General features: G+C 38.3%; 2 protein-coding genes across 13 annotated transcripts in view; both read right to left on the bottom strand.

The window, feature by feature from the left end:
* Positions 1 to 102,903, bottom strand: part of TPD52L1 (TPD52 like 1) — a 111,082-nt gene extending 8,179 nt beyond the window's left edge. For 4 of the 11 annotated variants that reach the window (XM_045057988.1, XM_023254314.2, XM_023254318.2 and 1 more), the window contains exons 1-6: positions 92,431 to 92,652; positions 28,536 to 28,651; positions 16,736 to 16,884; positions 5,755 to 5,856; positions 2,045 to 2,059; positions 141 to 179 (exon numbers count right to left, since the gene is read on the bottom strand). In XM_045057988.1, coding sequence (XP_044913923.1) covers positions 141 to 179; positions 2,045 to 2,059; positions 5,755 to 5,856; positions 16,736 to 16,884; positions 28,536 to 28,651; positions 92,431 to 92,449 — 440 coding nt within the window. In that variant the 5' untranslated portion in view covers positions 92,450 to 92,652. Of the gene's footprint in view, positions 1 to 140; positions 180 to 2,044; positions 2,060 to 2,235; positions 2,359 to 5,754; positions 5,857 to 16,735; positions 16,885 to 28,535; positions 28,652 to 91,632; positions 92,084 to 92,430; positions 92,653 to 102,857 lie in introns of those variants that run through there. The other 7 variants (XM_045057990.1, XM_023254315.2, XM_023254319.2 and 4 more) reach the window with 5 other exon arrangements.
* A 27,723-nt stretch (positions 102,904 to 130,626) lies between these two features.
* On the bottom strand, positions 130,627 to 255,277 carry RNF217 (ring finger protein 217). Of its 2 annotated transcripts, XM_019831614.3 has the most exons (6): positions 254,270 to 255,277; positions 174,117 to 174,350; positions 160,407 to 160,571; positions 138,274 to 138,475; positions 133,328 to 133,399; positions 130,627 to 131,478 (listed from the first exon to the last, which is right to left on the bottom strand). In XM_019831614.3, exons 1-6 carry the CDS (start codon positions 255,137 to 255,139, stop codon positions 131,405 to 131,407), a joined length of 1,617 nt encoding a protein of 538 aa, XP_019687173.3. In that variant the 5' UTR covers positions 255,140 to 255,277; the 3' UTR covers positions 130,627 to 131,404. The 2 variants fall into 2 exon arrangements, with proteins under 2 accessions (XP_019687173.3, XP_044913918.1); XM_045057983.1 differs by lacking the exon at positions 174,117 to 174,350.
* Between the last annotated feature and the right edge of the window lie 33,081 nt (positions 255,278 to 288,358).

The raw sequence follows: 288,358 nt of genomic DNA, 5'->3' as shown, positions 1-288,358 counted from the left end.
CATCAGAAAAGAGAATACAGGAGGTCATGGGATTTCCTTTCATATTGAGAGGGGGGAAAAACTCCACAAAGTAAATATCAATAAAGTCACACTTCATACATTTTGCATTGATATTATATAAAGTAATTGACACACATTACCTCATAGCAGGCATACTTATGGAATGGCGAATGGAGTAGCTTCAGGGCAAAAGCAGATTAAAAGAAAAAAAAAGAGAGAAAAGATAGCACAACATAAGTACACGAGAAACTCCCTCTTCACAGTTCTTAAAACAGCAATTTCAACTGTCTGAAGTATTCCTTGCCCACCCCACCAAGATGACATTTGTTTTCGTTGGGTAGGAAGGACCACGGTCAGCTTTCAAGGGCATAAAGAAGAGTACACTGTTCAAGTTGCATGTTATTTTACTTCCTGTGGGTTCTCTGTGGGCTGGGAACTTTGAGGATGAGGAGAATGTCTGGTTTCCTCAGGTGCGCCCAGGAGCCCGTGGACACCCTCTCTAGGTCCAGCTCCCTCTCCCCTCCCTTCTGTTCAGGAAGAGAGGAAGGGCTGTACTGAGGAAGTAGAGCCCAGCAGGTAAAAGCTAATCGTTCCATTGTAGAGAAACTCTCTAGAGGAATACATGTAGTTAACATAAGACATTCAAGGAAACACATGGCAGGCGAACACCATCAGCACAGTTCAACATGGGAGCAAGGACTTCAGTATCCATTCCAGGACATCTGGTACAAATACCAATATTTCTGAGAATTCTAAGGGTTTCGGCCTTCTCTATTAATCCTATGGTAGCTGAGTCATCTTTTCTCTGATCGCCTGTAATTCCTTTGTTAGTTCCACTCAGAAATCAGGCTGGGCAGAGAGAGGGAGCACTACAGGGTCACACTACCTGGGATGGCGCTCCCCCTTCACACTTTCCAACACTATCCCTGCTTCTCTCCTCCCAAGAAGATAAGAGTAAGCCATCAAACTCCTCACCCTTCCCCAACAATATCCACTGAAGTCATTAGTATGGGCAGCACTTTACTCGAACTCAGAAAGAAAAGGACAAAGAAATTCAGGGGTACTTATGATCTTACTTACACGCTCCACTTAGAAACCATAGGCAAAACATTTCCTCAGAAGTGATGTTTAAAAAAGAATTACTAAAAGAAATTCATCAGTGTTATTAATCTAATTCACCTCTTTAAATACAGGCAGTTTACTTAGGAAAAAAAATCCCCCCCTCAAAAGTATATCCTACCTCAAAAGTGTGTAATAAGATTTCACCTAACAGAAGGCTTAACTGGACAACTGCACATTTCCTATCATAAGTGGTCTTCTGGTAACCTTTCCCCTCTTCAGAAGGAACAGAAAGTTGAAGGTAAACCATCCACATAAGAAACAGTTATAAGAATTTCAGAAAAACAACAATCTAGAGAAAATAATTTTGTTTCTCAATTTTACTTTTTAAAGTCTCATAAAACCACACAACTCTTGGTGACTGGGTGGCTCAGTGGGTTAGTTGTCTGACTCTTGATCTCTCAACTCAGGTCATAATCTCATGGTTCGTGAGATTGAGCCCTGAGTTGGGCTCCTTGCTGACAGCATGGAGGCTGTTTGGGATTCTCTCTTCCTCTCTCTCTGACCCTCCCCTGCTCTCACTCTATTTCCCTCTAAATAAATAAATAAACATTTAAAACACACACACACACACACACACACACACACACACCTCAATTTGTGCTTTTTTTTTTTTTTTTTAATTCTTTCAATTTTAAGGACCCCTGCCAACGCAGGAACGATTGGGAATGTAGGAAGGGATTCCTAAGAGATTGCTCAGCAAGCGAAACTGGTGTAAATGACTCAGAAATGATACAAATATGTGCTTAAATAAATTCAAACCCATCAGATGCCCTGTACTCTGTAATTTCTTGGTCATGAACACTCTCAGGAAAAGAGATCTAGTGTTTTGGCTGAAGCACACCCACGGTGTGAGGGAAGCAGTGGGCTCTGGGAAAGAAGGGAACAGCCAAGGAGCTGGCAGGGACCCAGAGGCGGCGCTTACCCGATGGAGTGAGACCTGCAGCCCAGGCAGCACAGGAGAGAGCAGGAGCAGAGTTAGCATATCAGGATGCAAAGACAGGACCACAGTGCCCTTTGTCCCCTCTCTCAGCCCCAAAGCAAAGACTATGCGACTCCATATATTACTCTTTTGGAGTATACTTTTTAATGTGTCTTCACAATTACTTTACCAACCTGTTATAAGTTGTGCTTCTGTTGTTCTCACAGCTATCTATAGAGATGGTTGGACTCTATTAAGGTATATACCTCCTCCAGAGATTTCACCTCCACTAGTTCACACACCATTTGAATAAACAACTGTGAAGTTCCAAGAAGATGCCAGTGTTACTATCAAAATGATTCCAAGAGCTTGCATTTCTTCAGAGTACTTTCATAAATGTGTCCTCATTTTCACTTTGCAGAAAGCATTTTAGTTAGGTAGCCATCTATTAACAATGTTATTTTACAGGTGGAGAAGGGGGGGCAGTTCCATTGATGGGGCTATGGGGACTTCAGGCAATGTCAATCACGATAAAAGGAGAATCTTAGCTTGAAAAATATGACTTGTTTTTAGAAAACATATCAATTTAAGGGGAGCTTAGGTTGGTTAAGGTCCAACTCTTGATTCTGGCTCAGGTCATGATCTCACGCTTCCTCAGATGGAGCCCCACATTGGATGCTGTGCTTTTAGCACTTGAGATTCTCTCCCCCACCATCCCCTCCCCTGCCACCTCTACCCCACTCACACTCTCTCTCTCTCCCTCTCAAAATAAATAAATAAACTAAAAAAAAAATTGAGAGGTACTCTTTTTCTTTCCAGGATCTGAATATTGCTGGCAATCTTTTTGAACAAGTTCAGAAGCTTTTTCCCAGAACACACAAGAAAATTTTACGGTGTAACTAACAAGAATATAGGATAATATGATATTTAAAAATTTTTTTTAATGTTTTATTTATTTCTGAGAGAGAGAGTGAGTGTGAGTGGGGAAGGAGCAGAGAGAGGGAGACACAGAATCCAAAGCAGGCTCCAGGCTCTGAGCTGTCATTACAGAGCCCAACAGGGGGCTTGAACTCCCAAACCTTGAGATCATGACCTGAGCCAAAGTCAGACACTTAACTGACTGAGCCACCCAGGAGCCCCAGAAAATACGATGTTTTAAATTAAAAAGGTATTCAAAGTAAAATGTGATAAATTTTTAAAATTTATCTACTATTATTTTATAAATTAGCAAATTAATTTAAACGAAAAATAAAATCTTATTAATTTCTCATTTAAGAATCTTTATTACACTAAATTTAAGTACTTTTCAAATATGACTTTCACATATATTATTTGTTCTAGCATAATTTAAGACTAAAAATTTTTCATAAAACTTGTTGATTTCACAGGGACTTATCTGCAATTATATTTAATGTTAGAGTTATAGTTTGGGAAAAATATAGGTCCTAAGTTTGCAAAGTCTACAACATATTACAGGACCACATTTGAGTCTCCACTAACATAGGCTACATTAACTAACATTTTTAGCCACAGTTTAGAATGAAAGTGTTGTATCCTCTATGTAGAGAAACAATTAATGAAAAGTTTGGGAACTTCTGGGAAATAGACTATCCATTACCCTAAAACAAATCTACACTGAAACAGAAGAAAAACAAGTTAACACAACCTTGATGTCATACCCAATTAGCGTATGAACATGAATAGGTTAACATATTACGTATGTGAAACAGTCTTCATTCTTTTCTACTTAGGAAAACTACCAAAATACAGTGCACTCCTGTTAATGTACATTTCCTAACTGCCATCTTGTGGGGGTCACTTGTAACTGAGACAGTCACTTAGTAAGGATAAAAACTAGCAGGGGTGGCTCAGTCGGTTAAGCATCCGACTCTTGATTTCGGTTCAGGTCATGGGTTCAAGCCCTGCATCAGGCTCTGCTCTAGCAGCATGGAGCTTGCTTGGGATTTTCTCTCTCTCCTTCTCTCTGCCCCTCCTCCACTCACCCTGGCTGTCTCTCTCAAAGTAAATAAATAAACTAAAACAAAAAACAAACAAAAAACCCCCTAACATTTATTGAGTGCTTAATACATGGCAGACTCTCTTCTACAACTTTTATAATGACCTGATGATATTGTCACTCTTACCCCCTTTCATAGCAGAACACCTGGGTACAGGTGAGCTAAGTGAATGTGGCTTCCTCATAACCTGACCACCTAAAGTTGAACCATTTAAGAGCTTGTTATAAATGCAGATCCCTAAAGTCCACCCAAGACCAACTGAGGCATAATCTCCAAGAGGCGGAATATGGAAATATGCACTTTAAACAGGCATCAGAGGTGTTCATAAAGTCCTCTCAAGTTGGAGAAAATAACACTCCAGCGGTCCTAGTGTTCCAGTGAAAGTTTTCAACTAAGTATGTGGAGAACAAATTTTATAAAAGTGGCACAATGTATTTTCCTGGCTATAACAGGTAATAGGGTATTTTCTGTTTAGAAAAATTATTTAATTAGTTTAGATAAATGTTTTAATGCCATTAACAAGACAACAAATTTTATTTGTAATAATGGGGTTAATTAATAATCCAGAAGGTTTATCCATTCATCACATGCAGCCTCTGAAAAATTTCAGTTGCTTTTCATTACTGCATTATTAATAAATATGAATATAAAACAATGTACTCAGATTCATGCTATGTACTTAACTCTAGCCTCATGAATGCCAACTTGTTAAGATAGCACATGAATACTTGGCACAATCCAGTAAAGTTTATTTCTGAACAAAATAAACACAAAGATATAAATATTCGTCTGCAAGTAGCAAAGTTGCAGAGTAATAAAGAAAGTAATAGTTTAAAGAATCCAGTGAAATAATATGCATAGTTTTTTTTAAAGAAATTTAAAATGTATACTTCAAAAGTTTTTTAAAAATGAATTTGATTTCTAAGGAGAAAAATAAAATTGATTTATAAAGAAAAATTTCTTAAGCATATTGCCAAATTCAAAATAAACTGATAGGTATTTAAACAAGCAAAAAAAAAATGAAAGTAACAACACTGTATGAGATAACTTACGAAAACATAAAAAATTAGAATGGTCAATACTACATTGTTTTTCTGGTGCCTATAGTGAGGACATTTATTTCTTAGTTCAAAATCTTGATGTTCACCCTAACTTTATATGATAATGACATACTGAGAATAACCAAATTATGCAAGGACTATCTACCATGGTACCTTTTGGGAAAAACAGAATAAATATGTAATATTTAGCATAGAAAAAATATACTAGATGAATGAATGTATACAAAAATGAAACCTAGAATAGTTTATCAAAGCATACTCCATTGAATACATATTTAACTTACTGTTTAAATTTTAATGAATAAAATTCTGTGTGTGCTGCATTCTTCTGAAATCCTCCCTAATTACTAATTATTACTAATTACTAATCATTAAAGGAACCCTGTATCTTCCATTTTTACTAGGTCATGTCCTAATGGAGAGGGCATCTTTGGGACCAGGCTCACTAACCCGACTTTGGGGCAGAAGACTTTCCATTAAAAATTTTATCTTAGTCACTATCACTATCAGCCACATAAAAATTTTAATCCAGTTAAAAAAGAATGAATTAGGAAGACCGGCCAATGAGAAAGTTTCCCTTCCCTCAGAAGGCCAAAGGCTTTAGCGTCATTCCCAAGGTTCTTTCCCATGGTACCTCATGTCTCCAAACTTCTTGCTGATGGCCGTCCCAACATTGCTGAAAGCCGCAGTTGCCTTCTGCCCTGCGTGACTCAGGGTTTCATGTGTTTTCTTGTAGCTAGAAGTAAAACAGAACAATAGAAATACAGTTTATATGTCATGATCACCTACAGAACAGTCACCACCCTTCTGCTTCCTTACTTTGAAATTTTCCTTTTCTAGGGGCACCTGAGTGGCTCAGTTAGTTAGGCATTTGACTCTTGGTCTTGGCTCAGATCATGATTTCAGGGTTTGTGAGTTAGAGCCCCGCATCAGGCTTTGCACTGACAGCTCCGAGCCTGCCTGGGATTCTCTCCCCCAGCACTCCCACCCCCCTGCCATTTGCATGTGCTCTCACTCTCTCTCTCAAAATAAATAAATAAACATTAAAAAAAAGAAGAAGAAATTTTCCTTTTCTAAACAGATTTAGGAAGATGATCCACAGCAGTTACTGATTCTATTCATTGTTTGGGGATGATGGGTTGGCTGCTACTTATCAATGGAAAAGTCAGACCATTAAATCTGAATTCAGGAAAAATATTCATATTCAAGTACAGATCTGAATGTGCAGATCAGATGTGTGATCACAAGCAGTAGACGTGCTCCGAGAGTACAGAGTTATTCTTAAAGAAGTGTGTGTTTTAACTCTGCAAAAAGAGACCCTTGCAAGTAAACAGCCACCAAAAATAACACAGAAATTAGAAAATGTATATTTCAACGTGAAGACTTAGCTTTTATTGTTCAAGTGGGTAAAATTAATCAGAAAAGGGCAAAATACAACTAGTATTTAGCTTATTTTTCTAATACTCATAGCTGGGAATAAGGAGGACACATGATCTTAGGATACTGTAGTGACTTTTTCTAAACAGTTTTAGAAATATAATACTGCAATTATCTGTTCATAATAAGCCTATGTTCCCACTTGACTGATAAGCCTATGTTCCCACTTGACTGATACCTCGAGGACTCAGAGTCAAAATCAAAGTCCATGCAACAGGCTCACGATGATTGCACCCAAGCTGGTCCTCTTTCTATCTGCTCATTCTGCTCCATCACTGACTTCCTCGCCAGTCCTTGAACTTACCAGGCCAAATCTTGCCTTAAAACCTCTGCTCTAGCCACTCTGCCATGTGATCCCATCAAATTTTCCAAGAAAAAGGATTTTGTTGTATTGTACATGCCCCACTTTGAAGAATTAAAAGGACCAAAACCTGCATCTTTAGGAAGACTGTGAGTCTGTAAGGCCTGAAAGGTGACACAAGAGAAAAGTGAAGAAATACCCTGCACGACCTGTGACCTTTGCATGAGGCTGGGACTGGGTATTAGTTAGAGAATTCCTTCTTGCATTGCTTCTGCATTTCCACAGGAGTTTCTTGCAGTTAGAGCAAATATTTAATTTTCTTGTAAACTGTTCCATGAAGTTTAACTTGATATATTTGAGAATGCTTTGAATTTAGAGATGAGGTGACTTTTGAACACTTGTGTATCATATTCTGAATTTGAGGGCTTATTTTAAACATAAAAGACCTAGTCAGAGAGAAGTGCATATAGTAAGCAGTAAGTGCTAGCTACTTTATGCTTTAAACACTTCTGTAGCAAAATATATGGTGGGTATATACAGGAATCTGAGTACTTCAGTGAAATACAAGTGGCATTTAAGTCTTCATCATGAAAAAATGCAACTCTATACCTATGTGCAATTTCAGTTTAAATTCAAACATATGGAGAGCTCAAAGGAGTGTTGAAGAGAGATTTTTAAGACTGTTAACTCTTTATTCCTGAGAATTATATAATGTTAAATCTGAAAGGCATTGGAGCCCAATTTCTTCAGACTACAGATGATGGGATCAGGGCCTAGAACAACTGCGTGACTTTTTAAAGACAGAGATAAGGCTAGGACCAGGGCGCCTTCCTTCCTTCAGAATGTCTTCTTGCTTTGGAGACGTCACACATTCGAAGGTGAGTTATATCAGCTCCAGTATTTGTGGAGACAAATGGTAATGCATTTCAAAAATTCTAAGATGTGCCTCTTTTCCCACATTTTTATACCTCTCCTCCCCAGACTAACTACCACATTTCTTGAAAACAATTACTAGCCATCCCACATACATTACATAGAGACCAATAATTGAGGGAAAGAGATGTAGAGGGGGTGGGCAATGTCAGGGGGTTCTATGTGAAGAAGTGGTTTCCCAGAACAAAGGAACCAGGGACCCCATGAGAAATAGGCCATTGGGCTCAGAGCACTTAAAAGCTCTAAGAAGTACCACTCACAGTGTAAGAGAAAGGTCCCTCCGGAACTTCGCACTGCACAGATCCTGTAACCTTACACTGCATCCTGATTGGGCTCCATCTTAAGATTGAATGAAGTAACATACATCCCTATCTAGATGCGAGGCACCCACGTCTTGAAAAAAGACCCTCCTGTCAGGCCACTAAAAACTCCCAAGGATGTCGTTATACTTACAATTTACTCCCTTTATTGTGGCATGGAATTTGGCACACAGTTTGCACTACTAATACTTAAAACTGATTTTCAACCCTATCACATAAAATTACATTCACTAATATGCAAATAATGAAAAACAACTTAAACACCAACCTTATAATTGACTTGACAACCTTGTAATTTAAATGGAAATGGGTATTTAGCATTTTAGATTATGTCTCTTATTTTAAGCTAAACAGAAGTTACACATTGCTGAGTTATATAACTGATGAAATAGGAGACTAATATATTTTCCTTAAATAAAAGTCAAAATGGGGCGCCTGAGTAGTTCAGTTGGTTATGTGTCCTCTTCTTGATTTCGGCTCAGGTCATGATCTCACGGTTTGTGGGATAGACCCCGTATTGGGCTGATAATGTGGAACCTGCTTGGGATTCTCGCTCTCCCTCTCTCTCTCTGCCCCTCCCCCACATTCTCGTGTGTGTGTGTGTGTGTGTGTGTGTGTGTGTGTGTGTGTGTGTATGTGTGCTCTCTCTCTCTCAAAAATAAATAAATAAACTTTAAAAAAAAAGTCAAAATATTAAGGTACCCTCAGCTTGTTGTCAATGATGTGCCAGGAGGCAGAAAAATTGGGAATACATGCTCCAAGAAGTCTGTGTTATGTGCCCTTCCTCTGTGTTCCTATGACCCCTTCGCACAGCTCTTTCCGAACGTTTTTTCTACCATGTTGCAATTATGGTTTTGAAATCTGTCTCTGTGACCTGCCTGAACTTCCTGAGGGCAGGGACCACATCTTGTCCATCACTGCTGTGTCCCCAGTGCCTGAATACACTAGAGCAAGAACCACACGGGGCCAACGGAAGGAAATAGAGTCCAGGCTGATTCCCAGACTTCAGCTACAGATGCAGAGTCAGTACTTCCCACTGTGAAGCTCTTGACTCTGGGGGAGGGCACTTGGAAGCCTTAAGATGCGGGAAGGGAAATGTGTCCTCCTGTGCTCTAAAGCCATTCTGACAAACATCAGCCTTATAGGAACCTGCAGTTCCCAACAAGGCTGGAATCTGGTCCAGTGCTGAACCTTTCTTTGACAAAAGTGTAGATAGCACAGAGCAGCTCACACTTTAACTCACCGAAGACTTCTTACTGGGAGATTTTTTATTTAGTGTACAAGTAAAATTTCTATTTCTCAGTGAAAGTCAACAGGAACACAGGCTTTACTTTGCAGAGACTGGCTGGGATGGGTAGGTTTTTTTTGTTTTCAGCTTTACTAAGGTATAACTGACAAATAAAATTGTAAGATATTTAACGCGTACACCGTGATGATTTGATATACATACACATTGTGAAAGAATTCCTCCCACTTAGTTAATTAACACATCCATCACCTCACATGTTTATATATATATTTTGGTGAGAATATTGAAGTCCTACTCTCTTTGCAAATTTCAGTCGTACCATACAGTTATCAAGTAGAGTCACTCTTTTATACATCAGATCCTCAGAATTTTAGTCATCTTATAACTGGAAGTCTGTGTTCTTTTACCAAACGTTCTCTATTTTCCCCACACCATTGTGCCTAGCCACCACCCTTCCACTCTCTGCTTCCAAAAATTTGACTTAAAAAAAAAAGATTTTTAGATTCCATGTACAACTGATACCATGCAGTATCTGTCCTTCTCTGTCTGACTTATTTCACTTAGCATAATGCCCTCAAGGTTTGTCTGTAGTGTCTCAAGGCAGGATTTCCTTCCTGGTCATGGCTGAATGATATTCCTTTGTATATGTATATATGCCACATTTTCTTTAAGGAATGGATAGCAGTTAATGCCAGGACAGGTTAACTGTTTGGCTGGTGCACTGACCAGGAGGTTATCAGTAGTGAGGAGTAAGGTTCTCTGCAAGCCAGCCAAAAGGGATTCTGCTGACTTTTCACACAGTTCATCTTGTCATGTCTTACTGATTTGAAAGTAGTGTTAATCAAAAGAAGAAAGCAGGTGTTCTACAATGTTTTGATTTAAAGTATTTTTTTACACACAAATAGAAGTAAATTTTAAAAATTCAACAGTCTTTTGGGGTGCCTCGGTGGCTCAGTCGGTTAAGCATCCGACTTTGGCTCAGGTCATGATCTCGCAGTTCATGAGTTCGAGCCCCTCTTTGGGCTCTGTGCTGACAGCTCAGGGCTTGGAGCCAGCTTCAGATTCTGTGTCTCCCTCTTTCTCTGCCCCTCCCGTGCTTCTGCTCTCTCTTTCTCTTTCTCTCTCTCTCAAAAATAAACATTAATTTTTTTTTAATTCAACAGTCTTTTTACAAGAAGATATTTTATAGCACAGGTATACTTTCTGTTATGGGATTTTAAAAAGATTATTATTTTAACAGTGGCCCATGCACGTCTCCCCAAAGACACCAAAGTTTTGAGGCTTATTTTCTTTGGAAGGTTCCCTAAACACTACCAAAATATAGTTATCACTTAAACCTGAAAGAGTCTACTTCCTGCCTTCTGTGATAAGATAAAAGCCGAAAGGTAAGCAGAATAAACAGCTGTCTAAGACATTGACTATGTGTATCTTTTGAAATGAGGTCTTTAATCTTCTCTGGCACTTCCAAACTCCACGGTGCTACAACAGCTTCTCATAAAAAAGAGGGAATGATCATTATTGACTATAATGGTTTGGAAGTCTTAGAAGCACAAAAATCAAAGAGCAAGTAAATCACATGCTCAATTCAAGTTTTCTTAATGCTGAATTTTACTCCTCTTTATGTAGAATGGAGTTATTAATTGTTCCAAAAGGATTTCCTTCCCCAAACCTTCTCCTCTTGGCAGCCCCACCATTTGGTCTGTGGTACAACTCAGAAGGGTTTATTAGTGGGGAAATGTCAGGGGTTAGCAAAGGCTGAACACTCACTGAAATGAAGCTTATCAGCTTGAATAGCCCACAAGAACGTCACATGTCTGAATCCCTACTCCTTCTACCTAAGAAGAGATTCAATTTTTCCTCTGGTCGCCTCCCTACCTCTAACACTCCAAAACCACCCACCTCCCCCATCCGTGCCTCTTTAAAGTCTAAAGACAACACAAAAAAGCAGCAGAGAACAAACAACAACAAAAACCCCAGCGGCAGCAACAACAACAACAAAAGGAGGTGGCGGGAATTTTTGGTGTATGTTCTTAGATTCCAAATCAAAGCCATACAAACTATGACAAAAACAACAGCAACAATAAACCCCAGTTTACAGATGATCTTTTTACTTGCTGCTGCATGGTTATCTTTCTATAAAGGAGATCATTTCAGTCTGCTATATAATTATTTCTATCATTCAGTCCTATTCCTCTTTGAATCCTACCACAGGCTAAAATATGCCAAGATCCTTCATTAACATATCATAGATCTTCTTTCCAGTATAAATCAAACTAAATAGGTCATGATTGCTTAATCAGTATGCAAAGTATTGCCTCTGGGAATCACCTTCAATCCTCTGACAGCTAAAATTCTCTTTAGTGCTTTGAAATTTAATTTTACTCAACCTCACCTTACCCCAGCTTCTCATTCTCTCACATCAAAATTTTCATCCTATGAGGTGTAGATCTTGTCCCAGAATGGGTAACATGGCACTAACAGCAGGGATTTAATTAATTCAAGGGGAAAATAGATTGTTACCAAGCCCTGCCCCCCATTCCCCCACCCCCCACCATGTGATTAAGACTTTTCCCCCTCTATCAGCAGCCAAGAAAAGAGGGCAGGAGAAAGGTGCTTTCCTGGAATCGTGTTACTGATATACTCATGCCTTCCACTTAAGGATTGATTCTTCTGTACAAAGTAAGGTTCATACCATGAACCATGATCATCCAGATTTATTAAATAATCTCTGAATAACTGTCATCTAGTCCTGCAGCTTTCAATGACATCAACATGCAGATGACTCTGCATGTCCATTTCCATCCTTGACTCTTCCTCTGAGTTGCCTTCTAGATGTATGCACTTGTTTGTCTATTGGGTATTTCAGTCAGCACACATCAAAACAAAATTCTTGGGTCTCCCTCCTCCCCCAGACTTGTTTTCTAGAACAGCAAATAGGCCTATAAAGCATCAGAAACTGTCCTGCCTGTTAACAAATATTAACTCCTTGAATTCTTAGTACCTATGAGATAGGTACTAATATGATCTCATTTCATGGATGCAGGGGACCTAGACTGCAATGCAAGCAATTGGAGTCCATAGTCCACGGGCTTGGCCACAATGCTACATGCCCATTGCTGCAAACAGTCCCCATGCTCAACCAGCTGCCCGTGTCAAAGACCTGACAGTCATATTTGATCCCTTTACCTCCTGCATGTCTCAGCCCCAAACCACTGAGAAGTCCCATTGGCCTGGCCTCCAATTCTGTCTCCTTTCTGCTCCTCACTAGCTTCACTGACCTGGATTACTACAACAGTCTCTGAAATGATTTTCCAGTCTCCACAATCTGTATAACACAAAGTTACCAGAGTGATTTTTTTTTTAAAGGTGAATTCGAACAGATCACTTGCTGCTTCAAATCCTCCAGTGGCATCCAAAACCTTGCAATAAGATCCCCCCCTTCTCCACATGGGCTGCGAGGCCCCCGAGACTCCCACCTCAGCCCCTCTCACTACCACACTTTCTTTGGGCTCCTGACATGTACAAAACCGCTTCTTGCCCCAAGGTCTTTGCAGCAAATTTTGTCTCAACCCCAAAGCTCTCCCCTACATCATCACAAGACTAGATCCTTCTAGTCATTCAGGTATTAGCTCAGAGTAACCTCCCAGGACAGGACATCCCTGACCGGGACTCAATCACAGTGCCTCTGCCCTCTCCTCTGGCCCATCACCCTGTGCTGTTTTCATCATAGTACTTCCTGACAGCATCTCCTGTGTTTGCTTGTTGCTGGTTTCATGCTCTTTTCCATTTCAACACTCTAAGAAGGTTGGAACTTTGTCCATCTTGTTGAATCCTACGTCCCGAGAGCTTAGATTAGCTCCTGGGTAATAATGACTAATAGCAGGCACACGTTAAGACATGTTGGGTAAATGAACTGTCACAACCCCTTTAATGGCTTTCTAGTGGCAGTGGAATAAGAATAGCTCTATTAACAGACACCACAAGGCCCTGTGCCCCCCTCTGCCACTTCTCCCTGCTGTGTCAACAACACTAATTAACCAGACTGCTTTCCCAGGGGAGAGGGAGCCTTCTCTCCTTCTGGCCATCACCAGGCTGTGCCTCCCCCAGGAGCTCTTCCTGCCTCTCCCGGCCTGATTAATTTCCCACTCATCCTTCAGAGCTCTGCTGAAGCATCCACCTCTTGCCTTGAAAAACCTTCCTGAGTCCCCAGGCAAGGCTCAAACTCCTGCTCCATACATCCCCCTAACACTCTTTTCCTTCATGTCGCTTCTCATAACTTACTGTTTAACTGGTTATCTGGAATCACTTGTAAAGTAAACAAACACAAAAACCAAACTGTGTTTCCCTGATAGTCTTTCAACTCCAGAATCCTTGGGAATAAATCTATTCATGCAACAAAAAGCTCGATACTAAGTGTACCGCCTGACTATAAAACTAATTTGTTTTTCAAACGTGAGAAAATTAGAGACTATATATTCTCCAATGTGGGAAAGGGCTACCCACCCTCCTTGAACTTGCTCACTCTAATTCCATGCCTCAGGACTATTTATTCCCACCCTGCCCCCATCAGAACTAGGGCAGACTTGATGTACCCTCTGGCCAGATATCCACGGCTCCATTCCTCCCTTCGGCAACAGAATGGCCAGAGTTGTCCCATCCCCCGTGAGGTTAGCCCACCCTACAGCATAGTTAGGGAGGCCAAGCAGAAAGATCTTACCTGGGTCTTAAACCCCAGAGGGAAGTTCAGATCAGTGTGACAAGAGGGCCCACAATCAGGAAAATGGAGATTGTTCAGGCTCACTCTGTCAGGGCCATTAACTGGTATAGTGCTACTGAGGGGCAAAGATGGAAGTCAAAACTACTGACAGAGAAGCTCATTTAATTTAGTGCCTAAAATCCATCTATCCTTTACAAGAGACTGTTCATATAGTGTTGCAATATATATTTTAAATTGATAAGCACCAATATGTGGTCTCTTATCTTCTTCCATAATTGTCACCATCAGGTTGGGGAAGGTTAATTTGCCTCTGGAGATAACCTGATGGGCTCCCTGGCTCTATCCTGCCCTACTCTGGGCTGTGCCCTGACGCTGTCTGGATGAGCCCTTGGGGTGCACTAGCATAGGAGTAGATCCTACGCTGTGATAGGGGAAAAAAATTTGCCTTTACATGGAAACTAGGGGAAGCAGAGTGGAGACTCATCAAGTTCCTTTTAGATGGAACTCTTTATACAAAGGCACTTGCACTAAGGTCTTAGGTCTTAGTTTTCAGTAACCAGCAGACAAAGCTGCCCCCAGCAAAACTGAAGTATCTGTTGTCCATCACTGGTACCTTTTCCTACTGTAGGGCCTATCTCTGTCCAGGAGAAAAGTATCTGCAAAGAAAAAAAAATTGATTCCCACTAAAATACTAGGAATGTAATATCTTTACCATGCAATGGATAATGCTATGGAAGAAAATGCATTACATGCAGGCACCAATTTGGGGCTAACATTAGGGATAGGGATAAGAACTGTCTCCACCAGCGTCTACCCCCAACTCACAAAAAGGAGAAAAATTACATCATGAGGTGGGCACTTACTTCCCTTTGATTCAAGAACACCTGGCAAACAAAATATTTTAAATCATTAGAAAAGCACCCAGTAGTTGGATATTTCATGTAATTTTAAAAGTAATCCAATAAAAAGCATGGCTGTAGAATGCCTAAATTATTCTGTATCTTGCCTAATATCAGACAAAAAGATAATGGGAAAGCCAAAAACATTTCTGGTGGTCTAGCAGCAGGAGAAACCCACTTCTCCTGTGTGTCTCCTTTGCTCTCAATGACCACCACACTCACAACACATCTGACACCAGATGCATGGTTTTTCCCTCCCCAAGCAATTCTGTGACAAGAGCTGGGTGTCCTAAAGTTAAGACACTACCTACCCGAAGATGGTGTCAGATCCCATAGGTTAAGGGCTCAGTGTCACAACACTGCCTTCTCACTCCCCCATCAGATGCCAATCTAAGTCCATGATATCACCTGTGTGCTTGTGACTGATGGGCTATAAATTGGAGGTTCCCATGACCTCAAGTTTAATTAATTTGCTAGAGTGGTTTACAGAATTCAGGAAAATGGTTTACCTACTAGATTATTGGTTTATTATAGAAGGATATGGGGGAGGCCGGGGTGGCTCAGTCAGTTAAGCGTCTCTTTGATTTCAGCTCAGGTCATGATCTCACAGTGAGATCGGGCCCTGAGTTGGACCTGCTTGGGATTCTCTCTCTCCCTCTCTCTGCCCCTCCCCCACTCGTGCTCGCTCTCTCTCTCAAAATAAATAAATAAACTTAAAAAAATAAGAGGATATGATAAAGGATATACACAGGGCGAGGTACATGGGGAGGGATGTGTGGCTTCCATGCTCTCTCCTGGTGCACCTCTCCCAGCACCTCCATGTGTTCACCAACCCAGAAGCTCTCTGGATGCTATGTTTTGGGGATTTTTATGGAGGCGCCATCATACAATCATTAACTCCATTTCCACCCCCTTCTCCCCTCTCTGGAGGATAGTGGATAGCGGATAGCACTGCAAGTCCAAACCTCTAATCATGGCTTGATCTTTGTAGTGACCAGCTCCCTATCCCAGAGCCACCAGGGGTCATCTCATTAGAACAAAGGATACTGCTACCACCATGGAAATTCCAAAGGATTTGGGGACCCTGTGTCAGGAACCAGGGACAGAGAGCAATATGTATATATATATGCACGTGTATATATATATATATATATATATATATATATATATATGTATATATATATACATGCATAAAATATATATATATATATACATATATATGCATATTTATATACATGCATATATATTTTTTTTCTATTATTCTACATGGCCTTAGCCCTCTAAATTTTCCCTAGAGTTAGTAGAGATGAAAAGCACATCCCTAAAATATGAAAAGTACAAGCTTTTCTCTTTAAATTAATGGGCAACAAGTCTGTACTAAAACTGCCAACCATTTGTCACAGAATGCCAAGTATTCTGGGGAAAAGTCACCTGTCCACTTAGAATTTTTGGAGAAAACATAAAGAAAAAAATGCATTTAACAAATGCTTAAAATATATAAAATAAAGAGAAAAATACAAACCCAAAGAAGTCATCTGAGTAAAAATGGAGTTAGGTGAACAGTTTAATTTCATGAAGCTAACTATAGAGTCTGCATCATGCAACATATTTAATGATTATTCATATCTATTTTACTTCTAGAGAAAATATTTTTCCTAGTCATAAGTACCAAATCAGCTGCATAGGAAAAAAAAAACAACAGAAGAGATAAGAGACAGTAAGCTAAGTGATTTCTTAAAAATTCTGTTGATACACTTACGCAGTAGAGGTCTGCACGTCATGCCAGCTTTTGCTGAAGTTCTGTTTTAATTCATTCATCAGGTTCATGCCCAGCTTTTGTTTTATTTCAACCAGATGCCTTTCTTTTGCTGATAAAACTTGCCGTAATGTTGTAATTTCGTCTTCTAGCTATACATAACAGGGGAAATGGTATGGAAAGACATGAGACCAGCTGAAACATATACATGCAAAAGCTCTTGATGCTCCAGATCAACCCTCTGCACCCTCTTGTTACCAGGCCCATGTTGTCTGGACCAAACACATCTCATAGAGATGACAGTTAGATATCTTAAAATAGAAATAGATCTTTTTCGTTTTAATGATTATAAAAGTTGTAAAAAAGTCATTTGTACGGCAAAATATAAACAAGAAAATAAAAATTACCTGTCATCCACTAAGAAATAGCTGACACTCAGTAGATTGGCTTCTCGTCTTCCAAATGTTTTTTTTAATATTGTACATAGATATAATTTTTGAACAAAAAACTGGCTTTGTACTGTATGCCTTTTTCTTATAAGCAACTTCTTTTCAACTGTCACTAGTCAGTATTATGTTTATTTTTTGCCAACTACACATAGCTGCATTGGTGCAGGCACAGATTGGACAGGCATTGTGGTCTGGCCAAACTAGTGCCTCAGAAAGGGAGGAACGAGGGAGGACAGGATGTAGGTAAGAGAGTGATTTGTCTTTTATTTTTTTCAGATAATCTCAGCCCTTTATTTATTTTTTATTTTTATTTAAATTCTAGTTAGTTAACATACAGTGCAGTACTGGCTTCAGGAGTAGAATTCAGTGATTCATCACTTATATACAACACCCAGTGCTCATAACAAGTGCCCTCTTTAATACCCATCACCCATCTAGCCCATCCCCCACCAACATCCCTCCATCAACTGTCAGTTTGTTCTCTATCATTACGAGTCTTTTATGGTTTGTTTCCCTCTTTCTTTTTTCCCCCTTCCCATATGTTCATTTGTTTTGTTAAATTTCACATGAGTGAAATCATATGGTATTTGTCTTTCTCCGACTGACTTATTTCGCTCAGTATAATACATTCTAGTTCTGCTCATGTTGTTGCAAATGGTAAGATTTCATTCTTTTTGATTGCCAAGTAATATTCCATTTTATTACACACACACACACACACACACATATGTATATATCACATCTTCTTTATCCATTCATCAATCTATGGACATTTGGGCTCTTTCCATACTTTGGCTATTGTTGATAGTGCTGCTATAAACATCGGGGTACATGTACCCCTTTGAATCTGTATTTTTGTATCGTTTGGGTAAACACCTAGCAGTGCAATTGTTGGATTGTAAGGTAGTTCTATTTTTAACTTTTTGAGGAAACTCCATACTGTTTTCCAGAGTGGCTGCATTCCCACCAGCAGTGCAAAAGGGTTCCCCTTTAACCACATCCGCACCAATACCTGTTGTTTCTTATGTTGTTAATTTTAGCCATTCTGACAGGTGTGAGGTGGTGTCTCATCATGGTTTTGATTTGTATTTCCCTGATGATGAGTGATGTTGAGCATCTTTTCATGTGTCTCTTAGCCATCTAGATGTCTTCTTTGGAAAAGTGTGTATTCATGTCTTCTGCCCATTTCTTAACTGGATTATTTGTTTTTTGGGTGCTGAGTTTGATAAGTTCTTTAGAGATTTTGGTTACTAACCCTTTATCAGATATGTCATGTGCAAAATGTCCTCCCATTCTGTAGGCTGCCTTTTAGCTTTGTTGATTGTTTCCTACATTGTGCAGAAGGTTTTATCTTGATGAAGTCCCAATAGTTCATTTTTGCTTTTGTTTCCCTTGCCTCCAGCGACATGTCTAGTAAGAAGTTGCTGCGGTTGAGGTCAAAGAGGTTGCTGCCTGCATTCTCCTTTAGGATTTTGATGGTTTCCTGTCTTTCATCTATTTTGAATTTATTTTTGTGTATGGTGTAAGAAAGTGATCCAGTTTCATTCTTCTGAATGTCGGTGTCCAATTTTCCCAGCACCATTTGTTGAGGAGACAGTTTTCTTCCATTGGATATTCTTTCCTGTTTTGTCGAAGATTTGTTGACCATATAATTGTGGGTCCATTTGTGGGTTTTCTATTCCGTTCCATCAATCTACGTGTCCTTTTTTTTGTGCTGTCTTGATAACTACAGCTTTGTAATACAGCTTAAAGTCTGGAATCGTGATGCCTCCGGCTTTGCTTTTGTTTTTCAGCACTGCTTTGGCTATTTTGGGTCTTTGGTGGTTCCATACATATTTTAGAACTGTTTGCTCTAGCTTTGTGAAAAATGTTGGTGGTATTTTGTTAGAGATTGCATTAAATGTATAGATTGCTTTGGGTAGTATAGACATTTTAACAATGTTTGTGTTGCTTTTCCTTTTTCACAATCTAGTGACATATAATTGACGTATAATAAACCACCCGTCTGTAAGTTTCGACATGTGTGTTACTCTTGTGAACATATCCATCACCACCAAAAGTTTTCTAGGTCCTCTTTGTAATTTCTCCCTCCCCCTTTTTCCTGTTCCTCCAGGAAGCCACCAGTCTTCCTTTTACTCCACAGTATATACTCATTTTGGCTTTGTTCACTCACTCAATCTATTACTTGAGATTTTTGAGATTTATCCATGTTGCTGCCTTATCAATGGTTCTCTTTTTATTGAAGAGTAGTATTCAATTGTATGGATATACCACAGTTTGTTACTTATTCACCTGGTGAAGGACATTTGGGTTTGGCCAATGCAAATAAAGCTGCTATGAACATTCACGTACAAGGTTATGTATGGACACATTCCCTCTTTCCCCTGTGTTAGCAGAAGAGCAAATCTGTTCAGCATCATAAAATTGCTCTTGTATACTATGTAAAACATATGGAGATCCTTCAAAAAATTAAAAATAGGACTACCATATGATCCAGCAATTTTACATCTGGGTATTCATCCAAAGAAAATGAAAACATTAACTTAAAAAGATACATACTCATTGCAGCATTATTTACAATAGCCAAGATATGGAAACAGGCTAAGTGTCCACTGATAGATGAGTGGATAAAGAAAATGTTATTGTCACACACAAACACACACACACACACACACACACACACACACACACATACACACACACAAGAATATTATTCAGCTATAAAAAGGAAAGAAAGGGATCCCGGTGTGCAGTCGGTTAAGCATCCTACTCTCGATTTTGGCTCCGGTTCTGATCTCATGGTATGGAGTTTGAGTCTGCTCTGTCAGCACAAAGCCTATTTGGGATTTTCTCTCTCCCTCTCTCTTTGCCCTGACTCTGCACATGCTCTGCTCTCTCAAAATAAACAAATAAACTTAAAAAAAAAAAAAAAGGAAATGTTGCCATTTGTGTCACGGATGGACCTTGAGGGCATTATGCTAAGTGAAATGTATCAGACAGAAAAAGATAAATACCATATGATCTCATTTATATGAGGAATCTAAAAAAATAAACAAAAACAAGCTCATTGATACAGAGAAGAGACTGGTAGTTGCCAGAGGTGAAGGGGGTGGGGGGTGAAATGGGTGAAGAAGGACAAAAGGTACAAACTTACAGTTATAAAATGTGTAAGTCACATACAAAAAACTGCTCCTGCAAATGTAATTTCTAACAGAGCAGTTCTTTAAAATGTCCAGATTTTATTTAAAAAAAAATTTTTTTTTAATGTTTATTTATTTTTGAGACAGAGACAGAGCATGAATGGGGGAGGGTCAGAGAGAGGGAGACACAGAATCTGAAACAGGCTCCAGGCTCTGAGCTGTCAGCACAGAGCCCGACGCGGGGCTCAAACTCATGGACTGCAAGATCATGACCTGAGCTGAAGTCGGCCGCTTAACCGACTGAGCCACCCAGGCGCCCCTGAAATGCCCAGATTTTAGACAGTGTTGCTATAACCTGTGAAAATCAACTTGAAACCCCATATAGTCTTTGATTCCAATTGTCGTATTTTATTCCAGTGTCATATTTGATAATGTATTGCCTTGGTAATATTGCTTCAATTTACATCATTGTTTTCTGAAAAGTATAAATAATTGTGACTTTCTTTGTGAAACCAGAAGAGAACTATTAGTACTTCCTTAGTGTCCCACATGTACATAGGTCCTAAAAAGCCTGACATTTTTACTAGATTTCTTATTTTGAAAAAATGTGGCAGCTGTGCCCCATTTACATTCAAAGTCTAGTTCCGCTTCTGACCACAAACCACATCACTGACACGATCAGTCATCTTGCAAATGTGTTCCTTGGGTTACCAAAGACATAGCTGCTAGAAAAGAATCTCAAAAAAGAAAAGTAGTTTCGCAAATATTAGTCTTTTTTCTAGTGCAAAGGAAGACTTTACCCCAATAGTGGACAGACTGGAATAGCGTTGTGACGCTTCTTAGACACTAGTAATCGCTTAAGCAAAATAGGCAAAATTCTAAGAAGCATCTTTTTTTTTTTTATTTAAAAAAAAAATTTTTTTTTTCAACGTTTATTTATTTTTGGGACAGAGAGAGACAGAGCATGAACGGGGGAGGGGCAGAGAGAGAGGGAGACACAGAATCAGAAACAGGCTCCAGGCTCTGAGCCATCAGCCCAGAGCCTGACGCGGGGCTCGAACTCACGGACCACGAGATCGTGACCTGGCTGAAGTCGGACGCTTAACCGACTGCGCCACCCAGGCACCCCTGAAGCATCTTAAATACAATAGTAGAAAAGAACAATCTCTTGGGGTTTTTAATATTAGCAAATGCCCTAGTAACCCAGTACTATTCGTTTTTTATGTTTACGGAACAGTTTTCTAATGCTCATGGAAATCTTCCTAAAATGAATTACACATTCTGTAAACATGTTATAATCAGTAGCACCCTGTCTTTTCTTGATGAGCAGGTCTTCAGTATGCAGATCTAATACTCATTACGGCAAAAGAAATCTATTCAGGGACCAGAAAGGGGGGTCATGTTTTTAGTCTTACCATTAAATGAGAACATATGGTTATTTTAAAATTAAACCCTCTATTCTTTTGCTATCATGTCATATTTTACTTTGTCATTTTTGTCAGTGTATCCTCCTGCATTTAATCTGTGGCCTAATATTTCCCAAGGCTGTATCTCTAGCTCCCTTTCCATAGAAAATGCCTGGGTTTCATGTCAGTCTTTTATTCTGTTAAAAGACCTGCTTTCTTTTGCATAAATAATGTTTTGAATGACTGAAATTATTGGGAGTCTTGTGCTTTTTTTGATGCACTGGGTATTACCATAGTTTCCTATGTGATAAAAATAATGGGACAATTTTTAACTGGCAGAATAAAATGACAGATGTAGAGAAACCTCCTATCTATGGGACCCTAGAAATTTATTCAAAATTGGGGGCGGGGGGCAGTAGGAGACTCATTAGTTATTTGGGAGAGGGAAGTAAGGGATTCATAGTTTTCTAATGAAATCCTTGATCCCAAAAAAGGGATAGGGAGAAATACGGAAGTGACCAATTTACCAAGCACCAACCTAAAGAAAGAACAATGAAGTCCCATGCCTAATATTTTAAACATGGAAGTACACATTAAAAGGCATTTGTAAGATAGAGACTCCTAATGATGGAGACACGGACTTGGTTACTCAGGTCTACTCTCAGGTTCTTTAATTAAATTCTCATAATTTCAATAAAATGCTAAGATTCACACTGCTTGGAACTTTCAGTATATTTATCAGTGATTAAATGTATGCCAAAAACTCTATAAGCAAATCCAGAAATTGAAAAAATACATAATCTTAAATTGTATTAGCTTGCAAGAATGAAAAATGAGAACCACATCTCTTTCCACAGAGCAGAGTTCTGCCCCACGACAAAGCCTTTAATCACAAATATTTTAAATGATGCTCAGGGTGAGATTCTACCCTTCCTTCCTTGGTCTAGTTACACCAATGTTTCTCAATTTCAGTTTACATTAAAGTCACTCATAGGGAATATTTAAAATGCAGATTCTAGATGTATGCCCCTTTTAATGTCCTAAGACCCTGATATCTTCAATTTGGTAGGGCCAGGCTACACCCACATGCATTATTTAATAAGCACTCCCAGATACTCTGATGAGGTAGTATGGAAACCCTATAGGTACCTCTGTAAGTCCTGTCAAATTCCTTTTGGAATGAGGTGGAGTGCAGGTAAATCATTAATTACAGTACTTATTAATTTTAAATTAATCATTTTTATTAGAAACTAATAGTCTGGTTCATTGGTTTCTTCACTTCCTAGAAGATCTCCTTGTAGGACAAATATTTATGCTTAGATATTTAAACTTGATTCTTTAAGAATTAACAGGCACACAACAAGTGTTGGTGAGGATGTAGCAAAATTGGAACCCTGTACATTGCTGGTGGGGATGTAAAATGGCTCAGCCACTGTGGAAAACAGTCTGGTAGTATCTTAAAAAGTTAAACATAATCTAAACAAATACATGTATACACCTGTTCATAATAGCACCATTCACAATAGCCAGATATGAAAACAGCCGAGATACCCATCAAAGGATGAATAGATAAATTGCAGTATACACAAAAAATGGAATATTATTCTGCCATGAAAAGGAATGAAGTATTGACACATGCTACAACATGGGTGGAACCTCAGAAACATTAGGCTAAGTGAAAGAAGCCAGACCCAAAGTAGGTATGTGAAATATACAGAATAGTAAATCCACAGATATAGAATGCAGATGGGGAAACGGGAAACAACTGCTTAATGAGCATGGGGTTTCTTTTTTGCAGTGTTAAAAATGTCCTGGAACTAGATAGAGGTGGTAGTTACACAACATCATAAGTATACTAAATGCATTGAACTGTTCACTTTAAAACAGTTAATTTTATATTAAAATAGTGAATTTTATACCTCGATAAAATTTGCAAAAAAATACAAATTAATCTGAATTAGCTAATGAATTACTTCAATATGAAATTTATGTTAGAAGACTGAAAATTTACCTTCCTATTTTATTTGCTAGATTACATAAAATATCTAACTTACATCGAGACAAAGAAATATTTTCATAAACTATTGAATCATCAGTATGATGTTTAGGAATAACAGTTTCTGATCTCTTGCATATACTGTTTGAAGGCCAGCCTCCTCTCCTCTCTTGGCCAGTCCTGCCTTTGGCTAACGGTCTTAAAGAATTAAGATTAAAATCCAGATACTACTTGAGAGAGTGCAAAGGTTATTTTTATATGTCAACTTGACTGGCCATGGGGTGCCCAGACATTTGGTCAAACATTATGCTGAGTGTGCCCGTGAGGGTGTTGCTGCATAAGATTAACTACTGAACTGGTAGACTGAGTAGAGGAGACTGCCTTCTCAGAGTGGGTGGGCCTCATCAAATCAGTGGAAGGCCTAAATAAAACAAAAAGCCTGACCCTCCCTCAGTTAACAGGGATTCTCTTTGCCTGACTGCATTTGAGTTGGGACATTTTTTTTTTCTTCCTTCAGATTTAAACTGGTATATTGGCTTATCAGCTCTTGTTAGGCCTCAAGCCTTGAGACTGAACTACACCATCTGCTCCCCTAGGTCTCTAGCTTGTTGACGGTAGATCCTGTGACTTGTCAGATTCCATAATCACATCAGCCAATTCCTTGTAACAAATCTCTTTCCATATACATATATACATCCTATTGGCTCAGTTTCTCTGGAGGACTCTGACTAATACAGAAAGGTATTACAATAAGACATTACTGATGATGAACACTTTAGTTGTTCACTACTCGGTCCAGAAAGAAAGAACGAAGGTCTTGAAGGAAGGAACCAAGAGAAAAAGGCCAAGAGCCTAACGCACTTCTTTCTAAGTCTATAAGCCAGATGGCGTGAGGGTGCCATGTGTTCTTCTTGAGGAACCACACACCAAAGGAAGGGAGAAGAGCCCAAAGCGATGAAGGGAGCCCGAATAGGCTTTGCCTTGAAAATAGGCTTTGCCTACTTGATAATGTTGCGTGGTGTTTTTCCTACTCTTATTACTGCCTATTTTTCTTGAGTCTTTTTATCAGGAGGACACTGGCAGTACTTGCTGGCTATATAGTCATAAATTTACACTATTAATGCCAACACTCCATCCCTTTCAAAAGCCAAATCACACTGTGGAATACGAAGCCTAACACGCAGCTTGGTGATAGGAAGGCAGAGCAGGATGGAAGCGGCACAGAAATACTGAGCATGTTTATTCGAAAAGGGAGAGGAAGGTAAAAAACCCCACAGAATAGATATGTAAAGACCTCAGAAAAGATGCCAGGAGCAGCTTATGAGAATGAATAGCTGAAACAAAATAGTATTTCTTTATATGTTGATTAGGTTTGTATAAAAGCATATTCAACTTCTGGTATTTAAAAATGTAAATATTGGGGTGCCGGGGAGGCTCAGTTGGTTAAGTGTCCGACTTCTGCTCAGGTCATGGTCTCAACGGTTTGTGAGTTCAAGCCCTAAGTCACGCGCGCTGCTTTCAACGCAGAACCCACTTGGGATCCTCTGTCCCCCTCTCTCTCTGCCCACCCCCGACTCTTGCAGGCTCTATCTATCTTGCTCTCAAAAATAAACAAACAAAAAGTGTAAATATTTTGGGGTGCCTGGCTGGCTTAGTCAGTAGAGCATGCAATCTTGATCTTGGGGTCATGGGTTCAAGCCCCATGTCTGGTGTAGAGGTTACTAAAAAAATAATAATAAACTTTAAAAGATGCAAGTATTCTTTAACCTACAAAATAATTCAAGTTAATTACAAATCTTAATTGCATGTCTTCTATACACAGACCACTGCACAAGATCAGAGGCGATACTGGCCTCACAACGAAGAAACTTTTAAAAACACACATATGTACTGCATGATGACAATAATAAACTAAAGACTAAATTGTGTTAACAACAGATTCCTCTTTCAAAATGAAGACTCCATCTAAGATGTAGCCTTTTGGAAAATATTGGCTTATTTTATGTCTCCCGACATAAGGACGGATCTTCCTGTTGTCTACACTTGGTAAGCACACAACCATATGCTGGCTGTGTGGATGAGTGGAGTTATGAGTTTGCCCAAAGTATAAAGGCATCCTCATAGGAATATAAACAACCAAACAGCCTAGATAAAGCAGTGGGGAAGGATCCAGCGCAGTCACAAGACAGTGAGAGAATCTGAGGACACTAGGGACAGGAGCACATCGAAGAGGAGACTGAATCCCTGGCACCCCCAAGACCCCTCTTAAGCAACGGAGTCAGAGATAAGAAGTCCGTTTACACAAAGCTTTTGCTTTGGGTCTTGGCCACAAATGACTGCCTTACTCAAAGGCAATCTAACAGGCTGGCCTGCGAGATGTTCTGTTAACCAAGTAGAGAACAGATCCAGTAGGATCTTCCCTCACACAGAAAGGGATTGCTTTCAACCAGGGGCCCAGGAAGAACATCTGTGGAGAGCTGAGGCCGGGAAGCTGGGCTGTCTGAAAGAGGTCCCAGGTCTTCGGAGGGCCAGTTGTGGGACAGCCGAGATTGTTCTTTGCGTGTTCTTGTTGTAATTAACCCCTAGCCTCTGAGCTAATCTGAATGTGATCTGAAAGAACCTGGTCTGGGGTGGGTGTGTGAGTGTGCATGCACATGTGCGTGAGCAAGAGTGTGCACACGCACATACACACCAGATTGCATTTGTGGAAGGGCAGGGAAAGAAGACTTAAGAAAAGGATGAGCATTAAGCAGAGGTGGTCTGAGGTGGAGGCAGAAGAAATGGAGATGTGGAAAGAAAAATAGCAAAGACACATTTCCTTTGCTTGTCACTGGGCCTGGGGCATACGGCTGTGCCCACCTGCCTCTGGAAGTCACTATGCCTCTTTGGCAATATGAAGTTCTTCATTTCTGAGGAATCCAGAAATAAGAAGCAGGAAGCATTCTAAAGGATGAAAACATGGATCCTGGTAACTTGAACACAGTAACAAGGAGTCTGGTGTTATTACCAGAAGTCAGGCTCAAAGAGTCTTAGGAACGAGATGTGCTGCAAGTTTATTAATGTGGCCAAATAAGACAGGAATTTCTGAAAACACTGTTGGCTTTTTTCATTACGGGGGCATCCACTTAGAACAAAGGCTTGCTTTTTCTTGATTATAAAAATAATGCATGCTCACTGTTGAACATTTAGAAAATAAAGAATGCACACAAAAATACACTGACATATGTGATGTGTATGTATAACCCAATAGTCCCAGAACTTTTATAAAAGTTGGTCTGCTACAGTGGTTTTGTCTAAACTTAAATATGGACTATAACAGGAATTATTTTAGTTTAGAATCGGTTATCTTACACCAGTTTGCAAAATACAACTTTTGGACACCACAATCGACATGAGACAACAGGTCATGAACCAGAATTCCAGGCTTTAAGAAAACATGGCGCTAGTCCATTTTCCGTGACAGCTGACTTCGGTCTGTGCATGCTGGCATGTGTGGCCAATCTGAAGTCAACTGTGTTGTTCTGGATCAGTGGCCACAGACAGACCTAGCTAAAGAAACAGGCTGTTTGATTTGAGGCACTGTGCTTACGGAAATAATTTCTGCTGTACCAAGAACAAGCTGCTCTTTCATGTTATAATGAAGTCATTGTCAAGTGTGTTTTGGGAAAACACCTAAAAAGTCTTTAATATTATTATAACCTGTCATAAACAGACACCACCAGAACATTAGAGCGTAGAGTCTAGAGCAGACCCAGCTGGGTGAGGGTAAGGTGGAGTTCAAAGCTGTGTCCTCAGCCTGCATAGAGCCCACAGTCCTGCTTCCAGCTAGGCTAGGAGCTTTCTCCCCTATGATGCAGGGACACAAAATGGGGAGGAATATGGGCTTCTTCCCTCTTGCCCTATTGTTTATTCTACCTGAGAAGCTCCCTTTCTCCAGGGCTTTCCTCCTCCAGTGTAAATGCTCCTTAGCAAAGCATTGAAGGGTTAGTGGGTGCTGCAAACAAATGGCTTGAACAAAACTTGTATCCCCAATGAGCCAGGCACTCTCCCCACCTCTACGTCCAGAGGCCCACAGCAACTATGCAGGAGCTAAGGAAACCTGAATTCATCATAGTTTTCCTTTCTGCCCCCAGAGCTTTATTCTTCTGCAAAAGAGTACACAACAAATTCAGTCGCTTCTATGACTGGCTTTTGCATTACAAAAATAAGTCACTTCAAAGTATCTGTTGAGCTAAGCTGCTGACCTAAAGCAAGAACTGCTCTTAAAAAGGAGCTTGCACCTGTACCCATCAGTAAGTGATTATTGTTCCCATAATATTGTGAACTTTAAAAGAATAAGAGGTGCATATTTACAACTATTCATCACTGTTGCTTAATCATTCCTTTTTCTACTATAACCAAAGTGTAATGGACAACTGGTATTACAAAAACACCTTAGAAAAAAGTAATCACCTTGTACTATATCATTTATTAAATGTTATTAAATGAGGGGCGCCTGGGTGGCTCAGTCGGTTGAGTGCCCAACTCTTGACTTTGGCTCAGGTCATGATCTCGCAGTTTGTGAGATTGAGCCCCAGGTTGGGCTCCGCGCGGAGAGCGTGGAGCCTGCTTGGGATTCTCTCTCTTCTCTTTCTCTCTCTGCCCTTCTCTCTCTCTCTCTCTCTCTCTCTCTCTCAAAATAAATAAGCTTAATTTTTTAAAAATCTTATTAAATGAAAGACAACATAATTATAATATGGGACGTATACAAAACTAACAATAAATAGCTCCTAAGATACTGAGATAGAACAACAATAAGATTACTGAACATACCTGAACTAATTCTGCCTTTAACTCTTCTTTTTCCTCCTCAGACAGCATGCTAGAGAAGTCCGCACTGGCTACTGCGTCTTCATCTCGCCCTTGCAATGGTTCCGTCTCCAACAACCCTTTAGGCAAGATTGATAAAAACAGAATGCAATTAAAATATAAATTTAGCCAACTTCTGTTTTCAGTCTGGAGAACTAGATGCCCTGACTGACCCTCCTGCTGAAAAACAACTAAATATTCCAAGAAAAAAAATCTTTATAAATGTGTGATGAACTTCCAAGAAAGTAAAGAATAATATGAAGCCAAAGAACTAAGGGAAAGTGGGAAGCCAGAGGTGTAAACAAAAGAAGTTTTCATTAGTTCCACATTTGCCACCCAGATGAATTCCAGCTTTGGCTTTCACTCTCCCCTAGGGTGCAGGGGGCAGAGGACAAAGCCTAGGGCCACCCAGGGAGAGGGGTTTAAGGTGAGACTTGTCCATAAATCCGCATCCCCTTAGAGCTGCACCCTGAGAGTAAGGTGAACTGGAAATAAATATCATTGCTCCCCACAGGGATCTGGAAAGGCAAGTAGCCTGCCTTGACACTCAGCATTAAATGGATGGCAAAAATGCCTCCCTGACATCCATAACCCCGAGTGGGACTGTGTGTGAGCTGGGTGCTTGAATGCACACTATGTGGGTGGTCCAAATGAAGTTCGAATAGAGAGTATTGTTAACTTTTTCCCACTTTGGATGTGGAAATATGTGGATACAAAACCAGGAGCAGCAGCAGCTGGGAGGAAACATCACAGACAAACTGATTCTGGCAGAGGGAAAAAAGGAAGTGTCTGGGTTCTTGATGACATGATTGTGCCACAGAATGACCCCCAGGACAGCACAACTTCTAACTTGTTAGGTGAGAAAAATGCCTTATCGTCAAAAAATAAAATAAAATAAAAGAAAGAAAGAAAGAAAGAAAGAAAGAAAGAAAGAAAGAAAGAAAGACAGACATTCCCGAGTTGAGGCCCTTGGCATCTGGATAACTTAAACGCGTATGTTCTCTGGAGGACCCAGGAAATAGGCCCTCACGGATACGGAAGTTTCATTAGGACATTTATACATCTGTGGGGAAAGGAAGGCCTTTTAGTAAACTGTCCTGAAGCAGATAGTTATCCATGTAGAAGAAATAAAATTGGATACCTTTACATCATTCACAGAGATCAAATTATAAACAGTTTAGAAGACAATAGGATTTATGAACCTCTGGGTAGGAGGGACTTCTTAAGACACAAAAAAGGGCAAATAATGAATAAAAGGATGAATAAAATCACAAATGTCTCTTCATCGAGCACACTATATGGAAAATTAAAAGGCAAGCCACTAGTTGGAAGATCTCTCCTGCATGTTTAACTAGTAAAAGATGCATTTCCAGAATAAGCAGAATTCCCTCAAACCAGTTTCAAAAATGTAAATAACCCAATACAAACAGGGCCAAACATCCAAAAGAGATTTGCTATGGGGAGAAATCACAAATGGTTAACAAACTCAAGAAAATATGCTCAACCTCACTGATGTTCAGGGAAATACGAATGAAATCACTGCACACCCACTGGTTTAGTAAAAGTTCAAAGTCTGACATTATCGAGTGGTGACGACTATGTGAAGGATGGAAACTCGCACACATTGCTGGCAAGAATATAAAGAGAGATAAAAGACTTGAAAAATAATTTAACATGATCTGGTAAGTTCACATACCCTACCATCCATCAGTTCTACACCTGTGTATGTATATACCTGAGACACTCATATAGGAGCACCAGAGGTCATTACTAAGAACTTTAATGGTAGCAAGAACTGTGAGTCACGCAAAAGTCCACAAACAGGAGAAGGCGCAAGGATATCCTGGTGCATTTACACCAGCACGAATGACAACAGTAAAATGACGGAGCTACAGCTACACACTACATGGATGAAACTCAGAAACAAGATACTGAGAGAAAAACACAAATTGGAAAAGAATAATAAAGTATACTCCCATCCATATGAAGGCCAAAAACATGCACACCTAAATAAAATGTTCTTTAGAAAAGAAAAGCAAGACTATGATAAAAATAATTCAGGAAAAGGGTTTTCTCTGAGAGAGGGTACGTGTAAATGGAAACAGGGAACTTATATGGGGTCTGTATAGGGTTAATGGTAATGCTCCATTTCTGGGACACTGAGTTTCTGTGTACGAAGATTTTCTACACTTTAAATTTATTTTGTAAACATACTTTTGTATATAATTACCTGATAAAACGATTAAAAATAAATTTGATCTCGGGGCACCTGAGTGGCTCAGTCAGTTGAGCCTCTGACTTCAGCTCAGGTCACGATCTCACGGTTCGTGGGTTCGAGCCCCGCATCGGGCTCTGTGCAGACAGCTGAGAGCCTTGAGCCTCTTAGGATTCTGTGTCTCCCTCTCTCTCTCTGCCCCTCTCCCACTAATGTTCTGTCTGTTTCTCTCTCTAAAATAAAAACTCAAAAAAAAATTTGATCTCAAGTCAAAAAAGAAAGATTAATTATCCTACAATATTAGAACAATCGTTAGACAGTAAAAATATGAAACGATCTGCAAAGTTCTCAAGCTGACCCTACTCTTGAGTCTCCTGTACCCACATCCTTTGGTCTGAATCAACAGGGTACCATCAGCACCTTGTGTCACTGCTGATACACCGACGCACATCAGTGAAGGTGGCATACTGCTGATCCAAGTTCATCAGATTCTTGTGCCATCTACCTACTCTAGAGGCCAGGCTCAATGTTAAATCATTTTCTTTCTCATTAGTAATATGTGTTCATTGTAGAAGATAGAAAAATAAAATTATCCATTACTAATTAAAATTACTGTTAATCACGTTACCTAGAAATAAATATCATTTTGGTCCATCCTTACTAGGTATTTCTTCTATGCATATGTCTACATTTTCTTGTATATATTTATATGCATTTACTGTTGTGAACTTGATTTATTCGATAGGAAATCATGAATATCCTGTCTGTCTAAAGACACACAGCCCCACACTTATATATTTTTGACGGTTATCCAGTACTTTGTCTCATGTATGATTGATAACTCATCCTGTCTACTGGGAAGCTACAGTGAACATCTTCCTAGTCAATCATTGGGCAAAATCTTGATGATTTACTGTACATTGGATTACAGAGTCAAAGGACAGGAACATTTTTTTTAAGTTTATTAATTCATTTTGAAAGAGACAAAGATAAGTGCAAGTGGGGGAGGGGGGAGAGAGAAGGAGAGAGAGAGAGAGAGAGAGAGAGAGAGAGAGAGAGAGAGCAGGAGAGGGGTAGAAAGAGAGTGGGAAAGAGAAAACCCCAAGTAGGCCTCACGCTGCCAGCATAGGACCCCACGTAGGTTTCAAACTCATGAAACTGCAAGATGATGATGACCTGAGCAGAACCAAGGGTTGGATGCTTAACCGACCAAGCCACCCAAGCAAAGAGCATGACGGTTTTGAAAACCACTGCCTAATTATCTCTCAGAAAGACTGTGTCAGTTTTATGCAAACATCAGCAACCTATGAGAATATCTGTAGATTCTTAGTACAGCAATCTTAAGTAGGTCATTGAAAGAGGGGGGAAATGGTCACTTCTGCTAGTAAATATTTTTTAGATATTTATTTATTTTTGAGAGAGAGAGAGAGAGAGAGAGAGAGTTGGGGAGGGGCAGAGAGACATAGGGACAGAGGATCTGAAGCAGGCTCTGTGCTGACAGCAGGGAGCTGGATGTGGGGCTTGAACTCATCAACAGTGAGATCACTACCTGAGCCGAAATCCAACCTACTGTGCCACCAGGTGCCTCCCTCCCCACTAGTAAATATTTATGTTTATGATGTGGCCGATGTATTTTCAGTCAATGTTGTAGAACTGCCTTTATCAAGAACTAGCAGCAATTCCAAGCACAGAGTTAAGAGATGGGCCCAGAAGGTAAGCAGCCCCCTGCCCTGGGGGTTAGGGTTAAAGAAGAGCCCTTGTAGGAACCTCTAAGACACTCTTGTCTCCCTAACTCAGCTGGGTCCAGGAACTAAACAGCTACTGTTTAAACTTAGCTGTACACAAATTCTCAATCTACCCCTCTCTTGACAGTGTGAGAGGACACATGTCAGGTTACACACAGTACTGCCAGGTACTTAGACTTTTCAAGACATCAAACATCTTTAGTATCTTCTTACAGTCTAGAAAGAAATCACAATTCAAAATCCATTTTAATTGACAATATGTGAACTGGGAAACTTCCAGTGGATTTAGGGAAAGAGGGAATTTAGTTTCCAGGGGGTAGCTTCTTCTTTTCAGGGGAAAATAACATAGACCTTATGCAGTGAGATTCTGTGCGCCAGCCTTCAGCTCTGATCTGTCACATGTGCCAGTCCATGGTAACATCACGGATCCTTCAAAGTCTCACTCCCAGAACGAAGCCATTCAAGACAACTCACAACCACGTTCCTTGTTGGTTCGGGTCTAATTAGGCCAGTTACCTTCTTCACTCTTGTTTGACATTAAATGCCAAGTCCCCATCTTCTTTTCCTACTTCTGCTCCTATTTCCCTGCTGCGTCCTCTTCCAATGGGTGTTCTTGAGTCACACAGCTCAGCGCAGGGAGCCATGCAAACCCAAACAAAAGAAGCACAGGGCCGGCTATTTCCAGTAGAATATGCTCAACTCACCGGGTTAGGAAGGCAGTAATCAAATTATGAGGTCAGAGGATAATTCCAGAATCTAGGAGTAGATGAAAGAGGAGGTGAATAAAGAAGTGATTCACCAGTGGAAGTGAGTCAGAATGGGGAGGAAAAATAAAAGCAAATGATAAGAGACACCAAGTGACAGATGAGAATGTGACAGGGCAGCATGAGTATAAAATGACCTAGTTACTATGGAAGCAGGTTTTAGAGGAGATTAAAAGCATAGTTTTAATAAAAGCAGTTATCAGTGGACAAAATCACTCAAGAAACATAATTTTTAGCAGACACCAGTACGTTATGAATATAGACAACTTCATGAATTTGGTTCTCTTTCCAAATGTGCAAACTATGCCCCCCTTGGCTGGCATAGGCCCCTTTTGCCAGGGAGTCAGGAGATCTGGAATTCTACCATCTGTGGGTTTGCCACTAACTACAGAGTACACTTGACCTCAGTGTTCTCATCTGTAAAACTGATAACCTTATGGGATCATTGTTAAGAGTAAATTATGTTAAATAAGAGAAGACATGTGAAAATGTCATAGAAGTTTTTAATTTCCATATGAACCACAGCTGCATATTGGTGAAATTGGGGGTGATAGTTTAAAAAAATATTAATGTGCTATATTCTCTTTTGCTTCCCCAAGAATATAGTATTTTCCTAGCTGGTCTAAGGCTTCCACCTGTCTGAAGTGGGGCAGAGGAGCAAAAGAAACATGGGGAAAAGATTCACATTTAAATTCTTGGCATCTGAAATTGGGTTTTCCAGAGAGACAAAAGCTTGGCCAAATGGGTGATTTCCTAAGGAGAGGATGTTCTTCATATTTTTATTTCCCTCTTCATATATCATCAGAAGCCAAGCCCAGGACACCCAGGCAAGGGAGTTCCCTTAGGTACAGAGTGCATTAGAATTTACCAAGGGCATACATGTCTCCTGTTCATTTCTTGGAGACGGTGGGAAAAAGAAAGGAAGAAGAAAGTGAAATGTGTATGTTCAATCTTTCTCTTTGGGCTTTGGCCCAGAATGATGGAGATTCTGTTTGCACCTCCAGATCCCCTTGTTCCTCCTCTCCACTCTGTTCTGTGCCCTGGAAGACTGACCTAAGGAATACACCAATGCGATTCCCTAACCCTTCCACGTTGGCCAGTGGGGAGCCCCAGCGGGACACTGCAGAGCAGAAGACAGGGGTAGGGACTGCCTCCCTCCCTGCCAGGCTGCACTGTGCAGCCTCAGCTTTTTCACTATCAGAGACTATGATTTCTGATAGGGAGTCCTCTTCTACAGTTCAGCGCCTGTCAAGTTCCTAGAATCAGATGCTCTCCTCCAGCCTACAGATTGTATGGACTTTCCACTGCTGTTGTTCTGAGGTGCTTCAACACCCCCCCCCCTTGGTTCCCCTATTCTTTGAATAGTCCCTTCACTCAAATCCCTTGAACGAGGCACCCCTTTCGAGCATGCCATCCATCTGCTTCTTTCGTGGTTCCTGACTGGTACAGGAAGCCTGCCCCAACCTCCTTTATCGGCTCTAAAAAATATATTTTTCTGGTTATCCCACACCAACCTGGAGCACAGCCACATCCTTGTAAACAGACCTTAATCTGCTTGAAGGTCAGGCACCAGCCCTTGGGGTTTAGTTCCTCAAATCACCTTATGCAGTCAGTTAACTATGCATGGGGGCCAGAACCCCCCAGAGTACTTAGGGAGAAACTTGTCACCTTGATAAGGGGTTGGTGCCCCTGCAGCTGGGGCTGGGGTTACTGGCTCTGGAGAGAGGTCTGGATAGAGGAGGAGGAGAAAACCTGCCACCAATGAGAACCAAAGTGAGGCTGAATCAGCTTGGAAAGGCTACTGGGCTAAAACCCAACTGAGGAAAACAAGCTCATGGGTAATATCTGCGGAAAATGTCAGCACAAGAGGACGTCACAGTCCCAGTGGAAGGGCCAGCAGAGAATACAAAACAATGCATGGATCCATCCTGTTTCCACATACCAGATACCTCCTTGAGTCAAGAAAAAAGAAAAGGGGGGATTAAAAAAAAGAGAAATCTGAGCTAGAGGGGAATTTAACTGAAGAACTGAACATTATTTAAAGGGGTTTTAAGAATTATTCCATTGGAATAGACTAAACCTATTTTTCTTCTCTACTATCCAGTGCCCAAGGACTCCTAGCCAGATTGGGTAGATGTGGGTAAATAAATACATAAATAAATAAATAAACAAACAAGTAAATAAATAAGCCAGCATACATATGTACAACACAGAGTGTGAATACACTTTGTGATCCTGCTACAGGAGTATTTTGCACAAAAGATGGCATTTTACTTTCATTTATATGCAATACAATATACAGACACTTTAATAAGGGTAACAAATATCCACAGGTCTGACTATAATGCAGGAATTGCGTGTCTCCATTGGCCAGGTCCATCTTTGGGAAGCAGGTAGGTCTTAAGGTACTTGTCAAATGCTACCATATGCCTGCTTTCTTTATACCTACAACTGGCCATGATGACTCAGTAAGTCCTACACGTAGGGTTGAATGACATCACATGCCCAACCAGATCCAATGGAGTGGTGACTGTGGGCTGGTCCCAGCCTTGCTGATGGGGATCCTCATTTATGAAACCTGAGTTCAGGGTCTGAATCAGTTGCAAGTTGCTGGTTTCTAAGTTAGGCTAGTCTGCTCCAGGGCCTATGCCCTTCCCTGTCCTACAACCATATTAAGAAAAGTAAACAAATGATGACAAGTATAAATCAAGAAATGAGCTTTGGATTAAAATGCCTCCTGCAACCTTGACATGAAATCACCCACTGGCATCAACATACTTTTAATGCATCCTGTTGAGCACTCCAGTGCATCAGGTCATGGCTTCATGCACATGATTACAACAGCACAGACAGCTAGGAGTTAAAATGACTATCAACCATGATTTCAGATCAGTGACCATATCCTGCACTGTTGGCAAATATATACAAGTTACAGAATTTCTTTTAAATAGTAAAATAATCTTGCATGTTATTTGTGTGTGCACCTGTATTAAGGAATTAACAAATAAATATGGCTATGTAACCAAGCAAAGGAAGAAAAGTGCATATTTTCAAAAAGAACATAAAATTATTCCAGGACTTAATAAAAAGAAAGAATGCAATAAAATAAATAAAAATCCACACTGGTCTAAATAATACATTTAAGCCTGTAATGTCTATTACTTACTTATACTTTCATCATGATGTTTGGTAAAAATCACTTTAGGCATTCTTTTAACATAAAAATTTAAAATATCTCCATTTATTCTCTCTGGTAAAAACTACTGAGTTAATCTCACTGTTGGATTTATGGCTACCTTTAAGTGCACAAAAACTAATACATGTTAATTCAAGGAAGGTAGAAATTAAAGACATAATAAAACAAGTTTATTCATTAGAATCCTTTCTGCACATTTACTAAACTGAACACAAAAACCTAAGTATTATATCCACCACCATCATGGAACTGCTTTTCATTTATTTACCAGCAACCTGTATGTAGCCTATTATTGAATCACATTTTTTCCCTGTTGTCCTGGAGTTTGGGCAGTGGCCTCACATGCTAAGAAGAAAAATGGGAACTTTACACCCCCACATCCTAAAACCAAGGCTTGACCCTAGTGCCTGACATGCCAATAGATTTTAAAACTGGTTCTGCTGGGGTGGGATCACCTCCCTCTAGCCTTTGAGTGAGGGTGAAGTGAGCAGGGAGGGGCTGGCTTATAAGAAATTTGCATATACAGACAAGCAATGATTAAAGACAAATAATGCTCTCTTCTCCAGAGATCACCACCATAAAACCTTCATGCACATCTTTCTAGATCACTTCTTATATTGCAATACACACTCCCCTCCCCACCCCATTTCTTAACATCCCTGAAATTGGGATGCTTCTGACAATCAATGGTGTCTTACAATTAATTAGTGGTCTTTTTTTTTTTTTTAGTAGTATGTAAAACAATAGGTGTCTTAAAACTTTTAACATCTTATGGAAAAATATGATACAAAGGTATATACATATAAAATTGAATATATCTTATATATGTGTATATTTAGATATATCTATGTATTTAAAAATGAGATCACACCATTTTGCAACTTGATTTTTTTTTTCAGACAACTTTCTCTTCTCATCTTTTTTTCATCTCATCTGAAAGCAGACCTTATCAAAGGTCCCCAACTGATCCCATAATGCATCTAGAGCTGGTATGCCCAAACCTATATGCAATCCACAGCTACAAACTTACCTGGTTTTTATGCTCCTTAAGCCTCTTTTTCTCTAGCTGACTAATTCATGGCTTATGGAAGAGACTAGGCTTCGTCTTGGCAAATTCATCCCAGTATTCTGATTAATGATTCATCAGGTATATTATATTGGGAAGAATCCTCTTCTGGGGACAAACCAATCTTAGGAAAAATTCCAGCTCCACCCCCTTTCAACTCTGGACTGTGAGTGATAGTTTGAAACGTGGTCTTTTCATCTGTAAAATGGGGATAATAATGTCTGCCCACAAAAGTAGGTTGTCAGGAGTTAGAGTTTTGCAAAAATAACTAGCACAGTGTCTGGTAAATAATAATCAGTCAGCACACGTTAGCACCCAGTTGGGTCATACTTGAGTGAAATTCTTCCTTGATCAGAGTTAGTTATAAAATTCAAGAGCTATGAGAGAAAGAATATATGTTATTACTCTGTCCTCAACATGTTAAAAAAATTTCACTCCAGAGACAAGCCCCTCACATATATACCTTAAGTAACACCACCAGTACATGGTAGTACGCGATCACACACAAAGCCAATGCCCTAGGGAAACCTAAATCTTCACGCCATGCTCTGCTCATCCTTCTGCCCACTTCCTAGAAGGAGCCTATGTTCATGTGGCGTTACCCTTTCTGGCCATTGCTTAATGGACTAGGATGACCATCTGCCTCAGAAGTAGCCTCTGGATTCCTCTCTCTCGAGACTTTAAACTAAGAGACAAAGGATGGATTGGTAGAATCAGATTAAATCAGGTACCGGCAGAATTAGTAGAGAGTAGGCCTAAATCTTCCTCAGCGCTGCCTTTGGTCACATGTTTATTCATTCATCATTCATTCAACAAATACTGAACACCTACCGAGTGCTGTGCAGCTCTTTGCTTTCATGGAACGTAGAAACCTGCCTGTCCTGAGGTAACTCCTCTGACTCTGAATTCCATGAGATTTCTCTTTATCCTTAAAATAAACCTTGTTTTTCATTTGAGCTAGCCCAAATGTCTCTTTCTCTTTTTCATGCACAGAAACTCTGAGTTAAACAGAGACAATAATACTATCAAATTCAGGGAAAAGAGAGATCATTATGCACTCTCTACCAAATTTTAACTCCATGACTTCAATGATTTGCCGCGACATCAAAATCAATTAATTAAAAGTCTGATAAATCATTTTTGCCCCAAACTTTCTCTAAACCTAAAGTCATTCACTTTGTCATTTGTACTGTCTTTAAGATGTTCTCTGATATAAATGGTTTGGGAGGCTAACCTCTGCTAATCCACAGCCCAGCCCCCATCACTCTCAGAGGGCAAGGAGGAGACAGCAGTCTCCAGCCACACCAGGCCAGCAGCATTGTCTCAAGTAGTAGGATTCCCTGAGACAGGTGCAACTGTAACTGGCAACTGTTGGGCTAGGGTCTCTATCTGGATTCTGAAGGCAGATCTGGCCCTTCAAGTTTGGCTTTTCCACAGTTTATCTGGAAACATCCTTGTGCACGCATAGAGAAAAGCACAGGGATCCAGGCTAAACCAGAAGAGCCAGAGATATTTCTGGGACTGGACTGAATGTGTCTGGAGGGACCAACCAGTAATTTCCTGGAGGTGAGGGTAAAAGACTGGATTCCTAGAGTTCCTGAGTCATCCACCCCCCAACTGTGGGTTTGTCTTTAGGAGTGTGTTCTCTTTACCTGCCCTGAGAAATGACAGACGAGTGTTCTCTACTCCAGTGTTTGGGGCTGAACTCACCAAGCCTGCCTCTTCACAACTAGGGCCTCCTGACAGCATTGGCCAAGTCAGAACCACAGTTCCTTTGCATTATGTGGCCACGAGGGGTGTTGGAGTTACCAGAGGAAAAGCCTAAAGCCAAGTATCTAAAATATGTTAGGTTGTTTTCCAAGATGCCTGTCACAGGTAAAGTCCAGTCCCAAAGTTCAAGGCTGTGTTTGGGATAAGCTGTGTCAGAGACGAGGCACATGGTAGAGAGGAGATTCTGAGAGCCTAAAGGAAGTACTCAGGAGTTTCCTACTGGCTTTAAGCTACGGCCAAGGGCCTGCCCACTCCTTCCTGCCCTCTGGACATAAAGGCTCTCTGCACTGCATAGTGCCATCTTTGGTCAGTCTAAAGGGCCTGGAACGAGAGGCTGGAGTGGACTCTGAAGACCATGAGAGCTCTGGGCCCAAGCTTTCCCTCAGCAATGCTGTCAGCACTGGCCTCTTCTTCACACTGCACTGTATCGGTGTCTATGTTTTCCCCCTTGTGTTGCGTCTATCGCACGACATGCCTTACCTCCTGTACCAGAATGTAAACCAGTGAATGTCAGAAAGCCAGCTTCGTTCACCTTGGCAGTCCTGCACTCCTAGCATGATGGTGTGAGGGTGGACCACAGCTAAAACCAAAATGTGCTAGCTGTGCCTAGAGCCACTGATGAGAAAATGTCTCTCAAGAGTGACTTAGGATCAATCACCTGAATGCCACAGTCACATGTGCAAAAGTGACTACAGAAGCTCAAAGGACTGCAAGGGTGACACTCTCCCCTCTGCTGATTCCTCTTGGGAACTTCCCAAGAACTCCCGTTCTTCTTAACGGGGCAGTTTCTTCCATCTTCTCCTTCAGATTCTCTGAGAGACAGCAGTTTCTCTCCTCTTCCCCAGGCCCCAACCCTTTTCCTCCCACAGATAACCATCTTAGATGAACCAGTTACCTCTCCTTATCACAGCTCAATCCTAATCAAATATCTACAGAATTGCTATCAAGCTGCTCTCGTTGTGATACCTCCTGGCCTTGAGAAGTTAGTGAAGAACACCAGACTCTCCAGTGCAAGCAGGCAGAAGAATAACCTTCTGTTCTCAAACATTTTGGGATCCCTCTCTCAAAATCTCATCAAAATATATCCCGAGACCAGACAAAGGATGTGCCCTGACACTGAAACTATCAAAAAGTGCTGCTTTCACTGTGAGAACTTTCTCTCAGTAGCTCAATTACTCTATTAAGGGAAGAAGTAGAATAAATGTTTTCTTTTCAACCACATGGTGTGTCCCAGGTGTGTTACATATAGTATCTTGTCTCCAGAAACACACTCGCAAAATAAAAGGTCTCAGATTTTATCCAAATCATAATCTAACAAGTTAGCCTGCTAGTTTTCTAGATGCTGGCAGAGGACCCAAGATTCCCGATCAGAAGTGCACAGCACAGCGAACAGCATGAACATCATGTTCAGATTTGTGCCACTTATACCCAAGTCCCACGGGGGCGGGGGGGGGGTGACATGGAAGGGTCTGGATGGAAAATGCTCACACTGTGGGACTGCATCACAGTTACAGAACCTTGGGCTCAGGGAATCCAAATCATTCATAATAGGCAGTTAGCAAACCTGCCAAACCTTTGCCGTGGAGGGAGACATTAACTTTATTCTACTGGACAGTATGCAAACCTGACTTCTGCTCTAGAGAGAGATGCTATCTCTATCTTCCAAGCCTGTTCACCATAAATATCCTTGAAAAGATTGTCCAGGAAAAAGGCCATCAGCATCTTTGCTTGCAAGATCTACAGAGAAGCATCTTTCACAGGTGGTATTTCATCATTTTTCAAAGTAAGAAATGATGGTTTGGAACGTTAAATAACTTACCCAGTCTCACATGGTTGATGAGTTAGGGGCTAAAGACTTGAATGCAAATCTATCAGGTTACAGAGTTCATGCTTTTTCAACTCGACCACAATGCCTCATGCACAAGTCAGACAGGAACTAAAATGTCTCTCTATCCCATCCCAGAAAATCCTCCATAAAACCTCTGTTCAGCAAGACTGAGGTTTACTGAAGGCCAAGGTCTGTAGCTTTAAAATATGTGGCTTCCCCCCTATTGAGCATTGGGAAGAGTGTAAGGTGGGTTTTCATCTCCTAAACCCTCTCACACAGGAGTTACTCAACTAGTGTTTGTTGAATCAATCCCCTGGGCTAGAAAAGTCAAACCATCAAGTCCTCTTGATGTCCTTGCCATACCTTTTCATTATCTGTCATATTTGTCTATCCTTTTTTAACTTGCATTGCTATGACAGTGATTCAGGTTTTATCACTCTATGCTCAGACTACTGCAATCTGAGCTAAATTTTATCACCTTGCTTCACTCTTTAAACACAACCCAATCTACACAACACTCAAATTAATATTTTGAACACAGTACTTTCAACTTGTCAAAACTCAATTCAAAAAATATTCAATGGATGGAATTGCTTCCAACCTAAATTTGAAAATTCTTATGCTAGCATCCAAAACCACCCACGGCTGGCTGCAAGTGATGATTCCAACTAGCCTGGCTAAGATTTTCCCACTAAGGCCATGAAGCCAGCCAGGTTGTCATATGCAGTGTCCCTCAGTTATGCTCTACTCAGTCCTATTCCTATATCCCTTCACCCTCAAAAGCCTCTCGCCCCTTCCTCCTCAGTTTCCCCTAAGAATCCTACTACGTTGCCAACAACACTAGAACAAATAGCATGTTGTGTGCCTGAAATTGATCTAAAATGTTGAGTTTTTTGCCTTCTATATATATATCATTATATACACTACTATATATAAATTACTACTAAATCTTTTATAGAGATAAGCTACATTACAACTTGCATTATAAGTAGCATTAAAACACATAATACTATATATTACCATAATTATAGTTAAACAATTTTGTGAAGAAAATCCTTCAGACACTGTCCTGTAAACGTTCATTGTCCTTCTTAAAATATGAAGAACATATGAGTCACCACTATTAATAGCATTGTTTTCTAAAGCTTTAGTTTCATTTAATAATGCAGCTAAAAAAAGAAGTTGTATCTGTAATGCTCAGCCTGAAAGTGTACTAATATAAAGAAAAACTTTATGCATTTTACTAAGTATTTTATCTGAAGATGCTTCTGCGGTTGTAGTAGCTTAAATTCTTATACTTCATCTTTCCACTTATTTTTTAATATGCTATTTAGTTAATAATCCACATAGTTAGATACTAATTAAAATTTACTCTCATCACTAAAGAAAAATTTGTGACTGACCAAAACCTAACTTTGGCTAAAGATGGAAGCAACATGCCATTACAGATAGAGATCAACAAATACATGGCAACATTTCCTTTCGTTTTTAATTCATCCATATGTACAAGGTGAATATCTTCTGACAGTAAGAGGAAATACACTATTGATATAAAATTTTCAGGTTTATTGTGTATTGATGAGGTCACCAAAATTCAACAGAATACTAAAGATGGCAGAAAGTATAAGTATTGCATGGCCCTGAAGGGCAGACTATCTTTAAGAAACTCAAAGCACTTAGGGATGCACATAAATCTAAATTATTGGCTAAGGTCTGACAAGGACGCCTACTTATCTCAGAGAGTCTGAATTGGCCGCATTTACCCAAGACTTTCCAGGTCTCATGCCCAACCCATGCCTTTCAGGTGCTCCCGAAGGCATTGAGAACTACATTAATTTGGGGCAATGGATACAATCTGCTTGTCCTGTGGCTATGGTGGCACTGTCCAGGGCCCTGGTAGTGGCTTGCTTCATGGCATCATTTTACTGGGCTAACTACAGAAAATGTCATTGCATTAAGCTACAGAGCTTCAATTACTGTGTAAGATCAGCTAGCCATTCATTTGGGAGATGTCATATTCTAAGCTGTCATCTGTGGTTTGTTGGGCCCAGAAATTTTATTTTGCCAGTTCACACTGTGGTGATCAGCCTCTTGGATGAGCTTCTACTAACAAATCTCCTAGGAGATTGATTGGCTCAACTAGACCAAACATTTTATGGCACATTTGGTGCTCTTTACTTCCTCAGAACAAAATCTACTTGAGAAACCAAATGAATAGCAGATTACTTGGTAAGCACTGGGAAGAATAAAGAGAGATGACTTCAAGATATTGCAGTATTTGTGATATATTTTAGTTGCATGATTCATGGTCTTTCTCTTCCTCTAGATCATGAGGTACCTTATGCACTGTTAATACTAGATGCTCAACAAATATTTGTGGAATAATTTAACTAGCTATCATGACCTTACATGTGTACTATTCTAGTGCCTACAAATTACATCTGATACTCAGCCAAGTGAGTATCTCTCTTTTTGTAATGTTGAAGATAAAATGACCAAGACTTACAACCAATGCAGTGGCCATTGACAGAGTAGCAAATAACATGTGACAGAGAAGTGACATCAGCACACATCCACTGTACTGGTACTATCGTTCCATTTTGTTACTGCATCTAGTCCCTTCAAGGACTACATTAAGCCAAAGCCTGGCCTTCATTTTATCAATGTTCTGCCTGAGTTTACACCTTTATGTTCCCAAATGAAACAAACCCTAAGGCCTTGGAAATCTGCTTCCAAGTCTACTTCTTTGTAAAAGCAAAGTTGAGTGAAAAAGATAAAGATGAATTAGAATCTTCAATACATGATGGGTGATGCCAGAATGTAGCTTGCATTTGGTAATAGACACTTACAGCAGAATCTTATGCAACATCCTGACAAGTTGAAAACTGGTATATACCTGGGACTATTTGCGGTAGAAAGGTGTCTCCTCATGTCACCAGGACATTGTTGTGTTATACTTTCCGATCATCACATTCACTTATGTTGTTTAGAATGTATCAGTAAAAGAAAACTTTAGTTAACTGAGACTACTGTAGAAAAAAATTTTAAAATTGTTTTATAAATAGGTCAAGAAGGCAAGTATACAAGACATCAGGTTTTCTGAAATAAAAGCCAGAAATAAAGAAGCATAAATTCCTTACAGATGTGTCCCTCCAGGGGCTGCTTCTGAACTTCACTCCAAGTGGAGCCAACATGAAGCACAATCAAAGAGGAAGCCACTCAGACCTGAGCTTTTATTCCTCACATGAGGTCACATGGCCTTATCCCAACCAATGGCTTCTCCTGGCTATGAGCATTTTGGTGACCACACTCCACAAACTATGGAGAAAAACACTAAGCCAATTTTCAATTAAAAGATGTAAAATATTCATCATGAATCTCAGCTTCTCCAGCCACCTGCATTTCAAGTATAAGATTAAGGCATTTGAGACAGTCTTCCAATTTCAAACCTTTATTTGCTACTCTTGAAAGGCAGTTTGACACACGCAAAATAGATGCACACTGGATACATCTGGAACTCAGACCAAAACAACCCAAAAATAAAGTCACAGCAGCCACATATTTGTGAATAAAAAAAAGGAAACAAATAGTCATGAAAAAACAAAACACAGCTAATGTTTCTGATGGATAGACTCTAGGAACTTCCTTCTTTGAATACACTCCTACATTGCATGAGGAAAAATAAAACTACTGCAGGAATGTGTACAGACAAACCAAAAATTGGTCGACCATCTTAACCTTTAAATTACCCTTTTCTCTGTATCCCCACCTCGTTTTACCCCCTGCAACCTCATTTACACATATTCAATTTACCCCTCAGGGAACCTGGAAAAGAAAAGCCATGCTGGACAGAAGATAAACCTACACATTTAACAGGTAGCCTTAGATTTTTGCCTTGAGCAAGGGAGACAATCTCATTGATATTACAAGAAAATGCCAGGGTAATAAATTATTCTGAATTCAAACTCATTAACAAAAAGTAACACTCATGTTAAAAAAAAAGTAGGAAGAAATCTCTTCTCCTTTTCTCCCTCCTCCTGCCTCTGTGTTCTTAACACCATCAGAAATAGACTCCGTTACGTGGTGAGTTGTCCTGAGATACTTAAGATACAGTCAGAGCTCTGGGACCACTTTCTCATCCCTTCCAACTCCTGAAGGAGTGAGACAGACAGACATAAGCTGTACATACGGTCTGCTTTGCTGAGTAGATTAGTCCCATCTTCAGTCATTCCTTGAATGCCTGTTGGTCTTTGAAAAGTACTGGGTCATCTTTTAGGATGAGTTCAGGAAAAATAATAAAACCATTACTTTGCAATGGAAGACATACACTATGAACACGAAGCAGACAAAATATAACTTTTCTCCCCAAGGCATATTTAAAGAAAGGAGAAGATAGTAAGAAAGTCTTCCTCAGACAGGCCTTGGCTTTTTAAAATTCTCTAGTCCCTGTACAACATCAAGGTCATGGTGAGGGTTAAGAGAATGAGGACAGACTGTAGCCTGGACCCCTGCCTGTTGGTACCTCAGCTATTCTCGGAGGCCTGGTCATTTATTTTTTATTCTTATCTATTTTTAATTTATTATTTTTTAATTGAAGTACAGTTGACATACAATGTTATATTGGTTTCTGGTGTACAACCTAGTGATTTAACAATTGCATACAGTAAATTATGCTCACTACTCTAAATGAAGTTACATCTGTCGCCAAACAACATTGTTACAGTATTGACTATGTTCCCCATGCTGTACTTTTCATTCCCATGATTTATTTACTTTGTAACTGTAAGTCTGTACCTCTTAATCTCTTAATCTGTACCTCTTAATCGCCTTCACCAATTTCACCTATCCCCCTCCTCTCTGGCAACCACCAGTTTGTTCTCTGTATTTATGATTCTGTTTATTCATTTGTTTTGTTTTTAGATTCCATGTAAATGAAATCATACAGTATTTGTCTTTCTTTGTCTGACTTATTTCACTGAGCATAATACTCTCTTCCTGTTCTCACAAATGGCAAAATCTCATTATTTTTCATGACCAAGTAGTATTCCTCTGGGTGTGTGTGTGTGTGTGTGTGTGTGTGTGTGTGTGTATATGTGTGTGTGTGTTCAAACCTACATACACACATATACCATATCTTCTTTACCTATTCATCTATCAGTAGACACTTGGGATGTTCCTGTTTCTTGGTTATTGTAAACAATATTGCAATAAATATGGGTGTGTACATATCTTTTCAAATTAGTGTTTTCATTTCCTTTGGCTTAATACCCAGTAGCGGAATTATTAGATCATATGGTATTTCTATTTTTAATTGTTTGAGGAAACTCCATACTGTTTTCCACAGTGGCAGTACCAATTTCATTTCCACCAACAGGGCACAAGGGCTTGCTTTTCTCCACATTCTTGCCGATACTTGTTATCTGTTTTTTTGATATTAGCTATTCAGACAGGTGTAAGGTGATATCTCACTATGGTTTTGATTTGCATTTCCCTGATGATTTAATGATGTGCATGTTTTCATGTGTCTGTTTGCCATCTATATGTCTTTGGAAAAATATCTATTCAGGTCCCGTGATCATTTTCTAATCAGATTTTTGGAGAGTTCTTTTTGTCATTGAGTTGTGTGAGTTCTTCATATATTTTGAATATTAACCTCTTACCAGATATAGTATTTGCAAATATCTTCTTCCATTCAGTAGGTTGCCTTTTTCTTTTGTTGATGGTTTCCTTCGCTGTGCAAAAGTTTTTGATTTTGGTGTAATCCAAGTACTTTATTTTTGCTTTTGTTTCCTTTGCCTGAGGTGACATATCTAGAAAAAGTTTGCTAAGAGATTATTGCCTATGTTTTCTTTAGGGAGATTTATGGTTTCAGGTCTCACATTTAGGTCTTTAACCATTTTGGGCTTATTTTCTGTGTATTGTATATGGTAAGAAAGTGGTCTAATTTCATTCTTTTGCATGGAGCTGTCCAGCTTTCCTGGTATTTATTGAAGAGACTGTTGTTTCCTACTGTACATTCTTTAAAAAAAAATGTTTATTTATTTTTGAGAGAGAGAGTGTATAATCAACCAGAGGAGGAGCAGAGAGAGAGAGAGACAGAGGATCTGAAGCAGGCTCTACACTGACAGCAGAGAGCTGGATAAGGGACTCGAACTTGGGAACCGCGAGATCATGACCTGCCTGAGCCAAAGTTGGACACCCAACTGACTGGGCCACCCATGTGCCCCCCACTGTACATTCTTTTCACAAGCCTGGTCATTTAAAAAGCACTAGTCAGAGGTATGGGTAGTCTCCTCTTTACTTTAAGCAGTCAGTTCAGTACCATCCACATTTCTCCAGTTTCACTTCTCAAATGTTTAACATTTCAAGTAGCTGTGACTGACAATGCCCACAAGGAAATATCTTTTCTCTTGAAATCTAGGTAGAAAAATAAATGCTAAAGTAGACAGAAGTATGTGTTTCTGAATCATGAAATGTTCGGCAAAAATAAAATATGCAAGAATTAGGAAAAATGTAAGGCAAATAAAATACGAAAAGACAACCTATTAGTAACAAGGAGAATAAGGAAAATGCAAATTAAAATCTTAGATATACCATTTTTCACCTAAGAGACTGGCAAAAATGCAGAAGTAGCCGAACAGCCTGTGTTGGCAAGGTTGTGAAAAAATAGGTCCTCGAAAACATCGTTGAATTCTGGAATGTGCAGTGGGTTGGGAGGGCCTCTGACCCTACCATCCCACTCTTGAGAACTCATCTACAGGGACAAAAAAGCACACCTAATTAGATTGTTTTTTTTTTTAATGTTTATTCATTTTTGAGAGCACACAAGTGGGGGAGAGGCAGAGAGAGAGAGAGGGAGACACAGAATCCAAAACAGGCTCTGGGCTGTCAGCACAGAGCCTGATGCGGGGCTCGAACTCACAGACCCGTGAGATCATGACCCGAGCCGATACCAAGAGTCAGACACTTAACTGACTGAGCCACCCAGGCGCCCCTAGATTGGTTTTAAAACTTACTGCAGCTTTGTTGGTAGCGGTAGAAAACTACAAAAAATGCAGGGGCCCATGAGAAGGGGAACAACTGAAACAGGTACAGGAGACCCAAACTGCATACAATTTTTCAGTCCTTAAAAATAATGAACCGGATGACATGCATTGACCAGGAGAAATGGTTCACCGTATATTGTTAAATGTGTGAAGCAAGTTGCTGAGTCACTTTTGTTTACACATCCTACACTTAGGGAGAGCAAGAAAAACTACTGGGAAAGGCTGTCTCAAGCATGCAGTCTTTGGACCCCCATTTGGCCACATAAGAATGGGCCTTGAGCTTGGGACACTTCCCTAATAAAAGACAAGGAGCCCACGTAGCCTGTGCAGGGCTTATCACCTTGTGGGCAATTATCTTTCTCTATCTGAAACTCCCTGAGTGCATGTCAATGGTCCTCAGGCGCACCCTAGCTTTCAGTATAGACTCCACAGAGAGGTTGGAGTTTTTCACTTTATTGTTGGTAGTGGTAGAAACAAACCAGAGGGTTGCCCAGAAGCCAAACACCCTGAGTCAGCTGCAGTGGGCAGTGCCGCGGGCTACTAGCCCTGAGGGAGCAATGCATGTATTGAAACAGATCCTACTCTGTCTCTTCTCTATATAAGTAAAGTGTTGTTCTACTCAGTGCTTGACTGTGTTGTTTTCCTTGCAACTTCCCCTGATACTAGTATACAGTATTTTGCTCCCTTGGGATTAATAACCAGTACATAGTGCTGTGCTCAACATACCCATGAATGTGCACATGTTGTATGAGCACTGAGAAAGGTGAGAAAAGATATATACTGAATTGTTAATGCTGCAAAAAAGTGATATTGGATAGAGAAAAGGAAATTAAATATGTTTTATATACCCCAAGAGTGCTTAATTGGTTACAATTGCGTGTGCAATGGACCAAATGTTTGTGTATCCTCAAAATTCATGTGTTGAAATCAAAACGCCAATGTAATGGTATCTGGAGGTGGGGCCTTTGGGGGTGATTAAGTCGTGAGGGTGGAGCCCTCATGAATGAGATTAATGCTCTTATACAAGAAAACCCACAGAGCTCCCTAGCCCCTTCTGCCAGGTAGGGACACAGACAAAAGGCCATCTGCGAACAAGAACTGTGTTCCCACCAGACACAGAATCTGCCAGTGCCTTGATCTTGGACTTCCCAGCCTCCAGAACTGTGAGAAATAAATTTCTATTGTTTAAGCCACTCAGCCTATGGTATTTTTGTTATAGCAGCCTGAAAGAACTAAGATAGCATGTAACGGTTAAAATTTTTCAAAATCTCTATTTTAAATTAAATTTTAAATATAGATAAAAATGTAAAGGATTACAAACTTAAGGACAGCCATAATACACTGTCTATCATAGTCAATTATGGTAAGGAAGACAGTACTTAAATCCTGTTTATTTTAAAAATATCCAGAACATGAGACTATAGATTCAAGAGTCCCATGGTCACAAATACTGTCTCACAATTGTTCTAGTGAGAGAATCTTTCCTAACATCTAACTCAAATTACTCTCACTACTATCAAAGGAAATGCCTCTGTTTGATTCAGGTCAACAGCATTTAATTATTACTATCTTTTTTTCCAGCTTAATTAGTAAACAAATGCACTATGTCACTAATATCATATTATTATGCTTTAATGATATTAACTGGGAAAGTTAGCAAACTACATTGAAGACAAATATTGAAGACAATTACAAAAAAGGTATTTCCCAAAAGGGAGGATTATGTATATACTTTCTAAGCCCATACGAGTGAACATTATGCATCATAAAAAATCATTTTCCAGCAAAACAGTTAATGAAAACATTAACAGCTCAAAATATCATGTTAATTTAAAAATATACAAATATGTAATTTTAAATTTTGTATTAAATATTATATAAAATGCAAATTTTTCTTTTTTAAAAAAGTGTTTATTCATTTATTTTGAGAGAGAGAGAGAGAGAGAGAGAGAGAGAAAGAGAGAACACAAGGGAGGAGGGATAGAGAAAGGAAGAGAGAGAATCCCAAGCAGGCTCTATGCTGTCAGCGCAGAGCCCAAAGCAGGGCTTGAACTCATGAACCATGAGATAGGACCTGAGCTGAAAACAAGAATCGAAAGCTTAACTGACTGAGCCACCCAGGCGCCCATAACATGCATATTTTTCTTTGCATAGAGAAAGACTACAAGGAGAAAATCCACAAAAATCTTTAAAATGAACATAACTGGCAGATTAATTTATAGGTGATTTTTTTTTCATTAACTTCTAACTGCTGTCTTGTATTCTTCAAATTTTCTAAAGGAAACATATGCTAAGAAAAAATAATGTAGATCCTTCAAGATTGGGTTCCTTGGGGCCCCTATATCACACCTATACCACTGAAACATGAGCTAATCTATAACATCCATAAAGCCTTGGAGGGATTTTCACTTGGTACAGGCCCTCTCAGCAGGGCCTCCATATCAGGTACAGCCCCTCTGCACAGGACCCTTCAGCCTTTTTCCATCAAGCAGCCTCCTCATCAGCCACACCAGTTCACCATTCTCAAAGCACTGGGAGCTTTCTGCTACCATTCCTCTCCTCATGCTACTGTTTGGCAATTCATGGCTTTTCCTAGTATCTTCATGTATCCTACGTGGCTTCATCCTCCAAGCCCAGATCAAATAGTTCCTACATTGTGAAGCTCTTCTCTCAATTAACTGATTCCTCATGTGTCTTACCTATTCTCGCTGGTTCTGGCACATACCAAACGGAGTTCAGTGCTGATTAGTCCTCACCTATGAACTAACTTTTCAAGAGTAGAGACACTATCTTAATTGTGTTGGAATCTCCAGCACTTAACACAGTTGTGACATATAATAGGTTCTCAAACCTCTCTGATGAAGAAGGGCATATACAGTTGAATAAAAATGAAGTACAATTCCATGCCCTGTGAATCATGGAGAATTATTGGACCCCCCCAGCCAAATACAGAAAACAAACAAACAACAACAACAACGATAGCAACAACAACAACAAAACCAAGAAGGATTGTTGGATCAGTGAGTTCTTTCTGAGCAAGAGTATCACAGTTTTGGAAGAGAAACTGTCTTATAGATGGCAACTAAAAATTGAAATCAAAGGCCGTTAAAAAAAATCCATACTCAGAAAAGATAGATTTATATATAAACAAGAGTGGAAAGAATAGAGAAGTCTTTTTAACAGTGTTACCACCAAAGGACAACATGTATACAATATATGTATAAACCATCCATTAATTCATTTCATTTCAAACAGTTTTGGCCTGAATGGAAGACAAATGCACACTCTTCTAAATCACGAATGAGGATTTTGTTTCAGATACAGAGTGGGTGAAGGAACGTGAACAAATACATCTTAACATATGCAAACCAAGCAGAGCAGACCCAGGCAGAGTGGGTCCAGATTTTAGAAAGTGGCTCAGGGGACAGTGTGTTTGGGGACGAGCTGGGCAGGGACACATAGTCCTAAAGTTTCCTGCTCTCCATGTCTCTCAGACAGTGGTCACATCCCCACTGCAATCAGAATTCACCTGAAACTTGACTGTCCTACCCTCACAGACATACAGCCTTTGTTCACTCTGGAGATAAAAGGATTACTGAGGAACATTTAAAAATGAGGTCATGTTGAATTACTCATGTCATGTCGAGAAACTGTATATACCTTTCGTCCCTATTTTCTGAAAGTATTTCTGATATTTTGAATGCGAATGTTTTCAAAGAAAATATGCATTTAAACCTGTGGCAAGTATAATTTTGTACACATGCAATCCATTTTCAACGCATTTTTAACAGATGACTAAATCTAGGACTATTTTGTAAAAAACAAAAGCTCAAACTCTCTTAAGAATTTATTAATGGAATTTATGGCATACTAAACATAGAAGCAGGAAGGACCCCGAGTCCCCTTTTAAAATCCATCCCAGTTGGCAAGCAAAACTAAAAAACCAAAGTCTGAAAAGAAAAAGGGTTTTACTATTAATCAGTGGCTTTGAAATGTATGTTCCCCTAGAAAGGTGTGACCTCAGAAGGGTACACAGACTAGCAGCTGTTACACATGGCAATGACTGTCGGCTCTCCTGTGTCCCTGGCAGCCCAACCAGGCAGCTAGGTGGCAATCCCCCCACCAAGCAGGCTTCACTTAACAACAGAACAACATAAAAACACAATGAAAGTCGAGCTTTAAGATTGCCCTATGACTCCAAAGCATTTTTATGCATTGTCATTTTATGCATGTTGGTGAACATTTTCACCAACATCCAGTTTCCAATATTTTGTGACATAAATGCTCAATTCCAACACATTTTACTTACATATTTAAGGCAATATACACTTAATATCTTTTCTCCGTAAAGTTGAAATAAGTCTCTAAAACATAGAACTTAACACTTGACTTTTGGTCCTAGGTGTCATGCAGACATCAGTAATTATTTAGTAAATCATGCAAGTCTAGCAAAACATTTTGTAGGTTGTATTATTGGTAAAAATTAAAATCAACAAAATCCACCCTTATATCTTTCAATCCATACTTCAATCAACCAGTTGCTTATTGATATAGAATTGCTTAAATTGCTTTAAATAAGAAAAACACAAAAAACAAACAAACAAAAACCTTACTTTCTGCTTAGAATTAAGGAACAGTCTCCCTTCATCAGAAACAGATTTAGTTTCACAGCAGTGTCTAGATTCTACAGGCTCTTTGTGTCTAGATGCCAGAAGAGGTCAGTAATGTTAGTAGGTCAACATATTCTTTTTCCTAAGGATAAAGCCAACCTCGTCCCTTTTTCTTAAGACTTGCAGCTAGATGGGTTCTCAACCCTGACACTACTTGACATTTTGGGCCAGAGGATTGTTTGTTGTGGGAGACTGTCCTGTGCATTGTCCGATGTTTAGTAGTAGATACGACCTCTTCCAGCGACATACCAGTAAGGATCCTTCCCCCCAAGGTGTGATCATCAAAACTGTCTCCAGACATTGCCCAATGTCCCCTGCAGGGCAAAGCCGCATCCAGTTGAGAACCACCGAGGAAGATCTGCTTGAGCACAGAGACAACCTCTGCAATTACAGCTGCTGGGAGGGAGCTGGAGTTTGTGGTCATAATGTGTGAGGCACTAGGCCAGGGGTTTGATGTATGCTGATGCATATGGTTAGGCATCACTGTTCCTAATTTACAGGTAAGAAAATTGATGTTCACGGAAAGTTGTGAGCTGAGTTCCCCTGCTTTTTCCATATTCGGGCAACCTATCATCTTAGTGTGTCCCTGGACTTCCCAAGTTTGGAAGCTGGTCATATGTTTGTAAACAGATTTCCCTTCTCCCATGCATCGAGCATGTGGGCGCAGGGAGAGAACTGGGGCAGCCACTGCAAGTGAGTAGAGATGGATAATCATCAAGGAGGGGAACTGTGCAATGTTCCCATCACTAGCTGAAACATCACTTACCAACCCACCACCAGGTTTCAAATGCTCTACCACATGCTTGTGAAGACAGTAGACACAGAAGCCTCAAACTGCCTTAAATGATTAAAAGCACTGAAAGAGCCTCCTAGAGGCTGAAAGCCCTTCCCCTGCTGTAATCAGGATCCATTGGCAACTAACTGCAGATCTTCGGCCCCTGAAGGCAGACAGACCTTGGGCTCCTTGCTTCAGGAAGCAAGGCAGAAGCAAGACCACACTCAGAGCAGGCAGAGAGCCAGCGCCTGGGCTTGAAGCCCTGGGTATAATCCTAGTTCCTGGTAGGGCTTTGACAGTGTTGACCTTCCCAGATCCTCACCCTTAGTTCTTGAACTGGAGCCATGAGCGCACTCGGAGGTCCCTGGGCTAACTGGTCCCTTGGCTCACCGCACAGTGACCTAGAGCAGCACAGGCACTTGCCAGGCTCAGCAGTGTGGGCACCAGCAGTCAGCCTGTTAACCATAACCTGCTGTGACGTTCCTTATCTTTCCCTTTTATTTCCTTTTTTCTGGAGACACTAACAACTGTACTGTTTCAAGCAATGGACACCCAAATGTGTTTTTTAGACTCTTTGGTAATTGGATGGCACAACTCTTGCCCATAAAGTTTAGAGGCTTCACTCCCCTTTGGATTCTTCCACTTCACCAATCATACCCACTTTCACTTACCTAGTCCCTGCCACGCATCAGAACCCTTAGCACTAAAATGAAAGGAAAAGCAACGTGGCAAGTGGTTATAATTTTCTGGGGTACAGCTCAGTTTGAAGTAATCACTGAAAGGCACTCTTGCTTCTGAAGTATGGTCTAACGTTAACAAAATATTAAATCACCTGTTATTTTAGAAATAGCAAGTGTGCATTCCTGATGAGAACTTTATATGATTTTCTACTTTGAGTAGAAAATAGACTTTGTTTAAAAAAATCCTTCCCACTGTTCTGCCTCTTAGAGCTTTGAGCCTTACACTTACACTCAAAAAACCCTTTACTTTTAGGTCAGGCAGGGAGAGAGGGAGTGAGTGTCTCCCAATTTGGGGGACAAACATTTTTCTAAAACTCTCCCTGGTAGAAAAAGAACTCAAAAGAGACAGGAAAATGAGATGCAGAAAAATAAGAAAAGGTCCATTTCTTGTATTTCTGAACTTGTGAACTTGATTAATACTGTTCTACACTGAAATGGACAGTGGCAAATATATGAGCTGTTTATAACTATGTAATTAGAGATTATAAAGACAACAGACCTACCAAGACGGAAACGTCAAATGATTCAAGGGTTTGGAAGTCCAAAGTGACAACACATAAAAACATATTTTAGTCTGGAAAAGGGACACTTCTAGAGGTTGTTCAACATCAGGAGGCATGTTGAAAAGAAAAGAGAAACAGCTTTTTTCTCAGCAAACAATAAGAAAAAGGAGTTAAAATGTCAGCAAGCAGGACTGTGAATTTGTTTTAGGAAATTATCTTAAAGTTACAAATCAAATGTATTATCTGTTCATGGTCTGGAAAACGCTGGGAAAATCTTTTCGGGAGATCCCCGGTGGGAGAGTCACCATATGACTACTCTGATTAAAAGTGCAGGACTGACCAGATCTCTCTGAGAAATAGTTTTAAGGCTGTTGTTTTTATTTTCCTGCCTTGATACTAAGAGGGAGGAATTCCAATGCTGGAATTTGCCACCAACTTGAGGCTGTGGCTCCGAGTTCGAGTTTTCCTCATGCTCACCTCCATGTCTCATGTGTAAAATCAGAGGGACGGCAGATCCTAAAATCTGTTTACATACTCTGGTGATGAGGGAGGTGGAGAGTCTAAGAATAAAATCTGTTATCAAAAACACAAATATGAGGAAAAACAGAAAAACTCTATTTTCAGGGAAATCAGTGGTACGGTTTTAACGGACCCTGAAAAACACCTAAGTACGTATTATAGGTAAAGTAAGCATTATTTCAAGTTATTCAATGTACTTCATATAAGCTAACAGAAAAATAACCATTTAACATGTAGTATACTTCTTTAAAATAATCTGGCAACTGTTGGTCTAGGCAATGAGACCAAAGCCCAGGTGATAATTATTCACATTTCCTTTATTTGTAGGGCAACATACCCAAACTTGCTTCAACACTGAAACTATAATTAAGCTCTTACATTACTGAAACCATAATTAAAACTTCGGAACTGCCCCCAGATGTTTCTGTGGCTAATGTAAGTTCATGTTTGATCTACTAATTATCTCTCCGTGACAGTCACAAGGATTAAGGATAGGAGATGAGGATTTAAAACAAAATGCAGAAAGTCTTAAAAACAACCACAGCTTTGGAAGCTATGGAGAGCTTATCTTTCCCTGTTTTCCTGGGCCTTTGATGATTCATACATTTAGAGCCACATTTAAGGGCGTCATTCCAGGCCAAATGAGTTAGAATCTTTGAGGTCAACTGTGTTGTTGCACATCTGTGTGTTTTGTTTTGTTTTGTTTTGTTTTGTTTTGTCTTTAAGTCCCACAGGTGACACTGATGGGCAGCCAATGTTGAAAACCACTCATTTTAAATAATATATGACCTGAATGGCACCACTGTGAGTCTGGCACCATTGTAAGTCCTGGAAACCAATGATTCTCAGAGTGGACACATCCTCCACTCTCATGAAGTTTAAGAGACACATGATGGCAGATAAGCAACCTCCCTGGTTATGGTAGTGCCTAGGGTACAACGGGGGTGTGGTGATAGAAACAAGGTTTCTGTCTCAACACATGGCCAGCGATGGTTTGAGAAGTGAGGGAGAGCCTCTCTAAGATGGGTCAGTTGTGCTGGCTCCAAGAAAGAGCTGCCATGTAAAACTCCAAAAAAACAAAGAAGTTTTCTGAGAGAGGGAGTGGCCAGTTCAAAAGCTCTAAGGTTAAAACATGCTTGTTGCACCAAAGGATAAAAAAAATGCAGGTGATGGGGCGCCTGGGTGGCGCAGTCGGTTAAGCGTCCGACTTCAGCCAGGTCACGATCTCGCGGTCTGTGAGTTCGAGCCCCGCGTCGGGCTCTGGGCTGATGGCTCAGAGCCTGGAGCCTGTTTCCGATTCTGTGTCTCCCTCTCTCTCTGCCCCTCCCCCGTTCATGCTCTATCTCTCTCTGTCCCAAAAATAAATAAACGTTGAAAAAAAAATTTTTTTAAAATTCAGGTGTTGATCAGAAGAAATTCAAAGCGACAATGCTGATTAATCTAGGATTATCAGGGAATATCACCATAAGTGCCTTTTCAACAGATCCAAAGTTTACTTAATGTTAAACTATTTAAAAATGACTCATTTAATACAAAATCTTTCTCTCACTGAAGGATGAGGCAAAAAAATGTGTGACGTGCTTCTTACCCTCAAAGAACAGAGTAGATCTTCAATGTACCCAGCTAACTATAAATCAAGAAAGAGCGTATTAAACACTTTAGCCAAGGTCTAAACAATGTACCGTTGGCACAAATAAGAAGTGTTTAATTCCGATAGCCAACCCTGAAGGTCTTCACAGAGATAATGTTATTTGAATTGAGTTTCACACAACAAAAGGATTTGACAAGTAGAGATGAGAAGGGAGAGCCTGTAGAAGAACATGGGCAGAACCAAAAAGGCTCAGGTATGGTAAAAGAATGAAGACTTGCTTGACCAGCTGGGGCGAAGGCTCTAGGTGAGGTGGTAGGAGATGCACCAAAAAGGATGTTTGGTCCAGATAAAAGAGAACCTTGACGTCTGTGTAAAGTTGAGTGAAAGCAATGGAGAAGCAATGAAGGTTTCTGAGCAGGGGAATGACAGGATAAGAGGCGTGCTTATGGAAAAAAAAAAACACTACTTTCCTGGTGCAGTGATTTACTTACAGATGATGTCAGAGACTGAGTTATAAGGCTTTGAACCCTTAAACAAATAAAAAGCCCCAAAATACCAAGAACGTAAAGTTAGTATTTCTTCCAAATCTCTCCCTGCTATTAACTGTCATTTCTAACTGATGGTAAACTAGAAATTGCCAAGGTAAATGAAATAGTCACACTTAATATTAATCCCATAATTGAGTAAATAACCTTGAACTCCAAAAGTGGTTCCAGTCGGCTCCTAGGGACTGAAAAGCATGAAGTCTCGTGTTAGCTTTTGTCCCACGGAATTCTGTCTGTCTGAATCATCATGATCTAAGAAATCTGATCTACTAATTGAATTGTCAGTGTTATCCTCAAGAAACAAAAGCCCTTTGGGTCGTGCACTCCTTGAAGGCTGGGGCATGGCTTTCATCCCCCTGTAAGGCTCTAGGGAGAGTTGCTGCATAATGAATGTAAAATCGCTTTGCACCCTTACTCACATTGATGCTGGAGCTAGGAGAGGAGGAAATACATATCTAGAGTCTAATACAAATATATTTTTAATACATATTTTCTCACATATGTATTTTTTCATATATGTGTTTTGTATATGTATGTTTCCATATATGCGCATTTTAATTATGTTTATTTTTTTATTATTAAATGTTTAAATTATGTTTAAATTAAATAAATGTTTAAATTAAATATTTTTATTATTAAATGTTTATTTATTTTTGAGAGAAGGACAGCATGTGTAAGGGGGGGAGGGGCAGAGAGAGAGGGGACAGAGGGTCTGAAGCGGGCTTTGCACTGAAAGCACAGAGCCCAATGGAGGGCTCAAACTCATGAACCCAAGATCATGACCTGAACCGAAGTCAGACACTAAACCGACTGAGCCACCCAGGCATCCCTCATATATACACATTTTATATACATGTTTCATATTTTTCATAAACATACGCCTTTCACATCCATGGGAGCTGTCTTCCATCCTTCTACATCACTTCGGAGCCACACGTGCCACCTGAAGTTATGGCATCACAAAGAGAACGACTCACACAGGAAGTCACAGAAAAATGGTCTGGAGATTTGTCAGCCAGCTTCCAGCCACTGGTTCTCAGCTACTTTTTCCCTCAGCCCACTGGTTCTCAGCTACTTTGCCATCACAGTACTCCTGAAGGCTATGGCACCCCTCAGTAACAGTGACTCAGTGTGGCAGTGACCTTCAGTGGTGAGAAGAGACACTCCCCAGCACCCTGCCTGCCCAGGAAAGCCTATCAGAATAAGGAAAAGGAGGGGAGGAGGAAGGAGGAAAATGGGGATGGAAAAGGGGAATATAAACATAAGCAACTAGAGAAAACTCCTGAAGTCCTTCTCCCATACACCACTGGGGATAGGCCTTTGCCCCAATCCCCACCCAGGATAATTTAAGGATACAGCCTCTGGAGTATGAGGAGCCTGAGTCTAGTCCTAGCAACACAATTATTAGCTGAACAAGCCTGGCTACCTCATTTAGCTGCCCTAAGCTTCACTTTCCTCATCTGTAAAATACAGAAAATAATAGAAACTATTGCAAAGAATTGGCTGGAGGATTAAATGAGATTAAAGTATGTAAACTGTTGGGTACAATGTCTAACACCTAAGGACAATGAACAGATGTTAGCAATGATTATTGTAAACAACCAGCCAGGCAGAGCTGAACTGCACAGTCAGTGCCCATGTAATTAAATGTTTGCCATGGACAACGTGGATACTAGTTAAAATCTTTCAAGAAGTGACAGACCCAGCTCTCACTGGAGTGGCCACACATGGGCCTAGCTGTATCAGTAAGCATGTATGTGTGTGTCGAGTGCAGACCATGAGGGAGGCATGTCCCATGGGGCTCAATGCAGATTAGGCCATGGCAAAGTGCTTGGTTGGTGTTCGGAACCACAACCAATAGTCTCTTTTCTCTCTGGGTTCTTATGAAAGCTCAGAAAAGTGGACTCAGTCTTAGCTGACAAGTTAACAAAGGAGGTTAAAATTAATACTTCTTTCCTTAGAAATGAAGATGGGCAGGGGCGCATGGGTGGCTCAAGAGGTTAAGCATCTGACTTCGGCTCAGGTCATGATCTCGCAGACCATGGGTTCTGCGTCGGGCTCTGTGCTGACAGCTGGGAGCCTGGAGCCTGCTTCGGTTTCTGTGTCTCCCTCTCTCTCTGCCTCTCCCCCACTCATGCTCTGTCTTTCTCTCTCAAAAATAATAAGTAAACATTTAAAAAAAATTTTTACAAATAAAAGAAATGAAGATGGGCAGCAGGGAGACCCACAGTAAGGCGATGCTGCACAAACACCAACCCTTTCTTCTTCCCCGTGAATGCTAGTGGCAAGTCTCCTACTGGCCAGCAGGGTTTTTTTTCCATTTCCAGGACAAAGTCCAAATGAGCCACATCACATTTGCATGCCGATTTCTCCTCCCCTTAGTAGATAATATTTCTTGTTAACAGCCGGTATGTCTTGGGATCCTGCTGAGGTACTGCCAGATAAGGGAAAGTAGGATTTTCTTTTTTTTTTTTTCCAAATTATTATTGCTATGGATGAACCCAAAAGAACTTCATGCTGCTAGGATTGGCTGGGTTCTGAAACCCTTGGCATTAAGGGCAGATGTCAACATAACTATGTCACATGCCTGGAGCTTAATGTCTGGTGTCCTCAGGGCTAGCCAAGTTCATCAGGAAAACAAAAATTTCCACTTGGAGTCAAAGCCATCCTTACCTCCCCCCTCCACACATATACACACTATTTTCCTACAACAATGAAGGATAGTTCTCTCTTCCAACAGCATGCTACAAAAGTCATTGGAAAAGCTTGTGCCTACATAGTAGCTATGTCAGTACTTCATTCATAATTTGGTTTAAATCTTTTATGATTCTACTTCAACTCTGCCTTTGAGTTGCCAGTTTCATGTGTTATACTATGTGAATGTTGGTTCTTTTTTTCTTTGAACTTACCTTGTTAAAAAAAAAATAGTAATAGTTCAGCAGGACAAGCCTTGTTGGTGTCTAATGAACCAAAGGAGGGAGAAAAATCAGGTGGCTAATATTTCAAGACGACAAAGGACTGAGATGTCCCACAGTTGGGACTTTCTCTTTCCTCAGATGACAGGGAGAGAAACATGCTCAGAGCACGTCTGGTCTCATAGAATATCTGCACACTGTTTCTCTATTTTGGTAAACAACATGTGAAAATAGCTAGCCACATGGAACACACTGCTGTCATGGACATCTACGAACCTTCACCAGTGAAACTTGATAGTAGGTAGGATCCTTCACACTGTTTTGGTTCACCGAATTTGGAATACATCATTATCTCCTCACCATTTTTAATTAAAGAAGAATTAAAGCCATATTTTGATGGAACCTGGAAACATGCATTTGTTTTCTCTCTTCTTCATTTAGAAAAGAAGTATTAGAAAAGCTGCCTCCTGTGCCCTTGGAAACACATAAGCAAGTGGACAATGGCTGAGATGCAAGTGTCAAAGGACAATTTGTTCTTCTGCAAAATCATCCACTAGGAATGTTAGTGGAGAAATGGAGAAAATATAATTTGGAGAAAATAACCAAACACACACACACACACACACACACGCACACAAACACACGTCAAGGACAAAACAAAATGTCAAGCTCAATGAGGAATATTCAATTTTCGAGAAAATGTTAATTACAATTTGGAAGACAACTGAATTTAAAATCATATCAAGATTCCATATAACATCATATAACATAATACAATTCCCTGTAATCAATAAGTAGAATGGAGACAGCAATAATGGATGGTTCCATATGATTCCCTTGGTACAGCAAAAGAGAATATATTGAGTACCTCATAAAAATCCTAAAGCGTGCTGATGTAATGTTGATGGCTCTTGGTCTCACTGATTTCCTGTCATTAATCTGGTTGTCACAGTGACCCCCACATGCCACCTACTTCCGTGCTGTTGTTTGAGTGAATGGCCTAGGACTTATTCTGAAGATGAAGCAGTAAAAGTCTGCTTCACTTGGAACCGCTCTGAGGTTTGGTGACTTGTTTTCTGACAGCCTTACAAACCAAGAAAGGCATATTAATTCTTGCCAATTACAAAATCACAGCTGGTAGAAATAGTTGAAATTATGACCACCATAGTTCACAGAAACGATTTCCAGTCTGGCACTTTTCAGTTACTTTGACGTTATCTTCAGCTATAGAGAGAAGTGACATGTGTCTTAGGAGCAGAAAGCTCTATCTTCCATTCTGTCCTAATCCCCGATATTTCAATGTTGGTAGAGAGTTCTAGCAAGGGAAGGAAAATGGAAGGGAGATTTTCTATATCTCAGCAAATTCTTTTTGTTATGTATTTTGTCAATCGTAAATTATTGTTGCCATTTGCTTTACATTCTTCTTTCTGTGATGCTAAAATAGCTTAAGAACAAAACTGGCTCAATTCATTTGAAATGCTCATGTAGTAAGGAAATAAAATCAAGTTCCTGTAATATCAGATTTGGAACGACTTCAGAGTAAGAAGGAAATAACAGTGACATTGGTGAACGGAGTCTTATGGAAAAGTACCAAGAAGAGGAAAGTTCCCAATCCTCATCTCTGCTCATTCCCCATGTGATGAACATCTTTTGACAACACCCACAAAATCAAAGGCATCAATGGTAATCACTAGGGGAAAAAAATAAGTTAGACTGAAAAATAAAGTTAAAGACAGGATATAACGGCCTTTCTTTTCTTTCTTTCTTTCTTTCTTTCTTTCTTTCTTTCTTTCTTTCTTTCTTTTTCTTTTTTTAATTTAAATTCAAGTTAGTTAATATACAGTGTAGTCTTGGCTTCAGGAATCCAGTGATTCATCTCTTACATATGACACCCAGTGCTCATCCTGAAGAGTCACCTCCTTAATGCCCATCACTCATTTAACCCATCCCCCCACCCACTTTCCCTCCACCAACCCTCAGTTTGTTCTCTGTATTTAAGAGTCTCTTATGGTTTGCCTCCCTCTCTGTTTTTATCTTATTTTTCCTTCCTTTCCCTATGTTCACTGCTTTTTTTCTCAAATTCCACATGAGTAAAATTATATGATATCTGTCTTTCTCTGACTGACTTACTTTGCTTAGCATACCCTCTAGTTCCATCCACATTGTTGCAACCAAAACCAGACAAAGACTGCACTAAAAAGGAGAATTATAGGCCAATATCCCTGATGAACCTGGACACAAAAATTCTCAACACGATACTAGCAAATCGAATCCAACAGTACATTAAAAGAATTATCCACATGACCCAGTGGGATTTATTCCTGGGCTGCAGGGTTGGTTCAATATTCACAAATCAATCAGCATTATTAGCCATATTAATAAAAGAAAAGATAAGAATCATATGATCCTTTCAATAGATGCAGAAAAAGCATTTGACAAAATATAGCATCCTTTCTTGATAAAAACCCTCAATAAAGTAGGGACAGAAGGAATATATCTTACCATCATAAAAGCCATATATGAAAGACCCACAGCTAATATTATCCTCAATGGGGAAAAACTGAGAGCTTTCCCCCTAAGATCAGGAATGCGACACGATATCCACTCTCACTACTGTTGTTCATCTTGGTATTGGAAGTCCTAGCCCCAGCAATCAGACAACAATAAGAAATGAAAGGCATCCAAATCAGCAAAGAAGTCAAACTTGCACTCTTCATGGATAACAGCCTTTCTTTCTTAATGAACATCTAATAACGCTTTTTATATACACCTTAAATTAGGTAAATTGTAAAGGATGCCAGAGACAGAGTCCATTTTCTGCCTTCTTTTTGAAATTCTTTGTTATCAAACCCAAATAGATATAACACACAACATTTTCCTTTGCAGTCACAGTAGGAGTCAGGTTTTACTTTAATACTTTCACTTTAAAATGCTTGCATATAAGCCACCTCTGTGTTCATGATCACATAAATCCTGTGTCTGGAACGGAGAGCAGATCTCTGATCTCTACTGTCCTAAGAAGAATTAATTTAGCAGTTTGCCTGACGAGGGTAATTACTTTAAAGAATATAATGAATTGTTGGTTTTGTTTGGTATGGAAATACTTCTTTTTCTAGCTTAAGAATATAATTTTAAATTCTAAGTGGGAAAGATAGTCCAAGAATGCTTACAGCAGAGGTGAAATCAACTGAGATGACTTCTATTTATAATAAGATGACCAGCCTTCTCATGACAGTCCCAACTGTTGGGAGAAAATCAGTTACCTAAGGCATCTGTCACAGTAATAAAAAAGTATGTGTCTGCATTTGAAGCTAATTCTCTGAACATGTCACAGTGTTCTACCTAAGACTTAAAACTACCTTATGGAATCTATCAGAGTGTCTTCTACATAAGTTGGCCTTATTGGCATATACAAAATGAAGCAAAACTTGCCTAGGCATGGATTGGACTTCACTGAGTAACTGCCTTACCAGCCCAGTGAAAATCTTCTGACCCTGGAATGCAATGCATGCAGTTTTGGTAGGAATCCCTTGATTAAGTTTTTTTTTTTTAAGCTGTAGGTCCCTACCCCATTTAGTGGGTCACTAACTCAACTTAATGGGCTGTGGCCAGCATTTTTTAAAAGAAACAAAATAGACTAAAACAGAGTGGAAATTATTAGGAATGCATATAAAAAGGGCAAGTAATACTTCATGAAATTTTGTTTCAGTTATAGTCATTATTTTATACACACACACACACACACACATATGCACACACACACCCCAACATAACTGAACACAATATAAAGTGTATTTGTTACTCTGTATCAAGGTTTGAAAAGTTTGAAAAACACTTCTAAGGGTATTTAATTCTATTGTTAAATATAATAGCCATATTTTCACACGCCAGCAATATAATTCCCTCTTTCCATCAAGGTTAAGGGTGAGAATAAACAGGATGAATGAGGCCACTTATAGCTGTACTCAGAACACAGCTGTGAAAGGAAAAATCAGCACTTACCACATGGAGAAGACAGATCCACTGAAGGATAAAAATGGGCCTTTCCATTTAGATAACAAATTGATGATATGAATATGTTGACAGAGAGAGGCACTATAAAGTTTCCACTGGAGTCACTGGTTTGGTCAGCTGTAGTAACTTGTTTCAGAACCTAACCAGCTGTGAAGGCTTAGGCAGAAGGCACAATATGGTTGGATAATTAGGAGACACCTTATTCAATAGGTGATGCCATGAATCCTGGCCACTTTTACCAAAAGAAATTTCCCAAACAAGATATCTATTAATTATTCTTAAATGTGAAATGCTCCTTTTAATCTTCCCACCAACCCCCAGCCAAAACCCTCTGTTTCTCAACACCATAAAAAATCTTGGTATATGAGCTGGTATAAAAATAAAAGTGCACCTGGGGTGCCTGGGTGGCTCAGTCAGTAGAGCCTCGGACTCTTCATTTCGGCTCAGGTCATGATCCCAGGATTGTGGGATCGAGCCCCTGACCCCAACATCTGGCTTCACGAGGAGCATGGAGCCTTAAGATTCTCTCTCTTTCTCCCTCTGCCCCTCTCCTCCACTTGCAAGCTTTCTCTCTTAAAAAAAATTTAAAAATAAATAAAAGTTCACATAAAAGTTTCTGGATTTAAAATAATACAAGACTCTGTTATGCTTTGGCATTGTGTTATGTAGGTGCGTACATGAGCATATATATAATTATACATACACATGAACTTTTTGGCCAATGTTTGACAAAAATGGCATCGTATTTATATACTCCTCTGCATTTTGATATTCTTAATTAGCAATTCATAATGAATATATGTGCCAAATGGTAGAGTTATAATTCATTCTTTTAAGTGACGGCTGAATATTTTATAAGCAAATACTGTGTGTATTCAAACACTGCCCATTTAAGGGATACTTATTTATTTCACTTTTTTACTGGATGGGGAGGTGTCTACGATCATCAGTGCTGCAATGAATAATTCCAAAAATTCCAAGAGAAGAATTTAAATTTTAGTAGCTGTTGCCTGATTGCTTTCTAAAAAGTCTGGAACATTTCACATTTCCACTAGCAACACATGAAAGTATTCATTTTTGCTATCCTTCTCAGCAATTCCAGTTACTGTACTTCTAACTTTTTGCCTGTCAAAAAGTACGTAACACGGTATCCTACTGTTACTTACGTCTGCATTTCCCTAGCATAATTAATTTCAGCACCTTGTTACATGCTGTTGGCCAACTGGATTTGCTTTTCCATAAGTTGCCCACCCAAATTACATTTTATCCTGTTTTTCTTCTTTAAAAAATGCTATTTATTTATTTATTTATTTATTTATTTATTTACTTACTTACTTATTTATTTAGAGACAGCACAAGCAGGAGAGGGGCAGAGAGAGAGGGAGACAGAATCCCAAGCAGGTTCCACATGGTCAGTGGGGATGCAGGGCTTGATATCACCCATCATGAGATCATGACCTGAACCAAATCAAGAGTCAGTTGCTTAACTGAGCCATCCTGCACCCCTATCTTTTTCTTCTATTGGCATATCAAGTTATTAGATTTTTAAATATTTTATTGATATTAATCCATTAACTGCTATATGTGATGAAATTCTTCCCCCACTTGATGTTTGCCTATTGAATTTGATATCTTTTCCTATGCAAATATTTTTAAATTTTATATGGGATAAAATGTCTGTTATTTTTCTTTTTGACCTTTTTTGTTTTCTCTCTTGGTTGAAATAGTCTCGCCAGTTATTACATTGTGCACAGTCATCTCATCTCATTTTTCTTTTAATATTTGCATTATATTATTTTTATAGTAAAAATTCTCATCTAGGGGCACCTGGGTGGCTCAGTCAGCTAAGTGTCTGACTTTGGCTCAGGTCATGATCTTATGGTTTGTGAGTTGGAGCCCCGTGTCAGGCTCTGTGCTGACAGCTTAGAGCCTGGAGCCAGCTTAGTATTTTGTGTCTCCTTCTTTCTCTGCCCCTCCCCTACTTGTGCCCTGTTTCTCTCTCTCTCTCTCTCTCTCTCTCTCTCTCTCTCTCTCAAAAATAAATATTAAAAAAATTCTCATCTACAAAAAATTAATTTTCTAAAGCACACAATAAGCATGAAGCTTTATTTTGTTTTGAAATAGTCAATTACTAGTACTTGTTGTTAAATAAAGCATATTTCTCACTGAAACTGCATATATTAAATTCCAGAATATTGTAAGATCCATTCTGGACTCCCTTTTGTGATACTACTCTATGGTGTCAATACATGCTGCTTTGGGCCGCCTGGGTGGCTCAGTCAGTTAACCATCTGACACTTGATTTTGGCTCAGGTCATGATCCCATAGTCATGGGACTGAGCTCTGCATCAGGCTCAGCACTGAGCTTGGAGCCTGCCTAAGATTCTCTCTCTCTCCCTTTGCCCCTCTCCCGTACTCGCATGTTCTTTCTCACTAAAAAAATTTTTTAAAAATTAAAAAATATCATGCTGCTTTGATGAGAGTGAGTTCATGGTATATATTAATTGTCTATAAGGCAACTCCCTCCTTCACCCAATTGTCTTTATCACAATGCCTTGTCTAATCTCACATTTATTCTTTATAGGCACTATAAGAGCATTTTATCTAATTCCAAAATATCTTTGTTGGGACTTTTAATGGATTTACATTAAATACAACTATTAATTTATCTATTGAAAGCTTTAAATTCTCCTTGGATTGGTTATGGTAATTTACATATTGCTATACTTCCTCTGGTTCAGGTAACAGCAAACTATGGCTCACAGGCCATTTCTGGCCCACTCTTTTTTTTTTTTTAATAAAGTTTTATTGGTTTACAGCCATACCCACTTGTTTTTATGATGTCTATGGCTCCTTTTCTGCTACAATGATGAGAGTAGTTGTGACAGAAACCCAAAATATTTGCTATATGTCCCTTTATAGAAAAAGTCTGCACATCCTGCTCTGGGCTTAAAATTTAGTTTCCAAAAATTTTTACACGGCATTCTCCCAACTCCTAAAATATCTTCAATATTTTAATTATGTTTCGTTTTTCATTTCTAACTTTGCTCTCCTTTTTCTGCAAACAGGTTCTCAAAAGGTTTTATCTTTCCAAAAATTAACTTTGGGATTTATTTAACCTTTCTACTATCTTTGGTGTTGCCTTTTCAATTTCATTAATTTCTGCTTCCATCTTTTAAAATTCTCTCTTTTCATGTATTTTTTCTAGCTTCTTAACTACTTTTTTAAATGTGTTTTTTTTTTTTTTTTTGAGAGAGAGAGAGAGAGAAACCACATACAAGCATGAGCAGGGGAGGGGCAGAGAAAGGGAGAGGGAGAGGCAGAGAGAGAGAATCCCAACCAGGCTCTACTCTGTCAATGCAGAGCCCAATTTGGGGCTTGATCTCAGGAACCTGAGGTCATGACCTGAGCAGAAATCAAGTGTCAGATGCTCAACCGACTGAGCCACCCAGGCACCCCTCTAGCTTTTTAACTATTAACTTTCATTATTTGTAGTTACTCTTTGTCTCATAGATTTTAGTTACTCTGTGTCTCAGATTTGGAGTGTTCTCCTTTTTACTATTTCTAGATCAGAATTTTATTTTGATTTTACCTTTGGCCCAAGTGTGTTTCTTAATTTCCAAGTTGTTAAAAATTGGCATTATGTTTCAATATTTATTTTGACTTTTATTTCTAATTTCTAATTTCAATAATTAAAAAATGTGGTCTGTTAAAGCTCTTAATTTTTTAAGCTATTCGTTGAGCCAAGTACTTTCCTAATTTTTTCTAAGTGTTTCATGGCACCGAGGGAGTTAGGGAAAGAACATACAGTCCTAGAATATATCCTGTTAAGTCACTTTAATTGCATTGCTCAAGGCCTTTCTGTCTTTGCCTATTATCTACTATCTACTCATTAAAATGCACCACTATAAAAGTGAAGTATTAAACTGTTCTCTCTGCAGTTGTGATAGTTTTGATTATGTATTTCTAGGTGCTCTGCTATTTGGGCATGATTTATGACTTTATAAATTGTGCCTGTTTTTTACTGTTTTGTGCTTTCTTTCCAATATAATTAACTGTTCCTCATGCTTTTATTTGTTTTTTTGCCTTGTGTATTTTGCCTCATGTATTTGTCCTTTTTTTCCCCCTCAACTCTTAAAAGTTATTGCTTAAGTATGTTTCTCATGGTAACTCTCATCCTCTCATCCGTGCTTTTATTGTTACCCCAGCAGTCCCTCTCTTTACATAGAGTATTTAGACCTTTTACATTTTAATGTAACAATGGTGTGCCTGGGTTTTTTTTTTCTTATTTTATATTTACAATTTAGTTTATTTTTCCATTTATTTATTTTTTTACTTTTTTGTTATTTTGCTGGCTTGGTAGAGTTTCCATTCATTCCTTTTTTCTCTTGTTAATTTAAAAGTTCTGCTACACTTTTTAGTTCTGTAAGTTGTTGCCTTCTCTTCACAGATACCTGTATTAAAATCATCTGAAAACAAAATGCCTAATACTAGTAATCAGATAAAATCTAATGTTTGCTATCTTACACAAACAAAATGCCAATGATTTCTCCCTTCCAAACATACTATTCCTATATTGTTTCCCCTTTGCTCCTGCAAGACGACAGCTTTGACTCCCTCTGTGCATGGCTATGCCTGCCTCCACTGCAATGTCCCGAATGCTGATGATCTCAGAGCCAGAGGGTCACATGTATCTTTGGTTTGGTCAGTCAGGAAATTTCCCAGGAGACTTGTGAGAACAGCAAGGTAGAGGCCACTCTTCAGCCACTCCTGCTGTTCCTGAAGGCAAACAAAGACTTGGAGGCATTTATTGGCTTTCTGTGGCTGAGGTCCCAGGGTTCCCCACTAACTTCAAGGTGTGACTCATTCATTTTACTGGTACAGACAGGGACAGGTGTAGTATAGTTCTGGAGCCAATGGCAGGAGCAGTAGCTTGGCGACAAGGTACGTCCTGATGTCTGTGGTTTCTTGATCCCAACTGCTTCTTAATAGGAGCTGTGGCAGCAACATCACTGGACCCCAGTTCTGGGAAGTAGCTTTGAGAGTTGTTCCTGAAAGCTCAGTCTAGAGTTTATTACTTCAGCCACAGGATGATTCTGTGGTCATTTAACATGGCTCTGTAGCAAATTCCTTCCTGTTGAAAATAAATGAGTATGTTCTATCCTCTGCATTTGGACATCGAATGATAAACTTCCCGGATCTTTCTCCCTATAGAACTTCTAAATTTTGCTGAGATGATAATAATTTAGTACTTTCGGTTTTATACGAAGTTTCCCTTTTCTCTTCTATATCAATAATCTTTAGTTAGCTCTTATATTAAACATTCCCAATCACTATCATCATTTGTTTACATTGAACCCACATTTGAGTGTCAACCACGTTGTCAGGGAATGTGAGCTTTGCAGAAAAGAAGACTACTAAAACTTAATCCCTGTCTTGCTGTTCTATAGTCACAGATTTTATAAATATTTTCCAATTTTATTCATAAAATTCAGTGATGCTTTCTTCACTGTATTTATTAAAGATATTTCCCTAAAGGTCTTCCAGTGGAGACATACAGAGAAATATCAACAGCAAGATGTGCTTCTCCATTCAAGGCCCTTCACTAGACACCCTTCACCTCTGCTTCTTTCACATATTTATATCCCATCATTTCTAACTACAAAAACCTGGTGCTAAGCTCACCCCTCCAAGAGGTTCTCCTGCACAGTTCTGACCCAGGCTGGCCATCCTGAACATTCTGGATGCTCCAGTGTTCTACATTTGCCTTTAATGCTGCTTCCTAAATATTCTTTTCACTCCTGTTTTTTATTCCTATTTTCTTTCCATTCCTATTCATTGTATAAGGGTTAGTTCTACTGGAAATTCCTCAAAAAATGGGAATTTGCCTCTTTGGCTGTCCTCATAGTTTTTAACACAACGATTGGCATGAAGCATTCAAAAACAACATCCCTTGTATGCTTAATCCCCACAATATATATGTGTGTGTATTCATATGTGCCATATAAACACATGTGCATATACAGTGATTTCTGAGTCCTTGATGCGCAAGTTACTTAAACTCTCTGGGGCCCCCATTTCTTCATCTGTGAAGTAGAGACACTGTTAGCAACTGCACAGCTTTGCTATGGAGAAGATTCAACGGGATCCTATATGACAGTGCTTACTTAGCCACTGTCCAGGGTCCCGAGGTGAGGAAACTGTAGGGATGATGATATCTGACAACCAACCCAGTGCTCCTAACATCCTCAGTCCCTCAGCTGTTTTCAGCCAAATTAATTTAATGTCTTTTCAATGTACTTCAAAAGCAAAGGCTACTTTAAGAAGCCATACCAACACCTGAATGTCATCACACATCCAGATGGCAGGTTCCCTCCCTTTCTACCTTCAACCAACTCTCCAAAACCACCCCCTCAACAATCCTCTCCCGACTAGTACAGAGGCAGCCACTTCTTTCCACCTCACTCTCTAAAAATGCAACTCCTACAACACTTTGCTCACGACTTCAGCTCACGACTTCCAAAAAAGGCAGACTGATACATGGTCAAAAGTGACACAGCACTGTGCACTTGGTCAGGGCTTACATAGATTCCCCCATGCCTGTATTTGCTTTTGATGTTTGCACATCTGCCTTAGAGAAGGCACAGTTACTGTTTAAATTGGTTTGCCCGATGCCCTGCCAAGTAACACACATTTGCAAATACTGGCTAAGTAAAGGTCCCTGGCAGTGACTCAGCATCTATGCCTACCTGCCTTCCTAGGGATGCTGGTCATTATGCTTAACTGGTTTCTAGAATATATGGCTACAGAGGTGCAGAATGGTACCTCCTTAAAGCCAATAGTGTCGTAGAGGCAGCCTTGTCCATCAGAACTGCCCCAAATGGGTGATGTAGACAATAGTCGCCAGGAGAAGGGCAGTCCAAAGTCAACTCTCTAAATAAAGCCCAACTACCCCAGAATCGTTTTAAAGTCCCAGACTTCTTCAATCCTGGAATCAGTAGACTATCCAATACTGACTCAACCAGTTCTCCTGGAAAATACTGCACTTTGACAACTTAGGAGAAGAAAGAATCTGTGGAAAGACCTAAGTCTCACATCATGCCAAGGTAAATTGATAAGGCCTGGATGGATGCTGATAGTTATCTGCGTGGACACATTTTAGCATCAGTTCTAGTTCTCCGTTGTATCCCCAGAATCTATACGTTGTGTGGCACACAGAAGATGTTCACCAAATGTTTATCAGTAAATAAATATTCTCATAAAATAACATAGGTCTGTCCTCAGTGCTAGTATAAAATACCCAAATTCTATAGCCTATAGTCTAATATTTAAATCCCATGATGCTGATTAAGTCTTGGTTTGCTTTCCTCTCCCTCTTTTTCTCTAGAAATTAGACAGCATGTGCATAATAAGATAGAATGCCTCGTTGGCCTCGACATAATCACTGAACTCCCCAACTGCCTTAGTTCTTTGTTGTATCCTGACTGAAATGTTTCTTGAGTCTCTTAGACAGGTGTGTTATGTAGTTCTCTTGATTATTCCTAAGTCTTCCAGAAGAGGTACTTGTATTCTGATCTCTTAGTCTTCTTGAATTTTGATCTTGGCCTAATTATGTCTGCTAATCATTTAGGTCAAATATTATCAGGTTTGTCAATTAATTACTATGGGGTATAAATTAAAAATTATATCATATTCATTACTTGGTTCACTGCCATCAGATTCCTCACCTTTCCATATCTTTTATTTTTAATTATTATTATTTTTTTAAGTAATCTCAACATCCAGCTTGTATTTACAACCCCGAGATCAAGAGCCTCATGTTCCACATACTGAGCCAGCCAGGGCCCCCTCACCTTTTTAGATCTTAAAGAGAAAAATTAACTGTAGACTTGAACCCAACTTCTAAGATTATTCCAAACCATCATTTCCCCCTTTTATGGTTCTGGCTTTGTAATTTGCACAAGAGCAACATTAGCCTCCTTCACACCACCAGAAAGTACTGTGAAACTCACCAGTAAATGTACTGAAAAGCATTCAGCTAATATAAAGGGCTATGCTAACAGCAAGTCATTTGGCTGTGATTCTGAGAGCCCCCAGAGCAGGAAGGTGGTAGGATTCTGTTTCTTTATTAAAAAAAAAAATCTCTGAGTAAGGAAATACGAAACATTCTTGATACGTGACTACATCATTATGAGGACCAGAAAACAGTATGTTATGTAGATGTTAAACAGTCTTACTGTGTGTTTTCAACTGTAAGTGGAATTATCTAGAATGTGGGTAATGAACACTCTCCTTTCTGTTCTCTGATCAAGAAACAACTGAATGGTTATAACCATATATACGTTGTTTATTTACTGAAAAGTTATGTTCCACATTTAATTTGCAAATTCTAATGCGTCAATAATTTTAGGACCTTCAAAGTTAAAGTAAAATTTTGCTCAATTAAAAAAAGTTCTAAACCATGCTTGGCACTAACTGTATCTAATTAACCATAGCAGGTGGTAGGTAAATCTGGAAAAAGACTCCCTTTCAAATAAATATGTCCTTGAAAATGGAATAGTTCAAGCCTGCCTTCCTTTTCCTTCCTTCCCTCCCTTCCTCCTTCCTTCCCTAAGAGAGTCAAATTGGCTTACAACATCATATATGATGAATAATTACATAAAAATAAAGTAGGAGTTGTACAGAGGAAGTTGAGCCATTTGATGACTCACAAAGACTCAGTGTAAGTGACCCACATGATGGAGCATAAACTGAGGAGAGTCATAGCCAGAGCTATGGCTTCAAGGTGAGGAAAAAGGTAGTTGTCAGGATGATATCAGAGTTCTGTCCAGTGGTGGACTCAAAGTGAGTAGAACATGGCTTTCCTTACTGAAATGGCTTTCAAATATCCTCCCTTAAGCACCCAGAAGACACTGCTCCCCAGAGCAACACAGCCCTTTTAAAACCATTCCCAAATTTTTCTCAGAATGCTTAAATAACAGTGTTGTGTATGAGAGCAGAAAAGACTCACTTCAAATAAGAGCTGCCTTCTCAGCATTTCTGTCCATAAAAATATCACTGGTATTCAGAGCGGGTAAATTGGAAGAATAGAAAAAAAAGAAGTTAGTGCCACAGAGTGAAAAGAAAGGAATGACAGATCATTCTGCTAACTTGAAGCTATCTTGTGAAAAAGCACTTGTGCCTTAAATACATACCAGTGACATTATCAGCACTATAAAAACAAAACAGTAGTAAATTCCCACTATTGTAAATAATGAAATAGAAAAAGAAATACGAAGGGAAATACATAAGAATAGAAACAGAAAGGGAAAAAGGACGATATGCTTGTAAAATGCTTTAAATGATTTTTCAAATAAGTATTCAACTACTACTCCGAAGGAAAACTTGCATTCGTATAGTGTTAGTTGACCAAGCGCTTGGAGGCCCGCGGGGGTGACTGTAATTTCTGTTCACACTGAAGGAGTCCAGTCTCTGAGCAGGAGACCAAGCGGCAGAGGGGGAAACCCTGTGTCTCTGGCTGTGCTGCACCGCCTTAGATAATACGTGGTGAGCTTCTGCTTGGGTGGCTCTACAGCAGGCGATGATAACGACAAACAAAAGAGAGCTGGCACACAGTGTTCTTCCGCTGGAATTGCACTGTCTCCTGGGGAGCTCAAATCGATCCGGAAGGTGACTGTGGAAGTTGTGTCCAAACTGTGGGACAAAACCATGAGGGATGCCTGGAATTCCGTCAGACATGTCTCTTAAGATGGAGTGGTCTGAAGAATATGAAGGAATTGGGGGTAACATCAAAGGTCTCTACAGGTAGGTGGAAAGTAACCTTTCTGTTTTTGTGAGAGCCAAAGAAATACAAAATCCAATCAAGTAATGGGGGGGCTGCAGGTTTCCCTTCAGGAGTCATGGAGTTCTGGACACAGCAATTACAAGTTCAGCAATTATCTGCCAGGGTCACCAGTGGGAGTCCTGGCGATGCCCCAACACAAATCGCTGGCCTTTGTGCCTCCTCAAGGTACTCAGAAAGCCAGCTCTCTCTGCTGGAAAGTAAGTTCAGTTAACCCTAGCATCTTTGTGCAGAGTATCTATCCCAGAGAATGACCTACAACCACCACCCCACTCACCCTCACACTTCACAGCCCCCCCTTCATCAATTTATTGTTTTCCTTAGCATTTACCAACCTCCAGGACACTACATCTTCTATTAATTTGTGTTGTTTATTATTTGCCCCTTCCCAGGAATATGAACTTCCTGAGGGCAGAAATTTTCATTTTTTGCTCAGGTTTTCCTGGAGCCTAGAACAATGCCCCAAACAGATATTTTATTTATTTATTTCTTAAATGTTTATTTATTTTTGAGAGAGGGAGAGACAGAGTGTGAGCAGGGGAGGAGCACAGAGAGAGGGAGACAGAGGGACAAATCACCACAGTGCGCTACAGATGGTGGAAGGCTGTGTGGTGCAGAGAGGGAGTCACAGAAAATCCACGTTCTTGTTCTGGTTCTCCCACTTACAAGAAACTAGCCTAGGCTAGTTTAAGGGCGCTTAGATTAAGCACCCCTAATCTCTCAGAGCGCTTTCATCTACAAAATGAGATTGCACGAAAGTTCCTGGAACCCTCAATTATGATGTTGCTCCTTAAGGACATAAGACTGTGTCTTACTCAAAATGCTGTGGAGGTGGAGAAGAAGGGGACTATTTGCACAGGGAAAACCAGGAGTTCATCAGTGGAGAGGATCTGACAGTTCAAAAGGAGGGAAAGAGCACTGGAGGAGTGGACACTCTCACGTGGGAAAGTGGAGAGCGGGAAGTCCGTGGAAAATGTCTAATGTTGAGCTAGCCATCGTCTGGTCAAGACAGCACTCCACCAATACACTGATGAATATGTCTCATGGCTCAGAAAGCTAATGTATTTGTAGCAACCCTTACCCTGCCTGCTGGGATGTCGGAAATATTTCAATAGCACATTGACAGTATTTATATAGGACCTAAACAAACGATTAGTTATCAGAAGTATCATATCCATTTGTATTCAGATCAGATTTTATAAGAAGGATAAGTTTTTAAATTACTCAGTAATTTCCTGGCACCTTACTTGAAAGTGAGCTACCCCACTTTATTAGTGTAAGACTAATGATGACTCAAATATTCATCTAACAGAATCCATCTTTAGTTCTATGAAACTGACAGAATATCCACATAACCCGATATTTCTATAGATTTCCTCTGCCCTAAATTCTCAACAAAGCTAAAAATATACTCTACTGAAAGGCCAGTGAAATTTGGAGATGAATGGATTCACAGTCATCAATATTTCAAACCCTTGCAGGCTACCAATGAGGTCTTGGGGGGAAAATAGCACATTCAAGGAAGGAAATAAGCGTTTTTCAAGTTTCATTCAATAACTACTTACAGCCTGCAGAATAATGCTTTTGAGCAACACAAGAATGCAGACATGTTTTCTCATAAATCTTTATAAATTAGCTAAGTAGTGCAGGTCACATGTACATTATAGAAGAAAATGTCACCAAACTATTGTTGCTGCTATTTCTACAAAGGAGACTTTCATCTATCCAGTTAAAATAATTTGAACAGGTACTGCTGACCCAAGATTTTCAGCTGCACTGAAAATTGATTGCTTAGGCCAACCATGCCCCAGAGGATTGGGCTGAAGCTCTTGTCATCCCTCCTCCACCCTGTTGGAACAGGCACACCAGGACAGCCAGGAAAACATGGGCACCCAAAGCACACCGTTCATTTGCACACCTCACGCTGAGAGTCTCAGTGTTTGCTCCATATTTGTTCAATAGAGGCTGGGAGAAACAGAATACCTATTTCTTTGTAAAATATACTTCAGGTATCTTTTCTTTTGAGCTGTCCCACAACAAGACTCTATTCCCACTGAAAATTTGAATGAGCAATACAGAATTTACTAAAGATATCACAGGGGGGAAGCTAGGAGGTGATTTAGAGCTTTTCCTGGGAAAATATCATTAGAAACATCTCTTGTCCTAAGTTTCTCCCCCTCAGCTCCTAGGCATCTCATTCTCTCTCACATTCTCTTTTTTTGTCCCTCCAGGACTCAGTGTCTGTGGGCCCTTTCCTCCCCACTTCCCATTGTTCCCCCAACCCTCTCCAGACCCCCCTGACTCCCCTTTTCTTAAGAACAGCAACTTGGTTGTATCCCAGCCTCCATATTTATGCTGACAAAGCCCAGCTCCTAACCTTGATATCATCTCTAAGATTTCAACATCAGTAATGACACTAAATAACAGTGGAGCAGTACAGAGAGCTCTTATTAGCATTATATTATTTCTTTAATTGGGGGAGCTTTCATGAGAAGTTATAATACAACTTTTAAAAACACATTAATTTCTTATAAAAGGTGAAATGTTTACCCCTCCCCCCCATTACACCCTTCGAGAGTCACATATGATGGCATTTAGCCAATACTATTCATTCATCATTTCCCCTTAAGTATGTACATAGTGCTAATCAGTCACTTTCTAGACAGTGGTAATACAGCTATAAAGACAACAGCTGAAGTCCCTGACCTCAAGGAGCTTAATGCTCACTAGCAAAAAGAAAGCAAATAATTATGCATAATATAAAATGCCACAGTGCTATGAAGAAAAATAAGCCAGAATAAAGGGAATAGTTAATGATGGTCACATGTATAAGTGTAATGTGCATGTGTTATGTGTGTGTGTATACTCATACATACTAAAAGTTTTCATTTGTGCCTTGTTTTTTTTTAACATTTAATGTTTTTAATGTTTATTTACTTTTGAAGGAGAGAGAGACAGAGCACGAGCAGGGGAGGGACAGAGAGAGGGAGAGACACAGAATCCGAAGCAGGCTCCAGGCTCTGAGCCGTCAGCACAGAGCCCGACGAGGGGCTCAAACTCATGAGCCTGAGATCACGAACTGAGCCGAAGTCAGTCGCTTAACCAACTGAGCCACCCAGGCGCCCTTTTTTGACATTTAAAACGGCAAAAACAGAAATCTACAGTTGTCACTAGAAGCTGTTCAGAATACGGAGAAATCTCAAACATGCTGCTAAGCAACAGACACGAGGGTTTTCAAAGTCCGGCCATCAAGAACGCACACCTAGCTCCCTTGGCTTTGCAGTCCTTCAGCACAGCTTCACTGTAATATTCAGCCTCCAAGTTCCAAGAGACCAGAAATAAGATCTGCTATCCTATTTATTAAGATAAATATTAAATTATGATCAGAGAATCAATGGAAACGTAAACAAAAAATTTAACCTGTGCATCTTCAGAACGTGTCCAAACAATGAACGTTGCTTTGTATGTCTGCTATTCACATCTTTAAGCTTTCGTCCAAGTAAATAAAGATGGACCAAAAGAGCAACCATTTAAAGTATTTACTCTCGGGGCGCCTGGGTGCCTCAGTCGGTTATGCGTCCGACTTCAGCTCGGGTCATGATCTCGCGGTTCGTGAGTTCGAGCCCCACGTCGGGCTCTGTGCTGACAGCCAGAGCCTGGAGACTGCTTCAGATTCTGTGTCTCCCTCTCTCTCTGGCCCTTCCCCTCTCGAGCTCTGTCTCTCGCTCTTTCTCTCAAAAATAAATAAACATTAAAAAAAAAATAAAGTATTTACTCTCTTTCAGTGCTCTCTAGTAGGTAAAATTTATGCTTCAGAAAACAAATTTGCATGTGGGCTAGATGTCCAAATTATATTAACTTATGTATTTATTTCTATCTTCAACCTACTCATCTTTCCTTAGCTCCAGCAAGCTATTATTAACTCTGCGGTAGGTGGTATACGAAATCCAAAGAATTTTCTGATAAAAGAAAGCATTGCATTAAAGAGAGTAGCTTGGGAGTGCCTGGGTGGTTCCATAGGTTAAACATCTGACTTCAGCTCAGGGCTGGATCTCAGGGTTTGTGAGTTTGGCATCTGGCTCTCTGCTATCAGCACAGAGCCTGCTTGGGATCCCCTGTCCCCCTCCCTTTTTATTCCTCCCCAGCTCACACATGTGTGCGCGTGCATACATCCTCTCTCTCTCTCTCTCAAAAATAAAAAAATAAACACAAAAGAAAAATAGTAGCCCGACACCTAACGGCTATACAAAAACACGACGGTAAGCTCACAGAGGAAGGACTTTGGCTCATTCACCTGTTTCCCTACCATCTCAGCCAGCACGCAGGGTGCTCGATGCAGATTTCAGGAGAAATTAATAAATGAATCTCACCTTGTCATAACAGTACCCAAATGTGGTTATAAGCACTTCACATGCATTGTCTCACTCAGTCGTCACAAAACCCACCGGGCAACCACCACCTTCACTTGATTTGTAGATGAGCTAGCTAACTGAGATGTGAGTAAGGTGAAGTTCACACACCGAAGAAGTGACTGAACTTCTTAGTGACTGAACTTTGTGACTACGTCCAAGCTCCCTACCACCAGCCTAGAGTCCCCATTAGGCGGCAGAACTCTCATTTCCTTTCATCTAGTTTATTCCTTCTGGCTTCCCCTACATGACCACAGTCTTCTCTTCAGCCTGGAGAAATAGCTTATATGAGTATAGTAGTCACTGACTAAATGCAAAGTACCAGCATCCAGAGTAAAATTTTAGGAATTTACATTTGAAAATAAAAATACCTAACTTGACTGGAAACTTTCCACATTGAAATCGGAGCAAACATGGTTCAAGGAACAGCAGCTTAATACATGGCTACTTGTTTCATCCACCTGCAAGAAGAGTCTTGCCTCCAGTCGGCTAAGAGAACATAATCAAGGGAGTAACATCCCATCATGGCTGTCATATTCCATTGGGCAGGAGCAAGTTGGGGTGCCTGAGTGGCTCAGCCGGTTAAGCGTCCAACTTTTGATTTTGGCTCAGGTCATGACCTCATGGTTCGTGGGTTCGAGCCCTGCATTGGACTCTGTGCTGACTGCACAGGAGCCTGTTTGGGATTCTCTCTGTCCCTCTCTCTCTGCCCCTCCCCAGCTCGTGCCCATACTCACATGCTCTCTCTCCCTCTCTCTCTCTCTCTAAGTAAATAAACTTAAAAAAAAAAAAGGAGGAAGTCACAGATCCTGTCCAAAACCAAGGGGGAGGGATTATACAAGGGTGTGAATACCAGAAGTCAGAAATCCCCAGGGTCACACGAGCGTCTGTCCATCACAAGCACCAATAGGGGCTTTATGCACATGCATGTGGACAATCTCTTCCAGTGAGTTAACAACAACAGTGAGTTAAAAAGTAGTGTGCAACAGAATCATCTGAAGGGTATGAGAAAACACAGATGCCCTACCCACCAAGTTTCTAATTTAGTGGGTCTAGGGTGGGAATTCACATTTCTTACAAATTCCCAGGTAAAAGTGCTGGTGCTGGTCAAGGGATCACACTTCAAGAACCTGTAGCCTAGCCTGCATGTTCAAGCCACTCACCTGCTTCCTCCCACAACAGCCAGTTCTCCATCCCTCAGGATGAGGAACATACATACTGGCAGCACAGTGCGCCCATAGAAGGCACGTGCAAGTCTGATGACACAGTGAGGGCTTTGGGGGCAGAGAATTCTGGTATCCAGAGCATGGTCTAGAAGAGGAGGCACAGTTTCTAGGTGGGTCTGTAGACATTCTCAACGTGCCTCGGACAGATGAAGGCTAAAACGGGGCCCTCTAAAATCAATGGCTCAGGAAGGGTCAAGAATTGGGAAGGGTTCAGATTTTACTCTACTTGCAAGCAAGCAAATTAGCCTGCCAGTTTCACAGATGTTGGCAGAAGACACAAGACGCCTGGATTACAGAAAAAAAGACAAATACTCACAGCAATGGCAGTAGCCATAGTAACATCATTGCATCAGTCCCTTGAGCCCTAATTCAAACAGGGGGATATGATGAGGGTCAGGTGTTGCCTGTTGAAACAGTGGGGTGTGTTTCAGGAAAGCAACACTGAGATTAGGAAGCCCCGATTTTACATGGTGGCTGCCAGCAAATCTGCCGACACCTGGTCCAGAGGGACACTTGGTCTTTATCATCCTGGACAGTAAATCAATCTGCCCCAGAGGGAGACAGTCTCTACTTCCCAAGGCTGCCTGCTATGCAAAACATCGCTGAAAAGATAGGGCAGAGAAAATTAGCTGTGAAGGCCTTGGCTCAGAGGACCAGTTGTGCAGAAACTTGAGAGATCTATGGAGAATCGTCTTTTGACCATAGGGGTCCAGTTGCCAGGCTTCAGGGTAACACTGGCTGGCAAGAGGATGAGGACACAAGCCAGGAAAGTACCTGAGAAAGAGTTTTTGAGGCAGAGGGATTAGTCAATTAAAAGGTGCTGAAGATGAAGCAAAGGGAAATAACAAGAGGGCAATGAGATGTTCAGTCAGGGACATAATAGGGGAGAAGGGGAACATAGATCCCATAGCATCCTTCCAGTCAACGTAAGGACTCTGCCCTTTATTCTGGGTGAAATGAGGAGTTGCTTCAGGGTTTTGAAGGGAGAAGTGGCATGGTACTACATGTTTTGAGAGGATCACTCTGGTTACCATGTTGGGAACAGACTGAAGATAGGCCAGCACCAAAGCAGGGGAACCGGCTAGGAAACCCTTGCATAAACCAGGTAAGAGTTGATGGTGGCCTGGACCAAGGCACTGTCAACAGACGCATGGGAAGTTGTTCGACTGTAGGTATATTTTGGAAGTGGAGCTGGCATGACTGACTGGAGATGGGGGTATGTTAAGGGAAGCCCCCCAAAAGAAAAACCTCTCAGGGTTTGGGCTTCGGCATTTGAAATAGGGTTGTTGTTAACTGACAAGGGGATAGATAACTCTGGGAGAACTAGGCATATTTTAGAGAAAGAGATCAGAAGTTCAATGTTAGCAATGTTAAATCAAGATACTTATTACATATTCATGCACATGTATCAAATGGGTAGTCTCAAATTGAGGGGAATCTGAAATTTGGGAATTAGTATCTGGATGGAATTTAAAAGCATGAGTCCTGAGGAGCTCCCCAAGAAAGGGAGTGCAGATAGAAAGCAGATTGAGACAAGGCTTGTGAAGAAGGAGGGGAGGGGGGAAGAGGTCAATGCCCTGGAAATCAAAAGAACAAAGTGCTTCAAGGAGAAGTAGTGAGCAACTATGCTAAGGAGTGCAGGTCAACTAAGATGTGGACTGAGAACTGATAACTAATTTTTGTTTTTAAGAGAGAGTGCTATTTTTCTCTTTCCTCAAATCAACTGGAACCAAATTCAAAGCTAGTATGGGATGGCCCATTATGCCTCCACCATATATAACAGGTCCCGTTACGTTAATCTAAAATGTTTCTTTTCACTTAGCCTTGGAAAAGGGATAAGTAGAACAAGAAAAAAAATCTGAGAAGGACAGGGGCTCCTGGGTGGTTCAGTTGGTTGAGCATCCAATTCCTGATTTGGGGTCAGGTCATGAACTCATGAACGGTGAGATTGAGCCCTGCATAGGGCTCTGCACTTACAGTATGTAGCCTACTTGGGATTCTCTCTCTGCCTCTCTGTCTCCCTCCCTCCTTCCCTCCCTCCCTCTCTCTCTCTTTCTCTCTCTCTCAAAATAAATAAACACACATTAAAAAAATTCTGAGAAGGACATAGGCCAACTCTGCCTATGGCACAGGCACAGGACATCTTTGGAGAGGAGAGGGCACTGAGCCCCTCATGAATCAAACAAAACACTGGTACCAAGTTCTTTCTTTTCCTGAGGTCAAATGTCCACAGGGAGGTAGTCTTTGTACCTGTATATGTGGTAAATTTCCTGGTGACTGCAAACAAACATATTTCACTCTAAGTTCACAAAATGTGAGATGAAGCTAAATACACATGGGGTTTTTACCTTTGTTAAAAAAGAGAGAGAGAAAGAGACAACATGCCCAGATGAAGTCCCTTTTGCTAAGCTTCACATAAGCAAATCAAGATTTAATACCTAACCTAGCTATAGTTTCAGCCTCTTCCTGCAATGTAACTCTCAACCAGTTAGTCTGGAATTGCAGGTCAGCACTAGTGAGGGCATCTTCCTGATGGACCTCTTCCATCCCCCATAGATGGAGAAGGTGACTTCAGCTGAAACAATTCACTTTTTTTCCCCAGAAATTTCCTTTTACCTCCCATCCCCTTTTGTCTCTAAAAGCCTTCCATTTTATACAGCTCCTCAGAGCCTCTCTCTACTTGCTGGATGGGATGCTGCCTGATGAGGGAGCATAAGGCAAGCCGAGGGCAAAGCACAAGCTAGCACACCCCAAAGGGGGGGTGTGTGTGACATTCCTCAGACACTCCTGGCTGCTCCAGAACACAGGAAAGGACAAAAAACAGATAAACTGTCAAGAGTCTCTACTAGTTTACAAATATCTTAGTACAATTATAAAAAAAAATGCAGTTTTATCAATAGCCTAAGGTCCAGGAACTCTCCAGTGTCTTAATGTTAATGCTTTGCTAGAGGGAAAAACAACCTTAGCTTGACAATAGCTAGGTCTCTAGTAATCTGTGAGATTTTAGCATATGAAAATCTCTTTGGAAATTTCCCTTTTGACTTTACCTCCCCCATGTCCAAGGTATATAGCCAGTCACTCTTCACAACCCCAGTGCAACTCTTTCTGCCCACCAGTCCCGTCCCCATGCTTTAATAAAATCACCTTTTTGCACCAAAGACGTCCTCAAGAATTCCTTCTTGGCTGTTAGCTCCGAACCACCATCACCCCCAAACCCCATCACTGCCCAATTCATGAATTGGTGAAAATAGACAATTAGAGCTTTAAATTTACTCAGTTGAATTTGGTTTATAATACCCTTCACTAGTAAAGGCCATCAAATGTTTTATCTGTAACTGTGGGTGCCTGGGTGGCTCAGTTGTTAAGCATCTGACTTCAGCTCAGGGCTCAGGTCATGATCTCATGGTTCATGAGTTCAGGTCCCACATCGGGTGAGCTCGAGCCCCACCATCAGGTGAGCCCCACTTCTCTCTCTCTGTCCCTCAAGGGATTCTCTCCCTTTCACTCCCTCCCTGTCTCTGCCCTCTGTCTCACTTGTGCCCTCTCTCTCTCTCTCTCAAAAAAAAAAAAAAGTTATATCTATACCCAATTGTAAGATTTGAGCCCATAGGATATAAAATGGTAGAGCTGGATACCACTGATCTATGTGCTCAGAACTCTTAATGAAGGAAGGCAGCGACCCCAGAACATAATTGATGAGGAGAACAAAGACAAGAGAAATGTCACCAAAGTTAAATTTCCTTACAACTTGCAGCCAATTGATAAATACCTGAGACATGCAGAGGGTGACATTTGTCAAGGAATTCATGGCAGCCTTAATGTAGATGTTTTGCTAGGGACTAAAAACAACCTTATCTTGACAAAAGCCAGACCTCCAGGGTCTTATAACTCTTCCTTAATATGTAGAAATCCCTTTAGAGATTTATGTTATCTCTAGCCCCCACCAAACTTTAAAGTCTATAATCAGTCACTCCTCATAATCACAGTGCAGCTCTTTCTGCCCACGTCCTGTCTCTGTGCTATAATAAAAGCACCTTTTTGCATCATAAAATTCATAAAACTCAAGAATTCTTTCTTGACAGTTGTGCTCAACGACCCTGCATCCATAACTCAAAGAATCTAAGTAGGGGAGAGGCAGGCAATGCTTTTAAAAGTATACTCCGATACTTTTTTTTCCTTTTAATGTTTATTTATTTTTGAGAGAGAGAGAGAGAGAGAGAGAGAGAGAGAGAGAGAGAGAGACAGTGCAAGCGGCAAGCGGGGGATGGGCAGAGAGAGAACACAGAACCTGAAGCAGGTTCCAGACTCTGAGCTGTCAGCACAGACCCCAAAAAAGGGCTGGAACCCACCAGCCATGAGATCATCACCTGAGCTGAAGTCAGCTGCTTAACCCACTAAGCCACCCAGGCACCCCTCCAATACTTTTCAAATGTATATTTGAATCTCTTCTAGATGTCTGTTTTGCATCTGTTTACTGTTACCTAATCCATCCCCCCCCTTTTTTTTCCTATGCAATACTTACTTTTCAAATGTATTAGACCCGTTTATTTGTAAGTACAAGGCCTTCCTCTCTTGTGGATATCAATGCAATTTCTGGCAAGAGAGGCTCAGCTCTCTCCAGGGTGCAGGAGAGTCTGTAAAGTGTATGTGTATAGTACTGCCAGGAAGTAACCACCTACCTTCTGGCTGGTGGAACTCCCCTCACGTCTTCCGCACTCACATTTTTCAAAATAGCAAGATCACATTTCGAAAAATTTCTGAATGTGTGTTATTTCCACACATTTGCTAAACCGTCACAGTGGAAAAAATGCAAGTCCGAATCCTCAGAATATGTTTCTTTCTCTCAGGGACAGTGTGGTTGAGAGCGGGCCATGGGAAGCTGATGGAGCATGTCAGAAATGGCTGGCACCCTGCCTGATACACAGTAGGCCCACAGTAGACAGACATTTTCCTTGCCGGAAATGCGCTTCCTGGACTGGGGAAAATACGAGAAATCGATGAGTATGTGTAAGAGCCTTCCAATCTTTTGCAGGAAGCATGGATACCTTGAAATGTTCAAGTCAGGCCCTGGGGTATCAAGAGTGGACTACCAGGGGCCAAATACTGCACTTTCTTCCTTGCCTGCCCTCACTCTCTTAAGGGAATCCATCTTGGAAGTTAAAATGTTGGCAAATATAGACAATTTTCTTTTCAGCTTCATTATTTGCTACTCTCAGCTCATTTGTGTGCAGGGGGGGGGGGGCGGGAATCAGATAAAAAACAAATACCTGATAGCTAGAGACTCTGAAATCAAGAGATCTGAAGAGATCCCTTCCCACCACCCAAGCTGTCTTTTTCTTTTGAATGAATCCATTCCACTTCCAGGATCTTTCACAAGGTGCTTGCTAGTGATTGATGAAAGAAATGTCTAATTATAAGAAAAATGCATTTTGCAATTTGCAAGGGGTTGGAGGATTTTATATTTTACAGACACATCAGGGAAGACGCAATGTGTAAGGTACAAATAACCATAGGGAAGTTTGGAAATGAGGTGTAACATACACATATATTTTCAGTGTGTGGTACATTATTTGGCTGTAGCACAAACAGCGAAGTGCCAGATTTTTGTCTTTTGAGAAGGAAGCAATATGTTGGTGATGAAGGGGTATTCTTGAAGATTTGTGGCTGTATTTTGGGAATTTCACTTCCTCTGTATCAAAATGTAACCCTTATAAAGGACTCATGCTGTGAGAAACTATTTAAAATTTATCTTTCCTTGAGGACCCCAAAGCTTTCTTTTTGCCAACTCAAATTCATTTAAAATGTTCTGCTGCCTTCCCTGGTGCATTAAGATGATTCTTAATTTTAATACATATATTTTAAATAAATTACACTGCCTTTCTTAAACATCCAACAAAAGCTAAAATGACAGGCTTGAAAATCCACAGTAGCCACCATCCTTTGTATGTTCTTTACTGCGTCCTGCCTCAGGAAATTTAAGAGGTGGCTTCAAAGTGTTGAGTATAATCCAGACCTACAGTCGTAGCAAATGTCTGCATACGTGGAGAGCAAGCCAGGGCGATGGTGGAGATGGATGGATGCCCTCTTTTTTTTGCTGTTTTAGACCACAAAACTTTTACACAGAAATTGCTACAGAGCTTAAGGACAAATCCTCTCACTATCCATCTTTTCTTAAAGTAGGTATTGTGCTAATATGCTTGGGAGATAGCTAAATAAATAAAAGGTATTCATGTTAACAAGTAATTATAATATTCATGAGACTATGAAAATCTTTCCTTTTTGGGCACTCATTGAGATTAGTCCTTTCAGCCAGCATCTAAAGAGTACAGATCTTACTTTCTGGAAATGAGCATGCAGATCCTAATGTCTTTTATTTATTCTAACATGCTGATACGAATGAACAGCAAGTGTAATTACATATTTGAACCATTCCACATTTGAACTGGATTTCCTTGCAGCTAGTAATAAAATTCTATACTGGTTCTAAGAATCACATGTCTTGTAACTGACAGAATTCTTCATCTCGAAAACAGAACTAAAACGGCAAGCTATTGATACTTGAGCACACCACCCCCCCTCCACCCGCCACCCCAGCTTGTCATATTATGGAGCTTATTCTTACAGACCTCAGGAATTCTGATCATATTCTTTCAGACCTAGACCCTGCCCAGATGTGGGATGGGCAGTGAGATCCCTGTCCATCTAAAATGCCTTGAATGAATGACAAAGCAAAGTCTATTATATGTAACTCTGCACACTGATTGCATATACATATCAATTTAAGGAGACGGTACAGAACCGTAATTAAAAATCCCAATGCATAAAGTCAAACTTTCGGATTTCAAATCCGGGCTCCAATATATCCAAGCTGTGGGAGTTGGAGAGAAAGTTGAGTAACTATTCTGTCATTCAGTATCCTCATTTGTAAAACAAAAATAACATCACCTTCATCATGACTTTGCTTTATTTATTAAACAGCATAATGTTTTTAGTGTATAACATGGCAACTGACATTAAAAAAAACACTAAAATATTATTGTTATTGTCATCCTCACTGTGAATTAGTTCTAATGGGTGGCCTAGTATTCAAAAAATCCCATTGGGATGGAAATACGTAATTTCATCAGTTCTAAGTGCATTACCCAAGGGGATGACTCTCCTTTGCTACCCTCCCTGGAAAGATGTCTCATGTCGACTTCATCTCTGTCTTCCGCTGGCATATGTTGACCAGCACATACTGTGGGGACAGTGTGTATAAAGCTCATCCAGAGTCAGACAGACCTGGAGTTAAGTTCCTCCTTCCACACCTAATTTTTCTGATCTTTAGTTTCTGTCTATAAGGTGAGTTAAAAGTAATGGTGTCTATCTCATAGTGTTATTGTTAAGAATTCAAGAAAACGCATGCAAAGTACTTAGCATATGCTACTAAAAGCAACAGCAAACATTTATATAGTATTTATCATGTGCCAGGAACTGTTTTCAGTATTCTGCAAGTATTAACTCCTTAAATCGTCAATACAATTCTACAATATAGGTACTATTATTATTCTCACTTTATGTATGAAAACATCAAGGCCCAAAGAGACCAAATAATTTGTTCAGGGTCATATTAATGGTAAGTGACAATGACAGAATTAAAATTCAGGCACTTTGATTCTTAAATCAAGGAATCTTAACCACTATTCCCTGTTGCCTCTCAGTAGTAAGTGCTGGTCGAGTATTTGCTGTTACTAAAGCAATCTATAAATACTTGTTGAAATATTTATTTAATAAATCAATATTTTCCAAAGCACTTATTTATTATTTACTGTATCTCACTAAGTACCAGATCTTGTCACAGGCCACAGAAATGGACGCTCTTGCTTTTGAGCTTTTTGAAGCAACTTCTCAGATTCTGCCTACCCAAAAAATTAAGAAAACGAGGTATAGTAGGGCAGACAATTCAAAACAATATCTAATACCATAATATCTATCATTTGTATGATTAAATTTTATAAGAATTTTAATTAAAATAAGTATAAGATTTGCTGCAAATGACTGACTTTAATAATGAATACAACACTACCTATTTTAAAACTTTTAGGGGCTCCTGGGTAGCTCAGTCGGTTGAACGTCTGCCTTCAGCTCAGGTCATGATCTCATAGTTCGTGGGTTCTAGCCCAGCGTCAGGCTCTGTGCTGACAACTCAGAGCCCGGAGTCTGCTTCAGCTTCTGTGTCTCCCTCTCTCTCTGACCCTCCCATGCTCGCACTCTGTCTCTCAACAATAAATACATGTTAAAAAAAAATTAAAACTTTTATTTAGAGGGAAAATAAAACTATAGGAGGTAGCTTTGCAGGCAGTAAGAACACTCAATATTTTTAAAAATCATAAATCAAAATATGTAACACCTACCTCCCATGTTAGAGGTTTATATTTTCTGAAATATATAAAACAATTTTTTTCCTTGAGTAATCTGATCCCTCCAATATAAAAGACTTAACCTGTTGCTATTTGGCATGGAGATGAGGGATTATTTTATTCTTTTCTAACAAAATAACATACTTTGTTTACAAAGCAAGACTTTGTTTTCCATGCAGTATTAAGAAAGAGGATATAATTGTATTCGTTTTTTTACAGCTTCATTCCTTGCTTCATTTTCTGTTCTTATCCTTATTTATTTTCTTTCATCTCTTGCTAATTTACATAATCTTGCTGTGTTTTTTATACATGTATAAACTGCAAGAGGAGTATAAATAAATGTCCTGTGAGCCAAGTATAATGATAATGTAAGTTATATATAACATTTTTGCTTTAACGGAATTAGAAAACAGGTAAAATTAGTCTGACATTTATAACTTTATGCTATTCACAGATTTCTGAGAATCCTACTGAGTAGACTGTCTGAATATAAAAAATAGTTACTGTAGTAGGCTGAATAATGACCCCCCAAAGTGTCAGGTCCTGATCCTGGGAACCTGTAAATGTTACTTTATATGGGAAAGGAGTCTTTGCAGATGTGGTTACCTAAGGATCCTGGGGTGTGGACGGTATCCTGGATTATGCAGGTGAGCTCTAAATGAAATCACAAGCATTCCTATAAAAGACAGAGGGAGATCCGACAACAGGAGAGAAGGCGATGTGACCCCCCAAGGCAGATTGCAGTGATGTGGCCAAAGAATGCCAGCAGCCACCAGAAGCTGGAAGAGGCAAGTAATCAATTTTTAGAGGCTCCGGGGGAGTAAAGCCCTGCTGACATTTTAATTGTGGTCCAGTGAGAGTGATTTTGGACTTTCAGCCTTCAGAACGGGGAGATTTGCTACAGCAGTCATCAGAAACGAATACAGTCATCTACCTAAATATATACAAATGTTAAGTGGAAAGAAAATTTTCTTTTTAACCTTACAGACACTAGGAAAGACAAAAACAAAGTTATTTCTTAGATTAATGAAATATTGAACTGTAGTTTCAAAAGATCAGGAATTTTTATTTCAAAGGACTGCCATATGTTTCACAAAAACGCTACATTCCTAACCAAAGCCTCTCTCTAATGTGTCAATTTTCTTAATGCAAAATTCTCTAGTACCAGGAAAGTAACTGGGGTGTTGGCCTCCTCGGGGCGTATCATTTCGCACTGCTCTCCAGTTTCTTCTCACTGAATCACTCTGTGCATAATCCCACCTCTATGTTTCAGGTTCTGTCAACTTCTCACAATGGCTTCTTGTTTTCCTGGAAGTAATCTATTGTTTTACAAAGTCAAAGAACATATTTGCAGAATTTCACCTATGTAAAAGTTTCCAGAACGTGCCCCTGCATTTATTAAGTTGTGTGTACAAATGCTGATAGCACCTGGTGGTCTCCTGGAAAGCACAAGGGAAGATCTCACCGGCAGGGTCTACTTACTCTCACTCAGTTTTGCTCCTTTCTAGATCAAGAGGCAAAAAGATAAGCCATCCCCACTCTAGATAATTCTAAAACAAACTGTGCTGATGACAAACTTGCACTTAGGAAGCCATAGGAGTCTCTTAAAATCTGAGAGGCAATTCATTTGGCTAGAAACGTGTGTCAAGTGGAAAGAAGATTTTCCCATTAACATAAACTGTAAACATTTTGTGAAAAGTATCCTTAAAGAACTTAATACGTGGGCTGCTTAAATGACCTGAACGGGAAGGACTAGGGAAATGAGGACTTAAGAGGCAAATGTCACCCATCTGGTTGTACAAGTATGAAGTTAGAGTCATCCTTGATGCCACCATCCTACATATCCATTCCAAGTCACTTGCTTTTTTTTTTTTTCTTCCTGAGCATTTCTTAAATCTGTTCACTTCTCTTCTCCTAGCTGACGGTCACCCTACTTCCAAATCTCCCCAGGGCAACTTCCCCTGCCCTTTAACTTGGGCTTCCTACCCACCCCTGAGGGGAAGGAAAGAGTGGCAAAGAAGGTAGGGGAGAGAGAAAAATGGGGACTTCAGTTTTATTTTTCCTCTACAAGCAGCAGGCTTCGAGTGGGAATGGGGCACTCACTGCACACACTGCTGCTCACAGCCTGCTTGACGCTACGAGGAATCTACAGGCCCTGTTGGTCTCCTCTCTGGAGAACGGGAATGAGAACTACCTCATGGGACTGTGGCAAGGAAGTGAGTCAGCAACTGTAAAGCACAAAGAAAAGAAACAGGGACACAATAAAAGATCTCCCTATTTTGATGATCACCTACTAGGCCTAAAGACTTTCAGGCTCTCGGTTGGCGCTCTGTGGCCCTCTTTTATATCATCAACATGGCAGCAATTCTATATTTCATTTATCAAATAATTATCAAAACAGTGTCGGTCACTTCCTCTACTATTAATTTCATGAAGCAAAACTCAAGTGTGTGTTTGCTCCCCAAGCACAGTACTTGGCAAAGGAAAGCACTGGAATATTTCAGTAAATCTCACAGGTAAAGCAAACCAATGACACCAGGGCTTCCAACCTGTAGATTAGCTAGCTTTCAGAATTCAGATGAATGTTTCCTACCTGCTGTAGTTTTTCTCCAAATCTCAGTGAATAACAGAATTACATGGGAAGCTTTCAAATACACCCATGCCCAGGCCCCAAAGATTCCAATTTGACAGAGTTGGACTCCGCCAGAATTTAAGACTGCTAATGATTCTAATGTGCAAGGCCCGTTGGAAAGCTCCAGTGTTGTTCCCACCTGCTTCACTTCAGGAGCAAGGCCTTCACTTCAGGAGCAAGGAGCTGCTCCAACCGCAGCTTTTGAATTTGACAAACAACTCCCACCCTTGGTTGAATTCTCCTGTCCAATTTAGATAATGGGGGGAAAATACTGGAAGCAGCAGCTTTATGGGCAGGCTCTTGGCCGATGGAACAAACCAGGATGGTTCGTACTGTTCAGACAATTGTAATGCTGGCAGCAAATCTGTTGGGTGGCTCCAGGCCCCTGCACCCACCAAGTGGCTCTGTTCCAGAACGCTTCCGCCCATACTAGGGCGAGCGCATAGGGTCCTGAACCTCTCCTTCTCCCTACCCCCACCCCTTTTTTAATGAGCAGCACAGACTTTCCTGCAGTGTGGAAGAAAGGTAGCAATGATTGTTTTCAAAGCTGAAGAGACCTAAACTCTGCATCCCATCCCTTCTTGGCGTCGTTCCCAATTAGACTCCACAGTCAGTGTCCACCCTGCCCGCCTCGAGCTCCAAGTCCGCCCACCTCTGCTCCTTTGCTCCTTTCTCCAGGAACTCCCATTCCCGCGCAGTTCCAAACGGGCTCTCTACCCCTGGTCCGAGTGTGACCCCAAGGCACCAGGCTGCCCTAGGTGACGCAGCCACTGGCTCCTCTCAGCGGGTGACCCCGGTGGCAGGGAGCGCGACCACCAGACCGGGGCCAGGCACCCCGCGCGCCCAGGGAGGCAGAGGTCGCTCCCCGACCCGGGCAACCCGGACACGCGGATCTATCGGATCGAGATCAGCGGGCGGGATAACGCTCTCCTGCCTCACAAGGCAAGTCCCCGCGCGGCAAGCTCCTGGCGCAGCCGGGAGACCCGGGTCTCTGAGGAGCCACCACCCCGGCGCGCGCCCCTCAGCCCGAAGTTGGGGCAGGACGCAAGCCCACCGCTCCAAGCGAGAGGAGGCGCGCTCCCTCCCTGCTCCCCCGAGGGCTAGGGGAACGCCTCTCGGATTCCGGACCCAGCACAACAGGTCCTTCGGGCACCCGCGAGAATTGGGGGAGTGGGGGGCGACTGGCTGGGAAAAATAAATCGATCACTCTGTGGGCGCATTTTCAGCGGAGGGACCTCTCCATTTAGCATCTCTTTCACTGGCCCCAGCCTCACAGTAAATCCAGAGTTTGGGGAGCAGGAATGATCCCGCAGGCGCGGGTAGGAGCGGAGTCGCGGACCTGTGCAGATGGCACCCAACCGCTCTGTCCGAAAGCAAAGTTACCTGGTACCGTGAAAGCGCCTTTCTGCGCCCCAGGACCCGACCCTCAGGGCGATGGGCGACCACTCACCTTGTGCCTGCGCCTCCATGGTGGCCGACCTCGGACTGCGCACCGCGACGCTCCCGGTGCTTCCAGACACGCAGACAGCGGTGACCGAGCCCGGGACGCAGCTGACCCCGCCGCCCGCGCCTTCCCCTTGCGCGCCCGTAGCGAGCCCTGCGTGGAAGGGGTGGGGGCCCGGGGGCCGCCCGCACTGCCGCTCTGGTTAGCTCCGCCGCGTCCGGTCCACCTGGCCGGGACCACGAGGAGAAGCAGCCCACCGCTGGGCGCCACCTGCCGGCCGCTCTGCGCATCGCGCCGACGGCGCCCACTCCTGGCTCAGGGCGCGTGCTCGGGCCCTACAAATAAATGCCTGACCCAGCGGCAGTGGGTCCTGGAGCCCCTTGTCCCAGGGCCAATCCCCAGGGAGAGCGGAGGGAGGGTGGATTTACAATACTGAACCATAGCTCCTGGTGGAAATAGGGAGTTTGGATCCTGTGACCTGCTGCACCCAACATTTTTGGCAAACGATCAATATATAACCTTGTTTTATGTGTGTTTCTGTTAAAGATACCTTATTTATGTATGACTCATTAATTTTGAGCTCAGGGCCATCATCACTATAACTGATATCTGAGTGAAATTTATTAAGCTTATTTAACTAAACAACACCTCATGGGGGCCATTTTAAATAGCGAAATCACCTCCCCCCACACACCGAAAGCACAAAAATGGTGTATTTGTAGTCTGTGAAAGGGCACTTGTTCACAGTCTGAGAGCTGAAACAAGGTAGAGCTTAGCCTTGTTTGACCTCAACTGGAAAGGTATGCACGCTTGCTGGGCCCAAGTTTTTGGGGGCTCTGCCCATGTCTGGAATGGCCATGAAAGCCTTGCATTGATTTTCGTGTCACAAACAAATTTTAGTAACAAGGCAAACTCACAGATAGAGAGTCTGCAAATAATATGCATCGACTGTGTACATATTCTGTAATTTGAAACCTATAGACCATTCCTGTAGGTTGATGAAACAGTCACATTTTCAGAGAAAAGACTAGAAACTGACAGTTTTGTTCCAAGCTTGGCCTGGCAATGTGACTAGAAAGCACAGCAGGGAAGAAATAGCAGCTCATGGTTCACCTTTTCAGGTCTTTAGCCCTTACAAATCTTTCACTTTACAATCTCTGTCTGTAAAATGAAAGAGTGTTTATTTACATCTGGTCTTGAATGGTTTGCCATTATTTTTTTTCCAGTTTTTTTTCCCTTAAAATAGATGTTAAAGTCTGTCAGAGTCAAGTATGTGTCCTATATCAACATCCGCCCCCCCCATTTCCCACCAAAAAGCCTTATACAAATTCATAGCTCGAAAAAGATTTATTGAATAAGCACCTAACCAGTAGGCTCTGTTTTATCCACACTCAAGTTACTGTCAAAGTATAAACTGACAAACATTAATGAGGTCTTACATTTTGCTTGAAAAAAGGTACACTCATGATTTCATGACACATGTATAAGCCTAATTAGTGTTTTTTGTTATGTTAAAATGTCCCTGGATCATAATCATCAACATAAAAATTACTCTACAGAACACCAAGCACAGGGCTTTTACATAGCTTTTGGTGATTGCTACCATGGATGCACAAAGTAATGATTAAATGAATTTACTCAGCATCCCTGATTCAATCACTTTTAGAGTCTATTCAGTTGTTCTGGTCCTCTTTACCCTGGAAATTAAACACCAGGTTAAGGTTGACTTCTAGCTGTTGAAAGGAACTAAAAATAGTTAATGACTTTCCAGCTTGAGTCATCTAACCTTCAGCTAAGTTGTGACTCATTTTTCTGATTTATAAAATTTTAAGCTACTCCCCGCATAATGTCTTTTTTTCATTGTTTATAATAATAAAATATTGATATTCATTCAGAAATATTTGTTGAATATATTCTCTGTGCCAGGGACTGTGCTAGATAGAGGCTAAGGATACAAGTAAAGGACATGATCCTTCTTACCCAGGGAGTTCATGGTCTGGTGAGAAGGAAAGATAAACAGGTACTTTTTAAAGCAATGTAGTGTGGTAAGTGCTGTGCCAGAGGTAGTGTGATAAGTGTTGAGCATGAAAGCAAAGAGGAAGCTCTCCTAACAGTCCCCTGAGGTGATAAAGGAAGGTTTCTGTGAGGATGTTGGCCTCAGCTGAGTCTTGAAGGATGAAAGAATTAACAGGGTATGCTGTGTTAGACCCTAAATAATGTTTTAGCCAAGGGAAACTTTCATTTTTCTTTCTTTTTCCTGGTCACTTATGATGGTGAATTTCCTTAATTTCCTTAAAGCTTAGTAAAACAGCCACCTAGACCCTCTTATTCTTCATCTCTCCTGGCTATTCCACATGGAATACAATGGGTGGGTGTTTGATTAAATGGATGGAATCCTAGTTTGTTCCTCCAGAATTGATCTTTCTGCTGAGGCAGTGGAAATCTTAAATGTCCAAAGGGAAGCTGTATTCAACAGTCCTTGTCTAAACCAGTTCCAGGTCACTTGTTATGTAAGGTACTGAGCGTGCCCTTGGGCAGTGGAAGAAGAAGGAGTAACAAAGGACAGATAAAGTATGTCACTCTTGCTCCTGAACCTTACTAATACATTGAAGAACATGGGCTTTGGGGCTCCTCTCCATCTTTACATTGAAAATTACTAGCTATTACAAGTTTCTTAGCCTCTCTGTGCCTGGGCTTCTGCATTTTGTGGCAGGATGCTATATGAGGTTTAACTGATACCTTCTTTCCCTCCTACCCTAGTGGCCACCTGTGTTTCTAGAGCATGGCTCCCAGCCTTCTTATGCATCAGTGCCACACAAGGGGCTCCTAAACATTTCTGATACCTGGGCCTTGCTTGCTCCCCAGATATTCTGATGGTGCTTATTTTTTTTTCAAAACTTTCTCGATAATATCAATATGCTTCCAAGATTGAGAATGAGTGTTTTAGAAAATGTCCACAGCAAAGATGAAAGGTACTAAATTCTTAGTTTTTAAATTAAAAAAAAAAAAATGCCACTCAGGTCAACAGAAAATGGTACAAGAAATGTGAGCGGACAGAGCAAGGACTTTTTTTTTTTCTTTCCCTGATTCCAGGGGGATTGGGGAGGGAAAAGAAGTTTGATGGATGTGGGTATGTCTGTATGGGTCTGTCTTACCTTTCCCTTCCCTACCCTCATCAGCATACAAGACTGCCCTTGACAGTCCCATGAGGAACTCGATGGCCAGATAGTTTTGAGAAATGTTAGTGACCGAGTGGGTGTGACTTTGAATTTCCCACCCTTTCAGGTGGTGTAGGAAACCATCTAGGAGTTCCCTAGAGTCCTATGTGGGGTGCGGACCTTAGGGGAGAGAGAACCAGCTAGTGAGCCATCATTTCCAGGAGGCTGGAGATAGACTTCACAAGGGAAGGAAGTGGTGCAGCAAAGTCCCTTAGGAAATTAGGAGGACTGCCCTAAGGAAGAGTTGGGGCCTAGGTATGAGCTCTCCCTACCAGAGGACTGCTAACATCACCCACATCATGCTACCAGGCAGAGGAGAGGCAATAGAGAGAGTCTGGCGAGGTATTGCTCACAGAGGGGACCAGGACTGCCTTCTCCCCATCTGCACAAACTCCCCAGTCTGCAGGAGGACTGGAATGTGGCTCTTATACAAGTCCACTAGACAGAGAGTTGGCAGTGGAAGCCATTGGAGATTAGTGGGCTGTGGTCTTGCCAGGACCACTGAAGTAGAAAGCCAAGAAGTGAAATCAGAGGAGGGCAGCCTGAGGCCATCAGCTAGGGGCCACCAGGGCCTAGGGGAGTCTGAATGTCTGTTAGTCTCATCCAGTTAAGTATGGAGTCATTTGGTTTTATCTTGTCCTTCTCAATCCCCACCCCACACTCCACAATGAGGAGCTAGTACCTGAAGGAGAGGAGGGCAAATAAATCAGACTAGATTTTTCTCCGCAACTCTCTCTGTCTCTGCCTCTGTCTCTGTCTCTGTCTCTCTCTCTCTCTCTCTCTCACACACACACACATACACACAAAGAGAGAGAGGGAGAGAGAAAGAGAGAGAGAGAGGAGAGAGAAGGAGAGATAGGTTTTCCAAGCAGTGCTAAGAGAAGGGGTAAGAGGTTTACTTTGAGACTGAGAAGAAGGCTAAATAATATACCAACTTAAGACTGTTCAACCAACCACAACTAACTGAGCTTAATGGATCAGAACCACTGCTCGTAAAGGGGTCATTTCTAATCCAGTTGAGGGAAAAGTAATTAGAGAAGTACAGGGGCAGCTGGGTGGCTCAGTCGGTTAAGCGTCCGATTTTGGCTCAGGTCATGATCTCGTGGTCTATGAGTTCAAGCCTCATGTTGGGCTCTGTGCTGACAGCTCAGAGCCTGAGACTGCTTCAGATTCTGTGTCTCCCTCCTTCTGCCCTTACCTGGCTCACGCTGTCTCTCAAAAATGAATAAATGCTAAAGAATTTTTTTTTAATTAAAAAAAAAGAAAAGTACAAAATTTCACGGGGAGCCTGGGTGACTTAGTAGGTTGAACGTCTAACTTCAGCTCAGGTCATGATCTCACAGTTCATGGGTGGTTCATGGGTTTGAGATTTGAATCAGGCTTTATACTGACAGAGTGGAGCCTGCTTGGGATTCTCTGTCTCCCTCTCTCTCTGCTCCTCCCCAAGTCTCTCTCTCTCTCTCTCTCTCTCTCTCTCTCTCTCAAAAATAAACATTAAAAAAAAGTACAAATATTTCATGTTTATCCCTCAAAAACCTGATACCCCTCAATAAATTGGTTATACTATATAAAAGTCTTCGCAAAAAAACCTATTGGACACATTTTGCTTTTCCTAAGTTCCTTCAAAATTTCTAGACATAGTCCCAGGATCCATAAAATATTCACGGATGTTCAGAGGACTTAGAAGATAAAGCTACTTCTGTTTCACTATAAAGGGACATATTATTTAGTTGTACCCTCCACTTCCTACACACATGAGTACTAAAGGTTACTCCTTTAGGCTTTAAAACCTTGAAATATATAATCATTTTTAAATAGCAATCTGTAAAATACATTAAAAATGTATTAGTTTTTTAAGGTCTTAATGCAGGGCTTCTCAACTTCGGCCCTGTTGACATGTTTTACTTGGTAATGCCTTGTTGTGTCGTAGGATGTACAGGAGAACCCTTGCCCTTCCCACACTGGATGTCAGTGGCAACTCGTCAGTGGTGACCATCAAAACCATCTCCAGACAATGCCAAGTTTCTCCTGGAGGGCAAAGTCACCTCCAGATGAGAACCATGGTTTTAACTATCTCTTGGAGATGCAGTCATTATGAATAAAAATTATCACCCTGTGTAATAGAGCGAGGCCCACAGTATCAGTATGCCCTCTGAGTTTCACCAGGGATGAGATTTTTGCCCATCATTTCTCCATAAAAATGTCTTTACATAGAAATGTCTTGTCTTTTTCCATTGTCCTTCGATGTCATCCATCACTCATTCTTAATATGCTGTGTAAACAGGTGCAGTGTCCAAGGAAAGACTAAGAGGGGTCCTACCTTATTCTTAAAGAGAAAGGGCAAGAGGAAGAAAAGGCAGAATGAATGATGTGACTCTTGCTCTGTAACTCTGCATAAGGAAAGTACTGGAAGTTTTTTCTGTTTTTGAGGTGAAACCAATCCATACCGGTTCTGCCCAAGGAAACGCTCGACCTTAGAGTGACAGTGTTCTTAGCCCAGACTCTTTTCCTGAGAGAAAACAGAGAGGATTGGGAAGACTTTGCTTATATGGGCCTTCAGGTTGGAATGAGACAATCAGACATAAGGAATCAGAGATGGTGGAAAAAAGCCTAGGCCTGCACCAGTCATTTCATGGTTAGCATTTGGTTTGCTTAGGTTCCAGAACCTATAGTTTGCAAGATTGGCTTTTTCAGGCTGCTTGCGTTTCTTTTGTTTATCTTTTGGTATTTTTTTTTTCTATTTAGTGTTTATTATGTTTCCTCTCAAAAATGCTCAACTTTTTCAGTAGCACTAAGGAAAGAAAAAAAAGGAATGTGTTGTCAGTAGGGCTAGACGAGTACAGGACATGGCAGGGGTGATGGAAACAAGAGAACTCCAAGATAGAGGCACAAAGGGAGAGAAAGAAAGGACAAAGTCCTCTACCACGAAGTCAATTCCCTCACTACTCGGTTTTCTCATTCTTTGGAGGAATTTTGACCATTTAGTCAACGGTTCAATTTCTTTACAGCTTGTTGCTGAATAGAGAGCTCTTGTGATTAGCGGCTGTGTTTCCAATGGCTGCCCTTGTCAGTTTGACCTCTAGATAAATGGATATTACCACACCATTCTCATAAAACAGAAACAGAAAGCCAGCTGTTACCCAATTCTGTTTTAGACACTTTGGGCTTCATTGTTTACAGGTGACATCAAAAAATTAGAAAAAGGTTACGTAAAACATCACAAAGGTCATCGGTAAGGTCCTTAGGGATAGTGAAAGGAGCAGGAGCAGAGTCTAGGTGATATTTGATAGCACACATATCTATTGTCCATGGTCCTGGGATAGATCACAAGCAACGCTACAAAAGGCAAAAGCCTGGTGGCCATAATAGCTATTTTCCAAAATTTCAAAGTGACTTTCACATTCTGAGGTAATCTTAACTGGGTCTTAAATAAATATGATAGACAATCTGAATTGATCACAGAAACTGTGTTATAGGGCAATAAAAGCCTACTGACGTAAGCTGTGTTACACCAGCTTATGTCAAATTTAAGGACCTGGCCTGGTAAGTATGCTTATGTCAGTTAAGACCCAATCAGAAAGCTTTGCTATGGATGTGAATAAATCAACAAAATTAACATTTGGTTTTGCAACCTATAAAAATTAAAGAAAAAATTTAATTTTGAATGAGAAAAAAGGTATATTACTCAACATTCCCACAAACTTGTGGAAGAATGAAAAATAAACCCATCATTAATAACTATTAAAGAAGGATTATTTTGGGAGCACCTGGGTGGCTCAGTCGGTTGAGCGACTTTAGTTCAGCTCAGGTCATGATGCACGGTTGGTGAGTTCAAGCCCTGCATGGGGCTTGCTACAGTCACTGCAGAGCCCAATTCAGATCCTCTGTCCCCCTCTCTTTCTGCCTCTCCCCCACTCATGCTTTTTAGCTCTTTCTCTCTCTCTCTCAAAAAAAGGATCATTTTGAAATTGAAAAAAATTTTTTTGTGTGTGTTTATTTTTGAGAGAAACACAGACAGAGTGTGAGTGGGGGTGGGGGGGGAGCAGAGAAAGAGGGAGACACAGAATCCGAAGCCCGTTCCAGGCTCTGAGCTGTCAACACAGAACTTGATGCGGGGCTCGAACTCATGAACCATGAGATCATGACCTGAGCCGAAGTCAGACGCTTAACTGACTGAGCCACCCAAGCACCCCTGAAAAATTCTTAAAATTACTATAAACTTCAATTATTCAAATATTCTAATATCTTAATATTTAGTATTCTAGTATTTAAGCTTTCATTTTTTTAATGTTTACTTTTGAGAGAAAGAGAGCACAAACGGGGGAGGGGCAGAGAAAGAGGGATCCAAAGCAGTCTCTGGGTTCCCAGTTGTCAGTGCACAACACCCTGTGGGGCTCAAACCCACGAACCATGAGATCATGGCCTGAGCCAAAGTGTGACGCTTAACTGACTGAGCCACCCAGGCATCCCACCTAATATTTAAACTTCTAAATGAAAGCACTTATAGAACTTTTAAATGAATGCACTTATAGAATTGTGCAGAGAAAAAGATTTTCATGAGATCTTTCTTAGAAGTTCTTGTTTTTTGGTAGCCAGTCCTCCACACAAGTAAGGGGAAATCTATTTCTCTAGAGAACTGTCCTGGAATAAGTTGATGAAGTAAATCATATGGGAAAAATTAGTAAGTCAAACACATCCTATGTAGTATTGTCATAACTAACCCAGGAATTATCTACATTTTACATTCACTAATTCCAGTCAAATACATATTCTATGTTTAAAACCCTGTAAATTTTATTTTATTGCTCATCTATAAAAAGTTATAATCAGTAAATTTCAAACCTTAAAGAATATTTAAATATAAAAATAATTATTTTTATTGTGAAAGTTTGTAAAATAGCTTTTAGTATTTCTTTTTTTTTTTTTTTTTCTTGAGAGCGTGAGAGTACACAAGCTAGGAAGAGAGCAGAGGGAGAGAGAGAATCTCAAGCAGGCTCAGGGCTCCACGCTGCTGAGCCCCACATAAAGGCTTGATCCCACTACCCTGGGATCATGATCTGAGTCTAAATCAAGAGTCAGAAGCTCAGGGGCACATGGGTGACTCAGTTGGTTAAGTGTCCGACTTTGGCTCAGGTCATGATCTCACGGTTTGGGAGTTCAAGCCCCACTTCAGGCTCTGTGCTGACAGCTCAGAGCCTGGAGCCTGCTTCGGGTTCTGTGTCTCCCTCTCTCTCTGACCCTCCCCCACTCACACTCTGTCTTTCTGTCTCTCAAAAATAAACATAAAAAAATTAAAAAGAAAAAGGTCAGAAGCTCAAATGACTGAGCCATCCAGCAGCCCCAGTTTTTAGTGCATTTTTAAAAGTTCATCCTTAAAATTAAAAAAAAAAAATTCCAAGAATTTTTATCACTTTTTTTAAAGGTTCTGATTAGGAACTTGAAAATTTCAAATTATACATTTTTTTTCACCTCATACATCAAAATTAATTCCATGGAAATTAAAATACCAAACTTTTTATACGAAATATTTTTAAGCCAAGAAAAACTAGAAACAAATTTAAATGACTATTCCATTAACTTTTGCAATTTTAAAAATTTAGATGTGAAAGAAATTAATTGTAAGGAAAAAGATGAATATATTTGGCTTCAAAAATTAAAACTTCTATCCATCAAAAATAACCAAAATTAGCAAATTGGAAATTAGCAATAAAGACAATAGGAAAAGGCATGAAATCTCTAGACCCTAAAAGACCTGTATAGCTATAACCTTGATATGAAAACCCAACAGGATACTCCTAGGAAAGAAAATCATGCAAAATTCTTACTATCAGTGCAAAAGTTCTAAGTAAAAGGAAGACAAATAAAATTCAATGATGTAGTAAGTGTGTGTATAATACTTTATCAATCAATATTGAACCCAGGGATCCATAGATCATGGAACTTCAGAAAATATAATAATGAAACCAGTGGAGTACTGGAGCTAGCTTGTACTGGCTTGTGAGTGCTGACTGTCAAATTTTCAGGAAATAGGAAAGGATGTGATTCAGGAAAAAGAAAATGAATCAAGACGGCAGGCCAGAAATGTAGAATGGAATGAAAAGCAAATGATGAATAAGAGTGGTAAAGCACAATAAATATTGACTGTATAATATAATAAAAATAATGTTCTGCAGGGTTTAACATATATCTGATTTTTTTTTAATTAAAAAAATTTTTTTTTACTTATTTTGAAAAAGAGAGCAAGTGGGGTAGGGTCAGAGAGAGAATCCCAAGCAGGCTCCACACTGTCAACGTAGAGCCCAATGCGGGGCTCAAACTCACAAACTGTGAGATCATGACCTGAGCCAAAATCAAGAGTAGGATGCTTAACCGACTGAGCCACCCAGATGCCCCATATGAAATTTTAAAACACTGCACAACTGCATGTATATCAGGAGTATAAATGTTCTAAGTTTCTAACATTGTCTGGGAAGAGAAGAAAGTCACCATTTAACATTAGAATTTTAAATGTCAAGGATGAATGACTTAGCTACCTACAAATCCAGACAAATTGATATTAACCCAATAAAAATAGACAAAGTTGGGACACCTGGGTGGCTCAGTTGGTTAAGCGTCTGACTTCAGCTTTGGTCATGATCTCGCCATCTGGAATTCGAGTCCCATGTTGGGCTCTGTGCTGACAGCTCCGAGCCTGGAGCCTGTTTCAGAGTCCGTGTCTCCCTCTCTCTCTGCCCCTCCCCCACTTGTACTCTGTCTCTCTCAAATATAAATAAACATTAAGAAAAATAAAAATAAGCAAAGGTAATGAAAAGGCAATTCAAGAAGAGGAAATAAAAAGCTCAATAAACCAATAAAAATATTCAAATTCACTAGAAATCAAAGAAATATATATATTATATATATATATAGTTTCATACAAATATATATATTTATGTATACATATAAACATTTGGAACTATGACTATGGTTAAATCTAAAAAATATAATGCTGAGCAAAAAAGCTACTTGCCAAATAAGTACTGTAATCTCTTCTCTCTCTCTCTTTTTTTAAAGAAAGGAAGACTAAAAAAAAAAAAAAAAAAAAAAAAAGGCAAACTGCCCCATGCAGCGCCTCATTTGTATGTGTCTAGAGTCTTGGAAACCTGACCACTCAGGATCTCCTACAAATGGATCTTGAGAGCTTGTTTGACGGTTCTAGTAGGGGCGCATAGCTACCTGTTTATCCTTGACAGATGAATGGTCCTCCTCTATCAGGGAAGGTCATCCTCATCTTTGCTCAGCTTTGTCAGGGACAGACTTGGAGCAGTGAGGGAGGAAGGGGAATCACGCCTAACCAGCCAGATCAATCCAATCAACCCTGGGGATCAATGGAGTGACAGATGTCACAGCCAGATGGTCCACACATCCAGTAATCTCTTTTCTCTTTAGTTTGAAAATATGCAAAACGATGCTCTGTAAAAATTGATGGATAAAGCCATATTTAAAAGGTTTACAAGAAGCCCAGGAATGAAATGTAGAAAATTCAGGATAACGTGGAAGACGAGGAGGGAATGGGGGCAGGTAGAGGTGCATAGGGCTTCCGTAATTTCTGTAATGTGTCATTAAAAACATCTGACACAACACTGGTAAAAATGTAAGAATTTGATAGAACTGGTCGGTAGGCACACAGAGTTTATATTATACTTTGCTTTTCACTATTATTTTTATATCTCATAATAAAATAAAAGTTCTTAAAAGATGATTGTGCAATTGGACATGGATCAGAAGAGACAAGGGGGTTGTTTGTGAAAAAAATAAAAGAAGCAGAAAGAAGCAGAGAGATTTGAGAAATATGTAGAAGGTGAAAGGAGTAAGATGTGTTATTGGGTTATGCACAGGGGATGAGCGGGATTCCAGACTTGCACAACTGGAGGGAAGGTGGTATCATTCACACAGACTAGAAGTAACATCAAAACTGTAATTTTATGTTTTATAACAGAATAGTCCCACTTGCCAACCCAATGCCAACATTAGTGAAATGGGTAATGTAGAAGATAAACTGGTATAATCCTTTCAACAGATAACATTGACCCAGGACCCACTTATGAAAATCTACCCAAACATTCCTTCTAAGCCCAGAAACAAATTTATGCAGTGGATGGAACCAGAGTGTATTATGCTAAGCGAAATAAGTCAGTCAGAGAAAGACAAATATCCTATGATTTTAGTCTTTTGTGGAATTTAAGGAACAAAACAGATGAACATAGGGGAAGCGAAGAAAAAATAAAATAAGGTAAAAACCGAGAGGGAGGCAAATCATAAAAGACTCTTAAATATGGAGAACAAACTGAGGTCAGCTGTCAGGGTGCTGGGTGGGGGCATGGGCGAAATGGGTGATGGTCATTACAAGGACACTTGTTGGGATGAGCACTGGATGTTATATGTAACTGATGAATCATAAATTCTACTCCCGAGACCAATACTACACTATATGTTAACTAACTTGAATCTAAATTTTAAAAAAAAAGAAAAACAAATATATGCCTAAAAATATATTTATGAAAAATTATCATAAAAATTTGCAAAAACCCGACAGTCCCAATTGTGGGATAATTATTAAATAAATTGATAGATTTACTTAGAGAATAATAACTGTCCTTTAAAAGTATAATTCCAAAGAATAGATAAGAAAACAAAAACTGTATAGTAGCATGGAAAATAATATGATATGAGGTTCTCAAAATAAAAAATCAAGGTAAAAATTAGAAACGAAAATGTAATTCAACCATGTTTAAAGCCAGGGAAACTATGTGGTTAAACAACTGAAGGAATCCATGTTAACAATGATTGTTTGTGTTATGCGACTATGAGTGATCTGGTTTCTGTGTTTTTCCAGCTATGCTTTCATGAATACATATTAGTTTTTCAATGAATAAAGTAAACATGTAATTTTTAAAGTTACATTAAGGAAAGGAACACGTGTCATACTGGTTGGATTAAATACATAATATAATTTATGTATCCATTTTCCACTCAAATGTCATTTGAGCTGTTTCTCTTTTTTGCTTATCATAAACCAGGGGACTATTCACATTTTTGTAAACTCATTTTGGTGTAATTATGGAACATTGTTGTTAGTGTATACTTAGGAGTAGAAGGATATCAAATATTCAGTTTGATGATACAACTCCAAATTATTTTAAAAATTGTTTCCACTTCCACGCATACTCTCTAGCAGTGTATAAGAATTCTTGCTCCACATCTTTGCCAACATGTAAAAATGCTCTGTAGATTCTAAAGCCTAGGGAATAGAATGAGCAAATAGGATCAATATTGATTTTTATAATTATCTGCACAAAATTCATCAATATGCTTGTTTTCATGACTGTATTTTATTCAAATAGAGTGATTCTTTGGTGTTCTCTTTCTTTCTTTTTTTTTTTTCTTTTTTTTTTCCAACGTTTATTTATTTTTGGGACAGAGAGAGATAGAGCATGAACTGGGGAGGGGCAGAGAGAGAAGGAGACACAGAATCGGAAACAGGCTCCAGGCTCTGAGCCATCAGCCCAGAGCCCGACGCGGGGCTCGAACTCACGGACTGCGAGATCATGACCTGGCTGAAGTCGGACGCTTAACCGACTGCGCCACCCAGGCGCCCCGGTGTTCTCTTTCATTAATCCTTACCACTGTTATTAATACCTTTCTTCGACACCATTGGGTTAGTCTTTGTTATATTTCTGACTTCTTGGATGATTAGCTCTTTCATGTTTGCTTTTCTATTTTCTTTTTTTATTTTTATTTAAAAATTTTTTTTCTAAACATTTTTATTTATTTTTGAGAGGCAGAGAGAGACAGAGTACGAGTGGGGGAGGGGCAGAGAGAGAGGGAGACACAGAATCGGAAACAGGTTGCAAGCTGTCTGCACAGAGCCCCACATGGGGCTTGAACCACAAACTTTGAGTTCATGACCTGAGCTGAAGTCAGACGCTTAACCGGCTGAACTACCCAGGCTCCCCATGTATTTCCTTCTAAACTTCACTATACTGAAAGCTCAAAATTTGCCATGCAGTAAGTACTTTTATTATGATTCAGTTCTAAGTAATGTAAGTTTTAATTTTTATTTCTCTTTTGACATAGGAATTTTTTCAGAATTATGTTTTTAACTTTTAAATATATTGGGTCCTATTAAATTATCTTTTTGTTTTCTCTTTCCAATTAAATTATATTATGTTTAACAAATGTAGTCTTTATGACATTACTCCTTTGAAATCTGTTGTAGTGTGCCATATCACCTAAAAAATGTACAGTCAATATTTGTAAATTTTCCATATATGTTTAAAGGAATGTGTATACTCTCATTCATAAATATCTACATGTTCTTTAGATCAAACTTGTTCAATATGTAGTGAAAATCTCTTATATTCTTATTATTTTTTGCACAATTTATTACTGAATTGTGTATTAAATATTTTCACTATCATGATGTAGTTGTTAATGTCTCCTATTTAGAGTTGTTACATCCTTCTAGTGAATTTAATCTTTTATCTTGATATAATGGTGTCCTTTATTTTGCCTCAAAAATCTGTTTTCATAAATATTAGTATAGCTATACTACATTTCTTGGGTTTCTATTTACTCAATATAACTTTTTCCAACTCTGAGTTTCAACCTTTTTCTGTTGTCTCTTGTGAAAAATATATTGCAAGATGGTTTCTTTTTTATAGTCTGAGAGCTTATTCCCTTAATATTGACTGCAATTACTCATATGTTTTAATTTCTTTCTTTCTTTTTGTTCCTACTTTTTATTTTTAAAGTGATCTCTACGCCCAACATGGAGCCTGAACTCACAACCCTGAGATCAAGAGTCACATGCTCTTGTCGCCAGCCAGGAGACAATTTATGTTGTTTTAATTTGTTTCTGCCATCTTATTATATACATTTTATTCTTTCTAATTTTTGTTCTGAATTGTGTATTTCTTTCTATTCCATTTACTTCCTTGTAATTGTTTCACTGTAGGCACAATACTTCTAGACTCTTAATGATTATCCTTCATATTTTCACATGTATATTTAAGAAAGTCTAATTAGGTAATACATTCATCCTCCTGCATAATACAGAGAATTTAGAAAGCTTTAACTGATCACCTTTCTACTTTATATACAATTGGGCTCCATTATTTTAGCTCTGTCATATTATTTTTTTAATTAAAAAAATTTTTTTAATGTTTATTTATTTTTGAGAGAGAGAAAGAGACAGAGTGTGAGTGGGGAGGGTCAGAGAGAGAGGGAGACACAGAATCTGGAGTAGGCTCCAGGCTCTGAGCTGTCAGCACATAGCCTGAAGTGGGGCTTGAACTCACAAACTGTGAGATAATGACCTGAGCTGAAGTTGGCCACTTAACCCACTGAGCCACTAAGGGACCCCTGCCATATTATTTTTTTTAAGTTTATTTATTTATTTATTTTGAAAGAGAGAAAGAGAGAGTACAAGCAGGGGAGGGCCAGAGAGAGAGGGAGAGATTGAATCCAAGCAGGCTCTGCACTGACAGCACGGAGCCTGAGGCAGGGCTTGAACCCACAGTCCATGAGATCATGACCTGAGCCAAAACCAAGAGCTGGACACTTAACCAACTGAGCCACCCAGGCTCCCCTCTGTCATATTATTTAAAAAAAATTTTTTTTTAAGTTTATTTATTTTTGAGAGAGACAGAGTGTGAGTGGGGGGAGGGGCAGAGAGAGGGAGACACAGCATCTGAAACAGGCTCCAGGCTCTGAGCTGTCAGCACAGAGCCCGACGCGGGGCTCAAACTCACGGACCGCGAGATCATGACCTGAGTTGAAGTCAGACACTTAACCCACAGAGCCACCCAGGCGCCCCTATTTTTAACTCATAGATTAAACATTATTATTGTTCTATATCCTTATTTACTTGTTGTGTTTTTCCATTATTATTATTATTATTGTTTTGTTTTGTGTCTCAGATCTCACCTCTGCAATCCTGTACAATGTTCAGAAATCCCTTACTCAGTGGTTTCTGAAAGAAGGTTTCTTTTTCAATCCCAGGTTGAAAATTGATATCTTTCAACACGTTAAAATATTATTTCACTGTCTTATACCTTGTATTGTTGCAATTGAAAAGTTAGCCGTCACACTAATTTTGTTTCTTGGTAAGTCGCCTCTATTTTCATTCTGGCTGCTTTTAAAATGATCTCTGTGTCTTTGGTGTTTTGGTCTGCAGTTTCTCAATATTTGTCTACATTTGGATTTAATTATATTTTTATGCTTGGATTTGTTATGCTATTCTTTAATCAAGTCCAGACAACACTCAGTCATTAATCATTTTGAATATTAATTCTCCTCTATTCAGAGCACCTGGGTAGCTCCGTCAGTTAAACATTCTACTCTTGGTTTTGGCTCAGGTCATGATCTCACAGTTTGTGAGACTGAGCTCCCACTGTCAGTGTGGAGCCTGCTTGGGGTTCTCTCTCCCTCTCTCTCTCTCAAAATAAATAAACTTAAAAAATTCTCCTCTATTCTTTCTGGTATTATTATCCTCACTTACAGACATAGAAACCGAGTCTTGGATTATTTAACTGGCTGAGGTCAGATAGCTAATAACAATGGAGCTGGGATATGAATCCAGATTAAATTCCTTAGCCTGTATTCCTGTATTCTTAACACACATACCAAACTGCCTTTAATTTCTCATTTTCTGTCTCTCTGTTCCTGGGACAGTTAAAACATTACTATCAAAGTGTATTCTGTAAATAATATTAGGGAATATTCAGTGGCAATATAAATTAAAACCAAGTTTAATGGATTAACTTCACCTGAAATAAGTGTTGCATAATGTCAATAAGAATTTAAAAAAAGAAAAAAAATACATTGATTTTACATTTGCATGAAGCTTCTTCACTTCCTGTGTAGCTAAGAGATTGGTATCTTTTAACCAATCACTTTTCAGAGAAGGAAGTAAAGGGGTGCTGTATTCATGAGCTGGGTCAACAGTTTAAAGTATTCACTAGAACAATGAGGAAAATTTGGGCACTGCCTGGCTCAGTAGTTGGAACATACGACTCTTGATCTTGGGATCATGAGTTCGAGCCCCACTTGGGTGTAAAGATTACTTAAATAGATAAATTAAAACTTAAAAAAACAGGAAAGAAAAATGAGGAAAATTAACACAATCTGACAAGGCTGCAGGAGTTCTCAAGCAATGTGACATTTCAAACAAGTTTAGTAAGGAAAATGTGGAATTATTCCCAATAACTGTCAAATGAATATAGCAGCCACTCTAAATGCTGGGGCATAAAGTCAATTTGAGACCAAATGGGATTCATTGGACTGCTTGAATAATTCAATGTCCTGTAGAAAAAAGATTTCCTTTTCTTTTTTACTCCTCATCTATTCAAGGAGTTTTGTTTTCTGACTTATTTTTCTTTTTCGTTCTACCTCCCCTATCTCTAACCCACTTTTGCCAAAACACGATCCCACACTAACATACACACACACACACACACACACACACACACACACATTCTAGTTCTGATAACTCACAATAAGATTCTCAATTGATTTCCTCTATTTCATAAGCTAAACTATTCCACCTCGATCTGTCATTTTCAACAAAACCAGCAAGAGAAGTTTGAAGTACACAAGATAGTTACTCAGATACAAAGAAAATAATTTTGTCTAATATTTGTGTGTTGCCTTTGAGTATTTATTAGACCTCTTATTCTATCATCACGATTCCCTATCTGCTGTTACTTAGATTTACTGACTGTTGTGCTGATTTCTGCTTTCTGTATCATTCTGAGAATTCTCGCCTGGTTACGTCTCCTAGATTATGTCATTTCTTCCAATAAGATCCACTACTTTATTTAATGAGTATTCTTTTTTTTTTTAATGGCATAAGTTACTGCCTTCAAATTTGTGATGCCCTGAAGCTCTTTTTGACTCTCATAGTTTAAAATTCATGACATGTAGTGATTGTGTTATGTTTTGTACATGTGGATGACTGGTAATTCAGCCATAATCTCACTCATTTGCCAACCTCTAGTTTTTTCTTTTTTTCCCTTTAAGTCAGCCAGCGTACTGTAACCAGTGATCTTTCTAAAGCACAGATCTAATCATGTTATTACTGTCTTTGTGAAAAAAACAAAACAAAACAAAAACCCTCCATAACTTAGGGACATTTCTCAAAATTTATTCTGCTTGATACTATATACATTGTTCCTAAATAAATATAAACAAATAAGTCAACATTAAAGAAATGACTCCAAAATTAAGCATATTGCTGGGAAATCTGCATATTATAATTCTCTCTTAGAGTTTTATAGTGCTGTGATGATTCCTGCAGGTTTTTTTTTTTTAATTTTTATATATTTTTGAGAGAGAGAGAGAGAGTGCTAACAGGGGAGGTGCAGAGAGAGGGAGCCACAGAATCTGAAGCAGGCTCCAGACTCTGAGCTGTCAGCACAGAGCCCGATGCGGGGCTGGAACTCACAGACCAGACCATGAGATCATGACCTGAGCCGAAGTCGGACGCTTAACAGACGGAGCCACCCAGGTGTCCTCATTCCTGCAGTTTTAGCTGATTAATTTGGTTTAGCTCAGCATTTCCCAAAGTTGACACCACAAGCTCCTCCACCCCTTACACATACATATTTTTGGGGGTGATGAGGGAAAACATTTAATAAAATATCATGGAACTCTATTCTTCCATGATGACTTCTGCAGGACACGGAAGGCTCTCCCTGCTATGGCCAGACCCACCTCTCTTCATGTATGACCCGCCACCAGCCAATTACTCACTTGCCATCTGGGTGCATTTGTAACTTCTTGCAGCTTCCCCAATGACTCAGCGTTTCCACAATTTTGTATCTTTTGTTGTACTTTAATCTGTGTTGGGAAAGTCCTTTGTCCTGTTGCCCACCAAACTAATGTCTCATAATTCTTTAGGATTCTGTTTTTTTTTTTTAATTGTTCCTTTTGTGAAGCTTTCCTTAACTCTTCATATCATGAAATTTATTGATATAAAATGAAATTCCCCAAAATGTTGTATGAGATATGATTCTGATTGGTACTGAAATTGAAATTTTCTCTTCTTTTTCTTTCTTTCTTTCTTTCTTTCTTTCTTTCTTTCTTTATTTCTTTCTTTCTTTCTTTCTTTCTTGTTATAAAATGTTAACTTATTCTTGAGAGAGAGAGAAGCAGGTGAGCAGGGGACGGGCAGAGAGAGAGAGAGAGAGGATCTGAAGTAGGCTCTGAGCTGTCAGTGCAGAGCCCGATGTGGGGCTCAAACCCAAGAACTGTGAGATCATGACCTGAGCCAAAGTCAGACACTTAACCCACTGAGCTACCCAGGCGCCCCCTGAAATTGAATTTTCTATGTAATTATTATAAGTTTAACATAGTTATATATGTTAAAAACCTACTGATTTTCCATTTATGACTAATAGAAAACTGGTTTGGGAGATGAGTTTTTCTTTACATAAAAATATTAACTAAATAACTGCTTTTTGGATATGGAAAAATAGCATGTAAATGACGATACTTTGAGGAAATACTGATCAAAATCTGCTTACCACCTACTGATCCAAAATTGCAGTGTGCAATATGAGCACCAGAGGGCTCCAGATCCTAAGCACTTTAAAACCTAAGCAAGTAAAAGATGACCTCATCTCAATGGTAAATCCAGTGGGGATAATAGCTATCATTTTTTGATTATCTAGTTTGTTTTAAGCATTTTGCTAGGCAATTTACATACACAAAGTCATGTATTACTCACGACATCCCTTAAAATGAGCTATTATTATCTCCATTTTATGGATAAGATTAATTTGGATGACAATGTTTTATTTTTTTCTTTTGATTGGATCTTTGGAATTTAACATCATTGTTTCATGTGTTATGCTAAGGCTTTGGTATAGATCATCCCGGTTATGATTTTCAATAACCCTGTGAATTAGGTTATATTGCATTCCTTGTTTGCAGATGAAGAAACTGAGGCTTAGAGAGATTAATTTTGCCCAAGATTACATAGTAAGGCAGTTACTGCTAGAGATAAGTATGTCTGAAACCACAGCCTCCAATTTTACTAAGTCAAACAACTTCTCAAAGATCTCAGAATAAATTCTTTCACCTCTTCCTTCTTTTCTTCATATGCACTGAATATGTAACATTTAACATTAATTATGTATGATGTATAGTAGTGTGGTAAAAGCAATCATCCACATCAGCCATAATGATGCTGATACAAGTATTGGAAGTTTATCACGATTTCTTCCTTTTATCATTCATGTGCTTATAGCTGGTGAGAAAAAAATTCCATACATATGTGTATTCATCAGAAAAAAAAAAGAGAGAAGCAAGAGAATGAGCCACTAGACTTAAGCAAATTCATCATTGTCCAGTAGATGTTTATTTCATGATAAAATGAAGTGACTAGTTACGAGGTTAGAAAAAATTCAGACCTAAAGCTATTGTTGCCTGCATGGCTCTGGGTTATTCTAGAAATGCAAGGATTAAATATCTGTGTATCAGGACCAAGAAATTGAGTGCCCTATTAAAAAAAGAGAGAGAGAGAGAGAGAGAGAACCAAAGAGAGATTCCAGGGTAATAGCTATAATTATTATGCCTTTAATAACTATGTCTTAATTCAGCTAATATTTATGCTGAGAACATTTCACTAGAGCCTAGAGTGTTTGCCACAGAAACTTCCATTCCATTTTACATTACAGAATAATACCATGAAAGAAATTTAAAATTTAAAATTTAAAATGTAATAGTAGTCCTATATTAGAATATTTACTTTACTAATAAATCACCTGGAAAAACAGAATAACCTTGGTTCCTGACAGCAAAGATAATTATAGAACCAAAGCATTAGCCTTTGCAGAACTTTCTCCCATTTGTGTGTTCTGGCCTCTAGACAAATATTTCCCTGTGACAAGCATTTCTACCTTTGGCTATCAATTGTCCTTTAAATTGTTTGAAGCATGTGGATCCTAAGTTATAAGTAGGATCCTGCAAATTATAAGAAGTTATAAACGATATGAAGAGTTCAGTAGTTTGAATTTAGGCCCCAAATAGTTATGTCCGAACTGTAAAAGCACACTTGTTTTGCGTTTCCAGTTTTATTGAGATATAGTCAACATAACGGCATTGTCTGAGTTTAAGGTGTACAGCATAATGATTTGAGTTCATGCATTGTGAAATGATTACCATAAGTTTAGTTAACATCTATCATCTCATATAGATGCTCCCCACGCCCATCAAAAAAATAAATAAAAATATGTTTTTTTCCCTTGTGATAAGAACTCAGGATTTTCAAATATATCATATAGTGGTGTTACCTATAGCTATAATGTTGCACATTACATCCCTAGGACTTATTTATTTTATAACTGGAAGTTTGTAGCTTTTGATCACCTTCATCTAACCATTAATCTCATCTCCTTTTCTATGATTTGTTTGTTGTTTTAGATTCTGCATAAAAGTGAGAGTATATAGTATTTGTCTTTCTCTGTCTGACTTATTTCATTTAGTTCTAACTAACTAACCCTAAGTTCTCAGGGTCCATCCATGTTGTCACAAATGGCAGGATTTCCTTCTTTTTTATAGTTGAATAATTTTCCATTGTACATACCTACCACAACTTTATCCATCCACCTGTCAATAGACGCTTGGTTGCTTCCATGTCTTGGCTATTGTAAATAATGGTGCTAGAAACATGAGGGTGCAGAGATCTCTTTGATGTAGTGATTTTGTTTCCTTTGGATATATACCCTGATCCCAGAAGTGGAGTTACTGGATCATAGGGTAATTCTATTTTTACTTCCTTAAGGAACCTCCATACTGTTTTCCATAGTGGCTGAACCAATTTACAATCCTACCAATAGCTCACAAGAATTCCTGTTTCTATACATTTTCTCTAAAACTTATTATTTCTTATCTGTTTGATAATAAACATTCTAACAGGCATGAGGTGATTTCTCATTTGGTTTTGATTTGCATTTCTCTAATGACACACTTGTTTTTTAATGAGGAACTTTGCAAGGTTTGGAAGGCTAGCTGTATTGTGCGGGCCCCATCCTTGAAGGTCTGGTAAATTTCACGAGTCCAGCAGTCAGGAGGTAGCAGACTGTATCTCATGCCTTCTCCAGGGCTGCCTGGGGCCTAAGGCCTGCTTTCAGGCTCCTGAAGTGCTATCCCTCCCCTGATTGTCAATGCATATTTGGAACTGGAGTAGTTTATTGGTGTGGGAAAGGCTGCCGTAACAAAGAACCACAGATTGGTTCAAACAATAGAAATCAATTTTCCTCACAGTTATGGAGGCCAGAAGTCTGAGATGAGAGTGTCGGCAGGATTGATTTCTGTTGAGGAGTCTCTTCTTGGCTTGTAGAGTGTGACCTCTTCTCCCTGGGCCTTCACATGGTCTTCCCTCTGTGCAGTCTGTGTCCCAATCTCAGCTACTTACAGGGCACTTATAAAGACAGCCATATTGAATTGGGGCCCACCTTGTTTTAACTTACTCACTAATTAAAGGCCCTGTCTGCAAATACAGTCATATTCTGAGGTACTAGGTGTTAGGATTTCAACATATGAATTTTGGGGGAATAGAATTTACCCCATCATAAGTGGTAAGAATCATAATATGACTGCTATCTGAGCTAGTGCTCTTTTTCCCTTCCCTATTTAATCTGTCGGTTGGTAGGTGGTGGAATTAACATTTTACTCATATTTTTAAATTATGTTTCTTCAGAGAAATGCTCTTGTGGCTAGTTTCTATTATAGAACCAAGAAATTATTATTTTTTAAAATTTAATTTTCTTTTATTATTTTACCAAAATATAATTTAGTACTAAGTTAAAACTTTCTCATGTGAATCTATGTGTAATGCACACACATGCACACACACACAAAGTAGTGGTGTACTGTTAAACCAGCTCTCTGCACCACCTACCCCACTAAAGAAAATGCTCTGGTTTGCAAAGCTTGCCAATTTCTGTAGTATAAACACTCCCATCTTTGCTGATTTCAAACTACCAACTTTATGTTACTCAACACGGAGGTTAGAAGAGATTAACATAATTGACTCTCCCAAGGTGACAGAAGTCAGCTCCAGGACGTGCACGCACACACACACACACACACACACACACGTGTGTGTGTTTTGGAGGCTAGTATAGTTTTCTTTACCTAAAATGTCTAAGAAATTGTCTTCTTACTCTTCTTTGTTGGTATGTTTTATCCCTACAACTGCGTATTGACGCCTCTCATGTTCCCACATCTCCTCAACCCATCGGTTCACCAGCACTGCCCAGAGGCAATCAGCTGCTGGCAAATGTAACCTGACTGTCATCGTGGGAGTTCTCTGCCTCTACTACGTTGGATGCTCTGTGGAGATTCCTGAGCACTTGAGATTCACGTGCAAGCCTGAAAGGGTGAGGGCGTTATTGTCCCAGAGAGCAAACCTTAACCAATGGGAAGAAGGGCAGGCAAGTAAAGATCTCTTCTGTCTTCGGGTGGGCAATTCTGAGGCTCACTGTCCATGGCCCTTCAAGGGTCCTGTGGGATTGAGCACAGTGCCCATAGAGCCAACCACCTTGACAGTGCATCGCGGATGGATAAGCTTTCCTTTCTTCCCTGTGTTATCCTCCCAGTCATTCACTTCTGTTTCTTGAATTTACATCCCCGAGGAAACTATCACCTTCAAACAAGGTTTACTCTTGGGCTCTGCTTTTTTTCAAGGTACAGCCTGAGAGACTAGGCTTATTGCTGAGGCTATATGATGATGATGATTTGATGAACTGTAATTACTACCAGCAACACTAAGTTATTAGTTAAATTTTTGTCTACAAAATATTTAATTTGCTTTCTTTTTAGTTTAACAGCAAATGAAGATTATTTGGTTTAGATTATAACTTCTAATAAAGAAAAGGTGATTATGTGATACTATCCAAATGGATCCTGTAAAAAGGAGAAAATACTTGTGATACAAAGTATATAAAATCAATTGCCTTGGGTTTCTTCTATTTAAGGTTTATATAACAGCAAACTATTGAAGACAAAGATATGCTTGTAAAATAATCAATGTATCTCTCTCACCCACATCCACAAAACATGAGTTCCCGTTGTCATTTAGTGGAAATAATACATTTAAGAATATACAAAATTCTTAAACAGTGTTTTAAGTGGTTATGGAAGTAATTGTCATAATATTATAATATCAAAATATTTTGATTAAGCTGATTGTCATATCTGTAAGTAAAAAGAAAACATAATAATGAACTTAGAAGATAGTTTTAACCCATATTCATTCTGGGTTATAGATTGGGTTATATAAGTTTTTACCTAGGCTTGAACTATTTAAGTAAAACAATTATTTCTAATTAATGTATTTTTTGTGTTTTTCTTCTCTGCCAGGAATCAAAAACTTGTTACTGAGACACATGAATCCAAATGAAATAAAAAAGAAATACTTCAACTACACAAAATAAAAAAGACAAATATAAGATGCAAATCTTTAAACCTTTCCTGGAAAATACCCAAATACATAACCAGATGAGTAATACTATATTTAAATAGTAACAGAAAAGTAATTTTAATTTTTCCCAACTTTAAAACATAGAATTTGAGGCAAAAGAAAGACATTTCTTTTTTATGGGTATATGTAAATTAAAAACACTTTTTAACAGTTTTATTGACACACAATTAACATTAAACTTTTTTTAAAAATTTTTAATGTTTATTTATTTTGAAGGAGAGAGAGACAGAGTGCGAGCAGGGGAGGGGCAGAAAGAAAGGGAAACACAGTGTCTGAAGCAGGCTCCAGGCTCCTAGCTGTCAGCACAGAGCCCAACGTGGGGCCCAAACCCACAAGCCCTGATCATGACCTGAACGGAAGCCAGAGGCCCAATTGACTGAGCCACCCAAAGCGCCCCGACATTAAATTTTTATATTTAAATTTAAAATATACATGTGAATGAGGTTCCACGTATGTATAAATTATTACTACCACCAAGTTAATTAACATTTTCCAAAAAGTTTTATCATGTTCCTTTGCAATCTCTTCTCTGGAATTCCAAGTACACATGCATGAGAACTTTTATACTGCCCTACAGATCCTTAAGCTTCTGTTTATATTTCTTCAATCTTTTTTCTTTCTGTTCTTCAGAGAAAATAATTATTTATCTTCAAATTTACTGACCCTTTGCTATTTCCATTATAGCCTTGAACCCATCCAGTGAATTTTTCCAGGTATTGCCTTTATCAATGTTAAAATTTTCATTGGGTTCTATTTTTCTAAACATTTCTATTTCTCTACTGAGATTTTCTCTTTTCATTCATTTCTCCTTTTGCAGCTTCCTCCCTTCCATGGCTCCCCTGTTCTTCTGTCTTCTTTCTGTAGTTCTGAAGGCAGGTAAAGATGGCAGAGGGATCCACTGGAATTTCAGTAGCTGCCCTCTACAAGTGTGCCTTTGGGGCAAAATCATTACAGGACAAGAACTGAGACCCTTTCCACCGGGAGGATTGCATCTCCACATTTTGACTCCCCACTACATTCTGCTGGGTCCTGTTTATTTTCAGCCTTTTCAGGTAGTCTTTTTTTTTTTTTTTTTTTTTTTTTTTAATGGTGCTCCATGGGGAAGAATAGACTGTAGGGGATTTACGCCACCATGGCAGAGCCTCTACTCCTCAGAACATTTATTTTTGTTTCGTTTCATTTCTGTTTTCGCTGAAGTAGACGAAAGAAAAGTATTATGCAAAGAGCTAGAATTTTATAATAAAATATGACTCCCTGAAGCTTTAAGCACGTTTATTCAGCCTCAAAACAGTTTTTGGTTAAAGGTTTGAGGGCTTTGGGATTTTATTTAAGAGTAATAGCACTGAGTTAAGTTGAAATGGCCATCTAGAAATAGGTTTCAGATGGTCATTTTGTTGATACTTCTCAGTTCTGCTGGACACATGTCTAATGAATTAGATTATTGTAACTTTCCATACCCATATTAATTTGTTTGTATAGAAGATAAGCAATAAGAATAGAGTTCTTAGGGGCTCTTAACAAAGATATGAAACATATTTAAAGCTGTTTCCTAATGACCTGATAATTTTTTAGCAACAATGTGTGAAGTGTTCCAAAAGAAACCTCTTACTGCCTCCAGTGGCCTTATAAAATCTGATTCTATTTTCTACTTTCATAATTATTAATTACCCTAATACAGAGCAAAGTTTAAATACCAACTAATGGAAGGTGAGAACAACTGAATCAATCCTTTTTTTTAAGTTTATTTATTTATTTATTTTTGGAATCTCTACACTCAACATGGGCTCGAACTCACGACCCCAAGGTCAAGAGTTTCATGCTCTTCTGAGACAATAAGGCACCCCTCAATCCTTTTAAAAATATTTTTCATCGAACAAAATGCCATCAGTATTTAGCTGTGTAATGGCTATTTAGTAAATAGTCATTATGAAGCAACTCCAAGAATACTGGAATGATTCTGGGTGCCTCTGGTGGTCACAGGAAATTTTACAGTGATGTGTGGTGTTCAGTTCACAGATTTCCTTGGAGTAGGACTGAATGGTCCTAGCAAAGAGCTAGCAACATGACTCCAAAAGTTCTTTGAGCAGCCTTTATTCTGTTGCTCAGGATTCGGTTTATGCCTCCTGGAGTTAATTGCAGCCGCCAGCTTTTCCTGCAGGGCCAGCTGCTTTTTATGGTCAGAGGAGATAAACAGAGGCTCAATAGGGGATCTATTTCTGGCCCTTGAAAGGGCCTCTGTGCCGCTGGGTAAGGGGGAAATCATCCAGCCTCCTCCATGGAATGCCTGGATGATTTCTTGGGGCTGTCCTCCTCATACTAGCACTTCCTGTACCCCATTTAAATAGAAGATCAGCTATGAGAAGAGAAACTAGCCTTAAAACATCTTAAAGTCTGCAATCATGTGTAACTTGGCAAACTAAAATTGTAATTTGGCCGGCCAGAATGTGTGAATTTAATGTTGAATTACTGGCCAGGATGAGAAGCGTATTAATTTAGGGTCACAATTACAACTCAGTGATTGTTAATAACATTCTCTGGGTCAAGAGTGATTTGCTTGAGGGAAGGGAGAAGGGAGTTTCCACTCATTGAATACTATCCACACTGAGTGTCCACAGTATATTTATTCCCATTGTGCAGTTGTTAAAGCAAAGTTTAACTTGATAAAATTGTGAAGGAGGATTTTAACTGCTGTAGTTTGATTTTATTACCTATTACTGTTCACATAATATGTCACTATGTTAGAGATCTGATTCCCCATATTCAAGGACGGGAACTTGGCTATTGAGAGGCTGAACCCCTGGTCCAAGGCCATAGCACCCACAAACAGGGAACAGAATCCGGGCCTCTTTACACTACAAAGACCATCGTATTTATGTGATTTGAGTCTCTTGGCTAGAAATGCAAGTCAAGAACAAAATCCCTAGTTGTGATAGTAGTATTAAGGAAAAATATCTTCTCGTTTACAACGGTTTTTATTTCTGCAAAGAAACAGCTGTAGATCAATAAATTATACATCTTTTAGATATTTTTCACTATTATTGATTGATTATACAAACATGCATATTGTAAAAGGAGACAGAAGCATTTGAGCCCAGCTTGAGGAAATAAATGTGCCACTGAAGTGATTTTCCAATGAGATGAGGTCTCCTGTGTTGCTATTTAACTATTCAGACTCATTTAAATTAGTTAGGATCGCCTTCACAAATAGAAGGGTACAACACATGTGGACACAGGCTCTGAAAGCTTAGGTGACTATCCAGTTTTAATGTAAAACGTTGCTGCCATTGTACTGCAACAAGCAATCACACATTTTCTAAAAGAAAAATAGCGCTTGTGTCAAATATGTTGTTCATCTTAGAGAAGAATTCCCCTGCATCCTAGAACCAGGTTTTTCTGGGGAAGAGACTGGAGTGGGCTTTCCCAATGGAAGCCTGGAGTACTCTGTAGATTGTGCTGTGAACTAGCTTAGGTCCTATCTTCAGGTTGACCAGAAACTTTCAGGTTTCCAGAGAATTCCATATAGGAAAGAGGGGAAAGTGTTCTGGCATTCCTTCAAAAATATTTGTTGGCCATTGCTCTTTCTGTATCAGAGAGTATACTAGTTACTGAGGTACCACACACCAGGCATTTTAATCCCACAACAACCCTTCCAGGTAAGCATATTCTAATTTTACAGGTAAGGAATTTGAGGTGCAAAGAGGTTAACTAACTTGTCTGAGTTCCCAGAGCTAAAAAGCAGAGGCTAAATTTGTAACTTGTCTGTCTGGGTCCAATATCCATCTATGTTCTACCACCTACAGTGGTGGTCAAGAAAGTGACACGATGTCATCATGTTGTGCTAATTTTATTTCATGTTGGAATAGGGCCCATATGATTTCATTTTACCTTGATTACCTCATTAAAGGCCCTATCTCCTAATATCGACTCATTCTGAGGCTCTGGGGGTTAGGACTTCAACATGTAAATTCTGGGGGGGGGGGGGGCACAATTTGGCCTATGAAAAAGTCATACTACACAAGAGTAGGCCGTAAATCCAATGACTGATGTGAAGTGAAGATACCACAGGTAAAGAAATGTCGAAGATTGCTGGCAACCACCAGACACTAGGGAAAGGCCTCCAGAAGGAACCAACCCTGCTGACGCTTTAGTTTCAAACTTCGGTCTCCAGAAATGTGAGAGAATATATTCCTGTTGTTTTTTTATCTTAAATCTTTATTTTTTATTCATTTTTATTTTTTAATTTTTAAAAATTTTATTTATTTATTTATTTGAGAGACAGAGACAGCACAAGTGGGGAAGGGGCAGAGAGAGAGGAAGACAGAGAATCCCAACCAGGCTCCACACTGTCAGCACAGAGCCCAATGTGGGGTTCAAACTCACGAAACTGTGAGACCATGACCTGAGCCGAAACCAAGAGTTGGATGCTTAAGTGACTGAGCCACCCAGGCGCCCCTACATTTCTGTTGTTTTAAGCCATCCAGCTTGTGGTGTTTTGTTATGGCAGCCCTGGGAAAGCAACACAAATGCCTTGCTCAGTAGTGATTTGCAGAGAATGCTCAGCAGAGGAGGCTTTGGTGATGTGGCCCATGCGGTATAGCCTGGATGGTATTCTGTAGGAGAAGTTGCTGAGCCTGAGGACCACGGAGGAGGAGGAGTTTGGTAGATCAGGGGAAGCTAGGGGACTATCCTGTGTGAAGGCAGAGAGGCCTGGCATGGCCATTCTGGGTTGGAGAAATGCTGGAACTGAGTGATTTGAACAAACTTTAAAACAGGTTGCATAGATCTAAGTTTAATTGCTGAAAGAGACCTTAGAGATTGGCATGCACTCCTTATTTAGCCTGAAGTCTGGGAAGATATGTGGCTAACCTAATATCACAAACCAAATTAGAGAATTTAGGATAGGAATCCATTGTTGAAAACTTTGCCTGGCACTTCCTCTACTAGACTAGTGTTAGAGCCTTGCCTTCTCCTAAATGCATGTGCAGTATATTTTTATACCACAGCAGGGGACTCAATACATATTTACTAAATAAATAATTAGCTGAATAAATAATACTTAATGGATTTTCAATGAATGAATAAGTCAGAGAGAAAGTAACTGGCATTATACTGTGTGCTTGCAGATACACGTCTCATGCAGAATGCTCAGACTGACCTTTGGTTTTCTGTGAGCTTTCTTCAAAACATGCCATAGCAACACGACACAGTCCGCTTTCCAAAAAGCATACCCATGAGTTTCTGTTCATTCCTGTTTTTCTAGTCTTAGAATCTACTGCAGAAATGACTTCAGCACATCTTTCTAAATTTACTTATGTTCATGTAATTTGGCCACTGTCAAATTTTACCTTTTAATTTCTTCAAATTCCAAATGTACTGAAAAAAAAAAGACAAGAGTCTTCTCTTTTGAAAACTTTTATTAGGCATTACTAGATGATGTTGCATGATGTATTGCACACATCATGCGAGTAAACAGCACTCCACAGGAATCCATACAACCGCTCGTATAGTGACAATAAAAATAGTTGATTCCCAACACAGTTTTCATCCAAGTAGAGTAAGTGTCGTTATATCCTTCCATGAGATCTCATCTCATAATTAAGATTACCCTTCCATTCTAATACAACCAACCAAAACCAACGAAAAAGAAAGCCAAACCACCACAAAAGGCCATAGGGACATTGCCAAAAGTCCAAAGTCAGACTCCAGAATATCACAAGGTATCTGTCTTCTGAAAGATTTGCCCCTACACTTTCTTTGTGTGACCTGCCACTTGGGTTGTTTTTACTGCCAGCAGCAAGTGAGATTGAATTTGCTAACAAGGGGCCATACACTGACACGTATCTACTGAAAATTCTTGAGGTAATAGATTTTTAAATTTTACTGCTTAAAAAAAAAATCTGTTAATTTCCATGTCCTGTCCAGCAGGACATATCTGTTGGCAGGAAGATTCTTTTCTTCTTTTTTTTCTTTGTCAAATATGTACACGTATTTTCATATACAACCTGTGTCTGTCTTTTCTAAGCACGATTTATTTTAATTATTTGTCATACATTCATCAGGAAAAGCTGAATTATATACTATGGTACATAAAGAATACAACAAAACGAGATTTTTGTATAAAGCTAACACAAAGGCAAAGACCAGGAAGAGCAAAATAACATTACACAAAATATCTTGATATCGATAAAGCCCACTGTGAATGAATAATTACATGTAAATAGCAAACATGCGTGGAAGTAGATTACAAATAACACATTGTCAAAGACAGGTTGTAGGAAACTGATCAAATTCCTGAAGTTCCATATATTTACTTTTACTTATAATGCTTTTTGTAATTTTGTCCTAATTGGAGCTCTAAAGATTGACAGTCATTCCGACTTTCGTTTTAAATTTTAATAACCAGCATTCTTTTTTGCAGCTTAAAAGTACATTTCAATAATGATGGCTTCAACTTATGACATTTAATATCCTTTTTTTTATACCTTAGCTTAAAAATACACACTGAATTCAAGAAAAATATATTGGCTAACCTGCTGTTCTAGAGATAATACAGTGGGTTAAGCAAATGCAGCCTATATACACCACTAAAGATACACTGTGTCATCAGCACTTTAAATACAGGGACCAAGGAACACTCACAAAAAATATATGGCTCTTTAGGTAAGAAATAAAGTCAAGTGAAAAAAATAAGGCACTAATAACATATATAAATGTTATATACTCTCATCACACAAAGCACCATATGGAAGGTTAAAGAAGCACACATTAGTGCTACTGGAAAATGGAATAAACCCAGTTTTCCTCGCTTTTATTAACCAATTCCTTACTTTCTTTTCAGTAATTAATGTATAAACACTAAAATGGTAGGGGAAATTATATATTATACTAGAAGCACAATTCATGGAACCAACAGCATGAGACAATCATTTGGAAATAAATTGATTACTCGAGCAATGTAAGAAATTAAGGTCTTTGAATACTCCTTATTTCCCAACATTTTCATCTCAATGGAGTTTTTTTTTTCCTTTCCAATTTCCTTTCAGGGATTTCTACATAATATTAATATTGTCTATTTTCTCATTTTATTTCTACTGCTTCTTTTTCAAAATATATTCAAAATAGTTACCTCCACATAGTTTTATGAATACCAAAGTTAATAGTATGACTAATGAAATGTAGAAAAAGTTTAAAAATAAAATCACATAAATATTTTCCAATACCATTGAAAATATCTTCTTAGCTAGGCTCATTTTAAACATGAGAAATATTATAATTTATGTTCCTTGGAGATTGGCTACAAATTTTACAGAAAAAAGATATACAGTATAATGAAATGATGGACAAGATAAAGTACAAACCAATGAGAGTCATTCATTTTAAAATTAAGAAATTTCTTCTTCTTTGCTATTGTTCATGAGAATGTAATTAAAATGGGATATATTCTGATAATTCATATAGGACATGACAATTATTCCTTAGAACTGCAATTTCCGAATATATAGTAACAACAGATTAAACATTAAAATTATTTCTTTTTGGCATTTTACACTTTTTGAAAAAAGAGGTGAATAATTTAATTGTCCCATAGTTTGTCAATAAGCATACATCTTTAAATATGTCTGTTTCATGAATGTATCTTATGCCCAATTTTAAAGTAGAAACAAAACAACTAACTGTTGTGGCTTCTTAATAATGTGTTAACATAACAACATTTTAATGCCATCATTTTTGTGTTCCTTCTATACAAAATTATTTCTGTGATCTCTCAGAATTTACTACTTATTAAGTTAATATTTGCTTTCATAAGCAACAAGATTGTCAATTAATTTTTACATAAAAAATCTGTAATAGGTTGTTCTTATCAAGGTAAATGGAAATGTGTATATATAAACCAATTACTGTTCTAGGTGTCATAAGAAATATGAGGTTGGTCTCTTCTTTTCAATACCATATACAGAATTTTCATTACAATGAAAATGATCATATAACAAAACTAAGCTATTGCCATATGGAACTGAAAGCTAACGGGCCTTAGGAAAAGGGTGTATAGTCAGCTGATAAAAACTCATGACACTTTATCTAGAATTTTCTTTACAAAGCATGCTAATTTTCTATAAACTACAAGTATTCAAATATATTATGTAAAATGTTTAGATAGTATTTACCTGAAAGAAGCAGTAAAAGTATATTTGTAAAGAGAGGAAGTAACATTTCAATGAAAAATATTATTTTTAAGAATCTGACTGGATTATTGAGACTATTTCACCACCTGGGGCATGAGGTGAACACCTAACAACTTAGCAGGGAACAGATGACCAACGGCACAGTTTGTCAACTATAAGGAAAAATCTGAAATGACATTCTTTCAGCCATTTCTTGGGCCCTTTAACACCCAAGTTTGACTCTCCCTTGGACTTTTTCATCATATACTATACCTATGCTAAATATATCTTGAGTGTCACTTATACCTAAATCATATCACTGAAAATGTTGAGCGTTTGCAAATGACAAATGGCTTCTCTAGAAGAAGGCTAGTATGAGTTACATTCAATGTTATCTATTTTATAGTATCGAAATGTCTAATAATGTTCACAGAGTATGAATCCATCATCAGATCTTATATACAAATGCTACACTACATAAATCCAGCCCCAAGTCCAAGCTGTAGGACTTTTTGTCGACACGGACCGCAAACCAGACATCTGGCCATTTGGGGTCAGGTTGGATGAATAACCACACATGCTTTCTGTCCAGCTAATATGCAAACACAACATTGACTTTACAATATTCATGAAGCAATTTCTGAAGCTTGGCTTTAGAGTATTATTAGGCTCTCTAATCCAACTGACATCTTCTTGTTCATTTTATTTCTTGTCAGAGAGGCTGGGCAGGGTTTCTCCAACTCCTATCAAGAAGAGGGTCAGTGTTCCAGGTTCTCCTCATACATTTCAATTTACAAAGTAAGCCAAGGTAAATTATGTTCACTACCAGAGCCAAATTATGGAGTCCTTTCAATATCTGAATTTCATTTCATTAGTCAAAAGAGTTAATGATGAGACAGAATTTATCTCACAGCTAGCAAAGATGGGTAGGGGACAGAAGAGGGAAAAAGCAACATAACGAGGAAATCTAAAGAAAACAGAAACTTGATGTCGAAAGACATGAGCATCACTTCAAAACCAGGGAAGAAAATCATTTAATATTAATGATAAGACAGAGTGACAAAAAGGTGGGATAAACTTGAAAAACAAAAGTATTTTCTATGCCAATAAGTTTGTATAATGTAAGTGATGCAGAGTTAAATATAACTAATGAAATTTCTTTTATAGCTAAAAGAAAGTGGCCAAAAAAAAAAAAAAAAAGAGGCAGTGGCAATACTTTGTGTATTTAGTATTTTTTTTGCCTTTTAAGTCATATTGTTATTCTCAAAACAGTCATTGTTTTAGCAAAATATATATATATATATATATATATATATATTTCATGATACACATAATTACAAGCTTCTAAAATTGGCACTATATATGGGATCTATAACGTATGTGATACATGAAGGCTTCAGCTAATGCTCCAAACAACAATTATAAATCTCACACTATGTGACTCTCTGCTTCTTGGATTTGGATAAAGTCAGCTAAAGTATTACTCTCAGAACAGTGATATAGAGTACAAGTCCCACATCACAGCTGGCTCTGAAATGAGTATTAGCCCCGCAAAACCAGAGTTACGAAGGAGAGCCACTGCATTTCTTCTTTTAAAGATCTGTATCATTGGTTTGCATTGAAAAGATAGCACTTCACAATTCTGAATACTTCCCAATTTTTGGAACTCTGATTTTGTTCAGATCATATATTTATGCTTCTCTAAAGTTATTTCAGTTTTATTACATAATTATAGGTGTACATATTAAAACCGGGGTTTTGCAACTTATTTTCCACAGGAGGAAGAAAAGATCGTACTTAAGGTATAAGAATTTAAAAAAATGCTCGAGCTGACTATTGGGGATAGTTTTGATTTACTATGTTCTGGTCAGTGGAATTTCTCTTATAGATTTCATGAAAAATGAAAATGCAGTTAAAATGTGGCAGAAACTAACTTAATATTTTAAACAAATATTCCAGCTAGGTTAGTAGGTAACACTTACTAATTACTTGCTATATTTGAGCTCCTGGTGTCAGTTTTTAGAACTACTATAATTTCAGAAACTCAGTTAAATTTTTTTACAGGTATGTTTTTTACTTGTTTAAAAATTTCAGCTCTGATTTCCACCCCCAAATTTAAATTAAAAAAAAATTTTTTTTCAACGTTTATTTATTTTGGGGACAGAGAGAGACAGAGCATGAATGGGGGAGGGGCAGAGAGAGAGGGAGACACAGAATCGGAAACAGGCTCCAGGCTCTGAGCCATCAGCCCAGAGCCTGACGCAGGGCTCGAACTCACGGACCGCGAGATCGTGACCTGGCTGAAGTCGGACGCTTAACCGACTGCGCCACCCAGGCGCCCCTCCACCCCCAAATTTAAAGAGGTGACATACATTTACTGACACTGTTATTCTACTGTCTCCATCAAAATATATGCAACCCTTTCTTTAATTCTGTCGAATTACTTAAATGGCACACGTATTTTAAAGTGCATTATTGAATTTTAAGGCTATATTTATAATAGACATTAACACAAAACAATAAGGCTGACCACAAGAAAAATTACTTTCAGTGGTTGGGATAGATTTCAGCTACAAATATGAAAAGATAAGCATGCAATCCAATGTGAAGACTCACATTAAGGCATATTTGCAGCTTGCTAATACAATTAAAAAACAAAATGGCAGTTGGCATGATGTGTAAAAAAATTTTGTACTTAATGAAGCATACCAATTAATCTTATTTAGTCTACTAGCTCTTTCTAGAATTATAAATTTAACAGGCAGCATAAAGTCTACTATTAAAAACAACTGCAATGTTTAACAAGGGAGAAGCTGGATCAATGTCTTGGCAGATGCACTTTAATTAGACAAAGATCAGGAAGGAATGCTGATACCAGAGTGAGCTTTGCAGACCTCCTGTTTCTCCTCCTCCTTTGCAGTGAAGGCGTGGAGAAAAATGAGGTTGGAGAGAGTCACCGGAGACTGAATGAGATTACAGTGGTCTGATGGTATCTTAGGGGCGCCAGGAGCCATATATTTGGATGTTGGATTGAATGATAAAGGCTCAGGTGTGGTCTTGGGACTCAAAAGATTGGGTGGCACAGGATAGGCACCACTGATTCCTGATCCCACAGCAGAGAAAGCACAATGAAAGGTAACAGGTTGTGATCTAACTGATTATCTTTGATTGTTTTTTTCTGTTCTACTTTTAGGATAAATAGCACCTATCAGAAAATCAAGGTGGTGGCCTCAGGCTGTTGCTTGTACCAAAAGGTCTGACTCCTCTCCTTTTTAGCTCCACATACAAAAGGTTTTAGGAGACTTCTGGGATTCATTGTAAAATGGATGTTTCATGTTGTTCCAAATTTATAAGCATTCTAACAATCTACAAACCTTACAGATAGTTAAATTTATTTTTTTATGGATAATTGTGGTCATTCATAATTGCCAACACGCTGCTTCCTATTTTTCACAATGGCATAATTAAGTTCCTTTGTGGTGCAACATGCATGAACATGGATAGTGTTTTAACAAAATGTGACAAAGATGAAGAGTTTAGCTATTTCCTTTAAAAATCTTAAATTTTAAAACCAGGCAATCCAAATATCAATGTAGCTTTCTCACATTATTTTACAGACATCTTGTTGCAGTTTTTATTGGAATAAGATGGATTTTCCTTTATAAGTTTTGGCCACATATTTATTTGGCTAATCAAGCAGGGAGGGAATTATCCTGCAAAAAGATGCTTTTCTTTAAAACTTATGCACTCCTACATAATCTTTCTTTTTCTTCAAGAAAAAGATCTCAAATATAGTATCTCTATGATCTCATTCACCAAAAACACGTTAAAATTTTATTACAAATATCTTATAAAAAACAAATTTTAAAAATCATGGAAATGTGTACATTAAGTGATAAAAATATATGTAAAAGATCTTCACTGATGCTTTGTAATAGAGAAGTAAAAACAATCCCGATGTCCATTTAATAGGGACTAATTAAGGATAGTCCCACAATGTAATATGTAGTAATTTACAAAAGAATGAGGTAAATCTATTTAAACACTTATGGAAAGGTGTCTACCAATATACAATAAAATGAAAAATAATCACAGAACATTAAGAATACTGTTCTATTTATATAAAACTAATATACAAGGACATATACAAACACACTAGAATATTTGCAGAAAGTTTCTGGAAGGACACATATCAAAACATTAACAGTGGTCACCCCTAGAAAATAAGGGATGGGGTAGAGCAGGTGAATTTGCATTTTATAATTCTATATGGTTTGATTCTTTTAAAGGAGTATATATTACATTTACAATAAAAAAATGACAAGCTTTGGATAGAAAGATATTTATGTGTACGCTTCTTTTTCTAAAGTAGCTTTTCAAATGTATCCCCAAAGTTACTACTATTGTTTTACTTTCAATGTTGGCACTAACATATAAATAATCTTTTTGCTTTCTTCTCTATTTTTAAGATCTTGATGATACTTAATAAAAAAAAATCACAAATTATTACGTTAAGTCACTATCAGGGAAAGACCTAATATATACCAACTGTGAAAGAGAAAACTACATACATTAATTAAAAAAAAAATCTATGCAATAGAAAAATGAAAATCCTGTGCAACACTGTGTACAGTATCTCAAGCATTGATGAAAGAGCTTTCACTGATAACAGACACTGCTTTGTAATTGGAAAATTGGAACATTTCTAAATAATATAAAAATACCTCCAAAAGATAAGTTATTCAAAGGAAGGAATAAAAATCCCTGAGTAGGCCAAAGACAAGAGACACAATAACCTAAGAAAATAGATTATCTAAGACCAGAGAGTATATTATTTAGCCAGTTGGTATATATGTATGTGGCAACTGTATTTATATGCAGCTATGGAAATATTATATATGTATGTATATTTAAATGTATATATACATACACATATCATACATAAACATATTATCCACTAGATTTAAAATTCATCACATTCACATATTGTCAAACTAACACCTAAGTCCAGAAAAAAATGAATTTACAAAAATTAAGCACTTTTATGACAGAATTACATCGATGTAGGCTAGAAATTTTCATTCTCTTGTTTTAAGACTAGAGCACATAGAATAGGCACTCAAAAATATCCATTGGATGGATGGATGAATGGAAAGGTGAATTTGTGAAACTAAAGCATCACTTTTTCTTGCACCATGTTATGCTTTAGAAATACACCATTGTAGAATCACAAATGGCACACCTTCTTCTAACTGAATAGAGACTAGTCCAGAAGCTTCAGTGTAGCTATTCTGAGTGTTCTTCAGAAGGAATGGAAGCATGCTAGCTCATTATTCATGCAAGTAAACTTCACTATCATGGACTTTTTAGGCCCAATAAAAATGATAAATGTTCTTATATTTGTTAGAGCCCAACAAGACCAACTATCCATGTTAATGCATGTTTTATCACAGAATTTATTACAATTCAGGTAAGGCTTCTGACAAATAAATGCTACATCTATGCAGATATCTAATTTTAAGGATTTGGAGACAAGGGGAAACTTCAGGCTCTTAGGGATCTTTACTTCCATTCTGCTAATGAACTTTCATGATGAAAACAAAGGAATAACATTGTTTAGCTATGTGTCTTTTTCTTATTTTTAAAGACTTCTCAGCTTGGTAAAACTTGCTGAAAATATTTCCTTCATTTTTTTTTTGTTTCCTTCTCCAAAAGTTGTTTCTATTTTAGATAAACGCATCCATAATCACAAAAATTTGTGTTTTCAAATTACCCTATCCATAAGAAGACATCAGCACATTAGTATGCACTTGAGCAGTAAACATAAGAAAAACCCTTCAAAACTAGTACTTTTTTTTTAAATGAAAATCTTGGGGACAAACAAAAAAGAGAGAGAGAGAAAGAGAAAAGAGGTAAGAGGGTGGGGTTTCCAATACTATCAGAACTTGACCTAAAGCAGAATTATCTGTCATTACTAGTTGATTAAAAAACTAGCAGAACAACAATTTGTTTAAAGGCTTAAGCAGTTCTCACTACAGCAAACTTGTTATTTAAATTAACTAATCCCCTCTGAAGGATTTGTTCATTTAATAAAACATCTTATGCCAAAATATAAGAAATCTGAAGAGACTAAACATTCTGGTCTTGAGAATTTCCTAAAAGCAGCCTATCAGTTTTGTCAGTTAATAAAGTTTGATGATCCTTGAGGTGACATTGCACAAATTTCTGGCGTGTGTGCATGTGTGTGAGACAAAGAGAGCAAGGAATAGAAAGGGTCAACATCAAAGTAGCCTGTTGTCTACATTGACTTTAATTCAGTACATTACCAAAATATGCCCACAAAGGAACGATTATCTTTAAGTATGTCTATGAAAATGTGGAAAAATAGTGTAGAGGCATGGAACTTGACAAGTACAAGGTAACTGAACCTAGTTTTAATACAGATACTTATTATACACACACATTCACACCCCTGCACATATACACTTCAGCAACCCATGATTCTTCTCATTAATTTCGTTTCATTTGTTCCCTTTTGGGCATTGAGATTTTTAACAATTATAGCATCGGAAGGATGAAGGAATTACATTGCTTGGGCCACAGATAAAAACAGGTACATATGGCCGGCCTTTATCTTCTGAAAAGTGGCCTTGCTTATTGGTACAGGTGGGATGACTTCCGCTATTCACACCAAGTCTCAGAAGAGGGCCTGGAAGGGGGGTTAGGTACAAAGACAGTCCAAACAGTGCTCGGGAGAGGCATGCTCAGATAATTCTGAGGATAACTGGCTCTTAATTAAAATATTTTCTTCCAAGAACCAGTAAGAATGTCAGAGTTATGTTACAGATATTTATAGTCTATGAAAGTGACCATTTTTTAACAGCAGCAAACTGTATAAGGAAAGGACAGGATACCATGTAGGGAGCGCACCGGAGCTAGAGGCATTGTGGCCTGCAGAGAACCACAGGGAGACTGGACGCAGTGTTTTTCAAGACGTGACTCTCAGACGGTGTGCCATTCTGTGTGGCTCCTACCCAGACCGGCTTAGTTACAGGAAATCATTCTGCATTTTACCAGTGCATTCCTGTCCGTGATCGTTTTCTCTGTTTTTTACAAAGGCAATAGATAGGAAATACAAATAAACCTAAGGATTAAAAAACAAAAAAGATTAAAGCTAATTAGGAGGAAAGGTATTAGGTTTATATATTTGAAATTTTTCCATTTTCAACTTTTCATTTTGCAGTCATTTACAAAAAATTATTATTTAGCAATGCATGCAGATGAAAGAGGGGAGATACTTATGCAATAAAATGTAGTTACTTTTATAAGATTTCATTCTTTATTATTTTTGTACAGTTTTCTCTCCCTTTTAACAACCTCTGTGACACCAGTTTGAATATGGAATCATGTTTTCTATCAAAATATTCAATCTCAGGTTTGTCTTCTTTACTATCCCCAGTCATATCATTTGCACTCTGATATCACACTTCAGTTTCAGGCAGGATAACGTATTACTTAAGAACATGGACTGTAGAGCCAAATGCCAGGTTTGATTCCCAGTTCTACTACATAGGAGCTCCTAGTAAGCCTGACTTTCTTAACTGTAAAATGCAAATAATAACATCTAATTATTTTTATCTAGTTCATAAAGTCCTTCATAAATCGTAGGAGCTTAACTGTCAGTTACTTTAAAATTCTACGTGTCCTGTACATGTAAATTACTTGCTAAATAGAACTTTACATATGAAAATTAATTTTACTTGGAAAAGAAATCCCATCTACTATGTTATCAAAGCCATCTTTATTTACAGTGTCTAATTTAGTTTTAATTTTTTTTAAGGCTTATTCATTTTTCAGAGACAGAGAGAGATAGAGTGTGGGGAAGGTTTGGTGGACAGAGGGAGAGACAGAGAGACACAGAATCTGAAGCAGGATCCAGGCTCTGAGCTGTCAGCACAGAGCCGGATGCAAGGCTTGAACTCATAGACCATGAAATCATGACCTGAGCCGAAGTCGGATGCTTAATTGACTGAGCCACCCAGGCGCCCCTATGGTGTCTAATTTAAAATTCTCTAGAGGCACCTGGGTGGCTCAGTCAGTTAAGGGTCCGACTTCAGATCAGGTCATGATCTCATGGTCTGTGAGTTTGAGTTGCACATCGGGCTCTGTGCTGACAGCTCGGAGCCTGCTTCAGAATCTGTGTCTCCCTCTCCCTCTGCCCCTCCCCCCCCCCTTTTAAAAATAAATATATATATTTTTAATTCTCTAAAGCAATCGTTCTCAAAATGTGGTCTCTGGACTGGCAGCATCAGCATCACTGGGAACTTCTGAGAACTAGAAACCCATGGGCCCTGCCCCCATATTGAATCAGAAACTCAGTACAGAAACCAGCAACCTGTCTTTTAACTAGCCCTCGAGGTTATTCTAAAGCATGCTAGACTCTGAGAACCACTGCTTTAAAACACGTATTTCCATATACTTGTATGAATAAGACGATATAAATCACTCATATATTTTCTATTTGTCAGTGCTGAAGTATACGTTGGGTATATGTTCCTATACACATTGAAGGTATCTTTTTTACCCAGTGTACCCTTTGGTTTGTACTAGAGCAAACCAAACACACAAGGCTATACCAGAACCTTTTCCCTTAATACTTCAACCTAAACTCAGAATCGGAAAATCTTCATCCTCGTCCACTGGACTCTTTCATAAAAAACTAGTTGTATTAACTTTGGTATTAAAAGGGAATTAAAACTGTTTTATAAGCTACATGAATCAAAGTCTTTATAGACTGAAAAAGTGTCACACAAATGCATCCTATATGAAACACACCCCTCTGAATCTATAAATCATATGCTGATTGCCTGCGTAACGCAAGCATGGAACAGGTATGTCTACTTAGTAACTGACTCCTATTATTACATCTACACTCCTTTTCTCTCTATAGCACTCAGAAAATTCTTATCTCAAATATGTTAAGTGTTTCTTACCGATTACAACTGCTATGGCCCCTAGTGCTAATCCCAAGACCAGGATTAGAGGTGCAACGAATAATTTTCCAGCTGGAAAACAAAAGGCAAAACCATTTAGAGTCTTAAAACTAATTTATCAAACAATTTCAGCAATGCTTTTTAATACCACAGTGTATGTGTTTTTTAAGAAGTCTCATTATAACTAAGGCAATATTTCTCTAAGTAAATGTATCAGGTGTAGAACAAATATACTTATGTAAATTCAGTAACTTCACAGAAGTCCTGGGTGCATTAGTCAAACATCTCATAAGTCATTTAAACTTTATTACCAAAAAAAAAAAATTCCAAAGTTACTGACTCACTTTATACTACCAGAGCCATTCATCTTTATGCTTTCCCTTTAGATCTCTTTCATTTTCATCTTTCAAGATTCTGAAAGATCAACAAAGGAGTGACACATTCTGAGTTGGCAGGAGAAAACCTAATTAGCTCACAAAATGGAGAGGTAGTAGGTGCTACAGAGGGCTTACATCCAAGCCCACATCTGAAAACGTGATTTGCTTACTTCCCAGGTCCAAAGAAAACTAATATGAACACCTAACAGACTGAACTGCAATTGGGATGTTTAAATGTCGTTGGAGATAATTACCAATAAGCATACAATATATTGAAGGTTATTCAAATGAATCCTTTTAATAAATTCAGAGAACAACCTGATGGTTACCAGAGGGGAGGGGGGAGGTAGGATGGGCAGAATGGGTGAAGAGGAGAGGGCAATATAGGCTTCCTTTTACGGGATGAATTAAGTCACCGAAAGAAAAGGTACAGCATAGGAAATACAGTCAACGGCACTGTAATAGTATATGGTATCAGATGGTAGCTACATTGGACATAAGCACAGCATAAGGTACAGAGAAGTTGATTCACTATGTTGCACATTTGAAACTAATGTAACATTGTATGTCAACTATAGTAAAAAATAAATTAAAGAAATAAATTGGAAGGTCTACACTGGTTTCATGGAAAAAACAAAATGCAACGTGAGAAAATAAAGGAAGCACTTACAAGAAGGCTAAACCTGGTCAGGTTGCCAAATGATGGCGTCAACCAGCACTTTTTTTCTAAATAAACATCTAAGCAGGGATTCTCATACGTGCCAGTTTCATGTAAATCGGGCACAGAGTTCACAGTCGGAATTCCACTAACTTTGAAAGCACTAGCACACAAAAAAGAGGCTAGTAGTTCATGTCTTGTCATCATATAGTAACCTTGATCTTAAGCGGTACAGCCGCACGATGCAAACATGGCAAGAGATGAGGAAGGAATGGAGGGGGTTTTGCCACTTAAGAATAAACCAGCAACACTACTCTACAAGTTAAGGACAGTAATTTGGAATAACCAATTACCTAAATAAATAGAAATATAATGCAGTCATTTGTTGGAAGTTTGTCAGAAAAGGTATTAACTTTTTTATGCATAAAGAATGGCCCTTGGAGCCATGACCAGACAAACAGAAAATACAGTCTTTAATCTCTAATTTAAAAAGATAACCATTTAATTGACACAATGTTTAACCATGTGTTTTACTTCTACTTTTCACCAATCACAGAATCCAATTAAGTAATTGGCCCCACTCTCTCCTTCTCTCTCTGCCTATCCCTCACTTGTGCTGTCTCTCTCAAAATAAATAAAATAAACTTTAAAAAATTAAAAAAAAACATTCTCAATAGCTGAAATAATATTCTATTATATCCATATATCATACCCTATTTAAATGTGTGTGTACTTAGGGGCACCGTGATGGCTCAGTCGGTTAAGCATCAGACTCTTGATTTCAGCTCAGGTCATGATCTCAGTGTCCTGAGATCAAGCACCATGTCAGGCTCCACACTGGGCGTGAAGCTGATTTAGGATTCTCTCTCTCTCTCTCTCCCTCTCCCTCTCCCCTCCATCCCTACACCCCTTGTGTGCTCTCTCTCTCTCTCAAAAAAATTGTGTACTTAATTTTTGTTCCCTTTTTTAATTTTAAAATACACCTGCAAATAAACCACTGTCAGCCTAGATTTACCACATTTTAAAATGCCCTTCACATTTCTTTGTAAAAGAATTGCACAGAATTTCTAGTTCATTCAGTAGAATATGGAAGTCCAACATTGAGGGGCACCTGGGTGGTTCAGTCAGTTAAGCACCTGACTCCTGATTTCGGCTCAGGTTATGATCTCATGGTTCATGGGTTCGAGCTCTGAATTGGTCTCAGCACAACAGAATGGAGGCTGCTTGGGATTCTCTTTCTCTGTCCCTCCCTTGTGTGCTCACATGTGCTCTGTCTCTCTCTCTCTCAAAAATAAATAAATAAACTTAAAAAAAAAAGGCCAGCATTGAGTATTAACAAAAAAAAACTTGCTAATCTATACTTCGAAAAATATTTTTAATTTACATTTCTCTGACTACTCATAGCATTGGATTTTTTTTTTTTTTTGAGACAGAGACAGAGAGACAGAGAGACAGAGCATGAGTGTGGGAGGGGCAGAGAGAGGGGGAGACACAGAACCTGAAGCAAGCTCCAGGCTGTGAGCTACCAGCACAGAGCCTAACACAGGGCTCGAACTCGTGAACTGCAAGATCATGACCTGAGCCAAAGTCAGATGCTTAACTGACTGAGACATCCAGGTGCCCCACAGCATTGGCTATTTTTAAAATTGTTTATTGGCTACTTGCATTTTTTCAATTCTGGTTCCAGACTTCATCTTATAAAAAACAAACAAACAAACAAACAAACAAACAAACAAACAAACAACTGGATACTTATTTTTGGAGGAGGCTGTATTGCTTTTGTTCATCTTATAAAAAACAAACAAACAAACAAACAAACAAACAAAAAACTGGATACTTATTTTTGGAGGAGGCTGTATTGCTTTTGTTCATATAAATTATTTGCCATCTAGAAATCAGTTAAAGACCTATATTTTGTTTACTATTATACACTTTAATTTAATACTTGGGAATATTTGTATGTAATGATAGGAGAATTAAGTATTTTTCCTCAGTCACTTTTATTTGCCACACCATTCATTGAATAAGCTGCCTACTCCCACCAGGGAGATGTCCCCATGGCAAAGGCTACTAAAATCATCCTCAAATCTTGTTCTCCTTTATTCTTCAGGAGCAGAACTTCTGATCCATAGCTGGACACATGGTCATGTGGAATGCAAACCATGCTGCCCATCTTCCAGCAGTGAGGGAAGAGCAGGCCCTTTCTCTGCCTCTGTCCAAGGACATCTGGAGGCTGCAGTCCCAAACTGAGGAAGCAAACTGGATTACCTCCCACAAAGATAAAACATTGGAGGGGTCCGCTATACTCCGTCTTCTCTCTTATATGGCAGGGAAAAGCTAGGTTTGTGACTTATAGAGTAAGTCATTTTCCAGCCTTTTGTGCAGATGGGAGAGGTGTGGACCACTTCATTTGGAGTTATGGTCCAACAGCACTTAGAGGCAGCTGTCCTGGCAGTGGGAAAACAGGTGTGGGAGGGAGAGCTTATCTGAAAGCCAGCTGCTCCCTACTTCGTCAGGTCTGTCCAGACACGCACGTATGCACGCACACAAAGCAGAAAGTAGGCCAAAAAGAAAACCATTTACAGAAAGCTGACCATGAATTTTTTAAGTAAAAATGGAAAAGACTGTACAGAGAAGATATTTCTCTGCTGATAATGTTCAATGGTTGTACATTTTCTAGGCTGTTAAGTAACTGAACGCTATTTTGTGACCTGAGAAGAGGGTGGGAGTGGCATCTGGGTAAATAACGAGAGGACCCATAGAGAATGCATCCAAAATATTATTGTACCATTAGGGCAGGAAATAATTTCCCTTATTTAAGAATGATTAAACCAAATAACAAAAAGGAAAAAAAAATGATGGTCAAATAAAGATTAAAGTAAAAAAAAAAAAGGAAGGAAACACCTTATCACAAAATGTCACTTAAGTAGGAAAGAAAAGAACAAGTAATACAGAAAATACAAGGATTTTGTGGTTTTGGGTTGCTCTCTGTATACACAGCCTTACAAATAGGTTATATCTCAAAACTTAATTTGCAATTTGGTATGCTCATGGAAATACTGTTATAAATAGTTAGATTCCCTAGCCAGCCCTCCAAAATATTGGAGTTTTGGGTAATGAAAACGCGAGGAAGAAGCCTCACAGTGGATATATTCCAGAGAAGTGGGGAGCTATTGGAAGAAGCAATATCAGGTCAGAAGAACATTGTATCACACAAGGTTGGTGGCATCAGGCCAGAGTGGGCATCTGTGTTTATGTCTGCATATTTGTGTATGAGATTGTGTGTTGCTGAGGACAAAGAAGGGGTAAATCCAAAACAAAACAAAACAAAACAAAACAAAAAACATTGCATTTGGATATGTAAACTTGGGTTTGTATACAATGAGGGCATCTGATACTCATTTCATTAACTGTTAGCTATTAATACAACAGAAAATACATACAGTGACATCAACCAATAGATACAGTAAAACTCTAGTACAGGGTTCTGAAACATACGATTTTTACAAATTGTATTACACGTCTTCCATGAATGAATAGAGGATACGTGTAAGACCCATTGCTAGGTATTGCCAGTAGGAAAATGAAGGTGACATTGTCCCTCTCATCAAATGGCTTACAGTAAGGCTTCAGAAATTAAAAGACTAATGGCTTCACATTTCTGCAGTGTAATTAATAATTTGTGTTTCAAACAAAATCTGTTTGCTCATATGAATTGTGTCCTGCTAACAAATTTAAATTTCCATTCTAAACTCAAAAACAGAGAAAATATCTTCCTCCTGCTTTGGGGTGAAGTCCCCACCAGAATACCTGATAGGTGCTCAGAATTACCATGACTCCTATATCTCTGGGTTCTCTTATCACTGCTTCCTTCCCAGAAAGCATTCCTATAAATCATGCCGGACACTCACCACAGACCGACCCTCGCACTAATCTCCTTAGATGAGGTCTCTCTGGGAGGTAGCGATATTTGCATCCAAATATACTGAGGTTTGAAGTGTGGTCTCCAAAGAACCGGAGCTGGCGGTATCTTTCCCCACATCGGTAACAAAAATTAGTGTTACATTGTGAGCAGGTCATATGGTCACATCCTTCAGTTCTCTGGATGTGGATCTGTATCGGTGACAGAGGAAAAGACAAAGAAACGCTATTACAACTTTTTTAAAAGTAAAATCTGGCAAATGTTATTGAGTGACACAAGTTTCACCAAAACAAAAGCCTTACATAGAATTTGTGAGGCTGTCAGTTTACTTATAATGACACTCTCCAAGACTATTTGTATCAAATATTTTAACATGCATAAATCTCAACTAGATTTCAGGTGCTCAAGCTGTTGGCTTATTTTGACCAACATATAAACACACACATCCCCCTAAAAGATTACTTATCTTTCTATACATACACCTAATTCAATGGTTAGGAGGCGATTTAAAATGCTGTGAAAGTGTATTTTATTTGTGCTGTGATCAGCAAGAATGAGGTGACTTGAGGAATAAGAAGAGATAAAGAATATTCCTTAAAAGAAAGGATTATGTAGAAATTATGCATAAATATCAAGGAACAGACTTTTTTTTAAGATGTCATTTTTAAGTAATCTCTATACCCAACACGGGGCTTCAACTCACAACCCCGAGATCAAGAGTCACATGCTCATCAACTGAGCCAGCCAGGCACCCCAAGCCCCTTTCTCTGAGGAAGGAAATGATAGCAGCTGTAAGTGTATTCACAACACCCTTTCAGTTTCCAACTCTAATGTCATTTGCAAGTACCTTTACAGGACTGTTTATACAACGCCATCTGTAAAACTAAGCATCTTCCTCTATTGTTGCAGTCAAGTTACGTGTAAATACAGCTTAACCCATAATGTAACAGTGTGGAGTCACTGTCTGAAACACTGAGGCCATGTTACAATAAAGATATTATTTCTTGGGATATAATTGGATACTTGGCTCAGAATCCTGGTGGACACTGCATACAATTGGAGCCATCTTTCATTCAAGTATACGCACCCTTGGTTTGTTAGGTGAAAAACCATGAAAAAGAACTTAACATTATTTCATAAAAAAAAGAAAAAAGATTTGGTTACACAGTCCAACTCTTATATGATTAAAACAGGATCACCAGAAAGTCTTCCCATTTCACTATCAAGTAGGCATTTACTACATTCAAGTTGCATCCCACTTGTTCTCATTTATTTATATTATTTATATCTATATATAAGTTCTTTGCTTAGAAAATTTATTTAAAATGTCCCCAATACCATTCTGGCTATTGTAAATTTCTACCCATGACTATGCTTTGGAACGGTTGTGTCAGTGAGTGTTTTAATACAACCGGGAACTTCACAACTAACGTGAGTGAAACCCACCATTGGCCACTTGACTTTTCAGTGAAGCTATAGCCACAGTCCCACAACTTTATACATTTTTTTAAAAGTTTTTATTTATTTATTTATTTTGACAGAGAGAGACAAAGAGAGAGCAGGGGAGGGGCAGAGAGAGAGGGAGACAGAATCCCAAGCAAGCTCCCTGCTGACAGCATAGAACCCGATGTTGGCCTCAAACCCACAAACCGTGAGATCATGACCTGAACTGAAATTAAGTGTCAGCCGCTTAACCAACTGAGCCACCCAGGCACCCTTACACATTTTCTTTTTAAAGTAAACTCTACATTCAACATGGGGCTTAAACTCACAACCCTGAGATCAAGAGTTGTTCCACGGACGTAGCCAGCCAGGTTCCCCAACTTGACACATTTCATTTGAAATCCTCCTCTCCTTCCCTTGATGCACAAGGTACATCCCTGAACTTCTGTATTAGTGCAGTTATATTTATATTATTCAAAAACTTCTCAATGGTTATGGAAACGAGAAAAAAATCACCCAGGTAAAAGGGAAGATATTTAATGTGAAAATAGAAATTAGGAAGTTGGGAGACAGGGGTGCCTGGGTGGTACAGTCAGCTGAATGTCCAACTCTTGATTTTGGCTCAGGTCATGACCCCAGGGTCACGGTATCAAGCCCCATGTCAGGCTCTGCACTGAGCGTGGACCCTGCTTCTCTTTCTCTTTCTCCCACACTGCCCCTCCCCCTCCCACCCCAGCTTGTACACATGCTCTCTCTCTCAAAATATTTTTTTTAAAGGGAAGATTTTGAAGATAAAGAAATTTGCAAAATATAACCTTATTTTGTAGTGTTTGAAATTAAGATTTTTAAGTTTTTGAAGTTGCTAGCTCCAAATTATATGTAGCATTTCAGTTTTATTGATTAAATAACTAAAATTTTTAACTTCAATTTAAAAGAACAATATGAATTTTTAGAAGGACCTCCAGGTGCTTTCAAAATAACAACAGATAGAAATCATAGTAATGGTGAAACTTTCATTTGAGCAATACACATATTCGTGAACCCATCCTCTATCCATCTATCCATCCATCCATCTACATCCCTACCTACCTACCATCTGTTATCCACCTACTTACCTTTCTACCTACTGGAGTCTGTAGGTGATGATGGCCATTTTGAAGAAGTAATAACTACATGGGGGGCAGTATCCTACAGGCAGCACAATGACTACCCGCCAGCAGGCAGTTAACAAATGAGAACAAATGAGAATGAAGAAAGAAAAGTCTACTCAGTGGCTGGTAAGACCTTGGGGATTGAAAATCAGCAGGCTGTGGGGCACCTGGGTGGCTCAGTCGGTTAAGCGGCTGACACTTGGTTTTGGCTCAGGTCATGATCTCATGGTTTCGTGAGTTTGAGCCCATAGGGCTCTACACTGGCAGCAAGGAGCCTACTTGAGATTCTTTCTCTCTCTCCCTCTCTCTCTCTCTCTCTCTCTACCCCTCCTCCACTCATGCTATGTCTCTCTCAAAATAAATAAACTTAAAAAACAAACAAACAAACATTAGGTGGATTATAGGTTAAATGTCCATTCCCCCCCAGTAGCTGATCCTTGGCAGGTAAAACCTAAGCTCATTAGGGAGGTTGGAAAAACCTGGGCTTTGACCCCAAGAAGCCCTGTGTTTGAATTCTGGCTCCACAAACTCTATAAAAAGAGGTTACTTCTTGCTTCAATTTAGGTAATATTACTTACATGAGAATAAAAGTGTGATAATATATATATGGTGCCTAACCCATTGGCACATACTGAGTCAGATCAATAATACTGATTCCATCTATCCCTTCCCCTTTGCCCACCTAAAAATGTGAGAAGTCAAATACCTGCTCAATGTAACTGCACACCTCCTGATTGTCAGGTGGTTCCCTTTTTTATATTTTCATATAGGTGATCCTTAGGTTGATGCTAAACTAAAGAGTACCTTCCTATATAGGCAAGGGCTAGCTTGTGGCCAAGTGCATATGAGCATCTCTGGTCAAGATTTACTAAACAAATCAACAGAATTTGTTATTCGTCAATAGAAGCAAAACTTGCTTTTCCTATTGACCACTTCATCTTTTTAAATTATATTAATTCTTTTTCTTTTTTTCCTCCCTGCAGTAAAAAAATCTGTCTATAGCTTTTGACTCCCCCCAGATTTAACTACTAATAGTGTACTGTTGACCAGAAGCCTTATCAATAACATAGCTGATTACTACATATTTTATGTGTTACATGTATTAGCATACTGTATGCTTACAATGAAGTAAGCTACAGAGGAGAAATGTTATTAAGAAAATCGTAAGGAAGAGAAAATATATTTACAGTGAATCTGCACAGTTCAAATCTATGTTGTTCAAGAGCCCACTGCACAAATTAGCTACAAGGCCCAAGAAGGAACTTGTATGGGTGAGGGTCTCTGAGGCTCGGCTCTTTAGCTTCCTGATTATTTCTCCCTGAGTCCAGTGCTTCCCCTCTGCTGTGCTTGTTTCTGTGAACGATTCTGAAGAACAATTCCTGTGGCCACAGCCATTTAATAGTAGATGGCATGAAGGAATAATATAGGCCAAAGGCCTTAGTGGCCCCTTGAACTATTCCTGATCCTGCTTTAAAGCACCTAAGCACTAGGAGAAGACATGTTCAGAGACAACTGCTGAGCACCCAAAATAAAGGTTATTTCATTGTATCCTCGACTTGTTGACTGTATGTTGTATTTGATCTTTAAGCGGGGATAATAAAGGTTAACAAATTTCCTGGTCACAGGGCATAGTGCTGTATGCGACCTCTAAAGGGAAAAGGACTGATATTTGTTTAGAGCCCATTATGTGCCGGGCATTGTACACAGATTAGCACCTTAAAGCCTCATAACCACACCATGAGACTGGCATTCTTATTCATAACCTGAGCTCAGAAATGTAGTCTGCTTGAGTGAATGGAGAAAGGATTTTGATTCATGTCTGTTTCTTTATTATGCTAAGTAGCCTCTTATTATAAACTTAAAGATAAAACCAGGGGGTCAACAGTATCCTTTGCTAAGTGACAGCACAATCTTCGTGCTAGTCAAACAAACATGTCTGCTCTCACGCATGAGGCCTATCTTGAGTCTCACTGCTTGCTTTAGCTGCTCTCTGGACCAATTTACATTCTTTCTGTAACACAATCTCAAAACTATTTCTGACAGGAAACATGTACTAATAAGTGAAACTTGTCACTGACAGTTCATCTGGCTCCAAATTTCACATACAATTGTCGCTACTTTATATTTGCTTGTAACACTGCTTCACTGGGTTCTAAAAATCTTTATGTGGCATATTTATTGTTTAATTTAAATGACAAAGACTAATTTCTAGTTTCTTTTAACGGTCTTTCCTTCTTTCTTTCTTTCTTTTTTTTTTTTAAAGATTTTATTTTTAAGTAATCTCTACACCCAACACGGGCCTCGAACTCCCAGCCCCAAGATCAAGAGTCACGTACTGTACCTACTGAGCCAGTCAGGCACCCCTTTCCTTAATTCTAAAATAGTATTCTGAACACAGCAGACAACTAAAATACCGTTAGCCCAATAATCTTTCTGCACAGGAAGTGATATAATTCTAAACTCCATAGTAACCTTGTACATTGCAGGATTATACAGTTCTATAGATTCATTTGAATATCTTACACAAGACAGGCAATGACTTAATCATGAAAAAGTAGTTTCATAATTTACCTCAAGTACACAGTGTTTCCTTTATTACTAGTGATAGTGCAACTATCTCTTGATAATTTGATAATTACAGAGAAATGAACTGACACAATGCAAATTAATGTGCAATAGGAGACACTACTTCTCACATTTGACAAGCGAGTTGTAATTTTGAACTCCAAACACACAGGGGATAATAAATTTTATATGCTAAATGAGTTCCCTGAGTGTATCTTTAAAGGTCACACTTTGACAATGCCATCTTTGTTTTTAGAACATAAAGCCTTAAAACATAGCTTTAAATTATATTTACTTAAAGGACATTTTATTCTTCAATGAAGCTGTTTTTACTTGGTATTATCGTTTCAAAACATTCATCCGTTTAGCTCTGCTACAAAACAAACTAATTTAGCATCAAAATTCTGGTTTTGCTTAAGAGACAGAGACAGAATATGACAGACAAAATACTACTAAGCCATGAGATTAAACTGACCACTCATAAATCACAACTATCATTGGATTTGTTATTACTCAAAGGGTTTCTTCTCTCCATCTGTAATAAATAAGAGTGGCTAATACTTAAAAAGTTGAAAATTTAAACACTAAATGTTGCTTAGACCTCTGTACACTTAAAAGTCATGAAATGAAATGTTCAGAATATGCCAGATATTTCTTCTAAAAAGAGCTTGATATTAAGTCCACTTTATAGTTAGAAATGACAATGTGGACCCTTTTTGAGTCTATGACATTCTTCATAGGACATATTAACACCTGTAATAAGATATTAATCATAAAACCATATATATATGTATATATATATAATACATATATTAGTATCTGCTATCCTCAAGTTGTGTACATTTTGTTTAATAAAATGTCCACAAAGTACCTGAAAAATAGAAGTAGAATTCAGCTACTAATTTTTATATGGATTCTACTTAAATCATAAGGTGAAAGAATAACAATAAATGAACTGCTAAATATAATTTTTTAATTAAAAAAAAGTTTATTTATTTTTGACAGAGAGAGACAGATAGAGCATGAGTGGAGGAGGGGCAGAGAGAGAGGGAGACAGAATCAGAAGCAGGCTCCAGGCTCTGAGCCAGCAGCACAGAGCCTGACGTGGGGCTCGAACTCACAGACTGCGAGATCATGACCTGAGCCACTCAGTCAGATGCTCAACCGACTGAGCCATCCAGGAGCCCCAAGAACTGCTAAATATTGAACCCATTTTGTAATAAAATCAGTACACATCTGCTCATAAGTATTTATCTCTATTTTCACCAAGAAATGAAGGCTTATTTTATTCCTAAAGCAGTAAGTGATGACTAAATTAACTGTTACATTATTATTGTCACCAGTAAATAATTTACTGTATTTATGTTTAAAAGTATTTTTATATATGTGTTTGCCCTGATAGCTTTTGATATCTGGAACAATCAACTAGAAGCAATTATGAGGAAAGTTGAAAAAAATCCCCTAAGTGATGCTCAATTCTTTACTTAGCTCACTGAACCAATTCTCCATAAAATAGGAAATTTAAAAAAGCAAACATATACACAAAGCCTTCAAAGGTCTGTTAAAAATATTATAATTTTGAACCTAGAAATACTGTCCAACTATAAAATAAAAAATATATGAGGGCAAAAATAAAACAGTGCCAGAGATGCTCAGACTCTACCTTTTCTGTGGCCATCACTTAAGGAAGCACTTCATTAACTAAATGTGAAATTCAAGAAAATGCAATTTCAGAACATACAAAAAAAATGGTGTAAGAACTCTCAGAGAGACAGCTAGAAAACAACCAGTTCAATTTAGAATAGGAAGTCAGTTGGTTTCAAGAACATCTTCAAAACATGACAATTTTTTGAATATACCAAGCAATAAAATTCCTGAGGAGCTATATATTAAATAACATGATAAACAAAGTGGGTATTTCTACTCTCAATAGAGGAAAAACAATGAGAACTTTCAGGAAAAACAAAACAAAAGGCATATTAGTTCCAAATATGAGTTGTAACAAAATATGGCACAATTAAGTAATTGATAGGGAGCAAGGATGTTAGGGGCGTTTTTCCTAGAAGTTGTGAACTCGTAGAAAAGGAAATGTAATCCTAAATCCATAATTATATGTTCTCGATTATGGAAATGCCCAATTGGTTTTTAAATGTTAAAATCATCCTTTAGGAAAAACAGAAGTATTAAATATTACATTAGAATAGAATGTGAATGTTATTAAATTTAACAATATAAAAACAGAGTTACAGCTTACAGAAAATGGGAAATAAGGAAGAAGCATAAAGAATTATAGGAGGGCTAGATCGTCATATATCATCTAACGTTGTTAGAATACTGAACAGAAGTTTGAGCACATTATTTAAAGGTAAAATATAATCAAAAGAAGAACTAAAGTAATAACTATCAAAAACTTGGAGGAAAAAAATTGGAAGGAGAAGGAAAGGCATACATAAGTGAAATGAATTCTCATCTGTCATATCAAACTAAAAGCGTTCACCTCATTATGGTAGACTACATTGCAAAAAAACAAATAAGACGTTGATTGCAAAATTATTTGTTGTTTCCTACTCTGTTAGCTTTTTAAAGCCAATATTCTGCCTGATAACTTTAGTTGTCTTCCAGTGCACTGGTTTGGTATAGAGAATTTGTTATAGAGGATTTCATATATATTTCAAATTAAATCTTTTTTTTCAATATGAAGTTTATTGTCATATTGGTTTCCATATAACACCCAGTGCTCATCCCAACAGGTGCCCTCCTCAATACCCATCACCCTCCCACCCCTCCCTCCCACCACCCATCAACCCTCAGTTTGTTCTCAGTTTTTAAGAGTCTCTTATGTTTTGGCTCCCTCCCTCTCTAACCTTTTTTTTTTTTTCTTCCCCTCCCCCATGGTCTTTTGGTAAGTTTCTCAGGATCCACATAAGAGTGAAATCATATGGTATGTCTTTCTCTGTATGACTTATTTCACTTAGCATAACACTCTCCAGTTCCATCCACATTGTTACCAAAGGCCATATTTCATTCTTTCTCAAATTAAATCTTATGATTGACTCATGATGACAAATTCTTTGAAGAAGAGTATAGAATACTGCCCAACGCTTATTCCCCAGGGGGCAATTGTACTATAAATTAGCCCCTAGTTTTCTTCCCTCTTCTTTCCCATACTTTCCTTGACCCTGTGTCCCATGTTCTCAAAAATCTTCAGATGCCAGTTCTCCCCTCCTTCATCCATCTTCATCCCTTCCCCCAGTGACAGTACACCCCTTAGCCTGCCAATAGCTCAGGTGTCCTGAGACAATAGCCTCAGGTGTCTCTGTCCTGACAAATCCTTCCTGTAATTCTGCATGACCTTGTGGCCAGTGATTACCCCCACCCTTCCATTTCTCCAGGCTTCTTAAAAGAAAATACTCTATACTCACTGCTTTTCTTATTCACCTCTTAATCCTTCCTCAGTTGACTGCAACCCTATGTTACTGATACATTCAAATCAGTTGTCATTCTCCAGAAAACATTCATTCATTCATTCATTCATTCACTTACTCAACAATTATATATTTGTTCACTGATAAAATCTGACATGGCTCCTGGACTTAAGGAGTTGGTTGTCTGAGGTGTAGACAGACATTAACCAATAGTACAAGTAAACTCATAAGCTATGACAAATGCTATGAGGGAAAGGGACAAGGTATAAAGAGAACACTTAATAGGAGGAGCTTGGTCTGGTCTAAGGGTCAGAAGAGACTTCTCCAAAAAAGGGACATTGATCTGAGCAGTGAAGGACAAGTAGCATCTCACCAGTTAAGAGGCCCCAGGGTTAGGGAATACATTCCCAGCACAGCATATTCTTGGCACCATATCCATGAAAGGAGAAGCCACCTATGCTAGTCCTGTCCCAGTATTTCTCACTCTACATTTTAAAACTCTTAATTATCTGTATCCTTCTACTCAAATGCTCTACTCTCCCAGTTGATAAGATCTCAAAGGGCCCTAGATCACATACATCTTCTTTGTTCTTTTCATTAAGGGGACTTGCACAGGTCCTATCAAATAGCATGTTCTCAATAAATATTTATTAAAAGAACAAATGAGTATTATCCATGACCCTCTAAATGCCAAATCCAGTGAACATGTTTTTTATTCTTAACATATCTCTCAGTGGCATTTAGTTGGTTGATCACTACTTCCTTCTGATTTTTGATATAATCTTCCTTCAACACCACCTTTTTTCCAGGTTCTCCTCTTTTCTCTCTCTGGTTCCCATTTCTTCATTTACTCCTTAATTCTACCAATGACTCACCACTTTGCACATATTCTTTGGGGGATCTCTTCCATATACAAATGGTTCCAACTTCCCTCCACTGGATCTCATTTCTTCACTTCCACTGTGGACCTGAATTCTGAGCTATAGACTCATGTAACAACTGTTTGTTGGTCATATACACTTATATGCCTTACAGCCATTTCAAAGTCAAATAGGAAAACCAACTCATCATCATTCCATGGCCCCCATCCCAATGACAACAAAATAAAATGAGGTCAAGCTCCATTATTTTACCTCAATTCATGGTATTACCACCCATTTAGATACCCAAACTAAGGGGTGGTTATCCTTCCGAAGAGGTGGTTATCCTCTCTTTACACTGTTCATCCACATCTAATCCTCAAGATCAGACAGTTTTAGCCCCACGATATTTGTCTAATCCTTTTCTTCTTCTCCAGCCTCTTGACCACTAGCTTAGCTCAGACTTTCATCATTTCCTCTAGATGCCTACAACCACCTTCATAGAATCAATGGCAACAAACCTAAAATATAAATCTGATAATACCATTTCCCTGCCTACAACTTTTTGGATTTTGGAGGCCAAAATCCAAGTTTCTTAACATTGCATGTAAAGCCCAGACTTCTGTTTGTTTCTACAGCCCCACCTTTCACCACTTCCTTCTGTGAACTTTACTCTCAGGGAACCACAAAGTGCTTATGGTTCCTGCACACAGCAAACATTTCCTTGCTCTGTGCCCTTGTACTTTTATTCTAATAATCTCATTCTTGGATAACATTTTCTCATGCCAAAATCCATCCAATAATCCTCAACAATCTAGCTCTCCCTGGATTCCCCAAGATGAATGAGATATTCCTTTTACCATGAACTTTCTTGTAATACTCTATGCAAAGCCCTACTGAAGTACAAGTGTTTGATCATTGTCAGTGTAATAATGCCTGTGTCTTCCCTTCTGTGAGTTTCATGAGAAAAAGGACCCCATTTTGCAGAGCACATAATGGGCTCTCATGAAAAGTGCTTATAAGGAGGAAAGAAAAATGGCATTTATTCATTCAACAATCTTCTATTTTGGCTTCAAAATATATCCACTATTTTACATAGTGATAATTAAAATGGAGCTATGGAGAAAAAATAAAGCATGTAAGGGCATATTACATATTGATATAGGGGAAGGTGATTACTGGGAAGATGAATTTGGCTGAAAGACGTGAAGGGAGAGAACTGGCCATGCAGATAGCTGGGGAAAGTATGGAGAGCCTGAGAAGGGAACATGCTTGATGGTTTTGAAGAAGAGCAAGGAAGGTGATGTGGTTGGAGGAGCTTGAATGAAGTAGAAGATAAGGCTAGAGGAATAATGGAGCAGAAGTGTGTCCAGAATGTGACAAGTCATATGGCTACTATAAGCATTTGTTCTGTGTGAGATGGGAGCCATGAAGAAGATATTTTATTGTTTGAGTGGGCACAATTTTGTTTTAATATAATTTATTGTCAAATTGACTAACATACAATGTGTAAAGTGTGCTCTTGGTTTTTGGGGTAGATTTCTTGTTTCATCAGTTACAAACAACACCCTGTGCTCATCCCAACAAGTGTCCTCCTCAATGCCCATCACCCATTTTCCCCTTTCTCCCACTCCCCCATCCACCTTCAGTTTGTTCTCTGTATTTAAAGGTCTGTTACGGTTTGCCTCGCTCCCTCTCTGTTTGTGACTATTTTTTTCCCCTTCCCTTCCCCTATGGTCTTCTGTTAAGTTTCTCAAGATCCACATATGAGTGAAAACATATGATATCTGTCCTTCTCTGACTGACTTATTTCACTCAGTATAATATCTTTCATTTCCATCCACGTTGCTGCAAATGGCATGATTTCATTCTTTCTCATTGCCAAGTAGTATTCCATTGTATATATAAACCGCATCTTCTTTATCCATTTATTAGTTGATGGACATTTAGGCTCTAATTTGGCTATTGTTAAAAGCACTGCTATAAACATTGGGGTACATGTGCCTCTATGCATCGGCACTCCTGTATCCCTTGGATAAATTTCCAGTAGTGCTATTACTGGGTCGTAGAGCAGTTTTATTTTTAATTTTTTGACGAACCTCCACACTGTTTTCCAGAGCAGTTGCACCAGTTTGCATTTCCACCAACAGTGCAAGAGGGTTCCCATTTCTCCACATCCCTGCCAGCATCTATAGTCTCCTGATTTGTTCATTTGAGCCACTCTGACCGGTGTGAGGTGGTATCTCAGTGTAGTTTTTGATTTGTATTTCCCTGATGATAAGTGACGTTGAGCATCTTTTCATGTGTCTGTTGGCCATCTGGATGTCTCCTGTGGAAAAGCGTCTATTGAATGGGTACGTTTTGAGAGCCCCTGGAGTGCGTTTGTAGGGATGTGTGAAGTGCTAGAGAACTGCAGGATGATCTATAAGAGCCAACATTTATACTCACCAAATTCTTTCTTCAGCAACCACAGGACCACGCAGCTACAGCTCAGACATAAGAGCCCACAGACATAGCTTTTGAGCTAATTTTATGTGAACAGGAGCAAATTAATCATTTTCTCTGAATCAATACATTCTTGCCTACAGCACTGTATTATAGGATTTAAGAGAATAAAATATTTGAAGGGAAATATCATGACAAGTAAATTCTCTTAATTCCAAATTCACAATAAATTATGAATGAACATAATTCACTTTCCCCTGCCTGCTTTTTGGTCCAGTTACTTAACCTCACTCAAACAGTTTCTACATCTTGAAATGGTGGTAATTACCCTTTCCTCAGTACTTTTTTGGAGGTTTAAATGAAACAACAAATGTAACTTATATGCTACTGAGCCTATCATTTTATTATTACTGTGTAATATCTTAAAAGTTTTCTCAAAAGGCATTTAACAATTAAGATCTGGACGGCACATTGAAATCTATCATTTTAGTATCATATCTGAGGGTTTGATGAGACAATGTATGTCTAAAACTATAATGGAGACTGACATTTAGTAAATAATATCTTATTATTATTATTATTATTATTATTATCATTATTATTGTTGTGCTAACACCACAGAGTATTATATCAAGGCATTTTTATGAATAAAATACAGATGTCATATCAGAATTCAGCACATTTTGTTAATAGTTTGGCTGGAGGGGCAGAGGGAGAGGGAGAGAAAGAAACATAAGCAGACTCCACACCCAGAGCAGAGCTCGATGTGGGGCTTGATCTCAGGACCATGAGATCATGACCTGAGCTGAAATGAAAAGTCAGATGCTTAACTAAATGAGCCACCCAGGTACCCTTGTATTTTTTTTTTTTAAGAAAAGTGACTGCCCTGTTACCTAGGAATAGGAACTATGTTGACTCTGGAATAAAATAAATGACTTATTTACCCATTAATCAATGTACAGTTTCCAATTAATCATCTCTATTCAATGTCTTATAAAGTGTCCTAAAGAGAGATGTGAGATTATTTATACAAGAAGAAAATTAAGGTGGTCACCTACAGGTAATCTAGTCACCTGTGACTAGATTTGTATCACATTACACAAATGTTTATTTAAATATTTGTCTTATCTGACATTAAGTGACAAGGTAATTTGGAGGAGGAATGTTTAAGGAATTCCCCTTCATTTTTCCAAATTAAAAAAAAACTGACCATTTTGAGAAATACTGACACTAATTTAGCTTTAGAAAAGCCCAGGATGCTGAGCAACATTCAACTTGTATTTAAGGAAGGAAAAAAAATGTAAGAGCCAAATCCTTAGAGGTTGTGTAGGAAAATAGAGATGGTTCAAATGGGTCCAGAAAGCTATGATGTTATATTCCTTCAGTTCCCTTGTTAGATTTTACTTATTGTTAATCATGGACTATTACAAACATTTAAAAAATTAAAGTTAATAATGTAACAGACCTACACGGATTCAGCACCTGCATTTAATAATGTTAACATATTATAATATTTGCTTCAGAAATATTTTTGAAGAGATAACACTTCCTTTATACATACTGCTTTCTTTATACAATTGTTTCTTAACTTTAACTTCCTGCTTGCTTTAAACTGGCCTGCCTCAAGTTATCGGATTAAAGGGCCTGAAGGTGTGTTCACTTCTATTTTGAAAGTACATGTGTTAAAACAATAGATACTCAGGGGATACCTGGGTGGTGCAATCCGTTGATTGTCCGACTCTTGGTTTTGACTCATGTCATAACCTCACGTTGTGAGTTTGAGTATCAGGTGAGTGTGAGCCTCAGGCTCTGTGCTTGGCAGTGTGGAGCCTTCTTGGGATTCTTTCTCTCTCCATCTCTCTCTCCGGCTCCCTGTCTCTCTCTCTCTCTCTCTCTCTCTCTCTCTTTCTCTCTCTCTCTCTCTCTCTCTCTCTCTCTCTCAAAATAAATAAACTTAAAAAAACAAAGTAGATTTATTTTTTTATTTTTTTTATTTTTTTTATTTATTTATTTTTTTAAATTTTTTTTTCAACGTTTATTTATTTTTGGGACAGAGAGAGACAGAGCATGAACGGGGGAGAGGCAGAGAGAGAGGGAGACACAGAATCAGAAACAGGCTCCAGACTCTGAGCCATCAGCCCAGAGCCCGACGCGGGGCTCGAACTCACGGACTGTGAGATCGTGACCTGGCTGAAGTCGGACGCTTAACCGACTGCACCACCCAGGTGCCCCAAAGTAGATTTTTTTAAATAAATATACTCAGAAGGCAATAATCTGGCCTTTGAAAAAAATGGAATTTTAACAATTCAAAACTGCACAAAAGAAAAACATGATATGGCTAACAGTCAAAATCTGGTTAAGATAAGTAGCACAAATTGACTAATATTAAACTGTTTTTGCAACAACCAGAGGATTGGATCATTAACCATTTTTGCAAAGTTCTCACATTCTTCAAGGCTTCACAACTGTTTTACCTTTAATGAAGCTTATTAAAACATTAGACTAAAATATTAGAGATTTCTAATGTTTCTTTTGAAATCTACAATGATTCATGCCTTTAGAAACATCCAGATGGGCAGCGGGGGTTTTCCTATCACCTGACACGCACTTCTTAATGAATTAAATATTTATTTTAAAATTTCCTAAAATAAACAGACTATTTATTTTTATTTTAGAGAGAGAGAGCGCGCAAATGTGAGCAGGGGAGAGGGGCAGAGGGGAGAGAGAGGGGAGAGAGAAAGACAGAATCTCAAGCAGGGACCACACTCAGTGTGGAGCCCAATGCAGGGCTTGATCCCACGACCCTGGGATCATGACCTGAGCTGAAATCAAGAGTCAGACACTCAACTGACTGAGCCACCGAGGTGCCCCTAGACAGACTCTTTAAAAAGTATTTGTTCTACAATAAAATTGTATGCGGTAGCCACTTTCTGGAAAAAAGGAAACAATAAAATAGATAACTTTCTTTTTTGCTTTTAATTTAGAACCATTAAAGAAACATAATGAGTATATACACTAGAATAGTTTAAGTATTTTGAACTTTTATTTTAAGTTTAAAGTTTATTTATTTTGAGAGAGACAGCCCACATGTGCATGCAAGTGGGGGAGGGGCAGAGAGAGAGGAAGAGAGAGAATCCCAAGCAGGCTCCACACTGACAGTGGGCCTCGAATGTGGGACTTAAACACAAACTGTAAGTTTACGACCTGAGCTGAAATTAAGAGTCAGAGGCTCAACCGACTGAGCCACCCAGCACACCAAGTATTTTGAACTTTTAAATGAAAACTTAAAAAAACACCATTTGCACTTAAAAATGGTTAAGATGATAAATTTTGTTTTCACCACAGTATAAAGAAGCACCATTTGACCCAATATTGTTTCCAAAAAACTTCAGTACAATTTAAATCTAAAGTGTATATGTGAAATTGCTTATAAAATATGTTTATTAATTTGTTTTGTAGTGTATAATCTTATGTTTGTTAACTTTTGGGTGTGCATCTCACTTTTCATTTTCTTTGGATTAGCAATTCTTTTTCTTATTAACTCCATGTGATATCTAATTTGTGCTGTAAGACAGTCTCAAGATGAACTTTTACATGAAATTGAACAAATATTCTAATACTTCTAACAAAACTGAAATCCCCTACTTGTTTTAAAGTGAAACCAGGGGCACCTGGTTTGCTCAGCTGGTTAAGCATCTGACTTCGGCTCAAGTCATGATCTCACGGCTTGGCTCATGAGTTCGAGCCCCATGTCGGGCTCTGTGCTGACAGCTCAGACCCTAGAGTTGCTTTGGATTCTGTGTCTCCCTCTCTCTCGGCCCCTCCCTGACTCATGCTCTGTCTGTCTCTCTCTCAAAAATAAATAAACATTAAAAAAATAAACTGAAACTAAAAAGTATCATAAATTAGACTTAATTTTGTAGTAACTATGTTCACAAAAGACATTTTAAAATTACCATACATTTTCTATAGGCTAAGAATTTATATAAGACAGGAAATATGTTTTTAAGAAAAAAAATAGTGTCTCAAGTAGAGAATTATAAATTAAGAAGCAATGAAATTCAAATAAAAATGGCTACGCAGGGATGCCTGGGTGGCTTAGTCAGTTGAGCATCTAACTCTTAATTTTGGCTCAGGTCATGATCCCAGGGTCATAGGATCGTGCCCCACATTTGGCTCTGCACTGAGCATGGAACCTGCTTAAGATTCTCTCTCCTCTTTCCCTCCCTTTTCCCTCTCTCCGCTCATATGCTCTCACTCTCTCTCTGTCAAATAAAAAAAAGCTAAGTAAAGTTAATCTTATTATGCTGCTATTAACTTTTTATAAAAATGTCTTATAAATAGATAACTTCCAGAAATGTTTGCATATTTTCACCTCACCCTAAAAAAATCACATTATGAATAAACATCTTAATCACATATGGAAGAAAAATATTTCAACACTAATTCTGTTTATCTGCCAAAATTCAATTATGAAAATAATTTTGATTTCTCAGCATAAGTCAGATCTCTTCATAATATTATACCACATATTAAACTGGTCTTTTCACTTGAGGAAATGGTAAAAACTTATGGGAGACATAACATTTATAAGCAAATAAAAGAGAGGTTGTTTTATTTGGAATGCTAAATAAAATAGCAAATTAATAGACTATCAAAACTTGTTTGGATGGGTACCTTTTACTAGAGCAAAATCATTTAAATTTTTTTTAATGTTTATTTTTGAGAGAGCGAGAGAGACAGAGTGTGAGTTGGAGGAGGGGCAGTGAGACAGGAAGACACAGAATCCAAAGCAGGCTTCATGCTCCAACCTGTCAGCACAAAGCCCGATGCAAGGCTCAAACCCACGAACCGCAAGATCATGAATCTGAGCCAAAGTTGGATGCTTAACCAACCGAGCCATCCAGGCGCCCAAAAAGCAAAATCACTTAACACTTACCAATATTAGCACAGAACTTCCTTGAAAAATTAGCAGCAGCAAGATTAGGGAGTTCAGAAGGGAGACTTTTTTTTATGTTCAAGTTTTTATTTAAATCTAGTTAGTTAACATATAGTGTAATATTAATTTCAGGAGTAGAATTTAGTGATTCATCACTTACATATACCACCCAGTGCTCAACACAAGTGCCCTCCTTAGTACCCATCACCCATTTAGCCTATCCCCCCTGCCCATCTCCCTGCCCGTAACCATCAGTTTATTCTCTATATTTAAGTCTTTCTTATGGCTTGCCTCCTTTTTTTTTTCTTTCCCCAATGTTCATCTGTTTTGTTTCTTAACTTCCACAATAAATGAAACCATATAGTATTTGTCTCATAAGAGAGACTTTTACATATATTAATGTAACATATGGTTAGGGAAAAACTACAAATCAATAGGTAGGAGGAGAATTATGTAATAAACCCTATTAGGTTAGATGATCTTAATTTGGAAAAAATTAGTGCAGGTATCCAATGCATAATAAACATCACAATAAGTTATGATTAAAGAGTTAAAATATATAGAAGTTAAATAGTTAAAAGAAAAGGAAGAAAATAGACTGGTTTATCAAACTTCTGGGTGATAGATAACTTTCTAAGCTTAGGAGCAAAATATTTATAAAAGATACGTAAATATATAAAATATGTGTGTAAAATATAGAAACATGAATATGAATGTAAATATAAATATGATGTGTGTTTTTATATCCATCCAAAAAGAAAAATAATGATATATTTGGTCAAAAAAAATTTTTAAATGCACACACACACACACACACACACACACACTAAGTAAAAAATGAAAATAAAAAAAGAAAAACAAACATCATTGATATAAAAAGAGAGTAAAAGACGGCAGGAGAGAAAATATGCCAGAAAAGCAGTTATTATTTTCAAAGAGCTCATGTAATCTGATATAAAAAATATGCCCTGACTGATCCATGCAAATGGAAAAAGGATACACAGAAAACTCAAAAGTGGCATTACAAACTGAATATTACATGAATTTATATTCAATCTAAAGGCAAATAAGGAAATTCAAAATATAAGAATAAAATATTTTTAAACTATTAAAATAGCAAGTATTTAAAAATACTTGAAATGCTAATAAGAAATGCTTATACAGAAACAGGTCCTCAAGTTTTTTCTGGTGAAATTATAAACTGTTTCAATCTTTTCAGAAAGCAAATTGGCAATATGTACCAAATGGTAAAAACATTGACATCCTTTAAACCAGTGTTTATTTTTAGGAATATATGCTTTTAAAGGTCCAAAATAGGGGTGCCTGGGTGGCTCAGTCAATTAAGCATTGGACTCTTGATTTTGGCTCAGGTCATGATCTCATGGTTCTTGAGTTCAAGCCCCCCATCGGGCTCTGTGCTAACATCGCGGAGCCTGGTTGGGATTCCCCTTCTCCCTTTCTCTTTCTCTCTTTCTCCCTTTCTCTTTCTCCCTTTCATCCTTTCTCTGCTCCTCCCTCCCCCTCTCAAAATAAATTTAAAAAAATAAAAAAATCTTTAAAGGTCCAAAATATGGAAAAAAGATATATTCAGGATATCATCAAGACATTATTTAGTTTTTATATCATATATATATATGTAAATATATATTTTTTAGCCCTAAAGCCAAACAAAGACAGCTTTGGTATCCAGTAGCAGAAAGGCATTTAAGAGTTAATAAGCTAATTAAACAATTGTTATGTAAACTATTTAGTGACCTGAGAAAGGTTTGGTATGGTAAATGGGAAAACAAAGAATATCAAATGATCTGCATACTTCAATTAAAACTTTAAAAAGTTTCTTAAATAGGGGAAAGATGGAGGAGATACAATGGTGAGTACACTGGAGAGGCAGGATTCTTGATACATTTTTTCTCTTTTCCAAATTTCTATTATGTTATAGGACTTTTATAAACAAAACAATCATTTAAAAATCACAATTATTAAAATTATGAATCAATCTAAGAAAATATACCTATGCAGGGTATAAAAATATCAAAATACTTTGGCCATAACAAAATTTTAAACACATTTGATTATCATTGAGAGCAGATACTTATGAAAATATATATAATTGTTTTGTTCACTTGCATTATGCGAAATTGTTCTTTTTCATAAACTCTTAACATCTTCCTCTTTTACATTTATAAATTTAATTCTTTTAATTGAAAATAAATAATTTTAGGGGCTCCTGGGTGTTCAGTCAGTTAAGTGTCCAACTCTTGGTTTTGGCTCAGGTATGATCTCATGGTTTGAGAGATTGAGCAAGGAGCCTGCTTGGGATTCTCTCTCTCTCTCTCTCTCTCTCTCTCTCTCTGCCCATCCCCTGCTCACACACACACACACACACACACACACTCTCTCTCTCTCTCTCTCTCTCTCTCTCTCTGTCTCTCTCAAAATAAGTAAATAAACATAAAAAAGAAAATAAATCATTTTAATACACATATTTTCACTTCTGTTAATTTCACACTGATTTCTACTATGCATTCATAGCCATTTAGTTTAACTTGCTTCATATTTATTTATTTTCCAACATTTTATATTTATAAATTTAAATGATTATTTATGAAAGCAAAGCCTTGGAGTATAAGATAAATATTAAGTCATCGAGTAGTGTCTCCTCATGGATTTCTGTTATAAGAATTAATGTTTCGTGGGGGGGAAATAATTTTAAGGTACAACAACAACAACAACAAAAATCACAGTTAAGAAAATGCAAAGCTATAAAGTCATATGCTTAAAAGAAAAGGAAGACTGAACCATTTGTATTCAAATCACACCCTAAAATATGACATAAATGACATGAATTGTATGGAAGCTGAATCTCACCAGAAAGTAGATCCTGTGCTACACACTATCACGTAAGTGGATTTCGTGGTTCCTTGGCTCCTTTCCTTTCAGCCATTTGAAAGCTAATTCTTTTTCAAGCCCCAACATTTTAGCTATTACTTCAAAGAGCAACCAGTATGAATGTTCTCTCTTAACTGTTTACCTATACTTGTTAAAACTGTGAGAAGTTGTTAGAGCATTCAGAAAACTCCTTATAGTTGGCTGCTTTTTCTTTCTATACATCAGAGTCCACTTAATGTTAGACTGAAGGATTACAGTAACCAATGTATGTTTTTATGCATTACCTCAATTCATTCAGAATTTCCTCAATGTGCAGTGCTGCTCTGCTCATTCAGCATATGGTTGTGGAGCCAGGCTAACTGGTAATTGTCTTTACAACGTTCCAGAGAAATAAAAAGTATACTTTTGAATAAAGTGTTAAATAGAATGACTTAACAGCAGTTCTAAATTCCTACTGGTCTTTATTTAGTCGAAAGTGAGTAGCAGCTTTGAATAAACTGAAAAGGCAAGAGAAAGGAGGAAAGGCCTCATTTTCTCATTGTTCTTCAGTGTATGAAAAATGGAAGTGTACTGAGCAGTTGATGCAGTGATCTGGAACAACTCTAAAATCAAAACGATAATTGTGGATGAATTTGCCTTCCACAGGGAAAACAAAGAAAGCTTTAGCTCAAACATCTTTAGACATGGCTTTTAAGGAGCCAGGTCATCTAAACTATTCCAAAAGTTTTTTCAGTTGCTAAGAATGCAACATGTTATTAGAGGCAATACTTTTACTTACTATATGTGCAAACTAGTATGTGAATCTAATACAGCGAATCTGTGCATTACATTTATGCTCATTAATAGGCTTCAGAATATGCTTTATTACTTCAAGTAGGATTTAAAATGATTAATTTTTAAAAATTTTCTGAGAAGTCAAATTTTATTTATCTGGTGCTAAGTCTCCAGGAAGGAATTGCAAAATTGTTCTTAGGCCCAATCTGCACTGATTTCTTTCTTCTTTTCTTTTAGGTTAAAGTTAGTTAACATGGAGTGTAGTATTGCTTTCAGGAGTAGAATTTAATGATTCATCACTTACACCCAGTGCTCCTCCCCAAAAGTGCCCTCCTTAATGTCCATCACCCATTTAGCCCACTCCACACCCTCCTCTCCTCCAGCAACCCTGTTTGTTCTCCATATTTAAGAGTCTCTTATGGTTTACCTCCCTCTCTGTTTTTATCTTATTTTATTGTTCCTTCCTTTCCCCTATGTTACTCTGTTTTGTTTCTTAAATTCCACATGAGTGAAATCATATGATAATTTGTCTTACTCAGCGATCAAACAAAATGCAATCTTGCCATTTGCAACAATGTAGATGGAACTAGACTGATTTCTAAAGATTAATTTGGCAAAAAGTGGAAAACATACGCAAGAGTGTACATATACATATACACACATACAAGTTTTGAGGGGAAAAAAAAAAGAAAAACTCCAAACTTAAACAGATCCCTATCCTGTAAGTATCAAATCCAAAGTTTTCTGGCTGGATTTACTTGCTGATTTCTCTACAGGTGAGCCTTCCCTGGCTGTTTGCATGGTTGACTTTCAGCATGTGAATCTCAGCTCAAATGCCTACTAACTTTTGATTGCCTGCGTGATAATCAAGAGAAAAATGAGAAATGGGATTCATAAAATCCCTAAGTTCTGACTTCAGCTATTAGCTTTTACTGCACCAGATTTACAAAAAGCAAATGATCAGCTTAATGTAATCCTTAAGTGATAAGCAATGGAAGAGGGAGAGAAAAGCAAAGGACAGCAGGACTCAGAGCCTGCATAATTGGATAGTGATTATAGTACATGCGGGAAACTAGAAATAATATTTTACATTATTTTCATTCCGGCTTTTCCCTATACACACATCTCCATTTTTATTTTTAGTTTTTTTTGAACAATTCAGATTTTTTTAATGTTTATGTATTTTTGAGAGAAAGAGAGCACGCACACGTGTGGACATGAACCAAAGAGGGTCAGGGAGAGAAAGGGGAAGAGAATCTAAAGCAGGTTCTGCACCGACAGCAGTGAGCCCAAAGTGTGACTCAAACCCAGGAACCATGAGACCATGACCTGAGCCGAAGTCAGACGCTCAGCTGACTGAGCCACCCAGGTGCACCACACCTCTGCATTAGAACATAAAAACTTTGAAGTTTAAAATCAGTAATTATATGTAGCCTCCTTAAATTTTGAAGTACAATGCAAGTAAAAAGAATATATGTTGTTTATATGCAAAAATCTTCCATTCAGTCATGGAAGTCATTCTAAAATGAAACAGCAAATAGCCTGCATTAAAACAGTTACACATATAATTCACTTCAATATTGTAAATGTTACCGTTCAGTGATTTTCTGGGCAAAGCTTAGTTTTCTCACCTTGCACTTTGGACACTTCTGGGCATTCCTCTGCCCATGCTCGATTTCACTGGCCCAGTGACGCAACAACTTGTCCCCTTTTTTGTACTCCTTGCAGTTAACACCTTCATGCCAAGGAGAGTGGCACTTAAAACACCAGACGAATTGGCAAGTGGGGCACTGGATCTGTATAAGGAAAAGTAACATTAAGCACTGGTAGACATATTGACAATTCCTAAAAGGATAAGAATGATGATGCTTGAGGAGATTAGCTTGAAGGTTATAATCTGTCCAGACTTAAAATATTACCCCGCTGTAAGATTACACTACAATGAGATGTAACTGTTCTATTATTAAAGGAGGAAAGAATTGCTTTGACATAGATGGTAAGGCTGTTTGTAGACCATACTGGAAATAAACATTGGGACATTCTGGAAATTATTTTGGTTTTAAGAAAATCTTCTAGATTGAAGCACAGAGTAAGAGCTGAAGTCCACAATGCTCTGAACCTACAAACTAGGCTGCTGCCCTGAAATTCACATTTTCTTTGAACCAATTTCCCAGGAGTTTCCATTGCTATTACCAATGGCTTCATTAACTTTTATAAAATCAAAGCCCCACAGATGCTCCATCAAATGAAAAACACACTGGCAAATAAACTACTATACCAGCATTTACTAGGTAAATGCCATCTAAAATAAAGGACATGCCTCATTTGCTATTAATCTAAGGGAGGTTAATTATAAAATTAATACAAAGGATCCTATTAGAAATATATCTGTATGGTGGTCCTGTGGCCTGTACCTAGGAATCCATCAAAAAAATGTCTTTGCATTTTCACTATGTAGAGGTATATGTGAGAGTATGTGTTTATGTTCATTGAAAATATTTGTTTTCCACTTGATATGGAAGACATTTTTCTTACTTCCTTCATTTTGAATGATAGTGAGGTGTCCCATTCTCATACAATATTTCTGGTGTTCACTCTCCAAGAACATATAGCCATAATTTCAATTTCTCAGCCCTGTTGGATTAAAGTGAATAAAATGTCTCAATATAAACAAAACTGATAACTATTCTCCGTGCTCCTGTATATTATTTCACACAGCATGAGTGAATTTACTGACTACACTTTGAAAACTAGTTAGAATTTCTTTTGGTAAACTGCTGACAATATCTCTGCTTATTTTCTCGGAAAACCACTTTTTTTTTTGACAACAAAGCTTCCGATATAGAGATTAACCAAGGAGAAATTACAGTCACAGATCTTATAACTCAAAGCACTGCAGTTTTTACTAATGTCAAGAATAGATAATATTCTTCCTATGTAAACATGAAGTAACAAAAGTACTTTTGCTTTTAATTTATATCAAAACAAAATGTTATTTTGTCAGAAAATTTTAAACATCATGTCTATTTATTTATTGAAATTTTCTTAGGTATAATATTTATACCACTGCATGACATGAAGTATTTATTTTTACCTCCAAAATAATGCTACAAAGTAGATAGAATCACAAGTTTATAGATAAGGAAACTAAGGCCCACAGAGATTAAATAACCTGTCCAAAGTAACGTAGCAAGTTTGCCTTAAGAAGAAATTTAAACATAAGTTTGTCTAGCTCCAAAGCCAGCAAGAAAGAAAGTATTCTTTCTTCAGCATTTGCAAACAAAAAACATAGAAGTCAAAGCCATGGTTAAGCTATTCAGTAAGTCAGAATTCTTCATGACTACCAACAAAAAGTGAATGTTGAAAATCCTTTTCAAAATTTTATTTACAGAAATTAGGAGACTTCTTGGTTATAAAAAGGAGACATGTTGCTATTTAGCCATTTAAAGTAATCATTTTTGCCTTCTCTGGTCATTAAAGTTAAACAGTCATTTTAAAGTAAGAATAATGAGTTGAAGTGGGTAAACTCCAGATAATAAAACAATATAAAACGATCATCTCCCCCTTGTCATTGAACAATGAGGAATAAATGTAAATATCACATGAGGCGTATGAATGTAACTTTCTCATGTAATGAATGAAATGGGGAAGAAGTCAGAAAGACTCGTTTTTCCTCACGTGTCTGCGATTATCAGAAGGACTTGAATATTTAAGTAAATTCCCTTCTGTTCAACATGATTCATAATTTTAAATCACTGACCTCTAGCACTGTCAAATAAAAAAAAAAAACTTCTTTGCTTTTTAATCAGTCAGATTGTGTTTATGAAATGAACAGAAGAATGAATGAAATGGCACTTTGACACTGGGATTAACTCTGTGGATGTCAGACATCAAAATGGTTCAAGGATCTTTGTGACCAAGTGCTAAACTATCACCCCTATGGATCCCTAATGAAGACAATTAGAACCGTATGACTCTCCTAAGGTACCAGAATGATAAAGAATCTGATACGTGGGTGTCTACACCAGGGACTCAGGCTCCCAACTTTGCATAATAAACAGCTAAGTCCTGTGGCAATCTTCACCAACGCGAACTCGGTGGCAAACTGTGAAAAGAGTTTCGCAGCAAGCTCTCAAATGAAGATGAATAATTTAAATTCAGATCCAACTGCTTACTGTCTCTCACTGAAAACATTAAAATAACTATTGTTTTGCTCTGGAGTAAGATAATAAAAGGATTAATAGTCAACCCCAACAACACTGTTGTTCTATATTGTCTACATGCTAACTGTTTGGTCTGAAGATGCCTTATTCATTGTGACCTTAACCATATTCAAAATCGGCCTTCTATAAAACACAAACGGACATCACTGCTGCATCTTCTTCCACTCCTTTTTTTAATACTTCTTCCTCCACATGAAATGCTGTCTTACAACCACAGCTCTTCCACACAGAGTGCCTGCCTTCTGAGTAATTATATTCATGCAGAGGCCACTACATTCTATCCTTTCTGTCCCAAGTGTGGTTGGAGGGGCAGCTACATCAGCATCGCCTGGTAGTTTGCTGGAAACAAAAAATTCATGTCACGGCCCTTACCTACTGAATTAGAGCCTATATTTTCACAAGGTCCCCTGGTGATTCACATGCATGCTAAAGTTTGAGAAGCTCTGCTCGATACCATCTGACCCTGTATCCCTGGTCCCAACTGATTACAATAGGGATGAGTCCCTCAGCAAACACATGTATCCACTGGCTGGCAAGCAGTCTATGGGGTGGCTGGCATGAGTTTGTGTAGCCGGGTGCTCATAGCTGAACAGAGATTAGGCAAGACAGATTTATTCTCTTGAGTGAAATGGGGATACACATAAACTTTACCTTTGCTGTGAAGACAAAGGTGAGAAAAGCTGAGTGAGCACAGTGCAGATCACAGAAGGGAACAACGGACATTCAAGTCCAGTGACGCAATAGAAGGGCTCTCATGCAAACAGAAAGAGTGCGCAGTTCTCTGTATTTTCAGTGGCTGCTGAGGCTGCTTTCCTGCCCTTCCTTCTTCCTGTGGAGCTTGCAGGAAACCTCGTTAACTCAGGTAGCTTGAAAGAAAGTATATCTCTGTCTCTTGTAATTGGAGAAAGTCCAATGAACACAATCTGTCTATTGAAATCTTATCTGGATCAAATACGACTTGCTTGAAGATGTCTTCCCTTTTCTTCCCAAAGAGATTCAGTGTCTCTTTTACAGAACTCCCCTTAGACATGTAGATGTCTAATCTCCTTAACAGGCTACAAGTTCACTGAGGACAAAGGATGTCTCAGGCATCCTGTATTTCCTGAGATAAGTAACATAGAACTTCTGGCACATGGCCGGCACTCAAAGTTATTTGTAAAATGAATTATTTTACACACAGGAAGCACTAAATATTGGGTAACATTAAATGAATTCAAAGAAAAATCAACATATCTATCTAATTTATGACTAATGGCTGAGATGGTATCATTATTTCTTAGATTACTAGATGATATTTACTAAATATTTTATCCACATGACATTTTACTGAGCATCATGATCATGATCAAACTCTCCTGCAAGAGACAGGGGGCTGCAAGTGTTTTAAGAATAAAATTATCAGAGTTAAGAATCTTGAATAACTTGTCCCAGAATCCATGAAAGATTAAAAAACCTTTATATTACATTTTTGACTTTTGAATTCCTTTAGTTTTTACAGAAATCTGGGCTACAGTGACACTCAGATGACAGGTTAAACCCATCTACTTGCCCTCAGCAAATGGTGTTTTCTCTTGACAGTCATACCAAATAAAAAAAAACAACAACATAAAAAGAGTTCAAAACCAAAAGGCACCCCAGAAACATCTTTCTTTTTTGGCTGAAATTCTATACACTCCTATATATATAATTATTTTAAATCACAAAATCATTACTTACTAAACATAAAATACTAGATAATCTCTGTGTATAAATGCAGCATTGCAAATATGAGTTAACTCAGTTTTCTAAGAAGAATTTGTTTTATTAGAACTATAGGTTAAGACAGGTACTCAATAATAAAACATATTCACCATTCATTTACCCATTCAAAAAATATTTATTGAGTACCTTCAAGTAGTAGGTACTGAATGTACTGATTTTAGGCACATAAAAAAGAATGAAAATACTTATCCTCAAGGAATTTACTGAAGACAGACAGATACAAACCCAGAGAGCTATAATACGGTGTCACAACCACTAAACTAGAAGCTTGGACAAGTGGGTGCCATAGCAAAGGTGTTTCAGAGAAGGCTGGAAGAGTAATGTTCAGAGAGAATGTGGCCTTGAAGGTTGAGTGGAATGTGTCTGGGGCAAGTGGTGGGGTAACACTTCTGGCAGAGGGCACATCCTAAGCTATCACAGAGGCTGAAAGCACCCAGTGCATGGGGGGAAATAGCAAGTGTTCCAGTATGGCCCAGAGATGTCACCTCAACTGGTTCAATCCTCAGCCTTGCTGAAGTGTCTAATAAACAGAGTCCACTCAGTCTTACATTTATGCTCGTATACTCTTGATGCGTCTCTCAAAATACACTGTGGTCCAGAACTTGCTTACATGAAACATACAACTTATGGCTTTGTCCATAGCTTAACATGACTTAAGTCTTTGTCAGACTAGGCTGTGCCCTGAAGAAACTGATCAGTATATAAATAATAGAGAAATGGCATGGTTATAAAAAGTTTTATGGTAAGATGGTTTTCTTGAAGACAAGAAGATTGTGAAGAAGTACAGGGTACAATAGAGAGGAGAAAAGTATTCGATGCGTGGCTTCAAATACTTTCAAGGAAGCACTATTTGCTCCCTTATATGATCAAATCCTAAAGCAAGAGTGGCAGGTTCTCCACATGGGGAAAACATGGCTTGACTTCTTGCCTTGATTCTTAGTCTGTAAGATTAGTCCATTAGTCCCCTTCTACTTGGGATCTCTCCCTGAATATAGTGCCAGTAATATACAGGCTTCATGAGGCACTGTTCCCTGAACACAGTCCAAATGTGGCCCAGTGACCCTTGCCTTAATTTCTCACAGCATGGTGAACCTAAGCTGGAAAATGAAAGGAAAACTTTCCTAGAGGGTAGGGATCAAATGAGGGCAACAAACAAACAGACAAACAAACAAACAAAAAACAAGTTAACACATAAGATAACCTGTATGGAGATATAGTGGTTATTTATATAAATAGCCTTACCGACATCCCTCATATTGATTTCTAGGTTCCTTTTACATATGCAAGACACTATTTATCACACAATACATTCACTTTAGTACTAGCTTTCATTTTCAATAGAAAGATATACTCTTCTAGGGGTTCTGTCTTTGCAAAGAGTCCTCTCTCCCTAATTTGAAAAACATTGTTTCATACCAATCCATTTTGCTTCTACCACTTGGAAACACCTTTAAGCATTTGTAGACTTTTCCTCTAAACCTAGAAAGCAAGGCCCAGAGAAGAATCTGTCTCAACTTATTTCTTGTTTGAGGACCTACCTCTTCATAGGTGAACATAATTGGCACTGGAAGATTCTGCCCTGATTTAATCCAAAATTACTAGCCAGAGCAGTATGGCATCATCTAATTTTCAATAAGACATCTATTCTGAACACAACACAATAAGGCTAATATCTCAGAGTCAACCCACCTAAAGAAGCAGGAGGACCATCTAATTACATAGTGTACGTGGGGAAATGGGACTATCGTCTGTGACCAAAGGTAAAAACAAGAGATAGGTCTCAGCCTGAAGGTAACAATGAATTCTTTCAAAACGGAAGGGAATTCGTCTGTAAGTAGAAAGTTTCTTAAAAATGGGAGTGTTGAATCAATGTCTGAATGGCCACCTGTAAGCATTTTGTAGACACGATTTATGCACATGAAGACTGTTGCATTAGGTTCCTGTACAGATCTGAGAGGGTACATATGGCAAGGTAGAAGTACAGAGTATGGTTGGTGAGAAATGCACAGAAATTCCAGACCATTTTAGAATGAGCACCAGACTTGGCTTACTTCTACCCACTCTTCTACACATGGTCAGAGAGAAATGATTCTTCAGTTTGTCTCTTCTGCTGAAGACCCAAGAGATAATGTAATGAAGTGAAAAAAAACAGAAACAGTTTTCAATCTCAATGTAGGTCGGTTTATGGTAGCTATGAGTCTTGATTAAAACAATTATTGCAGTTTTTCTAAAACATCAGATGGAGGCTAAAATACTAAATGAATTCTAATATTTGGCCTTTGTTGTTAGAAGTTCAAGTAAGGAAACTATAAAATATTGCAGCTAATTTATACATCAAGAAAGCAAACAAAGAACTTTAGTAAAGCACTTCATTAGTAACTAGAGGGGAAAATGCATCCCAATAAAATTTAGTAGATCTGCATCATAGCTGAGTGTTACACATTTTTTTCAAAGTTAGCATATATAACACACCCTTTGTTTAAGCTGGCTTCTTTAAACCAGGGTAGACGACTTCATCTTTATCTCGCTCACAAATCTATGCTAGCAACAATCATTTAAGAAACTACACTTGTTTTCTACAGCTCCCAACAACAGTGATGCATTAATGCCAAGAGAAACTGTTGTGTATTATAGCATAAACTGATCTTGCAGGGCTGATGCACAATGTGATTCTCAATCTGTAAACATTGTTCATTTAAAGTGATGGTGTCAGGGAAAAACCAAAGAGCAAAGCAGCATGCTAGCCACACTTTCATGGGAAACCTTTAAAAATTTTTGTACACAGAAAAAAATTCTCAAATTATCTTTACTAAAAGAAAGCTTAAGCATATTTATTTATTTATTCATTTATTTATTTATGAAAATTGTTTACTGGAGGTACACCTGAAGATGTGCAGCTGGCATTTGAATAAAGAATAGGCAGGCCCACAGAAGCAGAAATAGTGGGAAGTCACTGTTAGCACCAAAGAGACAAAGCAGGAAAGAGGTTTCTGCAGCTCAGTGAGAATTAGAAATATGGGGGGATGGGCAAATGAGGAGGGCACTTGTTGGGATGAGCACTGGGTGTTGTATGAAAGTGATGAATCATGGGAATCTACCTCCAAAACCAAGAGCGGACTGTATACACTCTATGTTAGCCATCTTGACAATAAATTGTATTAAAAGAAAAGAGATATGGAGGAGGGACCACCCAGCGGGAGGTACAGTCATAAAGGGACATGGCTACTGCTAGAGCTTTGCATTGAATTAGGAAGGGAGTGAGGAAGTAATGCATCTACTGTTCTCTCCTCCCATCTTCCTGTTTCCTGCCAATGCCAACATTTGGCTGAACCCAAATAGGAATCAAGATGTCAGGGAATCTGGAGAAGGAGTTCAAAGAGGCAACTTTCTGGAGTACAGAACAGGTCAGAGAGGATTGAATAATAGACACAGGAAGAGGGCAAATTCAGTATTATCAGAATTCCAGCCTTCCAGTTAAGCACATTTCAAAGTATACCAATTACAAACAAAAAACCCACTGATTTGATTATAAAGCCCTTAGAAAAGTTCTTTTGCCATGCAAGGAAACCATGTATTTGCACAGCTTTATAAAATCTGATTTCTACCTGGAGAGAGGAAAAAAAAAGACTGCTAAATATATAAGGTAAGAATATAGAGGGAGTTTCCCCAGGATATTTTATTGGCTTTTTTCTTTCACCTTACAATGAGTCAAAGCACCATTTTGTGAATTTTCAAGGTTTTGTTTAATATTTGTGGGAAGAAGAGTGGAGATTATTATTAGTTATTCCTGAAGGAAATCATAAAGAAAATGACCACTATCATGTTTCCTGTGTTGATTATGCATGTCCTTCAACTTACTCCAAATCAGTATGAAAAGGGGGACCATTTCTTCGTTTACACCTGGAAATAGGAAGAAAACCTAGGACTGTACATACCTCAGTATTTTACTGAGGAGTATAAAATGACTGCATTTAATCATTTGCAATTCTCTCCTTTTTCCCATGAAAAACCATAACTTTCTCTACCTCCCAAAATATGTGTTATACATTTCTGTGAATTCAGTCACCTCCCTCCTGCCTCAACCTCCTCAAATATTAATGCTTGCCATAAGATCCCTCCTCATGAGATCCATGCTTCTTGGATACCCCTTTGAGGCCCCAAAGGGTCTTCAAACAACATTAGCAACATATTTCCAGCTGAATTTGTTTTTCACTCCTCAAACTGACTCCTCTTTAAGACATAGTCAGTATCATCCCTACTTTACTCCCACCATCCACCAGTCACCCAATCTTTTATTCCACCTGTCTTGTTCTTGACTCCTCTATCTTCCTCCCAATAACCTAGGGTTGCTCATTCTGTGGCCCCTGCCTAATAATGATGGCAAACATAATAATTTCTAGCAAGTGTTGAACATTTAGAATGTGTCACACATGGTGCTAAGCACTTTACATGTGTCACCTTGTTTAATCCTTTCTATGCCCTTTTGGCAGGTACTATTAGTAACCCCAGTAAAAGATGTGAAAACTCACAGGTGCAGAACTAGTATGTGGAAGGCTGAGAGTTTAAATCTAGTTTGAAGCCAGTTCTCTGACCCACCTTTTCCAGCTTGGCAAATTCAACACTTCAAGGCTTAGTCTACTCTTTAATGAAGCCTTTTAAATCTCTCCTGACCTTTCTTCTCCCATGCTCTCAGCATTTTCTATGCACATTTATTACAGTACACATTATTATATATGCATTTTCCCATTTATTAGTTCCGCCAAATATATTTTAGAGCACAGTCTATCAGATACAGGGCTTGGCACAGCTTATCAGCAGTCAGTGAGCCTGGACCTGGCCTCCTAGAAACCAGTGGGAGAGACTTTAAGCAAATAACCACACACATATAACCATAATATCCCGAATGATAGCTGCTATGAAGAAAAACTTCTTCTGGTGGTAATGTGTCTGTCTCCAGGTATCGCATGAACACCATTAAAGCCACAACTTTAGCATTTTAATTTTATCATCACTAATGTGTTCACTACATTGATATGCAGTTGTATTAATAAATTATAGGAACTGTTCAGGCTAGAAATTTGATTCCTAATTGGAAATTGAAATCAACTTTAAAGAAACAAAATGGTAAGATATTGTCTCATGACAGGAGTTTCAGGAACAAGAAGATAAATATGGATGAGAAAACCTGGATTTGCACAAAGGCAAGTTTGTCTCCAGGTAAATCGCTCAATTCAGGAATATACTTGTTCTATTTAATATAGTAGGAGTTTACTGGAGTTCAGAACATAACGAAAAGCTCTATGTACTCAAACTTCTGCCAGAAAGGAGATGCTGAATGAGGGCTTGGAAGATGTACTGCACCTAAGAGTTCTTACTGCTTGTTGATCTATTCTGTTTCTTCCTTTTTCATCTGCAGTGTACAAAAAATGTAACAAGTGATATTTGCAAAGCTATTCAAATGAAATCCCAAAATATGATATTTTAGATTTCAAATTTCATGTGAGATGATGTATCCAAAGGTATTTCCTAATATAAAATAGCTGAATTGACAGAAATGATAATAAATGCTCAAAGAGTGACATCTTGGATCATGAACTATAATTCAATGACACAAAAAGAGTAATAATGAAATACACATTAAAGTGTTTTATCCATAGATACAAAACCCACTTTAGGCCACAAACAATATTATAACGAGATTTTAATTGCCCAGACATGTTAAATCTTAGTGGTAACCTTTTTCTCCCCCTCTGTTTCTGCTGTGTTATGACTCAATTCATTACATTCAAGTACTTGAATTCTTAAAGTTATGATGAACACACCAGGTTGGAAGTGGGTTCTGTCACTGGGGAAGTGGGATTTTTAAAACTAGAGCAAATCTAAAAAATAGGCACTGACGTACTGCAAAGAACAAAGATACTAGTCTCAGTGTAGGGTGCTATACTATAATCATGAATACTGCAGTTGGTTTGCTGATACATTCATGTTTGAGCTCTCCTTACTCATGAGAATCCAGACAGGTATGGATACCTAAATCAAGTAGTTCATGTTAATGTAAGAGCTTAGACTTTAATGCTGAAAAATACTACATAAACATTGTATGAAATAGTAAAAACCACTGCTTCAGGAATTGTGTGTTATCCCTAGAACTTTGCACAATATTGAAAGGGGGAATTATTTATCTTTTCTGTTAGACATCTTCTCAAGAGTAAAGATGAGTAATAACAGTAATCATCCCCAAATTCTGTGGTAGCTTTACATTTTTTGGAAGTTGCTTAACAGTTTTACTTTATATTGAGATTTTCATCTCTCACCCATTATCAAGGATTTTAAGTGTTTGTGATCAACATTTATTTTGTGTTGAATTTCTCCTCTCCTTGAAACAAATTCCCTTCTCCTTTGCTAATCAGAAGTAAAAAACTGAGCTTACTAGGTTTGACATCTTGATCCATTTGTCCCCTACGTTTCTTCTTAGGTACAACCCAACTGATAGGAAGCCTGGTATTGGCAAATGTTATCAGAGAGTCCATGGTTAACTGAAAATCGTACAAATATGGGATCTTGTATTTTCAATTTTTACATATTTCCCTCTCAATACATGTGCATTCTGATAAATCATGCTCATCATCAAATGATTTGGTGATTTTGGATGAAATGAGACCTATAAAATTTTACTATAGCTATAATTGCACCTTAACTTGAATCTTTCACCCATTTACTAAGAACAATATATTTTTAAATAATTTCCACTTTGATTCAGTTATGCATACATGTTTTAACTATCCAAAATTCTAAAATAGCACAGTCTGTTTATATATATAGAATATATACAGTTTATACATATTCTATATATTCTCTATATAATATCTATTAATTGTATCAATATATATATTTTATAAACAAATTATATAAAATATATATTATATATATGATTCCAAACATAACTGAAGAAAAAAAATATCCTAAGTTATGGGATAAGAAGTCCTTGTAAAATTAGTAGTTTCTTCTTTAAAAATTTTTTTTTAAGTTTATTGATTTGTTTTGAGAGCATTAGCTTGAACCATGGAGTGGTAGAGAGAGGGGGAGAGAAAAATCTTAAGCAAGCCCTGCATTGTCAGTGCAGAGCCTGATGTGGGGCTTGAACTCATGAACGGTGAGATCATGGCCTGAGCCGAAATCAGGAGTGGGCCATTTAACTGACTGAGCCACCCAGGTGTCTTCAAAACGAATAATTTCTGATAACACCAATAACATAAAATTGGAAGAAAAATAACTTAACCTAAGAATATACAGAGTCAAATAAATGTATTCTATTGATGGGGCACCTGGGTGGCTCAATTGGTTAAGCATCCGACTTCAGCTCAGGTCATGATCTCACAGTATGAGTTCGAGCCCCGTGTCGTGTAGGGTTGTGTGCTGACAGCTCAGAGCCTGGAGCCTGCTTCAGAGTCTGTGTCTCCCTCTCTCTCTGCCCTTTCCCCCCTTGCCCTCTGTCTCTCAAAAATAAAATAAAATAATTTAAAAGTATTCTATTGCTATTACATCAGTATTCAAAATCACCGTAAGTGCATTATTTTAGTTATATAGTTTGCAATCTCAAACATGTACTTTTTAGAGAACAAAAAACATTGGGGCGCCTGGGTGGCGCAGTTGGTTAAGCGTCCGACTTCAGCCAGGTCACGATCTTGCGATCCGTGAGTTCGAGCCCCGCGTCGGGCTCTGGGCTGATGGCTCGGAGCCTGGAGCCTGTTTCCGATTCTGTGTCTCCCTCTCTCTCTGCCCCTCCCCCGTTCATGCTCTGTCTCTCTCTGTCCCAAAAGTAAATAAACGTTGGAAAAAAAAATTTTTTTAGAGAACAAAAAACAAGGGTTTTCTTGATAGTTATGAGACTAGCCTGCACCAAGGTAGTAAATAAAAGAATTAACTATGAGAGCCAAGCAATTTCAAAGCCCAGTTACTCAGTAAGAGGCTTTGACTAACCTACTCTAGCTCATCATTGCAACGAGTAGAGGAAGGTACTTTCTAAACCACAGTCCCTCAAAGCTACAGAATGAATAATGCAGCAACCACTGCTTCTAACACTAGAGCATGGGCAAAGACTTACCTTAAATGGAGACGACTTCAAATAGCCTTTGAAACCTCTTCATCCTGCCATTCTGCTGTAATGACAAGGATGAAAACTACTGCCATGGGCCTCATTGTCTTCCCTCTTCATTTACTGCACACTAGACCAGGTGAGGCTCAAAAAATTGCAAGACAGTTGTTCTGGGGTGGGCCTGGGGCACTGGGTGTCTAAAAGCCCTCCGGGTGATTGTAATGTACAGTCAGTGCTATGAGTCAGTGATTTGCTCCCACAGTTGCTGCTCTCATTTGCCTGTCTTCAGTCTTGCCCTCCTGTGACATCCTCTACTAATGCTGCCAGAATGATCTTTCTGTAATGCCTACAGAATTAAATTAAAACTGAGCACAGTGGAAGACTCAACATGATCTGCTTTTAAATACCTGACCAGCTGCCTCTCCCTGGCTCTCTCCTGACGAGCTCCACCAAGCACCTGTTTCCAGCATGCCTGCCTCACCCTCAGGGCCTGCACACTTACCCATTCCTTGCTCTGACATGTTCTCCAACGTTTATCTGTTTATCTGCCTGGAGAACTGCATCTTCTGCAAAAAGTCTCTCCTGCCATCCTAGCCTCCACTCCTCCATCAGTGTTCTCAAAGCATAAGTGTATTTGGGTTCTCGTTTTTTGTTTCTTCTGTTGTTGTGTTTTGCTTTTGTTTTGTTTTGTTTTGTTTTGTTTGACTAATCATATTGAACTGTCATTTTAGGACATATGTCTCTCTCATCTTCACCTTCACTAGACATTTTTGGAGCAAGGACTAGCTCACATTTGCCTCTCTATCCCCCAAATTTAGCACACTGTCTGGCCCATACTGGCATTTTGTACTTGCTGAATACATGAATGAAAAACATTTTATACTATTTGCACCTATCACAGACAGAGCCAGAAGAGATTCACTTTGGGTCCACTGAAAAAGTCAAGCTTACCCCCCCAAAAAAGTATTAGTATTTACTTAATATTTAGTAATAGCAGTGACAATTACTTTAAAAAGATTAGCCTTTTGATTAGGCTACTAAATGAATTTTAAACATGGTTAAAGTCAAAGAAAAACTTTAATTTAATCCTCAAGAGTGCTCTCTTATCATCAGCCTCCCCAAACCACATATTTTTAGAATCACAGCCAATATACACTCACCTTAGACTTCTAAGGGAAGGAAGCCCACTTAATGCCCACCACAAGTTGGCCTAATTAGGCATCATGTGACATCTAACCCACAACTCTGGTGAACATGCTTACTTTGTATTTGCTTTCTGATCTGGAAGGGGTGGGAATATGTCCTTTTTTCTTGAAGGTTGTAAAGTGCTTGCACTGAGGACAAGGCTTGGTGCTGGAATCAATACGGCCAAGTTCCAAGAAGTACTTATATTTGATGGAATCTTCATGTGTTAAGTTATAGGTAATCGTTCTTTCTTCCAGGAATTCAAAACATTCTGTGATAGGGCATTTGATTTCTACTTGGCCAAGCTGTACCTGTGTGAAAGAGCAAATGGGAGACCCCCCCCAAGAAAAGCACTGGTTAATTTTCTGTTCTTTTTTTTTTCCATACAGTATTGCTTATGTCATGATTACAATAAAGGATTATTCGTCATTTTTCATGACTTCTAACCTAATAAATGGCAATCACTTTGGTACCTATATTGTGCAGTACCAAAATAATCACCATATAACGTTTCCAAAATGATTTACAGCATATTTAAGCATTCTCTATCATCATGTTTGTAAACTTAAATGGACCTAAACCACAGGCTCACCAAAGAAGCAAATTATCATCCCATCCTTCCGGAAACCTCAGAGTAAGACAGCATTCAGACAATGTTCCAGCTAAAGGAATAGTTGGATGAAAAAGTGATTCAGATTTTTCAACCTAACTACAAAGTACCTCAGCACTAAGTTTAAAGCACCTCTAACTACTATAAAGGAAGAACAAAGGATTTTCAAAGTACATATACATATATACAACACATAGTAGTTTTAAAATATTGCCAATAATAACTCCATTTTCCCTGACTCATCCATGTAACTAACATGGAATAGTTTTTATGTCATCAGAATCACAGGAGCAAGTAAGAAAATTACACCAATCACATTGATGCAAAAACAAAACAAAACAAACAAAACAAAAAACACATGGGATCTGGCTACAACTGAGGTCATTTATAAAATGAACTTCTTCACAGGACCACAGAGTTAGGTTAGGAGAGAGGAGAAAGATATACTACAAGAGTACATTTAGCATTTGGTATGGGATTCTAGATAAGTTTGGCATGAAAGATTATAGCATAGGAAGCACCAAGTGTGGACACGACTAAATTTTAACAAATGAAGAAAATAAACTACTTTGTAACAAAGAGTTCCAAGAATACTTCCCGTAAGTAGTGAACAAGAAGTGTTTATATTTATACATCATGGCATCATAATCTCTTTTTGTATATCCTAATATAGCAAAGGGAGGCCGTGAAGGCTCCAAACGGCAAAAAATGTTAAACCATCTCTTTCTCTCACTTGGGTGAAATGTCACTTGACATTCTGAGAAGGCAAAACACATTGACCTTAATGAGAAAAGCCGTCTGTGAAAACTGAGGGAGTGTCTGGAGAAAGAAAAACATCACCACAAAGAACAATTCCAAAAAACACACAACTAACATCAGAGTAACTTTTTTTTCCCACTTTGCTGTGTATCTGGCACAAATTTGAGGACAGGGGAAGTACACAGGCTGGGAGTGTGTGGGTGGCTGAGTCGGTTATGCATCTGACTTCAGTTCAGGTCATGATCACACGGCTCATGAGTTCGAGCCAGTTCATGAGTTTGAGCCCCACACGGTTTGTGAGCTCAAGCCCTGCATGGGGCTGTCTGCTGTAGTGCAGAGCCTGCTTCAGATCCTCTGTCCAGCCCCCCTGCCTACCCTTCCCCCCACTCTCATGCACTCTGTCTCCCTCTCCCTCTCTCTCTCTCTCTCAAAAATAAACATTAAAAAAAATAAGAAGCCACAGGCCGAAGGATGCATGAGATGATACATTTAATACCAGTAAAGGACACGAGCCAGACTGATAATGAAATGAAAAAGGAGCGTTGGGTAAACCTCCTTCTTAGGATAAACTTGCTCAAAGTGTATATTGCTACATAATGCTATACCACTATTGTATAACATGGTCTAGAGAGATTTTTCAAACATTGGCCTCAAACAATTTTTCTATTTTTCATGATGTCTGCTTTTAGTTACAATCAGATTTGCTTATTACACTTGTTATGGGGTTATGAAATGTGATTATAACCCAAATTAAGGTTTATAATAAATTTTTCAGTTATAGTTCAAGACATAAATCCTCAGAAGATTTTAAACAGACAAAAAAAACCATGTGTGACATTATTAAAAACTGGGTTAATGAAACATATGCAACTTTTTAAAAAATTAATACATGTTTCCTCTTTTAATATTCTGTCAACATTTATCAAGCTGATTCCGAGCCAGGTACTGGATTAGGTGCTGAAGCATTGCAAGTGCCTACCAGTAAAGAGGTAATCATGATACAGAGCAGTGACCATGCCTGATGGGCAAGAACAGGGTGTCAGGAGAGGATATGAGGAAGGCTTGGTAACCTTACCCTTGGGAGGTTCAGAAGAGGCTTCTTGGAAAAAGGAAGGTTTCAAGTGAGATCTTAAGATTAATAGAACTTAGCCAAACAAGGGTGAAGGTGTTTCAAACAGACAGAAGATAAAACATGGACAAAGGCTTGGCGGTAAGAGAATACGGCACATTTTAGTGGGGTACCATAGTTTCCCCACATCCTAGTTGGATCAAATGTATACTGCCCTAAGGTATATGCATCTTAACTTACAGATGACAGCCACAGAGGGACTGAAAGATGATCAGTAAGACTGGACCACAAAGTGAGAGTATATAAAGACACGGGTGTACAGATGAACTGAAATCAGAGTGTGAGGGCAGAGCATGAAACCACCCTAAAAGTGTGGATGTTTTCCATATGAAAATGAAAAACCCCAACTTTCAGCATGTGAAAAACAACTCCTTTTTATTCCACAGAGAAAGAGTTCCTTTGGGCCATTTCAAGTGCCTCTTTATTCTTGGGGAACAGGATACTTTGGGGGGTAGGAGTCATTGTTTTGGCTCCTTGGTCAATGTTTTAACCTGGCCTCCCTCACCTATAAGTTTGTTTGCTTATATTTATTTATTTTTCAGAGACAGAGTGAGTGGGAGGGATAGGGGGGAGGGGACAGAGGATCTGAAGCAGGCTCTGCGCTGACAGTAGTGAGCCCGATGTGGGGCACCTGGGTCAAAGTCAAACACACAACTGACTGAGCCACTCAGGTGCCCCACCTATAAATTTATTTTAGCTACACAAGTGACAACAATGGAAGCAGTAATTTCACAGCTACCCAGGGACAGTCAGGTCTTATAGAAATGAATGTAGTTTAGGGACCAGAACAACCCAAGGTAGCTCAAGGGAGCAGGTTATCTTACTACTCCTTCAGCAGTGAGTGTTCATTTCCACACCACATTGGGATACCTGTCATCTAACAACCAACCAAGGACCTTGTCTTCTTCAGTGTTTTCCAAATCTGTCTGCATCTCTATCCACTTGCATACAACACACACTTTCTTCGTGTTCTCAAACTCTCTGCATTTTGCGTATCCTGTACCTTCTCTTCTTTCTGAAAGCTGCAAAATCCTTACCCCACTGCAATGGACCAAATGATCTCAACTTTATTAAGCAGATAGAAGCAATATGATCATATTCACTCATCTTTCCGCTACCAACTCTCTCAGAATCTATGTCTCTATCTTTTCTGTCCTCCTTCCATCTAAAATTTAGGGCCTGAATCTGCTTCCGGGACAACTGCTTGTGTCTCTTAAAGTGTTTGCTGAGAATTCAGGTTTTCTGGCCCACCCAGGACCTACTAAATTTGAATCATTGCTGGTAAGCTAGTAATAGGCAGTTTGGAACAATTACTCATACAATTCTTCGAAGTACTCATAGTTCTGCATAGTAAGATTATCTCCTTTTTCATAATAAAGTGCTACTCATGACCTATGCAATCTCTTGGCCTCTACATATCTATCTTTTTCAGAATAATTTCCTCAAAAAAATCACAAATAATCATGATTAAGCAAAGTGCGTTCATTTATTTATTCAACAAGATATGTATTTCATCAGTTCAAGGACACAGTTTCTTCAGCATTTTAATATCTCAAAAGTCAGGACAGTCTTACAATCAACAGTCTTCAGCATTGTTCCACTGTTTAATTTGCAGTTTTTATTTTCTTGGTGGCACGTAATACAATATTATATTGTAATAATTGTATGTTATATACAATCATGTGTTTAATATTGTATATTATACAATATAATACAATATATAACAATTGATCATGTCTTAGGTTTCAATGAAATGTGTTTTTTACGGGTTAGGCACTATGGTGGACCCTGCAAAAATGAAGGGAGAGAGACACAGGGCTTCTATGCAGGAAATGAGAGATAAACAAGTAATAAACCAGGCAGATTATAGTCAGTGCTAGAGGGAACTATGAATCAGGGAAGGGATCTCCAAGGAGGTGACAATTTGAACAGAGAACTGAAGTGTTCTCATGCAGAGAAACTGGGGAAGAGACTACAGGCAACAGAGGCGAGGACATGGCCCCAGGGCAGAAGGTGCCTGATGTGCTTGTGTTCAGAGAACGGAACTGAGTGGCTGAGACACATACCAAATGAGCCAGATCGCACAGGCCTTGCTGGCTGTGATAAGAACCTACGGATTGTACTCTTAAGTTCAGTGTGAATCATTGAGTAGTTTTATGAGGCGAAGTGACAGACCTTGATTTACATTAAAAAAGTCACTCAGGGTCTTCCTGGAGAACGGACTATAGAAGGACAAAAGTGGACACTGGGAGAATAGGGCTCTAGATTATACTTTTCTTCTTACCAGTGGCCTCTGACTGTTTCAGCCCTCCAGGCAGTTGATGATGGATGACTGAACTAGGTGACAGAAGTAGCCAGATATAGGGTGCATTTTGGAAGACGAACCAGTGGGGTTTGGTGATGAGCCAGATATTGAAAATGAAGTAAAGGAAGGAAGCAAAGGTAACTCTAGGATTTTGGCTTGAATAATCTGATGATGGGCCAATGCTACTCACTGAGAAGTGTCTAATAAAATAGTTTCTGTAGATATGTGATATTTGCTAGACAGGATTCACTGCAAATTTATTATAGAAACAGGAATAAAGATCATTAGTCCATCCAAAAGCCCATATATTTGCTCCTACAATATTACAAGTAAAAGATATAGGTCCAGGATATAAAGTAGCTTTAAGGTATGAATCCTGACCTTGTAGAACCTTAGAAAACAGGAATCAAATTTGTGTTGATAGCCTATTCTAGCAATTTGGATTTGATGATAGGAATTCCTTTGAATATTTTACCCACTGTTTAAAACACTTGTTTTGAATTAGGGTAATCATAAACATATGCAAAAGTAAGCAGATTGATTATGAATTCTTCAGTACCCATTCTCTAGCATCAACAATTATCAACTCTTGGCCAATCTTGTTTCTTCTGTGCACTGTCCATATTGTCCTCCCATATTATTTTGAAGCAAATAGTAAACATCATGTCATTTCATTCATGAATATTTCTGTATGGATCTAAAGAAAATAAGTTCTTTAAAATACATAATCATGATACCAAATATCTTCTTAAAATGACAATAATTCTTTAATATCAATTTAACAGTTCAAATAACATGTCATCTAACTCCTGTTTCAAGGATTTTATGTACTTAATATACTTAAACATATTTTAAATTTATGTTGATTCAATGCTAATGCCAGTTTATATCACTGAAAAACAGCTGTCCAATTCTTCTGGACAAAAACATGTCCATTCTTGTAAGACAAAATTACTTAACTCTAAATCAATCTCCAAGTGTCTCCAGGAGACACTATTACCCAGTTAACATTCAAGCTAAAAGGCTAACTTGCCACTTGGGACAACTCAGAAGTAATTTAGTGACACAGGTGAGGGAAGAGGCCTCTGGAAAAGTGTCAGATTAATTAAATCTTCCAAAGAAAAGGACAGAGAAAGTTTAAAACTTGGCTTTCAAAGCTTGATTTATGAAAGGTATGGTTTATGATTTCAAACTTGGTTGTAAGTGTTGGTCATAATAGTTTGCAGGGTTCCTTGAACTTTTGTTCAGTTGATAACAATTTCATTTTTCCTTAAAAATGGAACATGTTAATATGACAGAGGAGAAGAGACTACCACAACAAAAGCAATAACAATCATGAAATGTACACAGCACCTCCTACATGCCAAGCACTGTTCCTTCTATTTTTAAATTTAACTTTTTTAAGTAAATCTCTACATCCAACATGGGAGTTGAAGTTACAACCCTGAGATCAAGAGTCTCATGCTCTAGGGACTGAGCCAGCCAGGCACCCTGCCAAGCACTGTCTAAACGTTATCTTGCATTAATTACTTAGTGGAGCACTAAAGAGGCAGATTCATTTTCAAGTTCATGGATCTCCCATGACTTTATCATTTATAGGAACGTGGCTGCTTTTTTTTTACTCAACAGCTACTACAGAGCATTGTGCTAGATGCCTTTGAATATTTGAAAAAAAAATAAGAACGAAAAACATCAAGTCAAATATCCCAGAAATTCTCTGAACCCCAAGCAAAATAAATACAAAGTGGGGCGCCTGGGTGGCTCAGTCGGTTAAGTGCCTGACTTCGGCTCAGGTCATGATCTCATGGCTCATGAGTTCGAGCCCCGCATTGGGCTCTGTGTGGACAGCTCGGAGCCTGGAACTTCTTCAGATTTTGTGTCCTCTCTCATCTGCCCCTCCCCCACTCATGCTCTGTCTCTCTGTGTCTCTCAAGAATAAACATAAAAAAATACTAATAAAATAAATACAAAGAAAATCAAGCCATAGGCATACCAAATAAAAGTGCCAAGTACCAAACACAAAGTATCTTAAAAGCAAAAGAGGAAAAAGGTACTCCTACACAGAAAACTTCAGCCCCTACTATCTTGCTGGTAAATTCTACTGAGAATTTAAGGATTAAATAATACCAGTATTACACAACTACTCTTAGAGAATAAGTAAAAGGGTATGAGAGGGAGGGGTCACTGCTCAAGTTGTTTTATTAGGTGGACATAATCCTGATATAGAAACCTGATAAAGACATTGTAAGAAAAGAAAATTTCTGACCAATCTCTTTATAAACATAGATGCAAAAATACTAAACAAAATATTAGGAAACCAAACTGAACAATCTAAGAAAAAGGTATCAGATCATAATCAAAGAAGGTCTACTGCAAGAATACAAGTTTGGTTTACATTCAAAGATAACTGGTATAACTCATACATTAATATGGGAGAAAAATCATATGATTATCTCCATAGAAAATTATCTTCCATAGAGGAAAAGTATTTGATAAATTCAACACTCATTCATGTTAAAATCTTAGCAAACCAGGAAGAGATGAAAACTCTTTGTTAACCTGATAAAGAGCATTTACAAGAAAACCTACAATAAACATCACATTCAATGGTGAAATACTGACAGCTTTCTTTTTGAGATTGGAAGTGGGTCAAGTATACACTGCCACCATTATTCAACATTGACTAGAGTTCATAGCCAACATAAGAAGAGAAGAGAAATGACAATAAAACAATTAGAAATGAAGATATAAGATCCTCCATTTCTCACAGATTGCATAATTATATATACAGAAAATCCAAAATAATCTACAGATAAACTACTAGGATTAATAACTGAATTTAGCAAGTTTGCTGAGTAAGTAAAATACACAAAAACCAAGTCAAACTAGTAACATGCAATGTGAAAAAATATTTAAGAATTATCATTTATAGCAATATAAAAACATGCAGTATTAATAAAGTCAACAAAATATGTATAATACCACTCCACAGAAATATTTGAAATATTTTTAAGAAAATAAAAAGAAGTAAATGAATGGAAGGATACATCAGGTTCCTGAACTGGAAGGAAGTTTCAATATGGTAAAAAATATAAATTCAGTCATATTAATCTATAAAGTTTCCTGCAGTTCTCTCTCTCTCTCTCTTTTCTTGAGAACAAGTGAGTTCAAAATTATGAGCTGACTGTGAAATACTTATGGACGGTCATTGTACTCCTGATCTAGAAAAACTAAGTAGTAAGACTTGTTCTACCAGATAGAATATGAATCATAAAGCTACAGTAATTACAACAGTATGACTCTAGCACACAGAGAGATAAGGATGGGTAATGACAGATAATAGAACAGAAGAGTACTGAACAGACCACTTGCACGGGGACACCACAGGCACCGACACTATAGAGTAGTGTGGAGGATAATTATTTTCAGTAAGTTGTGCTGAGTCACTTAAATATCCATTAAAAAAATATGTCTTGACTTCTACCTCAAACGAAGTGGACAGCAGCTATTATCATAGAAGATTAAACAATAAAACTTCTAAAGATGATCAAGAAAACTATCTTCATGATCTTAGGGAAGGGACATATTTCTTACATATGACCCTAAAGATACCACCAAAAAATGCTACATTGGACTAAACAACATTTAAATCTCTGTTCACCAACAGATACTATGGAGAGAGTGAGTCTGTCAATAAGAGTGGGAGAAGATATTTGCAATATGCAAAGACAAGGTTTTGTTCACCCAGAATATATAAAGAAGCCCTGAAAATCAATAAGAAAAAGGAAGACAACCAACCAAATGGAAAAATAGTCCAGGCACTTCACAAAAGAGGATGTTCAATTACCAACAAATATGAAGGTGTGTTCAACTTCATGAGTTATCAGGGAAATGAAATTAACCCCACAATGACATGTAATTTTGAAGGCATTAATTGAATTCTCATAGCATTTACACTGAGTGCAAAATACATTGAGGAAGATACTTGTTGGGATGAGTACTGGGTGTTACATGTAGGGGATAAATCACTAGATTCTACTCCTGAAATCATTATTGTACTATATGCTAACTAACTTGGATATAAATAAAAAAATAAAAATAAATAATAAACAAAAAATTTAAAAAACAGCAGAATAATGTTTAGACCATTAAAATAATAAATAGAAGATTAACGCAGCATTAATTTTCAATCATGCAACTGTGTTTTTCTATACACAATCACCTGTTTATATTAAACTCCTTTCCTCTTTCTTCTCACCCAAATTTTCATACTTATTCATTTTTTTCAAGTGAGCTATTTATTTTACTTTATTTAGTTAATATAATTTATTGTCAAATTGGTTTCCATACAACACCCAGTGCTCATCCCAACAAGTACCCTCCTCAATGCCCATCACCCACTTTCCCCTCTCCTCCACCCCCCATCAACCTTCAGTTTGTTCTCAGTATCCAAGAGTCTCTTATGGTTTCCCTCCCTCCATCTCTGTAACTTTTCTTTCCCCCTTCACCTCTCCCAGCAATAGCACTGCTAGGAATTTACCCAAGGGATACAGGAGTGCTGATGCATAGGGGCACATGTACCCCAATGTTTATAGCAGCACTTTCAACAATAGCCAAATTATGAAAGAGCCTAAATGTCCCTCAACTGATGAATGGATAAAGAAGATGTGGTTTATATATACAATGGAATACTACTTGGCAATAAAATCTGGCTATTTGCAACAACATGGATGGAACTGGAGGGTATTATGCTAAGTGAAATAAATCAGTCACAGAAAGACAGATACCATATATTTTCACTCATATGTGGATCTCATGTTCACTCATTTAAGAAAAATGTTTAGGGAGGCCTGGATGGCTCACTTGGTTAAGCGTCGGATTTCGGCTCAGGTCACAATCTTATGGTTCATGGGATCAAGCCCTGTGTAGGGCTCTGCACTGACAGCACAGAGGCTGCTTAGGATTCTCTCTCTCTCTCTCTCTCTCTCTTTGCTCCTCCCCAGCCCATGCGCTCTCTTCCAAAATAAATAAACTAAAAAAAAGAAAAGAAAAATGTTTAAATTTTAATCCAATACTTTGAGGTCAGAAATTCTCATAATTCAAAAACCAAAAAGTACAGATATAAATTAGCAAGTCTCTCTCTTTTAACTATATTCATTTTCTATCCATCCCACCAAATAGTTGCTGTTTCCTTCCAGAAATGTTTTAGCATATATAAGAAATGCAAATATATGTATTCTGTCATTTTTTTACCCAGATGTTAGCAAATCATAATCACCTTGCTTTATTCACTTGACAATACATTGTGGGGATATTTTCATATCATAGGAAGGTCTTCCTTGTGTATTGTTTGTTTTTTAATAATGGCCCAGTATGCCACCATACTATAACCAGCCTTATTTCTCATACTGTTGAACATCTAGATTGTTTCTAGTATATATTTTGGTATGTCAAAGAGTGCCACAGTGAATACCCTTATACATAAATTATTCACATGTGAGCAAGTATATCAGTAAGATAAATTCCCTAGATTCTTTAAGAGGATAACTCTCCAATATTAATCAGTGTTTAAAAATATTAGTGTGAAGGGATTTTTCAAAACAAAATATAAATTAACTATTTAGACTGAAAGAGAAATGTATATAATACATGCTCAGGTAAACAGAATGAGTACATATTCATCTCACTATGATAAAACTTACTTTTTAAAAGGCAGAAATTTTAGAACAGACTAGATATTTTGTCACAGGTTAGAGAGGAAAATACTTCTAAAAGAAAAAAAAATGAGTTTTTTTGTTTATGTGTTATCCGCTCTTATTTTCCCATTATGTTAATCTAAATAAAATACTCCAATTTCTTACAATCAGAAAATAAAGAAACTATACAGGCAATTTATGAAAAGAACCCTAAAATGAGGATCAGATGCAAGATTCTGGTGCTGTTTATGTGGCTGAGTGCCCTTGAGTTTCAGGGGCACACACAGTCAACACTCTCAGACATGGACTAATTCACCTTTAGGATTCCCTGCTGTCTCTAAAATAGATGTGCTGTAACTTACAAAAAGACTGACAGTGCACTTAAGCTTTCTAAAGCTTTAGCTCTAGCTAACACATCAGTAGAGTATAGTAGTTAAAATAGCAGATTCCAGACTCAGATTGGCTCTGCCCCTTACTACTACTAGTTCCTTACTCTCTCCCTTGTCCAGCATCTGTGTCTGTAGAAGTGGGATGGCAATATACCAACCAAACTGGGTTGTACAGAGGACGGTATGAGCTAACTTGTGTAAAATACCGGGAGCAGTACCTCGCAGATGGGGAAAACTAAATAAAAGTTTGTTAATATCCACCTTCCTTGATATTTAGAAAGCAATAGTTCACAAAATTAATTTTAGAAATTAAAAACTCTTTTGCTTATTTCTTATTTGAGAACATTTAAAATCCTGCAATCATTCATAATAATTTAGTATTCTCATTCATAATTCAGTGTTCTCCAAAAATCATATATTTAAGGAAGATAAATAAAGTACAAGTTATATGACTATACCATATTCCAATAAGGAGGACTTAATTCTGAGGTATGTAAGAAAAACAGATATAGATTTTTATCAAAAGTGTCCCATCTTCTTAACAATTTAACTAACAATGGAAATACAAACACATAGATATGAAAATATAGATACATAGTTCATAGTAATAAACATAAAATGGCACTGGAAGTATATTTAATTGATCTAGTACTCAGAGTAATAATTAGCTTTACTCTGGTGGGAGAGAATAGACATCATTTTATTTATTTTTTACCCAGAGGTATAATTTCAGTAAAAAGAAACACGTGAAAATTTCAGAGACTAGAAACCACTTTAAGCTTTAAAACATTTTACAGAACCCACAAGAAACCTTTTACAACATCTGTCTCCCCCTTCATTGGTTTCTTTCTCTTGGCCTTCAAAATATGCTTAAATATCTTAAAAATGCCAAAAGCAAATGAAAGCAAAAGCCATTGGTGGTCTAGTTATGGAAAACTATTTTGCTTTATCCATAAATCATAGTTAATTCTCTTAACAACACCGAAAAGTGAAATAAGAAAGCAAAATTTTGCAAATACAGGTGATTTTGAGGGTTTATGAGTAGGTAGATTAGGGCCATTGACTCAAATCTTGGGCATATTTACGCTAAGAAGTTCAGAGAAAATTACTGCAAAATAGACATGTTGGCCTAGAAGAGTAATGTAGTAGTTTCCTAAATTTTTTCCCTGAACACCAGATATTTTAAATTTTCTGCTAGGTCTTATGGGAGTTGTTTACCCATTTTCCTTGAACGTAAGGGACGTTCAAGTGCTTGAAGACAGCTATCATGCCCCTTTAGTTTTTTTCTCCCAGGGAAACATCCCCACTTCTTTCACTGTTCCTCATATACTGTGTGGCATCTTTTCTTCTTCCTAGCTTTGTTGGTTTGTAAAAATGTACCACCCAGAAACCAAAGCCATCATTCAGGTGTGGTCTGGCCACTAGGGAACTAGGATTAGCCTCAACCACAGAAAAAAATGAAAGAAAGCTGAAAACAAAACAAAACAAAACAAAACAAAACAAACAAACAAAAAAACCTGGAAGGAATTGTAAGTTACCAAAATTAAGCCAAGAAGTGAAAATTTGAACAGGCCAATTACAATAGAGGACCTAATTAGACTATGTCTTCTAGGAAAGCATCTATTTCCTAGGTTTTCTCCTCTGTTGCAATAGAATATTTTTTCTTGTCCCTCTTTCTCCCTGTTGGTTTTCTCTCTTTTCTCATCTTGTTCTTTCTCGCTCTCATTCTTTGTTCTCCCTCTTTCTCTCTGTTGGTTTTCTCTTTTCTCATCTCGTTCTTTCTCGTTCTCATTTTTTGTTCTCCCTCTTTCTGTTGGTTTTCTCTCTTTTCTCATCTCTCTTTTCTCATCTCATCTATTTTTCTCACCTTCTCTCTTTCTCACTTTGTCTACTTTTACTTTCTTTGATCTTTAAATCAGGCTCCTAAAAGAATTAATCTTTTATTTCTTAAAATAACTTAGCTCTTGGGCTTACCCTTTATGTTGCTATATTTTCTTTTCATTTTCCTTCCTTTTGGTTTTTATGTTTAAGATTGTCCTCTTAATGCTTTTATTTGTTTCATTTTGTTATTTGTTTCCTAGTTTCTTAAGATGATTCCTTAGTTCCTTTGATTTCTGCTTTTATTCCTCAGTAGTGAATACAGTATTTACTATGTTCTAAAAATTTTGGAATGAAATGTTCTCTCTTCGTTATTTTCTAGGCAGTTTATAAACTTTTCATTTCCTCTTTAAATGTTAATTTCTATGTAGTTAAAACTTTTTTAGTAACTGTTTTCTACTATTTTCAACTTAGCTTAATTAAGAATAAAGTGGTCTGTAAAATCTTAATTTTAAAAATATTAAGTTTTGATTTCTAGCCAATTATATAATTTTTAAAAAATGTTTCTTGGACATTTTTTTAGAAAAATTTTTAACACTTACTCATTTTTTAGAGACACAGAGAGACAGAGCATGAATGGGGGAAGGGCAGAGAGAGAGGGAGGCACAGAATCTAAAGCAGGATCCAGGCTCCAAGTTAGCATAGAGCCTGACATGGGGATCGAACTCACGAACTGTGAGATCATGCCCTGAAGTCAGACGCTTAACCAACTGAGCCACCCAGGCATCCCAACATTAACATTTTTTACTCTAAGCAAGAGATATAAGATTCTATATAGATTTCTATTAACTTCCAGTTTGGATGGTTTAATTCCTCTATGGGCTCATTAATTATTTATCTACTCATTTTGATTATGAAAAAGGAGTATTAAAGTTGCTTATTAGTTTTTCAAATTATCTTTGTACCTCTCATTCATGAATTTTTCATTTACATATTTAACTGCAGTGTTTCTTGATGCATATAAGGTTATGACATGTCTTCATAAATAGTCTACTCCCTATTTGGTGTTTTTATATTTAAATTCTACCTCATCAGAAATTAATACTGCCACTTGTGGGGAACCTGGGTGGCTCCCTTGGTTGAGTGTCTCACTCCTGATTTCAGCCCAGGTCATGATCTCATGGTTCACGGTTCAAGCCCCATATGGAGCTCTGCATTGACAGTGGTGAGCCTGCTTGGGATTCTCTCTCTCTCTCTCTCTCTCTCTCTCTCTGCCCATCCCCCTCTCTTTTTCTGTCTCAAAAATAAACTTTAAAAAAATACTGCCACTTCTTTTTTTTATTAAATTTTTTTTTAATTTTTTTTTCAACGTTTATTCATTTTTGGGACAGAGAGAGAGCATGAGTGGAGAGGGGCAGAGAGAGAGGGGAACACAGATTCCGAAGCAGGCTCCAGGCTCTGAGCTGTCAGCACAGAGCCCGACGTGGGGTTTGAACTCACAAACTGCAAGATCATGACCTGAGCCCAAGTTGGACGCTCAACCCACTGAGCCATCCAGCCGTCCCTTCCTTCTTTTTACAGGCATAAAACTTCTATGGCTTTGCTCATTTGTTCCCACTTCAATTTCTTTATAAAACACTTTGCTGTAAATAATTCTGAGGATTAGCTTCAACTCAATACTCAAATATTTATTCAATGCCTAGCACGGGCAAGGGATGCTACTAGCCACTGGGGAGAATTTACGGATGAATAAAGATAGGCATAAATGACCACAGGGAAAGAAGCAAAGGAGAACTGATTTTGACTGTTCATGGAAAAGGAGTTATTTTAGTTAAAATGAAAAATGAAAAGGATCACAATGAGTAGATTTAGCTGTATCAATAGCAGAACGTGAAAAATATTTTAAAAGATAGCAGATAAAATGATATATAAGGAAACATTAAAAATTATATTTAAATAAGTATATAAAAGTATATATGGAAAAAGCATGAAACGAGAGAGAAGGAATCACTAAAAAATGATTTTTTCATGCTGTGGAATTATTTTTTTATTCAATGCTCTAGTATTTTTGTTCAAATTTTGATTGCACAGAGCACAAGTGGGAGAGAGGGCAGCAAGACAGGGAAAGAGAGCACAGCACAGAGCCTGACATGGGGTTCAATCCCACAATCTAACAAACAAGATCATGTCCTGAGCTGAAATCAAGAGTTCGACACTCAGTCGACTGAGCTACCCAGGCACCCCTGCATAAGTATTTTCTGAACTATAGTAAATGGCAGATCCATAATTGATAGTAAAACCAGTAACCAAAACTTTGGGTTGGTCTTGAAAACAAGGCAGGACACTGAGAATTATGGGTAAATTCAAAACTGAATTAATGAACATTATTTAAGTTTGTTTCTGAATATACCTGGAAGTCTTAGCTTATATCCTATACTGCTGCACTAATGAATTCTGGGCTTTGCCACTAACCCTCTGTAGCATGCCATTTACTAAGTAAACTAAATCCTTTGGGTATTCCTCCTGCACAGTCCCACGGTCATTGAAGCTAATTTGCAGAAACCAATGTTCCTTTTCCGGAGCTGATGTCAAAATAGTTGGGTGGAGGTTTTTGTTTGTTTGTTTTGTTTTTTTTTTTTGTTTTGTTTTAATCCAAAAACCTTTCTTCTTGAAAATTGTTTAACAAATAGAACGATAAAATCACTCTTTACAATACTACTTGTAAACTTGGAGATAGTTCAAGTTTGACCCTGTTAAAAAATACATGTTCTATATTTTTACTCACAACCATTAATTTTTGTTCCTACAGGTTTTGGTCTTTCAGTATTGGCAAGCATCAACGCTTTCCTAGACGTTAAACCAAGTTCACATAGTTCTTTAACTTAAAAAGAGCAATTTCAACAGAGCCTTTTCATGCCAAAACAAAGTATCTTTGTGCACCATCCACCCAGTTCTAGGAATAGCATGCTCATTACCTGGAGTTTTTAGATTCAATAAAGAAAAATATAATTCCTCCTTCCTGGCTCCTATTCATTATTTCCAAATATAAAATACTGTTTAGTGTAGAGTGACCAAATTTTCCTTTATATTTCCCAAAAACAAAGTTAAAGTGTGCTTGAATACAAAAAGACAAAAGAATATGAACGCTTTCAAAAAAAAAAAAGTCCTTTCTTTTGATGCTTGAATTTTATTACTTCCAAAGTAGGGCAGAATCTTATTCTAGGAGTAAAGCATTTTCTTTTAAAAGTATGAATAGGATAGGGGTGCCTGGCTGGCTCGGTCACTATAGCATGTGAATCTTGACCTAAGGGTTGTAAGTTTGAGTCCACATTAGGTCTAGACATTACTTAAAAATAAAATCTTTTTAAAAAATATGAATGGGATAGAGAGGTACCCAGAAAAGACTTTTCTGGTGAATGGATGGATATGCTGTAAACTCTTACTGAAAAGCTTTGTGATTAGACTGAAAAAGGACTGGAATCTTCACAATGTTGAATGTCTTTACTGCAAATACATTTTAGAAAATCCCACTCTGCTTCAACTGAGCTTTTTAATTTCTTTAGGTGAATGCAATACAACAATAAAAATCTCTTGACTTTGCTACTGGCCAACAAGATAAATATAGCTCATGTATTGGAATTGAGATAGCTCAAATGTGAGGTTTTTCATTGAAATAACAATTCATTTCAGAAAACTAGCTAAGATACAGTATACAGGAAGACAGTGTGATAGAGAACAATTAGAAAACTCTAAGCCATATGGAAAAAGTAGAACATATCACAACATTTTAGCAAGTGAATAAATAAAACTGAAAATCAAGTTGCTTTCCAAAAATCTCATACCTTTCTCTTATAAGCCTAACATAACTAAAGGAAGAATAACAACATAAAAGCTTTTATATAGTATTTATGCCTATGTAGTATTTTTGTACTATTGTATATAATTTGGGCCTATTATGGGTTTAGTTACAGACCATGACAGTAAAGTGAATATTGCAATGAAGTGGGTCCAATGAATCTTTTGGTTTCCCAGTGCATTTAAAAGTTATGTTCATGCTATACTGTATATAAGTATATGATAACATTGTATGAATACAATACATACATAATGTATGTAATGTAGACATAACGTATACAATAGCATATGTCTAAAAAGCAATGTACATACCTTAATCTTCAAACTTTATTGTTAAGAAATGCTAACTACCATCTAAGGTTTCACAAGTCATAATCTTTTTGCTGGTGGAGTGTCTTGTTTCTGTACTGATTACAGCTGACTGATCAGGGTGGTGATTGTTGATGCTGGGGTGGCTGTGGCACTTTCTTAAAATAAGACAACAATGAAGTTTGAGGCATTGTTGTGTTCTTTCATTCACAAATGATTTCTCTAGAGTATGCAATGCTTTGATCTCAGTAGTACTTCCTTTAAAATTAGACTAAATCCTCTCAAACCCTGCCACTGCTTTATCAACCAAGTTGATGTAGTATTCTAAATTCTTTGTTGTCATTCCAATAATCTTCACAGCATCTTCACCAGGAGTAGGTTCCATCTCAAGAAACTATTTTTTTTTTTTTTTTGCTCATCCATAAGAAGTAGCTCATCTGTTCAAGTTTTCTCATGAGATTGCAGTAATTCAGTCACATCCTTAGGCTCCACTTCTAATTCTACTTCTCCTGCTATTTCCACCACATCCCTGAAGTCCTGAACCCCTCACAGTCATCCCTGATGGTTGATATCAATTTCTTCCAAACTCCCATTAATGTTGGCTTCTTCTCATGAATCATGAATGCTCTTAATGGCATCTAGAATGGTGAATCCTTTCCAGAAGGTTTTCAATGTACTTCTCCCAGATCCATCAGAGAAATCAGTATCTATGACAGCTATAGCCTCATGAAATGTATTTCTTAAATAATAAGACTTGAAAGTCAAAATGACTCCTTGATCCATGGGCTAAAGAATGGATGTTGTGTTAGCAGGCATGAAAACAACAGGAATCTTTCTGTCCATCTCCATCAGAGCTCTCGAGGGACCAGGTGCATTGTCAATGAGCAGTAATATTTTGAAAGGAATATTTTTATTTTTCTGAGCAATATCTCTCAGCAGAAGGCTCAAAATATTCAGTAAACCATGTAGTAAACAGATGTGTTGTCATTCAGACTTTGTAGTTCCATTTTTAGAACACAGGCAAATAGATTTAGCCTTATTCTTAAGGGCCTTGGGATTTCTGGAATGGCAAATGTGAACTGACTTCAACTAAAAGTCACCAGCTGCATTAGGACAGGAGGGTCAGCCTGTCCTTTGAAGCTTTGAAGCTAGGCATTGACTTCTCTTCTGTAGCTATGAAAGTCTTAGATGGCATCTTCTTCCAATATAAAGCTGTTTTGTCCACACTGGAATTCTGTTGTTTAGTGTAGACACCTTCATTCATTATCTCAGCTGTATCTTCTGGCTAACTTGCTACAGCTTCTACACCAGCATTTGCTGCCTGTTTTTACACTTTCGTGTTATGGGGATGGCGTCTTTCCTTAAACCTCAGGAACCAACCTCTGCTAGCTTCAAACTTTTCTTCTGTAGCTTCGCTGCTCTCAGCCTTCCTGGAATTGAAGAGAGTTGGAGCATTGTTCTGCACTATTCTTTGGCTTAAGGGAATGCTATAGCTGGTTTGATAAATTCATACCTCTTCCTGCTATATAGTAAAGGCTTAAATTATAAGCTTTCTAGAAAGTTCTGGTATTGTCACAGTGAACACGATGATGATGATGATGATGATGATGATGATGATGATGAAAGCAGCAGCTAAGCACTTTCTATCAATCATCTGATTTTTTCCTGATAAAAATCCTACTCGGATTGAAAAGCACAGGACAGTAAGTAACTTTCACAGAAAGAAAATACTGAAGCTTTAATTCAAACCTCATCTCTGCCAGAGTCTAGACCCACTGTCACTATGTCCTTGCAGATGCCTACACAGACTTGGCAAAATTAGCCACTTGACTAATAATGCCATGTTCCTAGTGGCCACTGGGAATTTTTAAATGCTTCATCAAATGCACCCAATACCTTTCTAAACATGATAATTTCATAAGCAGAAGCAGTCCAACCTTTACCTCCCCCCTCCAGGTGCAGTGCTATAAACAAGCGGATGGTCTCCAAGCTTGTCTGGGCTTGGGGGGCTGTGGGTCACCCCTTCCTCACCTATGTATCATTTCTAATTTTCACTCCTCAAGGCTTCACCCTCAACCTTCCCTTTCAGCTGACCGATACACATGCAATCGATAACCTCACCTCCCACTTGACAGGGTAAAAGCTAATGTGGTCAGGTGAGAACCACTTCAACTTTTTGTTCCCTACACATTCTCTTCTATCCTTCCTTCCTCTTTTGTAGAAATAAGAACCTCCCACACTTCTCAAGAGGAATATTAAACTGCTTTGTCAGGGGTCTCAACTCTATCAAGTAATTTCAGACAATCAAGCATATAAACATGTTCAAGTTTCTCCCATCATAAAAGCAAAACAATGTAAAAATTCATTAGGACCCCATGCGCCTTAGTCTCTATGTCTTATTCTCCTTCCATTTTCAGCCAAGCTAACTGAAAGAATATTTAATGTATTTGACTCTGTGTTTACATTAAAAACCCACAGCTATCTGTCTCACAGCTCTACTTGAAGTCACTCTCTACAAAATTATCAATGACCTTCTCATTACTGAATGCCTTTGGGAATCCATACCTTACTCGCCTCTTCAGTATTATTGACACTATTGACCTCTGCTTCCTTCCTAACCCCTATTATATCACACTCTCTTGGCTCTTGATACTTCCATGTGTCCCCTTTGTGGGTTCCTCCTACATCTATCTCTTAAAGTGTCTTGAGTCTCCAAGGTTTCGTTTATAACAGATTGTTCTTATTGAGTAACCTTTCTGAGTGTTATTCCTCCACTGCCATGGTTTCAACTCTACAGCCCAGATATCTCTGCTGAACTTCCGATAGCTAGATTCAATTCCCATGTCTCCAGTTAAATACCTCAAACTCAGCCTAAAACAAATCATCTCTTCATCTTTCCCTGACATCCCACTTTACTTAATGTTCCTTATCACAGTGAATGGCACAGTAACCAGAAAACAAAATATTTCCTCCGGACTTTTCTTCCACATCATCTCTCCTTCCACCAATCAATCAACAAAATTCTACTTTATTCCACACTTCAGAGAAACATTTACATCTCTTGATGTCCACTACTACTAAATTCAGGCTTGGGAGTACTCTTTTTAAAACACAAATATGATCACAATAATCCACTAGTTAAAATACTTCAACAATACTCTTGTGCTCAGGATAAAGTGAAAACTCCCTAGTATACGAAATAAAGACCCCATTTCATGATTTGACCACTTTTCTGGACTCCTGAATCTCATTCCCCACCATTGCTGATGATGCCCTAGTCACACTCTATTTGCCTCTGGAACATGTTGTTCCTTCTACCTGGGACATTCTTCACATATACTTTTCTTGTTGAAACACTGCAGGTTTTAGCTTTCATGTCAAACCTTTTGGAAAACTTTCCCAATCCTTCAAAACCACATCATGTGATTCTTAATTACTGGTAGCAGCCTGTGCTAGTAGTCAGTTTATTTATCCCTTCAGCATTGACACTATTGACCATTATACTATGGTCTACTACAGCTTGCTTTTCCCATTATAGTATAAACCCATACAGGGTAGAAAGTGCACCTTATTTATATCTCAAATACCTCACCCACCACGTGGCACAGAGTAGGTTCTTAACTCTAATTCCAAGTATTTGCTAAAATTCAAAAAGAGGTGAATATAGCTAGTGTTGGTTTTCTAGGTAATGACCAGGTGATGAGTCTCCAGTCACGGAAGGCTAAGGGTCAAGCAGGAAGCAGGGATACAGATGAATTTGGGGAACATGGAGCCCTTAGTCCAAGAACAACATCTATTATAAGGGAGGAAATGTGATTTTGTTTTGTCTAGTGTATAAAGTGGTCTTGTAGGTAGAATAATTAATGTCCTGTTCTGGACTATTTTAAAGGGTTTGGGAGTGGGAAAGGGAGTGACAGCCTAATTGGCCTTTATCAGTAGTTTTAAGAAGATAGAATGATCAATCAGAAGTACCAGGGCAGAGACCTCACACAGACCAGAAGTCCAACCTCCCTTGAGGGGAACAGCCACATCTTTTGCTGGCCAAAACTCAGCGGTTGTACCCAACATGCTAACTGAAAGAACAAGGCTGGGATGTAGGGAAAGAAGTGCTTCTGGCCCTGTCAGTTGGTCAGCCCATTCTTCCTAGTTCAAGTCCTTCAAAGTGTTCCTCAGCTGCTCCCATTCAAGAGCATTGGTTTTTACATTTTTTATTTTTTTAACTTTTTTAATGTTTATTTATTTTTGACAGAAAGAGAGATGGAGTACTAGTGGGGGAGGGGCAGAAAGAGAAAGGGAGACACAGATCCGAAGCAGGCTCCAGGCTCTGAGTTGTCAGCACAGAGCCCGACATGGGCTTGAACCCACGGACTGCGAGATCATGACCTGAGCTGAAGTCGCCACCCAGGAGCCCCTTTTTATTACTTTTAAAAAATGCACCAGTTGTCAAAACTGTTACTTACTGACCAAAATTTCACTGGATCCCTAGTATATCTGGTGAAACTATATAAATTGTACCTAACTGTTGAATAAGCTTCTCATATTTTGCGAGAGAGTAGAAATACATTTTTCCCCTCTAAACCAAGTGGATCTGCTCTGGGCCTCACCTGCTAAAACTAGAAACACAGATATCAGTCATACGAGGGGTCTGGGGTGTGGGGAAGTGTTTGATGGGAGTCTCAGAGGGCAACTGTATTTGTGCAGCTATACATGATTCTGTGAAGGAAATTTGGAAAACAGAAAAGGGGAAAAATTAGAACTTGCCTTATCCAAGTATGACCAATATTAACATACTCACATAGTTCCTTCTAGAATATACTACATTCATTCTACATCACTCTAAATTCAACTTGGTACCTTGCCTTTCCACATAATACAACATGAGCATTTTCCATGCTATTGCCTTCTAATCATTGTTTCTGAATGTTGCATAATATTGCAGAAAGTGGAGGAGTCACAGCTAACCTGTGGAGGCTGGTTCCAATTTTATGATATTATAAATAATGTGGTGATGAATGAGTTTATGCATAAAGCTTTTTCTGTATTTCAGATTGTTTCCTTAGGATAAAGTCCCAGAATTGGAATTATTGGATCAAAGTATGCAATTATTATAAGCCTCTTGATACATACTGCCAAATTGCTTTCCAAAAGCCATATTTATTTACAGTCCATGATAGTAAGACCACACCTTGCTCTGACGGGTACCATTGTTACAAAAACAAGCATACGAACTAAAACAACACACAAAAAAAACTCCAAAATTTTGCCTTTAATGTGATAAGCGAAACTGGCAATGTTATTATTTTAATTTGTGTTTAAAATTGTGTTTAAAATTGTGTTTAAAATTAATTTGTGTTTAAAATTGTGTTTAAAATTTCTTTTTACTAATTGTGGGCTTTAATATATGTCGGTTTATTTATTTGTTGTTTTCTTCTTTTATGTAAATCTTCTAGTCAGGTACTGACCTGCAATAGTTTGATGCTCTATACATACTATGCAATATTTATGGAGATTATACAATATTCCATGTGAAGTACGAATAGTTTCCAGCAAGCTGAGCCAAAGCAACAAGCCTGGATCCAGAATCCAACCTTGAACAGATGTTTGCTTGGCAGCCTAGTTGCAATAATTAACATCAGAAAGGAGGACAATTAAAAAAAATACAACCAGATCTCACATCTATGAATCATGGTTCTGTAAATGTCTCAAACCATCTGGTTGACTGGGCTTCTGTCCTCCATTTTAAGAAAGACCTGCATGATAGCACTAAAAGCCAAGCCTCTGAATACCCAAAGCTCATAGGATATTGTCTGTCTGCCTCTTAAATCAGTTTTCATTCTCTACCTTTTAATAATAGATACTGATGTAGCTGTCTCAAGCCCTCTTTCCCTGGAATATACACTTTTCATAGGCACATACCACATTTCATTTATCTTGGTATCCTAGGGCGTACCAGGATCCTGCCCTGCATACAGTAAGCACTTAGTATTTGTTTGTTGAAATAAATTGAAAGAGAATAATTAAAACCTTGGCAGACTTTGCCCCCAAGCCAGAGGGTGCCTCTTAATTGCTCTGGTAGCTGTTTATCCTTATGATAAACAGCTCTGACTAAAGTGCTGCAGATAGTGGGAAGTCTGGCACAGGAAACTCAACAGCAGCACTGCATGTGAAGAGCAACATGAAGAGGACAGTACTTGGCTTCTGAGGCAGGTGGAGTGCCTTCCCAGCACGTCTGGTCCTTGTCCAGGTACACCGTGCAGTTCTCCCTAAAGCTGATGGAGCCAACAGGCAAGTTTTGACTTTAATCTGATATGCAAAATGGCAATACATTATTATTTTAATGTGCATTATTTTAGCAGAGGGCTTTTTATTTTTCTTTAAATGTTTATTTTTGAGAGAGAGAGAGAATGAGCAGGGGAGGGGAAGAGAGAGAGGGAGACAGAGAATCTGAAGCGGCCAAATGCAGGGCTTGAACTCATGAACTGTGAGATCATGACCTGAGCTGAAGTTGGAAACTCAACTGACTGAGCCACCCTGACACCTCAGGATTTTTTTTCTTTTCCCAATAAATGGATGGTAACAGGTAATTCTCAAAGGAAAAGAAGTGGGTATCCACCTGAATTAACAACCTAGAGAGATTTTCATTTTGATGTCTCAGTACTACTGGATTGCATATTTTCACAACATTTAGCTAAGAACAATGCCACATTATAGGAAACATGCTGATTGCCTTCAATTCTACACCATTTCTTTTGCAAAATCAAAATTTTCACTGAGTTCTTGTATTGACAAAGAATTTACTAATACACTTTTTTTAAAGAATGTATGGCAAGGGGGCGCCTGGGTGGCTCAGTTGGTTGAGTGTCCCACTCTTGATTTCAGCTCAGGTCATGATCCCAGGGTTGTGGTATGGAGCCCCTCTGTGCTGAGCATGGAGCCTGCTTGAGATTCTCTCTCTCTCTCTCTCTCTCTCTCTCTCTCTCTCTCTCCCTCTCTCTCTCTCTCCCCCTCTGCCTCACTCTCCCTGCTCACCTTTTCTCTCTAAAAAATAAATCTTCTTTTCTTAAAGAACACATGACATAATCTGTCCCTTAAATTATTTCTTTCCAGCTTTCAATTTTGAAACATCTCAAGTTTTTCTACACCCTCTCCTTTCTCTCTCTCTCTCACACACTCCCCCCCCTTTTTTGCTTTTTCCTTAACCATTCAAGAGAATAGAGACATTCTTTTACTTAATCACAATCTAATCATTATATCAGAAAACAGCATACATAAAATATTTCTAATACACATCTTATATTCATATTTCCCCAATTGTCCCCAAAATATTCTTCCTTGATGATTTCTAAAAATTATTCAGGATCCAACCAAAAATCATACAGTTCATTTGGCTATCATTTCTCTTTTATCTCTTTTAATCCTTCAGCTTTTAGAAAAACAATTTGTCATTAACATCTTGAGAAATTCAGGCCAGTCATTTTGTAGAATGCCCCACAGTCTAGAATTGTTCATTATTTCCCTCAAATCAAATCTGAGTTAAACATTTTTGATGATGTTTACTTCCCATGGTGCCAAATCAAGAAGGACATATCTCCAGTTTACCTATTATTGGTGATGACGAATTTCACCATTCAGTTATGCTGATGTCTTCCAGATCTCTCGATTGTAAAAGTACATTTTCCTTTTGTAATTATTGTTACCTGTAATTGACACTTGCCCATATGACTATATTTAGTTCCCCAACAACACTTTACCCAATGGTTGTACCATCCACTGATGATCCTTCCATCAATCAGACATTGCACTGGAGCTTGCAAAATGGTGATATTGCTGGTTCTATTACGTCACCTACATTTATGAGCTAGCATTCTTTGTGTTTTAAGCAAAAGGAATTTTTTATTTACTGATTTTTTTTAAGTTGAGGTATAACTGACATATGACATTATTATATTAGTCATATTATATTGAATCATACAACATGATTCAATATTTGTATACACCGTGAAATGATCACCACAGTAAGTCTAGTTACCATCATACAAAGTTATAAGTTTTTTTCTTGTGATGAGAACTTTTAGGATTTTCTCTCTTGGCAACTTTCTTTTTTTTTTTTAAATTTTTTTTTCAACGTTTTTTATTTATTTTTGGGACAGAGAGAGACAGAGCATGAACGGGGGAGGGTCAGAGAGAGGGAGACACAGAGTCTGAAACAGGCTCTAGGCTCTGAGCTGTCAGCACAGAGCCCGACGCGGGGCTCGAACCCACGGACCGTGAGATCGTGACCTGGCTGAAGTCGGACGCTTAACCGACTGCGCCACCCAGGGGCCCTTCTCTTGGCAACTTTCAAATATGCACTACAATATTATTGACTATGGCCATCATGCTGTACCTTACACATCCCCAAGACTTATTTACTTTCTAAGTGAAAGTGTGTACCTCTCAACCTCCTTCCCCTATTTTGCCCACTCCCAACCTCCCTGCCCTCTAGCAACTATCGTTCTGTTCTCTATACCTATGAGTTTTGTTTTATTTGTTTTTTAGATTCCATATACAAGTGAAATCATCTTTTTCTATCTAACTTATTTTGCTTAGCATATTTCCTTTAAGGTCTATCCTTTTCGTCCCAAATGGCAAGATTTCATTCTTTTTTATGGCTAAGTAATATTCCATGGTGTGTGTGTGTGTGTGTGTGTGTGTGTGTGTGCGCGCGCGCACGCATGCACACACACATGTATATGTAGGCACATCACATTTTCTTTGCCCATTCATCCATCAGTGGATACTTAGGTTGCTTCCATATCCTGGCTATGATAAATAATGCTACAAGGAACATAGGGGTGCATATACTTTTTTCAATTAGTGTTTTTGTTTTCTTCAGATAAATACCAAGTCATGGAATTACTGGGTCATATGGTAGTTTTATTTTTACTCTGCAAGGAACTTCCATACTGTTTTCCACAGTGGTTGCAGAATTTAACATTCCCATCAACAGTGCACAAGTGTTCCCATTTCTCTACATCCTCACAGCACTTGTGATTTCTTGTCTTTTTGATAATAGCAATTCTGACAGATGTGAGGTGATATTTCATTATAGCTTTGATTTGCATTTCCTTGATGATTAATGATATGAACATCTTTTTAAGTACCTGTTGGCCATCTGTATGACTTCTCTGGACAAATATCTATTCAGATCCTTGGCCCACTTTTTTTTTTTTTAATTTGAAATACAACTTTATTCTATTTCTAAATTCAAAGGAATAGGAATAGAGTGACAGATGAGATTTCACCACTGAATACTGTGATGTGACTACAGCAGTCTCATATCTGAAACTCAGGAAGGAAACAACTGCATTCCAAAATAGCTAAATAGGCAGGTCCAAAAAATGAAGGTACTTTTTAAACTGCCACCTTCACTCTGAAGCCCCCCATTCATCTCCTTCAGCATACCAAAGATAAAGCACATGTTCTGCTCAACATGTTCTGCCCACTTTTTAATTGAAAATTTTTTTTGCCACTGAGTTGTGTGAGTTCTTTATATATTTTGAATAATAGCTCCTTATTGGATGGATACATGATTTGGAAATATTTTCTCCCATTCTGTAAGTTGAGTTTGAGAGGGATGGGTATTAAATCTTCTTTGAATGTTTGGTAGAATTCATCAGCAAAGCCATCTGGTCCTGGGCTTTGGGTGTTGGGAGGCTTTTAATTATTGGTATAATCTCCTTACTAGTAACCACTGTTCCCAGTTTTACTCTTTCCTCATGATTCAGTTTTGGAAGACTGTATTTTCTAGAAATTTATCCAATTTCTTCTCATTGATGTGTAACTGTTCATAGTAGTCTCTGTGACCCTTTTATCAGTTGTAACTACTCCTCTTTCATTTCCAATTGTATTTTTTAAGTCCTCTCTCTTTTTTTCTTTGTGAGTCTCGCTAAAGGTTTGTCAATTTTGTTTATCTTTTCAAAGAACCATTTCTTCATTTTATTTACCTTTTCTATTGTCTTTTTAGTCTCTAATTCATTTATTTCTGCTCTGATCTTTACTATTTCTTTTCTTCTAATAACTTTAGGCTTCATTTATTCTTTTTCTAGTTCCATTAAGTTTAAAGTTAAATTATTTATTTGAGATTTCTCTTGTTTCCTGAGGTAGGCCTGCATTATTATGAACATCCTTCTTAGAACCACTTTTGCTGCCTCCCATTGAATCTGGTATGTCATATTTCTGTTTTCATTTGTCTCTAGGTATTTTTGGACTTCTCCTGTAGCCCAGTAGTTGTTCAGTAACATGTCATTACACACAAAGGTGTGATCCCATGGCCTATGTTTCCTGATAACATCTCTGTATCCTCTAGATGTGAAGCAAATCTGACACCTGCCTCTCAGGCTGAAGTTCCAGGACAAATAAATAGGCCTTTCTCAGAAAAGGCATGGAAATTTTTTCAGTCTGCTATTTGTAAGGTGACTTATAGTTAACAATATTTGTATTATACATTTGAAAGTTGCTAAGAAACTAAATCTTAAACGTTCTCAGCACAAGAAAAAATTTGTAACTATGTGTGGTGACAGATGTTAACTAGACTTATCATGGTCTTCATTTCACAATATATACAAATATTGGGGCGCCTGGGTGGCTCAGTCGTTAAGCATTCAGCTCTTGATTTCAGCTCAGGTCATAGTCTCACAGCCATGAGACTGAGCCCCCATCAGGTTCCGCACTGTGTGTGGAGCCTGCTAAAGATTCTCTGTCCTTCTCCCTCTGTCCCTCCTCCCCACCCTCTCTCTCTCTCTCTCTCAAAATGAATAAACAAACAAACAGATATTTAAAAAAAGTAATTTCTCTTCAACCCTTATCTTCAGAAAAGATCAATGAAACTAAGAGCTGGTTCTTAGAAAAGATAAACAAAATTGACAAACAAAAATGGATTCTTCACAAAATTGTACTCCAGGTAAATGATGAGTCACCAGAGGAATGGAAGTCATTACTACTCGCCATCAGGATGTCAAACATCTAACCAATATGAAAAATTTGCTTTTGGTATGTTTGATTCTTGAAACCTTTTTGACAATAATTTGCTGAAAGATTCAGTTATCTATGGAGGCTGATTATTCTATCTACAGTTGGATGATGCAATCAGTGCAAAGAGGAGTTCATATCCTATTTCCATCATCAGAAAGAACACTGCTCAATTAATAGCTGTACCAAATAATTCAATTAATATATTAAATAGAAGAAAATAGCTACATACCAATTATAATTTCATTTTTCTATCTCTACCTTAGTTTCATCATTTATACGTACCTCATAGAATTTTTCCAAGGATTTAGTGAGCTAGTCCATGCAAGGCATTTAGAGTAGAGCCTGGAATGCAGTACAAACTGAATTAAATGTTAGTTATTACTGTCACTATTATTCAAAATCTCCTCCTATCTGCTCTACAGTGGTATTTTGTAAAAGCACAGAAGAGATTCCAATTTATTCCAGGATCTCCTAGTTTAGTCAGGGCCATCCACTCTGCCAAATTCAGGGAATATAACATGAGTGGTACTAGCTGATGCTGCCTCTGCAGTTGTAGAGCATACTAGCCCTAAATTTGATATGGAGACCGTTCCCATTTATAGAATGACAAGATGATAAGTAAAAATCTTAACTATAATTCTTTTTGTAAATAGAAATTGGCTGATTTGGTATAACTTACATATGTAGCCTGGAGGGCATGATATTTCTAGGATTTATACTAACTCCCTTAAACTAATTTTCTATCTTATAGCAAAATAAACAATAACAGCTTTTACGTATTGGTGCTTTTATGTCATTTACCTAATAAACATTATCTAGTAGGTAAATAATGGCCAAGTAGGGACCTTGGACCTTGATCTGTCAGACAAAAACTCTTGTTGCTCTTTCCAGCTACCACTCAGTGAGATGACACATTGAATGACTTAAATACAATGAATATACATGGAATATTGTTTTTATCTCTTCTCTCAGAATTCATACACTTTTCTTTTACTTTATTATTTGGTATGAATTAGATATGTTAGGTGAACAAGAACTTTGCAGCGAATAAATCTGCATTAACAAATAGCCAAAGCCTTTGGGCGTTATTTTAGCCCAGGCATACTCAGGCCTCAGCACTTTTTGCCTATAGATCCTCCCCCCTGGAAGCTCCTCCTCAGGGTGTTCACATACTCATGTCCTTGCTCACTCAGGTCTTCTGAAACATGCCATCATCCATGAAAGCCTCCATGACCACACTCTCAAAAACACCACATGCACCTACACACACATGCACCTACCTTACCTATTGCTTTCCTTCCTCTTACCTTGGTTTTGTTCTTCTGGCAATAACCATTATCACCACTCTCCTGTTATGTACATTTGCTTATTTATTTTTTCCCACTAGAGTGTAGGGTCCAAAATTTGAGCAGGGACTCATTTTGGTTAACTGCACCTCCCCAGAACCATGAACAGTTTATGTTATATGCAGTAGGTACTCAATAAATATATGCTAAATCAATGAAAAACTCAAAATTAAGTATCAATTATTCCAAATATTTTCTATCTTTTTTCCTATAGGCTTTAAGAAAAGTCCTTCAGAAGTGCTAACTTTTAGGAAACAGACATTTAATATTCTATATCTGAAAATTTCCCCCATGCAAATGAATGCATTGTTCAAAGATATTTTACTCAAAGTTCTGGAAGAATACCTTCAAAATAAAGAGTTATGAAGCAGGAATTTAAAAAGGAAATTGAATGTGGTCATCAAAATACAATGCATATAAAAGAGAAATTTAAAGATGATCACAGATTTGCCAATAAAGCCAAAAATCAAATTAAACCAAATCATTACTTCTAACTTATTTGAAGACTGTATTAATGACAAAAGCATATGATAAAATTAAATACAATTTTGATTCCACAGGCTGTCTGCTGCCATATTATGCTAAGGAGGCACCAAGGAAAAGATGGGGACAAATTCTTAGAAATTTTTGAATAGAGTAAATTTCTGTAAAACACAAAATTAATGCTTTTGAAGAATATGTAAAATACTCTGGTTATAAATCCACCTTAATCAATGAAGTCCAGATAAAATTACAGTCATTATCTATCTATCTATCTATCTATCTATCTATCTATCTATCTATCTATCTTTATTAAAGACTTCATTTATTTAAGTAATCTCTATACCCAATGTGGGGCTTGAACCCACAACTCCAAGATCAAGAGTTGCACGCTCCACCAAATGAGCTAGCCAGGCACCCCTATCAAAATATATTAAAAAAAATTTTTTTTCAACGTTTTTTATTTATTTTTTTGGGACAGAGAGAGACAGAGCATGAACAGGGGAGGGGCAGAGAAAGAGGGAGACACAGAATCGGAAACAGGCTCCAGGCTCTGAGCCATCAGCCCAGAGCCTGACACGGGGCTCGAACTCACGGACCGCGAGATCGTGACCTGGCTGAAGTCGGATGCTTAACCGACTGCGCCACCCAGGCGCCCCTCAAAATATATTTTAAATAGAACACCAAGAACAATATATACAATTGTGAACCACTGCACATAATGGGTATATGAAGTGTTCATAAAATTAATATATAAAAACACACTGCATATATGAAGGAGTACATTTAAAGTGTCACATTCAGGGTGCCTGAGTGGCTCAGTTGGTTAAGCATCTGACTTTGGCTCAGGTCATGATTTGACAGTTTGTGACTTTGAGCCCCGCATCAGTCTCTGTGCTAACAGTTCGGATCCTGGGGCCTGCTTCGGATTCTGTGTCTCCCTCTCTCTCTCCCTCTCCCTTGCTCATGCTCTGTCTCTCTCTCAAAAATAAACATTAAAAAAAAAGTTTTTAAAAATAAAGAAAAATGTCATATTCATTGTATGTAGTTGTAGTTACATTCATCAGTGAATGTTAATTTGAAAAAAGTTCCCAAATTCTGTCAGGTAAGCTACTCAAATTTAATAATCTTCATTTTGTTATGCTTACTGGGATAGGTGTTTGTAATGCTTCCTATTTTAGTGTAATGTATATTTAAATATATTTTAAATATTTGGAAACCTCTAGACTGCCTCACTTCCTTTTTGTTCCTTGGAAGTATCTTGTTATTTCCTTTTAAGTATTATTTTCTCTTTTTTTTTTTTAATTTTTTTTATTTATTTTTGAGACAGAGAGAGACAGAGCATGAACAGGGGAGGGTCAGAGACAGAGAGGGAGACACAGAATCTGAAACGGGCTCCAGGCTCTGAGCTGTCAGCACAGAGCCCGACGCGGGGCTCGAACTCACAGACCGTGAGATCATGACCTGAGCCGAAGTCGGACGCTTAACCGACTGAGCCACCCAGGCGCCCCTTATTTTCTCTTTTAAAGGACTAGATATCAAACTACCTCTGATTATCTCTTTTATTGAGAACTCAGCACCAAAAACTAAGGTTGGCAGTTAATATCCTACCAGGAAGAGTTTCTTCAAATACCACAGCTGATGAAAGTGGATACAAAGGAGGAAGAGTAAAGGAAAGAAACAAAACAAAATGCAATGGCAAATAGAGAACTATATGGAAAAATACCATAAAGGAAATAATACCTGGTTCCTATTAAGCAATCATTTTTAAATTAAAAGTGATTTTTCAAAATTTTACACTTCCTTGTTTACTCACGCAGAACTTTTGGATCTAAGTCAATGAATGATGCATCCACACTAACGAACGTCATTAGATGCTTTAAGATATTGCCTAACTAGGTGATTTTTTGAGTCATTACATAAAGAAACACGTTCTTAGGGTTAAAATAATCAGATTGAGAAACTGAAAATCACAGGCAATGGCACCTGACTGACGCACAACAGATAATAAACAGTGGCTATTATTATAACCTGTATCATTGAAGGGAAGAGTCCATTTATTTACATGCAGTATTTGCTTAGTCTTAAGCTTTCTACTGTCCCTGAAGATTAAAATTTTTGTGGAGTAAGCCCTAAACAAAACTTTAATATAAGAAAATTTGCTTTTGTGGTTGCCTCCTTTCTTATTAATGTACCCACCTCACTTCTTGAATTCTTGGGTCCCTTTATTACCACCATATAACCTTCACAAATATCACTTTCAAAAGTGATTTAAATCTAAAGGTCCGTGCTAAATGTGTGTGGCATGTCAACCACTTAGTGTGTTAACCTTCAGATGACATAATTCAATGTCACCCTGTCTTTTGCAGACACATCTTAGTCGAAATCACGCATCTAACAGCAGAATTTTAGGTACCACGGCGGACGAGGGAGGGCTGAACTTTGGAGCTGGCGGACACTACATCATTTCTCAGATCTCTAGTCTACTCCACCCAAGCACGGCAGCATCGGGGAAACTACTAAAGGCCTTTGAACCCCAGAGTCCCTGGTTTATCCTCTAATGTAATGGAACAGTTAGGACCAAAAAGCACTCTTTCTGTAAATTTTGCTTAAGGCATTAAGTAGCATTTTAAATGCTTAAATGCTTAAGGCATTAAGTAGTATTTTAAAAGTAAAAATACATTTAAACAAAAAAATTGCTTTTTTTCCTTGAAGTTTAAAAGGACCAACAAACTATTTACACAAAAAACTATTTTTACTGAATCAAAAAAAAAAAAAACCAAATGAAGCATTTTGAACAAAATTTCCTAGAGATTCAATATGGAACAGTTTTCATCAAAAAACTGAAATTGGTATAGGCATCCAAATCTGCAAAACGCAATGCTTCCTTGAGCTACTTCATGAACTGCTTATTTGAAAGATAATTAGAGTGGGGGGCACCTGGGTGGTTCGATGGGTTAAGTGTCAAACTCTTGATTTCGGCTGGGGGCATCTCAAGGTTTGGTTTGTGAGATCGAGCTCCACATAGGGCTCTGCAGAGCCTGCTTGGGATTCTCTCTCTGTCCCTACTCCCCCTTCCCCTCACATACATGTGCGCACGCTCTCCCTCTCTCTCTCGAAAGTAAAATTAACTTTAAAAAAGATAATTAGAGTAATGCACATATTTAATGCTGTATTATAACTTTCTCCATCAAGTCAGTTCACATATTATACTTAATTAATACATTACAACAAGAAAGCTAATTGAAACTAAAGTTGAACATATTTGATCACTAATAAACCAAGAATAAAACAAAAGCATGATAAACCATTATGTTCTGGAAATTCCCATCTCAAGCGGAAGTAATTTCTAGTCACACTAACAGCTTTGTATCTGCTACTTAATAATACTCAGAGAATAATTTACCAAAACATCGTTCATTTCAATTATGTGAAACGGGTGAAATGCAGAGAAGACAGTGGCCAGCCAACTGCTACCTTTTCTTCTTCTCTGTGAAAGCCAAACCTGTCTGTCTGGAAACCTGACTGACCCTTTGATTTTGTTAAAAAGAATGCTGAGTTGTCTTTGCATCAGCAGAAGAAGGTGGAGGCAGACAGGCATGAATCAAAAACACCATTTACTGAAACCAGCCTAAATTAACTGAAGCAATCTGGGAATCTGAATATTTTAAAAGATTCTATAATATAACATGGGTAAGAGCAACTAGAAAAAAAATCGCAAGGCTATAAACAGTTATTATAGAAATTTCTCCCAAAGAATGTGCATGGAGAGAATGCCCTTTCTCAGCAATCTCTCTGTGATACCAGTCAGAAGAGCAAAGGCTTTGATATTTGTCTATGTCTTTCAGAGGAATAACATAAAAGAAGTGATAGAAAGGGAAGGAGGGGTGAGGAAAGGAAAGAAGGAAGGAAGGAAAAAAGAAAAGGAGGAAGGAAAAACAAAGAAGAAATAAAAGAAAGTCTAATTATAAAGCCAGCAGAATAGTCAGCTGTCATAAACTAAAGTCCTGTGGCATCATGATGCGTGATTACACATCGATACAGCTCTCCACATACACTCCCCCTCTCCCTCCTTCCCTGTCCCCCTCCTTACCTCCCTCCCTCCTCTCCTTCCTTCCTCCCTTCATTCCTTCCTTCCTACTTTCCTTCCTTCCATCCTTTCCTTCCTTCTTCTTCCTTCCTTTTCTCTCTTTCTCTCGCTCTCTTGTCTCCTCATTCTTCCTAGAAAGAGATGATATCATCTGAAAGAGATTCACTTCTGCTTCTAAGAAAGTGAGAAAAATGTCCTGTCCAGGAATCACATCAGTGAGAGGACTTGACAGAAGTGTTTTGAAGAAATTACGAGGACTCCTGCAGCACAAACAAATGTAGTCTCTCTACCTACATAACCTACCTTCATCTCTTTCTGGAAGTAGCTCATGAGTGTGGATGAAAACAGAAGAAAACTAGTTTTACAACAGCTTTGATTTTCCTATCCTATGCCTTTACCCAAGTTCCAGCAACAGACCCATAAATAGGAGTAGAGAAAAAATGGTGCAAGGTCAAAGAACAAATACATTTCTGATGCCTCTGCTCAGGGAAGCACACTCTACTTACCTCCTTATTCTTTGTGAACTAGTTATACACAATTGCATGCAATGTGGAATAAAAATGCATGTAATAAAGTATCATTTTCAACCATTAAATCAGAAAAAAAAAGCATTTTAAATGATAACACTGAATGCCAATGTCAGCATGAAGAAACTACAACGGCTGACCCTTGAGCAATGTGGGAGTTGGTGTATCGACCCCTTGAGCAGTCGAAAATCTTCATATAACTTTTGACACCTCTCAAATGTAATTACTACTAGCCTACTGGTGACTGGAAGCCTTAATGATAACATAGTCTACTAACACATATTTTGTATGTTATATATGTATTATATGCTACAGCCTTAAAGTGAAGTAAGGTAAAGAAAAGAAAATATTATCAGGAAAATCATAAAGAAGAGAAAATACATTTACAGTACTGTACTGTATTGATCAAAAAAAAAAAAAAAACCCTGCATGTAGGTGGACCTATGCAGTGCAAATCCTTATTGTTTAGGGTCAACCATACTCTCACATATTGCTAGTGACATAGTAAATCATAACCCTTTCCTGTAAAGTAATTTGGAGACTTCAATTCAATATGATGAACCGGACTGAATGAAAAATCTCTACACAAAAATCTTAGACACAAATACATAAAAACACTGAAAAATAAAATAAAATATTTTTGCTACCTAAGTACAGCTGAAACCAAGAAAGGGAAATCCAGGATGCAGAAGAAAAAGGACCTCCAAGGTCGGGTCTAGATACAGCCTATAGCTGAGGGCAATCAAAGGAAGGGAAAGGATGCAGTCGCAATATCCTGAACAAAGCTAAGGGCACAGAGCCACAGAGCCACCAATACCTGACCAAAGGCAAGAAATGTGCCATCAGCCTTCACTGAGGGTCATGAGTCATTGCAAGAAACTGGAAACCAAGGCCTAGACTGTGCTCAGGGCTGGGATGTCCAGACTCATATTGATTCGTGGACCCCAAGCAGAAACTGAATATAATGACTGGTCTGAAACTGATTAATGCTTAACTTCTCTGTAAGTATGGTTCTCTAACTTGGAGCACAAGGGATGTCTGTGGCAAACAATCCCAGTAAAAATGCCTATAATCACAAGAAAGTGTAAGGTTAAGAGCAAGGAAACACACATGCAAGAAGCATTAGTCACCACACACAAGAGACTTCTGTACCCCAAGTACTGGAGAAAACTGAACAGATGAAAAAGGACTTTATAATAAGTACATTTAAAATGTTCAGGGGCGCCTGGGTGGCGCAGTCGGTTGGGCGTCCGACTTCAGCCAGGTCACGATCTCGCGGTCCGTGAGTTCGAGCCCCGCGTCAGGATCTGGGCTGATGGCTCAGAGCCTGGAGCCTGTTTCCGATTCTGTGTCTCCCTCTCTCTCTGCCCCTCCCCTGTTCACGCTCTGTCTCTCTCTGTCCCAAAAATAAATAAATGTTGAAAAAAAAATTTTTAAATGTTCAAACTGATAAAGGGAAGAACAGAAACTACTAGGAAAGAATAAAGCTGCTTCATGAAAAAAGAGAAAAAGAGGGGCACCTGGGTGGCTTAGTTCGTTAAGCATCCAGCTTCGGCTCAGGTCATGATCTCACAGTTAATAGGTTCAAGCCCCAAGTTGGGCTCTGTGCTGACAGCTCAGAGCCTGACGTCTGCTTCAGATTCTGTGTCTCCCTCTCTCTCTGCCCCTCCCCAACTTGTGTGCTGTCTCTCTCAAAAATAAATATTTAAAAAAAATTTTTAAAGAAAAAAGAGAAAAAGAGCTAAAAACAAAGATATAAATTCTATATGAAAAACAATCATTGAGGGGCACCTGGGTGGCTCAGTCAGTTAAGTGTCCAGCTCTGGATTTCAGCTCAGGTCATGAGCTCACGGATCATGAGACTGAGCCCTGCACTGGGCAGTGAGGAGCCTGCCTGGAATTCTCTCTCTCTCCCTCTCTCTCTGCTTCTCCCCAACTCGTACCCACATATGCACATGTTCTCTCTCTCTCCCTCGAAATAAATAAATAAACATCAAAAAAGACAATTATTGAAGTGATTTAACCAACAAGCTGATTTATGAGCTCAACAGATTTGAAAACAAAATTAACAAAATAGATGATAGATCTCAGAAAATTATATAGAATTTTATATACATGTTGGGTCTATGTTTAAATATATGAACAAATTCAACAATTATATTTATCCAAACAAAACAAATCCAAAATACTGAGAAAGCTACACATACAAAGATGTTCATCGTCAAATTCAATTTTAATAATAAACACCAAAGCCCAGAAATAATTGTAACATACACGATAGACTATTATAAACTTGCTATATATTCACTTCATGGAATGGTATGCTCTTATTAAAATTAATTATAAAGTCTGTGGAGCAAATTGGGTAATGCACATGAAATAAATCTAAGTGAAAAAAAAAGGATAGAGATTCCTATGCAATAATTATACCTAAATAACATATATAGAAAAATAACAAATAAAGTAAAACAACATCATACTAGGTGACTGTGCTAGGGAAGTCAAGCTGTATTCTTTTACCTTTTTTTGTGGCCCTGTAGTTGGAAGTTCGGTATTAATAATCACCCGCATTAAATACTCCTCTCACTGAAATTTCTCAACTCTCACATCACAGTTATAATGTAAATTCTGGACTCTCAAGAAAAAAAGTTCCAGCCTCCTTTCTCTTAATTAAATACAATTTAAGTACCTCCAGCATAAAGGGATACCATACAACCATGCTGCATTCCTCATTCACACTTGAAATGACACCATTATGGACAAAAACACACTCTCAGATGAACGGGAGATCCGTGGAAACAGTTCTCAGGCCTCTAGTCTTTTGCAGGAGCTAGCAGAGATGTTACAGACTTTGACAGCACTTTCCTGGGCCTGGCAGAGTACCTCCAAAAATATCTACTGAATTAATACTCCATTACTAGGTTCTTGTAATGGACACCTTCTCTTACCTATTCCTCAAGGCTCTGGGACACACAGTATAAATCATCTTTACTTGTGCTTTAAACATTATTCGTAGAAAATGTGATATAAATCAAATCTAAATTTGTTGTGTGAATAGTAATTTCCTATAATTCTTGATTATGCTTGAATGCCTTATGTTCTATAGAAAGCCATATTTAATTAATAAGCAATCTACACTTGAAAGCTTTTTACTGCATATGATTCAGTCAAAGAGAATGACCATTCAATCACATTTAGAATATAAGACGGGGGGCTCCTGGGTGGCTTTGTCGGTTAAGCCTCTCACTTCAGCTCACGTCGTGATCTCACAGTCCATGAGTTTGAGCCCTGTGTCAGCCTCTGTGCTGACAGCTCAGAGCCTAGAGCCTGGAGCCTGCTTCGGATTCTGTGTCTCCCTCTCTCTCTGCCCCTCCCCTGCTCATGCTCTGTCTCTCTCTGTCTCAAAAATAAATAAAAACATTAAAAGAAAATTTTAGAATGTAACATGGTATATGAATTTTTAGCATTACACCTTAAATATTCTTTAAAAAATTTTTTTTTCAACGTTTATTTATTTTTGGGACAGAGAGACAGAGCATGAACGGGGGAGGGGCAGAGAGAGAGGGAGACACAGAATCGGAAACAGGCTCCAGGCTCTGACCTATCAGCCCAGAGCCCGACGCGGGGCTCGAACTCCCGGACCGCGAGATCGTGACCTGGCTGAAGTCGGACGCTTAACCGACTGCGCCACCCAGGCGCCCCTACACCTTAAATATTCTTAAAGCCCAAGTGTTTCTTCACTATTTCAAAGATTTGGATTTAAGAAAAAAAAATATTTGAGAATATTTTTAAAGGAAGCGTTGAAGGTCTGTTATAGGGAGCTTAGGTAATGACCACCTGACAACTGAAAACCCAATTCAGATATCTGCTTTTGTCATGAAAGATTATCCTGCAGAGATCGAGTTTCTCATTCTGTTGCCTACAAAAAAAAAGTCTTTCTGCTTTCTCATCATCATTAGGGAGTTTCACCTTGTACCCTTATGTTCTGCAAGATATATCTGTCTTTAAATTGCAGAGTCAACATTTTTGCATGGAACTTTTTATCCTTTTGATGTCTCAATATGCTGATGTTTCAATGTCAAGAAGCTTCAGATACTTCGCTGAATGACCTGAGGCACCAAGTTAGAGGCTGAGTTTACAAAATCAGTCCTTTCCATTGCAGCTGTAAATACTAGACACAGGCTTTTAGAATACACTCTTTGGTTTCCCCTTTTGTCAACTACTGAAAATAACCTGAATATCTGCGTAACTATAAAGTCATGAGACTAGGTTTCTAAGAAACAAATCCAAAGTCTCTACAGGACTGGTAGCCCTTGTCCTCTGTATACGTATCTAAGCATTTATATTTTTGCCTCTCTCTTTCCACAAAACTTGAATGAATACAACAGATGATCATTTAAAAAGATTCAGGGGAAGTCTGGGTGGCTTAGTCAGTTGAGCACCCAACTCTCGGTCGTTAGATTGAACTGCTTGCTGAGTGTGGGGCCTGCTTGGGATCCTCTCTCTCTCTGCCCCTCCCCCACTCATGCTCTCTCTGTTTCTCTCTCAAAAGAAATAAATAAACATTTAAAATAAATAAATAAAATGATTCAGGACTTCAAAGAACCTCACTGGAGATTCTTGTTCTTCTTCCAATGACGCTATCGGGATTCAGAACATTTCTGTACCTGCCTTTGGGGACAATTTCCTGGTCAGGCAAGAAAATCATTCTCATTATCTTGAATGCGCCAGACATTTATTCTCCCTAGGGGTAGGACCTTCTCTACTCAGCTTATCTCCCCTTAACTTCCACCCCCATACCTCTTACCATATGATTCATCAGCCACAGGAAAACTCTCCTGGCTGGAGGCTGGTGGGTGTGTTTGGAGGGTGAGGGCAGAGGAAAGGCACTTAACCAGAGCTGGAAAGCTACAATGCAGGAGGCTGGAACCTCAGTGTGACGGTAGCCATTCTCTTAGATCCACACCTGGACTGTGCCTCAGTGACAGGGTTATTATTGGATGTGGGCCCTGAGTCAAAAGGGAAATATCATCATTGAAATGCCTTGTTTCTTTTAATAATTGGTTTTGGATGTATTATTTATACATATATCTAAGGCTTGCCTACTTAATTTTTTCCAAAACTATCTCTGAGAAAGGTAGTTTTGTTGAATTTAAAAGAAAAAAAAAAAAAACCTTTAACTCATCACTTTAAGAAAGAAGATCAGAAGCAAAAATCTAATTTAAAAACATGCATTTCCAGCAGAGTTTTGCAGAACTTGACATTAGTTGGCTGCTAAGTAATGAGAGTAAACACAGATGTTGGGATTGATTAGTTTTGATTTCCTATCACAGGCCTTCCTTAACTTCTCTGAACCTCAATTTCTTCTCCAAAAGCAATTTCCCAAGGAGATTTTGAGGACTTAGGCACAGCATAAATGAAATAACACAGTATGAGATCTGACCCCAACTACTTAGAGACACTCAATAAATATTTGGCTTTTCCTTTGCTACAATAACCCCTTGATGATGATGATGATGATGATGATGATGATGATGATAGTGATGATAACATGGCTATCAATTATCGAATGCTTATTATGTACTCGTTACTGTATCTCCATGAAAACATGAGGCCTCTGGGGTTTGGGGAAGTGAAATAACTTTTCCCAGGTCACAAGCCAACAAGCAGCAGTGTTGGGAGTTTCATCCATGCCTGTTTGATTCCAGGCCCAGTGTTGTCTTCCACTATGATAGGCCAACCCCTTCTCTTATCATTTATTATGGAAACACATAGCCTCTCCATTCTGCTTCTTACCACCCTTAACTGGAATAAACCTATCATATGTAACAATGTATTTTAGTACAATTTAAAAAATGTAAATCCAAGTGAGAGGAAAAGATGAAAAATGAGAATTCTGTTTCATTCTAATCAAGGCATTCCAGACCAATGCTAATCATTAAATAATATGATTTCAGCACTGAATGTCAAGACTCATTACATCTAACCTCATCCACTATACCCACATGATCTGATTTTTAGCTACCTTTACATGTCAAAGTATGAGTGTGTGTGTGTGTGTGTGTGTGTGTGTGTGTGTGTGTGTGTAAATATATATGGAGAGAGAGAGACAAAGACAGTGAGGACAGGAAGCTCACTACTTACCAAGATAGGCCACTCAATCTTTGGCTGCCACTATTACTAAATCAACCTTTCCAATATACAACTAACTTTTTCATTTTGTCCTTATCCTACAAGAAGGTTTCCAGACTCAATGGCATGCTGTTTGGTCTTATTTATCTGCTATTTCTCCCTTACACTGTGGATCCAGAACCAGTGTAATATAACAAGTTGTCTCCTCTGATTAAGAAAGTTGAAAAGTTTCTCTCTTCAACTGCATCTAATAGAACCAAATAGATTCCACAATATACGATAAGTACATCGTTACAAAAATAACACAATAGGGAAGATTCCACTCTGACTAGGGCTATAAAGTTTCATAAGCCAGCACAAAAGTCATGTGGACACTGGCAGAAAGTAGAGCAGAGGGAGGGAGGGGGGCAGAAAGGCTTCCCACAGGAAAGCCCAGGGCCAGTGCTGAGCTGACAATAAAACAACAGAGCAAAATGGGGTGGCAGTGGGAGAAGTAAATAATAGAGTCAAAAGAAATAATAACTTTTGGGATGAATGTCAGGGAGGGCATCCAGACTGGAAGTAAATGAGGAAGTGAAACCAAAACAAAGCACAGAGAAGCAAGCAATTCTTCTAAGTCCCAAGGGGAGATGAGGTGTGGCCAAGAGAGCATTCAGGTATTGAGAGGGAAGCCAAAGTGGGACAGTCATTCAAAGCGCCCTGAGCCAGTTAGAGACCCTGAAGCTTGTGGTGAGGAGGATTAGAAGACTTGAGGTCACGGTTTACTTAATCCACAAACGAGCACATTGTTCCAGTGCCTGGAAAGTGGCAGCTAAATTCCTCAGCAGCCAAACAAGCTTCCTCACCCTCAATAGCAACAGACCAGACAGAAAGATGCTTCATTTAGAAGCCAGCAACTAGACAAAGATATCCAGATCTGGGTAACCAAAGTAGGCCACTTTGGGGATTATTATTCTTTCCAGCACTTTACTCTCTAACGATACCAAAAGCATCCAATGTATGCATTTGTTAGGAGTTTGGGGTTTGTGAGCATTTCTGTAATTAATAAAGATCTAGGGGCACCTGCGTGGCTCAGTCGGTTAAGCATCCGACTTCGGCTCAGGTCATGATCTCACAGTCCATGAGTTCGAGCCCCGCGTCGGGCTCTGTTGTGCTGATAGCTCAGAGCCTGGAGCCTGCTTCCGATTCTGTGTCTCCCTCTCTCTCTGCCCCTCCCCCACTCATGCTCTGTCTCTCTTTGTCTCAGAAATAAATAAACATTAAAAAATTTTTTTAAAAAAATCTTAATTCACGTTCATTATACAAACACACTTAAAATATGCCTGCAAAAATTATTTTAGAACGCCCAGCCTAGATGGAAACACAGTCATTCTAGAGGCCTGCCTCAGTCAACTCCCCCATCTGTCAGGGATAATTGACGGGAGTAACATTTGTTCTTCAGCTGCTGTGCGTTTTCCACTTATCATTGCTCTGAATCACACCACTCAGCATTAACAGATAACCATTGTGTTTCCCTCTCTCAGCACAAACATACAAAATCCACGCAGGGGTGCGTAGAGGATTCCATTACAACGTCTTCCTGTCACACCAGGGAAGAAATCCTATACTTCGTTCAAAACTGTAAAATTAAAGAAGAAAACCGAGGCGAGTGTGTGAATTCTGGACTAGGAAGCAATAACTTCTGATTTTAACGATTGTGATTAAAATTTTAACTTCATATTTTAACACTAAAAGAGAGTATTTATGATTGGGAAAAAAACTAACTTCTTTCAATTTGTTTCCATTGCCATCTGAAAAATTGGTAGTTAACAAGACGTATTATGACATCTCTATCACAGTGTAAGGTACAATGGATGGTGACGTAATACGGGATTCTCTGTGTCTCGGCCCTCCCTAGGTGCTTCATTCTCTAGTCCTCAAATTAAGTCCAATGGACCTAAAGGCACAACTTCACTTATCACTGACCCCAAAGGCATAGCCTCTCAAAATAAATAGTGGAAGTGTGGAGTACAGGGGAGAATAAACACACAGAAAGACTGACAGCAAGAAAAAAAAACATTAAGAACACAGGAAAATTTATTAAAAACTTCACACAAATAATGAATTCAGCATTCCCTAACAGAACTCTAATCTTCAGAATATTTTCTCTTTCTTGAATGCCCCTCATGAGAAAACTCTCACAAAATAGGAGTAGGTGAAAATTAATAGGGAAATCAAAGGACAATTTAAAAACTAATATTCTGCAAAATGCCAAATCAATAAAAGGTAATCTTTGAGTCAATGGTTGAAATTCTGAAACTATATTCCAAGGCCATTTGGGACTTTTAATTATGTGCTAATTGAAAAACCCATTATACCTCTATATTTTAGAAATACCTTATAGCATTAAAAATAAGAGGGAGGACATAAAAATGCTTGAAATAAGTATGTTACTCTCCAAACCTAAAATTTAAGCTTACTCTATTTTATAAAAATCTTACTATATCAGGATTATCTCTTCCCATTAATGAAGCATGCCCTTGGACTATACAGCATGGATCAAATAGGAATATGGATAGCTTCCTCAAAATGCACTGGGTCACAAAATTATTTCCATTCCCTTTAAAACATGCAAGTACTCCTGTATTTCAGTTAATATATTTGGATAAAATATATTCTGGAGTATCTATTTCTCTAATATGCATACAAATAAAAAATGTACCATGTTTTCCTTGAAGACTTGATTAATGTAAAGATAAAAATTTCCTCAGGAAATCAGGAAAGAATTATATTTTAAAACTGAAAGAATCGGGTGCCTGGGTAGCTCAGTCAGTTAAGCATCCAACTTTGGCTCGGGTCACGATTGAATGGTTCATGGATTCGAGCCCCGCATTGGGCTCTGTGCTGACAACTCGTGCCTTGAGCCTGCTTCAGATTCTGTGTCTCCCTCTCTCTCTCTGCCCTTACCCTGCTTGTGCTCTGTCTCTGTCTCTCAAAAATAAATAAACATTAAAAAAAAGAAGAATCAATAGTTGTATTTTTCAAAAAGTGATAAAAAGTTCTTTTTACAGCATTTATATTCATATAAAAATGACAGTGAACAGATTATAACCATGGTCTGACATCTTTAATTACCCACCATTTATACATTATGTGTCATACATAACACATCATATTTTAACACATTATGTCTCAAATTGGAATCAAATATACAGTGACCACCACTGTACTCAGTTTTTTAAAAAAACAGTTTTAAAGACAGAACTCCTTTCCAAGCGATTATTCATGTCTTTCACCATTTAAATAAAATGTCTTTAGCTTCTAGATTGTTAAATACATTAAAACACTGATTTAAGACCAAAATAATGACACAACATAACAGGGTTTGTACTATTTATTGCCAAGAGCTAAAGGGAAAGGAACAGAGATGGAAATACAGAAAGTAAATAGTATATGATGAGGTCTCCTTATTTAAGCCGGGGTTTGACAGTGGTCCAAAAGGAGAAAGGCTTGAGAGAACTGAGCCCTCACAAAACCAATTCATCTGCACTGACTGAGACTCAGGAAAAAGAAAAATGTTCATTACACTAAACTGATCTTGCTAATTTGTGTGTAGTCAAGTTATTCGTTGTGTAACTATGTTGGGTTCTATGTTATAATTTCCCAGTTTTATAGCTGTAGAGCAGTGTGAGAAGCATGAGTATAAAAGATGGGAAAAGTATAACCGGGTGTTTGTGTGTAGTATAGTGTAAAGTCCACAGCACGGAGTCCATGACAAATTTTTTTCCCTGAAAGGAGGTCTGAATATTGCTTAGTTTTAAGGAATACTACTCCATACTTTCCAAAGCAGTCCTTATTACTTTATCAGATACTCAGAACAGCCCTACAGGACTCACCTCCATTTTCAAGATTAGGAAAATGTGGCACAGTTAGGTTATGTGCCCTGCCTGTAGTTATATTTAAGGCTCTAACAAAGGACAGTGCCTTTTCTATAACACCACACTAAACAAATCAGTGAGCGTGGCCTACAATTTTAAACTTCAGCTGGAAAAAAAGAAAAGAAAGACCATTCGTATTTGCTATATTTCTAAAAGAAGAGGGACAGAAGAGAGAAGAGTGAAGCTTATAGGTATTCACAAGACAGAAGGCATCCAGTGGGCTGGGGGAGAGATTTGCTGGGCACGTCCACTGAGGAAGCGAGCAATCCCAGTCAGCGCCAGGGCTAACTTCCCCATGCACCTGTGGTTAGCCACTGAGGTCGTGAGTGGGCTAAAAATGGAATGGCATTCCTACAAGAGGAAATTTGAAATGAAATATCCCAGACCTACCAGTTTGAGGACTAGACTAGGAGACGTAGAACCATAGCTAACACGAACCAGTGGGCCCTGTTTGTCCCCACCATAATACATAGTGTTTTTCCTTGCACATTCATGAGACGATTTAAGTCACCTTGAGTCATGAAGTTGTGTTTGATGTCAAATATTGCTATAAATGAACTGCTAGTTCTAGACTATATGGAAAGGTATAAACAGATATATTTATACTTGGAAACACAGAGTGGCAGCAAAAAGCACTTTTGAAGGACTCCGTTCAACATGTATTTATTCAGTGCCTATCACATGTAAGACAACGCTCTTGACCAAAATGAGAATATGGATTCCTTGCCAACTACAAGTTTATACTCTTATAGGCACTTATAATCTTATGTTAAAAAATAATTACTGTAAGTTTCATAAAAGCTGTGACTAAGGGGCGACTGGGTGGCGCAGTCGGTTGAGCGTCCGACTTCAGCCAGGTCACGATCTCGCGGTCTGTGAGTTCGAGCCCCGCGTCAGGCTCTGGGCTGATGGCTCGGAGCCTGGAGCCTGTTTCCGATTCTGTGTCTCCCTCTCTCTCTGCCCCTCCCCCGTTCATGCTCTGTCTCTCTCTGTACCAAAAATAAATAAACGTTGAAAAAAAAATTAAAAAAAAAAGCTGTGACTAATATAAAAATAATGTATATGGGAAATGGTATATAGAGAATCCTGAATTTAAGGATGTTGGACCAAGAAAGCTTATGAGTTTACATTAGCATTTAAGAAAACTTCAGTCAAATTAGTCTTCATTCCCCCTTGTCCTTACCCTTCATCAGTTTGTACATGTTACAGAGTCTGAAACAGGACAAAGGAGCTAAGGAAAAAAAGGCAGATGTGAATGACACGTCGGGAGTCATTCATATGATGTGATAACGATGGAGGGTAAAAGGCAGGGGTTGGGGAGTGACGTGTGGGAAAATGAGGTCATAGTCAGAGATGACCCAGATTTGAAGTGAAGCAGCTAGAAGGATGGAGATGACAGGAAGGAACACAGGAGGTTGAAGTGGTGAATATTCTGGAAAAAATACAGGAAATTTCCTTCTAGACATATTTCATTTAAGGTATATGAGGAGGAATGTCTCTTAGGAGATGCGCTCAGCTCACAAGTAGAAAAGGGACTCTGGAGCCTGCAACACAGATCAGGGCCAAACACAGAAATTCTGTAGTCATCCCTGCATAAGGGCAGCTGAAGGGATGGGATCAGTGAGGTCACAGGAATACTTACCGCATGAAAAAATAAAAGTCTGAAAGCATTCATGGAGAACTACATTATTTGAGAAGATGTGGCCAGGAGAAGCCATCAAGCACAAGAAAGTAACAAGGCTAAAGGTTAACAGAACTAAAGAGCCAGGACAGGAGTGTTCAGAGTGTAGAGATGGTGAGCAGATGGAGGACCGGGCATTACCCAGATACTAACGTCAAGGGCCCCAGGCCAGTCCCCCTTCAAGGTCCTAGGAGTGTATTCATATGGTCATATTTGCTTTTTCAGAAGTAAGATTTTTTTTTATTTGAGAGAGAAAAAGTGAGAGAGAGAGTGTACAAGCAGAGGAGGGACAGAGGGAGAGAAAGAACATTGAGCAGGCTCCACGCTCAGCACAGATCCCGATGCGGGGCTGGATTCCACAACCCTGGGAATTGGATGCTCAACCAGTGTGCCACCCAGGTGCCCCAGAAAGAAGATATTTTAACTGCAACTAGTTAAGAGCACTGTCACTTTCCACTTTGACTCTCCCTCCATCACTGTGTCTGCTGTCATTATTGCAGCTACAAGTGAGCATTTTTCAGGTTTGCCTAAGGAGAACTTGGGTTGGGAATATAATAAGTCTGAGTTTTGAGGATATGTCTACGAGATGTCTGTGATTACTTCTGAATATAACTCACTAATTGGTAGGGCCATGGGGTAGAAATGACTTCCAGGAATATCTCACTTCCTTCTGGACTGACTCACCTGAAGTCATGACATTAAGGTACAAGGACTGAATCACAACATGGATCATGTCCCTACAGGGTGGGAAATACCTCCATAGTGGAGGAGAAACAAAAAGTTTGAAATATAAAGCCATAAGTTTATCTGTACAAAACTCCATCTAATCATCAGACACAAAACATTGCAAACAGGTTTTTTTTTTCTCTATTCATCTAGGTCACAACAGAACTTCAATGGGTTTAACAATTAGAAACACACCCAACTTGTTCCTCTTTTATGGTAGAAATGACGTGAAACAGAATTTATCAGTATGTCTGTTTGCAGGACACAAATTTATAGCACTACAGACAACAGGTTTGTAGGAGGAGGTACATGTTTCATGCATCTCAGCTATCAATACTAAAAACATACTATAATCAGCTACTTGAGAAAAATATTGATCATCTTTATATTCTGTCTTCCAAAAGTATATTACAAATTTTTGTCATAAAAAGGTAATCAAAATGTATGCAGTAAAAAAGAGAAAGCCATATGAAGATGTCTGAGGCAGTTAATATGAATACTACATTTTAAAATTATGTAACTTTGTAGTATCTGTCAATTTTAATTGTAATTTGATTTTTCATTCAAGTCATTTTCTTTTTCATCTAATTTTATATTCACAATTCAGTATTCTTTGTTTAAAAGAGCACACTCACATTGTATAAGTTTTGGATTCTGCAAAACCTAGGTCTACCTCTGATTATAGATCTTACCTTCAAGAAAGCAGTATCAGTAGAAAGTTGGGGGGCAAAATGGAGATTGCAATTGATTAAAGAACATTAAAACTCTTCATAAAACATACATCATAAAAAGTATAGAAAAAAACAAGCTGGGAGAAGATATTTGCAATGCACAATACTAACAAAGGATTAGTATTTTGAGTATAAAAATAGAACTCTTATAAATCAATAAGGGATAGGCAAATAACCCAAGGGACTCACAGAAAAAAGTGCTAACACCATGAAAAAGAAAACATGAATGAACCAGAATCATCAAAAAAATATGCTCAATTGTAAATTAGTGAAATGCACACATTAAACCATAAATTTTTTTTCAGACCCACCAGATTTGCAAAATACTTAAAGCATGATACTACAAAGTACTGTTGAGTTTATGGAGCAATAGGAACTTGCATCAGCTGTGACAGCAAGTATAAACTGGCACAACCACTTTGAAAAACAAGTTGGCAATACCACGCCATGCTGAAGATACAAATGCTTGTGAAGCACCAATATCTTTCCCAGATAAAAACCCTGGAGAAATTCCCGTACACATGCATTGTCTGTAATAGAAATAGCAAACAACAATAGAAATAATTCAGAGGTGTATCGATAGGATAGTGTCTAAGTGACTTGGGGCATATCCCTACAATGAACTACAAAACAGCAATGAGAATGATCAAGCTGTGTCATACACTTCTGTGTGAATGAATCTCAGAAATTTAACTTTGGGGGTGCCGGGGTGGCTCAGTCAATTTAGTGTCTGACTGTTGATGTCAGCTCAGATCAGAATCTCACAGTTCATGAGCTTGAGCCCCGCATCAGGCTCTGCACCGAGGGAGGATCCTGATGGGATTCTCTCTCTCCTTAATCTTTCCCTCTCCTGCTTGCTCTCTATCCCTCGCTCAAAATAAATAAAAATTAACTTAAAAAAAAAAGAAATGTAACTTTGAATTAAAAATGCATATCACGGGGTGCCTGGGTGGCGCAGTCGGTTAAGCGTCCGACTTCAGCCAGGTCACGATCTCGCGGTCCGTGAGTTCGAGCCCCGTGTCAGGCTCTGGGCTGATGGCTCAGAGCCTGGAGCCTGTTTCCGATTCTGTGTCTCCCTCTCTCTCTGCCCCTCCCCCATTCATGCTCTGTCTCTCTCTGTCCCAAAAATAAATAAAAAACGTTGAGAAAAAAAAATTAAAAAAAAATAAAAATGCATATCATTAAAGAATATACAATACATGTTTTCATTTATATTAAGATGAAATTAGGTGAAAATAAGCAATATTGTTTAGGGATGCATACATTTGTGATGAGACTATATTAATAAATGATTCACTATAATCCAGGACATTGAAGACCTCTGAAGCAAAGAGTGCAGAACGTGTTCCCTATGGGTGCCACGGTGAACTGAACAGGACAGAGGTATTGTTGTTATTCTATTTCTTAGGCAGAGTGGTGAGTATATAAACATTCATTCTAATATTGTTAATTGAACTCTGACCATGTGTTACATATACTTCATTATATATAAGACACTTTACAACATTTTAAGAGATTAGATAAAGGCAATAAAAGTGTACTACCTTTTAAAAAATTGTGACTCAAGAAGTAACACTACAGTTAACAAGCCACAAACATCTCCCCACTGGGGATTACAAAGACAATCAAGAAATAGCGATAATCTTGTTTCGATTTTTTCTTAATGGAAATTTATGTTTTACTTAAGTAATATTTGAATACTTAACATCCCCTTTATTGCATAATACTAGCAGCCTAGATTTATGAATGATATTATATATTCCTGGCTCATCAAAAATTTGTGCATTATATCCTTGACTGTCTCAATACTATCTCTTTCAGATAAAGAGCTTCAAATCCCTGAAGCTGCCAACAGTCAGCCACAGACCTATAAAATTCAGAGCTATAAATTTCAAGTAACAGGTGTACAGTTTTTCAAGTGTAATTCTTAGTCCTTACAAGATGAAAGCATAATTGGAAATACAATGCCATACAAGTGCCAATTGTAGTATTACCAGCATTGAAGGGAAACAGTTGAAAGATCAGGATGCATTCATTTCAGAATACATTTAAAAGTAGGTTGGGGGCGCCTGGGTGGCTGAGTCAGTTAAGCGTCCGACTTCGGCTCAGGTCATGATCTCGCGGTCTGTGAGTTCAAGCCCCGCGTCGGGCTCTGCACTGACAGCTCAGAGCCTGGAGCCTGCTTCAGATTCTGTGTCTCCCTCTCTCTCTGACCCTCCCCTGTTCATGCTCTGTCTCTCTGTCTTAAAAATAAATAAACATTAAAAAAATTAAAAAAAAAGTAGGTTGGAGGGCACCTGGGTGGCTCAGTTGGTTGAGCGTCTGCCTTCAGCTCAGGTCATGATCTCACGGTCCGTGAGTCTGAGACCTCATCAGGCTCTGCACAGACATCGCGGAGCCTGGAGCCTGTTTCAGATTCTTTGTCTCTGTCTCCTTGCCCCTCCCCTGCTCATGATCTCTCTCTCTCTCTCTCTCTCTCTCTCTCTCTCTCTCTGTCTCTCAAAAATAAACATTAAAAAATTAAAAAATAAATTAAAAAATCAAAGCAGGTTGTAGAAACTTTTATTTCTTACCTAAGTCATGCGTAACTAACTTTTTTCTTCAAAATGGGAGGAACAAATGCACCTGAGTGAGAGAGAAGACTTGTAGATTTGGAGTCAGAAATTTGGGAAATCTTGGTTATTTCACCTACATGTCTATGTGTGGCATTAATGAGGCAATCGGAAATTGGAACACTGACCAGATGTATGATATTAAAAAAATTATTGTGAATTGTTAAGTGTAATAATATATTTTGGTTATACTAAAGAGAAAGAGTTTTTACTTTATAGAGGTACATACTGAAATATTTGCATGAAATTGTGTCCAGAATTTGCTTCAAAATAATAAAGGGAGGGGAAGTGAGTGGGAATAGAGATGGAACAAAATTGGTCCTGAGTCACTAACTATTGTAGTTGAGTGATAGGCACATGGGAATTATACTAATCTGTCCATTTTTTTTGTATGTTTGAAATCTTCCATAATAAAGATGCATAGACTCATTCATAACACACACGCGCGCACACACACACAGACACACATCCCGTTATGTTTTTTCTCTATGCTACCATTTTACAGTTACCTTGCTTTTTCCTCCTCTTCCCATCATGACCTCCTCCCTTTCTCCAATCCCTTCTCCACAGTCCAGGGACAATGATTTGTTTTCTAAAATGCAAAACACTTTGCATTGTTGTGTTTTGCATTGTTGTTTCAGTGACTTTCAATGCCTCCTCACTGCCTGAAGGAAAAAGGCCCAAATTCCTTGCCCTAAATTACAGGGCTCTTTGTGTCTGAAACCTGCTGACCTCCCCAAAGTCCAGGCAGGTGTCAAACACCTATCTATCCATCCAGTGTGCCATCCCACCCCTAATGTAGCACAACAAATGTTTTTACTTGTATGTCCTCCTGTGTAGCTTGTAATTCCTTGACTTAAAAACATGGCATGTTTGCCTTTGCATCTCTAAGACCTGGAATAGTACATGGAACATCTAGAAAGCACTCAGTGAATGTCTGTATAATTAGAGAAATCTATTCTCTCATATTTCCTTAGCCTTTTTACTAAACAAACAAGAACTAAACGCATGCTGGTCAACAGATGGGCTAGTAATAATTTTAATACTACTCCTACTAATAATAGTATGAAGTAGAGAAAAAGAGCTAATGTTTATTAGCACTTAATAAAATAACCATTCAAAGCACTCTGTATTAATTCATTCAACCAGAAAACCCAAGACAGATTCCGAAAACAAAAACAAAAACAAAACAGAACAGATTCCTGACCCCATCCCAGAGTTACTGAATCAGAATTTCTTGAGGCAGGGCCCAGGAATCTATTTTTAATAGGTGCCTCACACATTTCTTATGCTAAGTCAGCTTTAGGAATAATGCCTAGCAGTACAGAATGAAACAAAGTTCATATAATTTCATGTACCTTTTTCATTTTGAAGTTCATTGTTACATCATATTTATTATTCTATGGTGTTCTATAAATTTGCAAATAACTATAGTGTAGGGCAGGGCCAATGATATTGGTTCCTCAACCTATAAAATGCACAAATATTCTGTTAAATTGGAGAATTTAGAAAGCTTCACAACAATGTCTTTTATTGATATCTAACCATTACATCGTCAAAAAAATAAATTGTTTTAGGTCAAAGAACCTGGTCAGCTTTATTAGCAAGTAAGGGTAAATTTGTTAAACTTCCAAGTACTTTAAAGTCAGAATTTGATCACAAATTATATTACAACGAAACATAATATCTTGCTGAACAATTATTTTGTTTACAAATATCTCGAATAGAAATTCCCAATGTAGGGGCACCTGGGTGGTCCAACTTTGGCTCAGGTCATGATCTCATGACTAGAGTTCGAGCCCTGCATCGGGCTCTATGCTGTCAGTTCAGAGCCTGGGGCCTGCTTCGGATTCTGGGTCTCCCTCTCTCTCTGCCCCTCCCTCATTTGCACTCTGTCTTTCTCTTTCTCTCTCTCTCTCTCTCTCTCTCTCTCTCTCTCTCTCTCTCAAAAATAAACAAACATGTAAAAAATTAAAAAAAAAAGAAATCCTCAATGTAATTTTACCATTCAAAAGTTAATTTCAGGGGCACCTGGGTGGTTCAGTTGGTTAAGTCTCTGGCTCTTGGTTTTGGCTTATCATCTCCCAATTCATGAGTTTAAGCCCCCTGTAGGCCTCTGCGCTGACAGTGTGAAGCCTATGTGGGATTCTCTCTCCTTTGCCCCTCTTTTGCCCTATCTTGCTCCCTCCCAAAATAAATAAATAAACTTAAGAAAAAAGTTATTTTCATACTTTCCAAAACCAAATCCAAATTCTGAACAACACAACAAAAACCCAGTTTCAACCAGAAAAGCCTTCCCTACCACCAACGTTATTCTAAACTTTCATTATATAAAGCCAAATGAACTAACATAATCCATTATTTTGCTCTAGGAATCAGCAGTGTAGTCATTACATAACATTACATCTACACACCATTGGAAATAGAAAGCATCACAAGGCATCGTATGTCAGGTACATTCTTAAAACGAATGTTCTACAGCGTCTCAGTTTCTTGCTTTCTCTTGCTTGACTATGTATTATTTATGAAGCTTTCATCTGAGAGCAGGGAACATGTTTTACTATATGTCACTGTGTCTGAGACCAGTATTAAAGATACCAGCTAGTTTTATTTAGGAAACATCATCCTAATCACAAAAGTAGATCTTTGTGATAAAAATGAATAAATGTCCAAATAAATAATATAAAAAAATATTTCTTAACATTTGTAGCATGCTCTCCAGCCTTACTACTCCAAGTATGATGTCCTAGATAAGCAGTATTGGCATCACCTTGGATTTTGGAAGGCATGCGGAACTTGGGCCCCATCCTAGAACTACTGAATCAGAATCTGCAATGTTAACAAGATCCCCAGGCCATCACATGAGAAGCACTGTTTTGTAATCTTCATAAATCATTTGGGTCCCCTGGATTCAGGCCCAATTCTTGACTAATGACTTCTATGACCTTGAGGAATCCACCTGGCTCCAAACTCCCAGAGCAACACTGTCCAATATAACTTTTTGTGATAATGGAAAAGTTCCATACCTGTACTGCCAAACATAGTAGCCACTGGGCACATGAGTACTTGAAATGTTGCTATGGAGACAGGAGGAATCGAATCTTTAATTTAGGTTTAATTAATTTAAATGTATAGTTAAGTAGCACCATGTTGTTATCAGAGAGACTACTGATAAATAAAATCCCTTTCAGCTTACAATCCCTTCTAAAATCTTATAATTCTAGAGCCAGAAACATAAATTACAAAATCCTATTCAGGACTATATGCAAAGCAAACATCTGTTGAGTACCTACTATGTGTCAAGTACTCAAGCCTCATCAAAGAAAATGAACACAACGAAAAAAAATCCTTATCCTCATGGCTTACAATCTTGCAAGGGAAGAAAGACAATAAAATAAATACAATAAGTAAGTAAAACGTACATTATTAGGAAATAATAAGGCTATGGAAAAATAGAGCATATTAAGAAAGGATTTTGAATGCTCGAGCGAGAATGAGTGTGAGCATTTATACATGGGGAACTGAGAGGAGACCATCAGGAGAAGCTGACATCTGAGCAAGGACAGGAAGCAGATAGGAGTTAGCCTTGTAAGTGTCAGGGGAAGAATGCACCTACCGAGAGTAAACAGCTACTGCCAAGTCCTTATGTGAGCAAGAGGTTCATGTGAATGAGGAACAGCAAAGAGTCCTGGAAAGCTGGACCTTGAGTGAGCCATGGCAGGAGTAATGGGAGAGTCTGAGAGGTCAAAAGGGATCAGAGGGTCACAGAAGCAAATGAGACTATGGTGTCCTTGGAGCAAAGTGAAGCAAGTGTTTCAAAGAGGAGTGATCGACTGTGTCAAATACATTGAGAAATCGAGCAGGTAATGTAAGAGCAAATAAAATAACCATTAGATTAAACAATAAAACGTCAATGGTGACCTTTACAATCAATGGTGACCTTTACAAGACAATTACAGGGGAGAGGTAGAAGGAAAGCTTGATTAGAGTGTGTCCAAGAGACAATGGAAAGAAGGGAAATAAGGGATAGGATTATAAGCTTTTGCAAAGAATTGGACTGTAACTTGAGAGAAGAGAAAAAGAATGCTAGCTGCAAGGGAAAATGGGGCCATACGAGGGTTTTCATTTGTCTTTATTTTGTTGCCCTCCTTTTTAAAAAAAGAAAACAGCAATGGGGCTCCTGGCTGGCTCAGCTGGTAGAGCATGCGGCTCTTGATCTTGGGGTTGCAAGTCCCCGCTCCATAATGTGTGTAGAGATTACTTAAAAATAAAATCCTTAAGAAAATAATAAATAAATTAAAAGAAAACAGCAATAACAGCTAGTTTGTAGGCTGATTAGAAAGATCCAATAAAGGGAAAAATCAATGACATAAGACAGAGTTCAGCAAACTATTTGACCCCAAATCTGGGCTAGTAACTGTTTTATACAGCTCATGAGCTAAGAGTGATTTCTACATTTCTAAATGATTGAAAAAGTATCAAAAGAATATCAAAAGTATCAAAAGAAGAATAATATAACACAACACAGGAAAATTTATATCAAATTCAAATTTCCATGTCCACAAATAAAGATTTATTGGAACACAGCCATACTCATCATTTATTCATTGTCTATGGCTGCCTTTGCTCGACATGGCAGAATTGAGTTGTGACAAGAGATCATATGTGACGTTTTAATTGATTCCAACTGCTGCTCAGTGCACTATGAATCACAGTGGCAGAGTTATCACTTGACAGCATTTTAACTGCCACAGGTATTTGCTCTAATGTGACATTTTATTTTTTATTACCAATGTATGTCAAAGGAAGATAAAATGGACTTCAAATGTCATACTTGGAAAGCACAATGAGTGTGGATTACTTTGTTACTGAATTAGGTGACAAAGCACTTTGTTATGCACTAACACCACAGCTATTCTAAAAGAATAAGATATATATGGCAACATCACCAGCCTAAGCACTCATAAAAATATTCTCAACTTGGAGGAAAACAATGATTCGGAAATTTAGAAAATATAAAACAGAATTGCCCCATCACAGCAGAATTTCTTCACAAAATGTAAAAACTAAAATGGCTGTAGCCAAAGTTAAGTTTTCAAATGGCATATTTGTTAGACAAGCAAAGAAAGCTGTTTACCAATTAATTAAATTATGTTATATTGCAGCTGCCAAAGTTATGTTTCTAGAGAAAACAACCTTGTTTAAGACCATTAGCCTTTTGGTGAGAACACTGCTCACAAAGGTTGAAGAAATCAGAAGCAAAATCAATAGTCAGTTTAAAACCTAAGCAAATGATTTCAAGTCATTTTCTTTGTTTTTTTATGTGTCCAAAGATGTACCTACACTGCTTAATTGTTGTCACTTAAGGACTCAATGCTGAGTTTGAAGTGATAGGAAAATTAGACTTTATGAATAGTCTGCGTGATTTAACTATAGGCAAGGATTTTTTTTTTTTTTAATGTTCAGGAAACACAAAGTCAGTACAACCTGAAGTGGGATATGCTAAGATGTGTTAAAATGGATGGTGATAAAGTAAGTGTAGAATACAAAAAGGCTTATTAGTTTGACAGACTTACAAAGTTAGTGAAAATTTAAAATGTTTAAAGGGTGTGATTACTCACTGTATTATTTATCAGCAGAATATTCAAATCCACCATGTTATTGAGCCAGTTGTGTCACCTGTGAAATTCATCCACTTTCTTGGACTTAATCATGATTGGCTCTGTGACTGTCAGAAATGGAAGCTGAATATACTGACTTGCCTTACTACACAGAAGTTTGATGGGTTACTAATGGTAAGGTTTTAATTGCAATTTTTCAAGCTCATGGTCAGGTTGAAATTTTTCTGAATGAAAAGAAACATGTTTAACAATCTTTAGAAATTAGCTTTTGCTGAAAACTTTATATTTATTAATAAATTCAACCTAAAATCACAGGAACTACAGCACTTATATGCAGAAGTTATACTGCAACAAAATCATTTTGACAACAGACATTTGAGTCACAAGAAGTATCAAATGGCTTTATAAACTTCTCATACTGTGAAAAATTAAAACAAGAAGATCTCCGTTCCCACACAACTTCACGGCAGATATATTTTCTGAACCCAAACTCCATCTCCAACACCATTTTTGCACCTTGATGCAGTGCAATGGAATTTCCATATTTCAAAATCCACTTAAGTCAATCACAAAAGACCACATATTGTATGATTCTATTTATAGGAAATAAGCAATCTATACAAATAGGATGTAGATTAGCAGTTTCTTAGGACAGGGGGCATGGAGAGGAGGGGGCAGAGAGTGACTGCTAATGAGTATGGGGTTTCTAAGAAAGAACTAAAATACCCTAAGATTAGATAGTGGTAATGGTCTCACAACTCTGATACTAAATAGCATTTAATTGTACACATTAAGTAGGTGTGCTGCATGACATATGACATACATTTCAATGAAGATGTTTTTAAAAATGCATGGAACTATGCAAATGAAGAGCTTCCCCTTACCCTTAAGCTGGAAGTAATTAATTTGTAATGTGACATTCTAAAAGACAAGTATCAAGAGAAAAATCTAATAGAATCCTATAAGGGACTTCCAAATCATGAATATGCATACATGCCAGAGGGATGATATCAGTGTTCGGCAATACTTATCCATGTGAAAAGACATTTTAAAGACGAAATATGTAAAATATCAATACAGATCAGCTATAACAGATGAATATTTGCAATTAATATTGATGACAGGAAAATTTATGAACCCCAATTAAACAAAATCTTATCCCAAAAGAATTTTATTATTCTTCATAGATCTATAATGCAAATATAAAAAATCTATTATTATAGTTTCATTTTATTCAATAAAAATATGTGCAAATTTGCTTTTTATTTTTTTCTAAGTTCTTACATAATTTGCTTTATTTTGCTTCTTGGCCTGCAAAACCTAAAATATTTACTATTTGGCCCTTTACTGAAAATGTTTGCCAAGCCATCATATAGAAGAGAAAAGGAACTGATGTTGGAAAATTGTTTTCAGTAAGCAAGACAAAGAAACTCTTGCACAAATGGAGGAATCGGTTTAATTCAGATTTAAAAAAAAATCTAAATGAAATGATTAGGCCCAATTATGACAAAGATATGCAATAACCAAAATACATTAAAGTAAAGGCTGAGGACAACAGGGGGAAAGGGATCAATGACGGAAGCCATGCATATAATATCTTTGTAAAAATCCAGAAGATACTTGAGATCAGTTTTTGAAAATAACATCAAAGGAAGCTTTGCCTGATGGTTGTCCTCCTCTTCCTCTGACCACAAAATGGCATCTTTATCAATGTGAAAAAAAATGCCAACATGGCAATAATCGAAAACAAGGTCATAGAAGAAGGGAAAGCATTTATAGAAATACTGATCTTTGGTTTTGTAAATAGAAATAAAGGTCGGGGCGCCTGGGTGGCGCAGTCGGTTAAGCGTCCGACTTCAGCCAGGTCACGATCTCGCGGTCCGGGAGTTCGAGCCCCGCGTCAGGCTCTGGGCTGATGGCTCGGAGCCTGGAGCCTGTTTCCGATTCTGTGCCTCCCTCTCTCTCTGCCCCTCCCCCGTTCATGCTCTGTCTCTCTCTGTCCCAAAAATAAATAAAAAACGTTGAAAAAAATTTATAAAAAAAAAAAAAAAAAGAAAGAAAGGTCAAGAATACCAACTTGGTATAGTTGCACCTGGATGGGACATCGAACTTTCTCCTTTAATGGAGATGATCATTTCTAACTTAGTAACCCATCTAGAGTTTATTTTTCAAGAAAATGAAAGAAAGGCAGAGAAGAGCTATAGGTACGGTCTTCATTAAGAACATGATGGAGGCACCTGGGTGGCTCAGTCAGTTAAGCGTCTGACTCTTGATTTCAGCTCAAGTCATGATCTCAGTTCTTGGGATCTTGGGATCTTGGGATCTCAGGTCTTGATCATCAGTTCATGGAATCAAGCCCTGCATCAATGCAGAGCCAGCTTGGGATTCTCTCTCCCCTCTCCTCTGCTCTTCCCCCAGCTCACTTGCATGCAGTCTCTCTCTCTCAAAAACAAAACATGATTAATAATTATGGACTATCATCCATACCTTCCACCAGAAAGATCCCTAGAGCTTTGGCTAATACAGAGGTTTACTCTGGTAGGGCCACAGATCTAAGAGGGTGAATTTAAGCCCAACCATCTCTATTGTGGTATGCTACACTGCTCTTTGTAGAAGTGTGATATCTAGTAAAAAAATGCTAGTTTACTTACAAAATAAATCTAGATTATCTGTCACAACGGATGTGAAGAATGTAGCCTTCATTATACCCGATTCTATAAGGGCACCATAAGTGGGCCCCATCACTATAAGTGTGTTTAACATGAAGTTAAAAAAATAAAAATATTTTCTAAAAGTCAAATACATACTAAAAAGTTAGATTAATGTAACATATACATGCTCACAACACTCATGATTAGCAAATATTAACATTTTATCATTCGGCTTCCTATTTTTGATATAAAAAACATTACAGATAAAAATATAATTCCTTATTGTCTCTCTCTTCTTCCCTAGACTTAGACACTGTTATAAATCTGGTTTATGCTTTTATTTCTTATGCTATGCTAACAACATATCTTTGAAAACTGTATGTTTTAAAATTCCACTGCCTTGAAACTGTTTAAATTCTGAAAGTTATTTTTTACTTAACAGTATACTTTCTATATATATATATATATATATATATATATATATATATATACACACACACACACACACACATATATGCATATATATACACATATACATGTATATATGTATATATATACATATATGTATGTACATATATGTATATATGTATAATATATACACACTTCTGTTTATATACAGATATAGATATAGATAAATTTAGTTAATTAATTTGAAGTCCAGTTGAATCTTTTACTTTACAAATATATCAAGGTTCACTCATCCATTTTCCTAATGATGGAAATTCATTTCCAATTTTCCCTATTACATATAATGTTGCAGTACATAGCCTTCTACATATCTCTCACACATGTGCAGAAATTTTTCTAGGAACCAGCAGTGCCTAAACATCCCCTTTTCTCCATATTCTAACCAGTACTTGGTTTGCATCAGACTTTTTAAAAAATTTTTTTAAGTTTATTTATTTATTTTGAAAGAGACAGAGAGCAACAGAGGAGGCACAGAGAGAGAGAGAGAAAGAGAGAGAAGAGAGAAAGTGAGAGAGAGAGAGTGAGAGAGAGAGAATCCCAAGCAAGCTAGACACTGTGCGCACAGAGCTTGATGCAGGGCCTGAACTCATGAACCGTGAGGTCATGACGCGAGCCGAAACTGAAAGTGGTAAGCTTAACCACCCAGATGTGCCCCACATCAGACTTTTTAATCTTGCCACTCTTAAGTGTGAAATATTATTTCATTTTGTTGTTAACTTGTGTTTCTCACTTGCATGAATCATAATATGTCCTAATAATGAGTATGAACTTTTTTGTATATGCTACTGGCCATTTATTAAACTTTCCATTTTTCCATTGAATGATTTATCTTTTCCTCATTGACTTGAAGAAGTTTTTATATATGAGGGATAATAATCCTTTATGACATATATATTCTAAAACTATTTTCCCAAGAGGTGAATTCTTCTATACCTTATTTGAAAGTATTATTTTCTCCCTTCAGAGATTTTTCACCAAGATGAAATCTGCCATTTTCCTTTCGAGTTGTATTTCTTGGCGCTGCCTAAGAAATCTTATACACCAAGGTTACAAAGATATCTGAAAATCTATCCTACTAATATATTTAAATTTTGACTTATACAGAGTCCTTTAATATATCTGGGCTTCATTTCTCCCTATATTGAAATAATCTTATTTAATTTTTACATGGAAAGCCAATCATCCTTGCACACTTATTGAAATGTCCACTCTATCCTCATTGATTTATGTGGCAATCTCCATTATGTCCCAAGTCCCAGTTAACAACTGGGTCTCATTCTTAGGTCTTTTTTCTATTCCACTGATTTTTTTTTGTGTATATCTATAAATATACTACAGTATCAATTATTTTTAAAATATCTTAATGTTCAAGAGGACAAATTTTCCCTTCCTACTTATTCAAAATCTCTTTGCTAATCCCAGACCTTTAGTTTCAACACATAAATCTGTTGATATACATTAAATGTGTAGGTTAATCAGGAAAATTGACATCTTCATGACATTTCATCTTCCCACTCAATGTGACATAATCTCTCCATTAATTTAGATCTTCTTTTATTTCCTTCAATGATTAATATTTTCTGTGGAAAGATCATGTATGTCTTTGGATTTACTTCTAGGAATCTGTTTGAATGTAATTCTGTTTCTCATTGGTTCTGGCTGATGAATAGTATACCAAGATTTCTGTGAGCTGTTCCTATAGCTAGTGAATCTATAAAATTCTCTTTCTGGTTCTAATAGTTTATCTCTGGATTCTCTTGAATATTCTACTTAGGTAATCTTACCTCTAAAATAAAAACTATTTATTCTCTTTTTTTCCAAACTGTACGTCTATCTTTCTCATATTGCATTGGCTAGGGTAACCACAATAAAGCTAAACAGTAACAGTGGTAGTGAGAATCATTGCCTTTTTCTAATTTAGTGGAAATGCTTCTAAGGCTTCACCACTGAGTTTGATATTTAGTATAAGTTTTTGATATACCCTTAAAAGCGTAAGAAACATGTTATTTCTTTATTTGAATGAATGCTATTTCTTCACCTATTAAAATCATTATATGGTTTCTCTCCTTCAATCTATTAATATGATAAATAATATGAAATAGATTTGTTGACGTTAAATAAAGCATGTCAGCATTCCTAAGATAAATTCTCCTTGATTGTGATGTAAGAGTGGCTTTTAAAAATTGTTTTAAATGTTTATTTATTTTTGAGAGAGAGAGAGACAGAGTGCAAGCAGGAGAAGGGCAGAGAGAGAGGGAGATACAGAATCCAAAGCAGGCTCCAGGCTCTGAGCTGTCAGCACAGAGCCTGGCACAGGGCTCGAACTCACGAACTGCAAGATCATGACCTGAGCTGAAGTCGGAGGTTTAACCGACTGAGCCACCCAGGTGCCCCAGAGAGTGGCTTCTAAAAATGCATTTGGCAAATTTTATTGAACATTTTTTTTTAAGGATTTAAAAACTAGTATGAATGAGAAAAATGGAACTACAATATCCTTTCCCTTGCTTTGTAGTCTGCAAGTCTGTCTTTATGAAACTCACACTAGCTTCACAATATTAACACATTGTGCAGTGTACAAGGGTTCATATACACCAACCCATTAAATGTCTTTTCCAAAGGTTATATGGTTATTACATGACAAAAACTGAAACTCAAATCTTGTAACTCCAAGCCTCTTTCTACTGGTCCAATAAGTAAGCACTACATTTGAAACAGGTCCACAAAGCACTGTAGGAAATTAATTAATTAATTTTACTAGGGATGGAAGATCACTATTATGCACCTCCCCCCTTACAAAGTGAGGATGATCATGAACAACGGACTAGAATGACCAGTATTGCTATTTTTTACCAGTCATCTCTGTTCACATAAATATGTGATTGGAAAGAATCACATTTGATACACTGATGTCTGTCTTGAATTTGATGATGTCCAAGGTCCTTTCCAGCACTGAGAAGGTAGGATGTAAGTCCACTAAACCACTATTCAGGCTCCAGATTTACATTCATCCTGGCCATATTTTATCTGCTACCTCAATCTTCTAAGTTTTGTGCCTTTTTCTCTATACTAAATAAACTATTCAGAGCTCTAGCCCAATACCTTGTTTATCATGAAAAGCAAATAGTCACCAGAACTGGCCTGTTTCTAGCTCCCAAGACATAAAAACTTTCCAAAGTTACTGGCTCTTAACCTTTTTTGGGCAGTGGAATGAAAACTCAATAAATGTTACGAAGCTCCTCACAAGAGAAAGGATTTTGCATAAGATTTTAGGGCATTTACATCCATTCTGAAGACAATCTATGAACTGGTAAGACTACCAAGTAAAGAACTCCTATGCGGGAGGATCGAGGAAGTGGTGAACAGGAAATATATTGAAAGCATTTTTTCCCCTTGAAAACGAAGTACACTAAAAAGTGGAACTTCCACTAAATAGTTCCATCATTTCTTCCCTGTTCTCACTGACAGCACCTGCTAGCCAAGGAAAGATGAATGGCTTCCCTTCACAGTTCTTCAGTCTTATTCAAAAATAACATCTGAGTAATGCAAACCCATTTCCATTCTTCTCAGTAGAATCTGAGTAAATTACTTCCACATACCATAATGTCATCAATTCATGACATTTTTTTCTGTATAAATAGATTACTGATGTAGTCAAGGTAACTTGGGAAACAAGCGTTTGCATATCATATGGAAATATTTATAAGGCTTTTGGGTGTAGGTACATAAGTAAAACAATTGTTTTCAGGATCTACTACAGCATCATATGTAAATATATTATTAATGGTAAACTGTCTACAAGATGGCAATGGTTATAAATTATTTTTATTAAAGATTTTATTTTTAAGTGATCTCTGCGCACAACATGGGGCTCAGACTCACAAGCCCAAGATCAAGAGTCACACACTCCTCTAACTGAGCCAGCCAGGTGCCCTGGCATTGGCTATAAACTATTATATAAATGTATTATTTATACAAAATACAGTGCAGGAGTACTTTTTTGGGGTGGTTGAGGGTGGAATTTAGACTATGGGATTTTTCCATAAAATAGGTATCAACCACATTTTTGCTACAGAAAATATTAAAGTATGTATAGAGTAAACATTGAAAAAATGTGTATTACCTTATGAACTAGCTTCTATCCTTCAATAAAATAAGTACTTCTGAGAAAAAAGTTAGTGTTGAAATCCAAAAATTAAATCTCATTCATACTTACAGAAGAAAAACACTATTTACTTTGAAATGAGTGGACTCTTGAAAGGCAGATTAATACAGGGTGGAGGGAATAGTTAAATTCTTTGTAAAGAATTGAAATAAGGCATTATAAACTTACTGAATATTCTAAACATGAAATATAAAGTCCAGTTTTTAAATTACTTTTTCTCAAATTGTTTTATAAACATTAAAGCACTCCTAGACACCACTCAGTATGACTATTCACCCTAATTTGAAAATATTTTAAATTTAGTAAAGACTACTGTTTCGTAAATTACTTTTTCTAGTGGTAAGAGCTATACAGAAAAACAACTGACAAACTCATCATGATACAAATGTATAGGGTTTAGGGGCTCTTGGGAGGCTCAGTTGGTGCCTTGGGCTCTGCGCTGAGCATGGAACCTGTTTAAGATTCTCCCTCTCTCTCTCTCTCTTCTCTCTACCCCTCTGCCCCTCTCCTGGCTTACACTTTCTCTTTCTCTCATTAAAAAAAGAAGGAGAAGGAAAAGGAGAAAAGAAGAAGAAACAACTTCTAACTCATCTGCTCTTTTTTAAAAAAATGTATAGAGTTTATAGTCTTCTAAACTACCTTAGGCAACCTGTATATGAAACAAATCAAATCTTTTTTAAAGATAAATACTTGAGGTTTTCTCATAGATTTTAAAATAAAATCACATCGACATTTTATTACTTCAACTGAAATACTCCTGGTTTTAAGATCAATAATAGAGTGTCATTAGAGGAAACACTTCAGGATGCTCTGAAATAAACAAATGAAAAGTATGAGCCAGAGGGGAAAGTCAGTTACTCAGCATAAAATCAACAGAGCAAATCTTTGTTTAAGTAGTTGCTTTCTCAGTGTACTCTTGCTAAAAACAAAGGAAAGGACAGCCACAATCAAAATAAAACCGCCACTGCATGGTTAAGCCCTGACCCCAGGGCCTTTCCCATTAAAGGTAGAGGAAGTGCAACTGACACCAAAAGAGAACACTGTTAGAAAAACAAGAATTAGAAGAAATGAGGATGCGTAATAAGATGGGAATTGACTGAAGAAGCACATGACAGTCACTCAAAACAATTTTGAAAAGTACAGACAAGAACTAAGTGGAATTATGGAAGAATTCTCTTAACTTCCTCTTACCACTGAAGGTTGACCAGTAAGACCTCTGTAATCTGTGGGAAGGTGGGGTATGTGTTCCTAATTGTCTTCAATAATGATGAAAACAAACTGTTGAGCATAAACTAATGAAAGATTAACAACAGCAAAGTGCAAAAAATCAGCAGGGGATAAATCAATTTCCTTGATAAGTTGATTCTAACATTCAGTAAAATAACAACTTTGGACACCTATTCAAAAGATACATATATCCACGCCCATTGTGGAGCCCAACATGAAGCCTGAACTCATGAGATCAAGACCTGAGCTGAGATCAAGAGTTGGACACTTAACTGACTGAGCCACCCACGCACTCCACGTTTGTATTTTTTGATCAGAGACTGTTTACATGGTGTCTTTGGAACAAACAATTAAAAGCAACCAACTAAATGAAAAAAATGCACCCCAGACAGGTAAATTGGAGAAGGAATCAAGTTGAACAGAGGTTAATCCTATACTGTTTGAAAGATGAAGACTGTAGCTGCTGAATGGAGTTGTACAACTCAGGGCTTCTGAACAGAAAGGCTACAAGGACTGGCATGACATCTTGTTGTGCCAAAGCAACGCATTCTCAAACCCTGTAAAGGCAAACTCCGAAAAGTGATAGGACAGGAAACAACCATCTCCAGTGTTTGCACATTTGTCCAAACCACTGGTGTCTTTGCTCTGCACTATTGCAACTGCCTCCCAATCCACCTCCCACTGCTCTTCTTGGCCATCCCGCACCTTCAAACACAATTCATTCTCCACATAGAAGCCAGCATGTTTTTAAAGCATTAATTGTCACTTTACAGTTCTACCAAATGGTCCAATGAGTTCCCATCACAGTTGGAATGATATATCAATTCCAAAGCAAGGCAACACAAAGCTACATGATCTAGCCTGCATCTACCTCTGTGAGCCACCTCCAACCCAGCTTCTCTTGGCTCCCTATTCTTGAAACACAGTATGCCTTAGCATAAGGACACCAGGACTCTCTGCCTACGGTGCTCAAGTCTGTGCTGAGGTCTTTATTCTCATGACTCAGATCTCACCTCTCCACCTTATTTGCCATACAATCCATCTGAGCTTCTCTCTCTAGTCATGACGGCCTGCACACCCTATTTCTACAAGTGTGTTTCTGAGTGTATATGTGTGCTTGCTGACTCCACCTTACTTGGAGAGATGCTCTACCTCTACCCTCCTTCTCCTCTCCCAATACATCCATCAAAAACTATTTTTTAAACAATAGCCAAGTTTAAACTTTTTCTATTCCCATAAACACAGCTTCTCTTCATAGAACCACTGAAGTCAACAATCAGCATCACATAATTTAATCATAAACATTCCCTAATCTTTTCCTGAGAGCTTATTTTTCACCTACTGAATTTCTAAACTTGACACAAGGATAGATCACAGACTACTCTACAGTGATACATTGTTACTTCTCATAGTGATTAGCATAGTGCTAAGCAAATAATTCTGTGCTCTGTAAATATTTTTAATAGAGTAAAAGTACTCTAGCTCCCCCTCCACTTTGATTCTTTTAAACCCACTGAATGCTAGAGAACAGATCTTTATAGCCTGACTGCAGTGAAATACACTCTTGACCAGTGGAAAAGACTTCTCTCTGGAAACATCTCTGTAACTCACTGATTATCTATTGGAACATGTGATTCAATTATTTTTCCAGAAGTGGTGATGAGATTAACAGTAATTCTTCCGTCTTGTCTCAGCTACAGTCTTATGTTCAGAAGCAGACACTTTGTGACATGACTGTGCAGAGTTAAAGGTGGTTTATGGCAGATCAGCATGTCATTAACCAGCCTGTAAGGGTTCTGACTGCTTGGTTTCGGCCTCATTAGCACCCTCAGCAAACCAACAGGGTGCTATCCAATTCATCTAGATTATAACAAGCCAAAAGGATATTTAAAGAAAATAATCTGAAAGTTCTAATGAGTTTTTTAGCATCTTAATTTTATTTTATTAAATGATACAAAACATCTCTTATAACTAATAAAAATATTAATAATCACGAAAGCAATATGTTAGAACTGTTCCTTATTTTCAAAGATCTTCATTCAGCATTTGGTAATACTGGTGGTGCTCTAGGGTCTATGTTCAATTTATTTTGATACATTGTTTTAATCATAAATGAAAAAGCACCTCGCATAGACACAGAGAGGAAAAAAGTGCATAGTTGCATGTACTTAACTAAATCATTATACTTATTTTTGAATCTCATCTACCAATCATACAAAGGATGGTGCTAATAGATTTCCATCATCCCTAATGGCAATTAACTATTCCTGCAACGAATCAGAAAATGATAAATTTTTTAACAAATGGGTTAAAAACTCTTAAAAATTCATTTGGATGATTTTTAAGCAAAATGGAAAAGCAAAACTGTTTCCAAGTTTTTATTACTTACTTAAAAAAATTTTTAATGTTTATTCATTTTTGGGAGCGGGTGCAGGGGCAGAGAGAGAGGCAGGGAAACAGAGAATCTCAAGAAGGCTCCCTGCTCTCATCGTAAAGTCTGAGGTAGGGATCGAACCCATGAACCATGAGATCATGACCTGAGCCAAAGTCCAATGCTCAACCGACTGAGCCACCGAGGCACCCCTTTTTCCAAGTTTTTAAAGTTTGTAGCCATACTGTTCAAAGAAAAAACATACCGGGATGGGGCACCTGGGTGGCTCAGTAGGTTAAGCATCAGACTTCAGCTCAGGTTATGATCTCACGGTTCACAGCTCACTGGTTTGAGCCCAGCTTCAGGCTCTGTGCTGACCTTTCAGAGCCTGGAGCCTGCTTCAGACTCTGTGTCTCCCTTTCTTTCTTTCTCTCTCTCTCTCTCTCTCTCTCTCTCTCTCTCTCTGCCCCTCCCCCACTCGTGCTGTCTCTCTGTCTCTGTCTCTCTCTCAAATAAATAAAAACATTTTTAAAAATTTAAAAAAAAAGATAGAAAGAAAAAAACATACCAGAACAGTATTTTTCAAAAATCCTGAAATCTTAAAAAATATATATTGGGAAAAATTACTATTTTTTCAAGTGTTTTTTCCCAAACATTCCTTCTAAGCTCTCCGTTCATCTTAAGAATGAAGCCTCAATGACTCACAAAATGACATTAAAAATTAACAACAAAAAAGGTAAACCCAAGGGACATCTATTTTGGTTGATTCAAACTACACTTGAAATACATTAATTTACTTGTCAATGACTATACTTAGATTTTTGCAAATCAAAATCAGTAAACAATCCTTTTATGATGCATCAATAAACAATCTTGAGACCTTCACACACACACACACACACACACACACACACACGTGCATGTGCAGTTTTAACATAAGGCACTAACATATTTGACACAGAATTTTTTTTTTTATTTTTAGAAGCCTATTCTTTTCAAAGTGCATTTTCACAACCATGAGGAGGAAAAATGGTAACATAAAAAAAGAAAACACTGAAGTTAAAAGTAGGATTAAATGAGAAGTCTTGGGATTTCACCTGTCATTTCCCACCATGGGCATCTTTGGCAAGAGAATTAAAAACAAAACAAAATGAAACCTACTGTATACAGAACTATGTGAAGAAATTCACTTTCGTCACTAAGCCAGATGTTTACAAAAAAGGAGTGCACCAAGAGCAGGCCTCATTGAAATCACTTCTGATTTGATCCTAAAGCTCTACTTAAGACATAAACTAATGAACCAAACTTGGAATATCAGGAAAAAATGGTGTTGTCAAAGGGAAAAAAAATGCTGGTGAAATATTATGAGCAATTGTTTTATTTTACCTGCTGTTTTAAATTGTTGGGTAACCAGAGGAAGGGGCTGTGGTGATTTAACTTGCCATATACAACTCAGAGCTAATGAGCTTCAGGAGCACTGAGCATGGCCAATAATCATGTGAGGAAATAAGGCAAGAATCAACACCACAAAAAGGGAAGTAATTTGCTAGGTAGCCTATAATTAGCCTCTGAATCTTACAGTAGAGAATATGACTGAGGAAAATAGCTTAGGAAGATTTAAAAAGGGATTAGTCATTCACATGAATGAATAAGCCCAGAATTTAGTTACCTGAGCCAGAGGGAGGAGAGGGGAAAAAAAAAAAAAAAAAAAAAAAGCACATCATAAAAACTATAAGGCCCCTTCTGTTTCAGGGTACACAGATCCTTAATCTGGAAGAGGTTTCTGAGAAAAATATATATGTTACTGGAAATTTAGACGACGTTAATCAAATAATAAAATCACCCAAACTAGAATACCATAAACAATAAATATCCAACGGTGGGCCAATTTAACAAAGATTAACTAGGATGGTTAATACTAAAGTATTAATAGAAATAATATTATTTCTGTATAGGACATGCCTGATCTATAAAAAATGTTATATTAACTATTTTTACACATAAAGATACTTAACTTTTTAAATAATAATTTAACCATTACTGAAGCTAAAATTTTTATAATGGAAAGGAAATTACATTATATAGAATAATTTTAACTGGGGTTAATAATCAGAATAACTATAAGCTGCTCCTGATATTAAGATATTTCCATTACAATGGAATCATCTAAAATCTTTACTTTTTTTTTTTTAATTTTTTTTCAACGTTTATTTATTTTTGGGACAGACAGAGACAGAGCATGAACGGGGGAGGGGCAGAGAGAGAGGGAGACACAGAATCGGAAACAGGCTCCAGGCTCTGAGCCATCAGCCCAGAGCCCGACGCGGGGCTTGAACTCACAGACCGCTAGATCGTGACCTGGCTGAAGTTGGACGCTCAATCGACTGCGCCACCCAGGCGCCCCTAAAATCTTTACTTTTAAAAGAGAATGGCTTCTATGTAAGTTTTGCTTAAAACTAAGTAAAGCTTTATTATTAAATTAGTCAAGAATAAAACATGAAAACACAACACCAAAATGTATTAATCAGTATAATGATAGGGGTTGGAAATATTTAATGAAATGATTGATAAGACATGAAGTTAAAAATATTAAAATTCAGGTTTAAAAGATTTACTACCTAAATTAACAACATCTTTTATTTTGGTCTGAAGCAGTGTGGTCATTCACAAACGTGGCCCCAAATTCTTTGACACTTGCACAAGAAAAATGGGGGGGGTCTATGTCCTTTCCTCTTGAAGCTGGGCAGGCTTGTGACTGCCTTGCCAAGTGACATGGAGTGACTTACAGAGTTAGTGCAGAAAAGATCACGTAGTCTCCACCTGGCTCAATTGAGGCTGGCTTCAGGGGATGCCAGGCTCCACGTGAGAAGCCTGCCGCCGAGACTACCAGGCTGACAAAGCCACGTGGAGGCACTCCTGGCATCCAGTCCCGGCTGGGCTCCCTGACAATGGCCAGGGTCAGCTGCTAGCCACGTGAGTGAACAGAAAATACAACTCATGCGAACCACATGAGAAACCCCAAATGTGAACTGACCAGCTGAGCCCTTCCCAAATTTCTGACCCATAGGTCATAATCAAAACAAAATTGTTGTCTGAAGCCCCTAGGTTCAGGAGGAATTTGTTAAGCAGGAGACATAGTAACCGGAATAGGTTTTTATAATTAAAGAAGGACCTTTGTGATAGATGGGATGTCAGGATAAAGAGTCAGGCCACAGCATTCCACTGCACTCAAAATTTAAATATACCATGGAATAAGATATCAAAAATTCAGGTTCAAATATTTACCTTATTTTTCTGCCAACCTAAACGTATTATAAGTTACTTTCAACCACTCACTCAAACTTTTAACAAATATTTATTGAGCACCTACTCTATTCTGGGCTCCGTGCTAAGTGCTAGTTGTAAAAGCAGCTTAAAGAATAGTGGGGGCAGTAAATTAATCAAACTTCACATCATCGCTTCCACAAAGAATTCCAAAGGGGGATAAAAACAGAATGGTGGCAGAGGGAAAAGGACTCGAAAAGCACTGATTCAGTCTGGAGACTTGATGAAGGCTAAGCTCTGAGGATGAGGAGAAATTCACTCACAAGGGAAGGAGAGAGGAGAGCTGGAAGGGAGAAGTCAATGATGAGCAGAACAGAGCCTTAGGAGAGGTGTCACAAACTGGGATCTTTATGGAGAGTAATGGGAAGGTCTTAAAGGTTTTTAAGCAAGCTAATGAAATGTTGAGATTTTCATTTTAAAATATCATTTTTGCTATCTACTGCAATACTTCATGTATTGACAACACCAGCCTCTAGCGTATTATTTATGGAGTAAATAAATAAGTCCACTCCACAAATATTCATTTCATGCTTCCCACATGCCAAGAGCTAAGAAATTAATCAGCAAAAAAAGATGGTCTCTACATGCATCAAGCTTTACAGTCTAAAGGAAGCAAAGAGCAGGAAATGAGCAATTTTTTAAAGGTTTTTAAATTTTAAATCCATCTAAAGATGAGGACTAGTTTTTCTTTAAGTTTATTTATTTATTTTGAGAGACAGAGAGAGAGAGACAAAGAGAGAGGGACAAAAAGAGAGACAGGGAGGGAGGGAGAATCTCAAGCAGGCTCTGTTAGCATACAGCCCAATGCTGGGCTTAAACTCACCATGAGATCATGACCTGAGCCAAAGTCAAGAGTTGAACGCTTAACTGACTGAACTACCCAGGTGCCCCAGGAAATGGGCAATTTAAATACCATGAAGTAACAATCTTACCGTAAGTAATCCAGGTATAGAGAGCCCAGAAAAATTCCCAGAAGAGATGTCTAAGTTGAGACTAGAAGAATCAGTAAGTGTGAAAGGCCAACAGAATTGGGGGAATAAGGAAAAAAGTGGATCCCCCTAAGACAGAACCTCAGGCTACTAAAAGTAAAGGCTCATAACTGAGAGTCACAGAGTGTTCAAGGAACAAAAAGAAGCTTAATATGGGTGTAGGCTCAAGGGGGAGGGGTTAATAGGAGTTAGATCCCATGTAAACTTTGTTTAGATTCTATTCTAAAAGCAAGAGGCAGACACTGAAAGGCTAAGAAGGGGTGTACCAAGGCCAGTTAGCATCTTATAAAAAACCCTCTGGCTATAGTGTGGAGAACAGATTGGAAACAGTCAAGATTGGAGCACCGGGACCAAGTAGGAAGCTGTTATTAGAATCCAGGACAGAAAGTAGAGCCGTCAGCAGAGAAATGTCAGGAGAAATAGAGAACAGTAGGGAAAAGGATAACAATATTTTTAGGAGGTAGAATTGAGAGGACTTGGTGATTAATTAGGTGAGAGAGGTGAGGGAGAGCAAGCACTCAATGATGACTCCCTAGTTTCTGACCTGGATACAACTAATGGAAATGGGGAACCCCAAAGAAGGAGCAAGACTTCAGCAGTGTGGAAAGGATGATGAGGAAAGGGAGATTTAGTTGTGAGAAGTTTAAAGTGGCTGTGGGTGGGTGGGACATACAAGTGGAAAGGTACAGGAAAAAGATGGCTATATAGTACTGAAAGTGAGAAGAGTGATCCGGCTAGAGAAAGAGATTTGGAAGTTCCAGAGCACATCGGTGTTACTTGAAACCGTAGGAGTAGATGAGCTGGTCCCATTAATACATAATACTAATACCATACAGTGAGAACAGAGGAGTTAGATATGGATCAGGCAGACACCAACATTAAGAGATGGCAACACAAGAGAAAGCACAAATGGTGAACAAAATGAATGGCCAGAGAGTTAGGAAGGAAACAGGCAAGTATGTTGCCATTAAAACTTGATAGCAACTTGAATTATAGCTTTTCTGAACTCTATTTCTCTTGATTTTCTTGCATGGAGATGAGCCTGGATTTGGCAGAAAACTATCTCTGCACCTGGGCAAGTGTCCTCCACTTCCTCAGAACATGAAATTGAGTTCCTTCTCCTTCTAGGACTAGAAGGCTTGTGATTTTGTATAATACAGATATAAATTTAAAGGAAAAATAAAACAAATATATTTAGCTTACAAATAAAATAAATGTAAACAATGTAAAAAGGCTATGGATTTTAGAGCCAAATGGACATGAATTTAAATCCCACTTGTGCCATTTCTCAGCTATGCGATTTAAAGTGAGTTATTTTATCTCTCTAACCTTCAGTTTCATCATATAACATTCTGCTACCTGAAGCACAGAAATGGAGCTGTTCCTATTTTCTCAAACCCACTCTGATCAGAGAGCCAATCTCACCAGTGCCAATGAAAACAGTGCTATTCATGGTTGCAAAAGACCTCCTTGTTAGGAAATTGATGGTCAATTTCAACCCTCATCCTGCTGAAACTATCAGAAGCATTAGACAAAGATGATTATTGCTTCCTTTTTAAAACACTAGGCGCCTGGGTGGCTCAGTCGGTTAAGCGTCCGACTTCAGCTCAGGTCACGATCTCACAGTTCATGAGTTCGAGCCCCGAGTGGGGCTCTGTGCTGACAGCTCAGAGCTTGGAGCCTGCTTCGGATTCTGTGTCTCCCTCTCTCTGCTCCTCCCCATCACGCTCTGTTTCTCTCTCTCTCTCTCTCTCTCTCTCTCTCTCTCTCTCTCAAAAATAAATAAACATTAAAAATAAAATAAAATACCATCTTGGTTTGCTTCTGGGTAACCATTCCACCTTGGTTTTCTTCTTGCTTAACTGGCCCACTCCATTTTAGATCCTTCCTGGTTCCTTCACATGTCCCAGGTCCCATATTAGTAAACATTGGTGTGCCTAGACACTGTCCTTCTCTATCTACTATCACTCCCCAGATGGCCCCATCTAGTCTCATGCCTTTAAATACCATCTACACGTCCAGAATGTTCAAATGTACATCTTTTGTTCGTATCTCTCTTCTGAATGCCAGACGCCAGCTGCCTACTCAACACCCTTTCATGAATGTCTAAACAGCTTTTCAAACTTAGCACGAACTCCTGATTCTCCCTACACCTAGTCCTCCTACACTATTCCTCATCTTATTAAATGGCAACCCCATTCTTCTCATTGCTTGGGCTCAAAACCTAAGTCATCTTTGGTTCTTTTTCTCTCATCCCACACTCCATGATCAGCAAATTCTGTCAGCTCCATTTTCACGATATATTCAAAACTCAACCAGCTCAACTCACATTCACCTTTACGACCCTAGTCTGCACTACACCATCTCTCCTCTGGACTACTGCCATAGTCTTCTGATCTTTTAATTTGCATTCTTGATTCCTATAGTATATAACATTCTCCACAAAGAGCCACAGTAAATCTCTTTTAAAGTTGTTATATCTGGTTATCTCAAAATCTTCTTACAGCCTCCTATCTCACTCAGAGGAAATGCAAATCCTCTATGGTCCTAAAGCCCTCTCCAACCAGCTTTCTTATTCCCGCTGTTTTCTTCTTATCGCTCCCCATCTCACTCCTTATGCTTCAGCCACATGGATCCCTTCACCGTCCTGGAACACCCCAAGCAAGTACTCGTCTCTGGAACTTTATACTTATTATTTCCTTAAATATCCTCATGGTTTATTCCCTTATTGCTGTCGTGAAGATCTCTACTCAATGATCACCTTGAAAAACCCTCCCTGACAACTACCCCCCTCGATTGTAAATATACGAACGACCTCTTCCTCACTATTATCACCCTTCTCTTCTCTCTTTCTTCATAGCCTTTATTATCCTCTAATATACTAAATGATACTAATTATTTATCTTATAGTCTGTCCCCTCTGGCTTAGGATATAAATTCCATGAAGGAGGGATTTTATCTACTTTAGTTCTCTGAATCCCCAACATCTACAATAGTGACTGGCATGTAATAGGTATTTAATATATAAATGAATTAAAATTCAATAATAAAATATGTAAGAAGTGCTTAAAATATAGATGTTCAATAAATGGTTGCTCTTATTATTTGTGGAAACTTAACCCTACAAGTGTAATTACCCCAAAATTGATGGGACAAATAATATTGAGAAAGTTGGAAGAGCATGGCGTACTTCAGAAATTATTTTTCTATAGGCACTGAATTTCTTATTTTAAGACACAATTTGATTTGGGAAGGTTCATTTAGTTGATCATATGAAACTCTTCTGACAAAGTGAATATGAACAAAATAAACAAATTTTTGAAATTTTGTAACTTTAAATATTTGCCATATCGTAAAGAATAATCCAAAACAAACTTAGCAAAAGCATGTTTTCTTTTAAGTAAAGGTAATAAATATTTTGAAAGGAGTAAGATATTTAATAATATTCTATTTCCAATAATTAGAGCTCTGAGAAATATGTGTGTTAAGAAATACATAATGGATGGATTTACTACTCTGGATTAAACACAACAGGTGGAATTGTAACATGTTTACTAAATGGTAAGCTGGTACTCCAGAAGTGGTTTAATAAAATCCTTCCAAGGGCACCCGGATGGCTCAGTCAGTGGAGTATGGACTCGACTTCAGCTCAGGTCATGATCGCAGGGCTGTGGGATCAAGTCCTGTGTCAGGCTCTGTGCTGAGCATGGAGCCTGCTTGGGATTCTCCCTCTCTCCCTTTACCCCCACCCCCATTCATGCTCTCTCTCTAAAATAAAAATAAGATAAAATAAAAATGAAAATAAAACAAAATCCTCCCAAAAAGTAAGAAGAGAAAGAGATCCACAGTTGACCGGCAACTTAAAAGCTTATTTATATCCCTAGATAAAGCTGAGAAAAAATACTGCACACAAGGCTCTGAGATGGCTCCTTGAGGGGATTTAATACATTTATAGAGTATCTCATGGTACTTGGCCTACAGGTACCCAAATAGATGTTTGTTAAATGCATAAATGATACAGTAATAAATGAATACATTAATTATAAGAAACTACCACTCAGGTGTCTGTCTACAGTGCCCATTACAATCGCTTAACAAAATGCTGGGAGTTTAAGTTCTAAGGCTCTTCTTTCTCTCTCTCTCACATCAGGAGTAAGGAAGAGCCAGGGGCGTCTGGGTGGCTCAGTCAGTTAAGCATCCGACTTCGGCTCAGGTCATGATCTCAGGGTTCAAGTCCCACATTGGGGTCTGTGCTGATAGCTCAGAGCCTGGAGCCTGCTTCGGATTCTGTGGCTCCCCCCTCTCTCTGCCCTCCCCTGCTTGCACTCTCTCCCTCTCTCTCTCTCCCTCAAAAATAAATAAACATTAAAAAAAAAAAAAAGGGAGTAAGGAAGAGCCTTCCAGTATAAAAGCTGAGCTCTGCTCTAGAAGGAAAGAAAATCACCACTCTAAAGGTTACAATTGACGCCTTGGATAAGTAGTACTACTTGTCATGTTATTTGAGATCTCTTAGGCAGTGGAGCACAATGCCGGGTTTTTCTTCGTAGCCTCATCTCTAGACAGCTGGAAGAGACGGAAGGGAAACACCCAGGCAACACACGGACGAGGTTCTGCTGTTTCAGACCCCAGCCCTCAACAGGGTATTTGGTCCGCAGAAATCAAATGTCCGTTAAAATCAGATTTTGAAAGGTAAAAGAAAAAAGAGATTATGAAGGAGATATGAAGAAATTATTAGAGACATATTATTAAAGAGGCAGAAGAGAGAAATAAGGGCATGAGTCAGTAAGGTGTGAAAGCAAATGTTATCCCACCCTTCAAATACACGTGTGAGCACACACATGCAAATTCTGGGCACAAAATAATAAGTTTACATATTCCTTCACTCTCACTTTTCAAACCTGTAGAGAAATGAAATGTATCCCAGTCTCATTATTCTTCACATTTTCAGGACTATCAAAATCACACCTGGCATGACAGGATCCAAAAATTCACCTGTGCGAAGATGGCTGTGTTCAAACTCCACATTGAACACATTAGCTTCTAAAAATACACAGGTTGGTTTAAGATTTAAAGGGAAAAAAGTAGGTTACACTTGTACCCATACAAGTCTGCATGACTCAGAGTTTAATAATAGGATACATAAGATGTCACCCTTAGGTCACCGATTCTAGGGTGACTATAGTAGACTGTCATTTTAAGACATCACCATCTAACAGCTGCTTTGTTCACAATCTGTAGAAGAAATATGTTGCTTGTCTCTATTAATACTCATCTGACAGGTGTGTGCATTCCAACTCACATGCACCTGCCAGTTGGGAGCTCTTTGAAGCAGAGTGATGAAAGCCACAACAGCTGTTACCTTTAGACAGTCCTTAGCATACCCAATGTTCTCTTTATCTAAAGTGCTAAATAGTAACACTTCATATTATAATAAACTTTACTGTCTGAAACCAAAACCATGAAGGAAAGATATCAACGGAGGATTTCTGAAATAAGTGCAATATCGTTCTCTGAAACAAAAGAAGGCAACAATCTTGCCTCCTAGGAAGATGTGGTAGAGGCCAAACCAGCTGAGGAGGTTAACATTTACAATGGCTTAGTGACCTGCAGACATCCCCCGACTGTGTGCTTTAGCCATGGTCAGACATGCATACATAGGTCACTGGGAAATGCTTCTAAAATGTATGTATCAACGACTTATGGACCCAGGCAACATACACTAGTGTAACTTCCACTGTATCTGTCATGTGTTCTACAGCCCTTAAGCCAACACCTATGCAGTGGCAAAGATTATAATTTACCAGTTCAAAACTTCACCATGGCAATTGAAAATTGGGTGGTACACACTGAACTGTAAAGTCATTCCACTAAGAGGGGCTCCCCGCAGCCCCAGTCATGGTGATGACTGGAGAAGAATATTATGTTTCAAGAAATAAAACTATTATTTAGAAAGCACAGTATGCAGGTATTTAAGTCATGGCCTAATCTGCTTTCTCTGTACTGAAATAATGACCACAACTACTCATCCACCTTCATTACACATGCAGTCCAGGGCATTAATGGAAATAAGACTTACCATCTAAAAATCCTTGTTCCCACCTTCCAAGTTCATACCTTCTTTCAAAGAACTCAGCCTCCCTTTTTAGAAGAACATTAATTTAACCAGGCAATATTCCAACTCACATTTAGTATGTATTTTTAATGTGTGTATAAAATGCTTAATAGAAAATCACCTTTATTTTCTTAAGTGATGTCAAATAATGCACTATTTGACACAAACTCAAAAACAAGTGAAAAATATCACTAATAACTTTTTATTTCAAATGCATCATTTTATTTTAAAAGGTCTTAAGAGCCCTGCAAATTCGGGTTTAACAGATTTTAGTCTGTCAAACCCATGAAAGCTTATAAAATGAGAAAGAAAGCACTCAGTGTGCCCTTTTGATCTAGCTCAGTAAGGCAACAAAATAACTCTGCAGTTTGATTTGGTTTTGCTTCAGAACTGGCATGTCATTACAGGTCACGGTCTGCAATTCTATTTCATTGATGAGGAAATTAAGGCATAGAGAGGTTAAGTGACATGGAAACATAGACCCTTTGAATAGAAGTGACCTTAGAATTAACACAGACCAGAAATATTACAACCACAAGCCTGTATGTATTTTTATCCAATTGGTAAAAAATTCCATTTGCATAGAAGCTAAAAGTTCATCTAAAAAATCTTTAATTCTAACTTTCATAGCAAACTTAGTAAACCTGTTATTTTTGTCTGCTTTAAGACTTTGTCTTTTGCCTTTAACTTGAAGCTCACAGTAGAATTTAGCACGCAAGTAGAATACCACTTTCTGGCAATGGTTACTGGGGGTAATCTCATCCTCTCTTGGTCACTCAGCTCTTCAAAAATTTGGTAACTATTAGCTGAGCCTCTACCATATGTCCAACAGCATTCTAGGTGCTAAAGACACAGCAGTGAACACATCATGGGACAATTCCTGTCTTCGTGGAAACAAATTACATAAGTATAAGAGAGTGGGGTGAGGCTAAACTTGAAAAAGAGTGGTCAGTGAAGGCCATTTGGATGGCATTTGCATACAGATCTGAAAGAGAGGAGTGAGAGGAGTAGGCAAGCAAAGGGAATGGTATCTAGGGGGCTATTCCAGGCAAAAGGAACAACAAATGCAAAAGCCCTGGGGTAGAAGCTTGCCTGGCCTGCAGGACTCATTTTTCCTGTTTAATATTTTAAATAAAGTAGGCTTTTCTTTACTGAAAGGTCTGTCCAATACTTTGGAAGAAAATCAGGGACATACATAACACCCATAATTACTGCAAACAAGTTTCAGATACTATGTCACTTGAGAGAAGTTTTTAGTGTTTGTGTATTATAATGACACTGTGCTCACCCTGCCACCCTTCCACTCCCCATTCCTTCCCTTCTCCATTACAGATCAAAATATTGACTGCCTACAACAAACTTATGGAGATATATATATATATATATATATAGATATAGATATAGATATAGATATATAGATATCTATATCTATATCTATATCTATATCTATATCTGCTTTGGGAAAAGGGCCCACCTTAAGAAAATCAAACTAATGCAGAATACCTCAACCCACACCAGCTACCCTCCTTGAACTTCTAAACCCACAGCATCTGTATCCAGCCTTTAAGTATACCTTTAAGTATACCTGGTATTGTTACTCTGTTTACATCTCATTATATGCTACCGTGTATTGCTCTTGCATACACATCTGCTCTCACAGTGACTCCCTTGGAGCAGGGCCCATATTTGGGGAATGTCTGAATCCCACCACAGGGATCTGCACATGGATGGCACCAATATCTGTTTGCCGATGATGTCATAGAAACTACCACATGAGAGCAGACATTCCTCCTGTTTTAAGTATCTGTTTGTGGATACAGCATAAAAGAGACATCAGTCTCTTGCAGGCGTTTGGATAATCTCAACCATCTTGGCTAACTTACTGTTTGTGTAACATTCCATTCTGTTTAAGTTTCCCTTTGCATTTTTCGGTTGGGCACAGTACACACTTTCAGTCTAGACACCAGCATGGATTAGCCACAAAACACACAGGAACCACACTGTGTGGAATCCTGTTCAGTTCACTTCAGCCAATGTTATTAAACACTATTACTGGAAAGGGACTCAGCATAAAACTATCAAACACAAGGACTACAAGACATTGCCCGTACAGTCTGGCAAAACAAACAGACACATAAGGAACTTCAGTGCCTGCAAGGCACACAGAAGTATTTTGAAAGTATATAAGCAGCGGCCCGGAAGGTGAGGAAAGGCTTCCCTAAAAGAGTTGGCACCTGAACAGCCAAGGGTTTTGAAAGATGAATAGGCCTAGGACAATCAGACATGGGATCAAAGGGCATTCCAGATTGTGCAAAACACTGGCAGAAACATAACAGCTTGAAAACTACTGGAAGAACTCATTCACCATCAGTGAAGGAAAGCTGGTCTATTGCACGCTTAAGCTTTCCAAGAAAAAAAACAAGCTTTCAAATAAGGAGCCGAGGAAGAAAGTTTCACCACTGCTTGTTTTGTTAAGCCTCTTAGCCTCGCTTTCCTTTGTTTTGGTCTGTTTTGTTCCCTCTTAAAGAAATAAAGGACTGTGCTGGCATAAAACTTCAGTGAGGAAAAGTACTTCAACTTTACTGTGGAATAAGAAAAATGCTAAGTGGGCATGGGCCAAGGAATGAATAAATGAATGAATGAATGAATGAATGAATAAATGAATGAATGAAAAAATAAATAAAACTTTTCTGGAATACATAAATGGAGCACAATTTAAAATTCAGGCATCATGGACCTGAAATACTAATTCCAACAATTCCAACGCTTCTCTTCACCAACTTAATACATACTTACAGTGTTTTGTGCCCACTATTTGTTAGTTTCGGGGATACTAGGCCTATGAGGCACTTTCATTGTCCTCCTTTTTGAGCGAGCTCTGGCTTGCAATTTAGTAAAAGAAATAAGCAGAGGACAATTCACTGTAGCCTGTTCCCTCCACGGTTGCCAACTTAAAGCCTGAAGCTCCTGCAGAGTTAAATTCCAGTCAAGTTAGCCGTGAGGTCAAACACACTTCAATAATAATTACACCGACAACAACTGGGATGTGAGAAACTGACAGAGGTCCTTGGTAGAATTGTCTCATCACCTCTTCCTGTGAACCCGGAGGTGGCGAGCTGGTGGAGGACCGCCTCGCCAGGGGCCTGAACACAAGAGGGGACAGAGTGGGGGTAGAGTTACCTGGGAGCTCAGGTAGACTTTGAGGCACTCCTCGCACACGGCCTTCTTGCAGCAGGGCAAGGGCTTGATGGGCTTGTCTTCCAGGCACACCCGGCACATCAGCACCATGAGGGGCACATAGGGATCCCCTACCCCACCCAGGTCAGAGTAGGGTGGAGCTCCCAACAGGCTGGGCACGGAGAATGGCTCGGGCGCCAGGTAGAACTCCAGCTCGATGCTGCCGCCGTCGGGGGACAAGGGGTCCGTCGGGAGGGACAGCCGGGGGCTGGGAAAGGAGGTGGGGGTGCTGGGAACGTTCGTCACCGGCGGAGCCCGAGGTGAAGATGCGGGTGGCGAGGGCTGCTCCGCGGTGGGGGCCTCGGGCAGGTCGTTCTCCACGCAGAACACGGAGCAGAAGACTTGTCTCTTGGCGGGGATTGGGCGCCGCTGACCCAGCACGTCCAAGACCAGTTCGTCCGCGGCCCCGACGCGGGTCCTGGGCTCCGGCTCTTCGCCCAGGGGCACGTCCTGCTGTTCATGCCCTCCCTCGTCTCGGCCCCCTGCTTCCTCCTTCTCTTCCAGCTGCTGCTGCAAAGTCTGGGGGTTGAGGGGCCCGGTAAGTGCCAGTCCCGCGGGCTGCCCCGGCGCTCGGCTCTTCCTCCCGTCCGGGCCCCCCCGGCTCCCCGCGGGCTCCGGGGCGCTGGTGTCCGCGCAGCCCGAGTCGCTTCCGCAGCCACCGCCGCTCGGCTCGGCGGAGGCGGCGTGCGGCCCCGGCGCCCCGGCGCTGTCCCCCCGCGGCCTCGGGGGCTCGGGGTGGCCCGTGGCGCCGCCGGCGGGGGCCCGCGCCTCCTGCGGCCCGCCGCCGCTCACCGTGCTCTGCTCCTCGCCCATCGCCGCCCGCGGCCCGCGCCGCCGCTGCCCATCCAGCCGCCGGGACCCCCACCCGGCGCCGGCGGGCAGCGGGGGCAGCGGCTCGGCTCGACTCGCGGCTCCGCTTCTGCTTCCGGGTCCCTCCTCCGGGGCTGGGACGCCCCGAGCTCCCTCCGGGGAGCCCGTGCTCCCGGGCCGCGGCAGGCAGGGAGCCCGGCCCGCTCCGCCGCTCCTCCTCCTCGTCCTCCGGCGCGGCCGGGGACCGCCTCGGGGGCGCTGAGGGCCGCTCGCTCCGGGCGCGGGCGCGCCCGCCCCTCATGCAGGTCGGGGCGGTGCCCCGGGGCCCCCGCGAGCCCCCGGGCGGGGCAGAGGGTCTGGGGGTGGGGGGGGTGGGGAGGCGGCCGTCAGTCCCGCGCCATCGCGGGTCCCCGCTCCGGGCCGCGCGGGACGGGCGGCGGGAGGGCGGTGGTCGGAGCGTCCAGGGGCCTGTGGCGCCGCCGCGGCGCGCCCCGGGAGGTGCAGCGGGAGCGCGAGCGAGCCGCCGCGGCCCCTGGGGGAGAGGCCAGCGCGGGCGACCTCCCTCTGCTCCGGCTTCACCTAGAGCCCTCCTCGCTGCCCCGCACCCCACCCTTCTGGCGCACACCTCCCCACACGTACACACACGCGCAGGCACCCGCGCGCTCACTCACACGCACACCCCGAGTGGGTGTGATCTAAGCGCCGAGATGCTCTCTCGCGGCCAGAGTTCACACTCGGCCTCAACAAGCAGGCAGGCTGCCCTTCGGGCTACGCAGGAGATAGAACTTCCTACGGAATCACCGTATACTCAGAGCAGAAACTAGAGAACACTGGCTACTTAGGGTTTTGGTTTCTCTTGGGCCCGTCCAATTCGAAATCCTCCAAAGAGGGAGTTCAGAGAAATAACGCTAGGGTTTATCCGTTCAAAATGCTGAATGCACTAACTCTGCTTTCTGTCTGTGGAGGTCGGAAAGATCTTTGAAACCCACAAGGAAGCCAAAAGTGCTTTTAACCTACTCCTCCAACTGGAATCCTTATGAGAGCTGACAAATAACTGATTTAAGCATTGTCCCTCTTTCCTCCTCTTCAGTGTTCTCTTACGAACTTTTTCTTAACCCTTTAAATATTCCAGACTAGGTAGCACAAGGTAGTAAAATGGCCTGGCCTAATTAATAAACTGGCTCATTGATGGGAATCGGGAGGAGTTCGTTACATTAGCATAACCGTATTTATCTCCAAAAGGGTTTCAAAGACAACAATTACTTTTGAGCCAGTACTTAATTATGTGTTGATCTATCTTTATTTTACAGGAAGTATTAGTCACCCAGGCTGGTGTGTTTTAGTTCCCTAAAGCCAATGAAAACATTTTGGGGAAGCCAGCCCTTGTTTTTTCGTCTTGAGAGGGAATTCAGTTTACACATCCATGTAATAGGAAAGAGTTGTGAAGTGTGTAGCATTTGTCTTGAAGTTGTAATTGGTTTGTTCTGAAATATTTCCCAAACCAGTTACAAATGCGAGAAAGGCTACTGATCATGCAATACCAAGAAAACAGTGCAACACCAAAGCACATTCCTATCCTTTGTGTCTGATGCTCAGTTGCACCCTAGCGGGATGAACCCAATCAATCAGTCGAAATGCCACGTCATTTATCAGTCTGACCCAAGAACGAAGAATTCTTACTTGGAAGAATAAATGCTATTCAATAATTTTTTTTTCCTTCCATTTTGGATAGTTTCCTGTTAACTACTGTCTCCTCCAAATGATACCTCTTGTGTTTGATGTTCTAAGGGCTGGGATAAGAAGATACATGTGTGTGCCTTTTGTGTATGCCATCTGATAACTATTGCTCTATTCTTTCAAAAGAGATACAAAAGTAATCTGTATTATCCAGGTGACAACAGGCTAAACGTAAGACCAGAGTAACAATAATGAATACAAAAAGTGTAACTCCAGAGTGTCTATAGGAATCAAACACCTTAAGGTCTTCCCATAGTTTTGGGACTCCTTCCCCCATACATATTTGTCATGGGAGTTCCAAGAACTAGTTCTTGCAGTCCCCACCACCGTGTTCCTTATCCCTTAGGCTTTAGTTCACTGGAGATGGCTCTGCTTGCCACTGAACCAACTAGAAATCACTGCTGGAAATCCTGAAGGCTTCCCCAAACACGCAGCCCTTCTTGCCATGACTTCATTTCCATGGGATTCATCCATCTTTGTGAAAATAAAATAGATCCATGGCATGTCATACCTCCTCCCTCCAGACAGACTCAGACTTGCCTGAATCCTGGGCTCAGCCTCCCTGGTGTTCAATCTGGGACACTGGCAGCATGGAAATGAGTTAAAATGCGAAGTTAAAATTCCGGTCAGACCATCAATTTCCCCTGAAATGAAATGCATGAAGCACCTATAATGATTGTGCTGACAGGATTCACTTTTTTAAAAGGATTGGTTGAAAACATAGTCACCATAACATAAATTTCACTCATCTACCACAAGCTTAATATTCTTGTAACTCAGGCCATCTGCCCCGCATCAGGCTGTGTACAGTTGTTAGTACAACATAAACACTGCCACTGCCACTGCCACTTTTATCTCTCAATACTTTCTAATCTACAATGAGCTGTGCACCTTCCCTAAAACCAAGACTAGCATTAGAAGACGATGTCAAGTGTGAGAACTGACATAGTTAGCTGCTTTAGGTCGTTATTAAACATTATTTTTTTTTATTACCTACTTTTATTATCCTGGCCTTTCAACATGACTTGAAAATTTTTATTCAGATATTAATTCAAACATAAAAAAGCTTAGATTTATTAACTTATTAGAAAGATGTTGCGAGATGGCAGAAGAGCTGTGCATCACTTTAAGGTTACATATTGAGGGTAAAACATCATTTCTTCTTGCCTGTTGTGGAAAAGAAATGCGTAACATTTAAATACCGTAAGATAATTATCCAGGGAATACCTGACTTGTTTTTCCTCCTGTCTTTCAACTATCCAAACAAAATTTTTCAAACAAATTCATTTCCTGAAGAGGAATGAACAGGATAGAATGGTCTACTAGGTCTGCTTCTGAAAGACACAGTTGAATGTTGGTCCTCACTTTCCTGTTCTGTCCTCTTCACCCATGGAGGAAGAGAACCTGGATTCGTTAAGGAAAAGGGCATCAAGAAGAAAAGAATGGGACACAATTGTTGCCCTTTCTTTTGCCACCCTAAAGTCCCTAAATCCAATAGTAGGCTTTTGTAAGATGAAGTTAAAAATAAAACAAAACAGTACATTCCTTCCGCTTATAAAATAAAAGTCTAAATGTTTGGAATATAGAGGAAACCAAGAAGAAAAAGGAGGACAAGGTGGGGTGGGAAAAGGAAGAAAAGGAGGAAAGTATGAAGGAAGGAAGGAAGGAGGGAAGGAAGAAATGAGACGAAGAACTTCAGCCAATACTCACTACCCCAAATAACTACTTTAACATATTGAGATATTTCATTCTAGTGTTTGCATCTGTGTGTATAAAAATATGCTAGACAGTATACTCTCTTTTCCTGCTTTTTTTTCTGCTTTTTTTAAAACTTAGTAATATATCCTGAATAGTTTCCATATAATTAAAACATGTGTACATCATTATGATTTGTGACCATATAGAATTTTACTATGTACATGCGTCACAATTTATTTAATGAATTCTATTTTATTTTTTAAATTAGATTATTTATGATCTCAAGGTATGTAACACTTAATATATGTTAATATTTCTGCTATAACCTTTGTTACATTCCTAATATACCATAGCATAAGTTCTAAAATTAAATTGCTTCAGAAAAGGGTAAATGTACTTTTGTAGCTTTTGGCACATATTATCCCAGAAACTTAACACCAATTTATACTGCCATCAATAATGAGACTATGAGTCTACTCTCCTAATCATTCTAAGACTTTTAAAAATTCAAATGCTATAAATAACATCTTGTGTTTTAATGTGTGTATTCTTTTAAATAAAAAAGGGCAAGATCAAATCTCCTTTGGATATTTACAGTCTCCTTTGGATATGTACATTGTTATCATTCTCTATTCCTGAAATTATGGTCTGACAGCTTCCTTTCCTCATCTTATTTTTGAATTTCCTCTTTAGTCTTCCAGTGACAATAGTGGTCTAAAAATGTGCAGAGATAAACTCAGTCATAATTAATACTTCTAAATCCATAATAGCAATCCCTCATTTCCAAAATACAGATTTATTTATTTGAGTGCACAAACTCATTCCCAAATGAGTATTTTACCAAGGAAATCCTGTATCTCAACCCACACTGTGGAAGCTCTTTAAGACAAAAAAAAAAGATCCACTGACAATGTAAAATTGACCCTTCCTGAACAGAAAACCAGTTCCCTGATCACTGAAGGAGTCACCAAGAGCTTGCATTTTTAAGGGCAACACAAACTTTCCACTACTGTGGCTTTGGTTTCCCAGAAAGATGTCAGCCCTGGCTCTGCATTTAGAAATCCCTAATCTCCTCTTCCCAAGCACATAGTGACATGAATAGAGAGGCATGTTCTCTCTGTTCCTCAGCTTCTCTTTCTAAAAAGGGTGTCAAGTCACAGCCTTCCCCTGACAGGCTTTGTTTATAGCAGAAGTCAGAGAAATTTACAGCCTGGCTCCTCCCTGGCCCCGAGACTGGAATGGTTCATTGGTTTAGTAAGCAAGAGCAAGATAAATCTCTTTTTGTACAGCCCCCAGGATCATCGTTGCTAGGTAATTCACAGGGAAGGAAATAATTTTGTTCAAACTAAAAGATAATCAAGCATCCAAGTAACAGAGCCAAAGATGCACTTGTACAAAACAACACTTTTAGCTCTGAAGAGCAAAGATTTTCTTAGCAAGAGGAAATCTCTTCCAAATTAGGAAAGAGGTAAAAAGGTAATTCAGAGAAGATTTATTTAGAACAATGGGAAGTGCTTACAAAATTATGCTAAGCGAAAAAGGGCAAGAAAAATGTAATGTGTGATATGACTACAACTCTGTAGGCATGTGTATTATAAAGACCAAAAAAATAGCAGTTATTGTATAAGGATGATGTTGTTATAATTGTCTTCTTCCTAAGATTTCTAAAATATTATATTGCTTTTATATTGGACAAAACGGAAAAAGAAGATTTTTTAAAAGAGGGAAACCGTTTCATCCTAATGAACAGAGGAATGGGCTTGGTGTTAATAAAGGGTATTTGCGGGGCGCCTGGTTGGCTTTGTGGGTTAAGCGTCCGACTTCGGCTCAGGTCATGATCTCACGGTCCCTGAGTTCGAGCCCCGCGTGGGGCTCTGTGCTGACAGCTCAGAGCCTGGAGCCTGTTTCAGATTCTGTGTCTTCCACTCTCTCTGCCCCTCCCCTGTTCATGCTCTGTCTCTCTCTGTCTCAAAAATAAATAAACATTAAAAAAAATTAAAAAAAAAATAAAATAAAGGGTATTTGCATGTACACTTGTGATAGTTAACGTAAGCAAGTTTTCTTATTTGTGTTACAATTCAGTTTAAGAAACATTTCCTGAATGTCTATTAGATCCTATGTCAAGCTCTGGAAAATTCAGTTTACTTATTTATTCAATGGAGAAAATAACTCTTTTCCCAAATTTTCCTTTATTATGAACTTTAAAGCATCTATGAAACATTTTAAACTGTCCAGAGCATATCTTGCCTGTATATAGAACCCCAGTTCCTAGTATTTGACACATATTTAGTTCTCAATAAAACATTTTTAAAGGACAAAAACAATTATAGAATGGTCATCTATAGTTATGTAAGCATTATATAGAACTATGGTTCTCAAATTATGTGCCAAGTTGCCCTGAGGCACAGCAGCAAACTGCCAGGGGTACCGTGAGATACTTAAAATTCTTGGGGCACCTGGCTGGCTCAGTCAGTGGAGCATGTGACTCTTGATCTCAGGATCATGAGTTTGAGCCCCACGTTGCAGGCAGAGGATTACTTTTTGAAAAAAATTTTTTTTTCAACGTTTATTTATTTTTTTTGGGACAGAGAGAGACAGAGCATGAACGGGGGAGGGGCAGAGAGAGAGGGAGACACAGAATCAGAAACAGGCTCCAGGCTCTGAGCCAACAGCCCAGAGCCCGACGCGGGGCTCGAACTCACGGACCGCGAGATCGTGACCTGGCTGAAGTCGGACGCTTAACCGACTGCGCCACCCAGGCGCCCCACTTTTTGAAATTTTAAAAAATAAAATAAAATTCTTTGGGAATCACGGCATTGCTGTCAGACACCATGCAAACTATGATTATTAAGTTGTCTGGACCCAATTACTCTTAGGGATTTCTTTTTGACTAAAGAGCACCATGAAAAATAACTGAGGCACATGGGTGCCATAAACTGAGGAAGTCTGGAACCTTAGATTGAAAACCTGAGACACAGGGCAGAAACAACAGGATAAACACCGTAAACTCTTAGAAATTTATACTTTAAACTGACAAGATACACTCCTATAGTAAAGGATTAACCTTGCCTAAAGAAAGGTTTGGTCCTCAACCCCAGTTCCTAGGAGTAAACTCTAGGCCTTGCCTGCAGGAAATGAGTCTCTGTTTGCCCAGAGTCCTTAGGCCATGCAACGTAGTCTATGCTAACAATGTTATTTATGGTGAAGGTCTTGGGTCATGTGGTATCAATCTGGCTTCTGGAAGGACTGGGAACTAAGATTAACCACTTGGGTGGTTAGCCATGTGTACATCACTGACTTCCAATAAAAACCGTGGACACCAAGGCTTGGTGAGATTTCGTGGTTGACAGTATTCCATTTATAATGTCACACATCGTTGCTGAGAGAAATAAGCCCCATTCACGGAATTCCCCTAGGAGAGGGCAGCTGGTAGCTTCATGCATGGTCTCTCCTGAACCCTGCCTTGTATAGGTTTGCCTGTTGCTGATTGTAATCTGTGTCCTTTCACTGTAATAAACCATTACTGTTGAGTAGACATGTTTGTTGAGCTCTGAAAGTCCTTCTGAAGAATCAGTGAAACTGTAGGTGGCCTAGGGAACTTCATGAACTGCACCACTACAAAAATGGACGTTCGTTAACTTTTATTGGTTTTCATTTTCTTTGTTTTTGCAAGCAGAGAGAAGTCATTGTAGAAGGTATTGTATCAGTTAGTGCAAGAATAAGACAATTTTAATATTAAAAAAGAGAAATGTATCACCTTGTTCTTGTCACACAAGAAAGTTGATTTCCTCAGATAACATAGATAAGCAATGGGCTCTTTTGATTTGTGGCTGCTTGAAATTGGTTTTGACATTTTGCTTGCAAAATCTAGCAAAGGATTACATGATTCTGAAACTTTTTAAGCTGACAGCTTAAGCCATCCAGTTATATTTATTTTTAAAATATGGAAAATAATTTTATCTATTTATTTCTTAACACACTTGCTACCAGGTTGGAATGGGAGAACCCAGCTGCCTTTGGGGACTGTTAAATACCACAAGCTGTTTCTCAAACATTGTGGAATCAATAAAGCTCAAAATATTTTCTAAAATACTTAAAAAAATTTTCTCAACATGCAAGGATCTTAAAAAGCTTTTTATTCACATATTGCTAACTCATTTACATTTTATTTTTTCTTATCTTCATAGGACTTTGGAGCTGTTATTATGCGTTTTATGGGAATGATGGTTTTATTCCATAATTATATAATGGAGAAAGCTCTAGACTGGGCATATTTATTATTTGTATCTGATTCCTATTTTGCCATTAATTGTCTATTTCTAGGCCTGTGTGTTTACTTCTGTGAAATGGGCAGATTGAACTGGATGACTTTAAATTTCATTTCAATACTAAAATTACCATTTTCAGTTTAACCACTAGATATTAATCCATACTTTGTGCATATTATTGTGAAATGTATAGGTGAAGAGTTACAAATGATGACTAGAACTCAATCCATGCCCTTAGGAATCTCTCAGTTAAAGAGAGAAGACAGATGTCTAACTATAATATCAGTTAGATTTTGGTGGGTGTGTGATTGTAGAACCGTAAGTTCAGGAGTATTAGAGTTGCAGTACAGGGGAGTTTCTGCCTTGGTAGATCACAGAATGTTTCGTGGAGGGCCTGGAAGATGAATTCTATTTTTCCAGATGGAGAAGGTGGTAAGGATAGTAAATATTTCGGTATAAGGAACTGTATGAGCAAACACATGATGGTGCCTTGAGTGGCAGCTAGTGGTCCTAGTGTCTAATCCTATGTGTCATGTAGAAAAAGGACAGGAGATGAGGCAGGGAAGATAAACTGTCACAAAATTGTTTAGCGATTTTGCTGGATAGTTCTATTTGTCCTTTTAAATACCCTTCTGCTTTTGTCTCTTCTCTGCTCCTGGAGGCTGACACACAGGGACACATATCAATTGCCCTGTGCCTTGGTTGAATGAAGTTCAACCAAGGGAAGGCACTAGCAGGTGATCAGAGGACTGGAGTGTTTATTCTGGTTCTCAATCAGCCAGGTCCTTATAGGCTATCTATACCCCTCTGTGGAAGGCCATAGGTATTATCACTGGCCTCTGGGAGTTTCTCCCTTCAGGCCAAAGGGAGGTGTATTAGTTTCATTGGTCTGCTGTAAGAAAATACTGCAAACTGGATGGCTTAAAACAACAAAAACTTTACTGTTTCATAGTTCTGGAGGCTAGAAGTCTGAAATCAAGGTGTCTACAGAACCATGCACCCTCTAAAATCTGTAGGGGAGAATCCTTCCTTGCCTCTTCTAGCTTTGTGTATTTGCTAGCAATCATTGACATTCCTTGGCTTGTGGAAGCATCACTTCAATCTTTGTCATCACATAACCATCTTTTCCCTGTGTGTCGCTCTTTATGTCTCTTCTCTTCTTCCTTTAGGGACATCAGTCATAGTAGATTATGGGCCCACCCCCCTCCACTGTGACCTTATATTAACTAATTACATCTGTGATGATCTTATTTCCAAACAGGAGAACATTCTGAAGTCCTGAGGACTGAGGCTTCACTTTTCCCTTTGGGGGACACAATTCAACTAATACTGAGATGTAAGGCTCTCCACAGTTGCTAATCCCAGGGTACTGTTCTATCTTATGCAAGTGCTAAACCATGTCCACACCTTTGCCACTGGCTCCATTACTAAGGCCTCATCCTCTTACCCAGTCTGTGCCATCTGTTTTCTTGAGAGATTCTCATTATGTAGATTAGATTGTCTTGACAATGATTTGATTAGGTGTTGTGTTTTGTTTTAGACAGTGGGATATATTTAATAGGAGAGGAATGCTCAGTTCTGGGTTTAAAAAAAATAATGTGGCAAAGTAAAATACACATTAGAGGAAATAGAGACAGGAGGCAAGACACGAAGTAGAACCCTATTGTTGCATTGTCTTGTTGCAACATGCCGAGGTCTAAAGTGGGAAGCAACACCAATGGCCTCCTGTATTCTAGAGCAAAATGGAAAGTCTTCCTTACAGCCATTCCTATGGCTCCCCCTTTTCCCATACTATCTCTGCCCTCCACCTCTCCCTCACTCACTACCCAGACTCCAGACTCTCATTAGCTCTTTGCTCTTCTTCAAATGTCCCACTCATACTCTACCCCATGGCTGGGGATGTTCTTGCTCCTTGTCATATGCTTGGGCCCTTCTAACTGTCTTCTGGTCTCTGCTCAGCATGTTCCTCTGTTACTGAGGGCTTCCTTAACCAACCTTAAAAAAATATCACTGTCCTCATGTACTTCATCCCCAGTCGTTTGTAGCTCTTTACTTTTGTTTTCCTCTATAATCCTCATCATGTGAGGACTATATATTTCTTTATTTCTTAATTGTCTCCCTCTTTCTTATATTTTAAGCACCATGAGAACAGAGGGGTTTTTTTTTTTCCTGTTTGCCATTCCGTCCCCAGTGCCTGGCACGTAGTAGGTGCTCAACATTTATGAAATGGTAGTCACCATTAGAGATAGAATCTGTGGGATATGGTAATAGATGTAATGTGGTGAAAGGGGCAAAAGGAATTAAATATGGCTCCAGGAGGTGTTTGGTTTTTTTGGGTTGTTGTTCGTGATTTCATACAGGTATGCCTTTCTACAACAGGAAGATTTGCCAGCCTAATTTAGTTATCTTTGTATTTTACACTTCAAAGAAAAGGTTAATCTTTCATTTTCAATGTCATGTAAAAGTCCAAGTGTTAGTCATAGAAACCAATAATTCCTGGGGTGCCTGGGTGGCTCCCAGCCAGTTGGTTAAGTGTCCCACTCTTGATTTCAGCTCAAGTCATGATCTCACGGTTGTGAGACTGAGCCCCACATCAGACTCTGCTCTGACAGCAAGGAGCCTGCTTGGGATTCTCTCACCCTCTCTCTCTCTGCCCAGCCCCTGCTCACTCTCTCTCTCAAAATAAATATACATTTAAAAAATAATAATCAGTAAGTCCTATGAGAAATGTGAATAGGTTGTGACTCATATGTTTTTTAAGATTGTGCTTCTGACTTGTATTCTGTTAGTCTAGCAACAGATTCTATTGATATTATTCTGTCTGTGGTTGTGGCTGGGAATTCTAGCACTTTTTCCCCACTTTCCTTTAACTTCATGTAACTATGATGCCTGTGCCTCATCAGTTGACTCAGTGCTTCCTTTTTAACATCTAATACTTAAGTTAGAGAATTAGTCAATGTGTTTAATATGATTATCCAGCTTGTTCTGTGATGCATGATATTTGTTATTTAATTATTTGTTTCCAATTTTAGACATGACTAAGAAATAATGTGAAATTATAACTCAACAGTGGTCGATGGCACGGGCTTTCCAATGCCTAAGAAACCGTCTAGCTTAGTGCCAGCTCTTCTCAAAATGACATCTGTGGAAGAAATTCTGCAGGCATAAGGGGACATAATCTGCTGACATCTAGTTGTCAGAGTGAATCATGGATTTACAAAACCTCTCAGACCCTATGCTTGAGAGTATTTATGTTATTATTTTAAGAATAGAATAATCCTTTTAAGTTCATAGGGAAAATGAAGTAATAAAATTAGGGTAATATTTTAATGTTACCAGTGATAAGTAACTGTCAATGAAGTTAAATCAAACAAGACTTGACTCTTGGGAAAACTACCTTTTTTGTTTTCCTCAGGAAATATTATGATCAATAAAGTATTTAAAGTCTAGATATAATTCTTACCATTTATGTTCATTGAAATGCAGCAGTGAAGGTTCAGAGTGTATGACCATTCATTAGTTTTATTTATAATACTCACTTGAAAGACTATAAAATAAACCTTAAAAACGGGAACTTAGAAATTCAATTGTTTATTTAAAAATTATGTTAAAATTAAATTATAAATATAATTTAAATATAAATTATAAAAAAAAGTCAAATGTTCCCAGCATGTTCCTAGCATGTTCCTTGCTAGGGAGGATTATGGCTCTTGGTTTTATGCCGTTTTCCTCTAATTCCAAGGCAGCCAGATTAGTTTTGCTAAGGTTAGCTTTGGAAAAATATTGTGAAGCAAACAACGTGCGTGTTGGTGTCTCCTCTGTCTTCCCTTGCTCATGGTATCATTGCTGGGATCTTACGCTTGTACCTGGAAAATAGTGTCATCCGTATATTAATCTTCAGAATTTGTCTCCATTATTCCCTCTATCAAAGCTTCCCTTGGGGCACCTGGGGAGCTCAGTTGGTGGAGCGTCCGACTGTTGATTTTGACTCAGGTTGTGATCCCAGAGTCATGGGATCAAGCCCTACATCAGGCTTTCCCCTGAGCCTGGAACCTGCTTAAGAGTTTCTCTCTCTCCCTCAGCCCCTGTACCCCACTCTCACTCTCTTTCTAAAATTTAAGAGAAAAAAATCTTACTTTACGTATATCCAATTCCCTCAGGCTTTTGTGCTGCCTCCAAATGACAAGGGGCAATTAATGTCATTAATAATAATACCACACATGTCTATAATGTGAGTTACAGTGTGTTTTCATGGGTATTATGTCATCTGATTCTTCGAAATTAACTGATAGAATGTAATACACAGAAGTCAGAGAGAAAGCATGAGTGAGAGATGCAGAGAGAGGAAGACAGAGAATCTCAAGCAGGCTGTGCACTGGTAGCATAGAGCCTCGACACAGGGGCTCCATCTCAGGAGCTGTGAGGTCATGACCCAAGCAGAAATCAAAACTCAGACACTCAGGAGTGTCTGGGTGGCTCAGTCAGTCGAGTGTCCAACTTCAGCTCAGGTCATGATCTCACAGCTCATGAGTTCGAGCCCTGCATTGGGATCTGTGCTGACAGCTCAGAACCTAGAGCCTGCTTCGTATTTTGTGCCTCCCTCTCTCTCTGCCCCTCCCCCGCTCACACTCTGTGTGTGTCTCTCTCTCTCTCTCTCTCTCTCTCTTTCTCTCAAATGTAAATAAACATTAATTTTTTTTAATCAGACGCTTAAATGACTGAGCCACCCAGGCACCCCTAATGTTTACATTTTTAAGATGCTATTTTTTAACAAGGAAAAAATATGAAACAAAATGCAGATCACAAAATCTAAAATGTTTACTATCTGCCACTTTATAAAGTTTTCCTATCCCTAGATTAGTATTATAATCTTTATTAAAAGATGATTAAACATAGGCAAAGCTATATACAGGGAAAGTGCTAGAAGCCCTTTGACTTTAAATATATCTTTAACTAATGCACTTGCTCGTTCACCCTCTCTCTTTCTCCCTCTCTCTCTGTCTCTTAATTTCTTTTGCTTAGAAAGGAGTGAGAACAGTTACTTGCTTCTCACTAATCATAGCCTGAGATTCTGCTGACCTCACCCTGCTTACTTATCTGTTTCTTTGAACCTGTAGTAATGAGAAGGCAGTGAAATAGTAGATAAAAAAAAAGGGAGAAGAAAGGAGGGGACTCCGGAAGACTTGTTTTAATTTTGGAAATCAAAGTTTCCAAAAAAGAATAGGAGTGATACTTCCCTTTGCTTTCCCTGAATTCAAATCTATCTGCAAGTATGTGTACTTACTAATAAGAAAGATGACAAGTAGGAAGAAGATGAAGAATGAGCATTTATTGGACACTTACTTTGTACCAAGAACTCTAGGATGTACTTTTATAAATACCATCTCACTTAATTTTCAGTTTATACCAGTATTGTCCTATGCATATCAAATACTCAGGAACCCTCTGTAATTCTTAGCAGCTCATGGAATAATGTGGTCCTAGAGATATCTAACAGAAAGAGTAGATAGAGTTAGTAATATGTAATGATACTCTACAGAAGTAAAATCCCTACCTAGGATATGGTCCAAATAGCTCTTATAGGACATGCAACATCAGGAAACTTTGTCTAATTCCCAACTGTGCTAATGTTTAAATCACATAGTTACTTGGTCTTTAATTTCTCATTTGTATAATTAGAGGGTTTACCTGGATCACTTGAATTTACTCCATCTCTGAGGGCTAGAAGTTTGAAATACTGCCACTGGATCTACTGGAGATAACATCTTTCCAGGCCCAAAACATACCAACATGTTAACACAACAAAATGTTGCAAGGGGGTTGTATTGGGATGTTGACTCTCATGAAGGCAATGAAAGTAAACTGGGATTATGTTCAATAGAAAATACAATGGTTTGAAATACTTATCTACTTTCCTTGACATAGTAGACACTGTAATTGAACTTTTTCTCTTAGAGACTTAAGAGTTCTATGTGTCTTTAAAATTTCAAAAACTTACAACCAAGGTTTGCTTCTATAGCCATGTAAGTTCCTAGTGGACTGATCCTCTCTTAAATAACAAACTATAAAATCTAAATCAAAAGCAAAAACAAAACAAACAACAAAAAGACAAAAGAGAGAGAATGAGAGAGAGAAAGAAAGAGAGAGAAAGAAAACTAAGTGAAATCTCTGGACCATGTGCTAAAGCAGCCATATTCTGGGAGAGAGTTGACATGGAAAGAACAAACTGACTCATGATGAGGCTGCTGTTTCTATACCTTAAACCTGAGGACAGATCATTGTCTATGCTGTGCAAGGTGGCAGAAAACCTGTTAGAACACTCAGAGGTTTGAATAACCAGAGGACTATTTAGTGCAACATCAGCTGCCAGAAAGCGAAGGGGAAATCCCATAAACAGAGAGCCAGAAGAGTAAGGCACAAATTCTATGTATTCATTCTGCCAAAATCTCTGGATGACCCTGAAACACAGATGCATGGGGCAGACACTAAGCAACCCTATCTAAGGAGAAAATAATTAAACTGAGATGGAAGCCACTACAAAGGGCTGCATTTATAGTTTGAATCCAATCAAGTTGATTACACAATTAACAAGCAATTAATAAATATCCAAATCCAAATATCTCTAAATATAAACAATTTGGAGAAATATTAAGAATTGAGAATTTCTACATCATTCCCAATATTCAGGATGCAGTACAAAATTACTCGACATGAACAACAAGGAAAATATGACCCATTTTCAGAAGATGAAACAATCAACAGAGACAAAACACAAGATAAACCCAGATGTTAGAATTAGTAGACAAAGACTATCAAATAGATATTACTATATTTATGCTCAATGAGATAGAGGAAAATCTTCTCATAATGAATTTAGAAAACTAAGTAAGAGTACAGAAACTACAAAATAGAACCAAATGAAATCCTAGCTGAAAAAATACAATATCTGAAGTTTTTAAAATTCACTGTATTAACGTAACAACAGAATGGAGATGACAGGAAGAAAGGTCATTGAAACTTGAAGATAGATAAATAAAAGTTATTTAATCTGTAAAAGAGAGGGAAAGTTTGAATAGCAAGGGCCTGGGTACTTTGGGGACAATAGCAAAATACCTAATTTGCAAGTAACTAAAGTCTCAGAAGAAGAGGAGAGAGTTTTGGAGATGAAAAATATTTAAGGAAATAATGTTCAAAAATTCTCCCAATTTAGTAATTAAATATTTCAGCAAAACTTCAGCAAGATAAGTAAGAAACTATGCTCATCTGAGTAAAATTGCTGAACACCAAAAATAAGAGAAAATTTTATTTATTTATTTATTTATTTATTTATTTATTTATTTATTTATAATGTTTATTTATTTTTGAAAGAGAGAGAGAGAGACAAAGCCCAAGCAGGGAAGGGGCAGAGAGAGAGGGAGACACAGAATCCGATGAAGGCTCCAGGCTGAGCTGCTAGCACAAAGCCCAATGCGGGGCTTTAACCCACAAACTGTGAGATCACGACCTGAGCTAAAGTCCAGCGCTCAACCGTCTGAGCCACCCAGGTGCCTCAAGAGAAAATTTTAAAGCAGTCAGAGAAAAATGACATGTTACACACAGGGGAACACTGTTTCAAATGATCACTGACTTATCTGAAATTGTGGAGGCCAAAGATATTTGAACAACATCTTTAAGGTGTTAAAACAACAACACTAAACTACCAATCCAGAATTGTTTAGCCAGTGAAAATATCCTTCAAGAATAAAGGTTAAATAAGAACATTTCAGATAAAAGAAAAAAGAGAAATCACTACCAGAAAACCTACTATACTATAAGTAGTCATAAAGAAGTTCTTCAGGCTGAAGAGAAATGATACTAGAAACCAATCCCTGTACTAATGAAGACATTAAGACCTTCAGAAATGTAAAGTATTGTATCATTTAAGTGTAAAATATTTTGGGGGGAGCCTGGCTGCCTCAGTCAGTAGAGCATGCAACTCTTGATCTCGGAATTGTGAATTCGAGCCTCCACATTGGGTGTGGAGATTACTTAAAAATAATATCTTTGGGTGCCTAGGTGGCTCAGTCAGTTAAGTGTTCAACTCTTGATTTCAGTTCACGTCATGATCTCATGGTTTGTAAGTTGGAGTCCTCAGTTGGGCTCTGCACTGACAGCACAGAGTCTGCTTAGGATTCTCTCTCCATCCCTCTGTCTTGCCCTTCACCCCCTCACAAAATAAATAAATAAACTTAAAAAATTAAAAAAATCCTTAAAAAATGTATGAAGTATTTTTTCTTTTTAATTTCTTTAAATTCATATTAGTGTTTACAGCAAAAATTATAATATTCCTTTCTGGAAATATCTTTTATTCTGAATTTATTCTCTTTTTCATTTCTAGTTTTAAAGTTCTCTATTCTTTAAAGCAAGACTGTCCACCTTCACAATTTCTATTCATTGTTATGGGAAGTCTTAGCTAGGTCAATAAGGAAAGGAAGGAATATTAGGAGAAAAGAAGAAGCTAGTCTGTCTTTATTCACAAATAACACAATAGTTTACAAAGAAAATCCTACAGGGGTACCTGGGTGGCTCAGTTCATTAAGCCTCCAAGTTTGGCTCAGGTCATGATCTCGTGGTTTGTGAGTTTGAGCCCTACATCAAGCTTTCTGTTGTCAGTGCAGAGACCACTTGGGATCCTCTGTCCCCTTCTCTCTCTGCCCCTCCCCTCTCTCAAAAATAGACATTAAAAAAAAAAACAAAAAAATCCCACAAAATCTACAAAGAAGCTTTTAGAAGTAATGAGCTTATATAGGAATATCGTAGTACACAAAATTACCATGTAAAAATCTGTTGTGTTTTTATATATTAACATTTAAATTTCATTAAATTTCATTAAAAATGAAATTTAAAAATTATTTTGAATAGTGTCAAAAACATAAACTACTTGGCAGTAAATTTAACAAAAGATGTCAAAGAACTCTACATTGGAAATTACAAAATACTGCTGAGGCAAATTAAAGAAAAGCTGAGTAAATGGAGAGATATACCATATTCATGGATTAGAAGACTGTATTATTGAGAAATTAATTCTCCTGAACAGATCTATAAATTTAATATAATTTCAATCATAACCCAATGGCTTTTTTGTTTTTTGGTAAAAATTAACAAATTGATTAAAAAATTTATATGGACATGCAAAGGACCTGAATATCCAAAGCAATCTTGGAAAAGAAAACCAAAGCTGAAGCACACATACTACCAGAATTCATGACTCACATAACTTCATGACTCTTAATAAATCAAGACTGTCTGGTATTCTCATAAGAATCAGCCAATAGAGTAATGGAACAGAATGAATACCTCAAAAGTAAACCCATGATTTATAGTCATTTGAGTTTTTATTTTATTTTGTTTTTTCAATGTTTTATTTATTTATTTTGAGAGAGAGAGAGAGAGAGGCAGAGTAATGGAGAAAGAGAAGGAATCCCAAGCAGTCTCCATGCCATCAATATAAAGCTTGAGGCAGGGCTTGATCTCACCAACTGTGAGATCATGACCCAAGGCAAGATCAAGAGTCTGGATGCCTAACCAACTGAGACACCCAGTGCCCTGAGTCATTTGATTTTTTATATAAAAGTCCCAAAGCAATATCACAAAGAAAAAAAGTATTTTCAATAAAAGGTGCTGGAATAACTATAATATTCATTTGGAAAAAAATAAGCATTGACTCCTACTCTCATACCATACATAATAATTGAATGGAGATTGCTCTCAAGCCTAACTGTAAAAGCCTTAATCATTGGGCTTTTCAGGAAATCATAGGAGAATATTTTTGTGACTTGACCATAGGCAAAGATTTCCTAGATTATGGAGAATAATAACTATAAAAAATGGTAAAGTTTCAATTTATCAAATTTAAAATCTGCTCATCAAAGACACTACCAAACTGAAGTCTGGGAGAAAATATTTTAAAAACATATGTGATAATAAAAGGCTGGAGTCCAACTTGTATGAATAACTAGTGACTTGATAATAAAAAAGTCAAACAATTCTATTAAAAATGAGCAAAGAATCTGAAGAGAAAATTTCACAAAAGAACATATATGAATTACCAGTAAGTACAAGAAAGAGTGTGTATATCATTAGTTGTCAGGGAAAATAATTAATTAATTAATTTGGTTAAAACCTTAAAGGGCTATCTCTACACAGCCATCAAAATGACAAGAACTACGTTGATAAGGAAGTTGAGCAAGGAAAATTCTCACACATACTTGTCGGTAACGTAAAGGGTATAACAACTTTATAAAAAGTTATAACAACTTAATATAAAATTAAACATATACCTATCTGATGACACAGTAATTCCAATCCTAAGTATTTATTCAAAAGAAAAACAATGTGTCTACAAAAAAGAAGAGTAATCATAAGAGTTTTATTTATAATAGCCAAAGCTGGAAGCAAAGGGAATTTATTTAAATGCATGTATTTAATGTGTGGTATATTTGTGTAATATGAATAATAAAATAATAAGCATGATCTATTGATACACACATTAACATTTTTAAGATATGCTAAGCAAGGGACACCTTAGCATACCTGCTATATTATTTCATTTATGAAGTTCTAAAACAGACAGATCTAATCATAGTAGGAAACAAAACAGAATAATATTTGTCTTTGAGAATGGAAGTAGGAATTGCTTGAAAAGGAGCATGAGGAAATTTTCTAAGGGGTGGTAATGTCTTGGTAAAAGTTTAGATTACATCAATATACACATTTGTCAAACTTCAGAAATTAAATGAAAACGTGAACATATATTTAGATATGAAAGCTCAAATAGTTGAGAGTAATGTACAGATGTCAGTAATGGGTGGATGGAATGGCAAAGTGGGGAGATAAATAGATATGTGATAAAACAAACATTGTCCAATGGTAATAATAGCATCGAGGTGCTGGGTACATGGGTATTCACCATAATATTATAAATTTTCTGTATGCCAGAAAATTTTTATAATAAAATATTAGAAAAAAATTGAAACCAGGAATTATATTGTGGCAAGGACCAAAAGTTCATCCTATTTAGAAGTCTTGTTGAGTTTACTTAAAGGCATTTTGGGAAACTTGCATGATACCACTACACCAGCGGCGCTGGTACTTAAAGGCATTTTGGAAAGTCTCTTTATACCCCATGCATCTAGATAAGCATTTGGGGGAAAATTCAATTCCATGTTAATCTATGAAGTCTTAAAGTTAATTGTAGTCGTATTATTCTAACATTATCAACAACCCCTTAAAAATTTAAAGGTAAAAACAAAATAAAGTCTTTATTAAATGGAGAGGAAAGCTCAAACAAGGTGCTGTGGATTGAATATCTGTGTCTGTTCAAAATTCATATGTTGAAATCTATTCCTCTGATGTGATGGTATTTGAAGTTGAGGCTTTGGGAGCACTCATGAATGGGATAAGTTACTCTTACAAAAGAAACCCCAGAGAACTGCCCTGCTTCTTCTGCCATGTGAGGTTATGGTGAGAAGGCAGCCGTCTATGAAGCAGGAAGCAGGCTCTCACCAGACACAGAATCTGCTGGTGTCTGGATCTTAGACTTCTCAGCCTCCAGAAATGGGAGAAATAAGTTTCTGTTGTTTATAAACCACTTAGTTTATGGTATTCTGTTATGGCAGCGTGAATGGACTAAGACACTAGGCCTAATAGCTTTATATAGAAGTTCAGAGTTAATCCAGAGTGGAAACTTGAGAAGATGGTCTCTGGGAGAAATGCGACCAGCAGATACTTGAATGAAGTGAAAGCTCAGGGTCCCTGAAAGGCTTGTCCAGTAGTAAATGTCTTCTTGCGCCATCTGATTGTCTTCAGGAATTTAGACATGAAAGCATAGAATATATTCTGTTTTTAAAAATACAAATGTTGTAATAATTGCATCTGTGTGTCTCTTTTTACCAGTTGGGAATGGAATTGTTTTAGCTATTGCTCAACTATCTCGCAGTTAGTTTTGAAGACAATGAGTAAATTACTAAATAGATGATTCCTGAAACTGAGCACTCACAGGATGTAATATAGCCTTTCTCACAGAGCATTTCCAGTGAAATATTTTAAGTAACACTAATATTCACTATGATGCTATTGTTTTTAGATACATTGTTTCCTCCAAATATGTATTTCTTAACAATAATTTTAATTGTATTTGTGCTATATTTTATTGTTTATCAATAGCTCTGTATTCTTAGTTTCAGGGAAAGAAAAGTTTAGTACGCTGGGATAATTGGGTCTTTAACTAAGCAAGAGTCCCCTTATTTTTCCTGTTCTCTCTGGTTTGATTTGAAAATATTCTTAGGTTGTATAGATATTCACGTTCACATTGCTTACATCTAACACAGCAGTTATTTCACTGTCTTGTAATTTTTTGTTTGTTCACCTCTCTTCCCCATCATACCATAAACTCCTTGAAGGTGGGGCCTTCACGTACACATTTTATATCCCCAGTTCACAGCATAGGATCAACTGAAGAGCAAGAAACTCAATAAATGTTTGTTGACGAATAAATGAATACAGTTTGTTAATTCACATAGATGTAATAGCCTCTTACATGATGAAATAAAGCTAAGAAAATTCAGAGTAGAGTTCACCAAAAAAAGGAACAAATATTAATTTATGATTTGTTCCAAAGACCAGAGTCCAGGAGTCTCTATCTGATGTACCACTTTGCTGAGGTCCCTCACTAGGGCACCTTCCTTCCTTGTATCAAGGTACCTGGAAAGCTGAAGCTTCAATCAACAGATATTTAACCTAGCCTTTGTGAAAGCATGCTTAGTTTGCAAAGAATACGTTTCTTTTCTTTTTTTTTTTCAATATATGAAGTTTATTGTCAAATTGGTTTCCATACAACACCCAGTGCTCATCCCAAAAGGTGCCCTCCTCAATACCCATCACCCACCCTCCTCTCCCTCCCACCCCCCATCAACCCTCAGTTTGTTCTCAGTTTTCAAGAGTCTCTTATGCTTTGGCTCCCTTCTACTTTAACCTCTTTTTTTTTCCTTCCCCTCCCCCATGGGTTTCTGTTAAGTTTCTCAGGATCCACATAAGAGTGAAACCATAGGGTATCTGTCTTTCTCCGTATGGCTTATTTCACTCAGCATCACACTCTCCAGTTCCATCCATGTTGCTACAAAGGGCCATATTTCATTCTTTCTCATTGCCACGTAGTACTCCATTGTGTATATAAACCACAATCTTTTTATCCATTCATCAGTTGATGGACATTTCGGCTCTTTCCATAATTTGGCTATTGTTGAGAGTGCTGCTATGAACATTGGGGTACAAGTGCCCCTATGCATCAGTACTCCTGTATCCCTTGGGTAAATTCCTAGCAGTGCCATTGCTGGGTCATAGGGTAGGTCTATTTTTAATTTTTTGAGGAACCTCCACACTGTTTTCCAGAGTGGCTGCACCAATTTGCATTCCCACCAACAGTGCAAGAGGGGTCCCGTTTCTCCACATCCTCTCCAGCATCTATAGTCTCCTGATTTAAGAACACGTTTCTTTAGTGGCTATAGTCATGTTCCCTAGATTCATTGTCCCCGAATCTTAAATAATATGGATTAAATATTGATAGATATTGTGCTTTTGCTAGTTATTCAATTTCTAATGAGATGTTCAGTAAATGTGTTTGTTATGTAATGAAGTGCTATCAACTTATGATTGTGAACAGTTAGAATAAAGATTCAAATCTCTTATTTTGACAGACTAAGACCTACATGTCTGGCTCTTGTCCACTTTCTCAACTTCATTTCATAATGTTCTCTCCTTCCCACACTATACTCCACACCCATAAGCCTTCTATTGTCCCAGTAAATATGCCAAGCTTATTCCTACCTCAGGGCTTTTGCACTTGCTATTCCTCTGCTTGGATTATAATTTCCCTTATCCCATCTATGCATGCCTGTCTCCTCCCCATTCAAATGTCAGCCCCCCATGTAATCTCTTCAGTCATTTTCTATCACATCATCCAGAGTCATTTTCTTAATAACACTTACTTCCAGAGAATTTATCTTTTTATTTATTTTACTCATTTATTCATTGTCTTTTCCAATTGAATCCAATCTTCATAAGAATTAGGGCTTTGTGTATTTTTTCAATGCTATAAAACCAGTTCCGGTGCTGCGAAGAATACCTGGCACATAGTAGACCACAAAAAAGTGTATTTAAAGAATGACTAAAGATAAAAATCTGCTTTCTCCCATCACTAGTTGATATTTAGACTGATTTTTGGAGTCCTAGGAGCACTTGCAGCCCATAACCTCCTTACCTTTCAAGTTTGAACACCCACTAATCTCTTCAATGAATTCTTAGCCCCTCTCGTAGTCCATTCTTTGCAATCTCTTGGTAATTCTGAAGACTTTGAGGCTAGGGTTCTTTTCTTATTCTTCTTTGTAACTCTACACTTTTGTCTTCTCAGTAGTGAATGTGTGTTGATTGTTTGATGGTGGTCCATGCAAGGGGGGAAGCCCTCTAGAGAGCTGGAAATATGGCACTACACTGCAATAAGAAACAAGGCATTCAGCTTGGAATTTTCAACAAAAGGATGGAGCTATGGGGCAAAATTCTCACGGATAGTTAAGTTTAGAGGGAAAAAAAAAGCAGAGAGTCCTAGCCAGGAACTCAGTGAATGTAAAGTAGAAGAGGTAAGAAGAAAAATAAAAGCAAAACCACTTGGTAAGAGCAGAGAGGGTGGCAGTGGGAAAGTAGGATATAATTGAAAATAGCATTTTAAAGAGTGGATTTGGCTAGGAGAAATAGTGTTACTAAAGCTGTGGGATCAAAACATGATTACAGAGTGTTCTGGAATAAGGTATTTAGCCATATTATTTAGCATCAAAAAATCCTTCTTTACTTCTTTAGCAAACAAAATAATGAGTAAATTATTGTGATTAAATGGACTGAGTTGTCTGACCCGATTTTCCAGGAGGAACATCCACACAAATGTATTTGTATTGCTTTAAATTTACTGGTTTCAAATGTAATTATATCTGGATGTTCTCCATTAATCTGCAATCTATTCATTTCCGTTCTTGATAACTTCATACTTTTTAAGTCTTTCCTTTTGTTATAGTCCTGATTCTACACTATTCTGAAGTAATTTTAAAATGGCCAGTAGGTTTGATGGTTCCCTGAGATACAGAATGGATGGCACCGACACTTAATAACCATAGAAAAGGAGATGAGATGCAGTAGATAACATATCTCCACTCTTACCTTGAGAAGAAGGTGTCTGCTGAAGAGCTACCGAATGTCTGTGAGCTGCCCTTGGGAAAGTGAGTGGGAGGAGGGCAACATATTCCAGGAACACCAGATCCTTGAAGTGAATGTGAAAAAACACCTGGAATGGCATCTCTTTTCAAAGCAATTAATTCGTCAATCCAATCAAGTTGGGAAAGACCAAGTGTTGTGGAAAGACCATGGTGTTCTAGTGCCAAATCTGGCATGTACTGGTTATGTGATTTAGACAAGGCATTTAGCTATCATGTCTTCTCTTCCCATGTTGAGTGAAGAGGGGTTGGACATGGTAACCTCTGCCGTCTCAGTGAGATCTAACATTCTGTGATTCCTGAGAAGAAAGTGTGAATATGACAGAATAAATAATAAAATAAATAAATGGAAAAATCAACCTGTTAGCTTTTGCATGTAGATACAAAATCCACCATTTTTTTTAAAGTTTCCACATTTCTTGGTCCCTTAATCATTTCTTAATTTCTCAGTTATTTTCACCTAGAAATTACATATTTCTTCTCTTTACTTCCAGATAAATAAAACATATAATACACTAAGAAAAATCCTCAAAAACAAAAAGAAGAAGATAAATGCCAGACCAAATGTTTCCAATCAGTTTATTCCTGTTATATTTGTTGTTAAAGAACAAAACTACAGGGTCAAAACAAAAGTGAGAGTTGGGGCAATAATTTTTGTTCTTGTAAGGATACAAGGAAAAAAGGCTTTTCATGAATGATACGACATAGTATAGACAGACATGTATTCTTTCTGTGTAGGCCTACAAACCATGAGAATGACCTGCCTTTTCAATTCACTAAGCCCCCTCTTCCCTTTCCCAAATAGCTAGTAGTTCCTTGATTACTAGTAATATTGACCGTTTTTAGCATATCTTTATTCACTATTTGCAGTTCTTTTATCATGGTTTTGGCCAGTTTTCTATTTATTGATTTATGTATATTAAAGTTATTATCCTGTTGTATATGATAGATACATGAATTTGCTTTGTAGCTTAACAATGATAGCCCAACACATTTTATTTGAATTATGTGCACATGTGTGTGTGCGTGTTTAAGTACGTCTATGCCCAAGGTGGGGCTTGAACTCCGATCCCTAGGTCAAGAGTTGCATGCTTCTATGCACTGAGCCAGTCAAGCGCCCACATGATTTCTTATAGGCACTCATGATTTTACTGGTGAAAGAAATCAGATGTCAGCCTATAGATCAGGAGTCATAGGATATGTCTCCACATGACTCACATGCACTTTCTAACAAGCTATATAGTTTTCAGGGTCTCCCATTACTAACTTACTCTGCAGGATTCTAGCATAGTGCTTCCATCACAAATCCAGTTAGGCTGGCCTCTACTGCTTCTGTGTACCCCATGACCCCTTCCCAAATAATCACGTTTGATGTGTTATACTTACTCTGTGAATGCTTTCCAGCACGCAGGACTTTATCTTTCAAGAATTTAGAAGGATTTTGCCAGAATTTCAGCAGGGACATGAAAAAAGTAAAGGATATAGCGGAACGGTTGTTGGCACTGAGGGCAAAGAAATGGAAGAGACTATTATAGATGGGTTATCTTGACTTTATATCACCACTAAAATAGCATCCAATAAAATGAAAGTGTAGTTTTAGAACCAGAATTGTAGAATCAAAATGAATAGACTTTGCCCAATTTTATGTTCTTTGGGAAAGCTTTTAGAGAAATATGAAATGATAACCTAATTTTCTGAGAGCTACTGAGAACCCAATTTACAGTAGAAGAAGCCACATACTGCGAATCGTTTTTTGTTTCATAAAGACAAAAAACACTGGGCAATAATGTTCATGCTATGTTGAAATTAACAACTTAATATTTCCATAGTATAACATAACAAATAATAGGCAGACTGAAGCTATACCCAAGAAACACATGAATTCCAACAAATTATTAAATTAACCAGCTGTTTATTCTAATGTACAAGTGAATGTTGAAATAAATTAAGACTAAGTTGCTGTGTTATCGAAATTAGATCATATATAATTCTCAACAAAAAGGGTTATCATTTCTCTTTTATTTCTTTTTTTCCTTACTTGAAGCCTTATTAAGCACCGAGCATTTATAAAAATTCATTTAGAGAAGTCATAAGACAAAATCCTATTGAATCATTCAGGATACAAGTTTTACATTATTAATAATTTTAAAATATTCTAGAAGATGATCAAATTAAGCAATTAAATGTGACCAATGGGTATTGATACATGGAATGGGTCAAATTTGTCATTTAATTACACTTCTCCTTCAGGCAAAGTTTTAAGAATTAGATTAAAAAAAAAAAAAAAAAAAAAACCTTACCTGGGGGCAGCTGGGCGGCTTAGTCAGCTGAGTGTCTGACTTTGGCTTAGGTCATAATCTCATGATTCATGAGTTAGAGCCCCACGTCGGGCTCTGTGATGGCTGACAAGTCAGAGCCTGGAGCCTGCTTCAGATTCTGTGTCTCCTTCTCTCTCTGTCCCTCCTCCACTCGCACTCTCACAAATATAAGTAAATATTAAAAGAAAAAAAAAAAGAAAAACTTATTGGGGTGTCTGGGTGGCTTAGTTGGTTAAGTGTCTGGCTTAGTTTTAGCTCAGGTCATGATATCACAGTTTGTGAGATCTGCGCTCACTGCACTGACAGTGGGGAGCCTGCTTGGGATTCTCTCTCTCTCCTTCTCTCAGTGCCCCTCCCTCACTGACAGGTGCTCTTGCATGTGCACTCTCTCTCTCTCTCTCTCTCTCTCTCTCTCTCTCAAAATAAATAAAAACTTATAAATAAATAAATAACTGTATATAAATAGGCAGAAAAAAATTCTTTCCTCACCTGACTTCATGTAATAGATTTGTTTCCTAAAGAAATTCACCTTATTGAGCAAAGCTTCTCTGTTAATTAGAGGATGAATCTTCAAATAATGGATTAGCAATGAAATTTCAAAAGTTAGTTCTTCATGTGATATAAATCCAAAAGTTAAATTATCATTGAATAATAAGGAAAACATTGTACTTGATGAGCTCACTCCTATTTCTTATGAATGGCTTAATCCCCAGGATAGTCTATATCCTTTACATTTCATTTAAAATAATTCAATGATGTCTTAAAAAAGTTTATTTTGTGGCCACATAATGACTTTCAGATTAATCACAATATTAGAAGTAACTTTTAGATTAGATTTTTCTCATTTTTTTTTTTCTTTAGCACATGCAAACAATTCCGGGGAAGGTCTTGGTGGCCTGGTCCACTGGGGGAAATATCAGAAACTGGTACTGGGGTAATTCTCCCACCCCAAATTAAAATCACTCTTGTAAGTCATTGCTTCACAAACTTTTTGTATTTGAGACACCCTTTTGAATACAAAAACGTTGGCAATTTGGAACAATGAAAAGACTCAAAACAAATTACCAAATTTACAATAGAAACATTCTGCATATAACAAGATCACATGGAGTTTAGAAAAGCATCTACGGAAACCACACTATTTATTTGACGGCTTTTGGAAATATGCCTTTGAGAAAAATTTGCTACTGCTCTAAGCTCTGACATATACTCACAAAGCAAAATTCATGGTTGTCCTTGTAAATACAGGATTTTTCTTTTTTTGTTTTATGACCAATTATCCTTTTATTGTGAATTACCTGTCTATATCCTTTGCCTATTTTTCCACTGGTACCTGCATCTTTTTTTTTTTTTTTTTTCTAGTGATGATTGTGTATTCTGTATAAGACTAGACTCCAGGGCAGTGAGCCTATGTTTATTTAATTCACTTCACAGAGGGCTCAGCACTTACATATTTTGAACGCCTAAACAGTAAATGTTTGAAAATTTTACCCTCTCTTGGCAAGATTAGTTCAAGACTCAACATTAGAAGCTGATTGAACAGACTTAGGGGAATTACATGAAATTTAAATGCTCCCTTCTTAGCCAAACTTCAGATGTCATGTGAGTAAGGTAACTTATCCAGGAGGCTCCACAACTTGGTCCACCCCTGGGTACCCATATTTCAGAAGCATTTAAATAACCTCATGGTTGGAGTGGGGAAATTTCCTTGACAGCCAGACCACTTGGTGTTGTATCTTAACTCATGATTTTTCCTTTAATGCATGTTGGATGCTATAATATGACTCTTAGTGCCAGCTCTATCTCATTTTGTCAACCTAGTCATCTAACTGTTTACACTGTAATATTATGTAGCTTCATTTCTGACAGAAATTATTTTTCCACACTATAAAAAATTTCACAGCACTATACAAAACACTGAAGTTTCCAATAACACTGTGGAACACACCATGTATGGCTGACAAATGTTGTTCTAGAATCTAGTCTGCTTATATGTCCATTTCCTTTTCTTCTGATGTATGTTTTTATACTCTATCTAAACTTCCTATTCTTCTGCATCATTCAATATTTTCCAGACATGTAGTGAACTTTGCTTCATTTCCTCTTTTTTGTTGCCATTGAGCAGTAGGCCTTTTTAATTCTCCTTTTCCTAAACCCACTACCACTGACTACTTTTCTTTGGACTAACTCCAACTTTTGTAGCTGGTTTATAATAGAGGTAGAAGGGAAATTAAGAAATCCTTGGATCTAGGCTCCTGGAGTCACGGCAGAGAAACAGCAGTGTTCGGGGTATGCTCTTCTCTACCATTCTTGACATAGTCTAAAATCTAGACCATCGAAGTGATTCCGGAGGGAGTGCCATTTTGGGGCTGGGAGACTTGGTGGAGGTCCAAAACCACAGTTATTTAGAAGCCTCCCCAGTCATGAGCATGACTCATCATGACAATGAAACTGCTTCACTGTACCAATACCAGTTTGCAGCTGTATCTGGGCTCTAATCCTTTTGCTCAAGCAAGGGTAATATTGTACTTTGCTTGCATTGCCTGTCTGGAAATAACAGTGTGAACAGCTTGTGGTCTGGATGATGGCCAACATTCAACCTTTCTAAAACTGCCAAAGAACTCACTGTTTTTGCACAATTGTGTCTATGGACCCTCATTTCCATTAGACTGGAGGAACTCCAGGTGTTTGCTTAAGGAAGTCATTGAAATTCAATGCAAATTAAGGCCAGATTTCCAGGAGAAGCAATTCGGCAGTAAGAATTTTCCAGGCACAAGTTTGCAAGACACATTATTTAGATGTTCAATATGTGTGTATAGTATGATGAGTAAAAATAAGTCTTAACTTTAAAAAATACAACCCCTTTTGGAGTTTGAAATAAGAAACACTTTGGTTGGGGTGTATAATACAGCCTATAAAGAAATTTTTAAGTTCAGGCAAAATTTGTTTATTCAATGATGATATAATACCATTACATCATTTCCCAGGGACTTGTTCAAGAAGTAATTTTCCATTGAGAATTTAAAACCAATATACTGTCATATAGAAAACCAAGAAAAGTTAATTGTAGTGGAATGTAATAAAGATTAATAAACAAATAGTATTAATTTTAAAAATTTATTTGCACTCTACATGGAGCTAGTCAGGTGTTACCTATGAAAGAATACCCTATATACAAAGTTTAAAAAACAGTAAGTTAACTGACAGACACATTGGAAAGTCTAAATGAAAAAACTAAGCGATATGCTATGAAAACAACTTATCTAGATATAATATTAATAGAAAAAAATTGTCAATTAGAAAGACAACTAAAGATGTACCATTAAAAACAATTCTAGAAACCGCCCCCCCCCCAAAATTTTCATTTTGTATCCAGTATCCTCATATTGTAAGTAAGGAAACCCAGGTTGTAAATCTCTTACCCAGGGTAAGAGATTCAGTTGTTGTCATACAGCTGGCATGGTTGAACTGACTTCTTGGCTCCTGATCTACTGATAAGAAGACCAAATAATACAAAATTATATATTAAACGATTTTTAACCAATGATATTGAAAAGAGTTATAAGTTTGCAGCATTCTGATTAGAGAACATATTTTTTACATATATGATTGTTAAGTAATTAGCTTCTGATAACCTCTTAACCTATATATTCATATGAGTACTTGAGGGAACTTGTAAGTATTGATAATAATATGAAGAAAACACAAAAAAACTTTGTTGCCATAACTAAAATGATCAGTTTCATTTAAAAAAGTTAATTAGCACATTCAATAGCAAAAACTGCCATTTCACTCCAAGACATACAGAAGACAAGACTATTTCCCTGCCAAAAATACGAATTTATTTTGTCTCAAAAATATTTTGAGACAGAAACAGGAGGGTTTCTGGAACGAAAATAGGTGCTTGGGTAAAGGCACAGGAAAGAAAGAAAGAAAACAACAAACATACAGCTATCTTTACAATTGAGTAGGAAGGAGGTCACTGGAGTGATTTTTAAAAACAAATCAAATCAAGTCTTGTTTTTGCTCAAAGTTGTTCATTGGTTTTTCAAAGCTAAGTGAAACAAAGAGTCCTTTCCATGGCTATAATGCCAGCTGACCTTCTCTAAGATGACCCTTCTCTCCTCCTACTCTGCTGTGGACACCTTGACTCTTTTTCCCCAAAGGTATTTCCTCTTTAGGGCCCATACACTTCTGGGCTGTCTTTCATGCTTTGCCCCCAGATATCAGTACGGCTGACTCCTGCCCTTCAGTTAGATCTCTCAAAGGTAGGGCCCTGGCAGAGTGGACTTCCCTATGTAGAACATCCTTCCCACACAACTATTGCCTATTTCTCCCATGAGATTATAACCTCCATAAGGGGAGAAATGAATCTTTTATGAGAATATTCATGCTTTTGTTTTTATAAGAATAGTAAGATTTCTTTTGCATTTACCATAATCCCTGCATTATAAGTGCTCTATACTCATTTTCACATTTTTTTTCATAACAATCTTACTAGAAAAATACTATTACCGTCATCATTTTCAGGTGGTGAAACTGAACTTTGTAGAGATTAAAATTTTTGCCTCGAGTTACACAGGGATTAAATATTTGGGACAGGATCCAATTTAGACCTCTTTGGCTTTAGACTGAGCTGAAAACAGTAAGAGAAATGGGGTCTCAGGGGAAGTAAGTGACATTATCATTCTTATATATACAAAGTGATTCTCAGAGAATATAATCACAAAGAGAATTTTTACACAGACCACTAAAAATTTATATATTACATTATCTAAGATAAACAGAGCTAAACACATAGTAGGTGCTTAAAAAATGCTTGCTTAAAGCAAAAAAAATATTGATGCTATTATCAAGTCAATTTTACCATCATATTTGAATATAGAATTGTAGATACTCTGAAGTGGACAATGTTTTAAGATCTCCTATCCTAGCTTTCTCCCTCATTGAAGCTAATACCTAAAAGATCAGAGAGAGACCCTCGTCGTATATAAATATTCCTGGAGTAGATTTTTCTTTTGCTCTTTTTAATCAAATAAATTCTTTCCTCTTTTAACCCATACTTAATTTTTCTGAACAAAGTTTCTTTCTTTTAGTGAGTGTTTTTGTGGAGTTGGGAGAACAATAGATCTGTGTTTCATCATCAGAATTCGTCTTGGTTATAGATTCCCCTTATCCAGTAGAATGTCTATCCAGTTCTACTGATGGTGAAGATGCCCTTTGATTGCTCAGTAACCAATTTCTCCCTTTATCTTAACCATGGAGCTTAAGAGCTGGATGCAAGATGTGAGAGAATTTCTCTTATCTCCGAAGCAGCTGGGAAATTGCTAACTGTTTTCTGGAGTGAGCATGTGTTCATGGTTATTCCTTTGGGGTCCTCAAGTATCCTGGAGTACATCCTCTTCACAAGACTAAGCTCTGGAAACACAAAAATTGTAGTATCAACTACCAGAGTCACCAAATTATAGGACTGGAACATAAAGTTGAATAGGTTTTGGTTGAGTAAGTCCGGTTAAAACTAGTCCCTCCAATTCAGCCTTCTGTTTAAATGCACAGATTATAAACTAATTATTCTACATGAAACACAGCTAGCTCATTTGCCTTTTGATGCTTAAATAGAAAACCAATAGTGTAGACTGGCTCAAATTAACATCAGTGGAGCAGCCTTCCTATGGAATTAACCAAACAATTATATTTACTACTGGTTCAAACATGCTTTCAGGGATTTTTGAATAGATGATGTAATGATTAAGAGTGGGAGCAATGGAGCTAGACCATGCAGGCACATCTCTACTAACCACAAGTATTTCTTTTTGTAGGGCACAAGATAATTCCTGTCTTTAAAATCTCTAGTGAAATCCCTGAAAACATGGAATATAATTAAATTCAGAGTTTTTCAGGTGATTGAGGTTGTCTGTGTGAATAAACATGTGGTTCAATTGGACTGGCTTAAAAATTCCTTGGTTGGCTTGTCTGTATTTGCTCTTGCTGCTTATAGTGCTTTAAAATGGTCCAGTTAAATCAGACTGTCAAAATGGTGAGGTTCCCTGTTTGATTTACTCATGCCACATAAACCCACGCAGACTGTTATGAATGCCACGTTTGAGAAAAATCTCCCATTTGTGAAAACATATTGGGTCACATTAAAAAGGAGATTAAATGAATCTCTTTTTCAAAACGTTTTTGGTAGGTAGAAAGGAATGCTGAGGTGACGCCTGTGTAATGGCTGAACTACAGATGTCTCTTTCTCATGGAAATATGCTCTATGGGCTAAATTTCATCACATTGGGGGAGGGGTGAACTATAAGAAGCATGCTTCAAATTACCCTGAAATGGAAGGCTGGCAAATTAAATCCTGACCTTCTGCAGGGTACTCAGAGCGCAGAGCAAAAAGCAACCCACACATTTTCAAAAGAAACCCTATTGTGAGCTTTGCTATACCTCAGCACTGCCAGGAATGCTCTCTTCCACTGTTCTACATTGTAGAATGCAGGCAATTAAGCGTGCAACCCATTTATTGTACTTCTACAGTACTTACTTCAGGCACACTTTGTTCAGGGGTCTCAATTGTGTTGCTTTTAAATGGAATTAAAAAGCCAATGGATTTAAATGCCTATGTAAGTGTATTACATGGATGTGTCCTAAGTTAGATAAGATGGGATTTCATAGAAACTGGAGTATCTTCCAGCATGGAGTGTGTGCCGATGTCCAGAAAGGTGCAAGTGAGAAGATAGGATGATGGATGTCTACCTTGGGGACCCTAATTCATAGGGAGCAATGGAGATGACAAGATTGAGCCACACTCTTCAATTTACTGACCCTCCACTTAGGAACAGTCAGACCTGTAGGAGATGATTCTCAACACTACTATCTCTGTTGTAAGTAAAATGATGGTGAATGGAAAATATCTTCAGTTCGTTTGGAGCAATTGCTTGTAATCCTAAAGCTGAAGGATTTTAGGTTGAAAGATGATAAGCAGAAGCCAGTGTTGTGTGAGGTAAGTATGATCCAACTGTTTTATTTCTTTGAAGGCAGAAGGGTGAGTAAAATTGCCATGTATTTTTGGTTATAATTGTATTACTTCAAGACTTAAATTTTACAGTTAAAAGGTTTAAGGAATGCACCATTTGTTAAAGTCACTTATTTATGTCCTTTAATGTAATTTGCTTATCAGGTGAGTCCTCTTAGAGTCCTATCACAACTGTAGTTTCAAACCATTACCACAATGACTGCATTGTTGGAGTTTAATGGGGATAAGACATGTTCATGGTGATCTTCAGAAGTTCTGTGTTAAGTAATCCTTTCACGTTTAATTTTGTTTCTACCCCTTTAATTTTACAAGTTAAGCTATTTTTCATCTGATCTAACATGTTTAAGGCTGATGTTTTGCTACAGATTTTCTGTCTGGATGATCTTCCACTGATGCAAGTGAGGTATTAAAGTCCCCTACAGTTATTGCGTTGCTGTGTATTTCTTTCTTTGGATCTGTTAATATTTGCTTTATACATTCAGATGATCCTATATTGGGTACATAAAAATATATAAACTTCTTGTTAGATTGACCCCTTTATAATTATGTGATACCCTTTTTTGTTTCTTATTACAGTCTTTATTTTAAAGCCTATTTTGTAGCCTATTTTGTAAGTATTGCTATCACACCTTTGTTTTCATTTCCATTTGCATGGATTATCATTTTCCATCCCTTTGCTTTTAGCCTGTATGTGTCCTTACATATGAAGTGAATCTCTTGTGTGCAGCATATAGATGGGTCTTGTTTTTTATCCATTCATCCACTCTAGTCTTTTGTTTGGATAATTTAGTCCATTTACATTTCAAGTAATTATTGATAGGCATGTGCTTATTGTAATTTTGTTAATTGTTTTCTGGCTGTTTTGTAGTTGCTCT

Source organism: Felis catus, chromosome B2, assembly GCF_018350175.1.
Source record: "Felis catus isolate Fca126 chromosome B2, F.catus_Fca126_mat1.0, whole genome shotgun sequence".
NCBI lineage: Eukaryota > Metazoa > Chordata > Mammalia > Carnivora > Felidae > Felis > Felis catus.
The sequence above is the reverse complement of the archived record's forward strand: the minus strand, read 5'-3'. Positions and strand labels throughout refer to the sequence as shown.

Bases quoted from the DNA above. Each gene is read 5' to 3' on its own strand.
- RNF217 (XM_019831614.3), bottom strand. From the start codon at position 255,139: ATGGGCGAGGAGCAGAGCACGGTGAGCGGCGGCGGGCCGCAGGAGGCG. The intron at 174,351-254,269 runs GTAACTCTACCC...TCTTTCACACAG, and splicing joins AAGTCTACCTGAGCTCCCAG to GTACAGCTTGGCCAAGTAGA. The intron at 131,479-133,327 runs GTAAGAAACACT...TTTAATCCTTAG, and splicing joins GGCCATAGCAGTTGTAATCG to GTTTATTTGTATTTCCTATC.